Source organism: Podarcis raffonei, chromosome 2 (genome assembly GCF_027172205.1).
Source record: "Podarcis raffonei isolate rPodRaf1 chromosome 2, rPodRaf1.pri, whole genome shotgun sequence".
In the NCBI taxonomy this organism is placed as follows: Eukaryota; Metazoa; Chordata; class Lepidosauria; order Squamata; family Lacertidae; genus Podarcis; species Podarcis raffonei.
In genome coordinates this window covers 19,738,497-20,026,854 of record NC_070603.1, presented here as the reverse complement: position 1 = coordinate 20,026,854, position 288,358 = coordinate 19,738,497, and the positions used below count along the sequence as shown (strand labels likewise).

At 45.1% G+C, this 288,358-nt stretch overlaps 1 protein-coding gene across 2 annotated transcripts; it reads right to left on the bottom strand.

Annotated features, from left to right (window-relative positions):
* Positions 1-57,380: 57,380 nt before the first annotated feature.
* Positions 57,381-283,078, bottom strand: ANKFN1 (ankyrin repeat and fibronectin type III domain containing 1). 2 transcript variants are annotated; one of them, XM_053375155.1, is made up of 20 exons: positions 282,839-283,078; positions 187,909-188,009; positions 176,564-176,771; positions 175,082-175,391; positions 158,765-158,975; positions 152,479-152,673; positions 150,399-150,512; positions 135,412-135,509; positions 133,013-133,103; positions 123,975-124,082; positions 111,722-111,821; positions 108,003-108,135; positions 105,330-105,446; positions 98,637-98,852; positions 90,476-90,642; positions 87,379-87,526; positions 82,941-83,109; positions 74,279-74,445; positions 66,220-66,439; positions 57,381-61,333 (listed from the first exon to the last, which is right to left on the bottom strand). In XM_053375155.1, exons 4-20 carry the CDS (start codon positions 175,265-175,267, stop codon positions 60,540-60,542), a joined length of 3,234 nt encoding a protein of 1,077 aa, XP_053231130.1. In that variant the 5' UTR covers positions 175,268-175,391; positions 176,564-176,771; positions 187,909-188,009; positions 282,839-283,078; the 3' UTR covers positions 57,381-60,539. The 2 variants fall into 2 exon arrangements, with proteins under 2 accessions (XP_053231130.1, XP_053231131.1); XM_053375156.1 differs by lacking the exon at positions 176,564-176,771.
* Between the last annotated feature and the right edge of the window lie 5,280 nt (positions 283,079-288,358).

The following is a 288,358-nucleotide window of genomic DNA, read 5'->3' as shown; positions in this document are numbered from 1 at the left end:
CTTGAAATAGTCCAGGCGTGGAAGAGAAGCGCGGTTGTTACACAAACACTGTCGGGAGGTCTGGACGAAGATCTCCCATCAGGCTTGCACCTCCTCGTTTTCTGTCTTCTTAGTATCTTCAAAGGGCAGCGATGATATCCAAGAAATAGAGAATCCCACCCCCGGCAGCAACACATTGCAGGCATCTTACTTCCAAGGCTTCAAAGGAAGAAGAACTCTGAATTTCCATAGGCGGTTCTTTCCAGTGTTTTGCTGGCTTCCTCCTTTTCCAAAAGCTATGTCCAAATTTAGGCAATGCAATGTATGTGTGTTGGTGGGCATAGGTGCTGGCTCCTTGGGGTCCTGGGTGCCTGAGAGCGCCCACAGAATTTCCCATGAAGGGACCCAGACACCCATACAAATTTTGGTGGCAGGACCAAGCATGCTGCATGACACCCAAAGCCGTGGGCACCCACAGTCGTGGGGCCAAGCTTTCACTCCTGTTGGCAGGGGAAGGGAGCCTTTGGCAAGTCCTGTCCTTCCTCTGACAGATCCTGATCTTCCTCTGACAGATCTGACAGATCCTGAAGCTGAGGCTCCAATACTTTGGCCACCTCATGAGAGGAGAAGACTCCCTGGAAAAGACCCTGATGTTGGGGAAGATGGAGGGCACAAGGAGAAGGGGACGACAGAGGACAAGATGGTTGGACAGTGTTCTCGAAGCTACCAGCATGAGTTTGACCAAACTGCGGGAGGCAGTGGAAGACAGGAGTGCCTGGCATGCTCTGGTCCATGGAGTCACGAAGAGTCGGACACGACTAAACGACTAAACAACAACAACAACAATCCTTCCTACTTGAATAAAATATAGGGGGGGGCAGGTAATAATCCACATAATCAATCAGAGACTTGACTCACACATGCCATTTGAATGGCAGTTTCCATCGACTTTGCAGTCTCCTGCTCCCTTCAAATGCGGCAGCTAGACTGGTGACTGGGAGCGGCTGCTGAGACCACATAACACCAGTCTTGAAAGATCTACATTGGATCCCAGTACATTTCCGAGCACAATTCAAAGTGTTGGTGCTGACCTTTAAAGCCCTCAACGGCCTCAGCCCAGTATACCTAAAGGAGCGTCTCCACCCCCATTGTTCTGCCCAGACACTGAGGTCCAGCGCCGAGGGCCTTCTGGCGGTTCCCTCACTGCGAGAAGCCAAGTTACAGGGAACCAGGCAGAGGGCCTTCTGGTACCCGCCCTCCCACCAGATGGCAAAGAGAAGAACAGCTACCAGTCTTTTAGAAGACATCTGAAGGCAGCCCTGTTTAGGGAAGATATTGTGTAGATAAAACAGCATAACACCTGACACAGTTTCCTTACCTCTTTGGAGAAATGCAAATATATGTGCGTGGGAGAGAGACGTCTTCACCTCTGCCATTAAAACCTGTTCTGCCTTATTCTTAAGAGGGTAAGGTTAAGGGTAAAGGGACCCCTGACCATTAGGTCCAGTCGTGGCCGACTCTGGGGTTGCGGCGCTCATCTCGCTTTATTGGCCGAGGGAGCCGGCGTACAGCTTCCAGGTCATGTGGCTGGCATGACTAAGCCGCTTCTGGTGAACCAGGGCAGCGCACAGAAACGCCGTTTACCTTCCCGCCGGAGTGGTACCTATTTATCTACTTGCACTTTGATGTGCTTTTGAACTGCTAGGTTGGCAGGAGCAGGGACCGAGCAACGGGAGCTCACCCTGTTGTGGGGATTCGAACCGCCGACCTTCTGATCAGCAAGTCCTAGGCTCTGTGGTTTAACCCACAGCGCCACCCGTGTCCCTTCTTAAGAGGGTAGGAGAGTTTGAACCATGATATCTGCTTTCCAGGTCAGCTGGGCAGTAATATTTGGGAGGAAACCCTGCTCTGTAGGAAACCAGCAGCATCTTGAAGACCTTGCTCTTGCCAGAGCAGGACATGGGAGGCTATGTTGCTTCCAGGGATGTTTTTAGGGGTTGTCCAGATGAGCTGAATCCTAGATCAGTTGTCCCAGGCCCCATATCTCCTGCTCCTCTCCTCCATTTTTAAGCATAATTCTTTAGAAACAACTTTGCACACAGGGTGGCTGGGTGCTCCATAAACTATCCCACTATTTTAAACTTCCCAGAGGCACTCTATAATAATTCTGTGTCATGGGCCTGTATCCTGAGTATACATACCTAGCAATGCCCCTGGTCCCGTTACACCAGGGATGGCGAACTTGTGGCCCTCTGGATGTTGTTGGACTACAACTCCCAACATGCCTAGCTGTTGGCCACAGTGCCTGTGGCTGATGGGAGCTGGAGTCGATAACAACATCTGGAGGACTGAAAGTTCTCCATCTCTTCTACCTAATGGGATAGTTAACTGTGAATAACACTCATACATTCTATGGACAAAGCACATGACATATTCAGAAAAGGCACATGGGACTGTGAATGGGTTAAGTCATCTAGTTCTGTTCCATAAAAGGCCAGGAAGTTCCATTGTCATCAGTTGGATATCCTCCTGTGAACTCTCAAACCCTGTACTCAAAACTGCTTTGAATTCTGAAGACCCCTTGCAACTTCAGACTTAATGGGCAGTGGCAGGTTCTGGAGGTTTCTGCTGTTATAATATACAGTTGCTGACTCATGCTTGCGTGCCTGAAAGGGTTAACCTGAGCCCTGAGCTCAAGTTGTCACTGGGTGTGACTTAGGAGGCTCCTAGCAACCATTGCTTCTCCCTTTTCTCTCTTCTTTGCTGCCTTCCTCGAAGAATGAAGTCATGCATCTTGCCTCTCAGGTGCAAGAAAAACCAGCTGAATGGAAAATCTATTTAAAAGGAGATTTTTACAGACTGCATCTCTGCTAAACCAAATATTGCATGATTCTTTTAGTAAGGAAACCAAATTCTTTTCTTTTTAAGTCACTTGGAACCCTTTTCTTCTTTATTTTTACTGTCAGTGGATGGAGACTTGTTTGCTGTAATTTCTGAAACTCTATGAGTAAAACATTCGCTTATTTGCAAAACTAAGTGTCTGAGATTTATTCTAGCCTAAGTATTTTCATGGGGAACATTTGTTTAAAGGCGAACGAGGGCAGATGTAAATTTAACCAAGTTTTAATGTGTTTGGAGCAATCACTATTGTGCTTAACTCTGCTCCAAGAGAATAAGGATCTCTCTTCCAAACTTCTGTCTCCAAAGTCGGCAATGCAAGAGGCTTCCTGTTCTGGTATGGGGCAAGATCAATTCATTATGCCAGGTCAGTGCAGGAAATATTGGTTCACCGTAGATGCAATTTTATCACAGGCAACTGTGAGAACAGGATGCTGGACTAGATGGGCCATTGGCCTGATCCAACAGCTGTTCTTATGTTCTTATCAGACGAGGATACCAGGTATCTGTGCATATCTAAAACCACCAGAATGGAAACAGAAGAACCAATCAGGGGTGCCCTCCTCTTGCCCTGAAAGATGCCTTCTGAACACCCCCTCCCCACCTACCGACTCTGCTACATTCTCTGTCCAAAACATACTGTATTTTTCGCTCCATAAGACACACTTTTTTCTTCCTAAAAAGTAAGGGGAAATGTCTGTGCATCTTACGGAGCAAATGCGTGGTCCCTGGAGCCAAATTGCCCAGGGGCAAAAAGCAGATAATGCTTTTTTTTTTTTTTGAAAGAGGGAAGTGGGTGTTGATACAAAGCTGCTGATCGTTTGCGATCAGAGCGAGATAAGGGACGCTAGAGATAAAGGAGGCTGCCTGGGAGGGAGAAGGTAAAGACAGCAAACTTGCAAAGGGGGGAAACAGGAAGACTAAAGCAATAAGAAGAGAAATTAGAAGAAAAGGAGGAGCAAAAAACTGCTCCAGCTAAGGAAAAGATACTACACTAAGGCAAACAAGAGGGAAGGGTGTGTTGAAAGGAAATAGCTGATCACTGGGATCAGAAGAGAGATAAGGGACGCTAGTGGAGGCTGACTGGGAGGGGGGAGGTAAAAGCCCATGGAGCCTCAGGATTTTTACATTAGGTCACCCCAAATCCACCCCAAATTCACCATCAGATCACATAGCATGTCCATGGCTACAGCCTGCACCCAAAATATCACGCATCCACTGTTTTCTGGGGCCGCAATGGTGCAAAAATGTGGTTACAAAGCATGGATCCACATGGATCCTCAGGATTTTTGCATTGGGTCACCCCAAATTCACCATCAGATCACATGTCTGTGGTCACAGCACGAACCACAAAAATCATACATCCACTGTTTCGTTCAGAATATTTTTTTTCTTGTTTTCCTCCTCTAAAAACTAGGTGCGTCTTACGGTCAGGTGCGTCTTATGGAGCGAAAAATACGGTACTTTCCTGGTAAGGGAGAACATGTCTGTGTTTCAGGTTCAAATTTGATAAAGTGACTATTTCCACATTTACAAACATTTCGCTAGGAAATATCCGAGAATGTGGATGCACTTTGCATTCAGTAGGCACATTTAATTTAGCCAGCAGAATGTGTGTGGCTCCGTACTAGACTTCTATTAAAGTTTAATAGCAGACACACCACCGCCTTCAATGAAGACTGCATGCGTGATTAATTCCAAGCATCTCTTGAAGTAAATCAGTACTTAAGTACTTTGCTTAAATAGGACCTTGCTTGATAGGTTATCCTTTCAGCGCCCTCTTCTTGGCTCTGAAAATCACTGACGTTAATAGTGCTCTCCGTAGAGGTATATCATGGCCTTAAGTGTTTTACTAGAGTACTCTACACCAGTCTCCTGATTTAGGAGCCGCTGAATCCATGAGCATGTTTCTGTTTTGGAAAAAAGAGTGCTAGTTTTGTAATATTCCCTGTGATCTCTATTCTCTCTTCCTCTCTCTCGTCCCCTTACTTGCATTGTAATTATATTTTCAAGAATTAACCCACCTACCTACGGCCATGATGAGTTCTCCAGTCTTTAATCAAAATTAAGAACAGATGTGTTTCTCCTTTTTTTAAAGGGACTCTGACTCATCCAGATGTTCTGGGTTTGATCCAAGGAGTTCTAGGTGAAAATTCAGAGTCCTGGGTTATATCAAAAGAATCGGTCAGCATGATCATAGCAGCTACCCCTTGGTTAATATTTCTGTGGCTCTGTGAAATATGGGAACTTTATCCAGGTCTCTCTTTAAAAATCAGCCAGTTCCGCTTGTAACGAATTATTTACAAGTATGCAAGTTGCAACTGATACGGGTGAATCATGTTTTGAGTCAAGGACCTCCATTGCATGCACACTCACTCATATCAATAAACCTAAGTATCTAGGTATGCTCGTTCAAGTATATCAGATATTATTTCAACTGCTAGAGTTATTAAGTATGCCTGGTTAATATTTCCACTCACTTCCCTTTGGAGTTGAAAATTGCTTCGAGCTGGTGGGGAAGCTACAAGGAGAATTTTTTTTAAAAATGAGCTCTCTGTCTCCTTTTATTTCAATGCTCAAGTTCTAGATTCTAGATGTGACAGAAAGCAGCAGTATGCTAAATAGGATCTCAGTGAAAAATTATTGGCTCAGCCATCAATAAAATATTATTCAACCCTTCCAAAATCACCCTCTTTGTTTTTAATAAAGAGAAAATAATATAATTAACAAATCTAAACTGGTTTTTTAAAAAATGCTCAGGAAAAAATGAAAGTATAAATCAAGGGTAGGGAGCCTGTACTTCAAGTTTTGCAGATCCTCCAAGTGTTCCTATTTTCCAGAGACAGTACCAGGTTTAAATAATCCACCCCAGTTTCTGATTTGATCCTGGAATGTCCTGCTTTTCCTTAGGACGTTCCTATTTTCATCGGGAAATATTGGACAGTGTGGAGTTATGCAACCCCCAAGCCAAGGAGGTAAGTAACCTTTAGAACACATATGAAGGCAGCCCCTTATAGGAAAGTTTTTTTAAATGTTTAATGTTTTATTATGTTTTTAGATATATTGGAAGTTGCCCAAAGTGGCTGGAGCAAGCCAGTCAGATGGGTGGGGTATAAATAATAATAAGATGATGATGATGATGATTTATTATTGAATAGGACACCCCTATTTTCATCAGATAAATGTTGGAGGGTATGCCGTTGTTAGACTACAACTCCCATCATCCATGACCACTGACTGTGCTGGCTGGTGCTGATGAGAGTGGGAGCCCAGCAACATCTCAAGTAACACAGATTCCCCATAGTTGGTATAAGTACAGTGGTGCCTCGCAAGACGAAATTAATTCGTTCTGCGAATTTTTTCATCTAGCGAATTTTTCGTTTTGCGAAACATGAAATCCCATAGGAATGCATTGAAAATCAATTAATGCGTTCCTATGGTCAAAAAAAGTCCAAACAAAGCCAAATTTGGTACAACAAGAGTTTATTAAGTGCTCTTTAAAGTCACACATACTGTAAAGAGCATTTCAAAATTCAAACCCAGAATTTTTTTTAAAAAACAGCAGAGTGGCCCAATGGTCACAGAAAATCATAAAAATGCAGAAAAAAAAACAAGCTTCCAGATTCTTGCAAACCCCTCCCCAACTGTTCACCCAGCACACAGAAATTCAAATCCAGAATTTTTTTTTAAAAAACAGCAGAGTGCCCCAATGGTCACAAAAAATCATTAAAATGCAGGGGGGGGGGAAAGCTTCCAGATTCTTGCAAACCCCTCCCCAACACCAAGTCCTTGAATTCTAAACACCCCAACCCAAAATCCAACCCCCCCAAAAAAGTTTTAAAAGCTTAACTTACCAAATGGCTGCAAAAGAAGTTTTGGAAAAGCTTCAAAAATCACCAAAGTCTTTAAAAACCTCAAAAAAGGCTACTATGTACACTGCGTTCTATGAGTTGCTCCTTGAAGTCAGGTCGCAACTGTATTAACGGTGTTAAGAAAAAGGAAACAAACTTGCAAGACGTTTTCATCTTGCGAAGCAAGCCCATAGGGAAATTCGTCTTGCGAAGCAGCTCAAAAAACGGAAAACCCTTTCGTCTAGCGAGTTTTCCGTCTTGCGAGGCATTCGTCTTGCGGGGCACCACTGTAAGGTATAACATAGGATAGCATACTGCATTCCTTTAAAAACCCATGCATCAGATGTGCCAGGCAAGGAGAGTGATAAAAATAATGCTTTTACATGGTTTGATATCCTTTTATTATTTAAATGATTGTGCAAATCTCAGTCCTTGCAACTGCCACCCTTCATCACACATAAAACGTCGGAAGGACACAATGGGGTGGCAATGATGCTGATTTCCTCTCCCCCTTATTTTATAACGTTACCCTGTTATCCCTTGGTGGATCTACACATAAGGGGAAAAAACCTATGGAAAATGACGTATAAAAAATACCTGCTCTCTGGCGCCATCTGGTGTTGCATGTTTATAGCACATTCAGATCGTCGTTTCTTTACTAATGTAGCTGAGTCTCCATTACAAGATGACACACTTGGCTCTATACAAAGCTGTGCTTTCTCCTTTACTTGGCAATAGCTCAGCTGGTTAGAGCATGGTGCTGATAACGCCAAGGTTGCAGGTTCGCTCCCCGTATGGGACAGCTGCATATTCCTGCATCGCCGGGGGTCAGACTAGATGATCCTCAGGGTCCCTTTCAACTCTATGATTCTATGTTACTTGCTGTGGCGCTTTGTATGATTTATTTTTTCAGTGTTTGCTTTTACCTTAGAAAATAACAACACTCCCCCCCCCCCAAGAAAGTGATGGTAAAAACAATATCTTGGCACTTTATATGTATCCCCTACCAGCCAGCTCTGAACAATTTAATCTGGTTTTGCTTTGGGGTGAAAACCAATCTCGCCATGATTAGCCATTCTTTGCCTGATGTGGTCTTCATAATACACACACAAATGTCAAAGGATCATCCTGCCATCGTATGTTTGGCAGGGAGGGAATTCAGCAGGAGTTTCCCTTGTATTCACTCTCTGGGAGACTAGCTGGTAAGTTTCAGAGAATCAAAGATGGTTGTCTACCTTAAGATTTGTTGCTTAGTTGACATAGCTCAAGGGATCCGCAGAAGGGCAAAGTAGACATTAATACCGTATTTTTCGCCCTATAGGACGCACTTTTCCCCCTCCAAAAATGAAGGGGAAATGTGCGCGCGTCCTATGGGGCGAATACAGGCTTTCGCTGAAGCCTGGAGAGCGAGAGGCTCTCGCTCTCCAGGCTTCAGGAAGCTCTGTGCAACCCTCCGGAGCCTGGCGCCAAGCCGCGCCAGGCTCTGGAGGGTCGTGCAGAGCTGCCTGCACTCCTGGGCTCCACGCAGCTCTGCGCGACCCTCCGGAGCCTGGCGCCAAGCTGCGCTGGGCTCCGTAGGGTTGCCCAGAGCTGCCTGCATTCCGAAGCCTCGGGCGCGCTGAAAAGCACGCCTGGGCTTCGCACACCTGTCCGCAAGCCTGGGGAGACCGGTGCGGCTCCCTAGGCTTGCGGATAGCAGGCTGTTCTGGGGTCGGGGGAAGCTCGGGCTTCCCCCGCACCAGCCCCGTGCCTGGGGGGGGAAATAATTTTTTTCCTTTATTCCCCCCCCCAAAAAAACTAGGTGCGTCCTATAGGGCGGTGCGTCCTAAGGTAAAGGTAAAGGTACCCCTGCCCGTACGGGCCAGTCTTGACAGACTCTAGGGTTGTGCGCTCATCTCACTCTAAAGGCCGGGAGCCGGCGCCATCCGAAGACACTTCCGGGTCATGTGGCCAGCCTGACGAAGCTGCTCTGGCGAGCCAGCACCAGCGCAGCACACGGAAACGCCGTTTACCTTCCCGATATAAAGCGGTACCTATTTATCTACTTGCACTTAAGGGTGCTTTCAAACTGCTAGGTGGGCAGGAGCTGGGACCGAACGACGGGAGCTCACCCCGCCGCGGGGATTTGAACTGCCGGCCATGTGATCGGCAAGTCCTAGGCGCTGAGGTTTTACCCACAGCGCCACCCGCGTCCCTTGCGGTGTGTCCTATGGGGTGAAAAATACGGTACATGTCTTCTTGTTTAGCTGTTTAGTCATGTCCGACTCTTCGTGACCCCATGGACCAGAGCACGCCAGGCACTCCTGTCTTCCACTGCCTGCCGCAGTTTAGTCAAACTCATGCTGGTAGCTTCGAGAACACTATCCAACCATCTCGTCCTCTGTTGTCCCCTTCTCCTTGTGCCCTCCATCTTTCACAGCATCAGGGTCTTTTCCAGGGAGTCTTCTCTTCTCATGAGGTGGCCAAAGTATTGGAGCCTCAGCTTCAGGATCTGTCCTTCTAGTGAGCACTCAGGGCTGCTTTCCTTCAGAATGGATAGGTTTGATCTTCTTGCAGTCCATGGGACTCTCAAGAGTCTTCTCCAGGACCATAATTCAAAAGCATCAATTCTTCGGCGATCAGACTTCTTTATGATCCAGCTCTCACTTCCATACATCACTACTGGGAAAACCATAGCTTTAACTATACGGACCTTTGTTGGCAAGGTGATGACTCTGCTTTTTAAGATGCTGTCTAGGTTTGTCATTGCTTTTCTCCCAAGAAGCAGGCGTCTTCTAATTTCGTAGCTGCTGTCACCATCTGCAGTGATCATGGAGCCCAAGAAAGTAAAATCTCTCACTGCCTCCATTTCTTCCCCTTCTATTTGCCAGGAGGTGATGGGACCAGTGACCATGATCTTCATTTTTTTGATGTTTAGCTTCAAACCATATTTTGCGCTCTTCTCTTTCACCCTCATGAAAAGGTTCTTGTTGCTGGTTATAAAACCCAACAAAACATAAAGTGAATGTGCAAAGTTTGGCAAATGTTGACATTCAGATATGAATGCTGTCAGGTCCAGAAATAAATGTCTACTTTTTTATTGATGACAATCACACTTAGGTGTCCATGTCAACATTTTGTGACTTTTTGAACATTCATGAAATTTGATATGAGACTGTCAGCATTCAGCAAGTTGTTGCCTTTTACAAATGAACAGCCCTTTCCTAATATCTTATATACATTTTGATTCTTCTTGTAAATGTGGCACTTCAGGAATGGTTAGCCTATAAGTAGGAAAAACTCTCTTTCCTGGATATCAGTATTGAAAAGGATGAGAGTCATTCTTACTGTGCTTGGCCATAGGATCCTTCGGGGAAACCTGCCTGGCCATTTAGGAAAGATCATGCAAGATCTGATATGGAATCGAACGTGAACTTACCTATATGAACAAATACAGAATTGGCTTTAAAATGGAAATTTTCTGAACTCTCAATAGCCTATAACTGGTTCTATCACTTTCTATGCATTCCAACTAGTCAAAACTTACACATTCAGTGAGAATGCCCAACAGAAGGCAAGGAACCAACAACTTCTAGGAAACTGTGGGTGCTATTTATTCAGCTTTGAATGTTACCTTGTTTCAACCACCCTGCCTTTGCACTTACAGTGGTACCTCAGGTTAAGAATTTAATTCGTTCTGGAGGTCCATTCTTAACCTGAAACTGTTTCTAACCTGAGGAACCACTTTAGCTAATGGGGCCTCCTGCTGCCACCGCACTGCTGGAGCACGATTTCTGTTCTCATCCTGAAGCAAAGTTCTTAACCCGAGAACACTGTTCAGCCATCTCGTCCTCTGTCGTCCCCTTCTGCTTGTGCCCTCCATCTTTCCCAACATCAGGGTCTTTTCCAGGGAGTCTTCTCTTCTCATGAGGTGGCCAAAGTATTGAAGCCTCAGCTTCAGGATCTGTCCTTCCAGTGAGCACTCAGGGCTGATTTCCTTCAGAATGGATAGGTTTGATCTTCTTGCAGTCCATGGGACTCTCAAGAGTCTCCTCCAGCACCATAATTCAAAAGCATCAATTCTTCAGCCATCAGCCTTCTTTATGGTCCATCTCTCACTTCAATACATTACTATGGGAAAACGATAGCTTTAACTATACGGACCTTTGTTGACAAGTTGACGTCTCTGCTTTTTAAGATGCTGTCTAGGTTTGTCATCGCTTTTCTCCCAAGAAGCAGGAGTCTTTTAATTTCCTGACTGCTGTCACCATCTGCAGTGATCATGGAACCCAAGAAAGTAAAATCTCTCACTGCCACAATTTCTTCCCCTTTTATTTGCCAGAAGGTGTTGGCCCAGTGGCCATGATCTTAGTTTTTTGGATGTTGACTTCAGACCATATTTTGAGCTCTCCTCTTTCAACCTAATTAAGAGGTTCTTTAATTCCTCCTCACTTTCTGCCATCAAGGTTGTGTCATCTGCATATCTGAGGTTGTTGATATTTCTTCCGGCAATCTTAATTCCGGTTTGGGATTCATCCAGTCCAGCCTTTCACATTATGAATTCTGCATATAAGTTAAATAAACAGGGAGACAATATACAGCCTTGTCGTACTCCTTTCCCAATTTTGAACAATCAGTTGTTCCATATCCAGTTCTAACTGTAGCTTCTTGTTTTACTGCTTTAGAAATAATGGACAGGGGAGCACCAGGACCACTGTATGTTGGGAAGGGACTAACCCCCGTCCTGTACTGTGGTCCCATGAAAATCACGCCCATGGCTATTTCTCCTAGGAGGGAAGCTTCATTTGGCATCAAAGAGAAAGTGCTGAAGCCCACCCCTCTGCATGCTGTGGTCCCAATCCCTCCTGTGGCTATTATTTTTAAAGTAAAAACAATACACATGTGCATTTAATGGAGCGCTGCATTGTGTTTGGCCCCGATTTGTCGCCTGCCATTGCTCCCGACAAAAGCAATGAATGAATTAGGCAATAAAGCTTTCGAAGCCTCCCTTGTCTTCGTTCTGCCTGCCAAAAAGAAGACAGAAAGAGAATTCTGCCCTGAAATGAAGCCAGGGTGGGCTTCGGCAAGATACGAAACCTGCAAATGTTCATAAAGTGCAGTTGGTAGGGGCAGGAAAGAAATTCAGTTTGGCTTACATCTTAAGGTGAACCTCTATCAGCCACACTTCCCAAAACAAAACACAAACCATTGACTGTCCTTTGAAACCCGCCCTTCTCCGAATTTTTGCAACGCAGTTCTCCAACCCCCAAAATGGGTGCAATGTGTTCATTAGTAGAAAGTTAGCAAACATGGTGCCCTGCAGAAGTTGTGGACTACAACTGCCATCACCTTAGTCTATTGGCCATGCTGTCTGAGGCTGATGGGAGTTGTAGTCCAAAATATCTGAAGAGTACCACATTGTCTATCCTTGTATTAGCGCGAAAGCATCCATACAAATGCATTAAGTAATGAAAACATGCGGAAAGAAGCATTATATTGGGGGAGACTGCTTGCAAAAATGTATATTAGGGGGAACTGCATACAAAAATGTGTACATTAGCACTAATGTGCTGACATTCCTTGTGATTTTTTTTAAAATATAAGAAGTCTACAGACTGGGGCGTGGTGGGTGGGAATCCAAACTTGAGATGGTTCAGAATATGGCATTCTGTGAAGGAGTCTTCCCTCAGCTTTTTAATAAGGGAAGCTCAGTGTAAACTCTTGCTATACTGGTATTTAACTCCTGACCAGGCCGAAGAAAATATATGGGGGGGGGGGACACACACACATTTTCAATCGTTGGAAAGGTTCAACTACAAACACACATTTATTACACAACGTGGTTGGAATTGCAGCAGGCCTATGAATTTTGGAAGCAAATTGTGCACCAAGTAACATTGGAGAAGAGCCTCAAAATTATGCCAATCTTATTTAGCTGGTTTGAGGGGGCTGTTTCTGTTGTTGATTGCAGGCTTGCAAATGGGGAAAAAAACACAGCACCCCTCAAGTCCCATCTTACACAGGAATGATGATTGAAGCGTCTGGGTTTGGCAAGATTGGACAAACTGACTGACTTGGATTGTAAGAGGAATGGAAGGGTTTTTAAAAGACATACGGCAACATTTTCCGAGAGATGGTTGCCTTTAGTGAACTGCTGGAACATGAATTGGGGGAAATACAATACTTGGAAGAACTTTTATTCTGGTAAACAACCAATTAGGAAAATAAAAATGTGGGGGAAATGAGAAACTGAGAGAAACCAGATCTTAGCCATTCCTAGCAGTTAATACTGAGAATGGTGGTCCGTTGTGGGGTCTGTAGTGCTCCCAGTTGCCCAGTTGCTCCACATATTAGATGCCATCAGGGGATTTTTATTCTGATTCAGGGCTTGTGACTAGTGATCACTGCACAAATTTATGGAGGACAAAGCCTATCAGAGGAAGCGTTCCTTGAATACCAGTTGGTGGGAATGGCAGGTGAGCAGAGAGCTGTTGTGCTCATGTTCTGCCCTGGTTTCTTACAGGCAGCTGGTTGGCCATTGTGAGAAGAGAACGCTGTACCAGATGGGGCATTGACCTGATGTAGTTGGCTCTTCTCATGTTCTTACTAGAAACGCACCATAAAACATGAGTCATAATCAAATGAAAAGAGTAATATTACTACCTGTGGTTGTTACGGGGTAACTAATACCTGCAAAGGGTATTTGAGTACACACACATTTTAGACACCTTGGCTATTGACTCCTAAACCACTCACGAGGGATGCAGGTGGCGCTGTGGTCTAAACCACTGAGCCTCTTGGGCTTGCTGATCAGAAGGTCGGCGGGTCGAATCCCCATGATGGAGTGAGCTCCCGTTGCTCTGTCCCAGCTCCTGCCAACATGGAAGTTCAAAAGCACACCAGCGCAAGTGGATAAATAGGTACCGCTGTGGTGGGAAGGTAAATGGCGTTTCCATGCACTCTGGCTTCCGTTATGGTGTCCTGTTGCGCCAGAAGCGGTTTAGTTGTGCTGGCTGCATGACCTGGAAAGCTGTCTCTGGACAAATGCCGGCTCCCTTGGCCTGAAGGTTGAGATGGGCTCCACAACCCCAAGTCGCCTTTGACTGGACTTAACCGTCCAGGGGTCCTTTACCTTTAAAAGGTAAAGATAAAGGACCCCCGACAGTTAAGATGAGTCATGAACGACTCTGGGGTTGCGGCGCTCATCTTTACTGGCCGAGGGAGCGAATGTTTGTCCACAGTTTTTCCAGGTCATGTGGCCAGCATGACTAAGCCGCTTCTGGCGAAACCAGAGCAGTGCACGGAAACACCATTTACCTTCCTGCCAGAGCGGTACCTATTTATCTACTTGACGTGCTTTCAAACTGCTAGGTTGGCAGAAGCAGGGACCGGGAAACAGGAGCTCACCCCGTCGTGGGGATTCGAACTGCCGACCTTCTGATCGGCACATCCTAGGCTCATTGGTTTAGATCACAGTGCCACCTTAAATCACTCAGGTAACTGAATATCTGCAGGACAGAGGAGAATGGAGTGTGAGGCTGTTCAGCTCATTCTGCTTCGCAATTTTATTGATTATACAGTACGAAAAGTCATTAAAAAGGATGTTTCTTCAGTAAACAAAGCAAAACAACAGGAGTTTTAAGGTTATGCTCTTGATTCTCAGACAAGACATTGCAGTAAATCTCCTGCCCTCTTCTTCTGTCAATGGGAGCTGAACATTTTGAGCCCCGGGACATTTTGCTGAAAATGTCATTCGATAATCCAATTCGAATCTTCAAAGATCAGTGTCAGTACTGACATTCCGAGTCCTCTCTTTCAATTGATCTTTAAAATACTCACCTCCCTACTCTTTCTATCTGCTTTTGTGTGTCACTCAGCCTTTTTCTCTCTCTCTGCTTCAGTTTTGCCATCTAAAAATGAGCATTTGCTGGATCACAATGGCACACCCTCCAACATTTCTCTGATGAAAATAGGGATGTCCTGTTGTTGTTTAGTCATGTCCAACTCTTCGTGGCCCCATGGACCAGAGCACGCCAGGCACTCCTGTCTTCCACTGCCTCCCGCAGTTTGGTCAAACTCATGTTGGTAGCTTTGAGAACACTGTCCAACCATCTCGTCCTCTGTCGTCCCCTTCTCCGTGTGCCCTCCATCTTTCCCAGCATCAGGGTCTTTTCCAGGGAGTCTTCTCTTCTCATGAGGTGGCCAAAGTATTGGAGCCTCAGCTTCAGTATCTGTCCTTCCAGTGAGCACTCAGGGCTGATTTCCTTAAGAATGGATAGGTTTGATCTTCTTGCAGTCCATGGGACTCTCAAGAGTCTCCTCCAGCACCATAATTCAAAAGCATCAATTCTTCGGCGATCAGCCTTCTTTATGGTCCAGCTCTCACTTCCTTACATCACTACTGGGAAAACCATAGCTTTAACTATACGAATCTTTATTGGCAAGGTGATGTCTCTGCTTTTTAAGATGCTGTCTAGGTTTGTCATTGAATAGGGATGTCCTATTCAACAACAACAATTTTACTATTTATACTGCGCCCATCTGACTGGGTTGCTCCAGCCACTCTGGACAGCTTCCAACATATATGAAAACATTAACAAAATGAAAACAATAACAAAACATTAAACGTTAAAAAAAGCTTCCTTATACAGGGCTGCCTTGAGATGGCTCGGGGGTCAGATAACTCCATACCCGCCAACATGTCTCCAATGAAAACAGGGATGTTCTAAGGAACAGCAGGACATTCTGGGATCAAATGAGAAACCAGGACAGCTTCTGTTAATCCAGGACTGTCCCTGAAAAATAGGGACACTTAGAGGACCTGACATACCCTACAAAGCCTTCCCCAATATGATGCCCACCAGATGTTTTGGACTATAACACCCATCACCCATAAGCTAAACCAGCCTCAGGGTTCCGTCCTCTCCCCCATGTTTTTTAACATCTACATGCAGCCACTGGGAGAGATCATCAGGGGGGTTGGGTTGGGTGTTCATCAGTATGCGGATGATACCCAGCGCTACCTCTCTTTTAAATCAGAACCAGTGAGGGCGGTGAAGGTCCTGTGTGAGTGTCTGGATGCGGTTGGAGGATGGATGGCAGCTAATGGATTGAAGTTGAATCCTGACAAGACAGAAGTACTGTTCTCGGGGAAAAGGGGGCAGGCTGGTGTGGAGGACTCCCTGATCCTGAATGGGGTGCACAGCCTAGGAGTCATTTTGGACTCACAGCTGTCCATGGAGGTGCAGGTTAATTCTGTGTCCAGGGCAGCTGTCTACAAGCTCCATCTGGTACACAGGCTGAGACCCTACCTGCCCGCAGACTGTATTGCCAGAGTGGTGCATGCTCTAGTTATCTCCCGCTTGGACTACTGCAATATGCTCTATGGGGCTACCTTTGAAGGTGACACGGAAACTGCAATTAATACAGAATGCGGCAGCTAGACTGATGACAGGGAGTTGCCATATAACACTGGTCCTGAAGGACCTACATTGGCTCCCAGTACATTTCTGAGCACAATTCAAAGTGTTGGTGCTGACCTTTAAAGCCCTAAATGGCCTTGGCCCAGTATACCTGAGGGAGCGTCTCCACCCCCATTGTTCAGCCAGGACACTGAGGTCCAGTTCCGAGGGCCTTCTGGCTGTTCCCTTACTGCGAGAAGTGAGGTTACAGGGAACCAGGTAGAGGGCCTTCACGGTAGTGGCATCTGCCCTGTGGAACACCCTCCCAGCAGATGTCAAGGCAATAAACAACTATTTTACTTTTAAAAGACAACTGAAGGCGGCCCTGTTTTGGGAAGTTTTTAATGTCTGACGCTGTATTGTTTTTAATATTTGGTTGGAAGCCACCCAGAGTGGCTGGGGATACCCAGCCAGATGGGCAGGGTATAAATAATAAATTATTATTATTATTATATAGCAGCAGCTGATGGGAGTTGTAGTCCAGCCATATCTGGAGAGTACCAAAAGGTTGTCCTAACACTGCAGTAGAACGACATGGCAAATGTCGCATTTTCTCAAATGTTTCCAGTGCTTCCTACTTGTGCATTATCTGACAGGTATGTTCATGCTTTCATCACAACGCTAACTCCTAGATGTCGGGAGCGCAGGAAATAAGTGACTGACGAACTAGTGTGTAAGCAACAGGGAACCCCCTCTGGAAGTTATAAGATAGTCTCAGCAAGGGAGTTGCACTGTAGAATGTAGACATAAATGGATGGAGCTGGCAGGAAACCTGCAGTGGCTGTAATAAATGGCCTGTAAATAATATATATTTTCAAGCCTAAGCCCATGATGAATGCTTTAGAGTTGCGTCAGTCCCGAGAGGACCAGTGTACTGATGCAATCGCAATGAGCAACAATGAAGAAACTCTTGAACCACAAACACAACATGCTTCCAAGGAGTGTTAGCTGTGAGATTTCAAAGCCAGGCTGCAAGCTGTATTAACGATCACCCCACACATGCAATACAAGGGTAGAAAAAGAATAGCGTACGTTTAGATTGGCCAATGCCAACTTGGTGGTTGGGGCTGACGAGAGTTGTCGTCCAGGCTGGTGGCCGTGACTGCCTCCTTTTAAGAGCGAGCGCTGTAGTTACAGCCTGAGGCTCACTATCTCTCCTTTCATCAATTAGAAATTTTTGCATGTGCCATATGGGTGAATAAAATACAAGGAACCTCCTCCGCCATCCGCGATAGCCACCATTAAACACAAATGCACTTTGGCATATGAACTCGTGAAAATAAATGGGATGGCTTCCTGAAGTTGCTCTGTTGCTGATTCCATCTCATCCCTAAAGGGTAAAGGTAAAGGGACCCCTGACCATTAGGTCCAGTCGTGACCAACTCCGGGGTTGCGGCGCTCATCTCGCTTTATTGGCCAAGGGAGCCGGCGTACAGCTTCCGGGTCATGTGGCCAGCATGACTAAGCCGCTTCTGGCGAACCAGAGCAGCGCACGAAAATGCCGTTTACCTTCCCGCTGGAGCAGTACCTATTGATCTACTTGCACTTTGTGCTTTCAAACTGCTAGGTTGGCAGGAGCAAGGACCGAGCAACGGGAGCTCACCCCATCGCGGGGATTCAAACTGCCAACCTTCTGATCGGCAAGTCCTAGGCTCTGTGGTTTAACCCACAGTGCCACCCGCGTCCCTCTTATCTCATCCCTATTTTATAAAAATCCATACTATCTAGAGTCCATCCATGCCCCCCAAAAGGTGGAGACTTTTGTCTTGGAAGCTGCATTCGTGCATTCATCTCCTGATAAATTGTTTATCTTAGTTTTTATGAGGGCGCCTTAAAGCAAGCCAGCCGGAGACAGACCTCAAGTGTTTGTCCTTTTTTTTTGGGTGGGTGGGAAAGGGAGTAAGGGGCGTCAAGGTGTTTATACTTCTCCTCTTGGCTCTGTATATCATAGAAGGTGGATTTAACCCTCTATCTTCCACAGCAGTATCCTCTGCAATAAATTCAGTGCCACAGTCTTTTCCTAGATGTAGCCCCACTTACCACGGAGAAGGAGAAGCAAAGAGTGCCCCCCCCCGCTCTTTGACACACATAGTCACTTAACACCAGAAAGCAAAGTAAATCGAAGCAATTTTGGGGGTGGGTGGGGAGGAGGGTAAAGTCTTGCTTTTCTATATTCTCAGCAACAATCCAGCAAATAGAGATTGATGTTGGTGTGGTTAAAGTGGAGGACAAGATAAGAGTTCTTAAGATGCACAGTGGAGACCCTTTAATGTGGATTAGTTACCCTTTTGACCCAAGTTGCCTTCTCTGTTATATTTGGAGTATGTCTTCACCGTATGGTGTATCAGAAATCCATGAAATGGGAAACAGTACCAGCTATCGTATCAGTTCACGTGTCTGTCTAGACCAGCCTTTCTCAACCTGTGGGTCCCCAGATGTCGTTGGACTACAACTCCCATCACCCCTAGCTAGCAAGGCCAGAGCTCAGGGATGATGGGAGTTGTAGTCCAACAACATCTGGGGACCCACAGGTTGAGAACCGCTGGTCTAGACAGAAATCAGGCCATTTGCCTGCTCCACAATTTGCCATCATTATTCTCTCCCCCCCCCAGCAGTGGAGCAAGTCGATTGGGCACCCGGGGAGGTGTCTGGAGGCGGGGCAAGCCGCCCGCAGGGCAGGATGCTCTGTGGGGCCTTCAATGAGTCCGCCTGCCTCCTCCCACTCAGCCGCCCTACAGCTGAGGGAGAGGTGGTGGGCGGACCGTTTGGGGCAGCGTGGAGCCTGTGGGCACCCAAGCCACCACGTCACTCCCAGGAGAGACCCGTGGTTCGGGTGCGCTGCAGATCCCACAGTGAGTGCCGCCTGGCATTCTGTCACCCCCCCCCAGTGATGAAACCCAGGGCGGACAGCCGCCACCGCACCCCCTTCCTCCACCACTGCCTCCCCCAGCAAGTTATCCCTCTCCCATGGCATTGAAATGAAAAGTGTACAATTACCTAAGCAATTATGCTATTAAATGTGGCCACAGTGAACAATGCCTTTTGAGGTACCCAAACTGCAGCAGAACAGAAAGGGCGCTGCTGAGATGAATGGGAAATGATGCCTTTTCACATCCGTCCTCAACTGGGGTGGGTGGAGTTGGTGACAGGAGCGAGCAAGGGTAGCAGCCCCTAGTTATGTATGCATATATATTTATAAGCTGCCATGGAAATATGGCTTAAGGCTGATACAAAAATACTTGCAATAATACACAAAGCACAGATTGGTTTTTTTAAAAAATGTGAACAGTAGGATTTCAGATCAGAGCACAAATTCATCCCATCTTATGAGTAACATCTTCTAGTTCTCCTCATCTCGGACAGTGCCTCATTGCTGACCCATGGAACTGGGCTTATTTCTCCACTAAAAATAACTCTGGATACTTCTGTCTAATCACCCATCCATAATAATGCCATCCCATTTAATGAGGCTTTCCATGTTTATCTCACAGAATCATCAGCAGAGGTGATGCTCTTCTACTTTTTGCAGTTCTGCAAACCTAAGGGCATTTCTTCACCTTGTGGCAATAGTGCTAGCCTCAGCTGTAATATACCCATTTTCCTGCAGCAACAAATAAATGTATAGTGTAAATGACAAGCATGTATCTGTTCTCAGTGTTGTTCCAGTTTTTGTTCCTTTTTTTTAAGGCAAAGGGTGCTTAGGAGATGCGCCATATAAATTAGAGCTGGTGAGAAAGAATGACTTGGTTGGTGAAACCGACAGTCATTTGAAAAGTAGCAGCTTTGTGAAATGGCTCCCCAACTTTCAGCACAATCCTGTACATGTCCACTCAAAAGTAAGCCTCACTGAGTTCAAAATGCACAAGATGCCTTAAAAATCTTCGAGTCTGCTTTCAAATAAAGCATCTTGGACATTTTTTATTTTTGCAAGACATTCTTGTACATTACGGCGAAAAACCAATGAACCGAAACCACTCGTTCCACTGTGGGCAAAATGGCTTTGAAACAATCGCTTTTGTTTCGAAGCAAGTGGCCCTAAAATGTCTTGGTAATGCATAAGAAAACACTGTCCTTGTGCCATACAGCTCTCCCAGTGATAAACTGGTCAGAACAAAATTCCAGAAAGAGAGAGAGAGATTTCAAGCTATTTCATGCTTGATGTGACAAACATGTTTTCACACAGCATTGGTTTGTGACAACCAGGGTAACATGTAAAAATGAGAGGGTGATACATATCTGTAAATGTAAGCAAAAGAAAAAGAGGGAAAGTAGGACCAAAAGGCAGTGGTGTGTGATTGTTTAGCTCAATTACACCCCAATATCCAATTGCATATTTTTTGATGAAACATTATTATGAGACAAGGTAAATAGGAAGTACGCAAACCCTCTGAGTGTCCCTATTTTCCAGGGACAGTCCTGGATTTACAGAAGACATCCCAGTTTCTGATTTGATCCCAGAATGTCCTGCTTTTCATCGGAGAAATGTTGGAGGGTATGGAGTTATTCAACCTCCAAGCCAAGGAGTCAAATTACCATACAACCTTTGGAGGACATTTGAAGGCAGCCCTCTATAAGGAAGTTTTTCTAAAAAATGTTTAATGTTTTATTGTTTTCTTATATGTTGGAAGCTGCCCAGAGTGGCTGGGACAACCCAGTCAGATGGATGGCGTCTAAACAACAACAAGAACAAGAATAACAACAACAACAATCATCATCATCATTGTTATTGATTAGGTTGTCCCTATTTTCATCAGAGAAATGTTGAAGGGTATGGACTGGCTCAGTAAAGGTTAAATCCAGGGAAAGGTGATTATGGGGTTGTGGCGCTCATCTCACTTTCAGGCTGAGGGACCCAGCATTTGTCCACAGACAGCTTTCCAGGTCACATGGCCAGCATGACTAAATCGCTTCTGGCGCAACGGGACACCATGACGGAAAGCAAAGTGCACAGAAACACCGTTTACCTTCCCGCTGCAGTGGTACCTATTTATCTACTTCCACTGGCGTGCTTTCGAACTGCTAGATTGGCAGGAGCTGAGATGGAGCAATGGGAGCTCACCCCGTTGCAGGCATTCAAACCGCCAACCTTCTGATCAGCAAGCCCAAGAGGCTCAGTGGTTTAGACCACACTGCCACCCACACTCAATGCTTCCTCTGGTGGCCTACAGCTGTGTCCCATTCAGTTGCACTCGCCACACCCAGTTCCAAGTACAACAGACTTGCTGAGTTTCCAAGGTGGCCCAAAGTATGGGGGAAAGGTTCACCCTTTGTCTCCTCCTCTTCCTCCAGCTGCTCTATAGCATGAGTAGAGAAGGCTCCCCTTTGCAGAAGTTATCCTTCCAATTTATGGAGGGACATCAGGGCCAGGTAGCCTCCTCTTGCTCCTCCTTGCTCAGTGATGAAACACAGAAGCAGGATGCTTGAATAGGGCTCCTGATTCCTGCCCCGCTTGTGTGTTCATTTCTACCCTGGACGGTTTGTCTGTGTGGAACTAAGGCTCAAGAAACTGAGAAGGGATACTGCAGACCCTTAATTCCTTCCCTGCCGCCTCTCGCTATTGACTCTGTAAATGATTCTTTGATCAAGGCGCTAAAATAACACCAATCAATAACACTTGGCAGCTCTACTATTGACAGCAGCCTCTACCCTCACACCAGCCTCCTGGCACCTTTGCAAGTTTTATTACTGATTTTCTGATCTCCCCCTCTGACGGATTGGTGGCTGATGAAACAACCATATACCCTCTTTCTTCCTTTCTTTTCGAGAAAGAAATAGCTTCGGCTCTGATACATATGCACGTGTTTTTTAAAAAAGCACGCTTTTATCTTTTGCCTAGCAGTTTCGCTCCTTCGTTCTCTCCCTGTGCCCCACCCCAATGGCTTTTTCAACACTCCTTTATGAGACTTGGCTCAGCAAGATCTGAGACTAGAGGGCTGAATCCTGAAAGGATCTGAGACTTTCTGCCGGGATTTGAGCCAGGAAACTTTAGATGCCTGCCTGTTAGTGAAATAACAGACAAGAATCTATTCTGAGATAGACAGATCTTGGATTACCGTTTAAAACAACAGCAGCCCTAAAACAAAAGAGAGAGACAAAAGCTTGGTGCAAATGTATAATTGTCACAATTATTTAAAGCAGTTGCTTTGAATTTATATCTCTTCGGATTGCCAAAGAATCAGAGCTATTCTATTTAGCCTCTCTCTCACTTTTTTTCCTTCCTGCAAGGCAGGGAGGTGGAGTGAGAGAAATGTTTTAACTTGTTTTGCCCATAGATCAATGTAATTGTTAGCTAAGCAGGATCAGACGACTTGTGGATTGTTCCATCAGCTACATTAATATACACAGTCTTAGTAAAATAAACAGGTGTTGGGACTGTCTGCATGAGAAACATGTGCTCTAGCCCAGAGCTTGTGACCCCTCCCTTTCCTTCTCCCTCATTCCCCCCGCCCTGAAAAAAGTAAGATGTCATGCACAGACCCTCCAAGTATCCCTATTTTCCAGGGACAGCCCCAGATTTACAGAAGCCGTCCCAGTTTCTGATTTGATCCCAGAATGTCCCGCTTTTCCTTAGGAGGTACTTATTTTCATTGGATAAATGTTGGAGGGTATGGAGTTATGTGGCCCCCGAGCCAAGGAGATGATGATGATGATGATAATAACAACAACAATAGCAACAATAATAATAATTTATGACTTATACCCCGCCCATCCAGCCAGGCCTCCCCAGCCACTTTGGACGGCTTCCAACAGGATATTAAAAACACAATAAAACATCAAACATTAACAGCTTCCCTAAACAGGGCTGCCTTCAGATGTCTTCTAAAAGTCAGAAAGTTGTTTATCTCCTTGACATCCGATGCGAGGGCATTCCACAGGGTGGGTGCCACTACTGAGAAGGCCCTCTGCCTGCTTCTCCATACCTTGGCTTCTCACAGTGAGGGACCCGCCAGAAGGCCCTTGGCGCTGGATCTCAGTGTCTGGACTGAATGATGGAGGTGGGGACGCTCCTTCAGGTATACTGGGCCTAGGCCATTGAGGGCTTTAAAAGTCAGCACCAACACTTTGAATTGTGCTCAGAAACATACTGGGAGCCAATGTAGGTCTTTCAGGACCAGTGTTGTGTGGTCTTGGTGGCCACTCCCAGTCACCAGTCTAGCTGCCGCATTCTGGATTAGTTGTAGTCTCCGGGTCACCTTCAAAGGTAGCCCCACGTAGAGCACATTGCAGCAGTCCAAGCGGGAGATAACTAGAGCATGAACCACTCTCGCAAGACAGTCCGTGGGCAGGTAGGGTCTCAGCCTGCGTACCAGGTGGAGCTGGTAGACAGCTGCCCTGGATACAGAATTGTAACTATACAACTTTTATAAGGCAACTGACCGCAGCCCTGTATAGGGAAGTTTTTAAATGTTTCATGTTAAGTTTTTATGTATGCTGGAGCCTGCCCAGAGTGGCTGGAGCAACCCAGTCAGATGGGTGGGGTATAATTATAATAGGGCATCCCTCTTTTGTTGGAGGGTAAGCGTGCATTGCCCTACGGTGGAGAGAAGAGAAAGTATGAGAGGACCAGAGTGGAACAGAAACCAAAGCCTCTGTAGTTTCCGCCTTCAGTGAGAAACTTACAAGTACAGCACAGATGTTTGTGTTGCCACCTGGGAACCGATGAGCATACAGGGCAATGCAAAACTGGTTTTCCAAATTCCAAATGAAGGGTGGCTCTTGGAAAGACTGCTAAGGAATAACTTCACTGATTTATAATGCTGAAGAACCAGGGGATCCCCAATAATTCTACACACGAGGTGGGGGTTGCAGAAGCATGTTTTCCCTGGGTTTTCTGGAAGGGAGAGGCATGGAAATAGATCACCAGAGTGACCAAGTTCAGCAGGAGACCTGTAACACCAGGTCAACATCGCGCTAAAGAGATCACTCCATCAGCATAAGTATTTCCACATTTCTCCGATGAAAATAGGGACGTCCCATTCCATAATCACAATTTTACTCTTTATAACCCACACATCTTACTGGGTAGCCCCAGCCACTCTGGGCAGCTTCCAACACATAAAGAAACATAATAAAACATTAAACATTAAAAACCTTCCCTATACAGTATTGCCTTCAGCCAGCTCAGGGGTTGGATAACTCCACACCCTCCAACATTTCTCCAATGAAAACAGGGACATCCTAAGGGAAAGGGGGACACCCCGGGATTGAATAAGAAACTGGGACTGTTTCTCTAATTCAGGGATGTCCCTGAAGATTAGGGATACTTGGAGAGTCTGGGAGGGAGGGATGTCAGTTTTCTACTGCATTTGGGGCTTGCCAGATGGAGCAGTCTCCCTTCTCCTCTGCCTGCATGTTTTCTGGGGGGCTTCCCCAACCTCCCTAGAGCCATTTTTTGGTGGGGGGGAAGGAGTGGGGAATTTTTGTTGTCCTAGTGGAAGCCCTTATACTGGCTTCTGCTAGCTGGGCTCATTAGCTGAATCCAACTATTTAGGCCCATGCCATTAACCTCTTCATTTTTCATGTTAATATGTTAAGTCTTCTCCTGCTAACATACCAGAGATTTCCTAGGGTCGGGGTGGGAACCCCAGCTTACTGATTTGTCATGGCCTGTAGTACAGACCCCACAGGTCAACTGGACATCTCATACTGGTGATGTAAAGGAAAAGGTAAAGGGACCCCTGACCATTAGGTCCAGTCATGGCCGACTCTGGGGTTGCGGCGCTCATCTTGCTTTATTGGCTGAGGGAGCTGGCGTACAGCTTCCGGGTCATGTGGCCAGCATGACTAAGCCACTTCTGGTGAACCAGAGCAGCGCATGGAAACGCCGTTTACCTTCCCGCCGGAACGGTACCTATTTATCTACTTGCACATTTGGTGTGCTTTCGAACTGCTAGGTGGGCAGGAGCAGGGACCGAGCAACGGGAGCTCACCCCGTCGCGGAGATTCGAACCTTCTGATCGGCAAGTTCTAGCCAAATGTGTTCCAGGAAGCAGCCTGGGTAGCTCAGTTGGTTAGAGTGTGATGCTGATAACCCCAAGGTTGAAGGTTCGATTCCTGTATGGGACAGCTGCACATTCCTGCATTGCAAGGGGCTGGATTAGATGATCCACAGGGTCCCTTCCAACTCTATGATTCTAAGCAGCTTCAGGCATCCTAGGCAGCAAGGCCATGGGTAACCAATGTGTTGCCATCAACTCCAGCCACAGCATCCAGTGGTCAAGGATGGTGATGGAATTGTGGTCCAACACCCCATTCTTACCCCTGGCCTTAGTGAATGGGGGACTATAGACTTTTGCAGCCTGCTTCTGGATTTATTTGGGGCAGCGATGGCAGCAGGGGCACCCAGCTTCGGAGAGCCTCTCTTTTCTGGCAGGCTGAGCGCATAGGGACAAGGCGTCCCCTCCCCTTCCTCGTTCTCCCTAATGAAGCATGACTGTAGTAAACCGAAGCTTTTGATCGGGCCTCTTCACATCCCTTTCAAGAGAAAGAGAGTTTCTCTTCCCCCACAGCATCGCCCCCACCCTTCACAATGCTTTTCTTTTTCTTAGATCCGCAATGAATGTTTTGAGTGTGTTTGACCACCTATACAGAAAAAAAACCCCACACACCCTTTCCTTGGCCCACAACTCATGGGTTGCAGTGAATGTGTGTGAGAGAGAGGTTGAGTATCAGCTTTGCATGCAGAATGTCTCTGGTTCAATCCTCAGCATTTCTAGGTAGGTCTGGGAATATTCCTTTTCCGTAACCCTAGAGACCCTATTGAGCTAGGCAGACCAATGGTCTGACTTCCTAGTCTTCTCTCTGTCCCCTTAGGTTGCAGTTCTTTACACATACCTGGATGTAGGAGTCACTGAACTTCATGGCACTTACACCTGAGTAGGCATGCGTAGGACTGCAGTTACACTTCCCCAAGATCATTGCATATCTGGCAGCCCCTTAACACCCGACAAAGTTGACTTTCCAGAACAGAGCTTTCCAAACTGTGTGTTGCGGCAGTGTGTAGGTGTGCTCTACGTGGCGCTACCTTTGAAAGTGACCTGGAAAGTACAACTAATCCAAAATGCGGCAGCTAGGCTGGTGACTGGGGGCGGCTGCCAAGACCACATAACACCGGTCTTGAAAGACCTACATTGGCTCCCAGTACATTTCCAAGCACAATTCAAAGTGTTGGTGTTGACCTTTAAAGCCCTAAGCGGCCTCGGTCCTGTATACCTGAAGGAGCATCTTCACTCGCATCGTTCTGCCCGGACGCTGAGGTCCAGTGTTGAGGGCCTTCTGGCGGTTCCCTCACTGTGAGAAGCAAAGCTACAGGGAACCAGGCAGAGGGCCTTCTTGGTAGTGGTGCCTGCCCTGTGGAACGCACCCCCATCAGATGTCATAGAGATAAACAACTACCTGACATTCAGAAGTCATCTGAAGGCAGCCCTTTTCAGTGAAGTTTTTAATGTGTGACATTTTAATGTATTTTTAATCTTTGTTGGAAGCTGCCCAGAGTGGCTGGGAAACCCAGCCAGATGGGCAGGGTACAAATAATAAATTATATTATTATTATTATTATAGGTGTCTCACGCAAATGCTCCCCATGCTCCTCCAGGGGTTAGAAAGGGGTTAGTTCAACCTCCGGCTTGCTAGCAAAACCGAATCAATGTGTCACAAAATGATGCATGTCTAAAAAGTGTGTCACCGACATGGAAAATTCGGGAAAGCTGTTCTGGAAGGAAAGAGGAGACTGAGAGGAGATGCGATAGCCATCTTCAAATATCTCAAGGGCTGTCACATGGAAGAGGGAGAGCAAGTTCATTTTCTCCTGCTCTGGAGGGTAGGACTCGAACCCAGGGCTTCAAGTTACAAGAAAGGAGATTCCAACTTAACATTTGAGAAAAACCTTCTGACAGTAAGGGCTGTTCGATAGTGGAACGGACTCCCACGAGAGGTGGTGAATTCTCCTTCCTTGGAGCTTTTTAAGCAGAGGTTGAATGGCCATTTGTCATGGATGTTCTAGCTGAGATTCCTGCAATGGGCTATAAGACCCTTAAGATCCCTTCCAGCTCTAAGATTCTGTGATTCGAAGGTGTCAGGTCAGCCCATCAGTGCCAGAAGCTTCACCCCCCCCTCACGACACCTGGCAAAATGCCTGAGGCAGCAATCTCACAGACACACTCACCTGGCTAGAAACCTCCTTGGACACAGGTAAAGATGCCTAAAGTACAGCTGTTGGTGGTGCATTACAATACCACTATTCATGTGACCTATTCATGGTTATGAATGTATGTGTGTGTATAGGGAGGAGGGGTTTGCCTGCTAGCTTTGCTAGCATACAGAGGCCTGAACAGAGTCAACAATTGTATAATTGCCTGCATCTTCCGAAGAAGTGTGGAGGTTTTTGGGGGGCTGGTGGTGGCCAAAGCGTGCAGCTCCTTTCTCCATGCTTCCCTATCAATGGATGTGTTGCATGACTGGAGCCAATATATATTCTGCCATATGCTGAACGATCAAGCCAGCCTGGTGAAAATTATGGCTGATAGCGAACCATCACCTGTTCATTTCACACGGATTCGCCCAATTCCACCTGATTGCTTCAGGCCACAATCCTGCACTGTAGAAGTTGCGTAGGCATAGCTCAGTTGGTTACAGCATGGTGCTGATGATGCCAAAGTTGCAGGTTCGATCCCATAAGGGACAGCTGCTGGTTGGATGAGATGGGGGGGGCTATGATCTCACTTTCTTCAGGCGGGGCTGATCATGTGAGCATGTGAGCCACTCCTATGCATGCTGGCTGGGCATATCTTACTCTCAAGGAAGAGCGCTGTCAGACTGCGGCCTCCCTGCCTGACTTGGAACTATCCTGGATAGCCCGGCCCTACCAGAAAACAAAACTTCCCTGACCTTAGTCGGACTGACTCCCGAGTAAACATAGATCGGGGTCAGCAAACTTTTTCAGCAGGGGGCCGGTCCACTGTCCCTCAGTGGGGGGAGATGAACAAATTCCTATGCCCCACAAACAACCCAGAGGTGTATTTTAAATAAAAGCACACATTCTTCGCATGTAAAAACACGCTGATTCCCGGCCAGATATAGAAGGCGATTGGGCTGGATCCGGCCCCTGGGCCTTACTTGGTTTGCCTACCCATGACATAGATCAACATAAGGCTGTTATGGGTGTTTTTTGTTTTTTTTAAGATCGCCCTGCAAAAAGCAGGAGCACCCAGCTTGTGCTCGATCACCCCCCATCCTTGGGGACGAGGATGGAAGGTTTTCTGGGTCTTCGCTTCTTTTTAAGCTGGTGAATGACATAGCGGATGGGGGCGGCGGCGGAGCAAAGGGGGCAGAGAGTCGGAGCTGCCCCAGTTGTGAAACGCGGGGACGTCTTGGGCGATTACCTTAAAAAGCTTCCCTTCCGTCATTATTCCATTAGCCGCCTCTTGGTAGATCTGTCAGTAACTAATCTGGGACTTATTTGTACAGCATCCCAGACTATTTGCTCTGCTAAGTAAGCCATGAGAACGAAAGGACTGCGCCGGGGGGGGGGGGAGGAGGAGGACGGAGGATGAGGGGGAGGGATTTATTTCTAATTACAGTAGCGCCCTCTCCCTCCCTCCCTCCCTCCCCCGCCTCCTCCTCTCCCCCCCCCCCCCGCATTTCGAACTCTCCATCTCTTTTTCATTCACATTCCCCCTCGCTGAAGTTGGCGCCAGGATCACAGGCTTGCCCCTATGTTTATGTCATGGAGACGGAGGACAATATTTCAGTGTGTGGAGCCGAGCCGCGGGAATCCACTCTATAAATCCCACCCCCTCTCTCGCTCCTCTCTCTCTCTCTTAGACGGGGCGCCCCTCCCCCTGCTTCGCTCTCCCCAGGGAACCGCCTGCACCCCCGTGTCTCGATTCCCACTTAAATGAAAGCAAAGGGGTAGATGGAGGGGGGGGGGATTTAGCAAGCGTGCCAAATCGGGGGAGTCTCCTCGCCTCCTCCGTCTCCGCGTCAAATCCCGTGTTTCGAATCTCTCCTCCACCCCGCGCCATACAGTGAAAGGAATCAATTAGCAGGCACGTAGGGAGTAGTTAAATTGCAAATGGGAGAGACTCCCAACCCCCCCAACCCCTTTCTCTCTTCGTCCCCCCCCCCCGCCACTTTTGTCACTGGAAGAGTTTCTGCTAGGGCCACCCTGCGCGCGCACACAACACACACACACTCCGTGGAAAAGACCCAACGCCTTTTGAGATGCAGCAGACCCTCCAAGTTATGGTTACCGGATTTTTTTTTCAATGAATCCTGGGACACATTATTATTATTATTATTATTATTATTATTATTATTATTAAGCTGAGCAGCAACAGGGAGTCAGTAGTGGGAATGGTGAGCCAAAAGACCCTGGATCCAAGCACACATGCATATTGTATAAAGGTGCAAAGCCCTTCTTTTGCACCCTGTGAAACATAAATGCGCAGAGTTTTTAAAAAACTGGGCAATGGCGTGCTGCCCACCCGTGACTCCCGAGCCTTCCCTGATCTCCTGCCCCCTTCCCCTTTTTTTTGACAGATTAGGGGAGGCTCGGGAGTCGCAGGCGGGCGGCCGTTGCCCAGGAGGGGTGCAAGGTGTGCGGTTTCGCTGCCAGGCAAGGTGCAAAGCCCTTCTTTCGCACCCTGTGAAACATAAATGCTCAGAGTTTTAAAAAACTGGGTAATGGCGCACCGCCCACCTGTGACTCCCAAGCCTTCCCCCCCCCCATCAGTCAAAACAAAGGGGGAAGAGGCAGGAGATCTGTACCACCAGATGTCCCCGGTTCCCGTTTGGCAGTGGCGGCGGCAGCAGCAATCAGCAGCCTGGAGCCAGCCTGGTAGTGCAGTTGGCTCTGGCTGGCTTCAGGAGCTGCTAGCTGCTCGCTGCCATGGCGCCCGCCATTTTTCCTCTCCAGAAGTCCCCATATGATGTGTTGCACACAAGAAAAATGGCAAGGAAAAATGGCGGGCGCCACAGCAGCTGTAGCTCCTGAAGCCAGCCAGAGCCAACTGCACTACCAGGCTGTCTCCAGGCTTCTGAGGCTGCCGCTGACATGTTTCCCAGGAACAGATTTCCAAATCAGGGGACATTCCAGGGACGGAACAGATTTGCAAATCCGGGGACTGTCCCCAGGAACTGGGGACGTCTGGTAACCCTACTCCAAGTGTCCCTATTTTCTGGAGACAGTCCCAGATTCACAGAAGCCATCCCAGTTCCTGCCCTCAAGTCTCCGAAGATACGAATGGCATGTTAAAATTGGAATTGTTTCAGTTTTTCTGTGTTTGGAGCCAGTGGCCAGTTTTAGTTTTTAAGGCAAATGAGGAGGGTATGCCTAAGGCTTGCTTGTAAGCCCCACCATCCCCTAAATGTTTATCTGTGGGCAAAGCGGTGGGGTGGGTCGAATTCCATTCAACTTGCATTTTAATGTGAATCAAAACAGGGTCACGCTTCAAAGTTTTCCAAATTTGGCAGCATGAGGTCTCCAGTCAAGTATTGTGCACAAAAATGTACATACCAGGAAAAAGGGTATATTAAAAAAAAATGCACACATGCGTGAAAATAATAACATGCATTTTAGGAGGGAATAGTGTTTTGCAAAACACTGCAATGAATTTTCATGGGGAACTTAAAAAAGTAGATGTATGGCAAACTGATGTGGAAATGTGAAGAACTCAATTTAAGGTTGGAAATATGAGCAAGTGGGAGCAGATTCTCCCACCCTTAATCCATTAGCCAAGGATGTCATTTGTAGGGGACCATGAATGCTCACTGGAAGGACAGATCCTGAAGCTGAGGCTCCAATACTTTGGCCACCTCACGAGAAGAGAAGACTCCCTGGAAAAGACCCTGATGCTGGGAAAGATGGAGGGCACAAGGAGAAGGGGACGACAGAGGACGAGATGGTTGGACAGTGTTCTCGAAGCGACCAGCATGAATTTGACCAAACTGTGGCAGGCAGTGGAAGACAGAAGTGCCTGGCGTGCTCTGGTCCATGGGTCACAAAGAGTCGGACATGACTAAACGACTAAACAACAACAACAAAATGCCTTACCCATTCATGTTTCAGAGGTGATGAATTCCTCCAGAACATGCAGCAACCTCACAGCATCCTTGTCACTACAGTTCCAGGCTGTATTCCATCCCTCCACACATTTCATCCAGATTTACCCTTTCGTTGGACAATCTGGGAAGTTAATAAAAGCCCAGCCCTGTTGCGAACCACCTGTTTGAGATATCTCAATGAACCATCTGAATGCACCCAAATCTCTGGAAACCTCCAGTAGTTCTGCACACTGATGGACTTCTCAATAAGCCCATGATTATGGCAGTCACACCAAAGGCACACTCCTCTTTGCTACCTTGTTGCAGTTATTTTGAAATGTTTAAGCAGTGATCACAGCTTTTCAAAGTCCTAACCATGCAACGTCCTTCTTTCTTCTTCTTACCCCAATTATATTTTATTAAATTTTCAAAAATGTCACATATGCATTCCAACACAAAATATTTTTTTTCTTTTGTTTTGTCAACTTCCCATCCTAATTTCTAATGGTGTTTTTTTTTAAAAAATTATCTCCCTCGCTGCACTCCCTGTCTTCTCTCACTTATATCATGACCATAATACAATAATCTTTAATTCCTTCTGTTGCTCATGGTTCAAATCCTGCTCGTGAATTCGTCATACAGTGGTACCTCGGGTTACATACGCTTCAGGTTACAGACTCCGCTAACCCAGAAATAGTGCTTCAGGTTAAGAACTTTGCTTCAGGATGAGACCAGAAATCATGCTCAGGCGGTGTGGCGGCAGCAGGAGGCCCCATTAGCTAAAGTGGTGCTTCAGGTTAAGAACAGTTTCAGGTTAAGTACGGACCTCCGGAACAAATTAAGTACTTAACCTGAGATACCACTGTACTATAATATTTCTTTAAATAGCTCAAAAAGGCTTCCATTCTTCCACAAAACAATCATCATTAGGTCCTCTTATTTTAGCTGTTAGCTTTGCTGATTCCACACAGTCCATCAACTTACTCATTGTTCTTCTTTGGTGAGAACTGCTTCTTCCTTCCATGTTTGCCCATAAATAATCCTAGCTGCTGTCCTTACATATGCAAACGGCTGAATCATCTTACCATGCAAGGTCTTTCTTTCTGATACTGCATATTTCCAGGGAAGAGCCTATCTACAATCTATCTTCTTTGCTTCTTTTCCTTTATTCCAGATCACTAAGCCACCGCGCCCAAATGTCAAGTGTTTCTTCTTTCCCTTTGCCCTTTTTTCCTAGACCGTCAGACTGCTATCCTTTCTCCCTCCTTCTAAAGACCTCATTCAGCCCAACTGTATGAAATCAGCGTGTATAAAATGTTAAGGTCAACGATAATTTAGGTGATCTCTTTAGTCTTATCTGTGGAGACTCTTTGTGCTACTGTCTAAAGTCAAAAGCTGCATTAGGTAAGTCCTTTTAAATTGGATGTTGTTAACCCTGCTTAATAGGCACTCCAAGCCATAGGATTTGCCATGGTTCCTTATCTAGCCTCAGAGGTAAATAGCAGGGATGCCTATGCTGTAAGGACGTCTCCTTGCCTCGGGTTTATCTTCTGAGAGGCTGCAGTGTGGTTTGACTGCCCTTGCAGTGATGCAAACTTGCCAGATCCCAACCTGGGGTTCCCACCTCTATCCTTAAAAGTTGAAAGGTTGCTGGAGAAGCTAGATGGTTCCACCCCCCCAAAAAAAATTAATTGCTGTTTGAGATCATTATTATAAGCATTGGTGTTCCCCTGGATTTCACCTCTAGATTTAAATGGAGGGAGTTAACAGGGAGGTCTGCAGCGATGAGGACTTTTGCAAATTTATTTCAACAGGCTGCGTACAAACCATAAATTTAAATCTCCCACCAAGGAATCCTGGGAATTGTAGGTTGCTAAGGTTGCTGGGAATAGTAGCTCCGTTGAGGGGGAAACTCCAGTTCCCAGGATTCACTGGAGGAACTCATGTGCTTTGAATGTATGGTTTGCATGCAGTTTCAGTTAGCGTTCTCAAAGCAACCAAAGGCAACTTACAGAAATAAAAAAGAAGTATAAATAATCAAGGGGCTGGGCTGTGCCCCTGCTCATGTTGTTCGTCAACCTTTCCTATTTCCTACACCCAGCTCCTTCTACCCCAGTGGCGGACTTGCATTTTTGGGCCCTCAAAGTTTGAGCTGTTATGGGGGCCCCTTTGCAAGCAGCAATAATGTCTGAGTAACGGGTGGCGCTGTGAGTTAAACCACAGAGCCTAGAGCTTGCCGATCAGAAGGTCGGCGGTTCGAATCCCTGCGACGGGGTGAGCTCCTGTTGTTCAGTCCCAGCTCCTGCCAAGCTAGCAGTTCGAAAGCACGTCAAAGTGCAAGTAGATCAATAGGTACCGCTCTGGTGGGAAGGTAAACGGCATTTCCGTGTGCTGCTCTGGTTTGCCAGAAGCAGCTTAGTCATGCTGGCCACATGACCCAGAAGCTGTATGCTGGCTCCCTCGGCTAGTAAAGCGAGATGAGTGCCGCAACCCCAGAGTCGGTCACGACTGGACCTAATGGTCAGGGGTCCATTTACCTTTTAACCACTGTTAGCTTCTTCATTGGGGTTGTTCTGCACACCTTTACATGACTGAGTGTTTGGGGGTGGGTGGGGAATTGTGGTCCAAAACATCTGCGAGGACTCCAAGTTGGCAAAGGCTGGGGTAGAGATTTCTATGGGCCTCTGCCCCCTTTTTTCCTCAGGGAACCAGTCTTTCCCACCACCCAAGCTTGCCCTCAGTGAGGCCTTCTAGGAGACGCAGAATAAGCTGCCCCTTTTCCCAGTCGTTGGGTTTTCTTGGGGATTTCAGTTTAGGAACATAAACATAGCCCTCTGTGCTGACTCTAGAGTGTACGGTTGCACCCTCTTTTCCAAAACATGACCCAGTTCCTTTATCACCCCATGTCGTCTTTGTCTTTCAAGATCCACACATCTCCTTTTGCTCTTTCTAATACTGGCATTCTGCTGTATTTGGGGCCATTGTCATCAGGACAGATCCACAGGCCAGCTTGAAAGTGTCTGTTGGGAGGTACTCTTCTAAACAGCTCCCTTCGCCTTCTCTCTGCTTTCTAGCTGAACAGGAGTGAGCATACAGCTCCCTTTCTTTTCTTTGGCACCAGACAGCTCCGCCACTGTCACTGCCCTGCAGTCTTCAGGCAGCTGAGGAATTCCAAAATAAATGAGCATGTTGTAATCAGGAGAGAAAATATTGTGTCCTTGTGGTGTCGATGTTGATTGCAGCTCAGGTCCTCCAGCGACTGCCACAAGTCGAGCTGCATATTTCCCGGCGAAAATATGCCTGGGCCGCTCAGCTTGGCAGGCCCTGTGCTGAATAGATACTTCAGCGGCTTACATGTTAAGCTGCGGCTCGACAAAGTGCTGTTGATGAGCTGGGTTCGGCCAGGCAAGTAGCCCTGACAATCGGCACACAGTCTGCTTCCAAAGCTCGGTGGGCCGCCAAGCCGGGCCGCTGGCCGTGAGGCTCTCCTGAGCTTTTGTGGAAGCCAAAGCCTGACAAGGTCTTGGCAGGGGGAGGCCTGCGAAAGAGGCAACGCTATTGAGCAAAGATCAGCCCGCCCCAGACATTTTTGCGGAAAACACACCGGCAAAACGAACCAAGTAGGTCACTCGCAAATATGCCTGTGTGACCAGCAAGGAGTACTTTGGGAAGAGAACAAGCTGACATTCAGAAGCAGGGAGGGCGAAGAGACGAAACGTCCTGCACCACACTGGTCCACACAGCCTTACTTTCTTTCACAGCAGCATCCGTATGCAGGGATGCAGGCTCGGCAAAGAGGACCAGGGACCAGGCCTGTAGTGAGAAAGCACCCACTTCCATACTACATAGAGGGCTGGTGGCACTATGTTCTAAACCACTGAGCCTCTTGGGCTTGCCGATCAGAAGGTCAGGGATTCAAATCCCCGCGACGGGCTGAGCTCCCGTCGCTCTCTTCCAGTTCCTGCCAGCCTAGCAGTTCAAAAGCAGGCCAGTGCAAGTAGATAAATAGATACCACTGCGGTGGGAAGGTAAAGAAGAAGAAGAAGAAGAAGAAGAAGAAGAAGAAGAAGAAGAAGAAGAAGAGTAGTAGTAGTAGTAGTAGTAGTAGTAGTAGTTTGGATTTGATATCCCACTTTATCACTACCCGAAGGAGTCTCAAAGTGGCTAACATTCTCCTTTCCCTTCCTCCCCCACAACAAACACTCTGTGAGTGGGGCTGAGAGACTTCAAAGAAGCTGCATGTGGAGGAGCGGGGACGTGAACCCGGTTCACCAGATTACGGGTCTACCGCTCTTAACCACTACACCACACTGGCTCTCAAGAGGAGTTTCTGTGCACTCTGGTTTCCATCACGATGTTCCATTGAGCCAGAAGCGGTTTAGTCATGCTGGTCACATGACCCGAAAACTGTCTGTGGACAAACGCCGGCTCCGTAGGCCTGAAAGCGAGATGGGCGCCGGAACCCCACAATCACCTTTGACTGGATGTAACCGTCCAGGGGTCCTTTACCTATACCTATACCAAAGCAGACCACTGATCCTTCTTTTTAAAAAATAATAATATTTTTTATTAATTTTCAATTTCAATCCAATAATAGCCTCATTATAACAATACCGAATTATCATATAATTACTAATAACAATTGTTTGAATACCAAATTATATAATTTATGTGGTCTCCCGCATGCTAGAACTGATGGTTTGATGATTTTCTTTATTTCTGCTTTCCAAAATCTTATTAATTTCACTTACATTCTGGTCAGAATAATAATCCCTTATACAACAACAATATTAATAACTTGTATTCATGTTGACACATCAAATGATTTATAAAACTACAAGTGAGGCACTCAAACTATATCCTTGTTCTTCCTGTGTGTGGCAATTATTCTGTCCGTGGTGTTTCTTCCTGTCCTTGTAAAATGTTATGTCTATCTTTTCCTGGTTGTTGTTATTCTCCATCATGCCTTGGGCGGAGCTGATATCCCATTACTGTTTCTGGACCACTGGTCCTTCCGTCTCAGTACTGCCCACACGGATTGGCAGTGGCTCTCCAAGTTCTCTGTTGCCTGGGATTGAACCTGCATTCAAAGCAGGTGTTCTCCCATGGATATATGGCCTTCTCTCCCCTCCCCTTTAGACATCTCATTCACTTGGGTAAATGTCACATATGAGCCAACCAATCAGGGAAATGGCCTGTAGCAGTTTCCCTGATTGTATAAAAGGTAAAGGTACCCCTGACCATTAGGTCCAGTTGTGGCCAACTCTGGGGTTGCGGCACTCATCTCGCTTTATTGGCCGAGGGAGCTTCCAGGTCATGTAGCCAGCATGACTAAGCCGCTTCTGGCAAACCAGAGCAGCGCACGGAAATGCCGTTTACCTTCCCGCCAGAGCGGTACCTATTTATCTACTTGCACTTTGATGTGCTTTTGAACTGCTAGGTTGGCAGGAGCTGGGACCAAGCAACGGGAGCTCACCCCGTTGCGGGGATTCAAACCGCCGACCTTCTGATCGGCTAGACCCAGTTATGGTTTCCTGACTTGCCATGTGGAGAGAACAGCTACCCTTTCCAGTGTTTTTGACCACATGTGATTATGGCTCAAGAACATCTGCATCTCTGGTCAGTTCAGTGTCCCACTCCTTAAACAGTTTAAGGAGGTTACATCTTAGGTATGAATGCCGAAGGCACAATTTGCCCCTCCTTTGAAAAAGTAGGGATTTTGCTCTATGTTGATAGCATTTCTGGAGTTATGATGTGGTTAGCAAAACCCTAACCATAGCAAATGCTCTTAAAATAGGGCTCAGCTGAAATGACCCCTTCTTCAATTTCATGGTCTCATCCATAGGCTATGAAATTGGGGAGCTGGTGGGTGCTAGTTTTGTGATTTTCAAAAGTAGGAGCGTGCAGTTTTGAAGGGGAAGGTGAAACTCATGGTAGCATCAGGTTGTCATACGTCCAGAAGCTCAGCATCTTTGCCAAAAAAAAAAGCTCAACTTTTTTGTCTGGATTTTCACTTTTTGAAATATGGCAACCCTATGGAGCACTAGAAGACAGCCAGCCAATGTGGTTTACTGGCCAGGTCTAGCCCTACAGTTAGGCAAAGCGAGGCAACTATTCCTCCTAACCATAATCACTGGCCATTCCCCTCTTTTGGATGATGAAGCTATACAATGCTGCATGGTATTATCCTGGCCCAAATCAACTAGCTTGCGGTCTTTGATATGATGGAGGAAAACGACCCCGTCATCAGAGCTGAATTAGTGTTTACCTGTCAGTCCCGTCAGTTTCTAGATACAATAGTACCTTGGGTTAAGTACTTAATTCGTTCTGGAGGTCTGTTCTTAACCTGAAACTGTTCTTAACCTGAAGCACCACTTTAACTAATGGGGACTCCTGCTGCTGCCGCGCTGCTGGAGCACAATTTCTGTTCTCGCCCTGAAGCAAAGTTCTTAACCCGAGGTAATATTTCTGGGTTAGCAGAGTCTGTAACCTGAAGCGTATGTAACCCGAGGTACCACTGTATTCTAGATATTCTAGACATTCCGGCATCAAATCAGAAAGTGGGGGACGGCTTCTGTAAACCCGGGGACTGTCCCTGGAAAATAGGGATCTTTAACTGTGTTGCTTGTATTTAACAGTGATTGTTCTTCCTTTGTCGGCATTAGAAGTCATCCCTTTCCTTGTCACTCGCCTGAAGACGCCTCTGTGTGGCTTCTTTGTGAATCCTCGGCATTGATGTACACAAAAGGCGAGCTTGTGGTAACAGCACTCTTCCCCAGTTTAAATCCTGCGTTGACACTTGGAGACTTTGTAGGAGGTATGCAGGATTTATGCTGCTTTCAAACAAAGTGGAGTCTGGTGTTGCTGGGTGGCTGTGTCCTCCCCCCCTCCTACAGCCCCCCCCCAATGCTTGCCAAATTGCTCCTATGGCCTACCAACAAACCTAAAAGAGGAGGGGGAAGAGGTCGGAATGGATGTTCTCTTCGCCCCATGAGGCCTCACAAAAGGATGGCTCTCATGTTTAGTTGCGGCTGCCCCTGGAGGGGAGCGGTGCTGTTTGTTTTCTTTCTGCAACCCTTTGAAGATCTACGAAGGAGGCAATTTTTATGGTTGATTCATTAGCTAGCTGGCTCTGCCCAGCCTTCATCTTGCAGAAATACTGGATAATAATTCCCTAAGCTCATTGTAAGTCTCACAAGGATGCAAACTACAAATAAATGAAGCGACTTTCAAGCTTCCTCCTTTTTTAAAAATATATATAAAAAGTGTCCAACCCACTGGGGAAATGTTTTCAAAGTGACTGATCTCTATTTTTTTTTTTTAAAAAAAGAAAGACTTTGGGATTTTTACATTACCACCAAATTGACAGAAAAAGGGATACATAGAATCCGTTGCTTAAATCTGTAGGTGGAGCTGTGAAGTCTTTTGAGCTGAGCTGGGTTGGAGTTTGCAGAGTTTCAAACTGGGTTCTGGTGTGAAAGGTCCATCTCTTGGCAAATGTACTAAAGTGGTCATTGCTGAATAATAAGTGTGCAAAGTCACAAGAGGAGGGGGAAAAAACAACCATGCTCAATGTGTTGAAAAGTGACCTGTTAGTGAAAAAGGACAACCACAAATGGGAGCGGCAACACAATGTTGCAGAGCGAAGTGCTGATTGCTCAATAATTCCAACCACACCATTCCCTGCCCCCCAACAGTCGGTTACTATTCCCTGCACACTGACTCTTTCCATTGGTGGGCTGTTTTGGGACTAAAGCCTCTTTTTTGGTATTGTGCAATCCTATCCCGTCTATGACTGTTGCGTCAGTCAAAGCAGATGGCATTAGTGAGCCTTTTCAGATGCATAGGGCCATCTATGCATAGGGCTAAACAAATGGATGGGGAGCAGGGGCACTTTCCCTGACACAGCCCTTGATCTGTGTCGCACATGCCCTGGTTGCGAATACTCATGCACTGATGTGCATATCTGCAAAGGGTCAGCGTCTGTGCAGTGTACACACAAAGGCAAACATCTACATCAATGCATGAATGTCTTGCCCCATGGAGGACCTTAATAGCAACACCCTAGTGGTCCCGGGCCCTAAGGAAGTCAGATTAGCCTCAACCAGAGCCAGGGCCTTCTCAACTCTGGCTCCGGCCTGGTGGAACGCTCTGCCTCATGAGACCAGGGCCCTGCAGGATCTGATTTCTTTCCACAGGGCCTGTAAGACAGAGCTGTTCCGCCTGGCCTTTGGCTTGGAATCAACTTGATCCCCTCCCCCTCTATCCTTTTTCCTTTCTCCTTCTGTGATGGAACTCCTATTTGGGGACTTCCCTGGCTTTTTTCTGGCCCATGTAGGACCAGTCTGGATAGTTGGCCTTGGTGTAGATTTGACCTTTTCATCCCCAAAAAGTTTTTGGTTTGAGTTTCTACTGAAATGAGGCTGCATTTTAATGTTGTATTTTAATCTTGTTTTTAAATTGTATTTTAATCAATTGTTTTATACCTGGTGTTAGCTGCCCTGAGCCCAGTCGTGGCTGGGGAGGGCGGGGTATAAATAAAATTTATTATTATTATTATTATTATTATTATTATTATTATTATTATTAGATGGAGGCTGTCTTGGTAGAAGCCAAGAAGCAGAGCTAGGTTTGCCACCTGCCCTATATACAAGGTTTGACTGGAAAGTAGGGTGAGTGATCCCTGCATGTGGCATCAGAAACCCACAAAATGCTCACAATTGTGTACGGAGATGAAGCTGTAACTCGAAAGACAATGTATGAATGGTCCAAGTGTTTCCATGAAGGGCGGCAAGCCATCAAAGATGGACCGCCAACGAGCAGAATGGCGGCAAATGTCGACAGAGTTCGTGAGTTACTGATGTGGGATTGGCGTTTGTCCGTCCGAATGACGGCGGAAGAATTGCATGTCCCACTTGAAATCATTACTGAGTTGTCCCACCCCTCCATATCCTCCCAATCTGGCCCCACCGCTTTTCTAAAAGTTTAGTTTTTCTAAAACTGAAATCTGCACTGAAAGGGCACAGATTTCCCAACATTTCACACGTCCAAGCTGTTGTGACAAGGGATTTGAAAGCAGTACGAAAAGAGGACTTCTCCAGAAGTTTCCAACAGTTCTACAAACGTTGTCAACGGTGCATTGTATCAGAGGGGGCCTACTTTGAAGGCCTGTAAGGCATGTATGTTTGAATATTTCTCGATGTCCAATTTCTGTGACCATTCACCGAACTTCTGGTCACACCTTGTAACACAGGGCTGTCCTGCATTTCAGTGTAAAATATGTCCTGTATTGATACAGTTTTGTCCTGTTCTTCTCTCTCTCTCTCTCTCTCTCTCTCTCTCTCTCTCTCTCTCTCTCTCTCCCTCTCTCTCTCTCTCTCTCTCTCCCTTTCTCTGCCAAGTTAGGGGTCCTCTGCAAATGCATGGGTGTGAAAAGTCACGTATTTAAGCTCTCGGGGACGCGGGTGGCACTGTGGGTTAAACCACAGAGCCTAGGACTTGCTGATCAGAAGGTTGGCGGTTCGAATCCCTGTGACGGGGTGAGCTCCCGTGGCTCGGTCCCAGCTCCTGCCAACCTAGCAGTTCAAAAGCACATCAAGTGCAAGTAGATAAATAGGTATCGCTCCAGTGAGAAGGTAAACGGCGTTTCCGTGTGCTGCTCTGGTTCGCCAGAAGGGGCTTAGTCATGCTGGCCACATGACCTGGAAGCTGTATGCCGGCTCCCTTGGCCAAGAAAGCGAGATGAGCGCCGCAACCCCAGAGTCGGCCACGACTGGAACTGAACCTAATGGTCAGGGGTCCCTTTACCCTTTACCTTTACTAGCCAAGCACAGACAGAATTACAAATTCGTGTGTGCATGTGTGTGTGTGACAAACACCCTGTTAAGCTGCAATAGATTGTATTGGGTTGCTTTGAAGTCACTTCAGTGCCAGATGAAAATAAATAAATAAATAAAAACCGCACCCTTCCCAACCTTCCTGCCCCGACCAGCCTTTTTGCAAGAACGAAGGTGTCAACCCTACACACAGCCCGATGCCCTTAGTCCCCTGTGTGTGGATGGCCATGACTGAAAAGGGCTTCTGCTGGCGGCCATAAACACATTTACTGGCTAAACACGCATAGGATTACGTTGGACCTTAAAACAGCTGACAAATTCTGAGGATAAAGGCTGGTTTACTCCAAGACGCATTTTTTCCAGGGTTGTAGAAGCACATGGTGCCGCTGTTGCTGGTGTGTGTGGCGGGGAGGAAGTCTGGAGCAAACACACAGGTGCACGGAAAAGAAAGGGTTTCCAAACAAGCTGGCTCCTATGCATAGGAGGCAGTGGCTGGGATTTGTATAGAGACCTTGTTCCCAGGCTTGTTTTGCTGGACCCCTACAGCATTGGAAATAAACATGAGCAAGTCGAAAGGAAACATTCTTTCGGCTCACCCATTCTGCTTTTTCGTACACTAAAACTTTTCAGTACCACTCTAATAATAATAATAATAATAATAATAATAATAATAATAATAATTATTTAAGGTGAACTGTTATTTAGTCCACTGGCAAAGGCAGTGCCTGTACACTGAGGTGACCATGCCTGGTTTGTGGTCAGCGCACTTGATGATGGGTATGGTGGCAGCAGGTGACTCCAGTGAGCCAGCGTGGTGTAGTGGTTAAGAGCGGTAGGCTCGTAATCTGGTGAACCGGGTTCTCGTCTCCGCTCCTCCACATGCAGCTGCTGGGTGACCTTGGGCTAGTCACACTTCTTTGAAGTCTCTCAGCCCCACTCACCTCACAGAGTGTTTTTGTGGGGGAGGAAGGGAAAGGAGAATGTTAGCTGCTTTGAGACTCCTGAAGGGGAGTGATACAGCGGGATATCAAATCCAAACTCTTCTTCTTCCATGGCCAAGGTGGAAGGAAAAAGCTTTGTTGTATGATGTATCTTTGGGCCAATCCTCACTTTCCTGTTTGAAGGCTATTGGATGAACGGGCATAGGAAAACTGCGCTCAGAATTTTGGACCAGTAAGTTATCTGCAAGGCATCTCATAGTCTATTGCAGGCACGTCCAACTCCCAAGACACTGCGATCTACTCCCAGCATTTAAAAAAAGGGACATTGATCTACCCATTGTCACTGGAGGGAGGAAGAGTGTGCATGGTGTGTGTGTGTGTGTGTTTGTGTGTAGGAAGTAGGAAGAGCATTGCCCAGAGTTGTTTTGGGAAAATTGCTCAGGTACTTAAAAGGGGGGTGGAGATTAAATCACTCAGCCTAAACACCGCTCACTGGACGCGAAGGAGAGAAAGAACAAGGGGGCTAGGGAGCATAGACATTCATTGCCCCTTTTTTTGGCCGTGGACAAAAAGGATCACACAATCAACCGTGATTACCCGGGGATCCACCTGTTGATCATGGTCAACAGGTTGGACATCTCTGGTGCTATGATGCCTTAAAAGGCATGCAACTCAGATTGATTATTATTTTTTGCACCTTGCTTTTTTTCAAAAAACGTATTTACTGTTTTATTTTCCTCAAAAATATTAACTAAAGAAGTATTCATAAACTGTATACTTCAGATATGGAAATGAATTTTTTCATTCCAAACATTGATAAACGGAGCTCATCTGTCTATAATATTTTATAGAATATTACTTCTTGCTCTCTCCCGTATATATATATATATATATATATATATATATATATATATACACACACACACACACACACACACACACACACACACACACATACACATACATACATACATACATACATACATACATATATACATATAACCTTACTGGTTTAAGAGTTTGGCATTTTAAGAACTTCCACGCTTCTTTGTGCCTAATTTATTTGACTTGATTTGTTTCTATCTATGATATCCCAGCCTTCTGTATCAAGATATACTCAAGACAGTTAATTTTTATGGCTGTTCATTTGGATGAGACATGAGTCTGAGGCAAGTAGCCAAAGTAGCTCAAATCCAAATGCTGACATAGGGGATCCAGCTCTACAAAAAAATAATGGGTCAATGGTGCCTTGTGACACCAGATGACCACACCTCTGCTCATAACACTGTGTGTGTGTAACAGAGGGTAGCATCCTACAGCCGCTTACCCCAGAGTAAGCCCCAGTGGGACTTCTGAGGAGACATCAATAGAACTGCTTTTAGTCACCCAATAGTCAACCCACACTGCAGACACAGGATTTTACCCATTCATCAGTTGTCATTTATGTTTTCTGCCCGCATCCAGCTTCTTCCCAATTACCTTTGCATTTCACTGTGTGATTTTGCTGCAAATCAAGCAGAAGAGAACAGAACAATACTGGTTTGTTGTTGTTGTTTAAAAAACATACCTTTCTAACCTCTGCAACTATTTGTCTGAAATTGGCAGGCTCCGTCTCCTCAGAGGGACCTGCTATGCTTGTAAAGTTCATCAAATTCTGACAAGAAAAAATAGATTTGCACTTTGCATAACAGTACATGAATTGAAGCACAGCTATGCTTTGAAATTTGCATGCCTGAATTTTGCAATGTACTTCTCCAACCAAGCAATGTATGTGTGCATATAAATGCAGGCAATTGGTGAAGGTAATGCATTGTTTTGGCAGAAGCTGCTTTGCAAAAATGTGTACGTTTCATATAAAAATATGAATATTTAGGAGAAATCCACACGAAAATCCTGATGAATTCCAAACTGATATTGAAATGTGGAGAACTGTAGATAAGATTGGCAAAATGCGGAAGAGAGAGAACCTGAAACTGAATACACCTATCCCTGGATGAGAGGATGATCTTTTCCTTCAGGGAGGGACAGAATCATTCCCTCCACTGGTGCACTGACCATTCCCTCTGCTGGGAAGCAGACATAATCCCTTCTCACCTCTTCTTTCCTTCCAGTGCAAGCTGAGTCTTCTTCATATCTTAAATCCTCTGAACTGGCAACTTCAATCTCACATAAATATGCATGCGCACACATGCGCACAAATACATACATACATTACACTGCTCTGCAGTTGAGACTTCAATTTCTGGATTGTTCAATATTCCTCAGCCCACTCTTCTGGCACGGTGTTAAAAGACTTCATGTTAAGGAAGCTCTGGCAATAACCTCCCACCCTACACTTTTAAGAAGTGGATATATATTTAGAACTGTGATCTATAGCAAAGCCAGCATGCCTAAGGCCATTGGTGTGATCCAGCAAAACAGTTCCTAACGTTTTCTCCTCACCTCCCTATAGTGAGGCAGTGCACCCCTAGCTGTTGGGGGAAAGCAGTAGCGGGGAATGGTACTAAAATCTTAACCCTTTCCACCATGCAAGTATGAAAGTTAAACGCCAGCGGTGTTGAGAGGACTTGTTCGAATGAATTCATTTTTCACAAGAGGTCTTGATTTTACGCATATGTGACCCTATATACATGCAACTGATTGATGATTAACCCGCTAAGATTTATTTAATCAAGCTACAGCTCCAATAAAATGTAACCACAACATATCCTCTTAACATTAACAATGCTTGTTTTGAAATTCAATCTGGAATAGATTTATGAACAAGCCTTGGAATGTTGCTGTGAATCCTGTTCCATGCTAAAATCTCTTTATCTGTAACCGGTGCCACAGCCTCCATGGTACAACCAAGGGAGCCCATCACATGTGTACAGAATTACGTGTCCATCTCTTTAAAAGTGTGTGTTGAAGAGAGAAGAGAGAGAGAGAGAGAGAGAGAGAGAGAGAGAGAGAGAGAGAGAGAGACTACTGCAATGTGCTCTACGTGGTGGGGCTATCTTTGAAGGTGACCCGGAAACTGCAATTAATCCAGAATGCGGCAGCTAGACTGGTGACTGGGAGCGGCCGCCGGGACCACATAACACTGGTTCCGAGAGATCTGCATTGGCTCCCAGTACGTTTCCAAGCACAATTCAAAGTGTTGGTGCTGACCTTTAAAGCCCTAAATGGCCTCGGCCCAGTATACCTGAAGGAGCGTCTCCACCCCCACTGAGGGCCTTCTGGCGGTTCCCTCATTGTGAGAAGTGAGGTTACAGGGAACCAGACAGAGGGCCTTCTCGGTAGTGGCGCCCGCCCTGTGGAACACCCTCCCAACAGATGTCAAAGAGATAAACAACTACCTGACATTTAGAAGACATCTGAAGGCAGTCCTGTATAAATAAACATATATTATTATTATTATTATTATTATTATTATTATTATTATTATACCAAGCACCCTGAGGCTAAGGTTTTCAGAGTCAAAAGAGTTCAGGGCTCCTGCACAAACCTATATATGCAAGCAACAAAATCTTGCCATTGTTGATGGCAATTCACAAATGGAGCAATCTTATCAAGACCTCCAGCTTTGCCACAAATGGAAATATAAATCTCACTGGGAAATACTCTCTCCATAGCATGGTGTGAATCACAGGGGGTTGTTAGGAGATGCTGTTTCTGTTCTTAAAACTGACAAGTACGTTTCCGAGCACAATTCAAAGTGTTGGTGTTGACCTTTAAAGCCCTAAACGGCCTCGGCCCAGTATCCCTGAAGGAGCGTCTCCACCTCCATCGTTCTGCCCAGACACTGAGGTCCAGCTCCAAGGGCCTTCTAGTGGTTCCCTCACTGTGAGAAGCTAAGCTACAGGGAACCAGGCAGAGGGACTTCTCAGTAGTGGCACCACCCTGTGGAACGCCCTCCTATCAGATGTCAAGGAAATAAACAACTATCTGACTTTTAGAAGACATCTGAAGGCAGCTCTGTTCAGGGAAGTTTTTAATGTGTGACATTTTAATGTATTTTTAATCTTTGTTGGAAGCCGCCTAGAGTGGCTGGGGAAACCCAGCCAGATGGGCGGAGTACAAATAATAAATTACTATTACTATTAATACTATTACAAATTGCAATCATAGAATCATAGAATCATAGAGTTGGAAGAGACCACAAGGGCCATCGAGTCCAACCCCCGGCCAAGCAGGAACACCATCAGAGCACTCCTGACATATGGTTGTCAAGCCTCTGCTTAAAGACCTCCAAAGAAGGAGACTCCACCACACTCCTTGGCAGCAAATTCCACTGTCGAACAGCTCTTACTGTCAGGAAGTTCTTCCTAATGTTTAGGTGGAATCTTCTTTCTTGTAGTTTGGATCCATTGCTCCGTGTCCGCTTCTCTGGAGCAGCAGAAAACAACCTTTCTCCCTCCTCTATGTGACATCCTTTTATATATTTGAACATGGCTATCATATCACCCCTTAGTCTCCTCTTCTCCAGGCTAAACATGCCCAGCTCCCTTAGCCATTCCTCATAAGGCATCGTTTCCAGGCCTTTGACCATTTTGGTTGCCCTCCTCTGGACACGTTCCAGTTTGTCAGTGTCCTTCTTGAACTGTGGTGCCCAGAACTGGACACAGTTTCATACAGTTTCAAAACCAATCCTGCTTAGTTACACCTCTACAGTGATGTGTCAAGTGTTCCCCCAAATCTACTGCCCACTCTTTGGCCCACCATCTTTGTGGGCCCTTCTACTGCCTTCTACCATCTAGCCCCCTCCATCCGACCAGCTGACATCAACAGTGATACTAGTTCTTCACGATGCACCAAGGGTTTCTGTTCGCTTTCATCCAAATGCAACGCCAACATAGGGCCAGGGACCAAAAGCTTGCTATTTATACCAGAGACTCAGAACAACCAAACTCAGAATTGGCTTGCCCTGGTACATTCTCACCACAGGTGAATAAGTGTCCCCCTTTCCCCTCATCCATGTCAGTTGAGAGGGGATAAGGTCTTCTTCATGGAACCAATAATGGCAGAAATCCCTGAAGGGAAACCTCTGCAATGGGGTGCCCTCTCTCAGTAAGAGCCTAGATTTGGATTTTAGAGCTAGGAGTTATAAGAATTAAGGTCGCTTTATTGCAGGAGACTAACATGGCTACTTTCCTGTTGCTTGTTCTTTAGCCATTCTGGAATATGAAACAGAATATTGCCTCTTTCCTTCTATACAGTGGTACCTCGGGTTAAGTACTTAATTCGTTCTGGAGGTCTGTACTTAACCTGAAACTGTTCTTAACCTGAAGCACCACTTTAGCTAATGGGGCCTCCTGCTGCTGCCGTGCCGCCGGAGCACGATTTCTGTTCTCATCCTGAAGCAAAGTTCTCAAGCTGAAGCACTATTTCTGGGTTAGCGGAGTCTGTAACCTGAAGCGTATGTAACCTGAAGAGTATGTAACCCGAGGTACCACTGTAATATCCACCCTCGATAAATAGTGGAGCTATGGATTGCCTGCAGAGCTTAGTCTCAGCCAATGTTCAGCTGTGTATTCCATGTGTGATAGTATAGAGGAGAGTGTTTCTGAGAGTGTGAAAAAGACTTTTTAAAAACCCAGTAAACAGCCACTAAACTGCCCTGCTTCCTTGCCCTCAGATTATGAACTCTTTCTACCCTAGATAATGGTATTGTGGAAGGCTGCCCATAGTGAAAACCTGGGGCATATTTGCAATCATTTGGATATATCAACCATTTAGCAGCTTTGCTATATGGTTTTTTATTTTAAAAAATCAGCATGACAATATATAGGCACATCTATTTCACATCTTCCCCATGAGCTGCAAAGATAGAACCAATCAAGTAAATGAATATGGAAAATTACAAAATTTCCAGGAATTGGACATTTTTGCTCTAGCTACAACAGAGCACCCAGCAATAACTACCGTATTCCCTAATGCATGAATGAGACTCAGTTAGACATGCCTCATTTCCTGGTCTCATTACAGTTACGGCCATGATAATTGATTTGCTTTGTGCCATTTCCCTTTCTGGATACAGAGAATGGGTTCTCTAATAAATGGGCTTCCTCATTTTACCTTATGTGGGCCTCTGGTTCAATAAGACCTCTCCTCCTACCAGAGGGGAGGAGTTGTGAGCGGGAGCCGGTACCTGCGTCGGCAGGGGGGGCGTATTCGGCCCCCTGTGTCAGCTATCCCAGCTGCCTTGCCGAGCCCTTCAGCTATCCAATAGGGCTGGCTTGGGGGCGGGGTTTAGCTGCATTTAAGCTGTTGTGGCGGCACTGTGCCCCCATTCTGCTTCCTGAATTTGTTGGATCACCCGTCCACCCTCCCTTTAGGTCATATCTATGCTTTGACCTGGGATGCGGGTGGCACTGTGGGTTAAACCACAGACCCTAGGACTTGCCGATCCCCGCGATGGGGTGAGCTCCCATTTCTTGGTCCCTGCTCCTGCCAACCTAGCAGTTCGAAAGCACGTCAAAGTGCAAGTAGATAAATAGGTACTGCTCTGGCGGGAAGGTAAACGGCGTTTCCGTGCGCTGCTCTGGTTCGCCAGAAGCGGCTTAGTCATGCTGGCCACATGACCCGGAAGCTGTATGCCGGCTCCCTCGGCCAATAAAGCGAGATCAGCGCCGCAACCCCAGAGTTGGTCACGACTGGGCCTAATGGTCAGGGGTCCCTTTACCTTTACCTTTATGCTTTGACCTTGCTATGGACTTTGGTAGGTTGCCTTGGTTGCTCAGGGGGCCTGGTAGGAATTTTGATCCCTTTGGCAAATTGGCACCAGCCTCTTGGTTTTTTGCCTACCTCGTAGCAAATCGTCACAACTTTTTGGGTATTGCCGGTTAGGCATTGGAATATGTGTGGCGTGTTGAAGGGCAGGTTGTGGCCATGACCTACCCCTCACCTTTTGGGTATTCCGTTAAAGGGATCCGGCGGTCATAGATCTTGTCCTTTACCCTGCTGGTGGCTAGGGCCATGGCATGACCCCCGGTGACATCAGAGGATGCTTCCAGTTGTATTTGCAAGCTCCTCCCACTGGTTGTTAACCCTCAAATGACTCCCCGCTGAGCGGGGTGGAGTCATGTATAGATTGATTGATCCAATGCCTAAGCCAATACCACCCACATGCTGTAACCAATAAAGTTGTGGCCTTCTTTAGCCCATTAACCTAAAATACATGTGTCCTTGTGTCTTATTTATCACTAAGTGGGTGGCGGGTCCTCAACTCACAACACCATCCTAGTACATGTGTTTGAAGACATTATCCTTTTCTTAAGTATGCTGAAACACCTTTTAGTGCAAAGTGAAGTTGTTAATGCCTCTACTTGATGTCTCATTCCACCATATCAGAGTTGGAGAAGTTGTGGACCTCAAGATGCTGTTGGACTACAAAACCCATCATCCCTGACCTTCTGCTCATGCTGACTGGGGCTTATTTGGGTTCAAATCCCAAAAGATATTGAAGACCACAGATTCCCCATTCCTGAAGGAGATCTGAGGGCTTGGCTAGCTTCTGGGAGGGAGGGAGAGGAAGAAAATAAAAATTAATTTAAAAAGAGGGGGGACTCAGATATGAATTCTTTGTAAACCCCCATCCTTATACAAGTCCCATCATCCTTAGCTAGCAAGACCAGTGGTCAGGGATGATGGGAATTGTAGTCCGAAAACAGTTGGAGAACCCCCATTCGGGAAACACAGTGCTATAGGAACAGAATGCTTTAATCCTCATGAACTGCACAAATCTAAATTTCCGGTATGTGACTGAATCCCTCTTTCAAAATACCAACAATCTGGAGGCGACCAGAATCCATTAAAAACAACAATGCAGAGTTTAGAAAGCATGCTAATAAAGCAATGTAAATATCCTTGTGTGTGTTATTTTTTTTAAAGGTTTTCATTTTATTATTTGAAGACAAAATAAAAAATAAAATAAGGATCATTAAGGAAAGGCAACATTTTAACCAGGAGAAGACGACACATTTGGAATCTGAGAACGGAAAAGTCAAACGGCGGTTGTTGTCATAAGAGCAAGTCACAAACATGCTGTTAAAACAGGTCCATTTCACAGTTGGTGTTTTTTTTTTCTCCAGTTGGTTTTTAAAGCGTTTCAGTGTACGACACAGAGGCAGTTGGAAAACGGAACAGTCCTTCCTTCACAGCAAGACATGACAATTCAGAAAAGAGTTTTGTGGCAGTTGTAAATGCTCACCTCAATGACTTCTTATGCAAAGAAGAAATCATAAGCACCGGTAAGGATATACAACCCAACCAGGCCCCCCAATCTATCATGGTCCATGCATAAATGCACCAAAGCCAATAAAAACACATGCACAAAAAGGTGGTTTTTTTGTTTTAGTTTTAGTGGCCTGGTTTTTTTTGGGGGGAGGGGGTTGTTAAATCACCTTTGTGCTACGATAAATGTTTTTTTTCTGTTTTTGCTACATGCAACAAAGCTGTCATCTTTGGAAATTAAAAGCTCAAGGAAGGGCACACAATATTGTTAGAATTCTTTTGGCTTTGGCCCAAGACTCCTTGGCTGCCCTTTTTGTTGTTGTTGTGAAATCTGTTCTTGCACATCAAAGCCGCCCAATGTGCTTCAGTGCTCTTAATGGTGGTTTGTTGGAGCCTGGGCACTTGGGTTCTGCCTGGGAGACTTCATATTGTAAGGTGACTTCAGTATGGAATGTTTGTTACCATATATACTGATGCACAAACCCCCAGTTTGGAACCCAATGAAGATATTCCTGTGATGGCCAATTTCATTTCATTCCATGGCATTTTCAGGTGGACTGTTGGAAGCCGCCCAGAGTGGCTGGGGCAACTCAGTCAGATGAGTGGGGCACTATTATTATTATTATTATTATTATTATTATTATTATTGAATAGGACATCCCTATTTGCACTGGAGAAATGTTGGAGGGTATGTGGGTGGGAACCACAGCTCAGTGGTAGCAGTAGTAATAGTAGTAGTAGTAATAAATTTTGCAATTAACAGGTGTCCCACAAATAGTTTAAGTTTGTTCTTCAGAGGGGGCCAGTGCCTAAGGGAAAAATATGCCATCTATTGTATTGCTGGGTACAACAAATAATAATAATAATAATAATAATAATAATAATAATAATAATTTATTTATTTATATCCCATCCATCTGGCTGGGTTTCCTCAGCCACTCTGGGTGGCTCCCAACAGAATAATAATAATAATAATAATAATAATAATAATAATAATAAATATTAATATTAATAATAATAATAATAATAATAAGGCAATAAAACATCAAATATTAAAAACAGGGTTGCCTTCAGATGTCTTCTAAAAGTCAGATAGTTGTTTATTTCCTTGACATCTGATGGGAGGGCATTCCACAGGGCGGGTGCAACCACCGAGAAGTCCCTCTGCCTGGTTCCCTGCAGCCTCACTTCTCGCAGTGAGGGAACTGCCAGAAGGCCCTTGGAGCTGGACCTCAGTGTCCAGGCTGAATGATGGGGGTGGAAATGCTCCTTCAGGTATACTGGGCTGAGGCCATTTAGGGATTTAAAGGTCAGCACCAGGTCAGGGGTGCCAACTTGAATAGCATTTTTTTGGGTGGAGGCAGATAAGCCCCCCACTGCATAATCAATCACAAGACGTGGCACATGGACACAATTTGAATGACAATGCTTAGTGGGGGCCTGGCCCCTCAAATATTTTATTGGGGGGCCTGTACGGACATCAACCCCTAGGAGTTGGCTCCTATGTAGTGGAAGAGGAGAATTAAGCAGTGGCTATACAGTTTCTACGGACACGGGTGGCGCTGTGGTCTAAACCACAGAGCCTAGGACTTGCCGATCAGAAGGTCGGCGGTTCGAATCCCCGTGACAGGGTGAGCTCCCGTTGCTCAGTCCCTGCTCCTGCCAACCTAGCAGTTTGAAAGCACCTCAAAGTGCAAGTAGATAAATAGGTACCACTCCGGCGGGAAGGTAAACGGCTTTTCCGTTCACTGCTCTGGTTCGCCAGAAGCGGCTTAGTCATGCTAGCCACATGACCCGGAAGCTGTACGTCGGCTCCCTCCGCCAGTAAAGCGAGATGAGCACCACAACCCCAGAGTCGGTCACGACTGGACCTAATGGTCAGGGGTCCCTTTACCTTTTATACAGCTTCTTGTTGCACATGCGGATATAAGTCAAACAGATCAAGTCAAACACTAGGTTGTTTGCAAAGAGGGCCAATCAACAACTCACACCCACCCATATTAATCGCTGGATGGTGCATTAGTATATATGGTAACCTGCAGCTCAATTCGGTAAACATCAGAGCAAATCCTATGAAAATGAAAGAGGATTTGCAAAGGCTAAATGATCTGAGAACTGAATCCATCCTTGTATATTTCCTTAAACAGTGGAAAGAAAAATAAACTGAAAATGCATTTCAAACAAGAATTAAAACAGCATTTGATGTCTTAAAAACTTCAAAAGGCTCCTGCCTCAAGATATCTTATTAGACAGAAAATAAAATTCAATTTAAAAACAAAAAAAAACTAACAAGTTTTATGGCTATGAATACAATTCACTCAAATAGATTTAACATTTCTTAGGCTGATCAATTTTTTTCTCTTTAAAATAGCATTTCATACATTTGAAGGTATCAAAAATACATGTTGTCGAAAATTAGATTCATTTCATATTTAGCGTTAAGAGCCAGCCTCTTTCCAAAGCACAAGTCAAGAGGCACAAGAGATAACAACAGTATTTTTAAACATTTTCTGTTTTGTTTTTAGCAATGTATACAGGAAAATATTGTTCGGGATGCAAAATCCCCAGAGGACACTTAACACAGTATCTATTGTGCACCTGTGTATGTACAGAGTTTTTAAGCACACAAAATTGTGCATTTTAATGTACCAAAGTTGAGACTTTTAAACTTACACTCAGTTGCATGGATAGCAACAAGTTACAATAAGAATAGGAACAAGGACAAGAAAAAAATAAAACAGGCAACTTGCTATATACAAACAAGGCCGGACGGCATTAAATTGGGTCAGCCCAATATGCTTTGCATCCTGAGCAACTGAACCAGAATCATCTGGGGAACCGCAAAGGATTCTGGGTACATCTATGGAATCCCTTGCTGGTTCAGTGGTAACCCTATGAATATTGTCATCTCAAGCAACCAATGGGACTGATTTTGTAGTCAAGACGACTCTAGCACTTAATCTGTCTCATGCATTTCACTTTAGATGGTGTTTTCTCTGAGGGGGAAGCCAGGAGCCCCAGCGTTCTGCCAAGAGAGTGTTGTGTTTCATAAAACATGCTGCCCATAGCTGTCAACTTTTCCCTTTTCTTCTGAGGAATCCTATTCGGAATAAGGGAATTTCCCTTAAAAAAAGGAAAAAGTTGACAGCTATGATGCTGCCAGCCATTTAGATAACAAATTTGACATATAAATAGCATGGTATATGAATATAATTTCCGTATCCTGGACAGAGGGCCAAAACCTTTAGTCAGAGTCAACACCTGTAAGGGGGCGGGGAGGAAATGGGTCAGGATGTCACCAGTTGCTGAAACTGAAGTGGGACAAAAAAAGAGGAAGAAATCAGAGAGTTCTCTCCCTGCTTCCTAGAGAAGTATTGGGTGGAGAAGACTTGTGTCACTCTTGACTCCTCACGTCCATGCTCCTTGCACTCCACTGACCAGTTGAGGGACCCTGAAAAACTGAGCTGGGAGTGGTGGGTGCAGAGACAGCCAGTCCTGTTTTGCCACCTGAGGTGAAACAGGAAGGTGACACCCCCCTGCTATAGAAAGCTTCACTTACTAGGGTTGCACAGTGGTGGCTTCCAGCAAGATCTCACCAGAAGTGGCCATCACAGCTTCTCCTTGCTTCTCTGGTGGCAGGGAGGGGTGGTTGTGGGAGTGCCATGGGGTAGCTAGCTGTGGGGTTCCTCAGCCTGAGGTGGCTGCCTCAGTCTGCCTCATGGGCAGGCCGGTTCAGGTGGTAGTAGTAGGGCTCACAGAATACTGCAGTATTTGTTTTCATGCAACCAGGAGAAGGCAGAACGAAAGACGCAGGCCTTGCATCTGCTTAGGATGCCTGTCTCTGGAGCTTTAGTTCCAGCCGGAACTCGCCGGAACTCAGTTCCAGCACCTTTCAGGTGGGTGCCATTGCGTGGACAGGTGGAGTCCCCCAAACCCTGGGTGGCCCCCCCATGTGGAATAATGACTCAAGACAACGTGCTATGGGATTAAATTGGCCACAACTTTATTATATTTCAGATGTGGGTAGACCTTGGCTCAGGTATTGGGCGTTATCACTCCCCAGTCCCCAGCCAGGGATCTAGGGAACATCAGGGCTATCCAGTGTGTGTGTGGGATGGGCTGGCTCTGGAGAACATATGTTCAAGCAGAGATAGCCGCCCCCATTACGCCGCCGTTGCAGGGGAGAGCAATGACGACCTCTTGGCGTACGGTCAAAGTCTCCCCTCAGAAACCCCTTTAATGGGGAACCCTGGTATCACCGCTGCAAAGAGGAAGGGGGCGTGGGTCACCGCTGCATGCCCCCCCCCATTCAGGAAGATAGACTAAAGGATTCCGCCCAAGGCCTGATACCGCCAAAGTTGTGACGTTTTGCTACGGGAAAGGCAAAACTTGCCAATGCAGGGGAATTCTTTTCCGGCCCTTCAACAGCAACCTTGATGTAGTAGCGCCCGCATACCTGTGAGGAAAAGGTTAACCTGCAAAATAAGACTTAACTGAGGGTGGGTAGGGTGGGAGAAACTCTGGAGCCAAGTGAGGATTCCCAGGTAAGATCCTCCCTCTATTGTGTGGGCAGGTAGTCCCTCCCCTACCTGGCCTGGTCTTCTTGGCAACGCTCCCCCCAGGCGGGATTGGACAACTGACTGAGGTAGGCAGAGACCTCCAGGTATCCCACCTGAGGGAAGGCGAAGCCAAGCCTGTGCTGATGGAGTCGCACCGGGTCCAGGGGCTGCGCGTGTCCACGCAAAGGGTGCCCCCTGTTTAATGCGGGGAGCGGTCATTGCCACTATAAGAGAACAAGGGAGGCATTTATGGTGAGTTCCAGCACCTATTTTTCTAGAAAAATAGCACTGCCTGTCTCCCACAGTGTGGTTCTACCTTTCAGCAGAATTAGTGATCTCTTTCATGGTGGATTAACTGTCTCCTTGTTCTTCTGAACCTTAGTTTGTCAGCCATTGTGCTCAGCTCCTGCCCGGAACAAGAGTAAGGAATCCAGACCATATTGTCATGGTGTGGGTCTTGGCACACCATGAGGGTACCCAGACTTCTTGTTGTTTTGAAGAGAGCATCGTGAGCAGAAGTCAACAACTGAGTTTCTCGCTACTTTACCGGCACAGGGGAAATCTGCCGTTGTGACACCACAACATCAGAAGATGAGGCATCCCCTTTTCCTGCCGTACGAAGTAAAAGAGCACAATGACTGAAACGAGAAGGAACCCCACCATGGAGGAACTTGCCTCTGCAACCACACACAGAGACACACATGGGCCTGTTCTAAAAATATATTTTGCTGATGGCAAAGTTTGACACTTTGCAGAAACTCTGAATTCAGAACCTTAGAAGCCTCTAAGCTGCACAGCATCTTTTTCAAACACACTACAGCCTTGTTGTTGGTAAGGCGGCAATGGAGATATAAATAAATACATACATACATATGTATGTATGTGTGTATATATATATATATTTATTACATAACAGTCACAAGCCATGTGTTCAAAAAGAGTTGACCAGCAACTTTGTACAATTTTTTTTTTTTTGGTGTGTGTAACACATGCAACAGATAGATGCACCATTTCTTTCCAAAACATTTCTCTTTAAATACCCCAAGCGTAAACTGTCGGGATAAAACATTCCATTCCCTATATACACGAAGCCCCTCTCCCCCTCCCCCTCCTCCCCACCACTTCGAATCTTTCATTGGCTCCATTTAAAAATATTTACACTTCAGCAATGAAGTAGTAATTTATAGCTTTCTGTGTGGGGTGCCTTTGCTGTATCTACACATGCATGCATGCAAAATGACCCAATCATTAATGAATGTGTAGTAGTTAATTCAGAAGGCAAACAGAGAGGGGTGTTTTTAACTGGACAGTGTTTGAGCCGGGATTTCAGTAAGTGGGCCAGCCTGACAGCAATGAATGATGGGTGCAAATCTAGCTAGTTATACATGAAAACCGAATTTTAGGCCGAGAATTAATTTGGGAGCTCTTGTGATCTGGAGATACGTGAGGGCTCTGATAGGATTAAGCCCACGTTTACGTGATTCAACCCAGCTTAGTGGCTTTCATTGAAGTGTTATTCATTTCACTTAAACTGAAGCATGTTGATTTATCAGCTTTTAGTCGGAATTGCAGAGCAGCTTGTCAGGACAATATCTTTCTTGAACTTCCTTGTATGTATCCATAACTTCAGGGAGCATGCCTATGTCATTAAATTGCAAGATGCAAGAGGACAATTAGCAACCCCTAGCACTGAAACAAGTAAACACCTGAAGTTTGTTGAAATGTAATTTTGCCTTCTGAATTCTGACTGTTTCTACTTTGAAATTTTAATCTTAGGCTCTGACAGCTATGCACTGCACTCCTGTGCATGTCGACCCAGAAGTAAGTTCTGCGGAGTTTAATGGGATTTGCTCTCCTATAAGTGTGTATAGTATTGCATCTTTAAATATAATGTTGGCATGTCCTGACTGTTCTGAGCTTAGTAAGCTTTAAGTAAGAAATCCCATAAATTGCCAAAATACTATCAAACATGAAATGCTGTTGCTTCCCAGCCATCATGTATTGCCCAGTATCAACGCTCAAATCCAAAGAATTAAAGTCAAATGCCATTTGATATCAAATGCAAATATCAAGTATTTGAACACTTTGAATTTTCAGCAAATATGTGTGCATACAGCAAGGTAGGGAATACTCAACATCAAAATTTGGGGCGGGGCGGCACAGGGGATGGTTTCAGGCAGTAGGGTTTTTTCAGACTTAGCATCCACCATTGCACTAGAAAACTGACACCCCTCTCTCCCAGACCCTCCAAGTGTCCCTAAGCTCCAGGGACGTCCCTGATTTAGAGAAGCTGTCCCAGTTTCTGATTTGATCCCTGGAATGTCCCGCTTTTCCTTACGATATCCCTATTTTCACTGAAGAAATGTTGGAGGGTATGGAGTTATTGACCCCCGAGCCATCTGAAGGCAGCCCTGTATAGGGAAGTTTTTTTTTAAAAAAAGTTTAATGTTTCATTATGTTTTTATATATGTTGGAAGCTGCCCAGAGTGGCTGGGGCAACCCAGTAAGATGTGTGGGGTATAAATAGTAAAATTATCATTATGGAATGGGATGTCCCTATTTGCATTGGAGAAATGTTGGAGGGTATGTCCTCCCTACCCTGATCATCTGGTCCTCACACATAATTTGGTGATAAAACCAACAGTACCGTTTGTACAAAGGAGAAACGGTAGCTCTTCAGACTCCAGCTCCCATCAGCTGCAGTCAGTATGGCCAGTGGGAATGGATAATGGGAACTGCAGTCCAACAGCATCAGAAGTGCTGCGTTCATTCATCATACCGTAATCTCTGGTTAACAAGGGGTCGAGGTTTGTGATAGCTCAGAAGCCTCCAAGACCTGTACGACCAGTACCAATGGGCCAAAAGAAACTGGCATACTACGCACAGCAATGTTTCTATAACGATAGCTTCCACTCTCTCAAAAAGTGCTAACATCAGCCCTAGGTGAAGCCTGGTCTTTAAAGAAGTTTATGCAAGATGCAGGGCCACCTGTATTTAAAGCAGAACCATATCACTTTCAACAGTCGTGTTTTCCCTGCAAATATCCCGGGAGCTGTAGTTTGTAAAGGGTGCTGAGAGTTGGGACCCCCAATCCCCCCCAGAACTACAGTTCCCGGAGTTCCCTGTCTACAATACCCAGGCTCTCTAGGGTCTCCTTCTCACAGCACCCCCTTAACAAACCACAGTTCTCAGGATTCTTTGAAGGAGGCAATGACTGTTTAAAGTGGTACGATGCAGCTTTAAATGTGTCATCCAGACGAGGCCACTGTATTAAAATGAAACGGAATAAAATGAAAATGTCATCTTTTGTTTGTACAGTAACTATAACATCAGCAAAATGGGGAGGGCAGGAGGGGGGACACACAAGTTGTTTGGGAATGGAGGTGGTGTTAATTTGGCTAAAAGATCCAGGTTTTTGGCTTGTTTTTACCGTGGAAGATTAGTTTGTAATTCCGAAATGAACATTATTAGATAGTTTCCCTCTATTTTCAGCTTAGTACAGAGACTTAACTGAGATTAATTTCACCCTTCATTTCACTTCATAGATTGCTTCATGATCCAAAATGTCCTATGTAATAATGAGTTAAAGCTCAGATTTCCAGGGGTGTAGAGCGAGAATTTTGGACCAAGGTCACTGTGCCCACTGGGTTTCTGTGTGGGGCCACACAGCAGCTAGAATCTTGTACGAACTTGGGCATGAGTTTTGAGGTACACTTATATTTTAAAGTTTGGCCTCTGCAGTTTCTACTATAATAAATGAGGGCAAACTATGGAGGTTAAGAATCGTGGTTTTCAAAATGCCTTTTGCTCCAACGCCATAGAGAATACAACACGTCAGTCTTCGGGATTGGTCCCAGGTCGGCGAGAAAAATCATGTCTCTTATCCTGCCTGTTTTATGGGAATAAGCCATCAAACCCCATTGCCTAACAAACCCCTTTTGAGATGCGAAGGAGAAGCTCGCAGGCATCCTACAAACAGAATTGCCAATGCTACCCCTTCGCAGAAGCAATATGTAGATTGCAAACCTCTTTCAATTCTCTATCGCTTTTAACTGTCCTGGTTCTCCACAAAGACCTTTGGGAATGGTAGACTTGTAAGGTGGAGAAAATCATCTGCAGCAACAGCTAGCTGAATACCATAGAGTAGCTATGACCCGAAGGAATTCCTCTCCCTCTACAGCTGCTCCCAGACATGCAAATATCAAAAGTTAGGGCTTAGTTAGGAATGCTTTGTGCGACAGTTTTATTGCCCTCTCCCCAAAGCACTACCTTTCCCAATGAATGTTTGGGGAGATCTTTGTGTGTGATTCCTCCCACCCACCCTATGGGGGCAGACTGACGGCAGAACAAATCTCCCCCCCCCAGCTCAAAACGGGCACCCCTCTTTATCCCCATTCCCTTGGTGTGCCACTTCGTAGCACCAATCGGCTGCCCCGCTGGCACCGGTTTTTTCTTCAAGCCAGCTTTTTCTGTCCTAACACCAATGACCATGTCCTGTAGCCAATCATATTGGGCCACACAATGAGGTCACTGACACCATCAAATGCTATCTGCGCCGCGTGAGTTGCCCTCCTGCTGAATGATGCTCTGGGACATCACACAGCCCAAATCTGATTTGCTACGTGATGGCGCAACACTTTGGTTAGGAAAGAAGAGTAACCTTGAAACAAAAAATGGCAGCCAATCAGCAGTTGATTGGGGCTGGGAACACTAGGAGTAAGAAAGAAGGCAAAAAGAGAGAGCTCTCACTCCCCCTTTTTTTCTTGCAGGATAAACACTACCATGAAGCCAAGTGAAGTGACTGTCTTAGGCAGCTGATTTTGGGTGAGCTAGCCATTTAATTTATTGTTATGCCAGGGAGGGGAAAAGGCTCTGGATTTTTCAGTTTCAGGTGCCAAAATAAATCAACTGGCCTTGCACATTACACACCATGCTCATCCACCTGTCTATTTCTCCTGTGTCTGGAAAGCACAGGCCTGAGGAGTTTTCTGCTTCTCCCACACTTTCTGTGCATGTGTCTGAGTGGTTTTGCCTTTGCCTTGCTGCCCCCTCCCCCGGAAAACCCACTCTTTAGCGATAAATAGGAATAAACGGCGATCTGCAGAAAACCCAACTGCCGTTTGTTCCAATTTGGCGCGAAATACTGGGTTTTCTTGTGGGAAAGCGGTGGAGCAAATGGAGGAGTAAATGGAGACCTGTGGGTATAGGGCAGTATATAAATGTTAATAATAATAATAATAATAATAATAATAATAATAATAATAATGTGTGTTTGGCTCACATTGCTGCTGTTCCTCCTCAGGCAGCAAATGGAGCTGTATCCAACATTAACCCTATTCAAAGCAGACCCATTGAAATTAATGGATCTGGCCAACTTAGGCCCATTAATTTAAGCAGCTCTTCTCTGAGTATAATCGAAAGCCCATTATCTTGGGACATGAATGTTTTTCATTTCCATGAAAGCCACTTTTGCACATGGGGAAAAGAAAGCTCATTGGATAACCTTTCTCCCTGCCCTATTAAAAGCACAGGAAAACCCTTAACCATCTGGGGTCAGCCTCCCTGTTTTCAAGATGGTTGCACAGGCATGCATGTTTCCAAGAGACAAACCCATTTTTCATGCTGCACCTCAGAAATGCATGGTAAATCTGAACTGCATCTGGCAAAGACGAGAATGCAAAGGTTGCTTTGAAGCGAGACCTCTCTCTTCCTCCATTTGCAATAATTGCGACCACATCCTGAAGGCAGTATTGAGGGGGAACAGAGCCACTGCACAGCCTTAAAGATCGCTGCTGTATACCTCAGCCGTGTTGGAACTGGACTGATCTTCTGGAACCATTCGCCGGCCTGTGGAAATGTGCAAATCTTCATGTTCCACCGGCCGGCTGCCTAGCGCCCAGGATTTACCATCCTCGCCGGTGCCGTACGACTCCACATATATCCTGCGGATGCTTGGCCTCAGTTCCTGGTATTTGCCTTTCCCTTCTTCCGGGAGGCTCGTAGCGTGAGGTAAGAACGTGCTGCGCGGACAGTCGATGGAGATGCTTATCTGCTCGCTGCCAGAGGTAGGCTCTTGCGAGAACTCCATAGCTCGTGTGAGATGTGGAGTATACAGACCTTCGGAGAGGGAGATGGACTGGCTCTCGCTGTGAACGCGCAGCCAGCGATGGTGCCGGCTGAAGTAGCTGGAGTGCTGATGCTTTCCGTGTTTCTTCTTGCCCAAGAAGCTCAAGGGTTGCCTCAAGCTGGCTGACTTTTCCGTGCATTTCGGGGAAAGCCCTCCTCCCAGCGACAGGCTTTGCAGGTGCTCTTTGGACTGATCGACGTCAGCCTCCAAGGTATCGCCCCCTCTCAAGTTCTGTTTGGGAGTCAAGCAAGGCTTGATGTCGTGGATCTGGAGAACGTCCGGCGCGCTGCCACTCAGGCAGCTCACGGCCTGGTGGGATATGTCCTGCGAGGACGAATAGACCAAATCCAGCTCCCTCGGGCTCAAAGCATCGCTAGAGTCGTAGTCGCTGTCGGTTGGAAGGAAAACTTCCGAGCAGCCTTCTTCATCCGAGTACGGCTGGGAGTCTGCAAACAAGAGGAGGACAACGGATGAGTCACTGGCAGGCTGTACACCCAATACAGTTGTACCTTGGTTTCCGAACAGCTTAGTTCATGAACAACTTGGAACTCAAACGCCGCAAACCCGGAAGTAGGCGTTCTGGTTTGCGGACTTTGCCTTGGCAGCCGAACGTCTGGCGCGGCTTCCGATTGCATGCAGGATGTTGGTTTCTGAACATTTCAGAAGTCGAACGGACTTCCAGAACACATTCTGTTTGAAAACCAAGGTACAACTGTACATACATTAGATGCAGTAATAGGGCAAAATTTGTCAGGAGTGATACTAGCTAGTTCTATAATGCTTGTAGTCTGAACAAGGGGGGACACGGGTGGCACTGTGGTCTAAACCAAAGAGCCTCTTGGGCTTGCCGATCAGAAGGTCAGCGGTTCGAATCCTCGCGATGGGCTGAGCTCCTGTTGCTCTGTCCCAGCTCCTGCCAACCTAGCAGTTCAAAAGCGTACCAGTGCAAGTAGATAAATAGGTACCGCTGTGGCGGAAAGGTAAATGGTGTTTCCATGCACTCTGGTTTCCATCATGGTGTTCAGTTGTGCCAGAAGCAGTTTAGTCATGCGGGCCACATGACCTGAAAAGCTGTCTGTGGGCAAACGCTGGCTCCCTTGGCATGAAAGCGAGATGAGCACCGCAACCCCATAGTCGCCTTTGATTAGACTTAACCGTCCAGGGGTCCTTTACCTTTACCTTTACCTAGTGTGAGCAGAAGTCCATATAATTTCTCCTTTGAAATATGACTATGCTGACAAACAGTTGATATGCTTTATTACAGATGCTATTAAGCAGTGCTTTTTCTGGGGGTAACACAGGGGTAGCATACCCCTAAACATTTTGTGAATCTAAGTTTGGTCTCATTGAGTTGCAGTATTTCAACATGAGTAGGAAAATGAGAGTACCCCTAAACATTTTTTTTAAAGGAAAAAAAAGGACTGATATTAAGACAGATCCTATGCTCTAGTTTCCATGAATACTAAGGCAACTAAGTTGATAGCACCTAGTAAAAAGCAGTTATGGGTTGGTTGGATTTTGCAGAATTTGCATTTATCAGTCTCTTGCAAATTGGGTTTTGCAAAAAATAATAATCATGCAATTTAAATTGAATTAATTCCTTTTGAAACAATGTATGGATGGGATTTCCTGTGGTGTCACACGATATCACCTAATGAACTCTAAAAGGGGAGGTGCTTAAGAAATTGATGAGAAGTGTGCTATTTATCCTATTTTAATATAAAAAAGTAGTATTTAATTTCATAGTGGGACCATTGGATTTGGTGTAATTCTGACCTTCCTTTGTCACCCTCTCATTATGTCCATGACACTGCATCCTGGAATTGTATCAACTGTAGGGATCTATTCCAGTGTAGCATTCCACTGGAAAAAACCTCAGGTTACAATGGTGTAGGGACACTAGCAATGGTATATATCTAATGTAATGGGCTTTGACCAAATCCTAAAACTCTCCTGTAAGAGTATCTGCGGCATAGGACTGTGCTTTAGTTTTTGAAATATTCGCTTAAAAGTGTACACTGCGAATGGGGTAAGTACATGCTTGTAGATACATGTACCATACAGGTATATTTTTTTGTCAGGGAGATGTGATTGGCTGTGGCTTCTTGTTCCTTGTATACTCTCTGGCAAATCCAGGATTGCTGCAGCATAAATCACCTCAAGTATTTGAACGGCTTCCCCAAAGAAACTTGTGGACTGTTTCTGGAACCGTAAGACCCTAGAGTTTAGATCAGAGATGAACTTATCTTTACATGAATGTCGACATTGTTACCCTCTCTTTCCCCATAAGTTGGAAATTCACAGCTATCTTACAGATTCAGTTTGCTGTGGAGGAGGGATTTCTGAAGATTCGTCTTCTTTTTCGTCATGGAGAAATATTTGGCGCGGTACTAAGTTGGACCTGTACAAACTACAGCAGGAATAGCCAATGGGGTTCCATATGTTTCGGACTACAATTCCCATAATTCCTGACAACTGCCCATACTGGCTGCAGCTGATGGGTGTTGTAGTCCATTTTGAGGGCACCATGTTGGCTACCCTTGCTGCAGATTCTTGACAACGCAACTTCAAAGGGGTAAGCCAATTAATTAGCTTTCCTTTCTGCTGTCTCCAAACTCACCTCGGATATGTTGCTTCCTGCTGGAACAAGTCTGGGCAAGTCTCTCCTTATGTTCCATATTTGGTTGCCAAGGCATTATCTTGGGTAATCCTTAACTTTTAAGGTAAAAGGGTGATTAGGAGTATATTGATAAGAAGATGATTACTAAGGTGGGCTCTTAACTTTCTATCTTTTCTTAAGTATAGCCTACAGAGACAGCCTTCAGGAGTGGAGCTATCTAGGTTGACTTAGCTGCCAACAAGTCTAAAGCACTTGAAATTCAAATTACCGTATTGGCCTGAATAGAAGCTTTACTTTTTCCCTAAATTCCGACCATGAAAAGTTAAAGTGTGGCTTATATTAGTGACCATACGGTATGCAGCCAGGAGCGTGGGGAAGCGGTGTCCGCCCTGTGCGTAATTCCCCATCCTCTCCCCCAAGGCCAGAAGGGAGAGAGCGAGGAAGGGAAAAGGCTGCTGGCAATGCTGGTGCGGCTTATATTTGGGCCAATACGGTATGAGCTAAAATGATGTATTCACAACAGCTAATATCCAGATTTTGACTTGTTTAGAGTAGACCCATTGAAACTGGCAGGGCATAAGTTAGGCAGCTTGTCCCTGAAAAGAAACTGAAAGGGACAAATTCATCCATTCAGGACAGCAGACACCAATGGACCACCTAGGCTAGGCATTCCCAAACTCAGCCCGCCAGCTATTTTGGGACTACAATTCCCTTCATCCTTGACCACCGGTCCTGTTAGCTAGGGATGATGGGAGTTGTAGTCCCAAAACAGCTGGAGGGACGAGTTTGGGGATGCCTGACCTAGGCTGATGGAGTCATCTTGGAGCCTGAGAGAACATCATTGATGTGGGAAGTCTGTAGTTCTGACTAGATAACCACAAGAGGCAGCAGAGCACAGGTCCAAAGGTTCCTTCTTAGTTCTGGCCTTGTTGTTCCTGAGGCTCATCTCTTTATAACCATTTGTGTTCTGGGATCCTTTTCTTCTTCTTCTTCATTACTCCAAGCTCGGCTGCCTGCTGCCTGCTCTTCCAATTAGCCAAAAATCTCTCTTTTCTTTGTAGCATTAGATAATGTACCAAACTCTTTAGTTCAATGATAACCACCTGATGTTAGCAGCCTTGCTTAATTTGATTTTTGTAAAGATGTTGTTCCCTTGCACAAACCATCTGAGTGCAATTGAAGAATGCCAGCTAAACTAAATCACTAGACCCATGCTGCAGAGAAGCATAGCTGTCAACTTTACCCTTTTCTTGCAAGGAATCCTATTCGGAATAAGGGAATTTCCCTTTTAAAAAAGGGAAACGTTGACAGCTATGCAGAGAAGTCATCTGTCCAAACTGCAAGAGAAGGCCAGAGGAGCAGAGAGGCGATGTGAAGACAGGAGAGGTGTCAAAGGCTGGAAGGAAAATGAACCCACAACCCTCCCTCCCATTGATATTTATTTTTTAATTTCTCCATGAACCTTAAGCTCCGAGCTGCAACATACTAGGAGACAAAGCAGAATTCTACTTCCAGGATGAAGAAGGCCAACACTGAGCTGGAAGTCAATAGTTGGCCCTGAGATTACTTAGCCATCTCCACAGGCATCTTGACATCTCTGTGGCAAGTTTCGCACTCCCGACCTGTATCATTTAGCAGAAGTCACCATGTGAAAAGTGCCCATCAGTTTCCTCATTCCCCCACATGGAATGGACAATCTCATTGTGTAACGGGCAGCATTTGTGTGAGGGACCCTAAAAAAACGGTACAGCTATGGCTGGTGTTGGTGCGTGATCTACATGACAGGTGTGTGGATTGGATCTCAGTATTCTATCGCTGTGTTTGCAAATGGCTAAAAGCAGGCTTCCTTGCTCTGCTTTTAGCCATTTGCCTGTGGCAAATAATAATAATAATAATAATAATAATAATCCAGCCAAAGCCGGGCTCAGAGCAGCTAACAACAGTAAAATAATACAGCATTCTAAAATCAATTCATTATAAAATCAGTTCAAATCAAATTGATGGCAACCATTGGGCTAGAGTTCTCTGAAGAATTACCAAAGGAGGGGGTCAGGCTGTGCCTTGGCCAAAGGCCTGGTGGAACAGCTCTGTCTTGCAGGCCCTGCGGAAAGATGTCAAGTCCCGCAGGGCCCTAGTCTCTTGTGACAGAGCGTTCCACCAGATCGGAGCCACAGCCGAAAAAGCCCTGGCTCTGGTTGAGGCCAGCCTAACCTCTCTGTGGCCTGGGACCTCCAAGGAGTTTTTGTTTGAAGACCAAAAGGTCCTCCGTGGGACATACCAGGAGAGGCGGTCCCATAGGTACGAGAGTCCTAGGCTGTATAGGGCTTTAAAGGTTTAAACCAGCATCTTAAACATGATCCTGTACTCCAGCGGGGGCCAGTGCAGCTGGTATAGCACCGGGTGAATGTGATCCCACGGCGAGGACCCTGTAAGGAGTCTCGCCGCAGCATTCTGCACCCGCTGGAGTTTCTGGGTCAGTCTCAAGGGCAGCCCCATGTAGAGCGAGTTACAATAAACCAGTCTGGAGGTGACCGTCGCGTGGATCACAGTGGCTAGGTCAGGGCGAGAGAGGTAAATATAAACACAGGCAACCTTATGGTTGCTGGGCAAGTCATAACCTACGATGCCCACATGCTTCTGAGTCAGAAGTGATGGAGAATTGTGCCCTGTTCTTGCCTAGACCGAAGCGGAGTAAAAAAGCTTTTCCCTTACCGCTCAAGACTTTTCTCCGGTGGGTCTCCATCTCTGGCGAGGGTGGCGGGGATGGAAGACAATCGAGGTGAGACGATGTTGAACTTATCTTCTTTTGGATGGGTTCTTCTGACAGATCCACAATCTTTGCTACCGGCAAGCCGGCAGGCGGCTGTCTGTACCGTGCGTATTGTAGTGCTTCATTGATCCATCTCATTTCACGCCAGATTTCATCGATTTGCTATGTGAAGAAGATGGTACAGATATATATATATATATATTAAAACAACATTGGGTTTATGTATGACAAGTTTAAATAGATACCTCATTGTTAATTACAAGAGAAGTGTAATGATGACTGGCAGTTCCTATAGCTTTAAAGGGGGTAAGGAAATCTGTCATTGATGTGGTTCAGCCTCCCCTGATCTCTGAGATGAATAGTCTTCTTGTACTCCCAGAATTATTGCTGTGCCTCAGCCATCAATTTTCTGACAGAGGGCGATTTTTGCCAACTTCTTCTGGCAAGAAAGGTACAGCTTTTCTTTCTTGCTGGGACTCGGCAAGAACAATTCCTGATTCTCTAACATTCCTGATTCTTTACTACAGCCATGCCCAGTGTGGCTAGGGCAACCCAGTCAGATGGGTGGGTATAAATAATAAAATTATTGTTGTTGTTACTCATAGAATCATAGGGCTGGAAGGGACCCCAAGGGTCTTCTAACCCAACCCCCTGCAATGCAGGAATCTCAGCTAGTCCACCACCTTCTGAGGGAGACCGTTCCACGGTCAAACAGCTCTTCCTGTCAGAAGGTTTTTCTGTACGTTTAGTTGGAATCTCCTTTCTTTTAACTTGAGGCCATTGGTTCGAGTCCTACCCTCCAGAGCAGGAGAAAATAAGCCTGATCTATCTTTCATGCGCAGCCCTTAAGATATTTGAAGATGGCTATGATATCTCCTCTCAATCTCCTCTTTTTCAGCTCCTTCGACCATTCCTCATAAGGCTCGGTTTCCAGACCTTTGATCATCTTGGTTGCCCTCCTCTGCCCACATTCCAAGCTTGTCAACATCCTTCCTAAACTGTGGTGCCCAGAATTGGACACAGTACTCCAGGTGTGGTCTGACCAAGGCAGAATAGAGTGGTACTATTACTTCCCTTGATCTGGACACTAGACTTCTGTGGACTATACTTCTTATGTCCTCTGCATCAGGGAAAGGGAACCCATGGCTTCTGAGCTGCTATTAGACTACAACTCCCATCACCCCCAACCATTGGCTCTGCTGGCTAATGTTTATGGGAGTTGTAGTCCAACAATATATGGAGGGCCACAAGTCCCTTACCCCTGCTCTACCTTGTGCTGTCTTTGAAATGTGCTCATAGGCTGCTACTATGGTAGAACACACAGACCTAGAAGGATGCTTTGCAGGGATAGAACTAATTGTCAGAAGGAAGCAAAATATGGACCATCAATTTTGTTAGGTGCCAAGTCACATTTTTTGGGGGGGCGGGGTGGGTAGAAGTGGAGAAGGGAGGGGTAGAGAAAAGATGTGCTTTCCCCCCTGAAAATCTTTCCTCTCCTTATGAGGTTCCAGAAGGGGTCTCATAAGGGAGAAAGTACATTTGGAACCCATGGAGGGGGATCAATGTATTTGAGGGTTGAACTCTAGTGGGACAACAGTGGGGTGAGGGAAAAGGGTTAAGCATTCTGTTCCCTTTCTATTCTGCTTTCCCTCCCAAAGTGGGAACAAACCAACAAAATATTTCACTGCCTGAACATAGTATATAGGTCAGTGCTCCCCCCCCCAAAGAAAAGGTTCCAGTAAGGGAGGGTTCTCATAGCTTGCCAGAACATTAGCTTCCTGGGTTTTAGGAAGGAAGCACAAGGCTCTGATTTTTTTTTGGGGGGGGGAAGGAAGGAAGGTGTTGGTACTGCATACTGGTGCATAACACCAGAAAAAAACCACACTGTGTGAGGTTATGCCTTTTAAAGCCTCAGATACCTGGCCCTATATCCCTTACAGATCAAAATGTAAATGTAAATCAAAAATGTAGTATAAACACCAACAATTGGGAAACACTGGCCTGCGAGCGCTCCAACTGGAGAACAGCCTTGAATGAACTTTATTACGGTCACAGACCAGGATTAAGAAAAGCATATAGATAAAATAGCAGTTGGGATTTTTGACCGATAATTGTTAGGGCAAATGAGGACAAGGAAACAGGCATAAAACATCCGAATAAAATACAAGATTAAACACAGATATTGGATAGATAAAAAAACTAATAATTAAAACAGATAAGAGCTAAAAACCAACAAAGACACGCAGTTAAAACAGCTGTAAGAGCATAAGAACTAAAAGACTCGCAGATAAAAGAACTATAAGAGGCTGCAGAGTAGAAGCCTCTTAAATAGAGGACACTCACAACGTTAAAAACTGCTGTGCAATTATGGTTAAAACAGACAATAAAACAATATACAACACTAAATTTAGAAACAATGTGAAACAATAAATTGTCTCAGAATCACCCATGGAATCACCCATGGAGCCGTGTATGAGAGCCTGCTCCAACAATTGAAACCCTATCTTTTTAATACCACAGAAAAAAGGCCAACTAAACCAAAAACATCAAATAAACCCTGGTTTGATTACACCTGCTTTGAGGCAAAGAAAGCCCTGCAAAATGCTTACAAAGCTGCCCTGACAGCCAAAAATTCTGTCAGACACCAAGCCTATTGTCAGGGAACTGACATCAGAGACTAGCGGAGAGGGAAGTCGCTCCAATGATGCAGGGGAGGGAACCAGCAAGGAGAGAGAGAGAGCTTCCGCTGGGGAAGGAAACCAAGGTGACACCAGGAAGAAAGGGGAGGCTGAGAGTACTTCGGAGGGAAGGCTCCGAGACTCTTCCAGTGAGATCAGTGGGGAGAGCGCAGGACCTCCGCTTGGCACGCCTACTCTGCGCAGAAGGCTTCCGCGCAGAGAAGCTAGGCGGAGACTGGCTGTCAAGGAATTTTTATGTTGGAAGAAGTTCAGGAAACGCCCACTGACGGATTCTGCTAGTGATTGAGACAGTCGCGTTGTAAGGGGCTGTCAAACTAGGGAAAGGTTTATCTATACAACCCGCTCGGAGCAGTTTGGAGTTTTACGCATAAGCAACCCCAATTCCCACTACACCTATCTTGCTGTCCGTGCCCTAAAAAAAGAGTATAAAGACCTAATACTCCACCAAAAGAATGCCTATACCAGAAAATGCAGGCTAGAATTAATTAGTGCGGCAAAAGCAAAAGATCAGACACTGTTCTGGAAACTGGTAGCTTCTGGCACCCATAAACAACCTTTACCAAAGGTGTCATGGGCTTTGAAGATGCTGAAACTCAGGACAAAAGAGAGAAACGTGCTAAGAGGAAGGCATGCTTGGCAAACCCTCACCGTGATCACCTCCCGCCTGGAAACCTATCTCTCCACTGTGGAAGGACGTGTGGATCCAGAATTGGCCTCCACAGTCACTTACGGACTCACTGGTAAGATCGTGTCTTATGGAAGACAATCTTACTCGTCTACGAGTGATCGCCAAACAAGAAGACAGATCACCTCCCCTACAAAGTTCTAACTCAAGAACGAGTAAGACTGTCCTGCAAACGGTACTATCTGCGTATCAGCATCATGGGAACACCACCAAATTGCAACACCAAAGGGAAGAAATCAAGGAGAGATTCTCGGTAGCTGCTCAACCTTTCTGGATTTCCTAACCCCTTGGAGCCAAATCAGAGCACGTATTGGGATATGTGAAGTCCAGAAGACCAGTTGGGAGTGGCCAGAGGGAATGGCCACAACCCCATAGTGGGCTGCTGTTTTTCAAGACAGCAGCTGTGTGAATGAACTGGCCCAGTGCTGAGCAAGCATTTGGTTTGGTGAGTAATAATATGTGTGTGTGTGTGTGTCTGAGAGATACCGTATTTTTCGCCCTATAGGACGCACCGGCCCATAGGACGCACCTAGGTTTCAGGGGGGGAAATCAAGGGAAAAAATATGATCCCCCCCCCCGCAGCTCTGGGAGCAGTGGACAGGCTGCACGCAGCCTGTGCGCTACTCCAAGACCTTCTCCTGCTTTTGCGGGAGGTGGCGGAATTCCCCCACCTCCCGCAAAAGCCCGCAGGAAAGCACTGCTTTCCCCCACCGCCAGCCTCAAAGCCGGGTTGGAGAGTAGCGGGAAGGCGTCGCACGCCTCCCCGCTGCCCCCCATCCTCTGGGGCTGCCGATGGGGGAAGCGCTGCTTTCCCCCACCGCCAGCCTCAAAGAGCAGTCTCTCCTGGCTTCAGCGGAAGCAACGCGAAGCCTCCGGAGCGCAGGCTTTGGAGGCTTTGCGTTGCTATCGCTGAAGCCAAGGAGCCTGCATTCGCCCCATAGGACGCACACACATTTCCCCTTCATTTTTGGAGGGGGAAAAGTGCGTCTTATAGGGCGAAAAATACGGTAAATCATGGGGAGCTGCCATCCTGTTTTGATGGGCATATTATTCACAGTAACTCCTCCCAAGCCTGTTTGATTGTTACCCAGTCTGACCCAATATATTTAATGAAGCTTAAGTATGGACCCTTGTTTCTGTCACCGACACAGCTCTAAAGGAACATTATGCTAATAGCCCAGTCATACGAGCCATGCTTCTCGCAGAGTGCCTGACACATTACTGTACATATAAATTATAACTTAATTGCCATTTCAGCTCCAGATATTCAGCTTAGCTTGGGTCAATCCTGAAATACCCCTTTTCTCGCTGCCCAACAGCCTGTTTCAGACACAACATACCTTATCTACGGCATATAATTTTTTACTTTCTGGTTTCTCTCCAGCTCCCATTTCAGAACAGCTTTTATGGACTCCCTTTGCTCTTTACAATGTTTGGTTTGTGTAGTGACTTCAGCACTGTCTCAGATCTAGGATCATACAAATGCTCTTGTGGTTTTGCGGTCGCCGCTGAAGATTGCGGTATGCACTGGGCCAAAAGTCCCTCCCTCCCCTCAATAGGTGGAATACAGCTGGTTTTAGTTTGGGAAGGAACCTGACAAGTCTAATACACTGTCACAATAATTCGGTACAAAACACTGTGGTTTGAAAGGCTCTGCTACATTTTCATCCATTACGAACAATCACGAAAGCTACAGCTTGAGTCACTGTCTTCTCTAAGAAGTGCTAGGCTGAGGCCACAACAGACCCCTTTGTTTGAATCCTTAATATTTTCTATTTCATTTTTTAAAAAATTCTCAATGTCCCTATAAATCATGCTTTGCGAGAATTGTGACTCCTAACCTTCTACGGTACATATGGCTCTCTCATTTTGTAATGATTGCAGGCACTTTTGGCCCGGGATCTGGTGTTTTTGTTTTGGTATTTTGGAGCAATAACAAATTTATGCACAGCCAGCTGTTCACCTCTCTTACGTGCTGCTATTTTTTCTGAAATCGGGAGGAAAAATGGTGGCTGGCAACCATGAAGAAGAAGAAGAAGAGTTTGGATTTGATATCCCGCCTTTCACTCCCTTTAAGGAGTCTCAAAGCGGCTAACATTCTCCTTTCCCTTTCTCCCCCACAACAAACACTCTGTGAGGTGAGTGGGGCTGAGAGACTTCAAAGAAGTGTGACTGGGCCAAGGTCACCCAGCAGCTGCATGTGGAGGAGCGGAGATGAGAACCCGGTTCACCAGATTACGAGCCTACCGCTCTTAACCACTACACCACACTGGCTCATGAAATGAGTCTGTGGGACTGTAAACCTACTGGGATAGTTCAGGTTCACAGTTAGAGGGGGACTACGTACCTGTTGAAATGAGGATGTTATTGGTGATGATTTGTGAACATGTGGATTTGGTATAATCAGATCCACATATACAAATCAAAAATGATTAAGCCTTATGCTGAAGGTATGTGTGAGAGGTGGGCCAATGTTCAGCATCTGCACCCAAGATTTGCTCTTTTTGAAGTATTAACTTCAGCACAAAAAATGTAAGTGAATGAATTAATGAATAAGGAAGGACTCAAAAATTGGGACAGGGCATAAAATTAGGCACAGCTGTCTCGGCTACTAGAAGCACCTGCTAATATAAATTATACAAGAAACCAAAAAAAATCAAAAGGCTGGAAAATGGCGGTGAGATGTACAGTACCACTTGGGTTCAAAAGGCCTAGGTTCTGTATCCTGAACTCTGCTGAACTCTATTCCAGGAGTGGAATACTTGTGTCTCATCAGATGCTGTTGGCCTCCAACTCCCATCATCTTGGACCACTGCCCATGCTGGCTTGGGATGATGGGAAATGGAGTTCAGCTATGTCTGGAGGACTGTAAGTTCTTTGCCTTCTCCTTCAGTCCCAGAATTCTCTCCATTCTAATGGTAAACACAGAGAAATATGGCAAAATTCAGAAGGATATTAGGAACCTAGAAAGTTCTGGTGAATTCTAGGCATGTCTACTCAGAAGTTAGCCTCATTGAGTTCAATGGGGCTTACTCCCAGGAAAATGGGATTGCAGTCAAGGCGTGGGATCATATCCACAGGGTCATCCATACGTACAGCATTATACTGCTGCTAGAGTTTCTAGTCATAATTCGGTGATCCTCGTGTAAACCCTACTGTTGTAGAAACTGCCTAAATTGCACCAGTATTGTTCCAACAGGCCTTTATAGGAACTGATTGGAAAAGGCTAGTGTTGTGATGTTCTGTCTTGTTATTATATGTATTTTTACTAGCTCTTTTTATTATGATCAGTTTAGTTAGTGTTTACCTGCTTTTAAATGACTTATCCTTTCTACGTTTCGAGCTTGTTCTATTATATCTGTAAGCTCCACTGAGTCCCGGTCTGGGAAGACAGCAGGATACAAATAAACAAAGTGAAAATAAATAAATAAATAAATAAATAAATAAATAAATAAATAATAAATAAATAAACCATAGCCAGAGTAATTCAGTACACACTACCCCCATATGATTCAGTGATTGAATTAGCAGCATTTCAGTTTCTGCTATTGTACTGGGAACTAGGCACTAGGTAAGGTTTGCAAATCGAACTAAATTTCCCCTACCTTCCACTAATTAACAAAGGTTGTAACGAACCGAGAAGATCTCTGCCTAAGCTGCTACTGAACTGAATGGAAGCCATCTAAGAGGAAAGGACTGGCCCATTTTAAGGGTGCTGGGGGACAGTGGCGTAGCATCGGGGGGCCACAGGGACAGTTGCCCTGGGTGCAAAATTGTTAGGGGCATGGAATGTCAACACCCAGTGCTGCCTCAGTGCAGCTGTGGGCTTCCGTTGCTGGGCTCTGTTGAAAACAGCTTCTCCATGCAAACCAGGAAGTGACCTCTCCAGACAATGGAATGACTCTTCTTTCCTTAACTCTGCAGCTGCGATCTCCTGGATGATGTGGACACCATTAGGCAGCTGAATGCGCATGCATTCTCTGTCCGTTTCCCTCCCTCCTGCTCTGTGTGGCTCCGGGCACTGGCAACCCACGCTACACCACTGCTGGGGGAGGACAGCTTCCTGGTGAACGGTGCTCCATACCTGATCTGTTTGCCTCCCACCCCACCGCCTTCAAGGGTCCCCCAAATCTCTTGCCTAACCCAGCTGCTGCTTCACATCACCTCACGGTAGGGCCGCCTCTGTCAAAAGAAACAGTTGTTGGCGGAGTGTGCATGTTTCATTGCAGACTGACAGTCGGAGTGGTTGTGGGGCCTTGTGACATTAAGAGAAGAAAGGCTACGACCCAGCCTAAATTGAGTTTTTTCTTTTGCTCATATTAGAGAGGTAGGGGTGGGAAATGGGATTTATAACCCAAACTGACACGCTTCTCTGCAACACTCCAGTATAACTGTCATATGATTTTATCCATGAAATTTCTCTCAGAAAGCAAGCAAGGGAAAGCGGGGTGGGGTGGGAGGGAAGAGCTGCAGAGTGGCTATTTCATAAAACCCAAATTGTATTTTGACACTAAACGTCTTTATGCTGTGCCTTTGCCCAACAATTCTCCATTTAGGTTCCAAATTACAGCCCCTGCTAGAAATCACCTTTGACTAGTCGGAAAAACAGACGGTTACCTGTGTGTAATCTAGGACTTGCTGGTGTCTTTGTTTAGCTGCAGCGACTTCACTGTCTGAAATTGCTTCCCTTAGGGATTGCTGGGTGCTCAGAAAATCTAGCTCTATGACAGCGGAAAGGCGGCAATACAGACTAATAAATTTCTCCTTGTAACTGCAAAAATGAACTGTGGAGACAACAAAGCACAGAAGCAAGTGTGTTAGAAAGACACACACACACACACACACACACACACACACACACACACACACACAGAGGCAGCTCTCAAAAGCCTTACCTTTCTGAGGATCTTGAAAGAAATAATTGTCATTGCTTGTGTTTATCCCAGAAAACAAGTGTTATATGTATATATCTATATTTAAAAGGTTATAATTCCAGAGGAGCAGCAGCGAAAGCTACAGAGTCTTGTGGTACCTTGAAGTTTAAAAGATCTAATAGTGGACTAAGCTTTCATGGACCTGGTGCTTCAGCAGAGTGCCATTCCGTGACATATTGTTCCTGGTTAAGGTATTTATGGTCAGTCCAGTGGATTTGGGCATATGACAGTGAAGACTTGGTCCACAACCTTTCCAATAATTTCTTGTCCATGTACCTGGGGATGCTGACCAAGTCTATTTTGTCTGTCCCTGTAACACACTGAGAAGTTGATGGGGTGGTGATGGTGGAAATCTAGAGCTCCCCCAAACCCCAGAATAGCTACAATCACATTCCAAAATAAACACATCCTTGCACATGAGCAAAGACTGCATAACAATGGAGCTGGCCCTCCAGTCCTATGGTAGGGTCGTGGGCAGATGGTTCTTCATTTGTGCCTTTTTTAAAAAATGGAAGTGACTAGGATTGACCAGGGATCTTCTGCATGCAAAGCACATGACCCCTTCTCTTTATAACCGCAAGTATTTTTAGACATTTCATGTAGATAATGATCTAATGATGCCTGGACATTCTGAGTGCATGTTGGCCAAAGTATTGCTCTCTCTATTGTTGACATGCTATCTATCCATCATCTATCTATCTATCTATCTATCTATCTATCTATCTATCTATCTATCATCTATCCATCATCTATCATCTATCTATCATCTATCTATCTATCTATCTATCTATCTATCTATCTATCATCTATCTATCTATCATCTATCATGTATCTATCTATCATGCATCTATCTATCATCTATCATCCATCTATCAATCAATCAATCAATCAATCAATCACCTATCTATATATCTATCAATCATCTATCTATCTATATCTATCATCTATCTATCTATCATCTATCTATCTATCTATCTATCTATCTATATCTATCTATCTATCATCTATCTATCTATCTATCTATCTATCTATCTATCATCTATCTATCTATCTATCTATCTATCTATCATCTATCTATTTATCTATCATCTATCTATATCTATCTATCTATCATCTATCTATCTATCTATCTATCTATCTATCTATCTATCTATCTATCTATCATCTATCTATCTATCTATCATCTATCTATCTATCTATCTATCTATCTATCTATCTATATCTATCATCTATCTATCATCTGTCTTTGGCTGTGTTAAATTTGTGCTTCTCTTGTGGGCTGTAACTTCTCCTCCAAAGATACACCACTTTCCCAGGAAAATCATGGTAGCATTTGAAACAGATGTGTGGAAGTGTGGCACTATGAAGCCTCACTCCTGCAAGTGCTCCTTTAAGGCAGGGACGGAAAACTTTTTTTTTTACTCCTGTGGAAAGCACGTGGTGGCAGCGGTGGGTGGGTGGTCAGAAGCTGCTTGGTGCGTTGGAAGGAGCGTGGCTCACATGGGGAGAAAGTATGCAGAGATGACTTTTGCTCTGCAAGCCACCATCCATATCACCATTGCAGGAGAGGGCAAATTCAGTAACATTTTGTAGTGGCTTTGGCACCCTGAGTGGGCTGCAGCGAAGACCTCTGAGGGTTGCATATGACCAACAAGCAGCAGGTTAGCCACATGTGCTTGAAGGGGACCAAAGGTGCCAACCTGTGCCGGTGTCATCACATGTGTGCCATCACATTGCAACTTCATGAGCAGCCAGGGTCTCCTTCCACAGCAGGAGGAGATTTATAACCTCCTTCCACAGCAGGAGGAGGATTAAGAATGGCCATGAAAACCATGCAGTGCTTGGCTCCATGTTCAGCTCCTCTGCCCTCTGTTTGTTTGAAACATTGGGGGCAGCCCTCCAACAAATTATTGAGGAGTCCCAACATAGCTCGGCCCCCACGAGATGGCACCCCTGAAAGTGACAGCACATTTTCAGGTAGAGTGGTAGAGTGATCACCAGGTCTCAGTGATGATGACCTGTATTTTCCCGTCTTAAGAACAGAGGAGAGACCGCTGGATGAGGCCAATGGCCCTTCTAATCCAACATCCTGTTCTCACTGTGGCTGACCAGATGCCTGTGGGAAACTCATGAGCAGGATTTGAGCACAAGAGCTCTGTCCCTTACTGTGGCTTCCAGCAATCAGTCTTGAGAAGCATTGCCACTTCCAGCCATGCAAGCAGAGCATAGCTGCACTGGCATCCTCAACATCCTCACAGTTAAAAGAAGAGCCCGCTCTTCAGAATTTGGTTTGTGGTTTTTTAAACTGCCCCCCCTGCATTCTGCCTGATGAAGAGTTCGAAAATATCAGACTTTCATTACATCTACAGAAGCTGGCCCAATTAAAAATATCACCTTACCTATAATACTTGGCGATCGGAAGGTCGGCAGTTCGAATCCACTCAACAGAGTGAGCTCCCGTTGTTCAGTCCCAGCTCCTGCCAACCTATCAGTTCAAAAGCACACCAGTGCAAGTAGATAAATAGGTACCACTGTGATGGGAAGGTAAATGGTGTTTCTGTGCGCTCTGGTTTCCGTCACGGTGTCCTGTTGCGCCAGAAGTGGTTTAGTCATGCTGGCCACATGACCTGGAAAGCTGCCTGTGGACAAACGCTGGCTCCCTCGGCCTGAAAGCGAGATGAGCGCCGCAACCCCATAGTCGCCTTTGACTGGACTTAACCATCCAGGGGTCCTTTACCTTTACCTTTACCTAGTTTGGTATACCTTTCTGAAAAAAAGGATTTTGAATTCTGAATTCCCCCCACCCCTCATGGAACTGAAAAAGAAAGCCCAAGAATTGAATCAGAAGGACTTCCAGCCCCTCCTTCTTGTCCATGCTGCTTTTACCAGGTGTATATTCTTTCCCATGTAGGCAATCAAATTTTCTCTTAGCACATCACTAGTCGAACAGTATCCCTGTCTTCACAGAATAATGCAAGGGTGTGTGTGTGTAATGCTAAGTTGGTTGCACAGAGGAAATAGCTGCATTTGCATGCCTCAAAAGTGACTTTTTGCATCATTTTTCCTTCCAGGCAATCAATACTGCAGTTGGATGGTTTATCAATGCTTTTGCAGGGAATGGGTTTATTTTTGCAGGAGCCATTGGCACTAGTTTTGCACTGCATGCTCATTCCCCGTGTTATCCAATTTTCACAGCGTGCTGCAATGGCAGCAACGTATATAAATGACTTTTTAAAAGGTGAACATGGAGGAAAACAGGGCAATCTGTGGGGATTATTAGCCTTATTAGGCAAATGTGTAAATCGCGTGATAAGAGAAAGGGCTCAGTTGCATCAGAACTGCAGTTCTGGAAGGAGCAGCAGGGAACTTTCCCATTCCATCAGTGAAAGGATTTCTGCTTGTCTGACAGGAGTCCTCCCTCTCTCCCCCATGTACATGTCCCCAAGTCTGCCTCAGATGGTTGGGAGAACCCCTAGAAGAGATTTAAGGGGGTGCATGTGGACAGGGAGAGGCAGAGAACATTCCATTTCACAAGCAGAAATCCCTACAATGATGGAAAGTTTGTTGTAGTTGCAACCAGGGTCACTAACACGCTCTGCTTATGAACTTCAACAAGACATCTGTCTGGCCAGATCTCTAACTCAGTGTGCGCAGTACTTTAACACTGATCCCTAAGCCAAGGTAGCAATGCATGGAAAAACCGATGAATGCCCTCAATAATTGTTACTAATCTTACTGCCATATTCCAAGTGAACCCACTGAAATCAATGGACTTAAATGATTTAAATCAATTAATTTCAATGGTTCTGTTCTGAGTATGAAACCGGCTATGGCCCACAGAAATGCAATTAACTACCCTCACATTTCCTTGTTGCATTGTTTCAAAAGCCTGCCAAACCTATTTAACCAGAGATGGTGCGTAAAACCAACAAAGAGGTGCATGCTCTGGTTATCTTCTGCTTGGACTACTGCAATGTGCTCTACGTGGGACTACCTTTGAAGGTGACCCAGAAACTACAACTAATCCAGAATGTGGCAGCTAGACTGGTGACTGGGAGTGGCTGCCGAGACCACATAACATCGGTCCTGGAAGACCTACATTGGCTCCCAGTATGTTTCTGAGCACAATTCGAAGTGTTAGTGGTGACCTTTCAAGCCCTAACCGGCCTCGGCCCAGTATACCTGAAGGAGCATCTCCACCCCCATCGCTCAGTCCAGACACTGAGGTCCAGCACTGAGGGCCTTCTGGTGGTTCCCTTACTGTGAGAAGCAAAGTTACAGGGAACCAGGCAGGGGGCCTTCTCGGTAGTGGCGCCCGCCCTGTGGAACGCCCTCCCATCAGATGTCAAGGAAATAAGCAACTACTGTACAGTGGTACCTCGGTTTAAGAACTGTCCTGTTTAAGAACGATTTGGTTTATGGACTCTGCAAAACTGGAAACGGTGTCCCAGTTTGCGAACTTTATCTCGGTCTAAGAACGGAATTTGAATGGTGGAAGGGCACTGGTGGCAGGAGGCCTCATTACGGAAAGCGCACCTCGGTTTAAGAATGGTTTCGGTTTAATAACAGACTTCTGGAATGGATTATGTTCATAAACCAAGGAACCACTATATCTGACTTTTAGAAGACATCTTAAGGCAGCCCTGTTTAAGGGAAGTTTTTAATGTTTGATGTTTTATCATGTTTTTAATCTTCTGTTGGGAGCCACCCAGAGTGGCTGGGGAAACGCATCCAGATGGGCGGGTGTAAATAATATTATATGATGATGATGATGATGATGATATGGGAGTATTTGTCCCTTGGGAACCAAAGACTCTCCCAAGCCCCTTTCAGTTCTGTGAAAATCTGTGGTCCATCACTAGCATTAAAATGTTTGGAGACACAAACTTTTCATATCTCTTTCTGAACATTGCATATGGTAGGAAATCAAACCAATCTGTTTTGCAAAGAGATCACTAGCAGGATGATCTCAGCCTACAACTCAAAGAAGAATAGTCCTGACTCTTTCTGCTCCCCTCCCAAACATCTAGCTTCTGCAGTGGTCCAGGGAGCAAGCAGCATGTGGTCTGACAGCTCACACCAGACGTGTGGCACCATTAGTGAAATTGCAGCTGCCGCTGCAGCTTCTAGCCACTGTGGTTGGAAGCCAGGCTGTTAATGTTACTGTAACAAATGTTGCTTCAACATTGCCTTTTGCGGTTTTGCAATTACAGATTCAGTAGCCGCCAACTAATAGGGAGTGGAAGCTTCTAATATTCTGGAGGTGAATCACAGCCATTTTATAGGCACTGGGGAGAAATGTGCAATAAATCAGACAGAAAATGGCCTCCGCTCTAGGGCACAAGATCGGTTGCTTTTTGTTGGAAAAGTAAAATTGGGCTTTTATTGGAATTCTCCCTGCAGTACTACAAAGCCCCCACACCATAAATTCACCGCATTGAGAGACAAATGAGCAAAGTCTGCTGAATCCTCATTGTGTATGGCAAACTACTTTGCCATCTCCATTGCTGCTCTAATCTACAATCGACATTAAAAAAGTTTGTGATCTTGCCTTGCTTGATCTGTTTCTAACATGCAGACTTGGGTCCCCTTTAAGGGGGAAAAAAAGATGCTAGTTCTCTGTGTTACAGACCCTCCAAGTGTGCTTATATTCCAGGGATAGTTCTGGATTTACAGAAGCCAAGGAGATAAGTAACTATGCAACCTTTAGAAGACATCTGAGGGCAGCCCTGTATAGGGAAATCAGATGGGTGGGGTATAAATAATAAAATGATGATGATGATGATGATGATGATGATGATGAAGGAATAAGACGTCCCTATTTTCATTGGAGAAATGTTGGAGGGTATGGTATTAAATACTGGAAAAATATGTTGAAATGTAAGGCTGAACTCATAATTTTTGAATATCTGAGGCTACCAACAGTGTTGATTCATAGTTGCCGGTCACAGAAGGTGTATGGTGATCATGGGAGATTAGCCTGGCAAATTTGGCCTGTGCATTAGTCATACCCCAAGAGCTGTGGTATGTAAGAGATGTAACCACCTTGCCCAGAAAAGGGCTTTATGAATGACTCATAAAAGAGAGCTGGCAAAGAAAGAACACATTATTCTGGGAATGGCTCAATCTTCCTATAAGTTTATATCACTTAGTGTGTGTATTAGGGTTCTAACAGTCTTACAACTTCATGTTCCTATAGCTTAGTTAGATAAACTATTGCCTAAAAACAAAGGAATGAACTGTCATTTCCATATTTGGGGGGGAAAGGTCACCCCGAAACCAATAAATCAATTTTTGTATATGTAACTGTATAATGTATTATGTAATAGGCACAGCCTGGACAGGAAAAATAGAGGTTGCAATTTTTGAAAAACTTGTACAATGTACATCACTTCTTATTGCTTAGAATAAATTGAGGTTGCAGTTTGTCTTTGTCTCTGCTGCAAGCACCATAGAGTTCCCACATCACTTGGATTGCACATTCTGTGCACTGATTACTTCTTGTTATCTGGTCTATGGAGGCCTGTTGCTTCCAGTGATTCTCCAATACAATACATTACAGCTGTCTAGGAAGTTCCAGACAGCTGTAAAAGTTCTAAACAGTTCCACAAAGTTTTTCAAAAGTGCTAATATACTTATGTAGTAATGTTACATACATGCCGATTCAAACTTTTCATTTCAGGGTGACCCCTTTTCACAACTGAGAACAATTAGTCCCTTCTGCAAGGTTTCTGAGCAAAAATTCATCCCTTTACATTATAGGAAATCCTTCTTGAAAAAGTTATAAACCTATTGTGTATGCGTGTGTTTATAGATATGGGATAGCTTAAGGGTAAAAGACCCCTGGATGGTTAAGTCCAGTCAAAGGCGACTATGGGGTGCGGTGCTCATCTTGCTTTTCAGGCTGAGGGAGCCGGCGTTTGTCCACAGACAGCTTTCTGGGTCATGTGACCAGCATGACTAAACCTCTGCTGGTGCACAGAGGACCGTGACAAGTGCCAGAGCGCACAGAAATGCCATTTACCTTCCCGCCACAGCAATACTGATTTATCTACTTGCACTGGTGTGCTTTTGAACTGCTAGGTTGGCAGGAGCTGGGACAGAGCAACGGGAGCTCGCCCCATCGCAGGGATTTGAACTGCTGACCTTGCGATCGGCAAGCCCAAGAGGCTCGGTGGTTTAAACCACAGCGCCACCCGCGTCCCTTATACCTATGGAAACATGCATGAAAGATGACTGTTACTTGTAAGGAGGGGGCATGGATGATAGGGTGATGGTGACAATTCAGTCTCAGTGGCAGAGGGGTTTAACTGTGCAAACAAGCAGCACTGTATAGCCACATTGCGCATCATGCACAATGCTATCACGATATTTGCATGGTCTGTTTCATGAATATCTGCCCATGCTTTTCCTAGTACTGGATCTGTTGGAGAGAAGATTAAGGAAGCTTTTGTTGAACCAAATCAACCATCTGGCTCTGTATGTTTTCCCCTGACAGTGGCTGATACGGAATGCTTCCTGGCATTTCAGCAGCAAGGGCTACCAACCAGAAGACTGTGCTTGGTAGTGCACGTTCCCAGACCCTTATGGTATGAGAGAAGCCACCAGCTCTCTGTGGCACTCCAGATGTTACTGGACTTCAGCTCCTGTCAGACCAAACCATCATCATTAGGGATGATGGAAGTTGTAGCTCACCAACCTCTGGAGAGTCACACCTCTGTTCTAACAGCTGTGAGGTCTTCTTGCATCCCATGAACGGCGTGTAAAACTCGGGATTATGTGCACTCACACTTATCCTACTGACCGTCAATACTGCTTGCACAACAATTGTCCGATTTCAACGGGACTAAGTCTGGATCTGGCCGGATAACAATAAATAAATTCTACACCAAGCTCAGTTCCGTAATCAAATTGGTAGTGGAGAGGCAGTCAGAGATGGGTGATCCACCTTCCTCAACCATATTTTGAAATCAAAAGCCCTGCTAAGTCAGCTTTGAATTGTTTTGCTTTCGCCAAATGCCGCCTGAACTGCCCATTTCAATATTGGCTATTCTTCATGCCTATAACCAAAGGGCCGTGTTGTTGCTTGATAGCTTGTGGACTGACTGGCTTCTACATTCCTGTAGTTGTGACTAGAGCATGTAACCTGGTAGCTACGCTCCTTCTATTACTTGTCTGTAGTCGGAGAGAAAAAGTGTTGTTGCCAAGAAATCATCACGTGATCTATTGACTCTCCGCTGGGACGGGGGGGGGGAGGCGAGGGGCTGGAGGGGAACAGATACAACTTTGTGATTTTATTATAAGGCGACTGGGTTAATATTTCTAGGTGAAGCAAGGTAGTATACCGAGTTCAAACATCTGAAGAGGGAGGTTAAGGAATCCTGAGTGCGGGGTGTAAGGGTTATTCTGTCCTGGGGCAGTGCAGACGTCGTCTGAGGCAGGGAGCAGGAGAAGAAAGGACACATTGTGACCCAGTTCCAACACCTCCTGTGTATACAGACGGAAGAGCTTAGCCTGCAGAGGAACACGCACAGAGAAGAAATGGGGGTGGGCGTGGGGGGGGGGAGAAAGGGGAGGCGAGAGTTACAGCATCGTACTTATATAAACAACCCCCAAAATTGTATAAAACATTAGCGCAAAGTTGCACAGCATCAAGATATAGGGGGTTTTTTTGTAAAAGAGAAATGGGGGGGGGGATATATACCTGTATATGTATACACACACACACACACACATGTTTGTGTGTCTATATATATATATATCTGGGGGGGGGGGAGAGAGAGAGAGAGAGAGAGAGAGAGAGAGAGAAAGGCCATGTGTGTGTTAATTTTGCTTCATAAAATAAAGATTTAATGCTCCAACGTTCCACATTAAAAGACACACACGTACGCACAACACAACCCCTTGCCTCCCCCCAGAAAATAACATTTATGTTTCTTATTAGCCAGAAAACGATCACACTCCATGAGCTTTTCAAGATTATGATTGTATAATTATGTGAAAACATGAAAATGAATTCAATTAAAAACCTTTAACATTCAATTTAGGAGCTGGTTAGCAAAGCTATGCAGATCTCCCCCCCTCCTTTTCTTCTTTTTCTTTTTGGCTTGCTTCCTCCCTTCCCCTCCCCATTTTCTCCCTGCAGCCTGTCACCAAATGGGGCAATGAAAAAGATTTAACAAGCCGCACTGAGAAAAATGAAAATGAAATAAGTATCAAACAGCAAGAGTTTGATTAAATGTTTGATTAAATGTTTATTAAATCAAATGTTTGATTAAAATCGACTTTGATGCTAAATGGAGGCATGGAATCAGCTAGGACCATTATCTAAGCTTGTCATCTCTCCCCCATTTCAGGATATCAGTCCTTTGTGTAGGGGGTGTGTGTATGTGTGTCAGGCTCACCAACTCTATGGTGCTGAGGTCTCTACAGCCCCTCAAATGTCCACTGGGACAAGGCTCAGCCCCGCAATCTTGAGGGAGCAGAAGAGACCTGGCGGGAAGTCACCTCAGGCTGCGTGACCATCTCCTGGTGCTGTGAAACCTGGAAGGAAGTTGTTCTGGGGCAGCAGAGCACTGGGAGATATTGCGTGGACCAGCATGCACTGGTGTACGAATTTTGCATTTTTTGAGACTATGGCCATCTTTGGCCAACAAACACTCCATTTTGGGAGCTATGGTAGAAGATCAAGACTATTCTATTCTATTCTATTCTATTCTATTCTATTCTATTCTATTCTATTCTATTCTATTCTATTCTATTCTATTCTATTCTTATAAATTAAGTTATGTGAATCAGCAATACAAGAAAGAAGTGTGGTAGTAACTTATATGGTCTATGTTTTCTAAATCAGCTTCAGCTCAGGGGAATGGATTTTAGGTGATATAGCTACCAATAAACCATGCTTGGATGATCACATCTCAGTTTATTAAGCAGAGATATGCCTGAGCTTTTTTTGCCTGTGAATGTGGCTCCTTTGTTCTTCCTGTTGCTACAAGCTGCAATAAAATGGGGGAAGCCTCTAATTAACCATAGTTTCTCATTCCATCCGAACCAAGAAGCTATGGTTATGGCTTCAGAACAAGTCAAGCTATTGAACCAATGTTTTAAGTTGGTTCGTTTAATATCCTGGCTTGTTCTGAACCTGGTAACCACAGTTTCCCAAGTTTGAACAGAACAGGAAACTATGGTTTAATTGGAAGCTTCCTGGTTAAATTGTGGCCTTGAGCACCAGCAAATATGATTGTTGGGAGTATGTATGTGTGTGTGTTTGTATATATATGTATATATGTATATATGTGTGTGTATATATATATTCATCCAAGGCTGTCTCACTTTTTTATTTCTTTTAATTTATTTTAAAGAAGACTAACAAAATATTCAAAGAAAGAAACTGGATTGTTGAATTGTTGGAATACATTTTATCCAGAAAAATCTTAGCATGCTTGAACTAAATCCTGGCCCACTCCTTTTGGATTAAGGATTGATCCATATAGCCTACAAAACATGGCAGAATATGGTAGCATTCTATTACTGTGTTTTATTTAGTTTTAAATTTCAACCATACCTAGTTCCAGCCCACCAACAGGCTTTCATGGTGGCATACAAACTTAAAACTATAACACAAAAGGATAAAACACAAAGAGAAACATCTGCAACAACATTAAAAATCAAGAAATAACAGCTGCCAATTATAAAACAATAGGCCATCATCTGCCCACATAGAACCTTTTTTTGTTTTGGAAAAGGTCTGTATTCAAGCTTTTTTGGGGGAAGGAAGTGCCCAGGAAAGTCTAGCAGCTCTGAAGAAACCATCAAGAATGTGTCTTCGCAGGATTTAGCTATGTGAGCTTGCTATGTGGGTAAGTACAGGCAAACAAGGGCTTTTGATTTACTGGAAAAACTATGATGGGCATAAAAGAGGTGGCACCAGTCATGCTGGGTTTAAGTCAGAGAGCCTGGTAAGCAGCATACTGACATTACACATTTTGACATTCACATGTATGCATTTAAAGGTAAAGGAGCCCTGGATGGTTAAGTCCAGTCAAATTTGACTATGGGGTGTGGCACTCATCTCCGCTTTCAGGCCAAGGGACCCGGTGTTTGTCCGCGGAAAGCTTTTCCGGGTCATGTGGCCAGCATGACTAAACCACTTCTGGTGCAATGGAACACCATTTACCTTCCCGCCGCAGTGGTACCTATTTATCTACTTGCGTTGGTATGCTTTCGAACTGCTAGGTTGGCGGGAGCTGGGACAAAGCAATGGGAGCTCACCCCGTTGCATGGATTTGAACTGCCAACCTTATGATCGGTGGTTTAGACCACAGCGCCACTCGCGTCCTGCCCTGTATGCATGTAGATCTGATCAGTGCATGGAGGTCAGGAGTGGTGCCAGCAGAGGCAAACAATGGATTTTACAGTGGTACCTCGGATTACAGACGCTTCAGGTTACAGAAGCTTCAGGTTACAGACTCCGCTAACGCAGAAATAGTACCTTGCGTTAAGAACTTTGCTTCAGGATGAGAACAGAAATTGTGTGGTGGCAGCACGGCAGCAGCGGGAGGCCCCATTAGCTAAAGTGGTACCTCAGGTTAAGAACAGTTTCAGGTTAAGAACGGACCTCCAGAACAAATTAAGTTCTTAACCGGAGGTACCACTGTATTGATTTACTGAGAACTGCTTTGGGATTTATTTATTTTTAATGGAAAATGGCAGGAGACAATTTAACTAAAATTAGATGAAATTCCTCCACTGATTAACCACACATCTTGTGTCATCTGCAAAGGGTTCATCAGGCCTCCATTGATACTTAAACGACTTTCTCATAATTCTTTTCTATGATAAAAATGGGTGGATGTCACTAGACTGGAAATGTTCCCGATTCAGGAGACTGTGACTTGTACCACTGAAGATGACTGCATCAGGATGCTTGCAGTTCGCTCTCGTGGGCTGAATAGGGGGATGTGGTGAGAGAATCATATCATAGCTAGATTTTACAACCAAATCTTTCTTGCTGCATGCAAGCACCGAGCACAGCACTGCAAAGGTCCACAGAGTTACCTGTTAGCATTGGCTCAGTGAAATGCTCCTCCACACTTAAGACTTTGGGACTTGGGTGCACAAAGAAGCAGTGGCACCATTGCATCACCTGTCCTTGCAGTCAAACTACATTCCACACACTTTCAGGGGTGTACAAGGCCCAGTTGTAACAGGACTTTGCCTCCTTATGGCAGGCCATTTCATTTACATGGTGCTGATTATTGTCCTGCCTGGTAGTGATGTACCGTGTCAGGGTTCTGCTGTGGATTCAGACCCCTCTTCAACTCCGAGCATCCTTTTTTGAAAACATGGCAATGGCAACGCAGCCATGATGTCTGTAATGGACCCAGAATTGGCCTCCACAGTCACTTACAGATTCACTGTTAAACTGTGTTTATGGAAGACAATCTTACTTGGCTACGAGTGATTGCAGAAAAAGAAGAGGAAGAGGAAGAGGAAGAGGAAGAGGAAGAGGAAGAGGAAGAAGAAGAAGAAGAAGAAGAAGAAGAAGAAGAAGGGAAGCCTTATCCATTCAGCCTCTTGTGGATGAAATGAAACCCACCCTTCCCATATAGGCCACACACTGCACCAAACAAACATGACCTTCAACCAGCCCTGGATTGTATGGTTCTGAAACAAAATGGCAATGATAAGCAAGAATATATTTACAATTCAAGGTGTGAGGAAGAGCGTGATGTTCAAATTCATCCACAAATCGAAAGTGTCACAAACAATGCATCGTACCTGTCGTAGAGGAAGACTGATCTGTTTCAGGAGAGCTTTCACTGCCATCTGGAGCTCCACGAACAGTTGAGTTGGACACTCTGCGGAATGATCCATATTTTCCATAGATTCCGAGCCAGAAAGACTTTGGATCCATTCCCACTCCTCTCTGTATACGGAGTGAAGTTTAAAATTAGAAATACAACAAAAGTTCACTGCACAAGGAAGAATTTACTGTACGTATGTTTGGGCTCTGTTGAAGTTTTCGTTCTCAGATAGTAAAAAGATTTCTAAACTTATAACAGGCCCTATTGCTTGTGGTTAAAAAAAGGGCCAACTTTCTGATTTCATTCTCGTCGAGTGCGCATATCAAGCCGGAGACTTCTTTACCAAGGTCTTAATAATAATAATAAAAAAGCCTTTGAAACATTTCAGCTTTCTTTGACAAGAGGGCTGTTCCATGTTTCTATAATCTTTTCGCACACACGCCTTGGGCTACGGTGGCATTTTTCCAGGGGTCTCCGTTTTCTCATCAGGCGTTTGATTTCTAGCACTGAACATAGCCAGCGAAAACTGCTTGGATTTTGGTAGGCACATTTCATGCCCAGGCCCCCTCCTTATACATGGGCAAGGAAGCAGCCTTGCCTGTGATTGTATGGAGAGAAGGCAGGTTGAGGTACGCAGCTGGTCATTGTGCATATTTCTGAGCCTGCACTTATTGATAGGCGAGCGGGAAGGAGGCATGCCAAACTCGTGGGTGAGCTCACTGGGTGCCTAAGAGCTCAGCATCTTCCTTCCATCTTCCTTCCAGACCCATTTGTGGCTTGGCTTACCACCCGCCCCCTCTGATCACATGAAGAACTATCCAGTCATTGGGCGAGACCAGTTGAACAAAATAACACAACACGATGGCCAATAACAATGGCACTAAACACTATTGATAGACTAATACAAACAATCAGAAATTGCAGCCAAAGTCTCTAAATCTTCTTCACCAGTCGCAGTGGAATAATTCAAAAGTTTGAGATATACATAATCTGTCACCAAATATTGCCGGAACAGAGTTTCTGGATAACCAATCTGTTTCGTTCAATGCTTCATCGGTCAATCTTGATCAATTCTTCATCAGCCAGACTTGTAAGAATTAATATGATAAGGATGCAGTTCAATTTCTTAACAAGCATATTCTGATCCAGAGCATATTTTCTACAGTGTTTATATTTACTTACGTGTAAGATTGGCTTGTTAAGAAATTGAACTGCATCCTTCTCACATTAATTCTTACAAGCATTGAACGAAACAGATTGTTTATCCGGAAACTCTGTTCTGGCGATATTTGGTGACAGATTATGTATATATTGAACTTTTGAATTACTCTACTGCGACTGGTGAAGAAGATTTCGAGACTTTGGTTGCAATTTCTGATCGTTTGTATTAGTCTATAAATAGTGTTTAGTGCCATTATGATCAGCCATCGTGTTGTTATTTTGTTCAGCTTGTCTATATTGCAACACAGGGGTCTGTTTATGGATTGGGTGAGACCAAGCAGGAAGTCAACCTCTGCCCCTGAATGGCTGTGGGATCCAGGTCAATTGGTTTGCCTACTTTATATCACAGACAGTGAACAGGTGTTGTAAAATTGGTCAGGTGAAGGGATAGTGCAGGTAAAGGATTTTGGCAACTACCCTGAGGAGACAGAAGGTGTGTGATGATAGGGACAGGATACTTCAGGAGGTGTGGCTAGGAGGAGCACATGTTAAGGGCGGGAGAATCTGTCCATTTCTACTTTTCTCCATTTCCCATTTTTCCCATTCAGTCCTCCATAATTCCACATCAGTTCATATTTTTTTGTGTTGGTATCTATATCTATGCCTATATCTATATCTAAACCACTCATGAAAATTCATCAGTATTTTAGTGCGAATTTCGCCTGATGTGAACATTTCTGTGCTAAATTTCTGTACTAAATTTTGCCTGTTTGCCCCCTTTCCATGCAAAGCGATTTCCTCTGATACCATGCTTCTTTTGGTATGTTATTTTCACAAACATATGCATTTTAATTGACACCTCACCCTAGTATATACACTCTTATACAAGGCACATGACTGGAGAACTGCATTGCAAAATTCAGAGAGGTGAGAATTTTGAAGGTTGGCTGTGCTTTGGTTTGTGTATTCCTAGGTCTGCCCCTGTAAATGTAGCTTTGTTTGGGAAATATTCTGTGATCCCACCTAGCAATAATGTGGATGGGGAACCAGCTGGGAACTTCTGCCATGCTAGGTAAAAAAAGGTAAAGGTGAAGGAGCCCTGCATAGTTAGGTCCAGTCAAAGGCGACTATGGGGTTGTGGTGCTCATCTCGCTTTGAGGCTGAGGCAGCCGGCGTTTGTCCACAGACAGCTTTCTGGGTCATGTGGCCAGCAGGACTAAACCACTTCTGGCTCAATAGAACACCATGATGGAACCAGAGCGCATGGAAACACTGTTTCCCTTCCCGCCACAGCAGTACCTATTTATCTACTTGCACTGGCGTGCTTTTGGACTGCTAGGTTGGCAGGAGCTGGGACAGAGCAACGGCAGCTCACCCTGTCACAGGGATTCGAACCGCTAACCTTCTGATTGGCAAGCCCAAGAGGCTCAGTGGTTTAGACCACCGCACCACCCGCATCCCTTCTGCTATGCTATCCTGAAGTTGCACTGCTATACATATTTGGCTGCCAATAAACTCCATTGACAACAATGAAACTTACTTCTGAGGTGACATGCATTGGATTGCAAGTCTGCAAGTATCTTGGGTGCAATAAAAAAAAATCTATTTGCCGCTTTATAAAAGTAAATCTGAATGGCAATTTCAAGTTCACTAGCATGCATTTAAAAAGTTCAGTGAACTAGTTCGGTTTAGTAAGGTAGGAACTGGAGCTGGAGTTTAACTCCTGCCTTTGGTACGGATTCTTTGGCACTGTCTCTGCTGCTTTCAACTTTATTTCCCTGTGTGTGAAATGCCAATTAACCCTATACCTGTATTCTCTATTCAGTGGGGCTCAATCCCAGGTACCTGGGTCAGCAGTCACCAAAGTGCTAACTAAACACTAGGTAGGGTGGAAATATTCTTTCACTTACCTGGACACATTGCTGTTGTCTCGGATTTTAACATGACAAAGAATGTTGGGCAGCTTTTGCAGCACCAGGACTTTTATCTGGTCCACCGAGCTGCAGAGTTTCAGGTAGCCTAAATAGAGGCCAGGAGCCAGGCGCTGTTGGCTCCTTCTGTGATAGGAAAGAGTGTCCTGTTGGAGAAGAAGAAGAAAGAGAGAGAGGAAAGGACCCTCCTTCAGCATTGGCCTAGATAAACTTTTTGGAATTGCTTCCCTAGAAAATGTTTTTTTTAATAATAATATTTTATTCGTTTTTCCCATATAGAAAGTTACATTTGTTACTCAACAATTATATTCCAATTCAACGAAACTAGTGGCTTCCCACTCACCCAGCATCCATGTTTATAACCCAAATCACATACAATTGCGTTTTAAGGTTCCGTCTTACCCCATTTCATCCCCACTAAAATGTTTCATAATATATTCTGCTGTTTTCTTACATTTTGAACCCCGCTGTGGTCTTTGCATATAGCTTTTCATATAGAGATTCATATAAGAGATTTTAAATTTGTATCTTTTATCAGTGCCGTCAATTTTGACATTTTCCATAGAAAACGGGTTAAAAAAAAAAGACGATGATATTGCAGGAAGAGTGTGTATGTGTATAGTGGTACCTCGGTTTTCGAATGTAATCCGTTCTGGAATACCATTCGGGTTCTGAAGTGTTTGAAAACCAAAAACTCAACAACCAAAAGCTAGGCCTCAGGGTATTGCATTCAGCAGAAGCCGCGTGGCATGTTCGACTTCTGAGGCGTGTTCAAAAACTGAAGCATTTACTTCCGGGTTTATGGTGTTCGAAAACCGAAATGTTTGTCAACGGAGACGTTCGAAAACCGAGGTACCACTGTATGTGGTTTTATATATATATATATCTCCCTGCCTCTTGGGTTCCACTTTCCCTCCAATCACTGACTTTGGTACTGCAGCTACAGACATGCGCTTTTTGCTTTTGTTTCCGAAAGATCCATTGAAGTAAGCTCTCAAAATTAAGTGTGGAAAGGCTTGTGTATTTAAAAGTAATTTTTGGTGGAACTGCTATTGACAGGACTTGCACAAACAGTTGTATTAGAGGGAAAATAACATGTGGAGGAGAGGGGGCGGGCCTCCATGTGTTCAAGGGTGTGTGGAGATCAGGGGCGGGACCAACGAATTGCAATCCCGAGCCCTATAAATCTGTTGATTTGTAGACTAATGTTCGAGTGTCCTCTGCACAAAGGTGTCCATCTTGCACCGATTGTTTTTTTTTGGGGGGGGGGAGGAGCCTCAGCTGATGCAGCAGAAGGAATCTGCCGGCGCATTCACAATGGCTTCTTGTCAGCTTTGAGCCATGTATTTAGAACTGGAAATGATCCTAGACTTGTTGAGTTAAGTGCCTAGCTCTAAATGAATGAGAAAAGCATTCTCATTATAATTAATACATGGAAGATCCAGCACTAATTAGTCTCCCACCCCAGCGCTTCAGCGTTAGGATGGAAGCCAGTTACAGACAATCCCACAGTAGCGTCCAATTAGCTCAGCTGCCAGGTACAGAAACTCATGGCTAAGAGTGTCTTTTTCGTCCTTGCTAATGTTCTCTGTTCTCCTCAAGCGTATAAACTAGTCCCTCGATATTTGCTAAGGTTGACAGGAGGGGGCCAACAGGAGAAAACTGGAAATGCCACCAAAATTTGCTTTAAGCACAATTTCGGAGGTGAATTTGGAGGGCCCTGCAGAGGTTAACTATCTGAAGGAACTTAGGGAAGCGGACTTTTACTTTCTTGGGCTCCATGATCACTGCAAATGGTGACAGCAGTCACAAAATTAAAAGATGCCTGCTTCTTGGGAGAAAAGCGATGACAAACCTAGACAGCATCTTAAAAAGCAGAGACATTCACCTTGCCGACAAAGGTCCGTATAGTTAAAGCTATGGTTTTCCCAGTAGTGATGTATGGAAGTGAGAGCTGGACCATAAAGAAGGCTGATCACCAAAGAATTGATGCTTTTGAATTATGGTGCTGGAGGAGACTCTTGAGAGTCCCATGGACTGCAAGAAGATCAAACTGATCCATTCTGCAGGAAATCAGCCCTGAGTGCTCACTGGAAGGACAGATCCTAAAGCTGAGGCTCCAATACTTTGGCCACCTCATGAGAAGAGAAGACTCCCTGGAAAAGACCCTGATGTTGGGAAAGATTGAGGGCACAAGGAGAAGGGGATGACAGAGGACGAGATGGTTGGATAGTGTTCTCGAAGCTACCAACATGAGTTTGACCAAACCGCAGGAGGTAGTGGAGGACAGGAGTGCTTGGCGTGCTCTGGTCCATGGGGTCACGAAGAGTTGGACACGACTAAATGACTAAACAAGAACAACAACAACATCTCTAAAAGAGAAGTCGCAGCAAATGAAGAATGGATACAAAAACTTATAGAATATGCCGAAATGGCGAAACTTACCGGAAGAATAAGAAATCAAGATAACAAGCTTTTTATGAAAAATGAAAATGGTTTATTGAATATTTACAAATAAATTGTAAATAGATAAAAACATTAGCAGGATTATTGGAATAACCTGCGGTATCATAAGAGTATATATCTACAGTAGACAATTGCCATATTTTTCGCTCCAAAGATGCACCTGACTATAAGACTCACCTAGTTTTTAGAGGAGGAAAGGGGAAAAGCCCCCTTTTTTGAGGATCAGCTCACAGTTGTTGAGCTTACTTTGCAAAGGGGAAAAAAAATCCTGTTTTTATGGGGTTCAACTCACAGTTCTGCAGCTTCTTTAGGAAAGGAAAGGGAGCCGTTTCTACCAGTTTCCAGACAGATAATCTAATCCGCCAGTCACATGTCGCTGGGGAAACAAACAGCCTCCGTCTGCAGAACATTCAACAATGGAGGCTTGGGCAAGGGGCTGGGGCTGGAAAGGGAGCCATTTCCCCTTACTTTTTAGGAGGAAAAAAGTGCATCTTATGGAGCGAAAAATACGGTAAATAAGTTAAATGAATTTGGATATGCAGAAGATATTTTTTTAAAATAAATTTAATGAACTGCAGAAAGCGGGGGAAGGAAGTCAAATTTTGAAAAGTTAAATTGATTGTAAAACTAATGAAATGTATGAACTCAAAAAGTATAAATTAAAACCTAAAAAAGAAAGAAAGTAGTTCATCGCACAGTGCATAGCTAAACTATGGACGTTGCTCCCACAGGAGGGAGGTTGGACTGAGTAACCCTCGGGGTCCCTTTCAAATCTACAATTCCATGAAAGAGGTAGTGGCGGCCACCAGCCTTTCTGGCTTTATAGGCAGATTAGACAAATTCACGGAGGAAAAATGACTCCCAGCCATGATGGCTGTGTTCTACCTCCACTGCCAGAGACATTATGCCTATACTACTTGCTGAATTCGCAGGTCGACAGAGTGCTGTTGCGCTCAAGTCTTGCTTGTGGGCTTCCTGCAACCATCTGGGCAGTGCCTGTGGGAACAGAATGCTGGACCACATCAGCCTTGGGACTAGGTGGGCCTTTGGCCTGATCAGGCAGGGATCTTATATGCTTATGCCGTTCTCACTGTTAACTTTAGCATTTGAGCCTGGATAGCTCAGTTGGTTAGAGCGTGGTGCTGATAACGCCAAGGTTTCAGGTTCGATCCCCATTTGGGACAGCTGCATATTCCTGCATTGCAAGGGGTTCGACTAGAGATGATCCTCCAACTCTAGAATTCCATGATTCTATGTAGACTAAACGGAACTTTTTTGAGAGCCCATGACCTTGTGCACAGCTGCTCTATGTGGTGGTCTACCAAATCTATGCACAGCAACATCTCTCTATAATAATAATAATTTATAATTATTTATTTAAATAATTTATTATTTATACCCCGCCCATCTGGCTGGGCTTCCCTAGCCACTCTGGGCGGCTTCCAAAAAATATTAAAATACTGTAATACATCAAACATTAAAAGCTTCCCTAAACAGGGCTGCCTTCAGATGTCTTCTAAAAGTCTGGTAGTTGTTGTTCTCTTTGACATCTGGTGGGAGGGCATTCCACAGGGAGGGCGCCACTACCGAGAAGGCCCTCTGTCTGGTTCCCTGTAACTTGGCTTCTCGCAGTGAGGGAACCGCCAGAAGGCCCTCGGCGTGGACCTCAGTGTCTGGGCAGAACGATGAGGGTGGAGACGCTCCTTCAGGTATACTGGACCGAGGCCGTTTAGGGCTTTAAAGGTCACTAAAGAGTACTATAATGACTCCACCTACCGAGGCTACCCATTGGCTCTCCTCTGCAGGAAGGGTTGTCTAGAAAGGCTTTCAGCTCAGGGTGGGATCTTGCTTGGCCAATGATAGCCTTTACTGGCTCTTTACCGAATGTCTGCTGTTGACTTCGCTCTGGTGTCAAGATGACCCTAGCAACATTTCCCAGGGGGACAGAGCGATTCTCCACACGCCCGAGTTGCCAGCAGATGTTTGCCTCAAACAATATAAAGAAGCGATCTTTTTGAAAGTCTCACTGAAAGTTTGCACAATTTCTCAGGGGCACCTCGTACATATTTATGGAGTGTATGAATACAAATTGATTGGCATCTCAGTATTGGCAAGGTTTGGCTCAAGCTAGGCTTGAAGTAAAAGGCTTTGTGAGCCCACGCAGCCAAAGATTGGGTCTAGAAAATGTTGCTTACATTTCAGCACCTGAAAAGCAGAAACATCATTCTTCTAATTCAGGGTTTCCCAAATCTGGGTCCCCAGCTGACTTTGGACTACAACTGCTATCATCCCTGACCACTGGTCCTGCTATCTAGGGATGATGGGGACTGAAGTCCAAAGTCAACTGGAGACCCAAACTTGGGAAATCCTGCTCTAGTCAGTGGCTCCAAAAGCTGGCAGTGAGCGATACCCTATTTTTAAGACCATTTCCCTTTCAAAATCAAGCCTTGACCACTTGAGATGCCTTCCTGGATCTCCTGTCCTGTGTATCTTTTTCTATCCTTTCTTCTTCGTTGAGAATTAAAACTGTTTCTACATATTATTTGCACCCCAAACTCCACTCAGATAACCTAAATTCTTCCGCAAAGACCTTCATCATGATAAGAGCAGATGAAATTTTGCATAAGGAAAGACGTTTAGTCTGGCTTTAGTGAATAACCTTCGATAATTTGGTACTGTCAGGTTTTTAATGTAAGGTGTTAACTTAAAGACATGCCCATATTGTACTCCTACTGCCAGCAGACTACAGACTGTGTGTGATCGAGCTCACAAGTCACTGTGTGCATTATCCCATAATCTTTGCTTTAACGTCTTTAGGGTGCCTTCATAACCCAGGTAATAAAGTTTTAACCAATAATGGATCTTCAGGGTCCATATCCGAGCACTGACAGGGATTTTTCCCAACCTCCAAGCGGACAGCTATGTTAGACACGCAAGAAGGGATCCCTAACAGGCAGCAATAAAACTTAGTTTGGAAGGATTCTAAGGGACCAAGATTTAGGAAGCTGCAAGTCTGTGAGCCGTATGTCAGCTGTGTTAATACTTGAGAGGCTGCCGGAATATATTGGCCCCCTTTTCCATAGAAATACCTTATAATAGCTTTGGTAGATCTTTGAGCATTTGCAATAGCATTTTTAACCTGCTAATGCCACAAGCCCTTTTCCTGAAAGGTTATGCCCAGGTATTTAAAAGACGATACCTGTTCTATGGGTCGATTATCAATTCTCCATTTGTGTCTCATTCTTTTTTTAGAGAACACCATGACTTAAGCAGAGGCTTGACAACCATATGTCAGGAGTGCTCTGATGGTGTTTCCTGCTTGGCAGGGGGTTGGACTCAATGGCCCTTGTGGTCTCTTCCAACTCTGATTCTATGATTCTATGAAATAATTGCCTAGGTGTACCGACAGAAAAAGGGCAACATACACTTCAAACGTCAGAAGCAGGAGATGGGCAGGTGCAACACTGGAATGTGGTGAAGAAATTGCCCCCTTCCCCCATGCTTGGGTACCAGGTGGCAGCCAAGTTAGTGCATGGGCTTTTGATGCCACCCAGTGGCAGTGGCTTACAAGTGTCAACAGTGAGCTACAACTGCAGTCCATCGAGAGCTAAAACATTCTGGAATAAGATGCATGCTGATTGAGCAATAGACATCTAGGTGATTGGCCAATTGCCAGTTTTGGATGGGGGACGTGGGTGGCGCTGTGGGTTAAACCACAGAGCCTAGGACTTGCCGATCAGAAGGTCGGCGGTTCGAATCCCCACGACGGGGTGAGCTCCCGTTGCTCAGTCCCTGCTCCTGCCAACCTAGCAGTTAAAAAGCACATCAAAGTGCAAGTAGATAAATAGGTACCGCTCCGGCGGGAAGGTAAACAGCGTTTCCGTGCGCTGCTCTTGTTCGCCAGAAGCGGCTTAGTCATGCTGGCCACATGACCCGGAAGCTGTACGCCGGCTCCCTCGGCCAATAAAGCGAGATGAGCACCGCAACCCCAGAGTCAGCCACGACTGGACCTAATGGTCAGTGGTCTCTTTACCTTTACCTAGATAGAGAGCATTCCTTAAAGATTACTCTAATAAATGAAGCCAACTGCCATCCTGAGTTATGTGTGCCACTGGAGAGAGTGAGAATTAAGGCACCCGGCCCCATGCCTTCACTCCTGAAACTGTTGCATTATCTGTCATTGCTATGCTTGGCTCCAAGCAAGGCAATCAGATCTTCATTGTCACAAGCTTTTCATGAACAATATACCCATTTGATGATCATTAAGAGAACTGCCCCCTCAATGGGAACTTGGTGGAAATGTGATCAGACCTGGGGTGGTTTTTTGGGGGTGGGGTGGGGGTTGGTCCTTATATAAAAATATACTATGTTCTCCTCACCCTGCTTTTTCATACGTGTAATGCATTTTTAATACCACAAGCCTAGCGTAGATCCAGTGAGCCTATTCTCGTTCTCACATCTCTTTTAAATTAGGCAAAACCCCCAATGGGGAGAGCGGCGATGTGGTTTATTATGAGCTGCTGATTTTCAGTGCTTAATTCCGATTGCTCCAGCTGGCTTCTCTGGAGCTATTATGGAGTTAAATGGGTCGGCGAGATAAATGCTCGCAATAGCTAATATAGGAGGGAGACAGAAGCAGGGCTCCATTGAAGCCAGGGAGTTGGCTCTGGTTTCTTCTGCCAGGGCTGCCTGTGAGGTTTTCCTGCACTCCCAGTTTGGCATTTCACGCTCTACCAAGCTATATGAGAAGAAAAGGCCATGGGATCATATGCCAGGACACAGTTTCTTGGCTGGATGTCTTTTGGTCCTGATTGTTAAAGTGCCACAGCCACCCTGCTTCTTGTTGAACATTTTCTGGCATTCAGGTTCTGTTGTTTTTGCCTAGCTGTCTTGCAATCACCATCTTGCTGAGCCTCTGCCTGATTTTTCTCCTCCTGCATTTGTCCCCATCTTTCTGCTTTTGCCCAGAATTCTTAACTCGGCTTGTTGGCCTGGTGTTCCTAGGTGGGTGTCGATTCAGCAAAGACTTTCGAATGACTTGGGCTATCCAGACCTCCCAGTAGTTGAACTTTGGCCCCTCGGCAATCGGTCCGACACTAAGTTCAACCAAATTAAATCTCGATCTGGTGTGTGCATCTGGGGCTGAGCCCAGCCGGTGCAATGCTGATATAACGTTGGCCATAGTCCCACCCGTGATATGGGCTGTGCCCCATAGTGGTTGCTCTTTTTGAAAAAGAGAAAATTGGCTGCCCATGCCCCAAAGACAAATTTCCACTAAACAGCTCAGTCTGTTAGAGTAGGCTTCCTCCAACTCAGCCCTCCAGATGGTTTTGGCCTACAACTCCCATGATCCCTAGCTAGCAGGACCAGTAGTCAGGGATGGTGGGAATTGTAGTCTCAAACATCTGGAGGGCCGAGGTTGAGGAAGCCTGAGTTAGAGTATGGTGCTGATAACCATCAAGGTCGCAGGCTCGATCCCATATAGAACAGCTACATATTCCTGCATTGCAGGGGGTTGGACTAGATGACCCTTGGGGTCCCTTCCAATTCTACCATTCTATGATTCTGTAGTGAGCTGCATTTCAGTTGCTGGGTCCCCAATTTTCAGGGTCCTTCGCCCCCCCCCAGAAGGAAAGCTTGGTTAGTTGAAAAGCTTAACATAGCAAAAAGATACCTGGATTGTGATGAGCAAGATGTCCAATGCAACTGGCTCTTCCGGTGTTGAAAGGGATTTCCTCTGGCTTTGTAGTTTGGATATCTGCATCCACTTGCCATTAAAAAAGGAATACAGAGTCTCCACTTCTCTTATTGTAACTATGATGATATTGCCATGCCGGTCCTTGATTGGTTCATAGTAGACTCGGCCCAAGTTGTGTGTACCAAGCAGATTCTTTATGCGGCAGGTGGGAGAGATGGGAAATGAAATACATCAGAAAGCATAATTATTGCCTTATTTTCACAAATACTGGTATATATACACTGTCAATGATCTGGGGACCTGAGTGGAAGTGCTACCAGAACAGCTGGCCAATGCAAGAGGAAGAGACAGCATAACAGCTGGGCCTTTAAAATATCCACGACATTACACCTTCCCTACTTTTGCAAGATGGTAAATTCCAAACATGAGCAGCTGGCTATATCCCTCCTGGTGAGTCTGCAGATGTGCTGCAATGACAGTCTCACTGTGCCTGGTACCTCGGTTTTTGAACGTCTCGGAAGTCGAACGTTTTGGTTTTTTGAACGCCGAAAACCCGGAAGTAGCTGCTTCCATTTTAGAACGCTTTTTGGAAGTCAAACGTGCCTCGCGGCTTCTGTATTGAGTTTTCCGTAAGTAAATGCTTCCAGGAGTAAATGAATCGGTTTTCAAACATTTCGGAATGGTCTTCCGGAACAGATTACATTTGAAAACCGAGGTACCACTGTATATCTTGTTCAGTAATTATGTAACCGCAGTTCAAATGCAGTCCTACCTTGGTACTCAAATGGCTTGGCTCCTGAGCAAATCGGCTCCCGATCGCCACAAACCCGGAAGAGAGTGTTCCAGTTTGCGAACGTTCTTTGGAAGCCGAACGTCTGACGCGGCTTCTGCAGCTTCTGACTGAGTGCAGGAAGCTCCTGCAGCCAATCGGAAGCCGCGCCTTGGTTGTTGAACGTTTTCGGAAGTCAAACAGACTTCCGGAACAGATTCCGTTTGACAACCAAGGTATGGCTGTATACCTATATCAATCTATACATACATACACACATATATAGGTCAGAAGACATTGTAAAGACGAAGGGTGACATATGTGCCATGACCCTATAGCAAGTATGGCCGTTGGTCCATCTAGACCAGCATTTCCTGGTAGCAACAGCTTTCCAGGATTTACGATACTCCCTTCTGCTGGGGTTTGAGCATGGATCTGTCTGCACACTGAACATGTGCTCTGCCGCTGAGCTGTGAACCCCTCCTATGCCACAGAGCCGAAAGTGAGGCAAACATTCCATTCTGCTGCATTGTTGCCAGTTAATTGACAAACACGAATGGAAAAGAGAGAGAGAGAAAGAAAGAAAAGCAGTTTGGCATAGGCCGTAAATCACATCGCACCGAAACCAATGGCAAAGCTCCCATTGAGTTTTAATGGAAATGGACCACATCCATTGCCTTAGATCTCTTCTCACAGATGGTAATGGGAGTTTTCACACTTACTTCAAAGGAAGGAGAATTAATCCAAGATGGAGATCCGTTTGAAACTCTCTCCGTGTATCCCTAAGGAAAAGTTATGCCAGGACGGCTGGGTAGAATATGTATGAATATTTGACAGCGGGGGTGGGGAACCTGTGGCCCTCCAGATGTTGCTGACTCCAACTCCCACCAGCCTCGGCCAGCATGGCCAATGGTCAAGGACGATGGGAGTAGCAATTCAGCAACATCTGGAGGGTCACAAAGGTTTAGATCTGTGGTTTATAGGGTTGGTTCACATGTTAGACTCTATAATAAGACAGCACATGTTCGGAATCCTCTCTTGACCGTAGGCCAACATACAGAGAGACACTATTGGGATTATCTCCTTTCGTCATCAGTAACGTATCTGGGTTTCTATCTTCTTAAGCGGAAAGGGCATCAAAATTACAGCCAAATTTGAAAGGTGCCGTTTGCTGGAGTTGTTTAGGGCTACAGAATGTGTCGATTTCTCTGGAATATATTTATGTAAAAAGCACAGTGTGTTCGAGAAAACGGCTTCGGCCATGAATATGAAAGCATTCTGGCAGAATGAATGAAAGCTGAAGGGGGAGACTTTAAAAAGGAAATGAAATAATATCGGCCTAAGGGCAAAATGAATGGGAGATGTACATGGGTTCTATGGCTGCACAGCTGCCATTCGTTTAATACTGTTGTCATTGTTGTTTTACATTAATATGCTGAAACTAAAACATTCAAAAGTTGTACATAGTCAACTGCTAAGATGAATAATTTCGAAGGAGCCACAGTTAGCCTAAAAGTTGTCCAGTTTCCCATATTTTATTCAACTGTTCTTTTAACTGGTGGATATATTTTTTTATTTCCTTCTGATACTTGGCAGCAAATATTCTTGCAGCAGTTACCACGTGTGAGAACAGTTCTCTCTCTTTATAAGACAATGGACCACTGCATTCTAACAGGACTTCTGCAGAAGAACTTCTTGCAAGATCGTGATTCTGGCCAAGTCAACATCTCGGAGGAATGTGACAGGCCTTTCTAGATGTGTACAGGCTAATCACCACTGGAAACAGAATGCTAAACTAGGCAGGCAATTGCTGGGGTTCGTATCCACCAATAAAGTACCTCCTTATAAGGCATGTTGACTCCGTAGCAATCAGCTCCTGAAGAGATGCCCAGATGTCTCAAAAAGAAAAAAAGAAAAATCCCTAGCATTTAAAATATGCTCCTTGCTTTGGAAGTTCTCAAAAGATCTACAGTCAGCGAGTCAGGGGTGGGAGCTGTTTAAAAGGAAAAAGCTGAATTGACAATGTGGCACATTGTACATGTATGAAAGCAGAGCGCCTGGACATTAACCTTAATGACATTCTCATCTGAGAGATAAAGCCACCCTGAGCTGACTTTATCTGCACTTAGCAGGCACTATTTACTTCTGAACAGCATTATTAAAATTGTTTATAACCAGAGCACTCCAGAGCTGCCTGACACAGTGACTGCCATTTAGAAATGGCTTTAAGTAGCTATTTTAGCTGTAGGCATTGCCCTCTAATGCACACAGTAGGCGTTCTGTATCCTTACGGGCCCTCTTCTCTTCGGCTGCCCGTAAAAAGTTGCTCAGAGGGTCGGAGAGACTTATTTTATTTATCATAAAGAGGTCGTATGAACACGATTAGTGCTCTATTTCTTTTGCCACAGGGGCAACAGACTTCAACTCAGGGCCTCTTATTCAGGCTGGCTGTGCAGCTGGGCACAATTTGCACATGTGGGTGAGGGAGCATGGGATTTTTAAAGCCGAATTCTCCACGGCATTCATTTCTCACACAGCAAATGGTGCATTAGGTAGAAAATATTGAGCTCTGCAAGCCAACTTGTGGGTTGGGATGCTTGTGTAAGCATAAACCTGTAAGCATCTGAGCATCGATGGGAAACTAGACCCCCCTATGAGACATGGTGAATTCTCCTTCTCTGCAAAACAAGGGGTGGGGATTGGATCTGGCCAGCTGGCCAAATCTGACAGGTGGATAGGGCCAGGGGCTTAGAGCGGGGAGTGCTAGGGGGACCATAGCCCCGGGCGCACAACTTGTGAGTGGGTGCGAAACAAGTGCCCTCACCGCAAGCACCCCCAGCATGGCTCGGCCTGGTGTTCCTCTCCACCCACCAAGGGCCATGTTGGCCAGTGGGGCTCCCCTCTGTGCAGGCGGAGAGGCAGCTCAGCATAACCCCACTTTGATCCAGTGGGGGGGGAGTCACTCTGGCCACATCGACAGTGAGGGCTGGGCTGGAGCCCTCCCTCCCAGTGTGTGTGCACCTGCCCTGGGCACCGAAAACCTCTGCTACGCCACAGGGTAGGTAGGGCTGTTGGGAATCTGTGTACAGGCAGCTACTCACACAGAGTCAATTAAGGTTTAGCAGACAGCCAAAAGGTCATGTGAAGGAGTAAGTCTGCCTTGTGATAACAGAGGCATGGAGACAGCTCCCTGATTGGTTAAGCTCTCTCAAGGGAGTGATAATTAATGGCCTACTAACTGGAATATGTTAGTGCAGAGGTTCAGAGTTCTGTGTGTCAGTGTAGGAGTTGTGAGTCGTGTCAGAGAGAGCTAGCAAAAGATCCGTGTTCTGTTCCTGTAAATAGTCCACTGTATATAATAAACACCTAACTACAAGTTCCTGGTTCCTGCTTCGTCTTTCCTGTCTGCAGTCAAGTTGCCAATTGCTTCCGTGGATTCTGCGTGTACTCTGCTAGGTCTGGCTAAGGTCCTGCAACTAGTCAGAAAGTTGTGAAACACCAAATAGGTTTTGCCAGTAGGGCATCTCATCTGTTGATCACTTGATGTTGCAGTGATGTTAGTTGAACAGTTTTGATGCAGGTGGCTTGCAGAGAGCTGATCATCAGGGCCTCAAAGCACTGTGGACAACTAGGTACAGACTTCTGTGACCGACTGATTGCTGGGGCATGCAAAGAACTGCACAGGGCATTATGAACAGGGCTTTGAAGGTGTCCGCCAACCACTTTTTGGCCCAGCTGTGTTTCTACCTGCCTCACACTTGATATCATATGTGATTTCAAGTGTGGGGCAGGTGAGTGTAGCTTAGCCATAATGGGCCAAAGGGGAAAGTCTGGTGGGCTGCATCAGGCCTGTGGATCACAGTCCCCACCCCGTGACCTAAAATGTCATCAAAATCAAACAGTAGCAGAACCATCACCTGGGATTCCTCCTGGGTCCTATCTTAAATCCACCATAGTCCTGGGACTGATGGCAGTCTTCTTCGGACGGTCTTGGGACTGGATTGTCATGTGCCTGCTAAGGTACTTGGGAGTCAGAATCATTCCCTGTGGTGGTTGGAGCCCACTGGGGATTGGAGGTTTGGAAGGCAAAGGAGACCGGCAGTCAATGATGCCAGCGCCATTGAGAGAGCTAACAAATTCCAGTTTTGTCCCTCATCCCCTTCCCTGACCAGAGGTGCTGTCTTGCGCCCAGGATTGAGGGCCCCATTGCACAAGTGCGATGTTATGCGCACATCACATGTTGTGTGTGTGTGACTTCACATTGTCGGGAGGAGGCTGAGCATGGAGCGCAATGTGACACGGCTTCCTCTCTCTCACTCAAGAGGAGCCGGCCACTGAACTGTGCCATGCTTGGCTCTGTGTTCAACCTCTTCATTGAGGGGACCTAGCCTCCTGGCAGCAGATCTTGAGGTGGCTGAAGACACCTCCACCTCTAGGAGTTGGCACACCTGTCCCTGATAACTTCTACAAAAGCAAAACATTGAGACTAAGTACTGGGTGTAAGTTGGAAAGCAGGTTGGGGATTGGGGTGACTGAGGGCTGACTGAGGCTGGTGGGGCAGCGTCCCATTCGCCCCAATGGCTCAGCCTCTCCACTTGTTTCTCCATGAACATGGTGTCACTAGGAACGGGAGGGACAAGTCGCACAATCTGACAGCTCATTTGGAGGATGACCTTCCAAGGACAAGATGAGAGGACGGCCAGGAGGCCTCTATGGCACAATAACCTAGGGGTGCGTGTGTCTATCTCTGTGTATGAATGTGTGCAGGTCCTGCCAGGTCAGGTCCTGCCAGATCTATTCAGCCCACAGACTAGCAGCTGACCACCATTCAGTGGTGTAGCATGGGTTGCCAGTGCCCGGGGCTGCACAGAGGTGGTGGGTGGGCGGGAGGGCAACGGACAGAGTACGCATGCACATCCAACTGCCTAACGGCCCCTGCATCAACCAGGAGATTGCAGCCACAGAGATAAGAAAAAAGAGAGAGATGTTCCATTGTCTGGAAAGGTCACTTCCTGGTTCACATTTTCAACGGAGCCCAACAATGGAAGCCCACCGCTGTATTGAGGCAGCACCAAGTGTTGAAATTTTCCACCCCTAACAATTTTGCCTTTGTTCATGGAGTTTTCTTGGCAGGGATACTGGAGTGGCTTGTCGGTTCCTCCTCCAGGTGGATCACGTTTGGTCAAAACTCTCCACTATGACCTGTTCATCTTGGGTGCCCTGCTCGGCATAGTTCATAGCTTCTCTGAGTTATACAAGCCCCTTTGCCACGGCAAGGCAGTGATTCATGAAGGGGATCACTGAAGCTGAGACTCCAATACTTTGGCCACCTCATGAGAAGAGAAGACTCCCTGGAAAAAGCCCTGATGTTGGGAAAGATGGAGGGCACAAGGAGAAGGGGACGACAGAGGACGAGATGGTTGGACAGTGTTCTTGAAGCTACCAGCATGAGTTTGACTAAACTGCGGGAGGCAGTGGAAGACAGAAGTGCCTGGCGTGCTCTGGTCCATGGGGTCACGAAGAGTCGGACACGACTAAACTAAACAACAACAATTTTGCACCCGGGACAACTGCCTCTGTGGCCCCTCCCACACTATGCCACTGCCACCATTCACTTACATTAAGCATGTAACCTGGGCTATTTATTTGCTGTGTCACATTTAATTTCTCTCCTTTCTTTCTTTCTTTCTTTCTTTCTTTCTTTCTTTCTTTCTTTCTGTTATTGACGGCCTGCAAGCTCTGGCTGGCATGTCGGACTCTGCTGCTTGCTTCACAGCCGAAGATAATTCTCCCCCAGAGGACAGGAAGTGCTGAAGCAAGTGACAGCTGGCAGCCTCCTGCCCTCCGAAGCCATAAACCTGTGGAAACCTGCGACCGAAAAATACACCGGTGCCACTGACCTGTAACTGGGCCGTTGCAGAGAGCATTTTCTGCCTGGCTTGGAGGGCGGTGGATGATGACACGGAGACAGACATGTTTTGTCTCAGCCACCTGATATCATCCCACATACAAGAAAGCTGCAAAATTTGGGGTGGGTGGTTGTGGGGGAAGAGAGAAAGAGACGATTTATTTTTTCCCCAAAAAAGTAAGCTGCTGTTCATTTTGTAGTTCTGTGGGTGGCACTGTTAATAAATGATCAGAATGACGTTGTCTCTCGCCAACGTGAACAGCACACATCTCTCCCAGTCCATCTGTGCACCCATCCTATTAAAATATAAGTCACTGGGTGTTGTCAGTGGGGCCCAGAAGTGACAAGAGGAAAGGGTCACATTTGCATCTGGTACTTCTTAACTCTTCACAAATGTCTAGCCAGCTGTTTGAGACTCTTTCCTCCCCCCTTTTACCATGAAGCTGTAGCTAATACCAGCCCCATGTCTATTTCCCTTTGGGATTTTAAGCAATAAAATACTGTCAAAGGACATCTGTGCCATTATGGCCCAAAGACTTAGCGGGATGGGGCAAGGCTCCCTCAGTCAAATCCCAGATGAATCAAAACTGCTTTACAGGGGCAATGAATGAATGAATGAATGAAGGGTCTTCTAGGAATAGTTTGAAAGTATGGGGGTCCATAACCAGAACGCTATGGATTGATTTATATCCCACCTGTCCTTCAAGGAGCTCTAGGTGATGCACACAGCTCCCCTCACTCACCAATATATTCTCACAACAACTCTGTGAGGTAGGTTGAGCATTGGTGATTGGATCCTTGGTGTCTAGGTCTCTGACTACCACTCAGAGGCCCTAACTATAATTACATCTTGCCTATGGTGTAGGCCCCCTTCAGTGCCTCATTCCTTGTTTTGTAGTACCTTTATTTAGGTAAAGGTAAAGGGTTGCGCTGTGGTCTAAACCACTGAGCCTCTTGGGCTTGCCGATCAGAAGGTCAGCGGTTCGAATCCCCGTGACGGAGTGAGCTCCCGTTGCTCTGTCCCAGCTTCTGCCAACCTAGCAGGTTGAAAGCATACCAGTGCAAGTAGATAAATAGGTACTGCTGTGGCGGGAAGGTAAGCAGCATTTCTGTGCGCTCTGGCTTCCATCACGGTGTCCCGTTGCACCACAAGCGGTTTAGTTATGCTGGCCACATGACCCAGAAAGCTGTCTGTGGACATACGCCGTCTTCCTGGGCTTGAAAGCGAGATGATTGCCACAACCCCATAGTCGCCTTTGACTGGACTTAACAGTCCAGGGGTCCTTTACCTTTACCTTTTATTTATTGGCACTGAGGATATGTTGTCTTTTGTATAGTAACAAATGTTACAATCCCTAGAAATGACAGCTTTGAAACGTCCTATGTTACATCTCAAAGAACTACTTTAACCCCACAAAATTGTAATTGGGGTTCTAGAATCATAGAGTTGAAAGGGACCCCAAAGGTCATCTAGTCCAACCCCCTGCAATGAGGGAATCTCAGCTAAAGCATCCATGACAGTTGGCCATCCAACCTTTGCTTAAAAACCTCCAAGGAAGGAGAGTCCAAAACCTCCTGAGGGAGTGCGTTCCACTGTTGAACAGCTCTTACTGTCAGAATTTTTTTCCATATGTTTAGTTGGAATCCTTTCTTGCAGCTTGAAGTCATTGGCTTGTTATTGTTTTATTTAATACTGAATTTATTTGAGGCAGAGCGTTAATACAGTCATACCTCGGGTTACAGACGCTTCAGGTTGCATTTTTTTGGGTAGCGGACTGCCAAATCCCGGGGGTACTTGAACAGGTTACTTCTGGGCTTCAGCGGTCGCGCATGCGCAGAAGCACTAAATCATGCTTTGCTCATGCGCAGAAGCGCCAAATCACAACCCGCGCATGTGCAGATGCACAGACACGAGTTGCGAACGCTGCAGGTTGCAAACATGCATCCTGCAGATTGCTCACCAAAGCCAGAGATTTATCTATTGGTTTAGGGATGGGAGGCCTTCTAGTTTTGAACATCTACTTTGGTCCCAAGCACTACACCAGAATTACAAGCAGTGGCGGAGCTTCATGCTCTGGCACTGGGGGGCAGAGAGCAGGTGGGGGCATGGCTGGCCTCCTGGGGGCGTGACGTGTGTCCGGGGGGTGTGGCGCATGTTCTGGGGGTGTGGTGCGCTGCCTGCAGGGGCCTGACACCCAGCGCAGGCGCGGGGGCAGGCACGATGGCACCCCACCAGGACCGTGCTGTCAGGGGCGGTGCGCTCCCCCCGCACCCCTCTTCCTCCACCAGTGATTACAAGTCTTGTGACTTCTCTCCTCCATTAATCCCTTTCTTCCAGCCGAGTTTGTTCAAGCATTCTGCCTCCCAGGGAGGGTGCAATGGCTAACTTTTTATTTAGCCTGTAGAAAACTGTCTTACCATGTCTGGCTCTTCTCTACAGTCTCAATTCCACCTACAGTTCCCTACAGTATATACGTATGACTTGGCTCACAACAACATATTCTCACACAACACAGGAATGCACGTCGGTGAGAAGGGGGCCTGGCTGTCAGTGAAAAGGAAGTAGATTATGTCCATTGCTCCAAACAAGACACCGCCGCCCCCTTGCACTGACCCAGTCAGTTGAGTTTGATCAAGAGGAGATGGCAGGTTATGTTTAATGTACCTTTGTGAACCAGAGGAAATCTTGCATAATGGAACTGGCGTGAGAATCATCGATTTCCACAATCGGGATCTGATCTTCGTTGGTGACCAACATATTGTCTTTGTAATAAAATATCACAGCTAAATAGAGCCCTCTGAGGGGGGAAAAATGAGAAAAGAAGGTGATTCGAAGGCTGTTCTGGGAAGGCCAGAGAATTTCAGAGCTAGAGAGAGCTATTTCGTTTGCCTAATCCTGGCCTCGCAAATGACTGAAGCAACAGATTTCACTTCGTCATTCCCAGAAATGAGAATTTCCCAGAAACATCCCAAAACTAAATTCCAGCAAATACTGCAAAATAGCTTCCAATATGTTAGAGTTGATACTGCCTTCCCTGTATAAGCAAAACAACTCACAATGTCAGTTTTTATAGCAATTCTGTTTAGACAAGTGGTACGGCAGGATTTTTACTTTTCTGCCTTTGGAAATCAAGCATTATGTGTGTGTGTATGTGTGCGTGCGTGTGTGTGTGTGCGTGTGTGTGTGTGTGTTATAAGTCAGTGGCTTTCATTGAGGGAGTAGTCATTTGTTTAGTCATTCATTAAAAGTACATTTATTTTGTTACTCATTCAAATCAAATTAGATTTTGTTACATTGTTTTAATATTTCCCCTCTTTCTAACTTTCAACTTTTCATTGCCCTTTCCACTGTGGCAGTAGACTTCTCTTGTCCATAATTTTACTGCTCCAGAATGCCCTGGGTATCGTGTTGTCCCAGGACGTCCTGGGGGGAATGGCATGCCATCCAACATTTCTCTGATGAAAATAGGGACAGCCTATTCAACAATAAAGGGACGCAGGTGGTGCTGTGGGTTAAACCACAGAACCTAGGACTTGCTGATCAGAAGGTCGGCGGTTCGAATCCCCGCGACGGGGTGAGCTCCCGTTGCTTGGTCCCTGCTCCTGCCCACCTAGCAGTTCAAAAGCACGTCAAAATGCAAGTAGATAAATAGGTACTGCTCTGGCGGGAAGGTAAACGGCGTTTCCGTGCACTGCTCTGGTTCGCCAGAAGTGGCTTAGTCATGCTGGCCACATGACCCGGAAGCTGTACGCCGGCTCCCTTGGCCAATAAAGCGAGATGAGCCCCGCAACCCCAGAGTCAGCCACAACTGAACCCAATGGTCAGGGGTCCCTTTACCATTTACCTTTATTCAATAATAATAATAATAATAATAATAATAATAATAATAATAATACGCCCCCACTTGACTGGGTTGCCCCAGCCACTCTGGGCAGCATCCAACATATTTTAAAACATAATTAAACATTAAAAAAAATAGGGACTTCCTACCATAGCCTCCAACATTTCTCTGATGAATATATGGATGTCCTAACGAAAAGCGGGATATTCCAGGATCACGTCAGAAAGTGGGACTGTTCCTTGAAAATAGGGACACTTGGAGGGTCCAAGATGATTGTTTGTGGGGAGGCAAGCTCAATGCTATTCTCCTTGAAAAATTGGTGCTGGAACTCACAATGAACTTGTTCTCTTACAATTGCAATGGTGCCCATCTGAGTGGTGCTGGAACTGAGTTCTGTTAAGTTCTGGCTGGGGAAACAAGCCCTGGAAAGCTGTCTTTAAGGGGAACTTGTCTATTTTTTTCACCCCTAATAAGCTTCCAAAGGTCCCCCAGAATGCAGTGTGAAAAGAGTTAATCGCAGGACCTCTTGATTTATAGCAATATGATTCAGTGCTACGACCACCCGAATCAATGGGGTTATTTTGGATGTGCGCTAGTGCAACAGAGCATCATTTTGTTCAGCGTATCTGTAGCACTGTTTACATAAAATTCATTCCTTTTAAATATTTACGTTTGTAATTAGCTACATACATTAATCAGTGGATTTAGTGAATTGAAGAACCTCCGGGGAGCTTTTTGGAAAGAACCAGCCTCTTATCAAAATACAAAGAGAGGGGGAGGAAACAAACCAAGCACTCTCGGTGATGAAAGAAGACAAAATCCAGCCCTGTGCATAACTTTCATTCACAGAGACCAAAGCTTCCAGAGGCAGGCAGGTTATACTGGGACAGGGGAGGACAGCCAAAAATATTAGGAATCTCAGATATGGGTTTGATCAGGAAGAAAGCATTCAAATGGCTTTCTGCTGTCATTTTTAAAACAAAGCAAGCCCAGGAAGTCATTCATTTTCATCAAAGGGAAACATCAGTGCCACCCCCAGATACTGTAAGGGCTGCTATCACATAAAAGACCATGGAACAAATTTGTTTTCCATCGCTCCAGAGAGTAAGACCCAAAGGACAGCAAAAGGTTTTGCGTTAAACATTGGGAAAGATGTCCTAACAGTCTGAGCTAGAAGTGAATCCCAAACCCTCCAAGTGTCCCTGTTGTCCAGGGACAGTCTTGGATTTACAGAAGCTGTCCTGGTTTCTGATTTGATCCCGGAATGTCCTGCATTTCTTTAGGATGTCCCTATTTTCATTGGAGGAATGCGGTTGGCACTGTGGTCTAAACCACAGAGCCTAGGGCTTGCCGATCAGAAGGTCGGCGGTTCGAATCCCCGCGATGGGGTGAGCTCCCATTGCTCGGTCCCTGCTCCTGCCAACCTAGCAGTTTGAAAGCACGTCAAAGTGCAAGTAGATAAATAGGCACTGCTCAGGTGGGAAGGTAAATGGCGTTTCCGTGCGCTGCTCTGGTTCGCCAGAAGCGGCTTAGTTATCCAGTTACATGACTTGGAAGCTCTCTGTGGACAAATGCCGGTTCCCTTGTCCTATAGAACTAGATGAGCGCCGCAACCCCAGAGTCATTCGCGACTGGACCTAATGGTCAGGGGTACCTTTACCTTTATTTTCATTGGAGAAATGTTGGACGGTATGGAATTATGTGATCCCCAAGCCAAGGAGGTAAGTAACTATACAACCTTTACAAGACATCTGAAGGCAGTCCTGTATAGGGAAGTTTTTTAAAAAATGTTTAATGCTTTATTATGTTTTCATATATGTTGGAAGCTGCCCAGTGTGGCTGTGGCAACCCAGTCAGACGGGCAGTGTATAAATAATAAAATTATGATGATGATGGAATAGGATGTCTCTATTTTCATCGGAGAAATATTGGAGGGTATACAACCCCATTGACTTCAATAGGACTTACTCCCAGGGAAGTATGCCCAGTTTTGAAGCCTTGTGCGCTAGACATTGAAAGCAGTATCCAAAATGGCATGATTCCCTCAACTCTTGGGAACTGCAGACTATTAAAGGTGTTTACAGTTGTTCAGACCGCTATCCCCTGCGTGCCCCCCCCCGACTTAAAACTCCCAATTTCCTGGGAAAACAGTTTGGTCTCTAATCAACTCTGAGAATTGTAGCTCTGAGAGGGAAATAGGGGTTTCCTAGCAACACTCAACATCCTTATAAAACTACAGCCCCCAGAATTCTTTGGGGTGAAGCCATGACTGCGGCCCAAGTTAGACTTTTAATTTACCGAATCCCATAAGATCTGAAGGCCATGCCTTGACCCTTCTCAGAGGACGTCTGCTCCTCAGTGAGTTTCCTTGCTTCACCAATGTCATCCGGTGAAGCCTTTTTCTACGTGACTATTGCCCTGACACTCAATATTTTTCTTTCTCAGTGCTGAGCACTTTCTGAAATCAGGCCTAGGCTTACGTAAGAGAGCAGCTCTGGGGAGCTCTGGCTACATAGTTCAGATTCTGCCACACCAGACAAACCTTTTCAAAGTCTTCACAAACTTGTTTGAAGAATGGAAGAGGTGCTTCAGGCTTCTTGAGACAGATTGCTTGCGACCTGCGTTCTGCAATTTAGAACTATCTGGAGACGCGAATGAAAAAGAAACAAACGAATAACAGAAAAGAAAGAGAGAGGTGTGATTTTGAGTTTTACAGAAATATTAGGCAGCACATTTATTTGTTTTTTTGAGACCACAGACCCTCCAAGTGTCCCTATTTTCCAGGGACAGTCCTGGATTTACAGAAGCCTTCTGATTTGTTCCCAGAATGTTCCACCTGGTGCTGAAGTGACTTCAAAGCAATCCATTGCAGCTTAACAGGGTGGCCCCTCTGGAATTTGTCACACACACACAGACACGAATTTGTAAATCTGTCTGCTTGGCTACCGAGAGCTTAAATACATGACATTTCACACATGCATTTGGAGAGGATCCCTAACATAGCAGAGAGAGAAAGAGAAACCACCTGAAACACAGGACAAAGCTGTTTCAATACAGGAAGTAGCATTTTACATTGAAATACAGGACAATCCTGTGTTATATAGGACAGGTGGCAACCCAAGAAGAAGAAGAAGAAGAGTTTGGATTTGATATCCTGCTTTATCACTACCCTTAGGAGTCTCAAAGCGGCTAACATTCTCCTTTCCCTTCCTCCCCCACAACAAACACTCTGTGAGGTGAGTGGGGCTGAGAGACTTCAGAGAAGTGTGACTAGCCCAAGGTCACCCAGCAGCTGCACATGGAGGAGTGGAAACGCGAACCCGGTTCACCAGATTACGAGTCTACCGCTCTTAACCACTACACCAACCCTACCCCCGAGCCATGGAGATAAGTAGCTATACAACCTTTCAAAGACATTGAAGCAGTGGGGGAAATACTTGCTCCGGCACCTGGAGTGGCGTACATCCAGGGGCGTGGCTGGCACACGTCCCGGGGGGCATAGCATGCCACCCGCAGAGGGCATGGCATGTGTCAGAGGTGTGTGCATCAAGTGGTGTGTGCCCAGGGGCATGCGCGAAGAGCGATGAGTGTCCCGGGGGTGTGTGGCGAGCACCAAGTGTCCCAGGGGCAGAGGCGGGGTGGCCACAATGTCACCCCACCAGGATAGCACCCAGGGCGAACCACCCCCCGCCCCCTCCATCTGCCAGTGGATTGAAGGCAGGCCTGTATAGGCAAGATTTTTTTAAATGTTCAGTGTGGCTGGGGCAATCCAGTCAGATAGGTGGGGTATAAATAATAAATAATAAAATGGTTGTCATTGAACAGGATATCCCCAAAAGCTACTGTGGGTGTCTTCCAACATACAGTGGTACCTTGAGTTACAGACGCTTCAGGTTACAGACTCTGCTAAACCAGAAATAGTACCTTGGGTTAAGAACTTTGCCCTTAGGATGAGAACAGAAATTGTGCGGCAGCAGCAGCAGCAGGAGGCCCCATTAGCTAAAGTGGTACCTCAGGTTAAGAACAGTTTCAGGTTAAGAACGGACCTCCAGAACAAATTAAGTTCTTAACCCGAAGTACCTGTTAGGATATTTCCGTTCCACCTTAAAAGGGAGCAGGCTTTGTGAGTCACAGAGTCTGCGTATTTCCTGTTCACAGGATGTTTATGTTTTTCAGTTGCTTTCGTTTCTTTCTTCTTCTTGCCTGAGCAGCCGGAGCAGGCGGTCATGGTTTCTTTGTTTTGACCAACGCTGAATAAACTGTAAATATGCTCTCCTGCTGTGCATCTTTTGCTGTGTGAATTCTGCTGATAGAGTGTGCACAAGCCTAAGAATGTGGCTATCTATTCTTGAGGCTTCGTGTCGCTATTGCTGATACTGCGTGACTACGGGAGATCGATGGAACGTCCGGCAGCCGCCTTGGGGGCTCAGATGGATTTTGTCTCCCTGGCAGTATCCCAACAGTACCACTATATATAAAAACATAATAAAACAGTAAACAGTAAAACTTCCCTACACAGGGCTGCCTTCAGTTGTCTTCTAAAGGTTGTATAGTTACTTATCTCCTTGGCCCAGGCAGGAGATAGATCAGTTGGTTACAGCTGATAATGCCTAGGTTTCAGGTTTCCAGGTTTGATTCCTATATGGGGCCACTGCATTTTCCTGCATTGCAGGGGGTTGGACTAGATGATCCTCAGGGTCCCATCTACTATTTTATGAAGCGGATGTAGCTAGGAAGGCTTGGTGGTCTCATACCTCCATACTGTCCAACATTTCTTTGCTGAAAATAGGGGTATCCTAAGGAAAACTGTACCTTCCAGGATCAAATGTCCTCTGGAAATCTGGGGACTGTCCCTAGAAAACAGGGACACTTGGAGGGTCTAGAAAAGACACCCCCCCATTAAAAAAAACTTATTTCATGCCGTGCTCCAAAACTGCACTTTGAGTGATGGAATATAGGGCAACCAAATTCCAGTAGCAATCACTCTCCATTAATGCCAATGTTAAAGGACACACAGGAGAATCATGTACCCTGGCAGATCTCACTATTCAATTTGTCTGCTCTGGAAAGGAACAATAACTAGATAGCAGCTACTGAATCCTTTTCCTGTGGCAGATCGATTATTCCGCTTTACAAAGCCCCATTGTTTTGATTGGCAAGATCAAAGGTTGCACAAGGAGGATCCAGATTAAATTTGAAAATGTTGTCAGGCTTACCTTTCTTCGCTGAAGAAGATGGGCAGGGGGAACCCTGACATCTATTTTTTTGTGAATTCTCAAAAGAGATTTCTCCTAAACTTGTCACATGGAAGGAGGCATCCGACTGCCTCTCCTTAACAATTCTGAACACATATGTCCAAAACCATATGTGCATTCAGCAATTTTTTAATTAAAAGAATATGAATACATTTGCACCCTAATTTGCACATTGGAAAAGGAGATAGAAATGAGGCATAAATTTAGCATCATTATCCTAATGCAAATATAAAGAACATTCAGATGCTGATAAATAATTCCCTTCCTGGACGGGGATAGCTTGACCACCAAAATGTTTTGGTGACAGAGGTTTATTTTTTTTTTTTGGGGGGGGGAGTTATAACAGTAGGGCTGCTATACGTCTGGGTTTTCCTGGACACATCCGGGATTCATCGGTTGGAAATAAGTGTTTGGACGGAATTTCCGAAAATCATGAAAATGTTCGGGATGTATGGCAACTCATTGTGGGATGTGATCCATGAGAGGCAGTCAAATACACCATTCCTTGTTTTCCTAGAGTGGCCATGCAAGGGGGTGTTTGGTTCAGCCAGTCGAAACTTCCTGTTCCTCCTGCGATTATCCCCCCATATGGGGTAGATCCACATGTACATATTTGTAACTAAGTCTGCCTTCAGGGATCCAACTGTGAACTGATGTAAGGAAATTTCTTTTATCGAGTTTGAATAAGATTGTGGTGTCTTTATTCTTTTAAGAGGGATTCAAGGGAACTTACTAGGAACGTACAATTCAATCTGAGACAGACTGTATAATTGTATAATAGTGAGAGGCTTACACGAGCCTGCAACCAGCTATCTGCTGTGCATGTAAAAAGGGGAATGTAAACTCTGCTAAGTAAAGGAACTTGCTAGCGCAAGTTAGGAAGGATATTAATTAATCATATATCCTCTCCTCCCACCCTGAACATTCCCACATCCATGTCAGAAGTGCTGGTTTTTTGGTGAATTTCCTTAAAAATATCTCAGAAACTTAAAACCAGAATCCTTTCTCCTAGGTATCATGTCAGAGGAAATAAAAAGAACGGTCAGACCAATATTTATGTATGGAACTATGGTGGCAAGGTTATTGATTGCCCAAAATTGGAAAAGCAGCAGCGTCCCAACTAAAACAGACTGGTTATCTAAAATGATGGAATACTTCCATATTGCCAAACGAACAGGGAGGATAAGAGGAGATATGGCACAAAAAGTGAATAAGGAGTGGGCTATCTTTAAGGAATACATCAAAATTTATGTGGAAAAAGTAGAATTTCTGACAAATATTGAGTGAACCCAGAAAATGGTTAGAGTGAAAGGAGAGAAAGTCAAGATAGAAGAAGAGATTAAAGAAATAATGAAATGCGTTTAAGCTAGTTGGAAAAATAAAGTAGCGTAACAAGAACGGCTGGAAGTCAAGTCACTTGGTAGGTGTCCGTGTGGGGTAGGAGTGTAGGTATGTATAGGCAGGTATTATATAGAGTAATGTAGGTATGTTTTATGTTATGAAAATAAGGTAGTGTGTTGTGTATGTGTATTGTGCAAATGTACATGTATGTGTTTTATCTGTTAATAAAATTAAAATAAATAAATAAAATAAAATAAAAATATCTCAAAAACTTCATTTTGTGTGCGTGGAGATTCTGGATTTTCACTTTTTGAAATATGGCAACTCTACGTAGCAGTTGCCTTGGTAAGTAAAGGTAAAGGGACCCCTGACCATTAGGTCCAGTCGTGACCAACTCTGGGGTTGCGGCGCTCATCTCGCTTTATTGGCCGAGGGAGCCAGCGTACAGAACTCAGTTCCAGCACCACTCAGATGGGCACCATTGCAATTGTAAGAGAACAAGTTCATTGTGAGTTCCAGCACCAATTTTTCAAGGAGAATAGCATTGAGCTTGCCTCCCCACAAACAATCATCTTGGACCCTCCAAGTGTCCCTATTTTCAAGGAACAGTCCCACTTTCTGACGTGATCCTGGAATATCCCGCTTTTCGTTAGGACATCCATATATTCATCAGAGAAATGTTGGAGGCTATGGTAGGAAGTCCCTATTTTTTTTAATGTTTAATTATGTTTTAAAATATGTTGGATGCTGCCCAGAGTGGCTGGGGCAACCCAGTCAAGTGGGGGCGTATTATTATTATTATTATTATTATTATTATTATTATTATTGAATAAAGGTAAATGGTAAAGGGACCCCTGACCATTGGGTTCAGTTGTGGCTGACTCTGGGGTTGCGGGGCTCATCTCGCTTTATTGGCCAAGGGAGCTGGCGTACAGCTTCCGGGTCATGTGGCCAGCATGACTAAGCCGCTTCTGGCGAACCAGAGCAGCGCACGGAAACGCCGTTTACCTTTCCGCCGGAGCGGTACCTATTTATCTACTTGCACTTTGACGTGCTTTTGAACTGCTAGGTTGGCAGGAGCAGGGACTGAGCAATGAGAGCTCACCCCGTCGCGGGGATTCGAACCGCTGACCTAGGCTCGGTGGTTTAACCCACAGCGCCACCCGCATCCCTATAGTTGCCTTGGTAGGATCATTCATACTTACTCTTAGCTTGGAAGCAAATGAGTTTTAAGTATGTTATTTGCCTGCAACCTCAGATAAGTTAGGAGCATGCCTGTATGAGGGAGTCCCGTCTTTCTGAAGAGAACACACCTTAATACATCAAGAAATATCAAGTAATCATACTACTAAAATAAACAGAGTGGATTTAAAGTGGGGAAAGCAACCCGTTTTGCTAGTCAAACGGTTTGGCTCCACTCCACCAGCGTTTTAACGGCCACTGCGAAATGATCTGCATACAAAAACTGTGGCAATTATTTCCACCCTGTAGATTGCTTTTGTTTTTACAATCTTGTATAAACAGGGACAAGAAATACCGACGTGGGATTATATGGCCACATATATGTAATAATAATAATTTGGGAGTCACGGGAAGAAGGTGTTTGAATGGCCTGCCATTTAATTAGGTAATAAATAACGTGGCGTGGTACTAATTGCATGGCAGCAAAACGATACGCAGATGCAAAGCTGCATCAATAAATGATAAGGCCACAGAAGCAGAAAAAAACCTTTGTGCAAAGGCTGAAGTGAGCACCGCAAAGATTAGGCAAAGACTGGGGCATCGAGTAGCCTTTGCAAACCAGGGCATTTGGAGGGCACCCGGTTAGTGAAGGCTGAGCTCATTTTCGCTCCCCTCCAAAGAAACACTCAAAAACCTGTTCTGTGCTAAGCAGCTCAAGAAGATGGTTTGCAGGTGGTCCATATAATTTGGCTTTGTCATCTCATTGCGTTAAAACCAACAATATAAATGATCTGGGGAAGTGAGAGGGAAGGGAATCCTGGGAAGATGTCTGGCAGATAAATCTGAGCTTTGGCAAAATAGGTTTGGCGTCATTCACAGAGGGCACATTTTAAAGAGCAAACTTGATCGCAGCAGTGGAAGAGGCCGTAGGGATGGAAAGAAGCAAGCCAGCAAAGATGAGACGGCCTACATGATCCTTTAAACCAGGCATAGGCAAACTCAGCCCTCCAGATGTTTTGGGACTACAATCCCATCATCCCTGACCACTGGTCCCGTTAGCTAGGGATGATGGGAGTTGTAGTCCCAAAACATCTGGAGGGCTGACTTTGCCTATGCCTGCTTTAAACACTAGGGCAGGGTTTCCCAAACCTAGATCTCCAACTGTTTCTGGACTACAATTCCCATCATCCCTGACCACTAGTCCTGCTTGCTAGGGATCATGGGAGTTGCAGTCCAAAAACAGCTGGAGTCTGCTGGTCTGAGACATGCTTCCATTGTAATAATAATAATAATAATAATAATAATAATAATAATAATAATAATTCTATTATTTATACCCCACCCATCTGGCTGGGTTGTCCCAGCCACTCTGGGTGGCTTCCAGCACATATAAAAGCATAATAAAACATCAAACATTAAAAACTTCTTGATACAGGGCTGCCTTCAAACGTCTTTTGAAAGATATGTAGTTCTCATTAGGATTATGTAGTTTTCATGAGGATTTTAGGGGGGAAATGCATATTTCTGCAGAAATGCGAATAACTGATTTTAATACTGTAAAAATGAGAAATTTTCAGAACCAAAATTACCAGATTCTTTCATCTCTAATGTGGACAGGGCCTAAGAAAGAAGTGTGTCCCTAATTTAAGTCAAAATAGATAGATAAATGATAGATAGATGAGAGAGAGAGAGAGAGAAAGAGAGTGAGAGAGAGACGTGTCCCAGGGTTCAAAATCTGAGAAACAGACATGTTTCCAGCATTCCAATACAGTGGTACCTCGGTTTAAGAACAGTCCTGTTTAAGAACGATTCGGTTTACGAACTCCGCAAAACCAGAAGCAGTGTCCCGGTTTGCGAACTATACCTTGGTCTAAGAACGGAATCCGAACAGTGGAAGGGCACTGGCGGCGGGAGGCCTCCTTAGGGAAAACATGCCTCAGATTAAGAACGGTTTTGGGTTTAAGAACAGACTTCCAGAATGGATTAAGTTCGTAAACCGAGGTACCACTGTACAGTGGTACCTTGGGTTAAGTACTTAATTCGTTCCGGAGGTCCGTACTTAACCTGAAACTGTTCTTAACCTGAAGCACCACTTTAGCTAATGGGGCCTCCTGCTGCTGCCGCACCGCCGGAGCACGATTTCTGTTCTCATCCTGAAGCAAAGTTCTTAACCTGAAGCACTATTTCTGGGTTAGCGGAGTCTGTAACCTGAAGCATCTGTAACCTGAAGCATATGTAACCCGAGGTACCACTGTATTCCAACGTTCTCTGTAACAACATTTTGACACATAAGAATGTTGATAATCTGCACCGGAGCAGCTGTGCAATATTGCCCACCGACTTCCTATTGCAACTGCAACATGAAAGTCTTTGCTCTGCGCCGGCTTCTGTTCAGGACACCAGCATTCATATAACTTAGCATGCAGCAGCACAGCTAAAAGCCAGCCCACATGTTGATGAAGGCTTGTGGGCCGTCATGCCCAGAGAGGGTAATGAGATTAGGCCCCTAGATGTGGGCTAGCTCTGCCTCCGTTCCAACCTTGCCTTGAAACAGCCTGCCGTTCAAAGCCAACCCCTCTGCCCTTTGCCAAATGAGGTAAGGGCTGGTTCCGCAGCTCCCAGATCAAATTACTATTCAAACATTTTTAAGGATTAGCTTCGGACTTAGTCCGTCAGTATTTTGCTGGACAAGTGCCACCGAAAAAAACCAAAACAAAAAAACAAAGGTAAGCATTACAATGAAAAGTTTTGATTTCTCCCCTTCCTACCTTAGATCATCACAACGATACGTTGAACTACAAAGAGTTGATTTGAAATGTAGGATTGGAGAAGGACGAAAGCTGGGCTGGGCTGGGCGGAGGAAAAAACTTCTTCAACCTTAGGCCCATACAATGCCAAGCAATCTGTAATTGTAGTAACCTGGTTACGCTAGTTATGAAGACAAATGGGTGAGCTTGTTGCTTGTAATCATCCATGTTTTCCCTCCACTGGAGATTAAACTTTGGAAACCAAAGCTCTCTGTCTCTCCCAAGGATAACGGCAAATTACAAAGCAAATTCTAAAGCCACAGCAGATCTGTTTGCAGAGCCTCTAAAATGCAGCCGGCATGCCAGAGTTGTCAAAGGTTTTCCTGGCGATGTTTCTGTGAGGTTGTTTACATCGTTGTCTCCTAGGGTCAACTTGATATGAGTTCTGTTCAGGGGCCCTATATGCTTAAAGCAGCCTCTCTCCTTCAGAGGTGACCCACAGAACAGAGGAGAATTGTGCGGACTGCGTGGTGAGGACTTGACAGGGCTGCTGCTCTCTCCCCTCTCGCGCAGGTGCAATTGTGCAAAGGAGGTGCCCAAACAGAGACGATACATTGTTGATGGCATCCGTCTGTCTCGAGAGACAATGGAGTGCGCATCTGGGTGTGAAGCCAAGCCTCTGTTCCAGCAGCACTTGGGTGCCATCCTGAGCATTGTGTATGTAGCTCCTGGGCTGCCCAGATGACAAGATCACCTTCTCAGCCTTGCTGGAGTGGTCCAAAGGAAAACAGAATGATACATTTGGCACCAGCTTGGCTGCAGGGCTTGGCTGCAAGGTGCCATCCAACTGTCTTTACCAGCTGTACTGGTGGAGTCCAGGGTCAGGTTTAAGGTGCTGGTTTTGACCATTAAAGCCCTATGTAGCCTAGGACCCTCATACCTACGTGAATGCTTCTCCTGGTATCCCCTGCGGAGGACCTTAAGGTTCATAAATAACAACATTTTGGAGGTCCCAATCCTCAAGGAGGTTAGATTGGTTTCAACTAGGGTCAGGGCCTTTTCAGTACCGGCCCCGACTTGGTGGAACACTCTGTCACAAGAGACTAGGGCCCTGGAATGGTATACAAAAGTTGAACAGGTTAAATCCGTAATGATACACTGGGCGAGGGACTTGGGGGCACAATATTCAACTTTTAGATTGGGAAAGGATATAGAAAACTGATTTGAAATTCTCAGCATGTTGCACGCTGAAAGAAAACTATATGAAAAGGATGTACAGGTGGTAATTGACTCCTAGTAAGTTAGCAAAAATGTATTAGACAAGTACAAACATCTGCTGGAAATGTAAAGAAAAAGAAGGTACCTTTTATCATATGTGGTGGTCATGTAAAGAAATAAAAGCATTCTGGGAAATGATATATAATTAATTGAAAAAAATGTTTAAAATAACTTTTATTTTAAAAAAACCCAGATGCTTTCTTATTAGGAATTGTAGGTACCGATATTCCAAAGGAGTAGAAAAGACTCTTTATGTATGTGACAACAGCCACAAGGATGCTACTAGCCCAGCCGTGGAAAGAAGACAAGGTCACTACCAGAGAGGAATGGCAAATTAAGCTGTTGGACTACGCTGAAATGGCAAAACTGACTGGAAAGCTCAGGCACCAAGAAGACAAAAACTTTAAGAAGGAATGGGAGAAAATTATAATTTATTTAGGAGACCACTGTAAGCAGATGAAAACATTAGCAGGATTCTAATAACACTTGTAATGTAACAAACACTATGGACAATATGGAGAGGTACAAAATATGGATTAGGAAATAATATGCAGTTGAAAATGTTGGCAATAAGACCCATGGAGGGGATGTTATAACTCTATGCTTGTAAAATCAAATAAAAATCATTTTCAAAAAAAAAGGAAAGGAAAGGAAAAGAAACTAGCTTGCTGTACAGTGATAAAACCTATGTACGATGCTCCGCCAGATTTCCTCTCTGGCTCCACCCACCACGATATGTGGTCTTGGGTCAGTATTTCAAAATCCAATGTTGTCTTCAGGCTGAAAAAGCTTTTCACTCCTGTCGAGGTTACACCAGAGAGGTGGTGCGAATTGCTCACCCAACCACCATCGTAACGCATTTCAGAATGTCAAATCGCACATATGCTCACTACACTTGAGTTCGCACATCACTGTGGCAGGCGCCACAAAAGTATAACAAAGAACAGCCAGGAAAAAGAATGGTTTTCAATAGGCTGCATTATAAAACAGATTGCTTTACGGGGACCCTAATTAGAAGGTGGTGAGAAGGGAAGGGGGGAAAGAAGCACTTATTTCCATGCAACATTCCTTTCCTTTTTCAAAAGGGCATTTTCACATTGAGCGTATGTTGCCATAGTTACAGCAAAGGAGCACGCAGACCTTTGCTAGTCTGCATTGTTGCATATTTGCACACATAAGAATCGAGGGCTCCTTGTGCAGAATCTGCCAAGGCGAGACAGTAGAGAGGCGAGGACAATCAGAACTCTGTAATAATTTGATTTCTCCTATTAAAAAAGCAGAGGGGGGGGGTTGAAGTTCCTTTGTCACAAAGCCATAATTTCAAGAAAAACATTATATATTTTTTTTGGGGGGGGGGAGGTAATTAAAAATATTTAATCGCATTTCAACAGCTCACAGAGAACATGGGTTTTTGGAACGTATCTCAAGCTGCTGCCCTGGTTTTCAAAGGCACATTGTCTCCCGTGAATGAAGAACAGAGAACTTGCTGGGCTTTAAACTGTCTCTACATCTAAGGGAATGGGGGAGATAGTTTCATTTAAAATGCAGCAATTTTGCTTTTCCCCCGCACTCATTAGGGTGCCTCTTTTTCATTACATGTTGGAATGGCTTCCTAGAGAATTTATAGCACCTGTTTTGCTGGCAGCAGCCACACTGCTTTCGTTCAGTCCTAAGGTTGTAACACACAATATTAAAAGTTAAAACCACGGCCAGCAGCAGTAATGGGTGGAGTCAGAAAATTACCATAAATTACCCATCATTAAGGGATGCGGGTGGCTCTGTGGGTTAAACCACAGAGCCTAGGACTTGCTGGTCAGAAGGTTGGCGGTTCGAATCCCCGCGGCGGGGTGAGCTCCCGTTGCTCGGTCCCTGCTCCTGCCAACCTAGCAGTTCAAAGCACACCAGTGCAAGTAGATAAATAGGTACCCCTCCGGCGGGAAGGTAAATGGAGTTTCCGTGTGCTGCTCTGGTTTGCCAGAATCAGCTTAGTCATGCCAGCCACATGACCCGGAAGCTGTCTGCGGACAAACGCCGGCTCCCTTGGCCAATAAAGCGAGATGAGCGCCGCAACCCCAGAGTCGGTCACGACTGGACCTAATGGTCAGGGGTCGCTTTACCTTTACCTTACCCATCATTGAACCCTGCTGCCATCTTCCCTGCTGGTGGGTATCTATTATAGCAATTTATTGCTCTAGGTTGGGGGGGGGCAGAATGTCTCCTCCCACAAACCTCACTTGCTCTGAGAGGCTGGCTGCGGACATGCAATGGTCAGGGAAAGCACTTTGTACATGCTCTGGGGCCACGCCTCTTTTTTCGCATGCTGTAGGGGTGCGAAGGAACCATGGCCCGCCTCTTGCCCAAGGCTCCACAAAAATATGGCACTACCACAGCTAATTCTCCCCTGGTCTCCTCGCTGGCCCAAATAGGACTAATTTAGCCAGCTAGCCTTGGTGATCATCTAATGTTTATTGGATGGATTTCCCCCCTAAACTGATTTTTGAATTCTGAATTGATTGTGATTCAATTTTATACTGTATTTTATGCTGTTTTTTGTTGCAATAATTAAGTGTTTTAAATTTGTTGTTAGCCACCCTGAGTCGGGTTTTCTGAAATAATAAAAATGTATTATTATTATTATTACTATTATTACTACCAGCCCCATTAAGGCCTGTTATCTGTCTTTGCCAGGAAGTCTTTAAACATATTAATTGGCGTTTGTGATCTGAAACAATTTACTGGGCAGGAGAGAGAGAGAGAAAACGAGAGAGAGGCTTTGGCGAAAGCTTCTCTTCAAATGTTTGCCGCGTTGCCAATTGGGAGAGGCAAGAAGAGCGAGATAGTCTGCTAAAGTGATTCCAGATGGGCCAATATTAATATCTTTCTCTTTCTTGATGAATGAGACAGTATGGCCCAGATAGGAAGCTGCTAAAATTACAGGCGCCACGGAGACTTCGCCTGGTGCCCTACCCCACGGAGGATACTTTATCCTTACCTCGGCAACTGTAACTCGGACGAGATGCCCTAACCTGCTGCAGCAAACGTTCCAGAGCCTCGACCTGTCCCCTGTGCCTAGGCTCTCGGCCATCGTAGTCTTTCCAGTCTGTTGAGCGAAAGAAATAAGCAATGTGAAATGCCGCAGAGGAAAGGGAGCCACGCAGAACGTTTCTTTGCTCTCATCGTCTCCTGGCTCCGGACAAAGTTGGCCAATAAGCCTGGTTTTTTTAAGTTTGTCCTTAATCAGAATGCTGTGAAATTCCCTCCCCAATAGCTACTGCTTCTACTTTACTACCATTTTGGAGATTTGATTTGATTTTTTTCAGAAAACCCCCCACGCAGGGGCCCCTCCCCAAACTTAGCATTTAAATAGTGTTTCCCAAACTTGGGCCTCCAGCTGGTTTTTTTTGGATTACAACTCCCATCATCCCTAATTATTAGGACCCATGGCCAGGGGTGATGGGAATTGTAGTCCAAAAAAACAACTAGAGACCCAAGATTTAAATGCTAAGTATGGGGAGGGTCACCTTATGAAAATTGGAAATAGAATTACGGAAAGCTATTCTGATCCATTCCTCTCTGTGGCAGACTTTTTCAGTGGCAGTTCTCTGTCTGAGGTATGCCTTCTGTGGTCTCCATTATTATTGACTTTCAGGAGGAATTTGAGAACATCCCTGCTTACCCAGGGCTGAAGGCCACCGCTCCTGGCAACCCTAACATCACTGAACAAGAGAATGTTTTAATTACTTTTAGAATTTTACTTTAAAAATATTTTGTTGTGGATGTGTCTGGGCTCCTTCAGGAGGATGAGCAGGATCTAAATTCAGTAAATAAATATATCTGGTTGTCAGGGACCATGTTGAGGAGGGCTGCACTGAGGAGGAATAGTAGGAGCCACCCCTCCCCCTAATCTGGATCTTGAATCTTCCCAGGAGCAGGAAGACGGTATAGACTTGGAACAGTGGTTTGCAGAGGGGCATAGTTCAGAAAGCAGAAGCTGGGAAACACTGGATGGAGAACAGCTAGGAGAAGAAACACTGGGAGAGAGAGGGTTAACAGATTCACGGTCATTGGATAGCATTCCTCCACCGCCCTCCCCAAAGTCGAGAAGATCTCAGAAAGTCTCAGAACAGAAAGCACAGAGGGTACAAGCTCAGATTACAAGATTTAGGAGTGATGTAGATTAATACGAACAGAGGGGGTGTAAGCCTTAATCGGGAGCACCGCCATTTCTAGGGAGACGTGTCCTTTTGTCTCTCACTTTGATTATTAAAGAATCTAAGACGTCCCTTTCATTTGATCTTCTTATTTACTGCCATGGGTGAGTAAGCCAATTCCCCGAAGCCTGACACTGGTGCTAATTCCAATGGTAATTGTTGGAAACATACCAAATCAGGAAGGCAGGGCATATGGTCTCATTCCTGTTGTGTCCCAAGCTACTGCAGGAGATGCACATTATATCAGAAATGGTCTCCCAATGCAAAACCTCCCCAATTACGAGTTGTATTGAGTCAGACCATTGATCCATCTATCTGACTAATGGCAGTGGCTCTCCAAGGCTTTAGGCAGGAGACATTCCCAACCTGGAGATGCTGGGGACTGAACCTCCAACCTTCTGCATGCAAGGTGGGTGCTGGACCACTGAGCTATGGCCCTTCCCCATTCATGCAATGAACCTCAGGTCCTGACATCAATAATAATAATAATAATAATAATAATAATAATAATAATAATAATAGTAGTAGTAGTAGTAGTATTTGTACCTCGCCCATCTGACTGGGTTGCCCTAACCACTCCAGGTGGCTTCCAACATATACAGAAACATAATAAAACACCATTTAAAACTTCCACATGCAAGGCTGCCTTCAGATATTGTCTAAAGGTTGTATAGTTACTTATCTCTTTGACATCTGAAGGGAGGGCATACCATAGGCCACTGCTGAGAAGGTTCCCTGTAACCTTACTTCTTGCAGTGAGGGAACTGCCAGAAGGCCCTCAGAGCTAGATCTCAGTGTCCAGGATAAAACAATGGTGGGTAGAGACGCTCCTTCAGGTATACTGGGCCATTTAGAGCTTTAAAGGCCAGGACCAACACTTTGAATTGTGCTTGGAAACGTACCGGGAGCCAATGTAGTCCTTTTAGGATCAGTGCTATATGGTTCCAGTGGCCACTTCCAGTCATTAGGTCAGCTGCTGCAAACACGTGGCACAGGAGTGGGACAGGACAAGCCCTCTTCAGGGATGAGGCCCAAACAGGCTATATGTCTGCTCCACTTCACTGTAGGGAGGAGTTGCGGTGGACCACGTGGCTACCCACTCTCCTCCGGGGGCGGGGGACAAAGTCCCGTGTTGCCTGGAGGATCCCGGCTATGTCAGCAACCAGCCAGCCAATCCGCTGGCTGGGGGGGCGGGCACATGGCCGGGACCCATTTAAACAGAGGTGCGAGCTGGAGAGCTTTCTCTCGGCTCGCTTCCTCAATCTCCTGCTCTCCCTCCCTTTTTTGCAGGTATTCTTCATTGGCTTTGCTATGGACCTCAGTTGGTCGCCATTGAGGGGCCTGGTAGGAATTTTTTCCACTTGGCAAACTGGCATGAGCCATTTGGTTTTCGCCTACCTCGTAGCAATCATCACAACTTTGTAAGGTTTTGCAGTTAGGCATTGTTTGACCTTGTGATGGGGGAGGGGAGGTGTGGCCATCACCTGCCCCTCCAAGCTTAAGGGTATTCCGTTAAAGGAATCCAGGGGTGTGGATCTTGTCCGAAGCCCAGGGCGGGGCTAGGACCATGACACAACCCTGTTGGGAACCCTGGGGGGAGCTTGAGTTGGTTTGCATTGACGGGGCTCCCCCTTCGGTGGTTTACCCTTACCGGACTCCCTGCGCAACGGGCAGGAGTCAGATATAGTCGGGTCCATTCAATGCCTAAGCCAATACGGCTCACATTCTGTAATCAATAAAGTTGTGGCCAAAATTTGCCCAATAACATTAACCTAATATCTGCGTCCTGGTGTTTTATTCTTCAACGAGGGGGTGGTTGCAGGGTCTCGACACGCAAATCTCCCAACCGGTACAGAGGGTGTGGGGCTGTACACAACAGCCCTGCTTTGAGTAGGGTAGGGAGTGTCTATGTGCTCAACCAGACATGCCTCAACTCTCCTGCAACCTCTGAAGAAAAGCTCTTTTATGCCACACTAAGCTTGGTACGCGGGTGGCGCTGTGGGTAAAACCTCAGTGCCTAGGACTTGCCGATCGCATGGTCGGCGGTTCAAATCCCCATGGCGGGGTGAGCTCCCGTCTTTCAGTCCCAGCTCCTGCCCATCTAGCAGTTCGAAAGCACCCCTAAGTGCAAGTAGATAAATAGGGACCGCTTACTGGCGGGAAGGTAAACGGCGTTTCCGTGTGCTGCACTGGTGCTGGCTCGCCAGAGCAGCTTCGTCACTCTGGCCACGTGACCCGGAAGTGTCTCCGGACAGCGCTGGCCCCCGGCCTCTTAAGTGAGATGGGCGCACAACCCTAGAGTCGGACACGACTGGCCCGTACGGGCAGGGGTACCTTTACCTTTTAAGCTTGGTACCATATTATTGACAAGGCAGGTTCTTCTGCCAAATGTCTTCCACATTCTGGGGGAATCAGCTGGCAGCTCCTTATTGGGTACCGTGTGGCTACTATTTGAATTTTAACAACAGGCCAGCAAAAGTCCTTCATTCCCTGCTAACTCTCTCTCTTTAATTTTTTTATTTTTACATTTTACAATATTTCAACAACAAACATTAAAACTAAACAAATTCAACCTACATTTTCTTTGACTTCCCCCCTCCACCTCTCTGCGGTTCCTTATTTTAATCTTGCTGCATAACCAATTCAAACCTACCTACAAATTGAACCTTTTACTTGCTTTAAGTTATTTCTTACTACCCTGCTGACTCTCTTGTCGGCAAGAAGAGAATAATAATTTTGGTCAAGTTTAGGCAACTCATTGTGACCTCTCCCCCTCTCATGGGTGCTAAGTTTAGCTGCTATTTTCCACACCTCTTTTAACGGAAAGGAATAAAGTTAATAACCCACCTCGGCTCTGCAAATAAAAGCATGCTGTTGGCATGTTTGCCTATTGACAGACTCTGCATAGCTGGCACCGAGTATGCGAATGCATTCAGCGCTACCCAATGGCTGACGTTTTGCGAACGGTCCGTGCAGGGTTAGTTTACATTGCAAGCTCATGAACCAATATTTCATAGGAAGGGCATGGCATTCCAGGGAAATAAAGTTGTGTGTGAAGACCCCCCAAACCACCCCCAAAATAAATACCTAACAGACACAGAAATTTAGTTTAAGGTTTTTGGCAATAATTTTGGCCACATTTTTATTGATTACAGCCTGTGAGTGGTTTTTTATGCATGGTTCCCGACTGCCTGAAACTGAACTGTGGCAGGAACAGGACTGGCAACTGGGCACCACCAAAAGTCAGTAAGGGAAAGCATTCTGGAGGAGCGCAAAGCTGGGTTCAGTCTCACAGCTCACCCCAGATACTCCCAGGGACTCTGGCGTGGCCCTAGCCCCCTGACAGGGTTCGGACAAAAGCAAGACGAGCCCCTGGATTCCTTTAACGGAATTCCCTAGCAGCAGCAATGGGGGAGCAGGCACAGCCAACCGCTTCCCCTCCGCAAAACATCGAACCAATGCCTAACCACCAACCTTACAAAGTTGTGATGATTTGCTACACGGTAGGCAAAAAACGAGAGACACCAGCCAATTGGCCAAATGGCAAAATTCCTACTGGGCCCCTGCTCCAAAACAGATGACCCCTAGACAGGCATAACAAGGCCAAAAGAATCCGCTGCACGTCGCAAGAAAAAGAAAGCTCCCAGTGACATGCAGCAGCTTAAATATCTGTGTTATCAGCATTGGGAGGCTATTGCAAGAAACTGATTAGGTCGACTAAGAGAAGTTAGATGGATTAAACTGAGGCATGAAAACAGAAAACGTTCGTGTGAACTTAAGAGCCAAAGCATTTGCTGTTGGATGAATAAATAAGCTTATGTAATACAGTGGTACCTTGGTTCTCAAATGCCTTGGTACTCAAACAACTTGGAACCCAATCATTACAAACCCGGAAGGAAGTGTTCCGGTTTGCGAACTTTCTCCGGAAGTCGAACATGCTCCGTTTTGAGTGCCACACTTCCATTTTGAGTGTTATGCTGAGGTCTGTCCGTTTTTGCTATTTATTTTGCATTTTTGTTTTTGTGTCTCTTTTTGTTTTGTTTTTGTGACTTTGTGGAATGCAGTTCAGCTACTGATTTATTGATTGATTGATTGACTGCAGTACATTGTTTATACTTTCATTTTATGGATCAATGGTCTCGTTAGATAGTAAAATTCATGTTAAATTGCTGATTTAGGGGTTGTTTTTAAAAGTCTGGAACAGATTAATCCATTTTGCATTATTTTCTATGAGAAACCGTGCCTTGGTTTTGGAACGCTTTGGTTTTGGAACGGACTTCCAGAACAGATTAAATTTGAGAACTGAGGAACCACTGTAAAACGAGAGAGGACTTATTCTAGTTCTAGGTAACTAAATGACCTTCGGTCATTTAAAGGGTGGGGGTGGGGGTAATTCCGCTTTTGACAAAAGAGAGGCTACTTCCCAGTATTTGATTGCCATATCTTCTGTTTTAGAACTGGTCTAAGCATTACCTTTAACATACAGAGGAAGCTGGAGATGGCTTTTGGGTGGTCGCTTTTCCACCAAGGCCAGCCTCATGTACCAGTTAATGGTTGTGCATTGTGGTTGGCACCTGGCATGCCAGCTTTTCCTGGCAGCCCTAAATATAATGAGATCAGCTGCTGCACACCATTTCATGTTGGTGGCTTGGAAAAGCCACAGAGAGAAGCCGTTTCCAGCTTGCGAGAGTGGTAAAAGTAATGTGTAGACCAATGGCTAGCCTTCTGAATTTAGAGAAAGTTAAGGAGAGGATCCGATCATGCCTCTACATTTTAATATTTCTTTTCAAAGAAAACGAAATCTTACACACATAGAAAACCCTGTATGGTTTTAAAAGAATATGGGTGTAGAGGATCTTTTTCATTCACATTTTCCCATTTCTGTGTTTTGTCATTTTGTTGTGGCCCTGTGGCCCTGAACGAGCGAACCGAACCTGACCTAAGGAAGCTGTCTAGGAAGTCAGCCCTATAGGATGAAACTGGGTCTAATTCTGAGTAAACATGCACACAATTGCATTGCACAAGGCCATAATGGAAGTGTAGTAAATAATACTTGGAGAAGTTCTTCCTAACTGTTTAAATATGTTTCTATGTGTGTTCTTTTTATAAAAAGAAATCAGCAATTTTTAATACACATTGCTTTACACAAGTCAACTGTGTGATGCAACAGCAAAAAAGCTATTGCTATTCTATGCCGTGTCAACAGAGGTATAGTGTTCAGATCAAGGGAAGTAATAGTATTACTCTACTCTGCCTTGGTCAGACCACACCTGGAATGCCATGTCCAGTTCTGGGTGCCACAATTTAAGAAGGATGTTGACAAGTTGGAACGTGTGCAGATGAGGGCAACCAAGATGATCAAGGGTTTGGAAACCTAGCCTTATGCGGAACATTTGAAGGAGCTGGGTATGTTTAACCTGGAAAAGAAGAGACTGAGAGGAGATTTGATAGCCATCTTCAAATATCTCAAGGGCTGTCACATGGCTGTCTGATCTAGGAAACTGTGGTTAACAGCTCTGAACTAAGCCAGGATCTTAAACGAACTTCAAACTATGGTTTGGATTGTTCCAAAGCTGGTAACCATAGTTGTCCGGTTTGGACAAAAAGAGAAGCAATGGTGAATTGGAAGCTTCATGGTTTAAGCCGCTGTGGGTTAAACCACAGAGCCTAGGACTTGCCGATCAGAAGGTTGGCGGTTCAAATCCCCACGACGGGGTGAGCTCCCATTGCTCGGTCCCAGCTCCTGCCAACCTAGCAGTTCGAAAGCACGTCAAAGTGCAAGTAGATCAATAGGTCTGGCGGGAAGGTAAACGGTGTTTCCGTGCACTGCTCTGGTTTTCCAGAAGTGGCTTAGTCATGCTGGCCACATGACCCAGAAGCTGTACGCCGGCTCCCTCGACCAATAAAGCGAGATGAGTGCCGCAATCCCAGAGTTGGCCACGACTGGACCTAATGGTCAGGAGTCCCTTTACCTTTACCTTTACCCACACAGAGAGTTGTGTGCACAGGCAAAAGGTTTGTTCATTTCTCAGCTTGTTAAGCCCATATATGATAGCCTTTACATATGGCAATTACCACAAATCCAACTGTTTTGGTTTAGCCCCTTCTTCTTCCCCTATTAAACTGAAATGAATCCTAAGTGCGTGGAACTGCTTCTATTCCTATTTACCCAGTTATGCTCACTTCTTACTTTCCTCTTTAACCTGCCCTCTCTCTTGATTGTTGAAATTTAGACCAGAAGCTCCTTGGGATAGGTAGCAAGTTCCCTTCCCCAACAATGGTACAGTACAAAATACAGTACATTTCTGAGCACAATTCAAAGTGCTGGTACTGATCTTTAAAGCCCTAAACATCCTTGGCCCAGTATACTTGAAGGAGCATCTCCACCCCCATCTCTCAGCCCAGACACTGAGGTCCAGCTCTGAGGGCCTTCTGGCAGTTCCATTACTGTGAGAAGGGAGGGTACAGGGAACCAGGCAGAGGGCCTTCTTGGTAGTGGCACCCACCCTGCAGAATGCACTCCCATCGGATGTCAAGGAGATAAGTAACTATGGAATCTTTAGAAGACATCTTAAGGCAACACTGTACGGGGGTGTTTAAAATGTTTAATGTTTTATTATGTTTTTATATATTCTGGAAGCTGCACAGAGTGGCTGGAGAAACCTAGCCGTATGGTCGGGGTACAAATAACATCATCATCATCATTATTAGAAAGAGCTATGACCATCAATGGTGCTACACATGTAAACAAATGAACATACACAACTGGGTGTGAGAAAACCATGGCTCAGTGATACATCATTCACTTTGCATACAGAGTATTGCAGGCACAACCCAGGGCAACTCCAGGCAAAGCAAGGATAGGCCAAACTTGGTCTGAAGTAGAAGAAGAGTTTGGATTTGATATCCCGCCTTTCACTCCCTTTAAGGAGTCTCAAAGCGGCTAACATTCTCCTTTCCCTTCCTCCCCCACAACAAACACTCTGTGAGGTGAGTGGGGCTGAGAGACTTCAAAGAAGTGTGACTAGCCCAAGGTCATCCAGCAGCTGCATGTGGAGGAGCGGGGAAGCGAACCTGGTTCACCAGATTACGAATCTACCGCTCTTAACCACTACACCACACTTGCTCTCAGAGAGCTGCTGCCAACCACTATAGCCATTGCTGAACTAGATGGACCAATTGTTTGACTCGGAGTTAGGCAACTTCCTGCTTCCACATGTAAGTTCTTGAAGGATCAGATATTTCACAGACAGCCAAACACAGGGCTAATTGGGAGGTTGAAAGCACATAGATTAACTATCTCTAGAAATGCATTCCTTTTTTTTTTTTGCTGCCATGATCATTTCACCTTGGCTGAACTAACCTTTTAAATGTCACTTTATTTATTTTTTTAAAATAAATTTTATTAAGTTTTACAGGGAGAAAGACAAAATTTAATATCTTTTCCCTTTTAAAACCAAACCAAGACTTTTATCTAGATACAATAAAAATCCAAAAGGGGTGAAGAAATAGAGAAAGAAAAAAATAAAGAAAGAAAGAGTAGAAAAGAGGTGAAAAGAGAAAAATAGAAAATTAAGATTCAGAAAATAAAGAACTTCCAATTCATCTGTCTGCTATATAAAAACAATATTCACTTTGTCCAATTCAATATAACACCTCACAAAGCCAGTTTCTATAAACAAACATTATCTTCAATCCTCATTTCCAGATCTCATTATTAAATTCCACTTTAAAAGAGAGGGGAAAAGAGCATATGAATGAATGTTGTTCAAATAATACAAGCAGTCAATGTTGAAATAGACAAAAACTCTTAACCTACTTGAAGGAGAAGCACAGGGGGGCGTGGAAGTCTGAGGCTGCCCCCAGCCTTTCATGTTATAAGCATAAACTCGGACATAATAGATTCGGCCCTGTAATGAGAAAATAAAACAGACGACCCCAAGTTTATGAGCACGGGCAAAACGAGCATTCCATAGTCATGCGGCTACCCATTGACAAAGGAGCGAGCCCAGTGACCCAAATACATTTCTTGTAACCTGTTTTATAGCAGGGCTGTGCTGAATATTCACTAACGTTTGAAACTGGCGCATTCGAGACAGCTGAAGCAACTGCAGAACGTGCGGCTTTGCTTATGGCTGCCTGTGATGATAATACATAAGCCGTAGCGCTGTGGCATCAGCAAGAAAAGCTTGCAGGTTGCCACAACCAAGTAGAAGTGAGAGCAAATGAGTCTGAGGACAGTGAAACCAATAAGATGAAGAAGCAGAATTAAAGGAAGAGAGGGAGGAATACAGTGGTACCTTGGTTCCCGAACACCTCCGTTGTCGAATGTTTTGGTTCTCGAACGCCCCAAACCCGGAAGTAAATGCTGCCGTTTTTGAACATTTTTCGGAACTTGAACGTGTGACATGGCTTCTGCTGTGTGCAAGAAACTCTTGCAACCAATGGGAAGCCCTCCCTCGGTTTTCGAACGTTTTGGAAGCCGAATGGTCTTCAGGAATGGATTATGTTCGAGAACCGAGGTACCGCTGTATATATTGTAAACTGTCTTGTGATCTTTGGAGGAAGGGTGGTGTAGGAATTTGAAAAATAATAATAATATTAATAAGGAGGGAGGGAAGGAGGGAGGAAGACATTACTGAGAAGAAACAGCAGCTAGAGAAGCCAAATGTTGCCAAATGGCACTGAAACAATGCTAATAATATCATAGCAAGCGTCAAAAATTGACTTTTCTTCTGTGCCTTCACTGTCCACAGTGGAGCGTTTCAGAAACAAAGCTTGCCCCCAAACAAACACAAAGGTTACCCCAAAGAAATATGAGGCATAAACTGCTTGAGATCATCACCATCATTATTATTATAATAATAATAGAAAAACGTGTTGGCCGCATGTTTTATTCATGAATTGGCGCTGCATTCTCCATCATTTACAATTGGCTTCACCTTATCTCTTACAATATTGCATACTGTATCTCTGGGACCCTGAGAAGTAGTTTAGATTAGCTAGCACTGGGCGGTGCATGGCTTTTATTATTCTTGTAGGTTGTATAAATTGCTGATGATTTGCATCTAAATTGTCTCTCAGGGAACAGCTCCTGAAACAGGCCAAAGGAAGGTCCATGGGTTGCGGATGCTAGGGCTACAACCACAGTCTTCTAGGTCAACAGAAGTACCCTGTTTTTAGATGTTCCACAGAGATATAAGGAGTTGCCTTCTGCTGAGCCAGGCTAAGGCCCAAACTACACATGACATAACAACCTGGGGATTGGTCCTTTCCTGGGATCTACAGGGCTTTCGATCTCCACTCCTGCCCCAAAACACCCCATTTCAGCTGCTGCCTCCCATGGACATGAAGCTGGGGGGGGAAATATTATCTAGGAAATCCACCAAAGCATTTGTTCAAAGCTAACCTTTGCAGAAATCAACAACAACAACAAAAACCCAACTGTAAAAAGACACTTTTAAAATCTAAGCTTCAAACCCCAAGATGTTAAATGTTGAGTTTAAAAGTCAGTTTAGAAGAACTTAATGTGTCTCCCTCGACTAACACAGGTTTTTCTTTAAATTAAAAAATGCAAATGATTTTGAGACAGGAGAATGTATCTGAGATTTCCCTCCAGCTGTAAATATTGATGAATTTTAAAAATAAAAAAACCCCTGTTACTGATGTCGAAAGTCACATTCAGCTGCTTATGAAGGACCGAAAGTTGAAGGCAAATGAATGTGAAGTGGACATCCTTATATGCCCCCCTCCTGAGACCATAGGGAGATCATTGTCCGTCAGCCACCCACTTTTAATCTCTATAAAAACACCACTCTCTCCTTTTAAGTTGCTGCAGCCAGCGACTTTTGTTTCCCCAACAAAGCGGTGGGGATGGAACTGTTATTTTAGGCATCAGACATGGAGTCAGGATTGGATCTCTCCAAAGCCTTTGATCTGCCCTAAGATTAGCCCATGATCCACGGCACAGCAGCTTTAATTCCACTCTCTTCAGATCTCCCCCACTAATACAGCGACTCACAAAACAACCTACAGCCAACCGCCCATCCCTTTGTGGTTTTCAGATGCTGGGTACCAGACACAATGCGTTTAATGACTGGCAGCCCTTGCCGGAGGAATGGCGCTCAGCTGTTCTCCTCGAGCAGCTTAAATTCAAAGTGGGCAGTTTTGCTAGTGTTTGGGGAGCAGCGCAATCTAAATTAAGGCCTTGTCATTTACCATGGTGAGGCCGGTGATGGTGCACCTCATAGACTGAAGGTTATCCGTGATGATTTCCCCAGCCAAAGGAGAAAAGTCTTCTGAATAGCTCCATTCCGCTAGGAAACAAAATCAAACAGTGGAAAGGTTAACTAGACATCAATTGTCTAAGAGAGGAACATTCAGCTAATTTACGTCATCTCTCCCTTGTTTGTCTCAGGCCTCAGTGTTGAAGAAGGGTTTTTGCATGCAAGTTAAGCCAAGCAAACATTTGCACTTTACTCTCGCAAAGAGAAAGGGAATTTTGGCCTGCAAGCAGCTAAGCAAGTACGTGGATCTACTGGTTGCAAATCAGCCAACAATTCAGTGCTTAGGAGGTGATGTTCGGTGGGGTTCACAGTTTTAAGCAACACAAGAGGACAGTTTCATCTGTCTAAAAATAGAATAAAATTATTGAACCACTGAATTCCTCACATACAGACACACAATGAAGGAGAGCGGAGCTGATAATTACTTTGGAAAATCTTTAAGCTTGAAACTTAGGCATTGGGGTTCATCAAAGTTTGATAAAAACATACCCACTCTTTTCACTTTTTCCTACATGTTGTTTTCCTACATGTTTCCTACAGATGTTGTTCTCTGTTCTGGGGACAGCAGAGATCAATTTCCCGGCTTTTGCTGGGTGCAATAACTAGAAAGCCTTTAAAATGCAATGTGTGTGTGTGAGTCCTTTGCCCCTGTTTGCAACACCTCCTGAGATCACTGAAATCACATACCCATTCACCAGAAGAACCATTTTGAATCAGAATTTCTGCAAACACCAAAAACCTGAGATTGTTTCAAAACTGAGCTGCGTGCATTTTTGAAGAATACTATTAAATTAAATCAGGTACTAGTTATAGCTTACCGAGAAGAGCAAAAGCAGCAAATTTGGAAGAAGTAATCTTAATGAATAAAGGAGGCTGCAGATCTAAGACCACTTTATCTATAGTAAGAAGGCAGAGCAGTCCTAAACCTTGATATGCTAGCCAGAGCACACATCTAGCCACTGTGCTGTTGCTTTTAAACGAGAAGACAGAGTGGACAATAGCAAGTCTACCCGCCTCCATTATATACAAAGGAAATAATACAGAGCCTCACAGTTTGCAGGGCTGTTACAGCAATAATAAAATGTCACACTTTGATGATTGATGACAATAGGACCTAACTACCGTATTTTTCCATCTATAAGACGCCCCATGTATAAGAAGACCCCTATTTTTTGAGCCCAAAATTAAGAAATAAATATTTTAAACATTTCGTGTATAAGACGACCCCCAATTTTAAACTTAAAAAAATTGGGGGGAAACATAGTCTTATACGCGGAAAACTACGGTATTTTGCAAGGATGGACACCATAGCAAAAAACTAACTTACGGGCAGCTTCCCTGTATCAAAATAAGGCCCAATTGCTACAGATGAAAGAAAGAAAGAAAGAAAGAAAGAAAGAAAGAAAGGAAGGAAGGGCCATTTCTGTAGTGGCTCCCTGTTCGTGGAATGCTCTTCCCAGGGAGGTTCTCCCGGCTCCTTCATTGTACACTTTAACATTCCTCTTTAATCAAGCCTTGGGCTGATTAACATCCAATGCCCTTTTAAAATGTGTTGGGGAAGGGAGATTATTGGGCTGTTCTTGTTCTTATTTTTATTATGTATTTTGTGATTTTATCTTGTGAACTGTCCAGAGACCTGCAGGTATAGTGCAGTATACAAATTCCATCATCATCATCATCATCATCATAATCCCTGATTACTGGCTGTGAGAACTAGGGATGATGCAAGATAGAGTCCGACAACATCTGGGAGAGAAGAAGAGGAGGAGGAGTTTGGATTTGATATCCCGCCTTTCACTCCCCTTAAGAAGTCTCCAAGTGGCTAACAATCTCCTTTTCCTTCCTCCCCCACAACAAACACTCTGTGAGGTGAGTGGGGCTGAGAGACCTCAGAGAAGTGTGACTAGCCCAAGGTCACCCAGCAGCTGCATGTGGAGGAGCAGGGAATCGAACCCGGTTTACCAGATTATGAGTCCACTGCTCTTAACCACTACACCATGCTGGCATAACAACAACAACAACAACAACAACAACAATAATAATAGGTTTCCCCAGCTACTCCAGGTGGTTCCCAACAGCATATTAAAAACATGATAAAACATCAGACATTAAAAACTTCCCTAAACAGGGCTGCCTTCAGATGTCTTCTAAAACTCAAATAGTTGTTTATTTCATTGACATCTGATGGGAGGGCATTCCACAGGGCAGGCGCCATGACCGAGAAGGCCCTCTGCCTGGTTCCCTGTAACCTCATGTCTCACAGTGAGGGAGCTGGACCTCAGTGTCTGGGCTGAATGATGGGGGTGGTGACGCTCCTTCTGGTATACTGGGCCGAGGCCATTTAGGGCTTTAAAGGTCAGCACCAACACTTTGAATTGTGCTCAGAAATGTACTGGGAGCCAATGCAAATCTTTCAGGACCGGTGTTATGTTGTCTCGGCGACCACTCCCAGTCACCAGTCTAGCCAACCTTCTCATAAAAACCTGTCACAGAACATGGCTTGGTGGGCTTCTTTTAGCTATGTGACCAAGGGCAGCAGATACCCAATCACATACAAGTGTCTGCCTTGAGCCAAAAGTGACACATGAATTTTGCATTATGGCTTTTCACAGGGCTCCAGACATGGGTTCAACTTCTGAGACTGTACACAGCCTTTCAAACATAATGTGAGAAGCAGCGCTCAACGAAACATTAACTTTTGTCCATTAACTTTGAGCTCCCTGAAGCTCTAACAACACAAACACCTCAGACTTTATTGAGAGCCACAGAACTATCTCCAGCCGCAGCAATGAAAATTTAGAGGCTGTTAACAGAACATCTTGTATGGGGGTTCTTGCACTGGCGCATAGTAGCCTTTCATTACAGAGTGCCTGTAAGTGTCATTATATTTGATGGCCTGTCACATTTTCCATTGTAAACCACAATTTTCTGGGCTTTATAACTTTTGCTGCATTAAATCATTTCGAACTAAAGCTGGGAATACAAGCTGCCAAAACAGACAAGTTCCATTACTGGGCCGGCATAAAATGGGAGAAGACCGTCCTAGGTTGTTTAATGTCAAACCAAAAGGAATGTGCAGTCTTGTCAGAAGAGCCATTCTGGGGGAAGAGAATAATGGGCTTTAATCTGGGGCCATTCTTTGTCGTCATGTACAGTGAAACCATACGGCGCAGCGCGGAGGGATCTACTGTTGGGAATCAAAGGGAGCTGACAATAGTAGGATCATCAAGAATCAGTGCTAGCTATAGTGAGTTCTAGTCAACTTTCTAAGTCAAGATGTTGGGAAGGAAGGGGGGAAAGGGAGGAGGGTTCCCTAAAATTGTTTTTCATATCGCATTTGGAGGAAGAAGAAAAAGGATGACTCTGGAATCCCACAAAGTCTTCCAAACCTTGTTGTTGTTGTTGTTGAGTCGTTTAGTCATGTCCGACTCTTCGTGATCCCATGGACCAGAGCACGCCAGGCACTCCTGTCTTCCACTGCCTCCTGCAGTTTGGTCAAACTGAAATAGGGATGTCCTATTCAACAACAGCAACTTCTCTTTTAGAGATGTTGTTGTTGTTGTTGTTGTTTAGTCATTTAGTAGTGTCCAACTCTTTGTGACCCCATGGACCAGAGCATGCCAGGCACTCCTGTCTTCCACTGCCTCCCGCAGTTTGGTCAAACTCGTGTTGGTAGCTTCAAGAACACTGTCCAACCATCTCGTCCTCTGTTGTTCCCTTCACCTTGTGCCCTCCATCTTTCCCAACATCAGGGTCTTTTCCAGGGAGTCTTCTCTTCTCATGAGGTGGCCAAAGTATTGGAGCCTCAGCTTCAGGATCTGTCCTTCCAGTGAGCACTCAGGGCTGATTTCCTTCAGAATGGATAGGTTTGATCTTCTTGCAGTCCATGGGACTCTCAAGAGTCTCCTCCAGCACCATAATTCAAAAGCACCAATTCTTCGGCAATCAGCTTTCTTTATGGTCCAGCTCTCACTTCCATATATCACTACTGGGAAAACCATAGCTTTAACAATACGGACCTTTGTTGGCAAGGTGATGTCTCTGCTTTTTAAGATGCTGTCTAGGTTTGTCAGCGCTTTTCTCCCAAGAAGCAGGCGTCTTTAATTTCGTGACTGCTGCCACCATCTGCAGTGATCATGGAGCCCAAGAAAGTAAAATCTCTCACTGCCTCCATTTCTTCCCCTTCTATTTGCCAGGAGGTGATGGGACCAGTGGCCATGATCTTAATTTCAAACCTAGGGTTGCCTTATTTCAAGGAATGAAAATCCAGACACAGAAGTTGTTGGGCTCTGTTTTACAACATCTCCCCCCCCCCCAAGGAAGTTTTTTACCTATTTCTTAGGGAAATTGCAGGAAAAAAACCCACTTCCGATATGGGCTGCCTGCATGTTTGGGTTTTCCTGGACATTTTGGTTTTTTTTTAATAAAATTTTTATTAGTTTTTTAACATATAATATAAGACAATACAAGCAACAAACACTAACAAACAAACATATAAACATGTATAATTTCATAAGATTTTTTCATAAACCCAATTTCAACGACTTCCCCATGCCTCCCTTTTCTGCATTCTTATTTTAAATTTTTTCAGCAACCCCTGGTCTTAGTTACTTATTAATTCCTTTCTTTAACCCTTTTCTTTCCTCATATCCAATCCTTTATCGCTGCAAATCTGCTATGCTTTACCCAAGACATTTTAACACTCAATGATTTTACAAGAATTTTTAAGATAAAGTTTAAAATTCTTCCAATCTTCCTCCGCCGTCTCTTTCCCTTGGTCACGGATTCTGCTCGTCATCTCTGCTAATCCCATGTAGTCAATCACCTTCGTCTGCCACTCTTCCAGTGTGGGTAGTTCTTGTGTCTTCCAATACTTTGCTAGTAACACTCTTGCTGCTGTTGTAGCATACATAAAAAACGTCCTGTCTTTCTTTGACACCAATTGGCCCACTATGCCCAGGAGAAAAGCCTCTGGTTTTTTATGGGGTTTTCCTGGACATTTTGGACACTTTTCAAAAATTCCACCCAGATGCCATTTTCGAAGGACGAATCCTGGCTACGTCCAGGAAATTCCAGATGTATGGAAGCCCTATCCAAACCCATCATGAGGTAGATGTCATCAAAAAAAGACAAAGAGCCTATATCAAGGGACCTAAACTATCAAAAGTGATACGGCAGTGGCTTAAATAGCATGTCAGTCACAGCCAGAAAATAACCAATGAGTGAAATGCTCCAGCGTCCAGCAATTGTTTTAAAGGAAAAGGAAGTCTGTTTGAAAGGAGGTGTCTCTATTCATTCTGCCTTTAATTGGCCTCCCGTGTCTCATGAAACGCTCAGACATTGCTGTATCCCAGATATTATTCTTCCATATGTTCAGGGGTATTTCAGTCTGGTTCGTCCATTGGTGAGCTATCACTAATCTTGCTGCGGTCAGTGAAACGCTGGTGAATTTTCATGAGAACGTTTAACAAAATATATCCGCAAACTGATGAGGAATAGTGAAGAACTGGACTTGACTGGGAAAATGAGAAACTGAGAGAAACTGAAAATGACATCTTCGCCCATCCCCCCCCACAAAGTAATGTTTGGGTGGAATTTCACATGAAACAAAGTGCTCTTATGCTTACATTGGTAAAGGTAAAGGGACCCTTGACCATTAGATCCAGTCGACTCTGCGGTTGTGGCGCTCATTTCGCTTTATTGGCCAAGGGAGCCAGCGTACAGCTTCCAGGTCATGTGGCCAGCATGACTAAGCCGCTTCTGGCGAACCAGAGCAGCACACAGAAACGCTGTTTACCTTCCCACCAGAGCGGTACCTATTTATCTACTTGCACTGGTGTGCTTTCGAACTGCTAGGTTGGCAGGAGCAGGGACCAAGAAATGGGAGCTCACCCCGTCACAGGGATTCAAACCGCCGACCTTCTGATCGGAAAGTCCTAGGCTCTGTGGTTTAACCCACAGCGCCACCTGTGTCCCTATGCTTACATTGACCCCAGCATAAATTGGCTTCTAATCCTGGTTTAAAAGATGAGAAAACAAGTGTAAAGGGTGATCATCTACCACCTATAAAGGATTTTGAATGTTCACTCTTTTAAACTGGCGTATAACGAAAGGGCTCAATGGCCATCTTCCACCTCTTTAGTATTTTATTTTCCTTTTATCAAAATGTGGCATATATCTGAAAGCAGTTCCCTGGACCTTGTCAAATTTGCAGAGATTCAGCCCTTAAACACTGCGAGTAGCTTTTTAATGCACTGGGCAGTGTTATCAAACATGAGAAATTTCCTGAACTGAATGCCCTAGAAACATTTAAAATGCAGGTGTAGATGTTTGGGCAAAACAGGTCATGTAGTATTATATTTTTAAAGGCAGCAGCAGGGGTGAAATATTGTACAATACTCTTAGATAATATTTGCTTTTCTCTTGGTAATAGCTTTCCTTACCCATCAGCTGGAAGGGGAAAAAGGATGAATCCCGATTCCCCATGGAAATGCAACTCATTTTCAGTAATGCACGCAAGAACCAGGATGTACTTACCAATAATGTTCAAGAATTTCAAAACAGTGTGAAATACTTCCAACAGGCTGGGTATTATTATCATTTCTGTGTCACTACTGCAGATACTGCAGATAAATTCCACTACTTTATCCTGCCTTTAAAGGGTCTTCTTCTTTTAGAGATAACATTTTTAATATATATATATATTTATACTTCTCAAGTTTATACATTTCACAATCATTTTGACATTTCAAAGCTTGACTTCCTTCCCCCTCTTTCTGTGGTTCCTTAAGTTTATTTTTAATATCTTCTGCATATCCAAATTAACTTAATTTGCTCATTTATTCATCGTCTTTAAATATATACTGCAGGTTCCTGCTGATTATTACAATAATCCTGCCAATGTTCTTACATGTTTACAATTTATCTGTAAATATTCAATAAACCATTTCCATTCTTTTATAAAAGATTTGTTATCTTGATTCCTTATTCTTCCGGTAAGCTTTGCCATTTCTGCATATTCCATAAATTTTTGTATCCATTCTTCCTTTGCTGGGACTTCTCTTTTAGAGATAACATTGCCTGAATAAGGGGGCAGAAGGAGGAACAGAACTCTTCCTTGTATGCAAGAATGGACAAAGGGCTCTCAATACATTGGCAAGTGAAAAGTAAATTTTCACCTGTGGAATGTTCTTCATTATGAAGCATATGGAGACAAGTTCCCTATTGACTTCAGAAATTGGGATGATAGAGGCATTTTATTTTATTTTGGTCGCGCTGTAATACCATCATCACCTAATAGACTTTTAAACTGTAAACAACAGTGGGCCAATTGCGTCTCTTTCAGGTGTGTGCAAACCCCCCAGTAGAAATCTCATTAGTCTTTTCAAACTTATTTTGCCCATCCTTGAAATTCCTCAGGTGTTTGGCCTGAAAGGAACTCACTATCCATTTCACTTTAAGGTGCAATCTGGTAGCAGCCATCCCTTGAAACATTCTGTCCGCCTGACCAAACTCTTCACCCTCCTTTGTGATTTCTCAGATGTGTTTCCTGAGGAGAAACACCCACATCCACTTCGGATTTCACTTTGGGTGAAATTTCTGTGGCCAAAAATGTACGGCCAGCGCAACTTTCTGAACCCATCTCTCAATCTGGGATTCAATCAAGACGAGCCTGCTTTTATAGCCTAATGTTAATTCTAGGAGGCTGCTGAATTTCTCCTGAGAAATTTCGTTATTGACATGAATTCAGGTGAGCTGTTCTTCTGACGTGTATTGCCATCTGGTCGTGCACATACTGTCTCAGTAAATGGGCCCACAGAGGCCAGCTTGGCAACCCTTGTGCGTATTATCTTCCAGTAAATGTGGTCCATAAAAAGGACCTTCTGTCACCTCCCACCCTCAGGCAAATTGTCACAGCAAGTGGAAGTCTAGCTATATGCATCAAAGTAGTAGCCCAGATATGAGCGACTTATGAAACAATTTCACATTTCACCATACTTTCTCCAGAGTTATAATATTGCACAGAGAGAGGGATGGAGTGACTATATATATATATATATATATATATATATATATATATATATTCTGGACAAACTACATTTAGGACTTATGCTTAGGACTATTTTCTTTTCTTCCCTAACTAAATCTTTAAATTCTTGTTAAAACACTTCTAGATGGTGCTTAGGGATCAAAGAAATTCTCTCCTCAGCATGGGGCCTCTTAAGCTGTGAAATCTTACTTTCCCTGACAAAAGCACTGGCTTTGAGGTGAAAGATGGAAATCAGAAGCCTCAGAGACTGAGGGATAAGAGCTCAGGGAGGCTAAAACAAACATAAACACTGACTCGGGCCTTTTTAATGTGGCTTACTGTTATATAATGACATCAAGAAGCAGTTTTACCCTGAGACAGAGCCAACCTCGTCCAACATTTTCTACCTGAGTGGCAGCTGCTCCCCAGCACCTCAGATCTGAGCATAGCTGTCAACTTTTCCATTTTCTTGCGAGGAATCCTATTCGGAATAAGGGAATTTCTCTTTAAAAAGGGGAAACATTGACAACTATGGATCTGAGGTATGCAGAACCATGTGGTCCATCTATTATATGGAATGCCATACGTAGGCAGTTGGATAATACTACCCAAAATGACAGAAGATGAAAGAATCCCTCAAAACTCTGTTTCTTTCTGAATGTGTCAGGTGCTTTGCCTGAGGAGGAACCTTCATATTCACTCTGAATTTTGCTTTGGGAAATCTATCGACACAGATTGGCTTGTTTTGCTTTAGGGTTAAATTTTGGTGGCAGCTTTGAATACGGACTATGAGAAATAGAAGCATTAAATGGCCCCTCTCTGTTTGAACTAGGGCTCCTCACACATGCTTCTGAGCTGTGCTATTTTCTAGAAAAACCGAAATCACCACAAACAGCTCCCTTGTTCTCTTATAATGGCAATGGCGCCCACCTGAGAGGTGCCGGAAGTGAGTTTCAGTGAATTCCGGCTGAAAAAAATCCTTGCTTCTGGACAACCTTGAAGATCAGGCTAGGGGTTAAAATATAGTGTTCTTGTAAGTTTAGGGAGGAGGGACGCGGGTGGCGCTGTGGGTTAAACCACAGAGCCTAGGGCTTGCCGATCAGAAGGTCGGCGGTTCGAATCCCCGCGATGGGGTGAGCTCCCGTTGCTCGGTCCCTGCTCCTGCCAACCTAGCAGTTCGAAAGCACATCAAAGTGCAAGTAGATAAATAGGTACCGCTCCAGTGGGAAGGTAAACGGCGTTTCTGTGTGCTGCTCTGGTTCGCCAGAAGTGGCTTAGTCATGCTGGCCACATGAACTGGAAGCTGTACGCTGGCTCCCTCAGCCAATAAAGCAAGATGAGCGCCGCGACCCCAGAGTCATCTGCGACTGGACCTAATAGTCAGGGGTCCCTTTACCTTTACCTTAAGTTTAGGGAAGCAATCTCAAGAGTACTATCTCCCTTTTGAAGTCATGTCAGGCAGATCCATCTACGGCAGGCATAGGCAGACTCTGCCCTCCAGATGTTTTGGGACTACAACTCCCATCATCCCTAGCTAACATGACCAGTGGTCAGGGATGATGGAAGTTGTAGTCCCAAAACATCTGGAGGGCCAGGTTTGCCAATAAAAAACCCCACTTCCGATATGGACTTCCAACAAAACACTAAAATACAATAACCTATTAAACATTAAAAGCTTCCCTAAACAGGGCTGCCTTCAGATGTCTTCTAAAAGTTTGGTAGTTATTTTTCTCTTTGACATCTGGTGGGAGGGTGTTCCACAGGGCGGGCGCCACTATCAAGAAGGCCCTCTGCCTGGTTCCCTGTAACTTGGCTTCTCGCAGCGAGGGAACCACCAGAAGGCCCTCGGGGCTGGACCTCTGTGTCTGGGCAGAAAAATGGGGGTGGACACGCTCCTTCAGGTATACTGGACTGAGGCCATTTAGGACTTTAAAGGTCAGCACCAACACTTTGAATTGTGCTCAGAAACGTACTGGGAGCCAGTGTGGGTCGTTCAAGACCAGTGTTATATGGTCTCGGCTGCTGCTCCCAGTCACCCCTTCTGCCGCATTCTGGATTAGTTGTAGTTTCTGGGTCACCTTCAAAGGTAGCCCCACATAGAGCGCATTGCAGTAGTCCAAGCGAGAGATAACTATGCCTGATCTGCAGTTTAGAGCACAGATAGGGAACCTGTGGCTGTTCTCCAACTCTTTTGTAACCGCTAGCTACTGGACATGGCTGATGGAATTGGAGTTGAACAGCACTTGGCGACAGTGGCGTAGCGTGGGGGGTGCAGGGGGCCCCGGCTGCACCGGGCACAACATCTGGGGGTTAGGGGGCGCAAATCCACAGGTTAGGGGGCGCAAATTACTTGCCTTGCCCCCGGTGCTGACAACCCACGCTACGCCACTGCTTGGCGATCTACAGGTTCGCCACTCCTGGCTGAGAAAATGAAAAGAAAAGCATTGCTATCTCCTTTGCAAGCTGCACACAACTTTGAGAGAATGCAGGATGCCAAACAGGTTTCACATCATATCAGGCAATGATGGATCCAAATGCTGGCTCCACAGAACAGCCACAAATCACAAAGCAATCAGACGGTCAAGGAAAGAGCAGCTTCCCATTTTGCCGTTGAAAAGAATAAAGTCAATTTCAACACATAGGCCTACTTGTTGAAGTATGGTTTTTAATGACAACTGATAATGGAGAGCAAGGGAACATTCATAGACTTGAAAGCTGGGGATTCTGAAAAAACACTTACATGACTAAGTAGAGCAGAGTGGCATTGAAAAATGATTTGCAGTTCATTTGATGCTTTTAAAAATTCTACAATATAGTAGCCAATTCCAAAGGTTGGGGTTCCATGGGGTGGGGGGTATATAAAAATCCTTAATGAATATTACCCATGCATCCCAGAACCAAGGCCGTCTAATATTATCACATTGTTTTCAGTCTTGAGTACCACGTTTGCATGAGGTATGGGGAGGCTGAGTTTAATCACCAGGCTTGTGCCTAAACACAAGACTTTTCGGTGCAAAAATATGGTGCCTGTCATTATGGATAAATAGAGAAATCTGAACAAGACTAGTGCCTCCAGCAGAGCACTTTGAACTAGAAAAGTAAAGTAGCAAGAGGAATAATAATAATAATAATAATAATAATAATAATAATAATAATATATTTATACCCCACCAATTTGACTAGGTTTCCCCAACCACTCTGGGCAGCTCCCAACAGATTAAAAACTCAATAAAATATCAAATATTAAAAACTTCCCTAAACAGGGCTGTGGGGTGGGTGCTTAACCCTTCTCCTGCCACCCTGTTTTACTCCTCAAACCAGAAATATGATGATGCCTTTGACCAAACGCAGCAATGTAGCTGAAACCTTACCAAAATTACACATTTTGCCCCTGCCATCTGCTTTCGCTCCTGCAGTTCTCTAGACCTATGCAGGTCTAAAGCAACAATGGGGTAAAAAACAGCTAGGGAAAAGAAAGTTTTTGGGGGAAAACGACTGGCAAGGGAAGGATTAAGTGTTGCCACCCATCCCACGCCTCCTCTGTCACAAAAGACTGGAGTGTGCTGTCCCAAGGGAAAATGGGTCAGAGAGTCCTCATTACTTACCCCTAAGGCACAGTACCTATTAAACATACAGATGATATGTGCTTTAATAATAACACAAACCATGCCAAAAGACAAGGTTTGTGGGAAGGGGTGCACTTTGCTCGTCCAGTGCCACTGGGACAAACCTATCAATTTCAGTTTCTCTACGTTTCTCATATTTTTGGAAGCCAACAGTTTGGTCCTCCACATTTACACATCAGATTGCATTTTTTAAAAAAAGCTGCATGAAAATTGCACTGTATTGCAAATTTCTCCAAACATTGTTGTATATAATAGTGCCTACTTTTTGCAAAGCAATTTCCTCTAATACATTGTATTTCTGTCTGTTATTTTCATGAATATGTGATTTTTTTAGGCACATTTCACGTGTGTGTGTGTTTCTCTGTGTGTACAACGCATTCATTGGTTTGCAAATTATATTGCAAAATTCACAGAAGTGCAACTTCTGAAGGATGGCTGTGTTTTGGTTTGTGTATTGTTTCAAAATGTGCAAACTAGGTAAGTTCACTTTTACGTGTGGACTGAATCAATTTTTCACCCCCATCCCGAGTCATATGCCGCGCTTTTATTATAAGCAATAAAGTTAACCAATCTGAAAGCAAATCCTAATTTCATAAGGGAAGCCATAAGTAGCTTATTTTTGGTATTGGTTTTACCCTTTCTTTTCTTTTCTTTTTTTGTAGCAATAAAGTGTGGCATTGAATATGATTCATAGGAACTGTGATCATAAACACTTTAACTTGAAATAAGTAATATTTGCTTCTGAGTGCTTGACTATTTGGCATGTTGGAGCATGCCGAACCCATGCCTCATCTTTTCCCTTCTTCTGAGAAACTTTAATTTGGGGTTTGTTGGATGGAAGACTGAAAGTAGACCTGGGCTTGAAAACATCTAACTCTGCATGCGAGGAACTGCATCCTTCTGGATGTTGTTTGAGCAAACTTCTCATTGGCCATGCAGGTTGAGGATGATGGAAATCGGAACACCCTTCGGAGGATACCAGATCTTAACAATCAGCTAATTTGCTTTCTCTCTCCCCTAAAAAGTTGCGGTTGTTTTTTTCCAATTTCCTGGGAGTGGCCAAATGATAGAAATTGTTCTAAATTCTTAATTTCTAGTTCTGAACAAACGCGTTGAGAAAAATCAACTATTCCCCATTTTAATGGTTGATTAGATCTGTTACCGGGACGCGGATGGTGCTGTGGGTTAAACCACAGAGCCTAGGACTTGCCAATCAGAAGGTTGGTGGTTCGAATCCCCGCAACGGGGTGAGCTCCCATTGCTCAGTCCCTGCTCCTGCCAACCTAGCAGTTCGAAAGAACATCAAAGTGCAAGTAGATAAATAGGTACCGCCTCGGCGGGAAGGTAAACGGCGTTTCCGTGCTCTGCTCTGGTTCGCCAGAAGTGACTTAGTCATGCTAGCCACATGACCCGGAAGCTGTATGCCGGCTCCCTTGGCCAATAAAGCGAGATGAGCGCCGCAACCTCAGAGTCAGCCACGACTGGACCTAATGGTCAGGGGTCCCTTTACCCTTTACCTTTTAGATCTGCTACCTTTCCTTTGACTAGACTCTGTGACTGTGAATCAGCTGGATAGTTAGCTCATGACATACTCAGACCACCATACTAAAGTGTTGTTTTTGTTTTATTTTTTAAAAGCACTAATATGGGTTGTTTTTCTATAAACGTTAATATGCGATAGCAAGCATTCTGTGTATCTTTGTTTCCCCCAACCTTTATATTGTTTCCAAATGTTTCCTTTGTTCAGGGGCTAATATATATCCCTTACTTGCTCTTGTTTGAGTAAACATGATTAAAGCCAGGCTGTTAGTTTAAAATGTGTGTTCTTGTTGTTGTTGTTAATTTGATTTATATCCCGTCCTTCATCAAAATATCTCAGGGCAGTGTACAACATTAGAAACACATTACAAAACTTCAATGGTAAAAACAAAATTAAAACATAGTAAAAAGCATACTGATGGGCAGCCCAATAGTAAAATAATCATAATAAAAACAGTCCATTCTTCAGGATAGGGCTGGTTCTCATGCAATCACACTATGCACAAAAGCTGACCTCTGATGTCAGACATCCCTCAGTGATGTCTCACACCAGAGTGGCTGGGCAACCCAGTTAGATATGTGGGATAAAGTAATAATTATTATTATTATTATTATTATTATTATTATTATTATTATTATTCATTGCATATTTACAATGCTACTAACAAGAGCAATCCTATTAACTTCCTGGCCTCTTAAATTTGGAAGTCATGTCCCTACCAGAGAAGAATGGCAGATTAAGTTGATGGACTATGCCGAAATGGCTAAAATGACCAGAAGAATCATAAATCAGAAAGACCAAAATCTTAATAAAGAATGGGGAAAATTTATAACTTATCTTCAAGGGCATTGTAAACAGTTAAGATCGTTAGTAGCATTGGAATATCACTTGTAGTTGAATAGTGGATTTTGGATATAATGGAGATGTAAAAGATTTGGATCATCATAAAAGATGCAGGAGGAAATGATTAATAATAGGACCCACAAAGGGGAGGATGGAAGTCCAGGAGATTCCTTGGAATCTTGTTTTTTATTATCTATGTTCAATATATGACTGTTAAATTTTAATCTGAAAAACCAAATAAATAACTTTCAAAAATAAAAAGTCCTTCTCGGACTGAGTGCTCGGTCACATGGAATGGAAAGCCAGGAAGGGACCTGGGTGTCCCATTTGCAACCTGCCCAGCCCTCCTGAGGGACGCGGGTGGCGCTGTGGGTTAAACCAGAGAGCCTAGGGCTTGCCGATCAGAAGGTCGGCGGTTCGAATCCCCGCAACGGGGTGAGCTCCTGTTGCTCGGTCCCTGCTCCTGCCAACCTAGCAGTTCGAAAGCAAGTGCAAGTAGATAAATAGGTACCGCTCTGGCGGGAAGGTAAACGGCATTTCCGTGTGCTGCTCTGGTTCGCCAGAAGCAGCTTAGTCATGCTGGCCACATGACCCGGAAGCTGTATGCCGGCTCCCTCGGCCTATAGATTGAGATGAGCGCCGCAACCCCAGAGTTGGCCACGAATGGACCTAATGGTCAGGGGTCCCTTTACCTTTTACCAGCCCTCCTAATCAAACCTTACTTTGTCCTCAGGCAATTCTCTCGATGATCTTACTCAACATTTGACACCGTACCATATTGTTAACCTGGCTTGATTTGTGAGATGGTTGCTGTAAACAGGCCATCTTAATCAGACAGGTCTCATCAATGCAAAGCCATGAAACCAACCCAAAGTCAGTACCTTTATATTTGGTCACCACTGCTGAGTTCATGCTATGAGGTTCTTGGAAAGTGACAGTGAGTGATGTGCTGCTTGTCACCATGAGGCAGACGTTGGTCGGTGCCTCGGGGGCTCCTGGGAGCAAAGAGAAAACATTGTGTTACAGGCGGAACAAATACTTTTCAAACAGTGCTCATCAAAGAAACGTCCCCAAACCATACAAAAAACTGGTGAGCTTTCATATGGTGTTGCCTTGAACGCTACTAGGCAGTCTATGCTAATGAGATCAGATGGATGCTATTTGTTTGTTTGGTTGCCTTCATCTCTTTTGGATAATGCTAGCACCCCAGAAATCAAACATTTCCTCGATATATGTAAATAAGAAACACACAGATGCTTGCCGAGATCAGTACTAGGACAGATAAGGAACCAAAGAATGCGTTAAATTTTGTTACTTATTTTTGATCTGCATTTCAAATTATTGCTGAATAAGCAAGCACATTTATACAGCAGCTCAAACCATTGCTTTATTTTCTACCCAGTGAAAACAATTATCTGCAGCAGTAGCATGGCCATCTTTTACACTTTTGCCAGAGAGTAACTTCCCAAAAGCACAAGTGAACTTATTTTGGCGTCTAGCTATGTATAAGGTTGAAGTGTAAGCTTTATCAAACTGTAGTAATTGAAACAAGTTTGTTTCCGTATTATATATATATACACACACACACATATATACATACACACACATACACTTTTCAAATTTATACATTTCACTAGTTTTATACATTTCACTAATTTTACATTCATACATTCATTTTGACATTTCAAAATTGACTTCCACCTCCCTCTTTTTGTGGTTCCTTAAATTTATTCTTAATATCTTCTGCATATCCAAATCAACTTAACTTGCTTATTTATTAATCTTCTTTAAATATATACTCTTGTAAAACTTCAGGTTGTTACAATGATCTTGCCAATGTTTTTATCTGTTTATAATTTATCTGTAAAGATTCAATAAACCATTTCCATTCTTTTATAAAAGATTTGTCATCTTGAGAGAAAGGCTTTAGGGAAATCACTGTCATAAAGAATATGGCAATCGTTTAATTAAATAGTGTTATGTACTGAGCTTGGATCCTAGAACAATAGGCAGGAAGGATCCTAGAAGGCAGCAACTTGATTGGTCTGCAGGAGCCGCCCAATCCGGCTTGAGGAGGAAGTGAATCAGCAACCTGATTGGCCCGCAGGAGCATCCCAATCAGGCTCCAGGAGGGGAGTTGAATCAGCCAATCATGCGGGACCAATTGTGTAAATAATGTATATATAGCCAGAGGTTTTGGGGGAAAACTCACTCACTGTTGACCATGAGCTGAAATAAGGAGCATGAAATCAACACACAACTCTGAGTATATTTCAAATACTTTTAACTGTTTTTAGCCTATTAATTAATCTAAAGGTAAAGGGGCCCCTGACCATTAGGTCTAGTTGTGACCGACTCTGGGGTTGGGGCGCTCATCTCGCTTTATTGGCTGAGGGAGCCGGCGTACAGCTTCTGGGTCATGTGGCCAGCATGACTAAGCTGCTTCTGGCGAACCAGAGCAGCGCACAGAAACACCTTTTACCTTCCCGCTGGAGCGATACCTATTTATCTACTTGCACTTTGACGTGCTCTCGAACTGCAGGGACCGAGCAACGGGAGCTCACCCCATTGCAGGGATTCGAATTGCCAACCTTCTGATCGGCAAGCCCTGGGCTCTGTGGTTTAACCCACAGCGCCACCCACATCCCTATTAATTAATCTAGTAAATGTAAATTCAAATAAACATTGCTGCATCTCTTAAAAATAAAGGTGTCTTCTGTTTTGTATAGTAGAAGCCTTAAGAAAGCATCATGTACTTGCAGATGCTGATTTACAGCTATGAGAAATGTGGCTCCCTGTCATCTTCATGAACTAGATAAGGTCTTCTCGAATCCCACCACCCACATTACTTTAAGTTTCAGAAGGCAACTTGTTCTATCCGCACCAGTACCCCTGCTTTTAAGACTGAGATCTACTGCTCTGCATGAACACCAGTGAGGATGAATAATTGGTTTTTCTTACTGGAATGTTCATAGCCCGATTTCATGCGCTTGTAGAGTCGGTGTCTCCACTCCCAGGACTTCAGCTGCTTCTCCTTCTCGGAGCTGTCTGTGCTGAGCCCTTCATTCATTACTTCTGCAGACAGATCGCTGACTCGTTGCTGGGCCTCTTGAACTAAGCTGCTCAGATGGAGCGACCTGCTTTCCATGCTGACAACTGGCAGGGGAAGGGAAATGTCGAAGTTAGCACTAGGACTTTGGCATGGCAAAATTGCAGATTTCATCCACTTGACCAGGGGTTAGGGTGAGAAGAGAAGAAGAAGAGAAGAGTTTGGATTTGATACCCGGCTTTATCACTACCCGAAGGAGTCTCCAAGCGGCTAACATTCTCCTTTCCCTTCCTCCCCCACAACAAACACTCTGTGAGGTGAGTGAGGCTGAAAGACTTCAGAGAAGTGTGACTGGCCCAGCAGCTGCATGTGGAGGAGCGGGGAAGTGAACCCGGTTCCCCAGATTACGAGTCCACCACTCTTAACCACTACACCACACTGGGGAAGTGCAGGGGAGAAAGATCAATGTGTGGGACTAGTCTGGCCAAAATCCTTTTGCTGTGACCCAGAAGCGGAGCCCCACCAGCATGCTCTATCACACTGCAAGAGACTCTGAAGAACAGAACAGAGGAAGAAGAGTTTGGATTTGATATCCTGCTTTTTCAATACCTGAAGGAGTCTCAAAGTGGCTAACATTCTCCTTTCCCTGCAGGTTCTGCAGCTTCTCCTGGCTCCTTCATTCCTTCCTTTTAGGTGTCTGGCAAAAGCATTCCTCTTTAACCAAGCCTTGGGCTGATTAACATCCAATGCCCTTTTAAAATGTGTTGGGGAGGGGAGATTATTGGGCTGTTCTTGTTCTTATTTTTACTATACATTTTGTGATTTTATCTTGTGAACTGCCCTGAGACCTGCAGGTATAGTGCAGTATACAAATTTCATCATCATCATCCCTAATTATTTACTTTGAGAACTAGGGATGATGGAAGATAGAGTCCAACAACATTTGGGAGAGAAGAAGAAGAGGAGGAGGAGGAGAAGGAGGAGGAGGAGTTTGGATTTGATATCCCGCCTTTCACTCCCCTTAAGGAGTCTCCAAGCAGCTAACAATTTCCTTTCCCTTCCTCCCCCACAACAAACACTTTGTGAGGTGAGTGGGGCTGAGAGACTTCAAAGAAGTGTGACTAGCCCAAGGTCACCCAGCAGTTGCATGTGGAGGAGCGGGGAAGCGAACCCGGTTCCCCAGATTACGAGACTACCGCTCTTAACCACTACACCACACTGGAAGAACATAGGAAGCACTAAGCCTTACAAGGAGCGCTTGAAGGAGATGAGTATGTTTAGCCTGGAAAAGAGGTGACTGAGAGGAGATATGAGAGCCATCTTCAAATATCTTAAGGGCTGTCACATGGAAGAGGAAGCATGCTTGTTTTCTCTTGCTCTGGAGGGTAGGACTCAAGGCAATGGCTTCAAGTTACAAGAAAAGAGATTCAGACTAAAAATTTGGGGCGAAACTTGACAGTAAGAGCTGTTTGGCAGTAGAGCTGACTCCCACGAGAGGTTGTGGGCTCTCCTTCCTTGGAGGTTTTTAAGCAGGTGTTGGATGGTCATCTGTCATGGATACTTTAGCTGAGATTCCTGCATTGGAGGGGGTTGGATTAGATGGCCCTTGGGCCCCTTCCAATTCTATGATTCTAAGGGCTATTTAGGGACACGGGTGGCGCTGTGGGTTAAACCACAGAGCCTAGGACTTGCTGATCAGAAGGTCAGCGGTTCGAATCCCCATGACGGGGTGAGCTCCCGTTGCTCGGTCCCTGCTCCTGCCAACCTAGCACTTCGAAAGCACATCAAAGTGCAAGTAGATAAATAGGTACCGCTCCGTTGGGAAGGTAAACAGCGTTTCTGTGTGCTGCTCTGGTTCTCCAGAAGCGGCTTAGTCATGCTGGCCACATGACCCGGAAGCTGTACGCCGGCTCCCTCGGCCAATAAAGCGAGATGAGCGCCGCAACCCCAGAGTTGGTCACGACTGGACCTAATGGTCAGGGGTCCCTTTACCTTTACCTTAAGGGCTATTTATTAATCTAGAACAATTATATCGTGTCTCCCACAACAACTTCCAAGTTGCCTTGTAACAACCATTGGTACCATAACGAAACCACAAACAAATCCAGCTAAAAATTACGTCAACATTAAAGATTTGTTTTAAATAATATAATAAAAAAAGCAATCCCAACCTTAGATGTACTTGCTAACTACATAGTGAGTGCATTGTTTAAAGGAAAATCTAAAGGTCCCCTGGACGGGGTCCAGTCAAAGAAGACTATGGGGTACAGTGCTCATCTTGCTTTCGGGCCGAGGGAGCCAATGTTTGTCCACAGACAGCTTTCCGGGTCATGTAGCCAGCATGACTAAACTGCTTCTGGCGCAACGGGACACCGTGACGGAAATCAGAGTGCACAGAAATGCCGTTTACCTTCCCGTTGCTGCAGTACCTATTTATCTACTTGCACTGGTGTGCTTTCGAACTGCTAGGTTGGCAGGAGCTGGGACAGAGCAACGGGCGCACCCTCCATCCAGGGGATTCGAACCGCCGACCTTCTGATCGGCAAGCCCAAGAGGCTCAGTGGTTTAGACCACAGTGCCACCCGCACCCCTATGAGTGTACCCTTTATGTAAGTCTGGCCCTCTGTATCACTGATCCGCTGCTGGGCAGGGAGAAGGGAGAAAGGAAATGAAATCCAGCTCCCTGGTGGTGCCAAACTGCTGGATGGTAACTGAAAGTTCCCAATCACATATGCAGGACCCAATCATTTTGCACAATTCCCTGACCTGCTGAAATTATGGGTATGAGGAAGCAGGGTTTAGCCTTCAGGTGGCCCCTAGATGGATCGAAACACCAAATTTAAAAAATGGCGATAAGTGCAGAGCAATATTATTATTTTTTTAATGGAAATGAAGTGGTTATAGATTCACATTCTCTGTGTTCATAGGCATGTTTGCATTAATGACAGGAAATGAATATAATTTATGATTGCCCCCACATGCCATCAGACTACATTTGTTTACCGATGAAGTCAATGAAAAATTAGTTTAGTATTTTTTTCTCTTTTTCCCCCTGACTGCTGTTTAGAACACTCAGGACTGTGTTTTCCTGCAGATCTGTCATGCCTAATGAATGTTGCTTCAGCCGTCAATCACGTACTCCAAAACCCTGTCACACTTTTTTTTTCCAGTCACGAACCCATGACAGAAAAATAAACAAATAAATATAAAACTACACAACTCTTTTCATTGAGCAGCTATACTATACAAGGAGTGGGGGTGGGAGCGGGGGCAGGGGGTGGGGATGAAAATAATCTCCTGGGAAGGTTAAAAGAGCCCAGGATAAATGATAATGTAAGTGCTGTGGACATAGCAAAGCAATAAAGGTACACCAATTCTGGCTTTTTAAAAAGGGGGAGGGGGAGTAATGCACCCTCACATACACACACAGTCCAGTGGAAAAAAAATCGGCAATATTAGTAGCCTCAAGGTGCAATTTCCTGGAGCTCAGAGATTGACAGGTCAGTACTAAATGCTGTTAATTTAACTAACTCCAAATTAATGGCAGAGTCTGCTCAGTCCGGACCCCTGAAAACACAGTTTCATTATGGACATGCTGGGAAAGACCTAAATATAGGCATTGACGGTCTCGAGCAAAATCTGTAGGCTTCGGTGTATTTTTAGCCATAGGTAAGGCGTCAAAATGTGTGTCATGGATTAATGGGCTTGGCAAGCCGCTCGCTCTCCCCTCGCAAACAAACAAGCAAACAAAAACAAAAACGGACTGAGACCGTCCCATGAAAGAAGACAAAGGGCAGTTTCATAAGCCACTTGTGAAGTGCTCTTAGTGTATTAGCGGAGTGCTGATATTGGACAGGAGTGGGCCTTCAGTAGCAGCCAGCAAAGCAGACATAGCACAGCCACGCATGTAAAATACAAGGATTTCATTTGTCTCTGGCTGTCAGTTTTCCCTCTCCCAGCCAGGGCTCAGCGAACTTCATTCGGCTTTCATTGGGATCCTGCAAGACCAAAAGCACAGTCCCAGGGCTCTAGATTCTGGATTTATTTATTTGTCTTATTTATTGTGCAGTTGCTCGAAGATCTCGTGTGGCTCGGTGCTATTAAAGGACAGACAAATTCAAAGGTCGCAATTTATCACACAGCCCCACATCCCACTGAATTTTCAACTGGACAAATTAATTCACTGCTTAGCATTCACGCAGTGCTAACCGAGTGCTAGGTGCTGCTCACATCCAAAGGGGGCTTTCATTCGTGCATAGAAGACTTTTTGTGCAATTCTTACAAAATATCGAAATCACAGTGCATTTTGGGGACTATATTATACAGCCCATGTGCAGGCAACCTAAGGCCCGGGGGCCAGATGCGGCCCAATCGCCTTCTAAATCTGGCCCGTGCACGGTCCGGGAATCAGCATGTTTTTACATGAGTAGAACGTGTCCTTTTACTTAAAATGCATCTCTGGGTTATTTGTGGGGCCTGCCTGGTGTTTTTACACGAGTAGAATGTGTGCTTTTATTTAAAATGCATCTCTGGGTTATTTGTGGGGCATTCATTCCCCCCCCCAATAAAGTTTGGCCCCCCACAAGGTCTGAGGAACAGTGGACCGGCCCCCTGCTGAAAAAGTTTGCTGACCCCTGATATAGCCCTTTTTCGGTGGGGAGCAATTTTAGAGCAAATTTAGCTACTCAAAAAGCAATAGGTGTATGGGTCTCCATTTGCAAGGTTCTGAAAAGCAAGCTTGTCTGATGACACACTGTCAGGGGCTCAGGAGCAGAAGCACAGGGGAGAGAGGAAATGGAGAGCGAAGGAGAAGAATCTGAGGGCAGCGTAGGGGAGTATGACAGTGACCCGAGAGATTCCATGAGCTTCTCCAGCGAATCAGAAGATTCCCAGAAGGGGGCACCGATGGTCAGGGCAAGGGGGGTCCCAGGGGGGACGCACCAGAAACAAGGGGCCAGCGGGGACTCCCAAAGCAGCAGTGGGAGATCAGGACCAGCTTCCCCACCAGAGCGTAGTGGGGGGGAAGAGTCCCATGTGTCAGGACCAGCGTCTCCTCCAGCGGGGAGAGAAGATGAGTCAGGGCTGACCACGCCTCTATTGGAGAGTGGGGGAACGGAGGGGAGGTCAGTTCCAGCTAGCCTCCCCGAAGGGGGAAGCAGTGACAGGAGCAGTGTAACGGTCAGGAGGAAGGTTGCCGGCTGGGCGCGCGCGCCAAGTTCGAATGTAGAGGCGCGCGGGACAGCAGAAAACCCGGATTGGGAACCAGGTCCTAAAGCCTGCCGGAGGGAGGGGGAAGACTCAGGGGACTCAGCGTCAGAAGAGTCTAGGAAGGGCGAGACCCCGACGGACAGGCGGAACCAGAGGAGGAAAGAGCAAAGGAAGAGGTGGAGCAAGGCTAGAGTCTTAAACTGGTGTCTGGGGGGAGGAGATTCAGACAGAGCTTCAGCGGTCTAGAGTTTGAGACGTAGAGCTGCACGCTGTGGCTGTGAAAGCGAAACTGAACTTCAATAAAGACTTTCGTACATAACAACGAACCGGCGTTGGTCCTTTGTGAGCTGGGGCCTCGGGCAGCTCTGACACACACACATCTATTATCCAATTACAGCTAGAGCTGAATGGAATTTGTGCCCAATTTTCAAGCTATTTTTAAAAAATAATAATAACCTGTAACTGGATAATAGATACAGTGGTACCTTGGGTTAAGTACTTAATTCGTTCCAGAGGTCCGTACTTAACCTGAAACTGTTCTTAACCTGAGATACCACCTTAGCTAATGGGGCCTCCCTATGCCGCCGCGCCGTCGCCACGTGATTTCTGTTCTCACCCTGAAGCAAAGTTCTTAACCTGGGTTTCTGGGTTAGCGGAGTCTGTAACCTGAAGCGTATGTAACCCGAGGTACCACTGTACCTCGAAGTAAGTATGTTTGCATAAATATCCTAAGGCATGATTTACAAGTTAGCCTCTGTTTTTCCGCTCATGTTAATGGGGTTTAAACATGGGCCATTGGGCTCTGAATCTCCAGGGACTGTACCCTCTGTGCATCATGCTTAGGCCCTGCCACAGGACATCTTTCTCTCCGTAATGCCAATTGTCATACGCAAGTCCTCATGCACCTTATGCCTTGACACAACTCCCCACTGTGCTTGCCTGACCCTTTTCTGTACAATTCAGCTACGGTACGCATTCTGCCATACTCACAGTGAGGACTCTCCTTTGCCCCAGCCTTCAAAAGAATCTTGGCAATAGGCACATTATTTGTCAGGATGGCGATGTCCAGCGCAGTTAGCCCCTCGCTGTTAGGAGTGTTGAGATCCAGCTCCTCGGGTGTGTATTGATAGAGGAGAATCTGGACAGCGTCCAGGTCTTGCTGCTCCACAGCTTCCAGCACGGCTTCACAGCACTGAAAGTTCTGTTCATCCACATGAGATTTTTTTTTTTAAAAAAAATAAACAACACAAAAGCTGTCAACATAACAGTGCATCTTAGCATTTCTTCTCACATTTTTACTTTTATTTTTTCAATCATAAGCTCACAGAAACACACACACACACTTAAAATAAGGAAGCAGAACCTTTTTCAACCTGAGAGTGATGTTCCTCCATGATACAGCTTTTTTGGACAGGCAGAACTGTTACCTTTGTACAGTAGTGGCACTGTGGTCTAAACCACAGAGCCTCTTGGACTTGCTGCTCAGAAGTTCGGCGGTTCGAATCCCCATGACGGGGTGAGCTCCCATTGCTTTGTCCCAGCTCCTGCCAACCTAGAAGTTTGAAAGTACGCCAGTGCAAGTGGATAAATAGGTACCCCTGCGGTGGGAAGGAAACAGCGTTTCTGAGCACTATGGCATCAATCACGGTGTTCTGTTGTGCCAGAAGCAGTTTAGTCTGATGGCCACAGGACCCGGAAAGCTGTCCATGGACAAACGCCAGCTCCCTCGGCCTGACAGTGAGATGAGCGCCGCAACACCATAGTTGCCTTTCACTGGACCTAACTTTTACCTTTTTACCTTACAGTAGCTTACATTCCCAGTAGTGATGTATGGAAGTGAGAGCTGGACCATAAAGAAGGCTGATTGCTGAAGAATTGGTGCTTTTGAATTATGGTGCTGGAGGAGACTCTTGAGAGTCCCATGGACTGCAAGAAGATCAAACCTATCCATTCTTGAGGAAATCAGCCCTGAGTGCTCACTGGAAGGACAGATCCTGAAGCTGAGGCTCCAATACTTTGGCCACCTCATGAGAAGAGAAGACTCCCTGGAAAAGACCCTGATGTTCGGAAAGATGGAGGGCACAAGAAGGGGACAACAGGATGAGATGGTTGGACAGTGTTATAGAAGTGACCAGCATGAGTTTGACCAAACTGCGGGAGGCAGTGGAAGACAGGAGTGCCTGGCATGCTCTGGTCCATGGGGTCACAAAGAGTTGGACACTACTAAATGACTAAACAACAACAACAACAACAACAACATCTCTAAAAGAGAAGTTGCTGTTGTTGAATAGGACATCCCTATTTCAGTTTGACCAAACTGCAGGAGGCAGTGGAAGACAGGAGTGCCTGGCGTGCTCTGGTCCATGGGATCACGAAGAGTCGGACATGACTAAACGACTAAACAACAACAACAAAGCTTACATTCCACCTTCTCCAAATGTTTCTATGTGCACAAACACCTTTGCACCAACAATAGGAGCCAACTCCTAGGGACTGTGGGACTTTGGTCCACACAATAAAATAATTGAGGGGGCTGTCCCCCCCAAGTTAATGGGCATTGCCATTTAAATGTTGTGCGTGCACCACATTGTGTGATCAACTATGTGGGTCAGGGCTATACTGGCCTCTCCCAGTATTTTATTCAAGATGGCACCCCTGCCACCAACCCAGAGCAAGAAGAATTGCTACAGGTAAACAACATATTCCAGCCAAACTAAGCATGTGAGCAGGGTGGTGAGGACCAGAATCAGTGAGGAGTATGGTTAGGGAAAAGAGGTGTGGCCGGTGGAAAATCCTGAGGGGAGAATAGACTGGAGGGCAGGATTTGACCAGTGGACCTGAGGTTTGCCACCGTTGAACTAGAGTATCGCCAGCCCCAAATCAGTGCTGGTTGTGTTATGTTAACACAGAGAAGCATGTTTGGGAAGTGGTGATATAGTTTTGCTCGTGTGTGTGTGTTTGTGAATGAATGAGAGAGAGAGAGAATGCAGCCAATTTTAGGAGAGATGCATCCTGCAGGGCTGGTGAACATCAGAAAAGACAACCTTGGGAAGAGTGTGTGTGTTTTAAATTCAAAATGGCGCAACTGATGGTTTCTTTATCTCCACGGCTAACAATACAAAGTATCATAGTCATAATCAAAGGGGTAGGATAAAAAGTTTAATATCCAAGGTGTTTTGGACTTCTTGGGTACTTCACGAAGTAGTTTCAAATACAGAAGTTCAACAGCCTGAACTGTTAAAATAAAATAAAGGATCAATATCGGAACTGATGCATTTGGGCTAAATAAGAGTTTTGGAGCAGGACAAAAGAAAAACAGCAACCCCCGAAAACCAGAGCACAGGAAGTCAAACAAAATTGTTTAATTTGGTATTGAATAATTGGCTTCTTTAATTGTATTGTAATTTGGTATTGTATTAATGAGGCTTTTATTGGATTGTTATAAATTAAAATTAATAAAAATTATTATACAATAAATAAATAAATCAGATACAGAACAGGGAGATAAATAAATACTTGCACCATTGGCTCAGCTATTAAACTTTTTTTTCTTCCACTCCTTTGCTTCCTGACCCCTCCCTCACTGAATTTGCCTGGGGGGTTCTCCTTTTTGATGCAGTCTCAATCATGATCGATGATAAAATATCATAAAACATCACATCAAATCCCGATATAAAAGCATAATAAAACAGCAACTGTAAATTCAGCAAAATTATCTGTTACAGCCCAAACAGAAAGGTTTTTGTCACACTTTAGGGGGACAGGAATTAAGTATCATTTGGGAGGGGGTTGGACATTTGTCTGAATATACAAGACCTTTAAAATGTGGAGCTCTGCAAGACCTTTAAAATGTTAGAGCTCTGCACTAAACATGCGAGAGTCTTGCATGTGCATCTCTCAGTCCTCCACATTTTAAGTCTTCATCTCTTCAGGCAAAGCCTGATTAGGGCTTTTATTTCCTCATTTTCAGGTCACTTTAATCTCTGGTTCACCTCCAGCTTATGAATCAGAGATTGAATCAAGTTTGGGGCTTTTATGATGAGATATGTCACCTCTGTGATGCCTATTCAGTCTTAACAATATTCCTAAATTGGTCTTAACAGCAGCCTGTTGGAGTGAATTCTGCATTATCTTGCATAATTCATTTTTTTATTATTACAAAACAGCAACAACCCACACACCACCACTTCTAGGTCTCTGGGCGAGAGATGCCCCCAAATGACTGGAAAAAGCCTTATATCATGTTTTATTATTCACTTTGAAATACATTTACTGGGCAGTTCAAAGGGTTTTTATCAATTTAAGCAAATCTGATCTTCTGTGGGCTGAACAGCTGAGATCTCTTGAGTTTGTATAGAAGCAGAGGAGATATAGCCATTGCTTTTTCACTCTGAGAAAGAAAAAAAAGGGAAGCAAGGATCTGATATTCCTGGTCAAACTATTGCTGATGTTAAATATGTCTTTGCAGTTAATATGTAGGCTTTAAAAAATGCAAATTGCATCACCTGGGGGAGCTGATAGTTAATGGGATCAGAGCAGGGATGGGGGGAATGGTTATTTTAACCCTTTCTTTTTGTGGTCCTGAGGAAAATCCTTCTTCTAAACCAGCAGTTGCTTTGGAAATAAGTTCCCCATTGTCTCAAAAGTTAACGCTAGCTTTACCTCTATAAAAGTAGGCTAGTTTATACATGCCCTCACACACCTCCATCCTCCATCCGGACAAGTGAATGACTAGTTTGCTATACAGTGGTACCTCGGGTTACATACACTTCAGGTTACATACGCTTCAGGTTACAGACTCTGCTAACCCAGAAAGAGTACCTCAGGTTAAGAACTTTGCTTCAGGATGAGAACAGAAATCACGCAGTGGTGGTGCGGTGGCCCCATTAGCTAAAGTGGTACTTCAGGTTAAGAACAGTTTCAGGTTAAGAACGGACCTCTGGAACAAATTAAGTACTTAACCTGAGGTACCACTGTAATCCCACTCACCTGTCAAACTTGGCTCATGAAGGTGTGGGGAAGATAAAGATATGGCCCACTGGTCAGATTCAGCATCCCACTCCAGTTTACCCATTTATGTGAAGGGAAGAACAAATGGGCTGTACACACTGGTGTTAAACTCATGCAGAGGATGGTTTATTAAGCCATGCAGTTCTTAGCTTATTATTCCATGCAGTTGTGGCCAGCATGGTCTCATCGCTCCAAAGGTAAAGGACGCCTGGATGGTTAAGTCCAGGCAAAGATGACTATGGGGTTGCGGCACTCATCTTGCTTTCAGGCTGAGGGGGCTGGCGTTTGTCCACAGACAGTTTCTGGGTCATGTGACCAGCATGTTGTTGTTTAGTCGTTTAGTCGTGTCCGACTCTTCGTGACCCCATGGACCAAAGCACGCCAGGCACTCCTGTCTTTCACTGCCTCCCGCAGTTTGGTCAAACTCATGCTGGTAGCTTCAAGAACACTGTCCAACCATCTCGTCCTCTGTTGTCCCCTTCTCCTTGTGCCCTCCATCTTTCCCAGCATCAGGGTCTTTTCCAGGGAGTCTTCTCTTCTCATGAGGTGGCCAAAGTATTGGAGCCTCAGCTTCAGGATCTGTCCTTCCAGTGAGCACTCAGGGCTGAATGCCTTAAGAATGGATAGGTTTGATCTTCTTGCAGTCCATGGGACTCTCAAGAGTCTCCTCCAGCACCAGTGACCAGCATGACTAAACCGCTATTGACACACGGAGCAATAGTGACAAGAGCGTGATAGGGTGAGCTCCCGTTGCTCTGTCTCAGCTTCTGCCAACCTAGCAGTTCAAAAGCATAGCAGTGCAAGTAGATAAATAGGTACTGCCTCGGTGGGAAGGTAAATGGCATTTCCATGCGCTCTGGTGTCCGTCCCGGTGTTCCATTGTGCCAGAAGCAGTTTAGTCATGCTGGCCACATGACCCGGAAAGCTGTCTGTGGACAAACGCCGGCTTCCTCGGCCTGAAAGCAAGATAAGAACCGCACGCCATATCTGCCTTTGACCAGACTTAACTGTCCAGGGGTCCTTTACTTTTACCTTTTTATAGTTCCAAATCATCCAGAAAATAAATGCAGGTTGGACAGCAAAGGATGGGGACGGAGGTACTAGCACCCGCACAACGGACTGTTCAAGCCCATAAAAGAATGATCAAATCTTCCTGTTCGCAGCAGCTAAGTACATGAGTGAGGCAGAAAAGGACAAGGCTTAGGCAGTGAAGAAACACATCATCTTTTAATTGAACAGGAGAGAAACAGGTGCAGAAATATAATATGGCCTGCAGGTTTTTGTTTAAAGGAACATCTTTCTAATGCTCTGCAGTGGTACCTTGCCAAGTTCTGCAGAGTTCCTTTTCAGTATCCCTTTGTGATAATTAGCTAGCAGCACTGTTCTAGTTTTGGAAGAAAAAAGGAGAGAATTATTTCCACGGCAAGGCCCAGCTGAGGTTGAGCATGTTGGGAGCTCTGTGGGAAGATTGCGACAATATTGTCTGGCCAAACAAAGTTGGTTCTACCACGGACAAACCAGGCCAAATAATTTCCCCTCATATGCCCTTGCTTCACAACCAGAAGAATGGCATCTTTAGGTTGGCTTAATTGGCTTTAGGGAACTGTGGTCTGATCACTACTTCCTACCCTGAAGACTATTGTGCCAGTGAATTTCCTATCCTGAGGAGGAGAAGTGACTCCGTGTGTTTACCCCATGAGCATGTGATGTTGGTAGTGGGGTCAGAGAAGAGTGGAAATAACAACAACAACAATTTATTATTTATACCCTGCCCATCTGGCTGGGTTTCCCCAGCCACTCTGGGCAGCTTCCAACAGAATATTAAAATACAATAACCTATTAAACCTTAAAAGCTTCCCTAAACAGGGCTGCCCACAGATGTCTTCTAAAAGTCTGATAGTTGTTGCTCTCTTTGACATCTGGTGGGAGGGTGTTCCACAGGGCGGGTGCCACTACTGAGAAGGCCCTCTGCCCGGTTCCCTGTAACTTGGCTTCTCGCAGCGAGGGAACCGCCAGAAGGCCCTCAGCCCTGGACCTCAGTGTCCGGGCAGAACGATGGAGGTGGAGACACTCCTTCAGGTTTATGTTTCATGTCATTTCTGAGCATCTAAACTCAACAAATTAAGGGACTGTATACGGGATGCTGTGAGTTGTGGGTAAAAATAATGGGGATCTGGGAGGTAACTGTGCTGTCGAGAAGGTAAGGACATGGTGTTTGGGTGGATTTCCATACCTGAGATGGCAACTAAAGTATAGCAAGACAGCTTGCAGAACCAGGCATTGAGTTTCCCATAACCCAACCCATATAAACAAGAGACCAACAAGACTGGTTTTGTGTCAAAACAGACCACAATTTTACTGACTACAGATGAAAGAAGTTTGGCTTGGGCGTGGGGCAATCTAAATACTTCTGGCCCGCCCGCTGGAAGTGATATGTGGACAATCCAGGGAAGGGTTCCTAAGACTTACATCAAATAGGGTGACCCCCGCAGGGACTGCCGTTTGGGGGAGTGCCTTTGGCCCTGGCTCTGCCTGGGCACGCAGACATGGCCACTCCCCCCAGATCCCTTTAACGCAGCCTTTCTCAACCTGTGGGTCCCCAGATGTTGTTGAACTACAACTCCCATCACCCCTAGCTAGCAAGGCCAGAGCTCAGGGGTGATGGGAGTTGTAGTCCAACAACATCTGGGGACCCACAGGTTGAGAACCACTGCTTTAACAGGATACCCCAGAATTTGGAGGGTCAGGCGGAAACTACAATATCCTCTCCATCCAAAACAAAGGATTGCCCCTATGCCCAAGCCCAGTGGTGACATTGCTATGAGGTAGGCAAAACCACCAGATCAGAGCCAGTTAGCCTGGTGGGCAAATTCCTACCCGGCCCCTTAAGGAACGGCAACCACCGTAGCCACAGCAAAGTCATGACTATCAACTTAAACTGAGGGTGGGGAAACTTGGTGAAGGAACGAACAGGTAGTGCCCCAGATGCAGGCAAGGGGCGGATCTGAGGGAAGCCTACCTGCTCCGTCAGCTCTGCCCCTGACACAGCCAAGTCCCAACCTGCATCCCCATGTGCCAAAGCAGGCTGCAGGCTAGGATCCGATTTCTGATAGGCAGTTGGAGTTTATGCCCCCTCTGCCTATCAGGAAGGGTATTGAAGTTCCAGTTCCCTCATCGGAGTCCCAGCAAAGCCTCTGCCGTCTCCCACAACACCCACCACACCAAGAGGGGTGAGAGGACTTCTTGAATCCTGAGGAGCGGAAGGAGGATATGGGAGAACAGGAGAATGTTTCAACACATGTTGTTCAGGCAGGAGCAGACAACATCTTTTGCTAGTGAAACATGCCATCTCCATCTGATGTTGGGCTTCAGGATGCAGAGGTTGATGGTAGTGCATGCTCAAAAATGGGTGGCGGCGTGCAAAGACTCTCCTCCCTGGAAGAGAGGGGAGTGGTTGTGGGCGGGAGCCCGAGCTCCGCCCCTGGCCGGGGGCCTTAGCCCCCGCCCCTCCTCACCTGGCTGGCGCCCACGCCCACCGGAGGCAGCCAACCAGGTGTCTCCGGGGGGCGTGTTTAGCAGCTTAATGCTGCGGCTCCAGCTCCGCCTCCTCCTCAGTCGTCATCGTCCCGCAGCGAGTCATCAGCTAGGAGAGTCATCACAGAGAAGAGCCATGAGGTTTGGAGTCGGGGGGGGGGTCTGGTTCCTTGCATGCCTTTTAACTTTAAGAGGCTTGCGTGCGCTCATTGCTTTACTGCTTTTAAAAACCCAGGCATCCAGGTTTGCCTTGCTGTGTTCTCTTTTCCGTGTAAAAACCTACATTTAACCTTCTATTTCCCCCCACTCCAGGTGCTTGATTTGTTTGTGCCCAGCACGTGCCCCCAGCGAGGTCTGAGTGTGAGTGTGGCTCCATCTTTCTTTCTCCCTCGTCTCCTCGCTTTCCTTCCCCTGCCTCTGCCTTGGTGGCTGTGCGTTTTATTTTAATTTTTGGCCAGGATGCTTGTATGTTTTCCCCTCTATTGCCCTTGCCTGTCCAATTGCATGGCTGGTCTGGGTGACTGAGTGGGTTTGCCTTACATTTAATTTGTTGGCCAGGGTGCTTATGTGTTTTCCCCCTCCATTGTCCTTGAGAGCCTGTATGGGACAGCTAAATATTTCTGCATTGCTTGGGTTGGACTAGATGATCCTCACTACCGAAGACCCTCTTTCCCCAAAAGTCTCTCATGGTAGGTTGATGTTTCTCTGCCAAGCAACTGTTTCAAGGCACAGCCTCTTGAAATCAGCAGAGACACAATGTCTCCGCTAATTTCAGCAGGCAGGCTTTAAAGAGCTTGCAGCCTTCGGGGATTCGTGAGCACACTTTGTGAGCACTCGCACAGGCCCTTGAGGTTTCCTAAGCAATTGAAAGAATCCATGCAAATCCCTGATGGCTTTTGAGGCAACCAGAGGTGTGCTCATCAGGGCTGGCTTAAGACCTTTAGAGTCGCCAAGCACTTAAAAGATTTGAGTGCCCCCATAAACATCTAGTTCAAAATATAAACAATAATAAATTGTAAATATAATTTTATCCCCCCCATGAAACAAAACTTAGGGTAATCTTATGCAACACATCTGCTTCTATACTTAGTAGAGATAAGGCAGGGTTAGGCAACCTAAGGCCCGGGGGCCGGATGCAGCCCAATCGCCTTCTCAATCTGGCCTGTGGACAGTCCGGAATCAGCATGTTTTTACATGAGTAGAATGTGTCCTTTTATTTAAAATGCATCTCTGGGTTATTTGTGGGGCATAGGTGTTTTTACATGCATAGCATGTGTGCTTTTATTTAAAATGCATCTCTGGGTTATTTGTGGGGCATAGGAATTTGTACATCCCCCCCACCCCCAAAAAAATATAGTCTGGCCCACCACATGGTCTGAGGGACAGTGGACTGGCCCACAGCTGAAAAAGGTTGCTGACCCCTGAGATAAGGTATCCGGTCTGCCTTGTTGCATGGAGGTTCTGTTGGGATTTTTGATATACTTCCAACTGACTGTTTACCTTCCCGCTGGACTGGTACCTATTTATCTATTTGCACTTTGACGTGCTTTCGAACTGCTAGGTTGGCAGGAGCAGGGACCGAGCAACGGGAGCTCACCCTGTCGTGGGGATTTGAACCACTGACCTTCTGATCGGCAAGCCCTAGGCTCTGTGGTTTAGACCACAGTGCCACTCGCATCCCAAGATTCCTGGTAAGTCCCCTTATACCACTCTTAAAAGAATAAACACACCACAATCTTCCCTTCTCTTGATGCCTTAAACACGGGCTTATTTTGCTTAATGGTTAATTCAGCCCCCTTGCTCATCCATCCCTCGTGCCATTCCCTGCCTGATCGGTGTCTCGTATGTTAAAGGGGCTTGCTAAAAAAAAAAAACCAACACAAAACACAGGGGCAATTTAACACGGTGAAGCTTGTGGCTCAGCAGCTAGTCATTTCTAGGCTAGAAAAGGGAGTTTTGGGGTGTGTGTGTGGGGGGGGAAATCAAGGACTGGAGCCATCCTCTACTCCAAAGTTGAACCCCAAACCAATGTTCTGCCCCGCTCAGCCTCAGTCCTCTGTGTTGGTGGAGGCAAATAAGCAGTTACAGGGCAGCAAGTGAGACCATGAGTGGAATTGGTGCAACATGGGTATGGGAATGTTCAGGGAGGCAGGACAGAATATATTCTTTAATAATATCCTTCCTAACTTGCGCTAGCAAGATCTATAACTTAGCAGAGTTTTACATTCCCCTTTTAAACGCACAGCAGGTAGCTGGTTGCAGGCTTGTTTAAGCATCTTAATATAAGATTCCTGGTAAAGGTAAAGGTAAAGGTACCCCTGACCGTTAGGACCAGTCGCGGACGACTCTGGGGTTGCAGCGCTCATCTCGTTCTATAGGCCAAGGGAGCCGGTGTTTGTCCACAGACAGCTTCTGGGTCATGTGGCCAGCATGACTAAGCTGCTTCTGGCGAACCAGAGCAGTGCACGGAAACGCTGTTTACCTTCCCGCCAGAGTGGTACCTATTTATCTATTTGCACTTTGACGTGCTTTCGAACTGCTAGGTTGGCAGGAGCAGGGACCGAGCAACGGGAGCTCACCCTGTCGTGGGGATTTGAACCACTGACCTTCTGATCGGCAAGCCCTAGGCTCTGTGGTTTAGACCACAGTGCCACTCGCATCCCAAGATTCCTGGTAAGTCCCCTTATACCACTCTTAAAAGAATAAACACACCACAATCTTGTGTAAAGTATATAAAAAGTATATAAAAGAAGTTCACGCACACATTCAGTTCACAGATGGATCCCTAAAGGCAGACTTAGTTACAAAGTATATGCATGTGGATCCATCCCATATGGGAATAGTCCCTTTGTCCTCTGTTGGCTGAAATCCACCAGAGCATCTCTAGCTAAAAAGCTGCTGGTCCAATGACGGAGGAGGTCAAATACAGAGGAAAGGGAGATGGTGTGCTGCGTGCCTTGCCCTTTTGTTACCTGGGCAGGTAAGGTCACGCCCACCTCTAGTCACATGCAAAGTAAGTATGTCCCAGCCCAGGAGGAAACAGGAAGTTCTGACTGGCTGGACCAAACATCCCCTTGCATGTCCACTCTAGGAAAACAAGGAATGCTGTACAGTGGTACCTCGGGTTAAGAACTTAATTCGTTCTGAAGGTCTGTTCTTAACCTGAAACTGTTCTTAACCTGAGGTATCACTTTAGCTAATAGGGCCTCCTGCTGCCACTGCCGCACAATTTCTGTTCCCATCCTGAAGCAAAGTTCTTAACCCAAGGTACTATTTCTGGGTTAGCGGAGTCTGTAACCTGAAGCGTCTGTAACCTGAAACGTCTGTAACCCGAGGTACCACTGTACTTGTACTTAAGTATCACATCCCACAATGGGAACCCAGTAAACCTCAACATGTCTAAAATTATTCATAGCTATATAAAAAGATCAAAAGAAAGAAGTGGAGGACTCTCTTAGCACCTACTCTTTCTGTATTTTTTCTTGCCTATCTTTTTTCCCACTGTATCCACTATAAATAGATACATTTGCATGGCTGTTTTCGACAGTCTGTCAAAAGATTCTCAATTCAAACTCACACTTTTTCTTTTTTTTTGCTTTCCATGTGGGTTGGTTTCAGGCTTTCCCTGAGAACTTGAACTATAACTTTGGGAACTCAAAACATTTGTTTTCACCCCAGCAGCATCCTTTCGGGATAGAATACACAGAGATGAATAATAATACTGCTATTAATAATAATAATAATAATAATAATAATAATAATAATAACAGCAGTAACATTCCTCTTCCTCCTCCAACAATAAATGTCTTATCTCACGCAGAATACATGGGAGTGGATACATTTTTATGTGGCAAACAGGGATGAGAAGCCAGGATGAGAGACAGAATATGGACCCAAACCTGAGAGGTTCTCACAAGGGCAGAAGGCTTTCCAGAACAGATCTCAGACCCATTCTAGAAAAAGCATATGAGACAGACCTAGCTAGCACTATCTTGAGATGCCCATTGGCTGACAGAATCAACTGAAAGATAACATTTTAAAACCCTGATGCTGAAATTCAGCAATTTGATACTGAATGGGCATTTTGGTTTTTATTCGAAAGCTTCTAGTTTATTGTGATGCAGTTGGATTTGGATACTGGCGATTTCTCAAATTATTTGAGGGGAAGAGTCAATCTGAAAAGAAATTGCGAGCATAAATGACTCCATCTATAATCAGAGCTAGTCTTCCCTTTTGGGATTGGGTCCAGTAAAGAAAAGGAGGTAGGCAGGTCACAGTGACCACAAACCATTATCGACTTCTAATGTGTTTTCCTGGGTTGAAGGAAATAAAATGGTTGGGTCTATAGTTAGAACTATAGCACAAAATAAATTCTTACAGCGTCCTGGCAGAAAGATAAAATATTCCATTGGTATTTACACCCTCCCACAATCCTCCTAAAAGGAGGAACAAAATGGAACAAGACACATTTTTGGTTTGTGTGAGTGTGAAAATTGCAAGGAATGTGCATCTCTACCGAGATTTCAATTTAGTATCTTTTCTAAGAACTGAACTGACACAAAATCAACATTATGTGAAAATAAAACAAATAAAGACAAACGTGTCGTTTACACAAACTGTCATTACAGATGGCGGGTTTGGGATCTTATAGTCAAATATCCCCTCTTTCCCTATCCTTATCCAAAAACATAAATAATAAATAAACTTTTATTTATATCCTGCCCTCCCCAGCCAAAGACGAGCTCAGGGCAGCTAACATCAGATATATAACATTGGTATAAAATCAAACAATAATTAAATTACCTCCTAAAAACAGGTCAAAATCAAATTAAAGTCTAATTAGATGGCTTTCTGCAGGGTTAGGGTTGGGAACAGTAAGTGCTCATTAGCCCAACTGTTTACGCTGATCTTATATAGGCTTGTGAGAATGCTGGGAGGCCTCTTTCATACTAGTTCTTATACAAAAAGAGAAGGGGAGTGTCAGGCTGAGCCCTGACCAAAGGCCTGGTGGAACAACTCCATCATGCAGGCCCTGTGGAAAGATGTTAAATCCCACAGGGCCCTGATCTCTTGTGGCAGAGCGTTCCACATGGCCGGGGCCAAGGCCGAAAAGGCCCTGGCCCTGGTCGAGGCCAGCCTAATCTCTCTGAGGCCCGGGATCTCCTAGGTGTTATTATTTGCAAACCATAAGGTCCTCCGTGGGGCGTACCAGGAGAGGCGGTCCCATAGATACGAGGGTCCTAGGCCATATAGGGCTTTAAAGGTTAAAACCAGCACCTTAAACCTGATCCTGTACTCCACCGGGAGCCAGTGCAGCTGGTATAGCATGATCTAGCCTTTTTTCTTTAGTACGTGACAGGGTTTAAGAAATTAATTACAGAATCCCATGCTTGCATAGTCAAATGGCACAGCTCAGGAAAATTTGTATCCTTCTCAATTGTTTGAGTGAATTATGTAAAAGAAATTAATTCTTGCATGCGGTGACAGGTGGTGCCCCCTAGACCTAATAGAGCAGCTAGGAGGTCACGGGGACAATTATTATTATTATTATTATTATTATTATTATTATTATTATTATTAAAGTCACAGGGGTATGGCCAAGCTGTTCTGGTTTTCTCCCCATCTCCCTCTCTTGCAAAGCTACTGTGAACTTTGAAGATTTGCATTTTTACAAATACTTAGTGCCTAACTAAGCTATGTGCTATGGTGATAGTTATGAGATACAAAACAATCCACACACGCACACATACTTAGGGTGGTATTCAAGTCATGACCGACTCTGGGGTTGCAGCGCTCATCTCGCTTTATTGGCCGAGGGATCTGGCATATAGCTTCCCGGTCATGTGGCCAGCATGACAAAGCCACTTCTGGTGAACCAGAGCAGCACACGGAAACACCGTTTACCTTCCCGCTGGAGTGGTACCTATTTATCTACTTGCACTTTGACGTGCTTTCGAACTGCTAGGTTGGCAGGAGCAGGGACCGAGCAATGGGAGTTCACCCCGTCGCGGGGATTCGAACCGCTGACCTTCTGATTGGCAAGTCCTAGGCTCTGTGGTTTAACCCACAGCACCACCCACATCCCGAATGACTGGGTAGGGCCATTAATTTAAACAGGCTACCTACGAGCCAGTGTGGTGTAGTGGTTAAGAGCGGTAGACTCGTAATCAGGTGAACCGGGTTCACGTCTCCGCTCCTCCACATGCAGCTGCTGGGTGACCTTGGGCCAGTAACACTTCTTTGAAGTCTCTCAGCCCCACTCACCTCACAGAGTGTTTGTTGTGGGGGAGGAAGGGAAAGGAGATTGTTAGCCACTTTGAGACTCCTTACGGTAGTGATAAAGCGGATATCAAATCCAAACTCCTCCTATTTTGTGCTCTGATCATCATCTTATTGGTAATGATGATAACAAAGCATTCATGCAACAAACCTGAGTTGAAGGAGGATGATATTGTGAGAGGAGGATAAGGATGGGATAACAAAAGCATTCAGCTAAATAGTATACTCCTGCAACAATGATGATAACCATGATGATTTTGTTGAGACTGGTAACATCAACACTTCCTCCAAAGTAAATGGGGAACTGAGCAACACATACTGTCCAATTTGCCTCGCACCTCAGGTTCTGCAAATGTTAAAAACTTGCTTGCTTGCTCGATCTTTTTAAAGAAATCTGGGAATCATGGTTCATCAGAGGGGGGCAGCCTTCTTGCCCCCTCTCGATGTCCATGCTCTATAGCTGCCCCTGAATGCTGGTTTCTGCCACTGTCCTGAACCATCCATAGTCTTGGTGCTGAAGGATTCCCTGTCCTTCACACTTCTCCACTGTCTCCTTTACGATGGCACCATCTCTTTCAGGAGCTAAGTTATTGCTGAGGAGAGGTGATTTGTTTGAAATCCCTAGAGCTGAATGCACTCTGGCCATTAGACAATTTGACTCTGTGGCTTCCACTGGTCCTTTAGGTGAATTAGTAGCCCAGATACACCATGATGATAGTCAAGGAAGAGAGAGAGAGAGAGAGAGAGAGAGAGAGAGAGAGAGAGAGAATGAACTATCTCCTTCAGACTGTCGAAATACCAAGAGAAATTGCGATCTCTGAGTCAACATGAAAATTAGGCAGCACTATGTCAAAAATGACTGGAAAGATCAGAAACCAGGAAGACCAAAACTTCAATAAGGAATGGGGGAAATTTATAGTTTATCTTGGAGACCACAGTAAACAGTTAAAATCATTAGCAGGATTGCAATAATACGTGTAATGTAACAAGAACTATAGATATAAGGGAGATTAAAAAACCAGATTACCATAAAAGATGCAGTAGAAAAGGACTAATGATGGAACCCACAGAGGGGTGGAGGGAAATCAAAAGATTCATGGGAATCTTTTTTCTTTTTTGATTGTGATGTGTGGTATGAGTGTAAATTTTAATTTGTAAAACCATATATATATATAATTAGTCAGCACTAGGTAAGTATCAATTAATAATATTCAAAATAAGATATTATGAACATACACTTTAATAGTCACAATTAAGATCACAGACCCATATACATGCTCATCATATATGATATGGAGAAGTTTAACCACACGCACAAACAAAACAAAACAAACCAGAAAACGAACATATTTTTTTACATGGCCACTATCATGCTTGAATCTATGCCTATTCCAAGATGCCCTGTGTGATGTCAAAATTTGGTGCCTCCTGCCTCTGATGTTTCCATTCTACATCATAGTTGCAGTGCCCCTGAGGCTCTGTGCCCAGTGCAACTGAACCGGTCACACTCCCCTAAATCCATCTTGGCTCATCCCATAGCCAGAAACAGAGAATGGCCTACAATTTAGGCATTGGGAATCTGCAGCTCTTCAAATGTTACTGGACTCCAGCTCTCCCAGCCTCAGTTAGCAGGGTCCATGGCTGGTGATTATGGGAGTTGTAGCCTACAACATTTAACTTCACTCATCCTTAACCATTGGCTTAGTTGGTTGGAGCTGGTTCCCCACTTCTGCAACCCATTCATATAGATATATATTTCCAGCCCAGTGGATGAAGGACCTTCCCTGGAACCCGAAATGTTCTACATCCTAAAGTGTTTATCCATACCTTTACAGCTACATTCCCTGCTCCTCATAGTACAGTGGTACTTTGCTTACAAACTTAATTCATTCCAGAGGTCTGTTCTTAACCCAAAACTGTTCTTAACTAGAGGCGTGCTTTCACTAAGGGGCCTCCTGCTGCTGGCTCACTTCTGGCATGCGATTTCCGTTCTCATCCTGGGGCAAAGTTCGCAATCCAGGGCAAATACTTCCGGGTTAGCAGAGTTTGTAATCTGAAGCATTTGTAACCCGAAGCTTTTGTAACTTGAGGTACCACTGTAACCTCCAGCATTTTGTAAACAGGGATCCAGAGTGGGTAAAAACGTAGTGGAGAAATGATACCTACTAGAGATGGGTGTGAACAAACTACAGTGGTACCTCTGGTTACATACTTAATTCGTTCCAGAGGTCCGTTCTTAACCTGAAACTGTTCTTAACCTGAAGCACCACTTTAGCTAATGGGGCCTCCCGCTGCTGCTGCACCGCAGGAGCACGATTTCTGTTCTCATCCTGAAGCAACGTTCTTAACCCAAGGTACTATTTCTGGGTTAGCGGAGTCTGTAACCTGAAGCATATGTAACCTGAGGTACCACTGTACTGGATCTAAACTTAGAGAAACACATGATTAATTTGATGTATTTCAACAATAGTTGATTGAAATTACCATTGAAGACTTTCGGAGACTGAGGCGGTCTGATCTGGCTCTGAAATAGGCCTCATCGAAAGACGAGTGGCTTCCCTTCAGCTTCTCTGAGAGGTTCCGATAGAGTCGCTTAGCGGCGTTGGGAGAAGACGGGGGATTGTTCTTTTTCGACTGGGAAAGCTGCAGGCTCTGCATTTGCTGAGTCATATTTCACGCGGCAGTTCCTGTGCAGAAAGCCGGTACGGCTCTAGCACCGGGATATATGTGGGGTTGAACTTGCTGAGTCAAGTCATTAGAAATATATGGGAATTCTTCGTGAAATCACCAAATTCTGCAATCAGAAGGGAAAGAAGAAATGAGGCAAAAATTATTTCCCTTTAAACATTTCGTCGGTGTTTCTACGTGAAATATCTGATCAGGATTCATTTAGAGAGGATTTGAGAGTAAACGTGGGAGTTCATAGACCTCATTGGTCAGTGCCCTGATCTCCCAGGAGCACTTGCAACAGAAAGCAAGAGGAGGCTGATGCCAATTGATCAACCATCATTTTTTAAAGTGGCTTGAGAAAGGAACAATGGTTCAGTGGTAGCACACATGCTTGAAAGGATTAGCTAGCTGGTGACAGAGTAGACAGTACAGTACAGTACGCTGGAAGAAGCAAAGATCACCAGTGTCGAACAATGATTCTTCAACATCGACTTCATTCGACTGGTCATGTTGTGCGGATGCCTGATTATCATCTTCCAAAGCAACTACTCTATTCTAAACTTAAAAGTGGAAAGCGTAATGTTGGTGGTCAACAAAAGAGGTTTAAAGACTCTCTCAAGGCAAATCTTTAAAAATGTAGTATAAACACTGACAACTGGGAAACACTGGCCTGCGAACATTCCAGTTGGAGAACAGCCTTTACCAAAGGTGTCATGGGCTTTGAAGACACTCGAACTCAGGACGAAAGGGAGAAATGTGCTAAGAGGAAGGCATGCTTGGCAAATCCACACCATGATCAGCTCCCGCCCAGAAATGAATGTCCCCACTGTGGAAGGATGCATGGATCCAGAATTGGCCTCCACAGTCACTTATGGACTCATTGTTCAAACCATGTTTATGGAAGACAATCATACTTGGCTACGAGTGATCACCAAAGAAGAAGAGAGTAAGATAGTATAGGTCAGAGCAGACAGCCCAATACTCTGACCTGTTAAGACAGTTCCTTTGTGTTTCAAATGACTTACACTGTCTGCAGCCTTTTAACAACAAATGGCAAAACCACACTGTTTTTTAAATGCTTGAACACATACCGTACAAATTTATTGATTGATTTATTAAATTTGTATACTGCCCTTCATCTGAAGGCCACAGGGCAGTTCATACCATATGTGTACATATGTGCACAGGCAGTACACAACATATGTGTACATGAAACAAAACCCATCTCTGGGGAAGGGTGGGCATTGCTAAAATCAAACAAACTTAAATAAAACAACACATTAGGATTTTACTTACTTGTTCATTTTTATTTTTGCAGGCACTTTCAAAGTAGCAATATTTATACTCTTAGATGAAGTGGAATAACTTGGGCCTACAATTTCGAAATGAGCACTGAAAGGTTACTACACAATTGTTGCCATTGCTGAAGTCCCGGGACATCAGAAGAAGAAATTTGGGTGATGGGGGCATAGGAGGGAAGGGATCAGCTCTGCCCCATAGATTTCTGAAAGAGAAATAAGGGGATATTTCACAATAGTACTCTCATTCTAAACGGAGGTCATCTGAAGGACATCTTATAAACTTTGATGGAATTAGCTTTCAAGTAGAAAACCTCAGGGTTGCAGCTCAACTTTACTGTCCATCTAATTATTCAGTTATAATCTATACGTGAATATTGCATTTCCTTGAAATAACCGCAAGGATTCAGCAATAAATGGGTGGGTGGAGGATAGGCTGTATGTCTGGGTTGGTGGAGGCAACTTGCCCACCTTCCTTCTTCTGGTACAGCCTATGAAATCCCCAGCCATGCTTTGGATAATAGCCACTTAAGGAACTTTAGCATTTTTCTCACTGAACACTTCTCCCTCACTATCGAAGCAGATTGCTTCACTTTGCTCTTAATTGGTCTTTTAGTACCAACCAATCAGTTCCCCAATTTCACAAATTTCTCCTCTTTTCTGCCTCACACATTTCCTAGGTTAATGAAGTATTGTAAACAGACGGGTCCCCTAAATGACGAACATATGGCGAGAGACAGGGCCAATAATTGGGGTATACAATGAGGAGAGTACCTCATTAAATCCAATTGACAGTGTCTCCAAAGAGAATTTTCTAAAAGATGCTTCTGCTGTAAGAGTAGATGGAAGAGAGACGATTTTTGTGTGTGAGAGGTGGGGGATTTAACAGTTTTCTAGGACTCTAGTACTAAGTTATTCTTGGCTTGTTACTTAGATAGCGTAAAGCATTGGAAAGGAATCATTTCAATTCCATTTTTCTAAATTGAATTCTACAGGCTATGAAATATGTACATGTGTGTATATTTGCTTGTTTCCCTTATTTTCTGCTAATCAAAAGCCCTTAGAGCAGTGACGGCCAAACTTGGCCCTTCAGCTGTTTTGGGACTACAACTCCCATCATCCCTAGCTAACAGGACCAGCGGTAAGGGATGATGGGAACTGTAGTCCCAAACAGCTGGAGGGCAAAGTTTGGCCATCACTGCTATAGAGGCACTGAGGCTCCACTGCAGCCACTGGAAATCTTGTTTTCCTTGCGTGGCACTGCTTAACTTTACAATCTTGAGGACTAGAAACTTACTTTTAAACAGAGAAAGCACTGACCCTTGAGGATGATGAACTCTGCAGTAAAAAAATTTGGGGGGGCACTTTTGCACAGTAGTGGACACTGGGGCTCCACAGGTGTGGCTGCCCAGCTAAGGTTACATTGTGTTTCTGACTTCCCAGTACCACATGCAGCTGCGGTACAGGCACAGGGTTAGAAGCATCTGCTTGGCTGTGCCATTGTGCCAACATCCCTGCTCCCTTGCCCCTCCCTCCCTTGGCAGCCAGCAGTGGCACACAGCATTGGGAAGCCAAGAGACCAGTGCTCCACCCAGCAGCTACCGCTTGTGAAAGTCCAGTCACAAAACACACACAGTTCCTCTACAAGCGGCATACATAGTAGACGGTTGAAAAAGTCTGCCTTAGTTGTGGTGAACCAATTATCCTGGCACGGTCAGGAAAGGTATTGTGGGAAAGCTGAGAGGGGTTAGGAAAATAATAGCTGTGTTTGGGGAGCCTGTGAACTTTTGCTGGGGGGAGAGGAAGCCTACAAAATGCCCACTAGCACAAGGATAGATGTGTGTATACTTTTAAGAGCATCTCCCATATCTAGCTTTGGACCAGAGGTGCCAAGTTGCACCCAATATCGGTGCTTCCACATTACAGGTGAGCTAAGAGGTGTGTCATGTGATGTTGGGGGCAGTCTAGCAGGGCAACTCTGCTCCTCCTTTAACCACATGGTGCCCCTTCACAATTTGAAGAACTCTTACAAAATAAAGAAAAGCTTTAATATAAAGTGTAAAATTTGTCATTAGAGTGGGAAACAAAAGACGAGCTTGTCAAAGCCTCTGGACACACTGAGCAGTAGATATAGGACAAAACATAGATTTTCATCTCTGGGAAAAACTTTGGGAGAGTGACCTGAAATTTACAGTAAGGTTACTAGACATCCCTGTTTCCCAGGGACAGTCCCTGGATTTACAAATCAGTCCCCTGACAAAATCCATCTATTTAGTAGGAAGTTGAAAAGTGTCCCAGGATTCATTGGGGGGGAAATCTGGTAACCTTAATTTACAGCATGTTATTCCTTGAAGGAGAACTATCTGAAAATGATTTACAGATAGTAGCTAACTCCAAGCAGACTTGCTAAGACACGTAAGACAAAATCAGATAAGTGTTGGAGATGTAATGAGACTGAGGGTACATTTTATCGTATGTGGTGGACTTGTAAAAGGGTAAGAGAGGATTGGGAAATAATTCATAATGAATTGAAAAAAATGTTTAAAAGTACTTTTCCAAAAAAATACACACCAGAGTCCTTCTTGTTGGGGATAATTAAGACAGAAATTCCCAGGTGTCAGAAAAGGTTATTAATGTATGCCACTACTGCGGCCCATATTTTGTTAGCCCCAAAATGGAAAACAAGCGAGGTCCCAACCAAGGAAGAATGGCAACTTAAACTGACAGAATATGCACAGCTTGAGGACCTAACTTATAGAATAAGAGAACAAGAAGAACATACATTTAAAGAAGATTGGAAAATGTTTATTGAATATATGGAGAATTGTGTGCATTTGAAAATGTAGGCAGCATTAAGATAAATTCAACACTGTAAATAAGTTTGACAGGTGTCATAATGGAATACTGAATGGTTTAGTTTATATAAAATATGCAGGGATTTATGTTAGGCAAAATAAACCATGGAAAGAGAAGGAGTGAAGTCACTGATATTTTGAGGTTGTTTAAATGAATATTCTAAAACGTAAAACAGAAAATTTAATTAAAAAAATGTCTGTATAGTTAAAGCTATGGCTTTTCCAGTAGTGATGTATGGAAGTGAGAGCTGGATCATAAAGAAGGCTGATCACCGAAGAATTGATGCTTTTGAATTATGGTGCTGGAGGAAACTCTTGAGAGTCCCATGGACTGCAAGAAGATCAAACCTATCCATTCTTAAGGAAATCAGCCCTGAGTGCTCACTAGAAGGACAGATCCTAAAGCTGAGACTCCAATACTTTGGCCACCTCATGAGAAGAAAAGACTCGCTGGAAAAGACCCTGACATTGGAAAAGATGGAGGGCACAAGGAGAAGGGGACGACAGAGGACGAGATGGTTGGATAGTGTTGTCGAAGCTACCAGCATGAGTCTGACCAAACTGCGGGAGGCAGTGGAAGACAGGAGTGCCTGGCCTGCTCTGGTCCATGGGGTCACGAAGAGTCGGACACGACTAAACAACTAAACGATGACGACAATAGAAGGAAAAAAACCACATGGGCCCCCTTCACACAAACAATGCCTGAACCGGGCAGCCATCTCCTTGCTGTCTGCTGTATCTTCTAGACCCTTTTCCCCGATCTTCTCATTATGCTCAACTGCCATCAAAATTCTGTGAGTTCACAGGTTCCTGTCAGGCGGGGTTTGCCTGTGCGTTTTCATACATATCATTTCCTGCATACCAAGGGCCTCCCTCAAGCATGTAGAAGAAACTGATTTTATTTCACTTCCAAACTGATAGGTGCTCAACCACCCAAGTTTGAAGGAACTGTGGGTTGTCAGAGCATTGCTAATTAATAGCATTCCATGCATTTTAACTGCAAATTTGCCTGTTTTATAACCATTACTTGAGGCACCCAAGCAAACCTTTACTTAATGTCCCTATTAATGCGGAATTCATTGACATGTTTATAATACTTACAAGTTATTCACAGTTTTGTTCATGGGAAGGGAGACACACCGTCTAACTGCAGGATATTTCGGGTTGAATTATAAACACCACGACCCACCTGAACAGGCTTTGTAACTCACTTATGGGTCAGGACCCACAGGTTGGGAAATGAAGTCCCATTGCAGTCAAGTGCGAATCCTAACATCACTTGTGTGTGGACTAAGGGCTATTCTTTTGGTTTTGCCAATCTCAGCTTTAACTTAGATGAGATTCAGAGGGTGTTGAAACATGTTTGAATATGGCAGAAGGTTGTATGACAACCTAATTCAGACTGAAAATATATTCTCTCTTTTACAGTGGTACCTCTGGTTATGAACTTAATTCGCTCTGGAGGTCTGTTCTTAACCTGAAACTGTTCTTAACCTGAGGTACCACTCTAGCAAATGGGGCCTCCCGCTGCTGACGCGCCACCACCGCCGGATTTCTGTTCTCATTCTGGGGCAAAGTTCTTAACTCGAGGTACTACTTCTGGGTTAGCAGAGTCTGTAACCCGAAGTGTTTGTAACCCGAGGTGTTTGCAACCCGAGGTACCACTGTATTTACCTTTGCAAAATCCCAGAGGGCTTGTGTTATGATTCTGAACATTTGAAGCTGGCATCCATGAAAAGGGTGTGTGCGTGCGTTCATGTCAAAAGAACAATGGCAAGAAGAGCAATTTCCAAAACTGAATCTCTGCAGAGACTTGAAAGTTGTAAGGTAATGTACGTCTTGTTTTGTTTCTAAAAACCTGCTACTTCTGCAGATGCCTAGAATACATCCTTGACACATGACTCTCTTGTCCAGAACTGTCCCGTGATAGAGAACATTCATTGTCAGTCAGTGGACTAGATCAATGGTCTGGGTCAGTGTAAATCTACTTCCTATGTTCTTTAAGGATGTGTGTCAGCATCAACAGGCTTCTCAGAAGTAATCATTAAGAGGCCTCCATAGTTCTATGATTCCATTATGGGAAGTGCTCTCATAACATGAGAAGTTGAATCAGATATTGTAAAAGGCACACAAAGGCATTACATACTCTCACTGGAAAGTCCCCAGCCTTGAACTCAAAGCTCACAAAAATCCAAACATCTGAAAGGCTGCATTAGCAGTGTTTCTTTATTTGGAATGACACATCATAGCACACTCAGCCAAGATGCAGTGGAGCAATGGAGAAATCTCTGAGACAACAATGGGATATCAGCTACACCCAAGGCATGATGGATAACAGCAACAACCGGGGGCAAGAAAGACATAACATTTTGCAAGGACAGGCAGAAACACTACAGACTGAATATTTGCCACACACAGGAATAACAAGGATATAGTTTGGGTTCCTCACTTGTAGTTTTATAAATTATTTAATGTGTCAACACGAATAGAAGTTCTTAATATTGCAGTTGTTGTATAAGGGATTATTATTATGACCGGAGTGTAATAGAAATTAATAAGATTTTGGAATGCAGAAATAAAGCAAATAATCAAGCTATCAATTCTAGCACATGGGGAGGCCACCTTATCTAAATTATATAATTCGGTATTTGAACTATTGGTTTTAACAATTGTACTATAAATTGGTATTGCTATAATGAGGCTATCATTGGATTGCAGTGGAAAACTAATAAAAATTATTATTATATATAAAAATGATATCCCATTGAAAAGAAACACATACACACAGAGAGAGAGACAGTTTTAACACACCCTTTCCCCGTATATACTATTTTCTGTACAATTTTCGGGGTGGAGAACAAAATTCAGAGAAACGTGAATTTCAAAGCATTGTTGCATCTCAGTTCACAAATTGTTTCAGGAAGAGTAAATCGGGAAGGTTGGCATTAGAACGTGAACTGAAGAAAATGGTACCCCTATCCCAGCTTAGTCCCCTGTAAGAATGTAGAATGCCAACTGGGGTGTAGGATAGCCAATCAGAATGAGGAAGAGAGGGAAAGGAAGTGACTTCTCCAAGAATGGGGAATAATATTGTGTTGTCTTGAGCTATATCCCAGAACCTTCAGGCTTGGCAGGGGTAGGGTGGCAGGATGGACAAAACCAAGATGTTGCCCTTGGACACCCAACAGGGCGGACTTTGGTAATCCTTCATAATATGGCGCCCTGTGTAAGACCAAAATTTGGTACCCCCCAATGGATCTTCTCAGTTATGGATCTTCTCAATTTTATGCCTCTTCAGCTCAGCACCCTGTGCGGGGGAACTGCCCGCACTGTCCTAAATCCAGCATAGCACCCACTTGGTTTTCCGTGCTCTAAAACAACTCTTTCCCCATAATTACTCACCAAGAAGCTAGGAGAATCTGCAACTCAGCTGCTGGTCTCTTTTGATTATTTAAGAAAAGAATCAAGTGTGGGAAGGTGTGAGAGTGGCAGTGAGACAGAAGAACATGCTGAAGGGTTCAGGGCTGCCTGGTTTAATTTCTATGGGAATATGGCCTTATTCACAGACTTTTGGGAGGTTTCTACGGCAGTGTACACGCCATACATTTAAAGCATCCTAGGAGCTGGAGCTTACCCCTTACTGATCTATAGTTCCTAGCAACTTCAAAAATTGTTATTCCCAGGATTCTTGAGGGAAAGTCATGTCCTTTAAACGTGCTTTGTGTTTGTGGTGTGTTAGGTTACAACCCCCCTAACAACCCCTCCATATGGTAGCTGCATTATACTATATGGGATTGCCATATTCCAGAGGGATCTCTCCTCCCACCACTTGATATTTGGGACTTTAGATGTTGGTGTAGAGGTCCTCCACAGGATGGCCATGATCTCAGGTGGGGCAACAGGAAGCTGGTGCATGGAGGGAGGCCTGTTTCAAGTGACTGGTGAAAGTCTGCCTTCAAGGGGCTCTAGGAGGTTTGGGAGCCCCACCACTGTGATGGCCCGGGACTCGGGCTCAGACTTGGAACCAGAGGAGACTCAGTCTGCACTGGATCCTTTGCCTCAGGCATCACCTGAACCTAGTCTGGGGCCTGATCCTGAAGAGTCCAAGTCTGCACAGGTTCCCCTGCAACAAACACCAGCTGGGCCGAGTCAGGGGCCTGGGCCTGCCCTGGCTCCAGATGCGGGGATTACCTCATTGCCTTCAGCTAGGCCATCACTTACAGCTGCTCCACTACTGGTTTGGTCAGGAGAGGCTGAGGCGGCCCCTGGGTCTAGTAACCCACTGACGTCTCCAGAGCTGCAGAGACTAAGGTCTGAGAGAAGGAGAGACCTGAGTACTTGCAGGAGGAGTGCTCGCCTTCAGGCAAAACAGGGAAGTGAGTTGCCGGGGAATCAGGATTGGCCGCTAACCTGACAAAGATAAAAGGCTGTCGGACCCCACCCCAGGTTGCAGGAGCAACATTGCTGTATGCTAGATCCAGTCTGAGATCCTGTACCTGTCCTTGCCTGGTTTCCTGCCTCATGTCCTGCCTTGGCCCTGTCAGACTGACTCCCAGCGGAACCTTTGGATTCTGGACCGGTACTGGACCGTGTTTCACGGGTTACCCCCGGGCCCAGCACAGCCACTTCAGGGAATGAACCATAGGGCAGTTGGTTTCATCCTTCCGTAGCTGTATTCTTAGCCCGAAAGAAAATGAATGCCTTCCTTTCTATAAACACCTGCTTGGTTTTGAAAACTAGCAGCAACAATTCTGCTGGGACCGTAGAACAAAAAAAGGAAGTATATTCTGGCCTCAATCATCAGCTAGGCATCCAAGGGTCCTTACCTCCTAGGATGAACAATGCAGCAAGGTGAAGACCAGTCTGTCTCCATCCATTATAGATAGCTCAGTTGGTGGAAGATTAATCGCAAGGTTGTGGGTTCGAGCCCCACCTTGGCCAAAAGATTCCTGCATTGCAGGGAGTTGGACGAGATGATCCTTATGGTCCCTTTCATCTCTACAACTCTATGATTCTATGATCAGCCAAGGAAGGAGCAGTCACTACTGCAGAGAACTTGCTCCCCACCACCCACCAGACGGATCACTCTGCTCCAATCACCTGTTTGTTTCGGACAATAGAAGGAAAGGTAAGCACACTCTGGTCCCATTCATAAGCAGGGAGATCCAAGGGCTATGAGAGATTTCTCTCTAGATTCACAGCCTGCTGCGAATCCCCTTGAGAATCATGCGATTGAAGGGTTTAAATAAATATCAAATAACAAACAATGCAGGAAATTGCTTGCCTGGTAATGCCACGGGACAGCTCCTATTGAATCCCCTGTGGAGATGGAGTTCATGTATCTCACTCTGGTGAGGAAGAGCATGCATTGACAGAGCATGCAGAAGGTCCCAGGTTTGAACATCAGCATCTCCAGGTAAGGGCTGGGAATGCCATCTATCAGAAACCATGGGGAGTCACTGACAGTCAGTGTAGGCAAAGCAAAGCGAGATGGACCAATAGGCGTGCTTGATATAAGGAAGCTTCCTATATGTCACTCATGCTTCCTCAGTCTGCACATGTAGCAACGGTGCCCCAAACCCTTAAGCTTCATGCTCAATGGTGCTTTTCCTGCAATGTCTCAGAGTGTCACGGTTAGGCTGGATGAGCTGGGAGCCACCAGCCCAAGAGTCCCACAGGGAGGGATCGGACTGGCTGGATGAAGAAGACTGGTGGGAGCCTGCCTCCCAAGAGCCCCCCAGAGAGGGCTCCGAAGATGACACCTTAGAGCCCAGAACCTTGTGGTGGGACACTGAGGAGCAGTCAGTAGATGGGACAAGCTGGGAACTGATAGATACAGGAGACTTGAGTGATCAAGAGGGGTCAGGAGAAGGAGGGCCTTCAAGAACAGGATTAGCTGAGAGTCACAGCATGTGCACAGTCACAGTCCTGCTGACTCTCCTTGCCCTCTGACTCCATGCTCAAGGAGGGTCCTGCACATTGCTGAGCAATGCACCAGACAGGCCCAGAGAAGAAGCACACCCCCTCGACACTGCCTTCGTCTGCTTGGGAGGGATCCAGAGCGAGAGGCTACAGGGGAAGGGCATGTCTGGAACTTAGTTTCAGCAATGCCTTCATTGAGTTAAGACAAACCAAGGACATTGCTGTGTTGTCTTTTTCTGCTGATAAAAAGCTAATTGCATCCTGTGCCTTCTGTGTGTGTGCCTGCCCTGTGGATGACAGTACTTGTTGACAGCTCCTTGACACAGCGGCACCACTTGTTGCCACTTCTCTCTTCACTGAAACTGTCCCCAGAGACTCCTCCACCTCCTCCTTGCCTTTGTCCCCGACTGCTGCTGCTTCTTAAGGACGTAAGGAGAGTCCTTCTGGATCAGGACAAAGACCCACCTAGTCCAGCATCTTGTACTCACAATGGCCAACTAGATGCCCCTATGCTATGGGAAACCTGCAAGCGGAACCTGGGCTCTTGCAACTTCTGATACCCAGTGCCTCGTACTCAGAGACATACAGCCGCCTGCCTTTCTCTGCTGGCAAACCTGCTGTAGCTTCCTTCTCTTGCTCGGTGTGCTGCAATCATTAGAGTGTCAGGCTAGGGCCTTGGAGACTCTAGTTCAAATCCCAACTCAGTCTTGAGGCTCTCTGGGTGGCATCTCTCAGCCTTACCTACCTCGGAGGGTTGTTGGGAGTAAATAATTGAGAGCCCTGATAGAACCACATAACAATAAGCAAACATAGATAGCTCGGTTGGTTAGAGCATGGTGCTGATAATGTCAAGGTTGCAGGCAGTGGCAGAGCTTCATGCTCTAGCACTGGGGGATGGAGAACAGGCGGGTGTGGGGCTGGTGCACATCCCAGGGGCATGGTGTGCCACCTGCAGGGGTGTGATGTGGGTCCTGGGGGTGTGGCGCCCAGCGCAGGCAAGAGGACAGCCGCAATGACACCCCACCGGGATTGCGCTGCCGGGGGTGGTGCGCTCCCCCTGCACTCCTCTTCCTCTGCCAGTGGTTGCAGGTTCAACCATCATCTGGGACAGCTGCGTATTCCAGCATTGCAGGAGGTCGGACCAGAGGATGCTCAGGTTCCCCTCTAACTCTACTGCTCTATGATTCTATACACAGAAGAACATTCCACTTCCAGCTACAGTGGATGCTTGGGTTGCAAACGTGTTCTGTGCGGGATGCACGTTCACAACCTGCAGCATTCACAACCCATGTCTGTGCGTCTGCGCACACGTGGGTTGCGATTTGGCACTTCTGCGCATGCGCAAAGCGCTATTTAGCGCTTCTGCACATGCGCGGCCGCCGAAACCCAGAAGTAACCCATGCTCCCTCTTTCGGCGGTCCGCAACCCAAAAAAACGCAACCTGAAGCGGCTGTAACCCGAGGTATGACTGTACTCCTGAACCATCCAGGATTCTCACAGGGCTTCACCAGCCACACCTGTGCCATGGCTCCCCATGTTCTGTGTAACATGCACCACAGCTGCTTGCTGGAGCTGAAACCTGGAGGGAATTCTTTGCAAAAGCTGGCCGTAGCTGACGCTAGGTGGTGCAGCAAGTCCGTACACCGGAGGACTCTCATCTCCGGGGACCTCGGATAACAGCCAGCTTGGGTCACAGCGTAAATGAGGTGATGTGGGCACAGCCCCCTAGCCGCTCCTCATGCCCGTTCCATTGCTTCATGGTCCTCAGTGCCGTTTATCCAAGCCGCTCAAGTGATCAAATCGCGGGGGCATCTGCAGAACGCAGCAGGAGAGCATGCATTCCGGTTGCTTGTATGCTAATTGCATTTAGCCACTTGGCTCCCTTGGTGCCTTTCCCCTTTTGTCAAGAATTAATGTCACGGTGGCAATAAAGGGGTGATAATGAGTGTAAATAATCCAGTAACTTGCCGACCGCACAAACCTTACACTTCCAGGAAGGGGAGGAGGGGAGAAACAGCCCACACTGCATTCTGCAGTTCCTAACATTATTACTGTACTTGCGCACATATCTGTAATTCTCCTGATACTCATACATGTCATTAATCATAAAGCATGTGCCTGGGGCATCAGTCAGCCCCACATAGCATTGCATGTCAACGGCAATGTGTTTCTTCGTGTAGATTTATTATACAAGGGTGCATTTGCAGGAGGTGTAAGCTTAAACCCTAACCTTTGACACCCCTCTGTCTTCCACGCAATGAATGTCGGAGGCAGTTTTCTAACTCAAGATTGAGGAGGGGAATTCCTAAATGTCATGCCTGTCCCAATTGACATAGGTTTGTAGCGGTCCTATATATACATACGCCTACAGTTGCACGGTACAAGTCAAGTGGGCACACGGGACAGCGAGCTTCTTGGTGAGGTTCCCAGAAAGCTGCATGCACAACAGGTAGGAAAACATCGCGGCAACATTTCTACAAGGTCCATCTATCTGCCAGCTGTTTTCTCCCCTCCCCCTCCCCATAAGCTATAAGATGTGCATGTTAGAGAATTAAATTTCACTCACCAGTTGAGGAGGAGGAGGCTGAAGAGAAGCAAGTTCGTGCCAATTGTCCACTAATTTCATTCAATACATAGGTTTCTTTTGAGTGTTGCTGTGTGCTGAAGCTTCCAGGCAGAGAGAGAGGGAGAGAGAGAAAGAAAGAAAGAGAGTGAACCTCTTCCCTATACTGAGCGAATGATTAATATATAAATATATATATATATTCACCATCAGCAGGGGCTGAAGTTGAACATCAGTACTGTAAAAAGCTTTATGCAAAACGTAAAGCACGCAAAAGAACAGAGAGGAGGGCTAGCAGCAAAATGAGGCAATATCCAAATAAACAGAATTGAATTCTTTAACACTTTCTGCCCTCTTGGCACTGTAGCTAATATACCCGCTTTTCAGAGTCTTGTTTTGTGTTGTCAAGGAAGCCTCTGGCTATATGATGCGATCTGCTGTTATCCTGTTGTATCTCTCAGAACTGATCAGACCAGCGAGGAAGGAGAGAGAGAGAGAGAGAGAGAGAGAGAGAGAGAGAGAGAGAGAGAGAGAGAGAGAGAAATTGCCCAGAGTAAACAAAAACCAGAATGGTAAGCAACTGTCACTCTGGCTGATCAAACAGGTAATAATAGAGCAGCCATTTAAACAACGACCACAATTAGTTTTATGTGGAATCCCTAAGAGGGTAAGAACTCTGAGCCCATCACTTGGTCCAGCAGTTTATGGTCACATCTGATGAAGTGGTCTCTCATTTGCCCCACTTCCGGGTCCACTGCCTGCAATTGCAGCAACAAAGCAACAGCTACATCCATAGCTCTGGGACACCTGCAAGATAATGGGAAAGAATCCCAGCCAGCACTGAACAGGTTAGCACCCCAAAGGTTATGAAATCTGCCCACACACAAACCAAAACATTGCAGCTCCAATTAAGCTGTAGCAAATCCTAGCACACATCTTTTGCAGTGCCTTGAACTATGTGATAAAAAAGGCATTCGTAAAATGTGCAATTTGAAAGAGGCTTGTGGTGTTGTGGTGTGTTGTTGTTGCTTTTTTAATGGACTCCCCTAGGGTTTCAAAAGTACTGTACGCTAAAAATACAGCTATGTGTTTTATCTAAGATAAAAATGACTGAACGCTATACTATACAGTCCTGGTTCTTTTCAGCCAACCGTAAGAGTCCTGTTAAGCACCTAGCAACAGAATAAAATTAAGAGAGCCTTTAGGACATTCATTGCAGATCCTGCCATTTTCAATCGTCTGCAACATTGTTTTATAATGCTCCTGTGTATTTTCTGGGAGTTCGGTTATGCAAGGCAACCAATGGGCTCATCCGCTATGTGGAATCATTTGGAGAAGTGCTGAGATCCTACGAATTGCTGAGCATCCCCTTTCTCTTTAGTTTTCAGCAGCTTCCGGAATGCCTACAGGCAAAGGCTTAATATTACTTAATGGGGGCTAAGCATTCCTTAATCCACATCATTAACCATCATGTCAAATGCCCAATTCAAGGTGTTTAAAGAGGGAGAAAGAGGAGCTTTCAAGGAACACTGATGACTATATTGGAGATCTGCAGTGTGAGCATGGAATCCAGGTGGTGGCAGCTTACGCCAGACTAATTCATGCAACATTTAAGTAGGCAGCCTTGCATATAGGCAGAGCTGGTGATGATAATGCAGTCTGTCATTATACAGGCTGGTTTGACAGGACAAGTAGGCACTTCAGAATCTCTGGACTGTGGCTGTATGAAATCTGGATGCTTTGGGTAACAGGATACGCTACCCATGAAGGCTGAAATTCTAACCCTGAATACCCTGGAATAGATCCCATGGAATTCAATAGGACTAACTTCTGATAAGGCAATGATTACTGCAATGCGTTATACGTAGGGCTGCCTCTGAAGACGGTTAGGAAACTTCAGCTGGTGCAGAATTCAGTGGTTTGGTTGCTCACCGGGGCAAGACAGTTTGAGCATATTACACCAATCCTGGTCTGACTGCACTGGCTACCAGTGAGTTTCCGGGCCCAATTCAAAGTGCTGGTTTTGACCTATAAAGCCTTAAAGGGCTCAGGACCGCAATACCTCAAGGACTGCCTCTTTCCATATGAACCTACCCAGACCCAGAGATCATCTTCTGAGGCCCTTCTTCGTGTGCCTCCTCCTCAAGAGGTTCGGAGGGTGGCAACACGAGAACGGGGCCTTCTCTGCAGTGGCTCCCTGTTTGTGGAAGGTCTCCCTAGGGAAGTTCCCCTGGCACCTTCATAATACACCTTTAGGCACCAGGCAAAAACATTCCTTTTTAACCAGGCATTTGATTGATCTGATTTACATCCTATGCCCTTTTAGAATGTGGTTTTTGGGGGGAGGGTATTGGGTTGCTGTTTTTACTTTTATTAGGTATTGTATGGTTTTATATCTTAATTTTATTATGTGAACTGTCCTGAGACCCCTGGGTATAGGGCTCTATATAAATTCAATCAATCAATCAATCAATCAATCAATCAAGGCATGGTCAGCCTTGTACCATAAATCTCTTCCACCTCTCTTGCCTGCCTTCTCTATCAATCATCCAACTCTGCCCGACTCCCATAACCTGAAAGTTTCTACACAACCCACCACCCAAGCTCTAGATTTATTTATCCCCCAAGAGTTAAATTATTCAGGAATAACTTATTCATGGCCATTTATCTGCTGCCTCTTATCAGTGTCCAGACATCCTGCTTCACATGTTGCCCTGGTGATATAGTTGTCCCCAAGGTACCTGAGAAGCTGTTTATGTTAGAGGTTCCCTGGGAGAGGAGACATGAGTGAGAGGCAATTGCCTTGTATAGTAGTACCTCGGGTTACATATGCTTCAGGTTACATACGCTTCAGGTTACACACTCCACTAACCCATAAATAGTGCTTCAGGTTAAGAACTTTGCTTCAGGATAAGAACAGAAATCGTGCTCCGGCAGTGCGGCAGCAGCGGGAGGCCCCATTAGCTAAAGTGGTGCTTCAGGTTAAGAACAGTTTTAGGTTAAGAATGGACCTCTGGAACGAATTAAGTCCTTAACCCGAGGTACCACTGTATAACTCTATCTAGGGTCATGCACATGAGATATGGCTGAACAACCAGCTTCTTCCGAGTTTCAGAAGGAAGCAAAAAAACAACCCCCGAGTCTCTTCCCAAAAGTGATCTCCTTGTGTGAGTTGCGTATCTGAGCATAGCATCAATGGCTCTGTTTCTGTGAAAATAAAATTGGTTGCATTTAATGGAAGTAGATGTGTGATCTTGCATGAATGAGTTAGAGGCACCCACTTATTCTGGTAACTTGATCACTTGTATAAGCAGGGTTTTCCCTCTTCAGTTGCCCGCGAGCTAATAATTGAAACCACCTCTGAGTCGCCGTTTCAGCAGATTTGGATGCAAGACCTGAATTGGCCTGGTTCTGGGTTGTTATTTTGGGGTGGCGGTGATGTCAATAATCTTATCTGAAGCCCATGCAGGATTTTAGTAGCAACTGAAAACCCCCAAATAGCTATGAAGGCAACATATGAACATCACAGCTTAGAGTGAAAGTTTCTAGCATCATAAATATAGACATAGTTCCCCATCCCTATCTGTCAATGGATACAACAATATTTTTTTCTAAATTCACACAAGAGACTTTTAATTCATATGATCCTTATTTATAAATTTAATTATATGTCAGCACCCATGTGGTGAAGTCATACTGACTCACATTATGCATATATGAATGTTTAATGTCCTAGTATTTTTAGGGGTGTTCACACATACAAACAGCCTCTACACATTCCCTCCTGGTGCTGCTTGGGTACATGTGGCAAAGAGCATTTTGTGAAGCCTTAATCCACTCTTGCATTAATTTCTATGATCATGACACTGCCATTCAACATCCAAGGATGGTTTGAGTGCACAATAGCATGTACGAAACACCTCTGGTCTGGCTGTTGCAAGAGAAGAAAACACCATCAATTCTCTGTACTATTTAATGGCTTAATCAAACAAGCAGGAGAAGTGAGGAAGTTGTTGAGAGGGCCCAGCTCTGCTCAGTTTCCAAATATCCCCTGGTTCTACAGTTGCTGGTTATTGTTGTTGTTTAGTCATTTAGTCGTGTCCGACTCTTCGTGACCCCATGGACCAGAGCATGCCAGGCACTTCTGTCTTCCACTGCCTCCCACAGTTTAGTCAAACTCATGCTGGTAGCTTCGAGAACACTATCCAACCATCTCATCCTCTGTTGTCCACTTCTCCTTGTGCCCTCCATCTTTCCCAGCATCAGGGTCTTTTCCAGAGAGTCTTCTTTTCTCATGAGGTGGCCAAAGTATTGGAGCCTCAGCTTCAGGATCTGTCCCTCCAGTGAGCACTCAGGGCTGCTTTCCTTCAGAATGGATAGGTTTGATCTTCTTGCAGTCCATGGGACTCTCAAGAGTCTCCTCCAGGACCATAATTCAAAAGCATCAGTTCTTTGGTGATCAGCCTTCTTTATGGTCTAGCTCTCACTTCCATACATCACTACTGGGAAAACAATAGCTTTAACTATACGGACCTTTGTTGGCAAGGTGATGACTCTGCTTTTTAAGATGCTGTCTAGGTTTGTCATTGCTTTTCTCCCAAGAAGCAGGCGTCTTTTAATTTCGTAGCTGCTGTCACCATCTGCAGTGATCATGGAGCCCAAGAAAGTAAAATCTCTCACTGCCTCCATTTCTTCCCCTTCTATTTGCCAGGAGGTGATGGGACCAGTGGCCATGATCTTTGTTTTTTTGATGTTTAGCTTCAAACCATATTTTGCGCTCTTCTCTTTCACCCTCATGAAAAGGTTCTTGTTGCTGGTTATAAAACCCAACAAAACATAAAGTGAATGTGCAAAGTTTGGCAAATGTTGACATTCAGATATGAATGCTGTCAGGTCCAGAAATAAATGTCTACTTTTTTATTGATGACAATCACACTTAGGTGTCCATGTCAACATTTTGTGACTTTTTGAACATTCATGAAATTTGATATGAGACTGTCAGCATTCAGCAAGTTGTTGCCTTTTACAAATGAACAGCCCTTTTCTAATATCTTATATACATTTTGATTCTTCTTGTAAATGTGGCATTTCAGGAATGGTTAGCCTATAAGTAGGAAAAACTCTCTTTCCTGGATATCAGTATTGAAAAGGATGAGAGTCATTCTTACTGTGCTTGGCCATAGGATCCTTCGGGGAAACCTGCCTGGCCATTTACGAAAGATCATGCAAGACTCTGATATGGAATCGAACGTGAACTTACCTATATGAACAAATACAGAATTGGCTTTAAAATGGAAATTTTCTGAACTCTCAATAGCCTATAACTGGTTCTATCACTTCCTATGCATTCCAACTAGTCAAAACTTACACATTCAGTGAGAATGTCCAACAGAAGGCAAGGAACCAACAACTTCTAGGAAACTGTGGGTGCTATTTATTCAGCTTTGAATGTTACCTTGTTTCAACCACCTTGCCTTTGCACTTACAGTGGTACCTCAGGTTAAGAATTTAATTCGTTCTGGAGGTCCATTCTTAACCTGAAACTGTTTTTAACCTGAGGAACCACTTTAGCTAATGGGGCCTCCTGCTGCCACCGCACTGCTGGAGCACGATTTCTGTTCTCATCCTGAAGCAAAGTTCTTAACCCGAGGTACTATTTGTGGGTTAGCGGAGTCTGTAACCTGAAGCGTCTGTAACCTGAAGCATCTGTAACCCCAGGTACCACTGTACTTTCAAGATGGGCATAAGGAATTAAAAGTTGAAAGCAGCCACAGGCTCCCAAAATCTAAGCCCAACCTTCTTTCCCCACCTGAAGTTGTTCGTGTCCCAGGAGCAACCACAGGCTAGTTCATCATCAGCAATCTTATTTATTCCACAGCACAGAACAGAGCAGCAAAGCAATTGCCTTTCTTTAATGAAATTTGTCTGCCTACCTGTGGTTGAGGACAACCACAAATTGTTTTCTTCTTATTGCTGTAGCGTCTAAAATTATGCATTTTACCAAACAAATAAGACGGTGGCTAATATGCTGGGAGCTGGTTTCTGTTTCAATTTATGACAATTTCTGGGCTTTGAAATGTGAGCTGCGCCACTTGCGAGGCTGGTGGGCGAACTCTGCAAGCAAAAAGGAAATGTTTTCTGCTTATAGCTTGCTTGCTTATCTATTATCATTTTTATTATCCAGAGCCCTTTGCATTTTACAAAAGTTGATCACAGGGCAAAGTCCTCTGCTGTTCTTGGAATCCCATCTAAGTTGCTATGAAATGAAGAAATGACAATGGTCAGGAAATGGGGCTAGCTTGACAACTTTGACCAAAACTCAAAAAAGACAACCCTACTTTAAATCAGAACAAGTGGAGGTGGTGAATGTCCTGTGTGAGGGTCTAGAGGCAGTTGGAGGATGGATGGTGGTTAATGGATTGAGGTAGAATCCTGACAAGACAGGAGTACAGTGGTGCCTCAGGTTACAGACGTTTCAGGTTACAGACTCTGCTAACCCAGAAATAGTACCCGGGTTAAGAGCTTTGCTTCAGGATGAGAACAGAAATCACGCGGCAGTGGCGCAGCGGCGGCGGGAGGCCCCATTAGCTAAAGTGGTGCTTCAGGTTAAGAACAGTTTCAGGTTAAGAACAGACCCCCAGAATGAATTAAGTTCTTAACCCGAGGTACCACTGTACTGTTTTATGGGGACAGGGGACCTGCGGTTGTGGGGGGCTCCCTGGTCCTGAATGCAGTAAAAACAACAAGGTAAAGGATCCCTGGACAGTTAAGTCCAGTCAAAGGCGACTATGGGGTTGTGGCGCTCATCTTGCTTTCAGGCCAAGGGAGCCGGTGTTTGTCCACAGCTTTCTGAGTCATGACTAAACAGTTTCTGGTGCAACAGAACACTGTGATGGAAACCAGAGTGCACAGAAACGCTGTTTACCTTCCTGCCACAGCGGTACCTATTTATCTACTTGCACTGGCGTGCTTTCGAACTGCTAGGTTGGCAGTAGCTGGGACCGAGCAATGGGAGCTCACCCCGTCACAGGGATTCAAAATGCCAACCTTCTGATCGGCAAGCGCAAGACATGGGACATGGGTGGCGCTGTGATCTAAACCACTGAGCCTGAATGTGTAACTGCTATAACTGTGTTGCTATTATTTGTAGGCCTGATTCACAAATGTGGGCACATAATTTCCTTTCCACAGTTGATTACTAGACATTTAACATTACCGGGCTGTTGAATGCACAAACTGATTCTGTTGCAAGACGTGTCTAAGCGGCTATCACCAAGGCATCAACGTTGCACACGTGAATATCCCTTATTCAATGTCACATGAGACGCGTGGGCAAAGTGTCGCAATTTAATTACTAATGTTCAAGCCACATAATAAATGATCCTGATGTTATCTTACTGAATGCTCATTTGAAACACACGCCACATGGTGCAGCTACAGGCACTCCCTGGAACAAGGGCTGCTAATGTGTAAGGCCTTTGCAACCGGGTTAATAGATATTTGCAATAGTAGTGAGCAACTTAGCTGGCTTAATTAAAGAAAGGACTTTTGTTTCACTGTTAGGAACTCATTTCCTCCTGGGTCAGGATTTGGTGCTTTTTCAGCTATCACTCAACCCTCCGCTGTACTTAATAGTCTCCGTTTGGGAAAACATATTAAATGTTACTGAAAGAAAATTACTTGAAGGGGAGACAAAAAAACCCTACCACCCAGTTTCCCGTATACACATTTATATACGTCTATGTACGCAATACATTGTTCATTTATCTGCATCTATCTATTAATCTAGTTTTATGTCTCTCTCTTTCCCAACCCACTCTCCAAATAGTGGAAAATGCAGGGAAGCCCTAAAAAGACTAGTTTCTCCCCCTTTTCAGAAGGAAGCATGGTACTTTCATAACCGGCTTATTTATAAATGCTGAGGTTGAGGAAGGCTTAAGGGGTGCAGCAGTTCTGGGATGCTTGGAGAATTTGCACAGCATAAAATCCTTGGTGAATATGATGAATCCACCACCATAAGGAATGATTAATGGATTGGAATGAGCTTTTCTGCAAGTTTATACACTGATTCAGACTGAAGACGTGGTTTCTCAAACTCTGCAGTAGAAAAAGGCATACACAGTATAAAAGCGTAAGAACACTAGACTTAATTATGCACATACTTCCTGGTCTTCTGATCCAGAGCTGGTGTGGACATTACATTTGCCATGGGGTTTAACATTCTTGCGGTGGCTTTCCCATTTCCTAAGCATTTTGCCTGCTAAAATTTATCGCATACTCCAGGGAACATCATGCTTTCTGCCAGCAAATGATATTGACAATGGAGGGGACAGGGACTTGTTACATTATGACCTCCGACTCACAGTGAGTTATAATATATTGGGGGGTGGGAAATTTGCTCTGAAGTCCCAGAGTGACTGTGAATAGAGAAGAAATTTGATTCAATTCCTACTTTCTGAAATAATATAAAAACTTGAAACAAAGCCATTTTGGGGAAACTTTTTGCTTCTCTGAATTTTGCAATACAGCTTTCTAGCCAAACAACACGTACAAAACCTCAAACACTAAAGTATGCATAAAATTGCATATATTAGTGAAAATGGCATACAAAAATGTATCATGTTAAGTTAAACCGTGTGACAAAAATGTTGTTGTTAGGAGAAATTTGCACTCAAATGCTAATGAATTTTCAAGATGACTTAAAAAAACTGATATGGAAATGTGCAGAACTCAACTTACATTGGAAAAACAAGAAACTGAAATTGACAGATCCATTCACCCCCAGATTCAACCCAGAAGAGCAGAGAGAGATTAGAGATCTGCATGGGGTAATTCTGCAATCAGGTATCAACAGTGCCATCTGAACACGCCTCCTATCACAGATGCTATGTAACTTCAGAAAACGGAAGAAGGGTAAAGAGTGCTAATACAACAATAAGTTGCTCACTAATTGAAGTGAGTCTTCATCAGTTCATGCACATGCTATCAGCTAATTAGCTGACTAATTAATGTAGCGATCACAGATTGACAATATAGGCAATATTTCTAAAGTATTTAAGTAAGCCAGCAGAGCCCATCAGCTAAATAAGACTAGGATTTTATGGCTTGCTTGGGGAAATCAGCTTAAAACCACATTGTTCTAATCATGCAATGTGCACTCACATGAAACAGCTTGGATTTTATAGGGACGGGGTGGGGGACTTTTTCAGAAGAGGTGGGAAAATTTAGCACATCCCTTTTTTTTAATAATATTTTTATTGAACAATTTTTAATATAACAAAAACAAAACATACATAAACAAACATCAGACAATAATAAAACATAAAAACAAGTACCATTTCATAACCCAATTTGTAAACCTTACTTCCTCGACCTCCCCTTACTTCCCGTTTCTGTATTCCAAATTCTTACAGTTATTCAGCGAAATCTTGCCTTATTTTATTATAAATTTATAATATTCACCCTTATTCTCTTTATCATAACCCTTACTGATAGTAACCATTTATTTTAATCCAACATCATTCTAACTGTCACCAATTTTATAATGTTTCTTTAAATACTCCTTAAACTTTTTCCATTCTTCTTCCGCCGCTTCTCTTCCCTGGTCTCGGATTCTGCTCGTCATCTCCGCCAAATTCATATAGTCCATCACCTTCATCTGCCATTCTTCCAGTGTGGGTAGATCCTGTGTCTTCCAGTACTTTGCAATGAGTATTCTAGCTGCTGTTGTAGCATACATAAAAAAGGTTGTATCTGTCTTTAACACCCCCTGGCCGACAATACCCAAGAGAAAGGCCTCTGGTTTCTTGGTGAAAGTATATTTAAATACCTTTTTCAGTTCATTGTAAATCATTTCCCAGAATGCCTTAATCTTCGGGCACGTCCACCAGAGGTGAAAAAAAGTACCTTCCTTTTCTTTACATTTCCAACATTTATTATCAGGCAAATGGTAAATTTTTGCAAGCTTGACTGGGGTTATGTACCACCTATAAATCATTTTCATTATATTTTCCCTTAAGGCGTTACACGCCGTAAACTTCAGCCCGGTGGTCCACAACTTTTCCCAGTCAGCAAACATAATGTTATGACCAATGTCCTGAGCCCATTTAATCATAGTTGATTTAACCATTTCATCTTGTGTGTTCCATTTCAGCAGCAGATTATACATTTTTGACAAATTCTTAGTACTGGATTCTAACAGTTCAGTCTCTAATTTTGATTTTTCCACCTGGAAGCCTGTTTTTCTGTCTAGTTTAAACATTTCATTTATTTGGTGATAATGTAACCAATCTCTCACCTTCCCTTTTAATTTTTCGAAACTCTGCAATCTCAGTTTGTCCCCTTCCTTTTCCAAGATTTCCCAATATCTTGGCCATTTCGACTCCATATTTAGCTTTTTAACTGCCTTAGCTTCCATTGGTGATAACCATCTTGGAGTCTTATTTTCCAGCAAGTCCTTGTATCTAACCCAGACATTCAATAGTGCTTTTCTGACAATATGATTTTTAAAACTTTTATGCGCTTTAACCTTGTCATACCACAAATATGCATGCCACCCAAAAATATTGTTAAATCCTTCCAGATCCAAAATGTCTGTGTTTTCAAGAAGCAGCCATTCTTTTAGCCAGCAGAAAGCTGCCGCTTCATAGTACAATTTAAAGTCTGGCAGGGCAAACCCCCCTCTTTCCTTTGAGTCCGTTAATATCTTAAATTTTATTCTGGGCTTCTTGCCCTGCCAGACAAATTTAGATATATCTTTCTGCCACTTCTTGAAACAGTCCATTTTATCCATTATTTGTAATGCTTGAAACAAAAATAACATTCTTGGCAATACATTCATTTTTATCACTGCAATTCGACCTAACAAGGAAAGCTTCAAGTTTGACCAAATCTCTAAATCTTTTTTCACTTCTGTCCACGTTTTTTCATAATTGTCTTTAAATAAGTTCACATTCTTAGCTGTCATGTTCACACCCAGATATTTCACTTTTTTAACCACAGCCAGCCCCGTCTCATTCTGAAACCTTTCTTTTTCAAACTGTGTTAAATTTTTCTCCAATACCTTAGTCTTTAACTTATTCAATTTAAATCCTGCCAGTTGACCAAACTCTTGAATTATTTCCAAAACTCTTTTCGTGCTAGCTTCTGGCTCTTGCAGTGTAAGTACTAGGTCATCTGCAAATGCTCTCAATTTGTATTGTTTAACTCCGACCTGAATCCCTTTAACCAACTGGTCCCTCCTGATCATATTAAGCAAAACCTCCAGGACCGATATAAAAAGTAAGGGGGAGATAGGGCACCCCTGTCGTGTCCCTTTTTCAATCTTAAACTCTTCTGTTACAACATTATTTACAATTAATTTTGCTTTCTGTTCAGAATATATTGCACCTATACCATTTTCAAACCCTTGGCCTACCCCCATCCCCCGGAGGTTCTTCAGCATAAAACTCCAAGAAATGTTGTCAAAGGCTTTCTCGGCATCCACAAATATCAAAACGGCCTTAGTGTTTATATTTACTTCCAACTTCTCCAAAATGTCAATTATATTCCTTACATTGTCCGACAAATGCCTTTTCGGGAGAAAGCCCGCCTGGTCCCCATGAATCTCCTCCATCAAAACTCTTTTCAGTCTCTTTGCTAAAACATCAGCAAAGATTTTGTAATCCACATTTAGTAAGGAGATGGGTCGGTAGTTCTTAAGTTGGGTCTTTTCAGTCTCTGTCTTTGGTATAAGTGTAATATAGGCCTCTCTCCACGTATCAGGTGCCCTTTTCCCCTTCATGATCTCATTACAGACTTCCTTCAAAGGTTGTGTAAGTCCTTCCTTCAAAACTTTGTAATATTTGGAAGTCAGTCCATCTGGTCCAGGTGATTTGCCCAACGTCATGTTTTGAATGGCATCTTCTATTTCCTGTATTGATATCTCCTGATTCAAAATTGTCTTACTTTCCTGCGAAATCTTTTTCAACCCATTTTTCTCGAGGAATTGTTGTATATCTGTTTCATTCTGCGGCCCTTGTGTATACAATTGTCTAAAGTAGTTCTGAAAGCAATTTCTAATTTCTGCTGGGTTGCATATGTTCTTTCCTTCCACTTCTAAGTTTGTTACCGTGTTGAGTTTTTGTCTCTTCTTTATTTGCCAAGCCAATAACGTACCACATTTATCTGCAGATTCAAAAGACTTCTGTCTCATTTGTTTAATTTTCCATTCTATTTCTTGATTCATCAGTTCCATATATTGTGTTTGGTACAATTTAATTTCTCTTAGAATCTCTTGCGATTTTGGCTTCAATCTTAATTTCCTTTCCCCTTCTTTTATCTTATCCAGAATTTTCTCCTTCCTCTCATTTTGCTTTCTTCTCTTTAATGTATTTTGTTGTATCAAAAACCCTCTCATCACGGCTTTGCTTGCGTCCCATACTATTCTTTTTTCTACTTTAGTCCTTAGATTAATTTCAAAATAATCTTTCAGGGTTTTTTGGGCCTTTTTACAGATCTCCTCGTCTCTAAATAAAGTGTCATTCATTCTCCATCTGAAAGAGCCAGTTGTCGTTTGCTTCATCACCATCTTTACTGCATTATGGTCGGAGAGAGTTTTTGGGCAGATTTCCACTTTTTTTATAATTGACGCCATACTGCTAGTCACCCAGATTTGGTCGATCCGAGTCCATGTCATTTTGGCTTCAGAAAAGAAGGTTCCCTCTCTCTCTAATGGGTGTTTTGTTCTCCAGAAAATTTAGCACATCCCAAGCTACTTAGCACTCAGCTCCCACGGAAGGTGGTCCATTAAGGGCAAATGGAGAACTGCACCACCAGCTTCAGTCTGCTCTCAGCCACTCCCCTACCTGCCTGCCTTCCAACTTACAAACAGTTCAGGAGATGGCACTGCCTGTCAGCTGCCTCCTTCTCTTCTTCACTCTCAAGGTTGCCCTTGTAGAACTCAGCAGGAAAGAGGATGAAGGCAAAGCTAGAATTAGCTGGCTGTGTCCATCATTTCCTCTGGCTCTACCTGTTTGCTTTCCCTGTCCTCCACCCCACCAGCCACAGCGGGCACTAGGCACTGGGCTAACTTCAAAAGCAAGTGATAGCTACACAATGAGTAGTAGTAGTAGTAGTAGTAGTAATAATAATAATAATAATAATAATAATAATAATAATAATAATAATTTGTTATTTATACCCTGCCCATCTGGCTGGGCTTCCCCAGCCACTCTGGGCGGCTTCCAACAAAATACTAAAATACAGTAATCCATCAAACATTAAAACTTTCCCTAAACAGGGCTGCCTTCAGATGTCTTCTAAATATCAGGTAGTTCTTTATCTCTTTGACATCTGGTGTGAGGGCGTTCCACAGGGTGGGCGCCACTACCGAGAAGGCCCTCTGCCTGGTTCCCTGTAATTTGGCTTCTTGTAGTGAGGGAACCGCCAGAAGGCCCTCGGCACTGGACCTCAGTGTCTGGGTAGAACGATGGGGGTGGAGACGCTCCTTCAGTTGCCAACCTCTCCATCCCTCAATCCATACGTTCATCTGATGTTGAGGACCCCTCAGATAAAAAGGTTGCCACGTTACTCTTGCCCCAGATGCAACCCCATGTGATTCAGAACTGTGCATAATTTCACCACGGCAGACAGTAGGAGAAATTGGTGAAAGGCAAACTGTAGCAGAATAGAAACAGCGCTGCGTGTGAGTGTGGCGTTTGCCCTCCTAGGTTTGTGACATCATACTGGGTCATAAGGAAAGGGTTAACTAAGTCTAAATTGATTAACCAATAGGAATCCAAGGGGAGGAGTTAGAGTTAGAGTTGTTAAGAAGTCAGTCTGGAGTCAGAGAAGGATAAGTCTGTGGGTTGGGCTAGTTTGATGTGAGAGAGTAAGAGAATCTGTTAAGAGGAGTCAGTTAAACAGTTGGGATAATCAGTTAGAAGGTATTAGGAAGGTATAGGCCGGTAAAGAAACTAAGGTTAAGAAACTGACAAGAAAAATTATCTGAAACCATAAACTTGTTAATGCTTATAAAATAAACTTGTTTATTTGGTTTAATGTTAACAACTGTCTGGACTCAGTGTGTACCCGAGAGTATCGGGTTGGTGGCAGTGGGGAAGCGAGCACAGTGATGGCACAGGGATCAATAGACCGTTAAACGTCCGGGGACCCTGTGTGATCGCCACAGTGAGAAATCCAAGACAGAATGGAGAACAAAGCTTTCTTGCCTCCCTAGTTGCAGTTTGAAATGGTGTGTGAATGCACCTTATGAGTCTAATCTAAATTCCTTTAGAATAAGCTGACTGCTCTGCAGCATTTGGAGGAGAAATGAATTAGTTCAGGGCAATTGTCTATGGTAATATTATCTCAGATCAAAATGCACAATGCAGGAGAAAAGTATTGTCTGGTCTACAGGTGAGAGGACCACACAACCTGCCACTTATGGTTACTTCTACCTCCATGATCCTACCAGCTTTCCCAGCATGGTTCCCATTGCTTCCATGGGTGCTTCATTGAGTAGCCATTTCTCAAGCATGACTTCCAATTTAAAATATACACCCAACAGTGCAGAAAGCAGGAGGATATGATACGACATGGGGACATCGGAAGAAATGGTCTCTTTCCCCACAGATTACGACTATCCTTACAACCCACTGTCACAGTTAGCCTACAGCTTCTCATTATGTCTGAAAGATGCCTGGACAAGTTTAAAGCCAACAGCCATTCGTAACGTTTCCAGCTCTTGAAGCACGATTCTTTCAGAAGGCACCGGGGAAAGTCAAGGAGAATAAACCAGAGCGAGCTAGAAGCTATGGAGAACACTGACAATGTCAAAGTGGAGCCTAAAAATAGAATGTTCTTCTACTCCAGACGCAAGAAAATACATACCAAGGGAATTTTAAGCGTGGCAAGAGCAAGGATACGCTCAGGTAAAGGGGAAACAGAGCACATGTTCTTGCCAAACTAATCACGCTGTAATAGTGATTAGATAATAGCCATTTTCACAGGCGTTTGGGGTGTATGTACAATTAATCTGGGGAGAGGGAGAAAGAGAATGGGATTGTGCTTTTAGCCCCCAACCTCAACCATTGTTCCTTTGTGAACAGATTCTCTATGTGTACAAATTGTACACGCACAGGTTCCCTTACTTTCTCTCCCCACAAGTAGGGTGGAGAATTTTATGAAGCCACAGAGCTAGCATCGCCTGCTTTACCCTGAATGCAAGTTTGAGCCACACAATCCAGTGTAGTGTAGTGGTTAAGAGCAGTAGACTCGTAATCTGGGGAACCGGGTTCGCGTCTCCGCTCCTCCACATGCAGCTGCTGGGTGACCTTGGGCCAGTCACACTTCTTTGAAGTCTCTCAGCCCCACTCACCTCACAGAGTGTTTGTTGTGGGGGAGGAAGGGAAAGGAGAATGTTAGCCGCTTTGAGACTCCTTCAGGTAGTGATAAAGTGAGATATCAATTCCAAACTCCTCTTCTCTTCCTCTTCTTCTTTAGTCCAAAGGAGGAAAACCCGCAACTCCCCAGATGTTGTTGACTCCAACTCCCATAAGCCCCAGCCACCGAGACCAATGGTAAGGGATGGTGGGAATTGTATTCCAACAACTGGAGGGACACATGTTCCCACCCCTGCTTTTAGCCCAATAAGATTTATTACCAGGGTAATGTACAAAAAAAGAATGATAAAAAATCAAAAAAATAAAAACAGCTTAAAAGCCATTAAGGCTGCAAGCCTGTATGCTTGTATGTGGAGCTTAATGGGCTTACTCCTGAGTTGGCATGAATAGGCTAGCACTGTATACAACAAAAGCCACTAATATCAGCCAATTGGCAACAATATACAATTCACAGAATTCTGTATTAATTTATGTGCATGTTGTGCCTAACCAACTCCTGGGGTCCAGGTCCCTTTGCCCCTCCCCCTAAAATATTTGAGGGAGCCAGGGAGGCAATGCTGATAGACATTGCCATTCAAATGTTGTGTGAGTGCTGCATAACAACAACAACAACAACAACAACAACAACAACAACAACAACAATTTTATTATTTATACCCCACCTATCTGCCTGGGTTTCCATAGCCCCATTTGATTGATAGGGCAGGGCAGGGCAGGGCAGGGCTACCTGGGTTCCCCCAATATTTTGTTCAAGTTGGTACCCCTGGTTTTGTTTACTCTTTGCGCGGCTGGTAATCTCTGGTGCTTGTAGTGTTTGAGGAAATGTGGCGATATATTGCTCTGAATTTGACATGGATGAGACAGGATTTAATTTGCTCACATGCTGAGAAACAAATATGTTTGCTTTTGCCCATCCATGAGAAGAAAGGGGCTATAGTTGGCTGAATCATTTCTCAAAATAATTGCTCATTTTTAATTATTATGCAGCACCTTCTAGCACAGAGCACAATTCCAGCGTTAAAATCATAAGGGCATGCTCCGAGGGGCATAAAGTGAAAATTAAACTGGTTGGTAGTAAGATAAAAAAAGTCACTGAAGCATGAAAGCAATTACAATTGGTTTTTTAGTTATTAACACTACATAAAATGATATTAACTTATTTTCACCTCTAATTATGGAAAGAAGGCCCAACACATACTGACACCTGACAGTACTCCCATATCTATCATAGTAAGGTCTGCCATTATTCCAAGAATAATACAGGAAGAAGAGGAAAGTAGAAGATGTCGCCAAATTGATTTGTAAAGCCTAACAGCCAATAGCCTTTGCATAGCTTATGCCTGTTCAAACACCCAAAACCTCAAACACCCCTCCTGATTATGATGCTATGCTCTTTTGAAATATTTTGCTTTAATCAGAAGGTTGGTGCCTCAAACTCTACAATTCCATGATTCTGTGAAAAAGAAGGATGAGGAGGAAGAGAGAGAAAATTCCAGAAAAAAAAGGCTGGTTGAGATCCCAGCAGCAGACTACTACCTCTGAAGAAAGTTCAGAAACTTCGGCTGCTGCAGATTTTGGCAGCCGGGTTATTCACCAGGTCAAGACAGTTTGAGCAGATAATGCCAATCCTGACCCAACTTGCACTGACCGCAATACCTCAAGGACCACCTCTCCCCTTATGAACCGACCCAGACCTGGCGATCATCATCTGAGGTCCTTCTTCACGTGCCTCTTCTGTGTGAGATCCGGAGGGTGGCAACATAAGAACAGGGCTTTTCTGTGGTAGCTCTCTGTTTGGGGAATGCTCTCCCTAGGGAGGCAAATTTTAATAATAATAAAACAGTGAATGCTCGGGTTGCGAACGTGATCCATGCGGGATGCACGTTCGCAACCTGCAGCGTTCACAACCTGCAGCAGTGCATCTGTGCATGCACGGGTTGCGATTCGGTGCTTCTGCGCATGCACAAGGCACAATTTAGCGCTTCTGCACATGCATGACCTCTGTAACCAGGAAGTAACCTTTTCCGGTATTTCCGGGTTTTGGAGCGTCCGTAACCTGAAAAAAAGCAACCTGAAGCGTCTGTAACCTGAGGTATGACTGTACCGGTCAAAAACTATATGGGGGATGAATCTGGCACTTGCCAAGGTCTTCTGACAAATACCTCCACAGAGGTCGACATTTTCTTGCAAGTGTTGCAGAAGGAGATAATTATGAAATGCACCCTCAGCCTAGTCAGTTGAGATCAGGGGTAAGCAACCTAAGACCCAGGGGCCACAAGCGGCCCACGGGGGTCGTTTAACTGGCCCACAAGCCACCCCCGAACCGAGTCACCCACTTGGCGAGTCCCCACACGCTGCGCTAAATCGGCGTGGCGACTTGTTTCCATGGTGCTGGAAGTCATGTCTGCGCATGCTCAGATGCCGAAAATTGCATCTGCGCAGACACAGACACCAAAAATCGTGGCTGCGCACACTATCTGGCCCACAGAGGGAGCTCCGCTGGAGTGAACCGGCCCAGGTGAGGTAAACCTTCCCGACCCCTGGTTGAGATGCTTCAATTTGGAATTCTACTTTTGTGGTAAGCAAGGATGCAATCGAAGCCTCTTTCTTTCTGAGCCTCTAGTTATGCAATTGACAAAGTAGAGGATAGCTCTATGGAAGCATTATGCAATCAACTATTCATGTTGACAAGTATACTCTCGAAGTATACTCTCAAAGCTTTTACCCAATTTTGACGAAGCAGAACAAGATTCAGTGCTACTTCCAGAAAAACGATACGCCTCGTGGAAAACTGTACTCCAAAATAGCCTTCTGATATGGGAAAGGCACTCAGATAAAGGGTGACAAAAATATAGGGCTCAATTTGGATTGTTTGCTCCCTACCAAAGTTTAGAAGGCATTTACCTGAGGTTTAAATCAATATGACGCAGGAAATGTCTGATGAGATCTCCTGACATTCATGTTTTCACTTTCCAGCAGCTGTAGGGGGGCTCTGATTTTTATCAGAGCAGCAGTGTGCACTGTGTGCAATTTAGTCCTTTTCCCCATGCTGTTTTCTCAATCTAAATCACTCCTCTCTCCAAGCTGTTGCTAGCACCCATAAGGAATTTGTGTGTGTGTGTGTGTGTGTGTGTGTGTGTGTGTGTGTGTGTGTGTGTGTGTAAACAGGTACAGATGTTCATGCTATCCTGTGTGGCTGGAGCCTTTATCAAAGCATTTCCCAGTTGCAGTTGTTGATCCAATAGGAAGGAAGGATGTTGTTGTTGTTTAGTCATTTAGTCGTGTCCGACTCTTCGTGACCCCATGGACCAGAGCACGCCAGGCACATCTGTCTTCCACTGCCTCCCGCAGTTTGGTCAAACTCATGCTGGTAGCTTCAAGAACACTGTCCAACCATCTTGTCCTCTGTTGTCCCCTTCTCCTTGTGCCCTCAATCTTTCCCAACATCAGGGTCTTTTCCAGGGAGTCTTCTCTTCTCATGAGGTGGCCAAAGTATTGGAGTCTCAGCTTCAGGATCTGTCCTTCCAGTGAGCACTCAGGGCTGATTTCCTTCAGAATGGAGAGGTTTGATCTTCTTGCATTCCATGGGACTCTCAAGAGTCTCCTCCAGGACCATAATTCAAAAGCATCAGTTTTTTGGCGATCAGCCTTCTTTATGGTCTAGTTCTCACTTCCATACATCACTACTGGGAAAACCATAGCTTTAACTATACGGACCTTTGTTGGCAAGGTGATGTCTCTGCTTTTTAAGATGCTGTCTAGGTTTGTCATTGCTTTTCTCCCAAGAAGCAGGCGTCTTTTAATTTCGTGGCTGCTGTCACCATCTGCAGAGATCAGTCTACATCCCAATTCCAAAGAAGGGCAGTGCCAAAGAATGCTCCAACTACCGCACAATTGCACTCATTTCACACGCTAGCAAGGTTATGCTTAAAATTCTACAAGGAAGGCTCAAGCAGTATGTGGACTGAGAACTCCCAGAAGTGCAAGCTGGATTTAGAAGGAAGGATGACAGAAAAAGAATTTGTCAACAGCAGACCTTTAGTTGCTGGCCAGGTTGTCTTGCCGCTTAAAATAAGGCTATCTAAATCACTATACATCCCCAATTTTCTCTATGTAATCATCAGCTTGCAGGACACAGAAGCAGGCTCAGTCTAAAACAGCTTTGCCAAATCTTCCTTTCAGTGATACTTATGTTCAACGAAAGGTCAGATGGATTTTTAAATTCTAATATCCATTCGCACCGCAGAACTTTTAAACAGCAATGGCCAGCAAATGACCAACATTTTGTTGATACTAAGAATTAGATTTAAGTGTTAGACTAGGGGCCAGTTGTGAGATAATAGATATGTGCAAGGATGGGCAAATAGGTCAATTCCAGTTTCTTATTTTTCCAATTTACGTTCGGTTAGACACGTTTCCTCATCCGTTTACTTTTCTTTTTTAAAGTCCTCATGAAAATTCATCAGCATTCTCCCAATATACACATTTGCAATGCAATTTTGTTGAATACACACATTTTTCGAAAGCATTTCTCCTTAATACACTGCATTTTAATGCACCCTTTCTCCTAATACACATATTTTGCACTTGGAGAACAGCATTGGGAAATTCAGAGAAGTGGGCATTTGAAAAGACAGCTGAGTTTCCATTCACCTCTTGTTTCAGGAAGTGCAAATTAGCCAGACTGAAGTGCTTCCCCATCTCTAATGCTACTCTTATGCTACTCAGTGCTATAAGTTTCTTCTGCTGTGTGTGACTGTGTGGTTTAACTAGGACAATTTCCAACATCAGTTTCAGAACTGGGGCATGCAGTTTACTGCAGCTTTCCATTTGTATCTGCCCACCCCACCCCAGCTCTCTGTCTTTTGCAGTAAAACACTGCAAAAAAGCAATTGTACACATAATGACTGTGTTTTACTGATGGGAATATGCACCTGTGCACATGCATAAAAGACCGTGCAAAAGGAATATTGCTACAGCTGTACAACATCAATTTCAGAACTGGGGCATGCATTTTGCTGCAGCTTTCCATTTGTATCTGCCCAGCTCAGCTCTCTATCTTTTGCAGTAAAACACTGCAAAAAAGCAATTGTAAGCAGAGACATCACCTTGCCAACAAAGGTCCGTATAGTTAAAGCTATGGTTTTCCCAGTAGTGATGTATGGAAGTGAGAGCTGGACCATAAAAAGGCTGATCGCCGAAGAATTGATGCTTTTTGAATTATGGTGCTGGAGGAGACTCTTGAGAGTCCCATGGAATGCAAGAAGATCAAACCTATCCATTCTGAAGGAAATTAGCCCTGAGTGCTCACTGGAAGGACAGATTGTGAAGCTGAGGCTCCAATACTTTGGCCACCTCATGAGAAGAGAAGACTCCCTGGAAAAGACCCTGATGTTGGGAAAGATGGAGGGCACAAGGAGAAGGGGACAACAGAGGATGAGATGGTTGGACAGTGTTCTCGAAGCTACCAGCATGAGTTTGACCAAACTGCGGGAGGCAGTGGAAGACAGGAGTGCCTGGTGTGCTCTGGTTCATGGGGTCACGAAGAGTCAGACATGACTAAACGACTAAACAACAACAACACACATAATTGCTGTGCTTTACTGATGGGAACATGCACCTGTGCACATGCATAAAAGATCGTGCAAAATGAATATTGCTATAACTATATAAGCAGAGCAACATCACTCTCCCCCATCCCCACCTGTAAATACGTTTTTTAAATATGTACCAGGGCACATGCCCAGTGTAAAACACCACACCTAACTAATGCCCCTGATGCACACATGTTCATTATAAAACACTGCAGGAAAGGCAATATAGAAGCAATAGCACACTTGGATATTTCTTGCAATTTTCTATGATGTATCAGCATTGCCAAAGGAAGAAAAAGACAGGTATCTACAGAAGGAATGGAACGCTGTGGCAAAACTGCAGGTAGACCAACTCTGTACATCAGTTGAAAGGTTCCTAATGCATCATATGCTCTTTGGAGGGCAGGAGGAGATCAGATGATTTGCAATAGCAGTCTAGGGAGACATTCAGACCAGGACAATTTCAGGAGCATCCTTAGGTATCACCATGAGCTTCTGTGAACACCTACTCGAACTTTCAGCATCACCATGACATCCTAGTATGCCCTTAAGCAAGAAACCATCTTGCAACCTCAGCGTAGACACACGATTCACAAAATGGGAATAACCAAAAAGTGGTCCACTCTACAAGGTCCATGAAGGGATTTTAGAATTAATATACAGTCCATTCCAAAACCAAAGTGTTCCAAAACCAAGGCGCGCTTTCCCATAGAAAGTAATGCAAAATGGAATAATCTGTTCCAGACTTTTAAAAACAATCCCTAAAGCAGCAATTTAACTTGAATTTTACTATCTAACGAGAATAAACAATGTACTACAGTCACACAGTCAATCAGTCAGTAGCTGAACTGGGTTGCACACAGACACAAAAACAAAACAAAAAGAGCCACAAAAACAAAAACACAAAATAAATAGCAAAAAGAGACAGACCTCAGCATAACACTCAAAACGAAAGTGTGGCACTCAAATCGGAAGCGTAATACTCAAAACAGAAGTGTGGCACTTAAATTGGAAGTGTAACACTCAAAATGGAGCACTTTCAGCTTTCAAAAGTAGTTTGTGAACCGGAACACTTACAGTACTTCTGGGTTTGCAGTGTTTGGGTTCCAAGTTGTTTGAGTACCAAGGCATTTGAGAACCAAGGTACCACTGTATGTAAAACTGGGTGACTAGGATTTATTCATGTTTACCAAGCTCTATAAACCCCCGCACAAATTATCCATTAAATATGATTTTCTGAAATTTTTTGGCTTGAGATGCAACTAATAAGCAATCGAATGTGGTACATATCCATAGGCTGCAACGAAGGCAGGGAAGCCAGGAGGAACTTAAAATGCATTAATAGAGGAATCTGAATTTGCTCCACCAAATCAGGATAACAATTGTTATATTATGTTATGACACACAGCTGTTCTCAGCTTTCTTGTCGTCAGAGCAGACAAAGCGACTCTTTGGGTAATTACATCATCCTTTTCCACTGAGGCAAAATCCACATGCTTTAAATACGGATTGATAAGATATCCCAGCTAGAATTGGGGGCAATATTTTGCCCTTTGTGTCTGTGTTAAAAAATGATCGCAGGAAAGGTAGCAGTTCAGGTCCTCTCCTGATGCATATTCACAAAGACGCAGTCTGTCTCCCATCCCCATCTCTCCAAGACCCTTTGGTCCTGCATTTATCATTGCCTGGTTGTGCTGACATGCACAGGAAAATTCAGACCTGAGATCTATTCTTAACTACCACTGCAGCTGGAGCTGAATCTCATCCTTGACAAGTGGATCAGAGCCATTCATCTTTTGCTCCATATGCTGTGAAAAACGGCACACAGCTCCTGAGCATTGACGTAAACTTGAACGCTCTTCGCTCTTCCCCCAAGCTCCCAACCCACGAGCTGGCACTGTTAAAGACCCTCCCAATACAGTGGTACCTTGGTCCCCGAATGGCTTAGCTGTTGAACAAATCGGCTCCCAAATGCCGCAGACCCAGAAGTGCCGTATTTTTCTTTTTCTTTTTTAATATAATTTTTTATTAGTTTTTTTAAACATATCATTTTCAACAGTAATTAAACATACTTTTACATCTTATTCAAATTTTTGACTTCCATCAATCCTGTCTGAAAATTTTCCAATCTAATCTCTCAGTATGCATTTCTTATCTTCCCTATTACATTTCAAACTCATGACCAATATCTCTATCTTTTTCTACTTTGTAACACTTCGTATATTTCTCCTTACAAAACTTCTTGTAGTCCTACTAGTGTAATTTGTTGATTACAGTTGCTCTTCAAATAATTCATATACTTCTTCCAATCTTCTGTAAATCTCTGGTCCCGCAGGTTTCGAATCCTTCTTGTCATTTTGTCCAATTCTGCCATATTTTTCACTCCATAAGACGCACCTGACCATAAGACGCACCTACTTTTTGGAGGAGGAAAGGGGGAAAGCCCCATTTTGGGGGGGTCAAGCTCACAGTTGTGCAGCTTCTTTTGCAAAGGGGAAAAGCCCCATTTTTTTGAGGATCAGCTCAAAGTTGTTGAGCTTACTTTGCAAAGGGAAAAAAATCCTGTTTTTATGGGGTTCAACTCACAGTTCTGCAGCTTCTTTCGGAAAAGAAAGGGAGCCGTTTCTACCAGTTTCCAGACAGATAATCAGCCAGTCACATGTTGCTGGGGAAACAAACAACCTCCATCTACAGAACATTGCACAATGGAGGCCTGGGCAAGGGGTTGGGGCCAGAAAGGGAGCCAGAGATCGACCACACATTCACTCCATAAGACACACAGACATTTCCCCTTACTTTTTAGGAGGAAAAAAGTGTGTCTTATGGAGCGAAAAATATGGAAGTGGCTTACACGGCTTCCGATCTGAGTGCAGGAAGCTCCTGCAGCTAATCGGAAGCTGTGCTTTGGTTTTTGAATGGTTTTGGGAGTCGGATGGACTCCCAGAACGGATTAAGTTTGAGAACCAAGGTACCACTGTACTTAAATAGCCTGCGGGATGCTAAAGGGCTATTTGTGTATGGTCCTTGCACAGTACAGAAGTTCCAGATTTCCTGAGCCAGAACTTGGGTTTGCTTATTTATTTACAGGTGGGGTTGGAACTCTACTGTCCAGCCAACGCTTGAATCCAGCGTATGGAAAATTTGCAAGTAAAGCATTCTATTACTTACAAATGTGTGGTCTTTTTCTATGCTATGGGAAGTGGGAAACGTTGGAAGGAGCTTTTAATGGAACTTGCTTGGAGGGGTATATTTTAAAGGTCTAACAGCCTATATTTCCATGCTTTGCTTTGCAGCATGATTTGTCATGTTAAACCTCTGCTGGGGTTCTCTCACCAAAGAGTACTTGCTGCAGACTTGGATCTTCAGATCCAAGAATAATCCCCCCCCCAGGTTTCCCATTTAAGATAAATATGTGTACTCATCATGAGCACTCATTCAGGAAAGCCACTTCTGCCTAAGGAGGAGGTGTGGTTGCAGCCTTCACACCGCCTCCAAGTGTACGGCAGGTGGAGGCCAGCCCAGCGCGATTGGGGGATTCCCAGCTGCATCACCCCCTAGCTGGCCAATTGGCTGGCTCGGGGGCGTGGCCTGCCCTACGTAGGCAGGACGCGGCCGGGGATCTCCCTCTTTGCCGCCCGCATTGGTATTGTTCTGTAGGTGGAAGAGGAGAGGTAGCGCCATCACCTGCCCCACATATTGAAGGGTAGTCCGTTAAAGGATTCCGGGGGGCGTGGCCCTGTCCGAAGCCTAGGAAGGTGAGGGCCAAAGGCGGTGACCCCGGGGGAGTTCCTAGTTGATGTGCATCAGCAGGACTCCCCCTATCGGTGGTTAACCCTTCCCGGACTTCAAGCAGATGGGCTGGAGTAGGATATAGTTGGTTAGGTCCAATGCCAAAGCCAATACCACTCATCACCTGTAACCAGTAAAGTTGTGGCCTTATTTAGCCCATTAACCTTAATAATTGTGCCATGTGTCATTATTTACACCTGGGGGGTGGGGTCGGGAACTCGCCACGCAAGTACTCTGCATTTTGAAGTGGAAACTGCCACTTTCTCCATGAGTGCCTTTCGGGACTGTTGCTTCGGGACTGTTAACTTCATTTCTCTTAGGACAAAAGCAGCCAGGTTGGGCTCTGATTTTGTTGACTGATTGGTTGGCTGATAAGCCACTTCTTGAGTAGAGTTCCTAAAGCAGCTCCCAGCCTACTATAATTACATTATACAGATACCGTAATTACATTATGCATTATTAAAATTTGAAACAATCAAATTACAGGCCACTGGGGATTTGAATGTCTTCCAGGGAACTGTGTGATACCTTGAAAAAAATGAGGCAAATCTCAGTCCCTGCTGTCTTTCTAAGACACAGGGAAGGTAAAGATGCCAACTATTGCATCTGAAGCAGATTTTCACATCCACACCCCCCAAAATCCCTCTAAATGTAAGTCATTCAAAATGGATTTTCTGTTGCAAGGAAAACTCTTGCAACCCATTTCAATAGTATCAGCTGCAACCATTAGTGGTAAATATGGTAAAGAATTAAAATCATATTTTTGGCACTCATTTCTTATCATAAACACCTGCAAAATAGTTAAGCTTCCAGTGTTTCAAATTAAAAACAAGCCCTTGAGTGTTCTGCAGATCCTAAGAGTTTTCACACCCTGGTGGAAGGCTGTGAGGTCTAAACAGATCTGACAACTACAGGGATCATTAATCAGATGACACAAAACAACAACCTTTCTCTACACACTATCAGTAGAAGTGAGAGCTGTCATTTAATGGCATATCTAATGCAAACTGCTTTAAAAAAAGCTATCTCAACAGAATGTTAACTGTTACATGTACACTGTGGCTTCAACATCTGGAGAAACAGACTGCAACTACAGAGGTGTGGTTTGCATAACAAAAGCTTTCTCAGAATTGCAGTTGGATTTATAAGCTTTTACAAACTCTGAATTTCAGTATTCTAACATGCCCATTTCTATTTACTTTGTTTGGTCATTTAGTCGGGTCCGACTCTTTGTGACCCCATGGACCAGAGCACTCCAGGCACTCCTGCCTTCCACTGCCTCCCGCAGTTTGGTCAAACTCATGTTGGTAGCTTCGAGAACACTGTCCAACCATCTCGTCCTCTGTCGTCCCCTTCTCCTTGTGCCCTCCATCTTTCCCAACATCAGGGTCTTTTCCAGGGAGTCTTCTCTTCTCACGAGGTGGCCAAAGTATTGGAGCCTCAGCTTCAGGATCTGTCCTTCCAGTGAGCACTCAGGGCTGATTTCCTTCAGAATGGATATGTTTGATCTTCTTGCAGTCCATGGGACTCTCAAGAGTCTCCTCCAGCACCGTAATTCAAAAGCATCAATTCTTCGGCGATCAGCCTTCTTTATGTTCCAGGTCTCACTTCCATACATCACTACTGGGAAAACCATAGCTTTAACTATACGGACCTTTGTCGGCCAGGTGATGTCTCTGCTTTTTAAGATGCTGTCTAGGTTTCCATTTACTTAATCTCCACTAAATTAAAGATATTTTTTAGAAAGAAGCAGGGAGTCACAGCACTGACTTCTCACTGTCAAACAGCAAAGCTGTTTGATGACACCACCCAACCCCCATCCTCCTCTCTAACATTCCTTAATGTCACACACACACACACACACACACACACACACCATTAATGGACTTTAGAGAAATTGAGATTCATCAGAGTTGACCACATTTGCACGTTGTAATACACCAGCATGCCTGTCCTGCTTTACTGTGTTAGTGAAAAGAACACAAAAATATGCATTACATTTGTGGAAATCGTTTGCAAAAATGTGTATATTTGTCAAAATTGCATAAAGAAAAATGTGTATATTAGGAGGCACTTACACTAAAATGCTGGTGAACCTTCACGGTAATTTTTTTTAAAAAGCATAATCACAAATTGCTGCAGCAATGTGGAAAACTGAATGTAAGAGTGTAAAAATCAGAAATGTAAAGAACCAAAACTGACCAGTACATCAAATCTAACCAAGAAGTGCTAGCTTACTGTAATTTGAGAATCTGGGCTCCTGGTTCGTTGTTCTGAAGCAAGCCAAGCTTATAAACCAGCCTTTGAAGTTTATTTATTTATTGAAAACAACCTCTGAAGTTGGTTCGGAAACTTCAGCTGATGCAAAATTCAGTGGCCAGGCTGCTGACATGGACAAGGTGGTTAGAGTATTTAATGCCAATCCTGGCTCAACGGTACTGGCTGCCATTTGGTTTCCGGGTCCATTTCAAAGTGCCAGATTTGATGTATAAAGACTTAAATGGCTCAGGACCACAATACTTCAAGGACCACCTCTCCGCATATGAGCTGACCCAAACCCTGTAACAATAATCTGTGGCTGTTCTTCATATGTCTCCTTCTGAGAAATCTGGAAGGTGACAACATGAGAATGGACATTTTCTGCTGTGACTCCCCACTTGCAGAATACTCTCCCCAGGGGGGCTCGCTTGACACCTTTGTTATATCGTTAATATGGGGTGTATTTTTGTGTTTTTATATTGCAACCTCTCTGTGAGCCTCGGATGAAGGCTAGTATATAAATAAATTAAATAAATGTTTTTACTCCCTCTCTTCAGCCTCCCAAAAGACTCCCATAGCAGGTAACAAATGCCAATGACAACAGACCCTCCAAGTGTCCTTATTTTCCAGGGACAGTCCTGGATTTACAGAAGCCATCCCAGTTTCTGATTTGATCCCGGAATGTCCCGCTTTTCCTTAGGACATCCCTACTTTCCCCGGAGAAATGTTGGAGGGTATGTGATAAGACAGTCCCTGTCCTCAGGCTTATCTAAAAGAAATGACACAAATGGAAATGAGATTGGGAGGGAGGTGGAAACTCTGAGCTTGGGCTCTGAGAAAATGAAGAGGAGAGAAATGGAGAAATGAGAGTAACAATGGATAATAAGTGTGAACAAATGCAGTAAGGTAAAAGAACTAGGTTTCAGCTAATGTGGCTACTTCTATTCTTCCAGGTATGGTTCAAGATGCCGGCTTTGCATTAAAATGGCTTGTTCTCAGGGACCACCTTTTTCATTACGCTCCGCTGCGACCCCTAAATCAAGCATCCTTTTGATTTTTACCAGATTGTACTGCCACGAGCTCAAACAAGAGGCACAGATAGAGGCTAGAGGCTTTATTGATGGCCACACCACCTCTCTCTTCAGTAGAGACTTTCATCGACCACTGAAGCCAATTCGTTTCTGGAAGCTCTACAAGATGTCCATTTGGACTAGCTTATAATAGCCAAGGATGAGCAGATATGGGAGAATCAGTTGGTTTCTTAAATAGAAAACAATATCCTCAATTCCTAGAATGGGGTGAGATATTGTTGTTTAGTCGTTTAGTCGTGTCCGACTCTTCGTGACCCCATGGACCAGAGCACGCCAGGCACTCCTGTCTTCCACTGCCTCCCGCAGTTTGGTCAGACTCATGTTGGTAGCTTCGAGAACACTATCCAACCATCTCGTCCACTGTCGTCCCCTTCTCCTTGTGTCCTCCATCTTTCCCAGCATCAGGGTCTTTTCCAGGGAGTCTTCTCTTCTCATGAGGTGGCCAAAGTATTGGAGCCTCAGCTTCAGGATCTGTCCTTCCAGTGAGCACTCAGGGCTGATTTCCTTCAGAATGGATACGTTTGATCTTCTTGCAGTCCATGGGACTCTCAAGAGTCTCCTCCAGCACCATCATTCAAAAGCATCAATTCTTTGGCGATCAGCCTTCTTTATGGTCTAGCTCTCACTTCCATACATCACTACTGGCGAAACCATAGCTTTAACTATACGGACCTTTGTCAATCTGCCCACAAACTGAGATCCAGCTCTGAGGGCCTTCTGGGGGTTCCCTCACTGTGAGAAGTGAAGTTAAAGGGAACCAGGCAGAGGGCCTTCTTGGTAGTGGCACCCACCCTCTGGTTCCAGACCAACCGGAACCAGAGTTTTAGTAATGCTTTACTTGGAAGTGACTCCAATTGAGCTCAGTGAGGCTTACTCCCAGGTGAATGGGCATAGGATTGCCGGCTCAGTCACTTGTTCCTCCTAGCAATCTATTAGATACAAATAGTATTAGATACAAATAGGCTGCTCAACAGCATCAGTATGTGCCTTATTTTAATCCTGTTGCTTTCTCCTCTTCTCCCTCCTCTCCCCAATCAACACAAATATAGTTATGAAAACCAGTTAAAGCCCTGTTTACATCCACTTGAGGTGCCCAACTAATTTTGGGCTGATGCTGTTGTGGTTCCATCAGCCAGTTTGGCCATTTCCTTGTGGCTCTTTCACCCACCTATCTGCCAATCTACCAAGGTCCGAAGTTCCAGAGCTCTGGAGCTACAGTGAGGCAAGAATGTTTGACCTTACTGTAAACCAGTAGCATGTGAAAAATGATTTTCTTTGCCTTGGCAAAGAAAAAGCATCTTCCTCTTCCTGTCGCCTGCAGCAATGTTCCTGATACATCTATATTAGTATATACATAGTACTTATTTCATTATATACAGTGGTATCTCGGTTTTCGAATGAAATCCATTCCGGAAGACCATTCGACTTCCGAAACATTTGAAAACTGAAGCAGTTACTTAAGGAAGCATTTACTTACAGAAAACTCAATATGGAAGCCTCATGGCATGTTCAACTTCCAAAAAGCATTTGAAAACTGAAGCAGTTACTTCCGGGTTTTCGGTGTTTGAAAACTGAAACGTTCGATTTCTGAGACGTTTGAAAACCGAGGTACCTCTGTATATTTTTTATACATACATACATACACACACACACACATATATGTAACTTTGTATTAATGTAACATTTTTGTATGCAACTCTATGTTTTTTGTAATATTTTGTTGAAGTTCTCTGACATTGCTTCAGTTTTCTGTACACTGCTTAGAGATATTTTAAATATACTAAGCGGTATAGAAAATCAATAATCAATACTAGCAGAGGGACTTACGTAAAACATGGCTGGCTCACTGTGGCTGGTCTTGTTACCTTTGGAAGAAATACCTGCCTGCCCCAGCTTTCTTTGCAACTGAACTGAGAGTAGCAGCATTTTAGTTCCAAACAGAGGAAGCATCTCCTGATGCAATTGTGATACAGAAAGGTGGAGATGGAGGTGGGTGCTAATTCACAGGCTGGGGAGGCTGTTAAGAATCCAGTGTATTGTGTGTGGAGGGTTGTTAAGCGTATTTCATTTTCCTTGTAAGCTTCCAACCATCGTCATTACAGAGTTGTAACAGTTCTAACGTGAGGGTAGTCTTGGAGAGATTTTGCAGACAGGACTAGGAAAGGATTAACTTCAAAAGTTAGGGTCACCCTGTGTCCTGCTTTTCAGAGGCCTATTTGAAGAGCTGTCACAGAAGAGTCCTCTGTTTGAAATACAGACAAAAGAAAACACTTTTTCCTGCAGCACAGGGACATGTGATCCGTGGACTAGGGGGACTAGTCTGGTCCCCTAAATGTTCCCGGTAAATTGGTGTGTTAAGTGTGTACCTTTTACTCCAACCCGTTCATATTATATCATGATATTTATCACGCTGAAGGGGCAAATGCTCTCTGTTTGAGAGCTATTCCCAGTTCATTTCCTGCTAAATCCATGGCGTCACAGCGTGCAAATGCATCGGTCCCTGCTTACGACGCTGCTGATGAGTCATCGAAGAGAGCAGCTGAAATATACTCAGAGTCGCAAAGTGATTTCATGCTCTTTATTCAGCTCACAGTGGTGAGGAGGAATGAATGAAAGTCCCCTCAAAGTATCTGCTTTATATACATTATTTACACAATGGGCTGCACATGATTGGCTAATTCCGGAATTCTACTGTAAGCCAATCAGGTTGTGGATTCACTTCTATCTGGAGCATGATTGGGTAGTTCCTGCCAACCAATCATACTGCTGCATTGTTCTAGGACCAATCAGACTGCTGCATTCTGAATCCTATTGTTCTAGGACCAATCAGACTGCTGCCTTTTGGATCCTATTGTTCTAGGACCAATCAGACTGCTGCAGTTTGGATCCTATTCAACTCAGTACATAACACCCCTCCCCTCTAAGTTCCAGTCCTGCCCGGGAGGTCGCATTCATAGTCCTCGAGGTACGCTGGCGGCCTACGTGTGCGTTGCGGCCTGGGGTGTTCCCTGGTCCGGGGTTCAGGTTCTGGCTCGTGTTCCAAGGATGCTGGCTGTGATGGGGCTATTTGGTCTGGCGCAACCGGCTCGCTCAGTCGTGGTTCTGGTTCCGGTGTCCTTTCGGCCTCGCAGGTCCTCTCTGTATTTACTGATTCTGCCTCTCCTGCTGGCCCCTCGTGATCTATGGGCCTCACTGCCCCTCTGTTCCCTTGGGACTCCTCTGACCTTTCCTCCTCCTGGTTTTCTCCCGGGAATCGTCGCCGTATCTGGTCGCAGTGGTGGCGCCAGCATTGCCCCCCATCTGTTAGCACCTCGTACGACACGGGGCCAGTGACCCTGGTGACTGTGGCGGGTACCCATGCTGGGCCTGCCCCAAAATTCTTTGCGTACACTGGGTCCTGGGCCTCGAAGGTCCGGGGGTTCCTGCCTTCCCCCACCACTACCTCATCCTGAGCTCTATCGGGGTGAAGGCGGTCCAATCTGATTGCAAGGCGCCGACCCATTAGTAGTTCAGCGGGGCTCCGGCCAGTCGTTGAGCTGGGGGTGCTGTGCTGTGCTAGAAGGAATGTGGCAAGGCGGTACTCCCAATCCCCTTGCGTCATGCGGCGAAGGGTGTCCTTGGTGGTCCGCACCATGCGTTCTGCTTGGCCATTGGTGGCAGGATGGAATGGCGCCGAACGGATGTGGCGGATGGCGTTCTGCGCTGTGAAGGTTTGGAATTCTCCTGACGTAAATGCAGTCCCGTTGTCTGAGACGAGAGTGTCAGGGAGCCCGTGGGTTGCAAACAGCCTGCGTAGTACCCGGATGGCTGCGGACGTAGAAGTGGACGGTACCAGTGCGACTTCCAGCCATTTGGTGTAGGAGTCCACCACTATGAAGAATGTTTTCCCCTGAAAGGGGCCAGCGAAGTCCACATGCAGGCGTGACCATGGTGCTCGGGCGGACTCCCAGGACTGGACTGGGGCCCTTGGGGGATCTGGGTGGGATTCTTGGCAGGCCTGGCAGTGTTTGACCCAGGCCTCTATCTCTCCGTCGATCCCCGGCCACCACACATAACTCCTGGCAAGGGCCTTCATTCTTACTACCCCTGGGTGTGTCTCGTGTAGGGCTGTGAGGACCCTTTTGCGGAGGGGCTGGGGAACAACGACCCTGCTTCCCCATAACAGGCACCCCTTGTGGGCCGACAGTTCATGTTTGCGGGTTGTGTAGCCGGCGAATTCTGGCCCGGGGCTGCTGCTGGGCCATCCCCACCACACCCAGTCCAGGACCCGGGAGATGACCCTATCTTTCTTGGAATGGTGTGCAACTTCTTGTGCCTGAATAGGGCGGTCGGGAAGCAGCTCCAGGCTCATAACCTCTTGTGCAGGTGCTGGGTCGGGGCCTGTTTCCGGTAGTGGTAGCCTGCTGAGGGCATCCGCATGGCCCATCGCCTTCCCCGGACGGTGAATCAGTGCATACTGGTAGCTGGCAAGGAAAATTGACCACCTGAGGACGCGAGGAGACAGCACTTGGGGGGTCTGCTTTTCAGGGGCAAATAAGCCAAGCAACGGCTTGTGGTCAGTCACCACGGTGAAGGGCCGCCCGTACAAGAAATCATGGAATTTTTTTACTCCCTTCACGATTGCCAGACCCTCCTTGTCGATTTGCGAGTAGTTCCGCTCAGTTGCGTTGAGTGTCTGGGAAAAGTATGCCACCGGTACCTCTCTTCCATCCGGGAGTTGGTGTCCCAGGACAGCGCCAATTCCATAGGGCGAGGCATCGCATGCTAGCACCACCGGCAGCCTCTCGTCGAAGTGTGCCAAGACCGAGTTTGAGACAAGCAAGTCCTTGACTGCCTGGAATGCGGCCTCCTGGCGCTGGCCCCACACCTAAGGGGCCCGCTTGTCCAGGAGTCTGTGTAGGGGCTCTGCTACCGCCGCCTTGTGGGGAAGGAAGGAATGATAAAAGTTCAATAGTCCCAAGAAGGCCTGAAGTTCAGTCTTGTTCTTGGGCGCTGGGGCATCACAAATGGCCCGTACCTTGTCCCCAGTCGGGTGGACCCCTTCTGTGTCCACCATAAATCCCAGAAAGTCCACCTGAGGCACTCCTAGTAGACATTTTTCCCGCTTCACCTTGAGACCCGCCGTCTGGAAACGGTGCAGAACGGTGCGGAGGCGGTCCTCAAACTCCTCTGGTGTGGGCCCGGCAATCAACACATCATCGAAGAAGGGGGTGACGCCAGGAATCCCTTTAAGTAGAGAGTCCATTAGATTCTGGAATATGCCTGGTGCCACGCTGACACCGAATTGCAGCCGCTTTACCCTGAATGCTCCTCTGTGCGTCACAATCGTCTGTGCCTCTGCTGTGGCCTCATCTACTGGCAGCTGTTGATATGCTTGGGCCAAGTCCAGCTTGCCAAAAATTTTCGACCCAGCCAGGGTGGCAAGAACATGGCTGACCACTGGCACTGGGTATGCATGGGCCGTGAGGGCCTTGTTTATGGTACATTTGTAGTCTGCGCAGATGCGGACTGAACCATTAGGCTTGACGGGCGTGACGATTGGGGTTTCCCAGGGGGCATTAGGCACCGGCTCCAGCACTCCTTGCTCCACGAGCCGGTCCAATTCCTCGTCTATACGGGGTTTCAGGGCGAACGGGACCCGGCGGGCCTTGAGCCTGACCGGTCGTACTGCGGGGTCAAGCTGTAGAGCAATGGGGGGGCCCGTATACTGTCCCAATTTCCCATCGAAAACCCCCGGAAATTCCTTGCATATGGCGTCCACGTCCACTTGTAAGCTAGTGTGGTTCACCCCGGTGACGGCTAGCCCCAGTGGTCCAAACCATGCCAATCCCAGTAAGCTAATGTAGGGGCCCTTGACCACAAGCAAGTCCAGTTGCCGCGTCCGCCCTCGGTATTGCACCCTGAAGGTCCCCACCCCCATTGTGGGGACCTTACGTTTTTGGAAGTCCCGGAGGGTGAATGGGGCCGGCCTGAGTTTGGGACCCCCAGTAGGACACAGTTTCCTTAAGGTCCTTGCCGAGATTATGGATAGAGTTGAACCCGTGTCAAGCTCCATGCGGCATGGGGCCCCCTCTATCTGTACGTCAACATAAATTTTCTCTACGTTGGGGTGGGGCAACTGGTATACCTGGAAGTCCGTGAGCTCTGTCGAGTTGCCTTGGTGCGTTGGGCCCCGGGACCTGGGGCTCTTGGATTGGTCATCTGATGCCTGGCGTCGGGTGGGCCGAGCCCGACACACCCGGGCGATGTGTCCCAATTTTCTGCACTGCCTGCACTCTGCGTTGCGGAAACGGCAGGTCCTCCTCTCGTGACTTTCTCCACAGCTTGCGCAGCTCCCTCCTTCTCGTCGAGGCAGCTGTGGTATGTGGGCTGCTTGAGTGCGCTGCTGTACTCGGTGCACCTCCTCCCTGTCGGATCCTGAGTCGTCGGTGAGGTCTTCGTGGTGGACCCTCGGTTGGGACAGCTGGCTCGGCCGTGCCTCTTGCGTCGACCTCTCGGCAGCTTCCTTTGCCAGGGCCTCCTCCAGAGCGACCTGGAACGTTAGGTCCTTCTTCGCGTAGAGGCGTCGTTGCAGCTTCTCATCCTTCAGGCCACCGACGAGGCGGTCACGAAGCATGTTCTCCAGCTCTGAGAAGTTGCAGAACCGGGCGGCTTGGCGGAGAGAGGTCACAAACCCAGTTATGGTTTCCCCAGGGGCTTGCCGCTTTGCGTAGAAGGCATTTCGACGAGCCACCACTGAGGGCTGCGGCGAAAAGTGCCCCTTCAGCTGTTCCATTATTGTTTTGTATGGAACAGTAGCGACGTCTTCAGGCGCAAGGAGAGCCCGGGCGATTTCAAACGTCTCCTCTCTGCAGACGCTGAAGAATATCGCCCTCTTCTTGGCGTCTTCTTCGTCGGTGACCCCTTTGGCTTCTAGGAGGAAGGTGAAACGGGAGGCGTACGCTTCCCAGTCTCCAGATGCTGGGTTGAACGGCGAGAAGCTGTTGTCGGTTGCCATTCTGAGTTCCTTGTGTCCCGGAGCTGAAGCCTGGATACACGGTGCGAGGCAGCGGTGCGGCAGGTGGCGGTGCTGCGGTGCTGTGTGTGGCAGTCAGCTCAGCGGGATCCCATCCTCGTCGCCAGTGAAATATACTCAGAGTCGCAAAGTGATTTCATGCTCTTTATTCAGCTCACAGTGGTGAGGAGGAATGAATGAAAGTCCCCTCAAAGTATCTGCTTTATATACATTATTTACACAATGGGCTGCACATGATTGGCTAATTCCGGAATTCTACTGTAAGCCAATCAGGTTGTGGATTCACTTCTATCTGGAGCATGATTGGGTAGTTCCTGCCAACCAATCATACTGCTGCATTGTTCTAGGACCAATCAGACTGCTGCATTCTGAATCCTATTGTTCTAGGACCAATCAGACTGCTGCCTTTTGGATCCTATTGTTCTAGGACCAATCAGACTGCTGCAGTTTGGATCCTATTCAACTCAGTACATAACAGCAGCTGGGGCTGAGGAACAAGAAAGCAATAACTTGTCCATCAAGAGAAGTAACTACAGGGGGATTGCTGGCATTTGGTGCATGACGTTTAATGTGTCTCCTTGCGTTCTGAAGACACCGCCACATGGTTCCCCCTGTGGCTATTAAAAGTGTATATTTTCATGTGTTGAAGCGCTTTCCAAGCACAAGTCAAAATGTTGGTGCTGACCTTTAAAGCCCTAAACAGATTCAGGCCTCTACAGTCATACCTCGGGTTAAGTTGCTTCAGGTTGAGCGTTTTCAGGTTGCGCTCCGCGGTGACCCAAAAGTAACGGAATGCATTACTTCCGGGTTTCGCGCTCGCGCATGCGCAGACGCTCAAAATGACATCACACGCATGTGCAGAAGCGGCAAATCGCGACCCACACTCGCACAGACGCGGGGTGCGTTTGCTTCAGGGTGTGAACGGGGCTTCGGAACGGACCCCATTCACATCCAGAGGTACCACTGTATATCTGAAGGAGTGTTCCACCCTGTCATTTAGCCTGGACACTCAGATCCAGGACTGAGAGCCTTCTGGGGGTTCCCTCACTGTGAGAAGTGAAGTTATACGGAACTAGGCAGAGGCCATTCTTGGTAATGGCACCCGCCCTGTGGAATGCTCTCCCATCAGATGTCAAGGAGATAAGTAACTATTCAACTTATAAAAGATATCTGAAGGCAGCCCTGTATAGGGAATGGTTTTTTTGTTGTTATTTTTTATGTATGATGGAAGCCGCCCAGAGTGGTGACCCAGTCAGATGGGTGGGTTACAGATAATAAAATTAATAATATTATTTATTGCTACATTTAAATCTTCTTGTACATTTTGATAGTATTTGTGAAGAGACATATTTCTGTCCCAAAGCACAGGACTGATTCACTACCCACCACTATGACAATAAGATGTGTATCTGTATCCTCATCAATCACCCCGTCGATATCCTACCATTCATCTAAGGAGCTCAAAATGGTTATTTCATCCTCATAGCAAAACAACCCCATGCAGTGGGTTTAGCAACAAAAGGGCTACTGGTCTTCCCCCGTGATGAGTTCTTATTTTAGTCATGGAAGTTGCTGTGGGTGTGATGAAATATGTCTGCATTGCTTTTTTATTCATTTTAATCAACATAGTTGGGAGTTATTGCCCCAATGCAGTTAGTTTACACATCACTTGGGAAGACAGGCGAACTAATGTCAGTGTCGAAGCAATGATTCTTCAACATCAACTTTGTTGGACTGGTCATGTTGCGTGGATGCCTGATTATCGTCTTCCAAAGCAACTATACTCTATTCTGAAGTTAAAAATGGGAAGCATAATGCTGGTGGTCAACAAAAGTGGTTCAAAGACTCTGTCAAGGCAAATCTTTAAAAATGTAGTATAAACACCGACAACTGGGAAACACTGGCCTGCAATTGCTCCAGTTGGAGGACAGCCTTTACCAAAGGTGTCATGGGCTTTGAAGACACTCAAACTTAGGATGAAATGGAGAAACGTGTTACGAGGAAGGCATGCTTGGCAAATCCTCACTATGATCAACTCCTGCCTGGAAAACTATATCCTCACTGTGGAAGGACGCGTGGATCCAGAATTGGCCTCCACTGTCACTTATGGACTCACTGTTAAGACTGTGTTCATGGAGGACAATCTTTACTCAGCTACGAGTGATTGCCAAAGAAAAAGAAGGCAGTCGTCTTGAAATTTGTTACATTCTGATTATTATATACGTTTCAGTTCATATGACAAAAAGGAGCATATGTAGCTAATTCTTTGTCTGCACTGTGTTGTTTTTTTTATGCAATGAAACAGCAAAGATTAGAAAGTCACAAAAGAAAACGCACGTTCTTCTGAATTCTAGGCAACCGTTTACAGGTTGCACTAGAGTGCATTGCAATTGCTGGAAGGTACATCTTGCCTGCTTTTAAAACGGAGCCTTTCACCTTTGAAAGTTAGTCCTTGCTCAGTCACCATCTTACATCCCCCCTCCCCATGACATCAGGATGCCTGGAGCCCAGCAGCAACCCAGCCTCCTGGTTGCAAGTAGTGTCAAGGTTCAGAAGCAGGTATCCGAGCCCTGTGACGAATGAGTCTCTGTGTTATGTGAGACTGTTTAAACAAACACAGAGATGCTTTCAAATGCAGCCTGAATACCTAAGATCTTTCCCTCTCCCCCCTTCTTCTTCTTCTTCTTCTTCTTCTTCTTCTTCTTCTTCTTCCACTCTCTCTCCTCCTCCCTCCTCCCACCCTCCTTCTCCAAAACAGAAGATTAAGCTCGCCATAAACATGAACCGATGAAAAGAATTCACATGGAGCTCTGAGTGGTGCCACAGGGAATAGCCGCTGGAGAATTACAAATTGCTTCTGGAGACACTAGTCTCCCTTTACAGCACATTAACATAAAAGTACACATATCTTCTTTCTATAAGGCACTAACTTGTAAATTAACCTTTAATGGAGTATAAATGATGTCCTGAAAGAACTGCTTATGCAGCAATATTTATGATCTAGAAAATTGCAAATATTTACAAGATCATAGGTGTTAATAGTCTGTCAAAAATGTTTGTATATTGTACATACATTAAACCCCCAGTTAAAGGCTGCGCTGGGGGGAGGAGACCACCCTCTTTCAAGTCTAATATAGGATTTCATTTGCATGCCATATATGCCAATCTCTATAATTAGACTCTATCTTAAGATATACCAAGACAATTTTAGAGGGAAAGGTAACTTTCTCGCCAGAGTCCATTTATTTTACAGCTCAGCGCTGCCTGCCTGTGTGAACTGTCTGCTACATGATATTGTCTGGGGAAAATTAGCCTTCCATAAAAGATCTAAGGTTTGTTCCAGCAAATTGTCCCGTGGCCAATGCAGCAATCTCAGTGAAAACAGAGGAATGTTCAGGCAGTTACAAGCACTGGTTGGAGTCAGTGACTTACTTACTCTAGAGAAGCCCCACTACTGGCGCTCATGCAAATTTCAGACTTCCAGGTTTTACTTTTGAGGCCATACAATACCCTGCAAGTAACACATAAAATCTATTTTTAGAAAGCCAAAGAAATAGCATAATCAGGGCCTTTGGAACTCAAAAAACATATCCCAATAGTTTCCTGCTCTGTTCTGCGATTAGGTGAGATCAGTAAGTAAATTTTTGAATGCTGAATGTGCAAGTGACTATCTAGAGACAATGGGTAAAACTAACACCACTAACTGCTGGATAAATGTTTAATGGTTATTGTATTTGTTTAAAAACCATTTTTTTAAAAAAGAGTGGAAAACCATTCCTATCACTGCCAATGGTCCTCAGGGCTGGATTTAGGTTTGATGAGGCCATGCAACCAGTCCGTGGCACCCTATATATAGAAATGAGCAAACCAGTGATATTTTAGGGAGCAGGCTAGCAGGCAGGGCCCATTACTTACATCATAGGAGCCTACAAAACACTGTTGCTGTATGTAGGTTTTATTTTATTTGTTTTTTATCTTATATTTTGGAAATGTACATCCAGTTTTTCCCCCTTTATTTTTTTGGGGGCCCCAAGTGAGTGGGGCCCTAAGCTATAGCTTGTTTAGCATATACGCAAATCCGGCACTGATGGTCCTCTGCAAGGGGATGATGGGTTTGTCCTCATGGGGCCCTCTTCCATTTTGGACATTCTGGGATTCCTTGGTAGAGAAGAGACAGAATCAAAGAACTGAAGGGCTAGAAAGGAACCCCGGGGGTCATTCCAGTCCAAACTCCTCGAATGCAGGAATATGCAGTTGGTTCATCTGGGGATTGAACCTGCAACCTTGGCGTTATCAGCACTGCACTCTAACCAACTGGGCTATCCAGAGTCCCATGGAAAGGTTGGTGTTACATATGCCAAGGGGTCCTGTGCTTTTTGGACCTTTTAAGCTCCCGTAGTTTGAATGCAGCAATGATTTGGGAGGTGGGGCTTGAACCAGACATTTTGCATAGCAGTCAAAGGCTACTTACACATCCCCCCCCAAAGGACAAAGGGGTACACAGATTTGCATAAAATGTACACCTATAAATTTACATCTATAAGTGCTAATGTATTGGTAAAGTAAAGGTAAAGGGACCCCTGATCATTAGGTCCAGTTGTGGCCGACTCTGGGGTTGCAGCGCTCATCTCGCTTTATTAGCCGAGGGAGCCGGCATACAGCTTCCGAGTCATGTGGCCAGCATGACTAAGCCGCTTCTGGCGAACCAGAGCAGCGCACGGAAACACCGTTTACCTTCCCGCCGGAGCGGTACCTATTTATCTACTTGCCCTGTGACATGCTTTCAAACTGCTAGGTTGGCAGGAGCAGGGACTGAACAACGGGAGCTCACCCCGTCGCGGGGATTCGAACCGCTGACCGTCTGATCGGCAAGTCCTAGGTTCTGTGGTTTAACCCACAGCGCCACCCGCGTCCCTAGTAATTGCTATATTTAAACAGAAATACATTTCTCACACTGACCAGGTAACATATGTACCTGTTAAATCGATCCAGCTTCAAGGCCGTCTCTCTTCTCATGGCTATTCATCTTTAATCCACATTTGGGCCAGACAGCCCTTCAATTCAAGGGCGCCTTCTATAAAGCAACACACCTGGTCACTCTTAGCACCACAGATCTTGAAAGTGATGTCAGAAGCCTGTGTCCCAAGTCTTTCAAGGGCTTAGCAATAACTCTCTAGATTGTACAAACTCTAATTTCTGAACTGCATCAGTAGAGCGTAGAGCAAGGTTTAAACCAATGCACCATCTAGACTGGTTTTATGTCGGAACTGGGAATCCGTTTGCATACTGGGGAGCATATTACCTTCTGGGCAACCTTTTGGAGGCCAGTGGTGGGCAGGACCACAGACAAGAAAGAGCAGAGCAATGAATGTGGATTTGACCTTTGTACAGTAGAATAGTTTCCACCCATGATCACACACCCCTCTCCATCTTCCCTTCAGGCATCATCTGCACGATCTCTATTGAGCTATCATGCCCTCCAATATTTATCCGATGAAAATGGGGACATCTTATTCTATTATTATTATTATTATTATTATTATTATTATTATTATTATTATAGCCCACCCATCTGACTGGGTTTCCCCAGCCACTCTGGGTGGCTTCCAACACATGTAAAACATAATAAAACTATACAGGGCTGCCTTCAGGTGTCTTCTAAAGGTTGTAGAGTTACTTATCTCCTTGGTTCAGGGGTCGCATAACTCCACACCCTCCAACATTTCTGTGTGGAAAATAGGGACATCCTACCGTACCCTCTAAAAGGGACGCAGGTGGCGCTGTGGGTTAAACCGCAGAGCCTAGGGCTTGCCGATCAGAAGGTCGGCGGTTCGAATCCCCGCGATGGGGTGAGCTCCCGTTGCTCGGTCCCTGCTCCTGCCAACCTAGCAGTTCGAAAGCACGTCAAAGTGTAAGTAGATAAATAGGTACCACTCCGGTGTGAAGGTAAACGGTGTTTCCATGCACTGCTCTGGTTCACCAGAAGCGGCTCAGTCATGCTGGCCACAAGACCCGGAAGCTGTACGCCGGCTCCCTTGGCCAGTAAAGCGAGATGAGCACCACAACCCCAGAGTCGTCCGCGACTGGACCTAATGGTCCGGGTACCTTACCGTACCCTTTAATTTTTCTCCAATGGAAATAGGGATGTCCTAAGGAAAAGCAGGACATTCTGGGATCAAACCAGAAAATGGGATGGCTTCTGTAAATCTGGAACTGTCCCTGGAAAATAGGGACACTTGGAGGGTCTGAGCTATTTCAATGGAACCTCTTGAAAAAAAGATATCCCATTGTGCTGAGCTCCTTTAGCACCCCATACAATTTAATATCTTCAACCTGAGAGATCTGCATTGGCTCCCAGTACCTTTCCAAGCACAATTCAAAGTGTTGCTGCTGACCTTTAAAGTCCTAAATGGCCTCGGTCCTGTATATCTGAAGGAGTGTCTCCACCCCCATCATTCAGCCCGGACACTGAGATCCAGCGCCGAGGGCCTTCTGGTGGTTCCCTCGCTGCGAGAAGTGAGGTTACAGGGAACTAGGCAGAGGGCCTTCTTGGTGGTGGCACCTGCCCTGTGGAATGCCCTCCCAGCAGATGTCAAGGCAATAAACAACTATCTGACTTTTGAAAGACACCTGAAGGTGGCCCTGTTTAGGGAAGTTTTTAATGTTTGATGCTGTATTATGTTTTTAATATTCAGTTGGAAGCTGCCCAGAGTGGCTGTGGAAACCCAGCCAGATGGGCGGGGTATAAATAATAAGTTGTTGTTGTTGTTGTATTGGGATAACAAACCATTATTTAAAGCCTCGTCACTTGTTCCATTAAAAACTGGAATGGGCTTCTCTTTATATGTCTTTCCCGGTGCTTCCCACTTCCACTCCCCCAACCAGTGATGACGTATGAATTAGTTAGGCTTCATTTATACTTGGAAATTTGTGCTGGAGCACAGCAGTATGTTAAAATAGCGGCAAACAGCTGCTTGGGGTGTTTGCGTGGCGAGTTCCCGCCCCCCCACCAGGATAAATAAAGACACGAGACACCATAATTTAAGGTTAATTGGGCGAATTAGGCCACAACTTTATTGAATTTCAGGAATGAGAGGCATTGGCTTAGGCATTGGTCCTAACGACTATCCGGCTCCAGCCCATTTGCTGGAGACACGGGGAAGGGTTAACCTTATATCGGGGGAGTCTCCTGCCAAGGCACGTCGACTAGGAGCTCCCCCGGGTCACCGCTCTGGGGCGTGCCTTTGGCCCTCACCTCCATAGGCTTCGGACAGGGCCACGCCCCCCGGAGTCCTTTAACGGACCACCCTTCGGTCGCTGGGGGGAGGTGATGGCGTTCCTCCCCCCCCCACATCCTCTTAACCCCTTCTTACCAATGCCTACCGCCAATGCCGAGAAGTTGTGACGAGTTGCTACGAGGTAGGCGAAAAACCAAAAGGCCAGAAATCGCCAATTGGGAAAAATTCCTACCATGCCCCTTGCGGCGACAGACCGAAGTCCATAGCAAAGTCAAAGACCTACCTAAGCCTAGTTAAAGGGAGGGAGGGTGGGAAAACGTGGGGGCGAGCCGGCGAAAAGAGGGTGAGCCCCCTCCGTGCCGGCCCTAAATAGGGCAGGCCATGCCCCCCCCCAGCCAGCCAGCTGATTGGCTGGCTGGGGGGGGCAGACCCAACCAGGATTCCCCTGCTCTCGCGGGGGCTGCGACCAGCCCCCGCTCATGTGGGGTGGGCGTGAAGCCCGCAACCCCACCTCCTGGGCAGGCCGGAAGTGGCTTTACCTCCTGCTTTCCACTCCTGAATAACCTCTGACTTTGTCCATCAAAGGTCTCGGCAAAATATCCCCTCCCACAGTGGGTTTGATGACTGCACTTCCTGCTCACTTCCTGTTTACACTGGCTCAGCTTCTCCTATATTAAACACGCCCCTTAAGCATGCCCATTGGATGACAGGACTAGACACCCTCCAGCCCATTATGAGCAGGGGAGTGGTGCAAAGACACCTCTCTGTGAGCAAATGTGGCAGAGGCTGGTGTAGGTGCCTTTTCCCCTATTGGAGGGGCTCTTGACAGGAGTATGCCCACACCATGTTGTGGTTTTGTCCCTTTTTCTGCTCATCTATCTGTGGGAACCACTGTGCTGCACACCCACGGCTGCCATTTTCCAAATGTGCCCATTAGCCCCCAAAGTTTGGGTACATCTGAGGTGACCTCCTTTTCTTTGAGGGAGACAAATTTCATGAATTGGACCCAGTGAAGGATGCACATGCAAGTCCCTTCAGCATGGAAAGAAAATTGTCGTCAGGGTTACTATGCCTGCAGATCAGCACTAAGAATGAAACGTGGATCTTTGCTGAGCTTTTAGTATTTGCTGAATCACAGCGATGAGATCTTGTGGCGCTTTCACAGATCCCTAAAATAAGCCATACAATAGGAGAGTTGCAACCTATAACACATCTTTGTAGGCCTTCTTTGTTCCTGGCAGTCTTTCTGTGGACTTTACATGTAACTTAAGCACAAAACCAATAATAGATATTACTACCTGTGGGTTGTTGTTTTTTTTAAAAAAAGCTCTCTGTTTTGGCATTAAAGAATTCCAATTGTCCTGTAGACTATCAAAGTTCTCAAAGCTTCATGTGTCTGGTGCCACCATCTGAACCAAATTAACATCATGAAACTAAGATTTCAAGGCAAATAAAAATACTATATCATCTTAATAAAAGCATCATGTGGCATGGGAAAACGAAGGCAAGAAAGATATAATTTTATAGGCCTTGCCCCTGCTCCTCTTACTGCAAACTGAAATTTAAAACTACTAAAAGAAGCACACATCAGGAGCCACATAATGAATCTGCTAGGAATATTGGGCCTGGCTTTTGAGATCACTTTAGACAAAAGCCTTTGGAAACAATCGGGAGAATTGCAGGACTATAGCGAATAGCCCTCATGGCTTTGAATTGTGCGGGTCAAGCAGTCTATATTGTCTTTATCAAAGTCGTGCTAGAAGGGAGGGGGTGAGATCCTCATAGGCAGCTATTTCAAGACAGATGCCAGAAGATGAAAATGGGGTCATAAATGTAACTCTTAGTTTTATAACATCCTTATAAAATGATCACAGGAAGCTGCTCTTTGGACACCATTATGGGGTGCTCTTTGACAGAAGGAATAAAAAGAGAAACAAAGTAAGAACACGGAACTAAAACAACAACAACAACCAAAACTGAGATCATGCTAGAACTCAAAAACTCAGGGAAATGCATACAGTTCACTAAATAGAGCAAAGCCATTGTTTTAAAAATAATAATTGCAGAGGGCAATATTAGGGATGAATGGCTAGAATGAAAAGAGTTGAATGGCTGCCAATGCATTTCTTCCTATATATATTAAAACGTAAGGCTGTTGTCAGGCTGCAGTTCCTGTGGCTGCCAATAGGTAACGTAGCAAGCAGGAGCTGCAGTCCCTAGTCTTCAACGATATCTATTATAATTGGGGTAGGGATCCTGTGGCCTTTCAGATGTTGTTAGACTATAACTCCCATAATCCCTGACCACTGGCCATGCTGACTGGGAATGAGGGGAGTGGACTCAACTCAATCAATTTCTTGCGTGCCACAGGTTCCTTGAACCGTTTTACTAAAATAAGCTGCATCATATGATACCACCACACTCTTAGTTTCCTCACCTCTGCTAGTAAAAGCTAATGAAGTGTGAAGGAGAAACTGAGCTCAGCCGCATCATAGCACACATTCTCTTTTGCTAGAACTTGCCAAGAAGATGAGGAAAGGAAACACAGGGCTGTTGCTCTAAGTAGCAGCCACATTGGTGGAGACAATATCTAGTTATTTCTAGTATGGAAATTGCCAACATCCAGACAAACCTCAGAGAATGCACCAGCCAGGAAGCTAGACAAAGACTTCATTCTCTCTCTTAAATGAGAGCAGAACAGTAACAGGAAGCTCCAAATGATAAGTAAGTCCAGCGCCAGCCAGTGACTAAACAACAGAATGACACTATCCACCTAGGACCATGCTAGGTCATGCCACACATAAATGGAGGCCTCAGCCAAACAACAGAGGCTGGTGGTGTTATTGAAGAACTTCACTACACGATGTGCAAAAGCCCTAGAGAATAAAAAAACTTGACAACTTTACCCTTACCCTTGTAACTGGTAACAAGGACTGAAAGCTTTATTAAATGGTTAATTTAATCAATTGAAACTACAATTGCAGCTCATACTAAGTTGCCTCTCCACCCCGCTCCTGCACCATATTTTTGCTACATGAATTAAGTGCATGGTATCATTATCATAGGGACGTGGGTGGCACTGTGGGTTAAACCACATAGCCTAGGACTTGCCGATCAGAAGCTCAGCGGTTCGAATCCCCGCGACAGGGTGAGCTCCCATTGCTCAATCCCAGCTCCTGCCAACCTAGCAGTTCGAAAGCACGTCAAAGTGCAAGTAGATAAATAGGTACCGCTCCAGCGGGAAGGTAAACGGTGTTTCCGTGTACTGCTCTGGTTCGCCAGAAGCGGCTTAGTCATGTTGGCCACATGACCCAGAAGCTGTACGCCGGCTCCCTCAGCCAATAAAGCGAGATGAGCGCCGCAACCCCAGAGTCGGCCATGACTGGACCTAATGGTCAGGGGTCCCTCTACCTTTACCTTATCAATATCATGGATAGTATGTGAGTAATCTTGCCTTGGTCACTTCTCTTCTCTTCTCTTCTCTTACCACCCCCCCCCCCGAAACCCCAGTACAAGACTGTTTCATGGCACAGTTGGTCTTCACCTGCTTGCAAATTCCTATTGCTGCTGCAGTGAGGGTAAGGTAGGACTTGCTAACTCCGAGGACTGCAAGCAAGAGGGTGCATGTATCAGACACAGTCTTTCAAAGTCCACTGTGAATCTCTCTATGTAGGACTCCTGAAGTTCTAGACAAATAACTGAGATCTGACCATGTTCGATTTAGCTTGAAAATAACAGAGAGATGCTCAGTAAGGCCAGGCAGGAACCAAGATTTCATTTATCAAAGTAGGGTGGTATTCTGTCTTGATCACTGATCTTGTAGGGGCCCTTGGTCATCTTCACTAAGAGGCCTGTTAGCTCAGCCTGTTACTGCTTTGGGAGGCCTTGAAGAGCAACATAGGTAGAAAGCAATTGTGGGAAATCAGATACAGACGACTCCCCACTTATGCAGGGGTTCGACTGCTCAGCCTCCCCATTTAACAGCTGATGCATGGGCAGGGTTGCCACCTTAAATAAAATATTGGGGGGATCCAGGAAAATCCTGCCCTGCATAATCGATCACATGATGGGCACACACATACTATTTGAATGGCAATGCCCATCAACTTGAGGGGGAGGCCCCCTCAAATATTTTATTGGCTTCTATGTGCACGGGAAATTTGCTGCTGCTGCTGCGCTACCCCACAAATCAACTGTTAGGCGAGAAGGCTGAGCAACCTCAACAAAGCCCCGCTGTGCCTCTGGCTCATGAGGAGACCCGCCCCAGAACCCAAAAAGGATGCCTCTTCAGGTTCTGAGGAGGGTTTCCCCCTGAGCCACAAGGACTTCCCAGCTCTCTCCTGCCACTTCTAGGTTCCTGTTGCCATGCATGTGTGTGGTGGTAAATTGCACTCAAGTGGGGAGTTGCCTGTACATTTCTGGGGCAATCAGATGAGTCTGTGGCAGGAGGTAAGGCCCATCCTTGCAACAGGCCCTGTTCCAGTGCTTTGATAATGTCACATAATAAAGCACAACATAATGTCACTTCTGAAACATCTGTAAGAGCTTTAAATTGTACCCAAATTGAGGATTCCTAGATTAGCTGTTAGGCACAAGTGGTTGAAACAAAAGACTAAATTGTAGGCTGTTAACAAAAGATCAGTTTAACTCATTTTATATACCCAAAATAGTATTCTTGACTTCAGCCTTGGTCATAGGAAATACTAAAAGGCAAACATTTGCTATTGAGAAAATGAATACGTTTTGAGCAAAGAAATAAGGCAATAATTTGCCGCACTTGACTTAGCAAGTGATGGGGGAGGGGAGGGGAGGGGAGAGAGAAACAACTCATTTCAATGAATTATCAGCTCCTTCGCTTTCATTTGGCTCCACCTATCTCAATTCACTCAAAGTTGTTCAGCAACAAAGTATAATTAATTTTCTTTCGTGGACAGCAAAGTCATTTAGCGCGTGGATATAGCAACAGTTTGGGCATATTGTAGCTGACAGTTCAAACAGTAATTATTATCTGCCAACCGTTTGCAGAAATAAAATTGCGATTTGTAATGCAAATGAATTCCCAGGAGAATAGACAATGGGATTTCAAACAAAAGGGTAAAAAATAGTGCCGTGGATGAACAATATTAAGCGCTCTGTTCAGGAAAATACAAAGGTCGCATCTCCAATACAGAGGGAAAGCACACTTAAACTCTATTTTCAAAGGGAATCGTGTTTAATTCTGTGCTGGATGACAGCCAGCATGTAGTGAATTGATATACAAGTTGTTGTATGAAAAGGCCAGAGTAAAAAATGCACACCATTGAGGATTTCATGGATAAAGAAAAGACAGCCCTGTATACCACCCCTATTTACTAAGATAGGGATGGCTAACCTGACTGTCTCCAAATATGGCCAGACTCCAAATTCAAAGTGCTCAAATATTCATCTGCCATTGCTTAAGAAGAAGAAGAAGAGTTTGGATTTGATATCCCGCCTTTCACTCCCTTTAAGGAGTCTCAAAGTGGCTAACATTCTCCTTTCCCTTTCTCCCCCACAACAAACACTCTGTGAGGTGAGTGGGGCTGAGAGACTTCAAAGAAGTGTGACTAGCCCAAGGTCAGCCAGCAGCTGCATGTGGAGGAGCGGAGACGCGAACCTGGTTCCCCAGATTACGAGACTACCGCTCTGAACCACTACACCACACTGGCTCTCAAAGCTGCCATTTCCCTCTCAGTTTCCTCCATCTGTTTTACTCAAGCTTCTGCTGTTGTTTCAAGCCACTTTCCCCCTCCTCAGTCCCACACCATGGCCACTGCTGTTGTGCAATCTGCCTTCATTTTTGCTCTCCTACCCTTCTGTGGCTTCATGCAAATCCAGGATTGTGGCGTGGCACTACAAATCATCCAATGAAGGCTGTGCAGGGGCATCCATACATTTTTACTATACAGTCGTACCTTGGTTCTCGAACTTAATCCATTCCGGGAGTCCGTTCAACTCCCGAAACCATTTGGAAAACAAGGCGCGGCTTCCGATTGGCTGCAGGAGCTTCCTGCACTCAATCGGAAACCACAAAAGCCATGTCAGACGTTCAGCTTCCAAAAAAAGTTCGCAAACTGGGACACTTACTTCCAGGTTTGCAGCGTTCAGGAGCCAATTTGTTCGGCAGCTAAGCTGTTTGATAACCAAGGTACCACTGTATGGAGAAAAATATTAGAAATGATCTTCTTCAGGATTTTCATATGGATAGTCCCTATTTTAGTAACAGGAACTTAGCATTTATGCAGCACTTAAGAATGTTCGGAGAACTTCACTTCTATTCTCTCAACAATTTTTACAAGAATCCTTGCACTGAGACTAGTCGAGACCACTAAACACTGGTCTTGAAAGACCTACATTGGCTCCCAATACGTTTCCGAGAAAATTTCAAAGTGTTGGTGCTGACCTTTCAAGCCCTAAACAGCCTCGGTCCGGTATACCTGAAGGAGCATCTCCACCCCCATTGTTCAGCCCGGACACTGAGGTCCAGCGCCGAGGGCCTTCTGGCGGTTCCCTCCCTGCGAAAAGTGAGGTTACAGGGAACCAGACAGAAGGCCTTCTCGGTAGTGGTGCCTGCCCTGTGGAACGCCCTCCCACCAGATGTCAAGGGACAACTATCTGACTTTTAGAAGACACCTGAAGGCAGCTCTGTTTAGGGAAGCTTTTAATGACTGATGTTTTAATGTATTTTTAATCTTTTCTTGGAAGCCGCCCTGAGTGGCTGGGGAAACCCAGCCAAATGGGCGGGGTAGAAATAATTGATGATGGTGATGATGATGATGATGATGATGATGATGATGATGTCAGCTTTATCCTCATATTGCAGATGAATGACTGAGGCTGGAGCTATACAGATTTTTTTTTTTTTAATGGTCCACCATCTTGCTCCTGGTGTGGTCTCCCCCATCCATCACCAGAGGACAACATCTTGAGAAGGAGAAACCTCATTTCAAAAAGTTTTCTTTGTAGGTTGTCTTTGCAGTTTTATCATATAGTTTATAGATCATTAACTTGTAGGTTGTGAGGGTCACTCAAAAAGCATATCAATAAAATAAAAATAGAATATTAATCCTATGTGATATTATGATGGTGATGCCAGCTTTTAAGAAGACAAGGGCTTGTACCGCATAATCCTATACATATTCATGTTTATGCAAGTTCTACTGTTTGCAAAGAGGATTTACTTCCTTGTAAGTAATTTTAGACTACACAAATTCACAATGACTTATTAAAAAGTGCATTTTTAAAAAATTAATTACAACCCTGAAAATAATCAGAGTGCAAACACAAATTCCATCTCATTGTAACCGCAATCCTCTTAAAATACATTTGTGATTTCAGCAGAGATTAGGAAAAGGCATCCCTTTAGTAATGATTTATTCATCCATCCTTTGACAAAGGAAAGAATGTGTGTATCTGCTGTATAGATTGGCATCAGGAACATCTTTCAGGATCAATGTCTGTAGGCTCTGTGATAAAGGATTTACAGTGAGGTATCCAAAACACCTTTGTTGTTCCTTCACGAAGAATGCCGATACGTATATTTTCAGCGGATGACTTACATAGCCTTACCTTGTCTGATAAATCAATACAAGCAGTACTTTAATGCCAACCATTGGGATCAGCCTGGTTTCTGTAGCTTTGCAAGACTGCAAAACATTTCCTGGAAATGGAATATACTGTTGGATCGGTGGAATCCCAACTTTCGCTTACACTGGTGAAATTGGGCAATAGCTTCAGTATTACAGCCCAAGGGCCAAGCTACCTCGCCAATCACCTATAATAATAGTAGGGAAGGTGCTTCACCACAGCAAAGGACCTTCAAGAGGGAGCAGTTTGCAATGGTGCAAGGTAGGTCGGTGAGTGAGAGGCCATATTTAATTGTTCCTCTGCTCACAGATTTTCCCTAAAACTCTCCAGCTACTTCCTCTTGGGGTTCCTGACCCATGTTAGAGTTCTGATATGTGTGTGTCCAGAGGTTTAAGACTCTCTCACGGCAAATCTAAAAAAAATGTAGTATAAACACCGACAAGTGGGAAACACTGGCCTGCGAGCGCTCCAATTGGAGAACAGCCTTGACCAAAGGTGTAATGGGCTTTGAAGACACTCAAACTCAGGACAAAAGGGAGAAATGCACTAAGAGGAAGGCACCCTTGGCAAACCCTTACCGTGATCAACTCCTGCCTGGAAACCAATGTCCCCACTGTGGAAGGATGTGTGGATCCAGAATTGGCCTCCACAGTCACTTATGGACTCACGGTTGAGACTGTGTTCATGGAAGACAATCTTACTTGGCTACGAGTGATCAAGGAAGGAAGTGTCAGGAGCTCGTCCTACACTCAAGTAGGACCCTGGCAAAGACACAAACCCGACTGGCATGTTCCCTCCCTTCTGGTCGATTGTTCAGGAACTTCAGAAGCTTTCTGAAGCCCAACATGGCTCCCTCTCTCTCTAGCATCAGACAGCAAAGAGAGAGAAAAACCAAAGGACAATAGTCCCACTTCATGGAACATAGTAAGACAAACATCCTGTCTCCGCCACTTCCCACTCTGTGGAGTCAAAACATACACCGTCATGTGATAGACAACAATCCCATGACTGCAATCATGGAGCAGGAATTCTAACAGGAAGGAAGGAAGGAAGGAAGGAAGGAAGGAAGGAAGGAAGGAAGGAAAAAGTGCGCCCAGGAGTACAGGGGTTGCCTGTGCATAGGGGAAGGGTTAAGCTCCATTCTGCTCACCACTTCTCCCATTGCTAATTGCTCTCCTCAAGGTTGTTTTGTTTGTGCAAACTAGTGGTAGACCCAAGTATTTAGCTGAGATCCACACTCCACCCCCATTTGCACTTTCAGAGCTGGGTGAGGTTGGCACAGGGCAATCCTTTTTCTCTCAAGAATGCCCTGGGAATCATGCAGTGCCATTCCCATGGGTCATTCCGGACCACATTTTCTTAGGGAACAACAGGCAGGCCACTGCTGATAGACAAGCTGCAATTTAGAGTGATGGCTTAGGTGGAATCTAGACACACATGTTGTGAAAATACTTTATTTTTAAAAAATATATATATATGTTTTGGAAAAAAATACATTGCATTTGACATAGCTCACCATAGCCATCTAGTGTCACATTTGCATATTGCACTTTAGGTAAAGGTAAAGGGACCCCTGACCATTAGGTCTAGTCGTGGCCGACTCTGGGGTTGTGGTGCTCATCTCACTTTATTGGCTGAGGGAGCCGGCGTACAGCTTTCAGGTCATGTGGCCAGCATGACTAAGCCGCTTCTGGCAAACCAGAGCAGCACACGGAAACGCCGTTTACCTTCCCGCCAGAGCAGTACCTATTTATCCACTTGCACTTTGACGTGCTTTCGAACTGCTAGGTTGGCACGAGCAGGGACCGAGCAACGAGAGCTCACCCCATCGTGGGGATTTGAACTGCCGACCTTCTGATCGGCAAGTCCTAGGCTCTGTGGTTTAACCCACAGCGCCACCCGCATCCCCTGACTTTTACAACACACTTTACAACACAGTTACAATGTTTTATTTGAAGCTGTGTAGCCGAGCCCTTTGTTGTTTTTCTCCCCAAGTAGAAAAAAAGTGTGTGGGGAAAGAAGAAAAAGTCCTCAGCGTCCACAGTGAAATGCAAGTCCACCCCACCTGAAGGTGCTGTGACATTTGCCCTTTCCTGAAAGTTGCCAATTCGGGGGGAGGGACGTGCACAGTCCTGCAGAGGTCAGAATTCTGCAGAAAGTGCCATTTCTTCATAGTTCCTCTCGCCAGATTCCCGCCTTGTAAATTCTAAGTGCGCATGAGAGCAGGACAGAGATACTGCCCCATGCCATTCCTTATCATCTGAGCTATGAATTCCCTATGTGGGATTTGCAGAATAATACTGGTGTCCTAGCTACGTGGGCAAGGTAGTTGTGGATGCTATTATTTGCACCAGGTCCAGGGTTGGTGTCAAATCCTGTTGTCTTCAGGAGCATGGACTTTGTCCAGAGATATATAGAATATGGACTAAAGGGGGCTATTTCCCTTTACCACCTTGTCCCACCTTGTCCCACCCATTTCCCACCCTTTTTCAGCTGTTCCACGAGCATATCTTCACAGGTGGAATGGCTACTTTGTGTTGTGTATTTGCTCTTCTACTGGTGCAATGAGGCTTACACCAAATCCTGCAATCCCTCCGCCAGTGAAATTTGAGATAAGGATTGGGCCCTTCGTATTCTGCAGCTTAAAGATCCAGTTGAACCTTGGTTCTCAAATGCGTTCCGGGAGTCCGTTCGACTCCCAGAACCATCCAGAAACCAAGGCATGGCTTCTGATTGGCTACAGGAGCAGCCAATCGGAAGCTGCAGATGCCATGCTGGACATTCCAAAAATTGTTTGAAAACCGGAACACTCACTTCTAGGTTTCGATCGTCCGGGAGCCGATTTGTTTGGGAGTCAAGGCATTTGAGATCCAAGGTACCGCATTTCTCTTAGAAGAAATGATGATACAGTGGTACCTCGGGTTACATACGCTTCAGGTTACATATGCTTCAGGTTACACACTCCGCTAACCCAGAAATAGTGCTTCAGGTTAAGAACTTTGCTTCAGGATAAGAACAGAAATTGTGCTCCGGCGGCGCGGCGGCAGCAGGAGGCCCATTAGCTAAAGTGGTGCTTCAGGTTAAGAACAGTTTCAGGTTAAGAACAGACCTCCAGGACGAATTAAGTACTTAACCCGAGGTACCACTGTACTCCAAAAAAATTATTTGTATTTATTTTACTTAAGCAGGGGAAATGACGAGTAAAAGATTGCTTTGCACCATCCATTCAGATTTATGTTGCTAGGGAACAACATAAGAATGGTACCCTCATATTTTGGAAGAACAAGAGGGGAAGGGAGTCCAAATAGCATGCTGTTTAAGAAAGTACATTTCATCAGCTATGAAGACTTTGAAAGTGTCTATTGCTTCAGACCTTTCAATCACAAAAATGTGTTTGTGTTTAGGTGGCTGCTTTGAAAGCCAATCATGCTTTTTTGGAAACCTAGTAGTCCCCAACCTTCAAGAAAATACCTGCAACTCCATTCTTAGAAAGAAACCTAGAGCCCCCACTATATTTTACACTGACACATTCATAAGTAGAAAGGTGATTGAGAAACAAAGGGAAATAACAGCCTTGTAGTCAGTGTTGCTTGGAAATTCTAAGAAACAAAATAACAAAACAAAACAAGGATATAGCTTTGAAGTCAATGGTTAAAATAGCAGTTTTGAAATGTTCAGTCCACCATCTAAATTAAGATGCATCTGGTGGTATCTTAACATAGACTAAAACCCATTATTTCATCTCAGGAACCATCAATGCAATGATACCTTCAGAGAAGTCCACACCAGCTTGATTCAAAACAGAGTCCAACACTACCAAAATGTCAACCCTCAATTCTTCACCTCAATTTTGAGCTGCCAACTGAATTTCCCTCAACAGAGAGTGAACGTAACTACTTCTCCAAATTCTCAGGGCAGAAGATGTGACTCCAGGAATGCTCAAGGAGTTGCTGCCTATTTCTTTCCAGTATGCATACATGTGCTCAAGCAGAGACATACTATATTCTTTAAAAAGAAGAAGAAGAGGAAGAGGAGGAGGAGGAGGAAGAAGAAGAAGAAGAAGAAGATTGTTTTTAGTTGTAGATGTTTTTATTGCTATATTGTTTTGATGTGTTCTATAGGAAGAGATTAATTCAAGGAACCAAAATAAATTAATGCGCATACACTCTGCCCACATCCAGACAGAGAACTCATCATGTGTGAAGCCATCCAAGCAGCAGAAGTGCAGTTAAGGGTGGCCCATGGGGCCTAGACTCCGGGGTCTAGACCCTGGGTCTTTTGTGCTGGGTTCCAGATCTTCTTCCCCTTTTGCCTCCCTTTTAATACCTTCCCCCCAGTTTGCATACAGAGTGACTGGGTGCAGAATGTAGGCTGGATAACAGTCACATCCATTGGTATCCCATATTATGCCTCTGGCTGAAACTGGCCCCTGGAAGGTTGCCCACAAAGAAATTCAGCCCTTGAGTTGAGAATAGTTCCCCACCCTATAGGTAAAGGACCCCTGGATGGTTAAGTCTAGTCAAAGACAACTATTTTGCTTTTTAGGCTGAGGGAGCCGGTGTTTGTCCACAGACAGCTTTCCGGGTCATGTGGCCAGCATGGCTAAGCCACTTCTGGCACATGGAGGACCATGACGAGTGCCAGAACACATGGAAATGCCGTTTACCTTCCCGCCGGAGTGGTACCTATTTATCTACTTGCACTGGTGTGCTTTTGAACTGCTAGGTTGGCAGAAGCTGGGACAGAGCAATGGGAGCTCACTCTGTTGCGGGGATTCGAACCACCAACCTTCCACCCTATAATAAACAAACAGCCCTTTGTGCCTTGAGTGGTTTCCTATTCACTTTGTCTAGGATAAAGTACTAACCCCAGTGGTGATGTTCTATTACCATGGATGAAGGCGGTTTGCCTCTGAATACTAATTGCTGGAAACTGCATGAAGACAGAGGGCTCTTGTACCCAGATCCTGTTTGAGGGCTTCACACAAACATTAGGCTGGCCATTGTGGGAACAAGATCCTGGACTAGTAAACCTGCCTCTATTGACCTAGGCCAGTGGTGGCCAAACTTGGCCCTCCAGCTGTTTTGGGACTACATTTCCCATCATCCCAGACCACGGGTCCTGTTAGCTAGGGATGATGGGAGTTGTAGTCCCAAAACAGCTTGGCCACCACTGACCTAGGCTTTCCTGTGCCCTCCACCTCTGCTGCAGGGTGACTACAGTAGCCAAGACACAGCTCTGCCCCATGTGCCAGGCATAGGATCCCAATTCCTGATTTTTTTTTTAATGGCAAATCTTTGTTTTTACCACTCCAGCTAACGCAGATTTCGTCAAAGGAGCAGGCTGCCTAAAGGACGCTTTGTACAACATTCCCTGCTGCATTACTCAACATCCTTTGATCTCTCAGAACGCACTGTGAAAAACCCACAATTGGAACGAATAAAGGACCCTGCAGTACATACACAGTAAGTAGTTGGTAATACATAATGGGTCTTGCTACGAGCTATGAGTTTTCAATGAGCTCGTTGCTTCCCACTACGTCCTGTTTGATGTATAAGACAAAGCTGAAGTCCTTAAACACTGGGGGGCACATCTTGCCACTGAGACCATTCCGTGAGGGAGCATACATTTGAGACATTTGTTCACAAAAAGATCCAGTAGCTAAGGCTAAGAAAATGAGGAATCAGCATATGCCCTGGAATACAAGGGGTTTTGGGTGTGTGTGTCAGTCTTTCTACCACTGAATGATAAAGCAGAAATGCCTGGTTAAATGTTTCACCTGCAAAAAAAATCTTATCTGTCCATGTTGTGCAGAGAACCCAACATGGTACTGGATTGCAGCATATGGCTAGGCTTTACTCATTCAAGTTTACAGTGGCACCTCAAGTTACAGACACTTCAGGTTACAGACTCCGCTAACCCAGAAACAGTACCTTGGGTTAAGAACTTTGCTTCAGGATGAGAACAGAAATCACGTGGCAACAGCGCGGCGGCAGAGGGAGGTCCCATTAGCTAAAGTGGTACCTCAGGTTAAGAACAGTTTCAGGTTAAGATCAGACCTCTGGAACGAATTAAGTTCTTAACCCAAGGTACCACTGTATTTATCACCAGTTGCAGAACGAAAGCATGATTCCGTATTAGAAGTGACTTGCATTGTCCCCAAAGCTTTGCCGCACCTCTGTACCCAACCCAGTGCCTTCCAGATGTTGTGGAAGCATGGCTAATAGGGGTGATGCGAATTGGAATCCAGCCCCATCTGGAAGGCAGCAGGTTAAAGGGAAGGCTGCTGCTGATGGATGTTTTGGAGATTCCTCCTAAACCCCTGGAGCAGATTTGGGGAGTGCATGGAGTCCATGGGCAAAGAGGAGGGGTGGGGAGTCCCGTTGCAAAAGCATAAATCTTTCTGCTGGCAGGACATAGCCCTTGAATATTGCCCTGGTTGCTAACAGGCGCATCAGGTTCCATCCCACATTGCAGGTGCCCAGTGCATGCATGACGTCACATGCAGTGTGTGACGTCACACGCCCCCACCACAGTGGGAAGGTCCAACAGAGCACCCTGCTATAGCATGCAATGCATTGGGTTGGCTGGGCACCCACACTGAAATTTTTGTGGGGGCCCAGGCACCCATGGCCCCCTATGGTTGCTAACCACACGACTAGTGTAACCTGATTAGGCTCTAACAGAAGATCAGGAACACCCTGTTTGGGAGAACATTAGGAGGAAATACCAGAGGAGTGCTTCCTTTTTAATTACGCAGGAGATCAGCCTATTACTAGTGAACAATTTTGGTTAACGTGTCAGAGGTCTTGTTTTTAAAACCAGAGGGGTGCAGCTGTTTAATGAACATCTGTACCCACCTCCTTTGTCTTGCTGAGGTTTTGTCTCTGTTTTGGGAATTGGGGAACAGGCAGCAGCACAGGACTGCTGACAGGAGTACAAGACTGATTATGTACCCTCCAACATTTCTCTGATGATGATGATGATGATGATGATGATGATGATAATAATAATAATAATAATAATAATAATAATAATAATAATAATAAATTACTTATACCCCGCCCATCTGTCTGGGTTTCCCCAGCTACTCTGGGTGGCTTCCAACACAATATTGAAATAAAGTAATGCATCAAACATTAAAAGCTTCCCTAAACAGGGATGTCCTATCCTATTATTATTATTATTATTAGTCCCCCATCCATCTGACTGGGTTGCCCCAGCCACTCTGGGCAGCTTCCAACATATATAAAAACAAAATAAAACATTATATTTTTTTAAAAAAACCTTCCCTATACACGGCTGCCTTCAGATGTCTTCTAAAGGTTGTATACTTACTTATCTCTTTGGCTTGTGGGTCACTTAACTCCATACCCTCTGACATTTCTCCTATGAAAATAGGGACATCCTAAGGAAAAGCAGGACATTCCGGGATCAAATCAGAAACTGGGACGGCTTCTGTAAATCTGGGACTATATCTAGAATATAGAGATACTTGCGGAGAGTCTGTGATTATGCCATAGCCAGGTCCATGGGCCTTTCAAATTTGGTGACAAATGCGAGCCTTGCTGGGATTGACTCTACTCAGGGACTCTCAGGAAGAGCTCCAGAATGTAGCTGATTGATGCCAAAAGCAGGACCTCAAAACTGTGCAGCCTAGCTGACTGGCAATGACTTTTGAGCCCTGCTGGGATCGTCTGTGCTCCAGAGTTTCTGACTGGAAACTCCAGAGTGTGTCTGATCCCACTTGAAAGTGGAGCTTGTCAGGAGTCGATGATTCAAGCTCCACTTTGATTGGGTGGGATCTTCCTTTGCAACACAGCTTATTCACCACAGATATCAATGTTTCTTTATCTGGGGAATTTTGAACATACAAACCAGGGCATCATTTCCCGGAACTGTAGATTATTCATTAGAGAGCAGTCTCCTTTCCCCAATATATGCATATATATTCACATTATGTAAAAGTTTTTTTTTCTAAAGAAACAACACAAAGAGTATTTTAACACAAAGGACTGTGTTTAAAACATTCATTCTGCATGTGTCTAGATGCTGAAATGCCAAAAAACGACTGTCACAAAATGCCATCTAAATGCTAATTGCACAATTACACACACCATTATCAACAAGAAAGTACTGAAGTCTGCAAACAGCAATATTGATTTGTAGCTGACATGCATATCAGTTGCAGGTTAAGAATCACATTTGCATTGCTTTGTGACTGACGCCGATCCAGCAACCACAAATAAAGCAAATACACACACACTACAAAGGAGCCACACATTAATAAGTACTAGAGATAGAGAGAGGCTCATCCGAGTTGGGGGCACGTGAAAACTCATTAAAGAAAATGAGAAAGAAATTAGAGATATTTCACACATTGTACTGAAACAAAAGCCATTGGAAAGAGATAGCTTGTCATAATTATGTTGATAATTTTAAACACACTTTGAAGTGCTAAGTTAAAATTCAACATTATGAATAAGCTGAGATGCTCAGATCTTGTTTCCAATATAATTCATAGTTTGCAGTTCCTTGGTGGGACGGCAGCTTAATGATGATGTGGGCAGTTGCCTACATTCATGAATCTCCCCCATCAATACGGAGGGAAGTACTATTTCTTACAGTCAAGCTGAAATGAGACAGTTCCCAACAGCTTCCTGCAGCAAAGTGTAGCCACTGCATGCTTGTGAGTGCTCAGCTCTCGTTGCTTTTTTAAAACATAAACCGTTCACACGTGCATTATAAACACAAATACCCTGTTCAGGCGTTCACCATACAAGAGAATGAGAAATGCCTAAGGAGATGGAGAGCAGGGGGTACACTTGTTGGAAGAGATGGGGAAGAAATTCATTCATTTTACACTTCAGCTTGAACATGCCTCACTTGCATTTCCTGAATCAAAATGCAAATGAAAATGCAGCTATCTTTCAAATTTTACACCTTTCTGAATTTTGCAGTGTGGTTCTCAAACTAAAACATGGATATCTATCTATATGCTATTTTTGACATTGCAAACATTTTTTGTCCATTTTCTCCATCTATATATCTAAATGTTTATGATACTGAAAATAGCATGTATAGATAGATGATAGATGATAGATAGATAGATAGATAGATAGATAGATAGATGATAGATAGATGATAGTGCTTTGCAGATATATGTAAGGTAAAAAGGTAGATAAATGATATAGATAGATGATAGATAGATGAATGGATGATAGTGCTTTGCAGATATATGTAAGGTAAAAAGGTAGATAAATGATATAGATAGATGATAGATACAGTGGTACCTCGCAAGACGAATGCCTCGTAAGACGAAAAACTCGCAAGACGAAAGAGTTTTTCGTTTTTTGAGTTGCTTCGCAAGATGAATTTCCCTATGGGCTTGCTTCGCAAGACGAAAACGTCTTGCGAGTTTGTTTCCTTTTTCTTAAAATCGTTAATACCCAGGGAATCCGTGCTTTGCAAGACGAAAAATTCGCAAGACGAAAAACTCGCAGAACGAATTAATTTCATCTTGCGAGGTACCACTGTAGATGCATGGATGATAGTGCTTTGCAGATACAGTGGTACCTCGCAAGACGAAATTAATTCGTTCTGCGAGTTTTTTCATCTTGCGAATTTTTCATCTTACGAGGCATTCGTCTTGCGAGGTACCACTGTATATGTAAGGTAAAAAGGTAAAGGACCCCTGGATGGTTAAGACCAGTTAAAGGGAACTAAGGGGTTGTGGCACTCATCTCGCTTTTAGGCCAAGGGAGCCGGCGTTTGTCCTCAGACAGCTTTCCATGTCATGTAGCCAGCATGAATAAACCATTTCAGGCACAACAGGACACCAGGAAGGAAACCAGAGCGCATAGAAACACTGTTTACCTTCCTGCCACAGCAGTACCTATTTATCTACTTGCACCGGTGTGCTTTTGAACTGCTGGGTTGGCAGGAGCTGGGACAGAGCAACGGGAGCTCACCCCGTCGCAGAGGTAAGCCACTGAGCCTCTTGGGCTTGCCGATCAGAAGGTCGGCAGATATATGTATACCTGGTGTTGCTTGGGAAGTCTAACAAACAAACAAACAAACAAACAAACAAACAAACACCAGTGCAGTTTTGAAATCAGTGGTTAAAATCTGTGCAGTTTTCTGCAATGGAATTTCCCCATCTCCTCCCTGCCCCCAACAGCACATCCTGTGCCCACCTCAGAGCACCCTCTCTCTGGAAACTTCCAGAACAGGTTTAGGGAGTGCATGGAGTCTGAGAGAGGGAGCCACTGTAGATAATGGAAAATAGCTGACATATATTAGGTAGAACTTTTTTTAAAAAAAATACATACCATATTGGCTGGAATATAAGCCACACACACAAATAAGCCGCACCTTTAAAATTTGACGGCTTGAGGGAGGCTTGGCAGCCACGGACGGGATGGGCGCCATTGCCTCACGCTCCCAGGCTGCTCTCTGGGGAGGGAGCTGCGCCGCTTTGCCAACGGCGTAAGGTTGTGAATATAAGCCGCACTTTAACTTTTCACAATAATAATAATTTTATTATTCGTTTTCCAATTTCCATCCCTATCTTTTGGTCCCTGTGGTGTTTGCTCTCCTAGGTATGTGACATCATACTGGGTCATAAGGAAAGGGTTAAAGGTAAAGGGTAAAGGGACCCCTGACCATCAGGTCCAGTCGTGGCCGACTCTGGGGTTGCGGCGCTCATCTCGCTTTATTGGCCGAGGGATCCGGCGTACAGCTTCCGGGTCATGTGGCCAGCATGACTAAGCCGCTTCTGGCGAACCAGAGCCGCGCACGGAAATGCCATTTACCTTCCCACCAGAGCGGTACCTATTTATCTACTTGCACTTTGATGTGCTTTCGAACTGCTAGGTTGGAAGGAGCAGGGACCGAGCAACGGGAGCTCACCCCGTTGAACCACCGACCTTCTGATCAGCAAGTCCTAGGCTCTGTGGTTTAACCCACAGCGCCACCCATGCCCAAGGAAAGGGTTAACTAAGTGTAAAATGAGTAACCAATAGGAACCCAAGGGGAGGAGTTAGAGTTAGAGTTGTTAAGAAGTCAGTTTGGTGTTAGAGAAGAGAGAGAGAAGATAAGTCTGTGGGTTGGGTTAGTCTGATGCAAGAGAGTGAGAGAATTTGTTAAGAGGAGTCAGTCAAACAGTTGGGATCATTAGTCAGAAGGTATTAGGAAGGTATAGGCCAGTAAAGAAACTAAAGTTAAGAAACTGACAATAATTTTATCTGAGAAACCATAAACTTGTTAACGCTTATAAAATAAACTTGTTTACCCACGCTGGAAGAATGGCAGATGAAACTTATTGACTGTATGGGATTGGCAGAAATGACGAGCAGAATCCGTGACCAGGGAGAAGAGTCGGCTGAAGAAGATTGGAAAAAGTTTAAGGACTATTTACAGAAATATTGTAAAATTAAGGAAAGTTAAATGGTGTTGGATTGAAATTGAGTGGTTTCTAGCTGTATTGATATAAAGGAACATAGATGGGGGGGGGAAAGGGTTTGAAAAATAAGGTAATGTTATAAGCTGTAATGCTTTAAAAGAAGGATTTGCTGAACAAATAACCTTAATTGGGATACAAGGAGGAGAAGTATAAGGAGGTCTGAGAAATTTGTTATTTTAAAGTATGATTTATGAAATTCATGTCTGTTTTAATGTCTTTGTTTGTTCTGTTTTTGTTTGTTTGTTTAAAAAATTGGAAAATTTAATAAATATTCTTTAAAAAAAATAAAATAAACTTGTTTATTTGGTTCAGTTTTAATAACTCTCTGGACTCAGTGTTTACCCGAGAGTATCGGGTTGGTGGCAGCGGGGAAGCGAGCGCAGTGGTGGCACAGGGATCAATAGACCGCCAAACGTCCGGGGACCCTGTGTGATCGCCACAGTCCCACTCTTTTGATGACACCCACTTCCAATCACTGAGCTCCACCTCCGCTGTCCGTATCAAGAAAGAGGCCTGCGGTGAGATGCCTTCTGTGCTCGTAGAAGCTCCTTTCATGATCAGGATCAGCACCTGAGCAGGACTAGAGGCTTCTTCAGTTCCTAGAAGAAGCTTCTCATCAAAAGCTAATGGAATCTGCTTGAGGTTGTAGTGCACTGTGTCCCAACTTTTCACACAAGTGAGAGCAGCGAGGGAGTAGAGTTGAGCGTTCTCCATGGGGCACTGACATCACAGAATGCTTTCCTGAAAGAATCTGCTTGTCTAGCCTCTTTCTTGCTAGATTTTTTCCCCTGCCAGGTAAACACATATTGCTTTTTGAGAATATTATGGCCTGGATTTGATATTGCCTAACTTGACCTGTATGGTACTTTACTTTGAAGTGAGCGCGCTGTTCCATAGGCTGCTGCTTTGTTGTGCCTTTGTGTGTTTTTGCACGGGGTCCTTTTTATTCTAGGTGGTCTTTTATAGTTTCCAATTTAATTTTAATTATATACACTGTTTCCAGTGCAATATCTGGGAGAGAACGCAGCTAACAAATGCTAATAATAATCTTTGGAATCTAATTGCAGCCATGATACGCTGCACTGCAATATGACGCCTATGAAGTTTATGGAACTCTGCATAAATGTTTGCTGATCGGAATCTTTAACAGCAAAGAAAGGAAGAAAGGAAGAAAGGAAGAAAGGAAGAAAGGAAGGAAGGAAGGAAGGAAGAAAGAAAGAAAGAAAGAAAGAAAGAGAGAGAGAGAGAGAGAGAGAGAGAGAGAAAAGTAATGTTCCTAGGGATATGAATGTAATTCTGATGAATTCTCATTTTTAGGGCCTTGAACATTTCCACCTTGATCTACTCCTGGACCCTAAATAGGGGGCTTGGCTTATTGTTTTGATATTGTCCATTTCCTGACCCTCCACTCTTGGTTCCATGGATGAATATTAGCTGTATTCACAATTGTATGCACAACTGGAACTACTGTGGATTACACTTCCCAGAACACCTTCCAGCGGCAAAAGAGAGGACTGGCACTCAGTGCAAAGAAATAAAGCATGATTTTGAGAACAGAAAGACTGTAACAAAGAGGTAGACCATCTGGGCAACTGGATAGCTCAGTTGGTTAGAGCATGGTGCTGATGATACCAAGGTTGCAGGTTCAATCCCCATATGGACAGCTGCATATTCCTGCATTGCAGCAGGTTGGAAGAGATGGTTCTCACGGTCCCTTCCAGCTCTACAATTCTATGCTTCTATGCTTTGTAGGCAGAATATCCCCGCCAACTCCAGTAAAATAGAGAGACCCCTGTCTGAATCCCTGCAGAGCCTCTAGTTCAGAGAATACTGAACTAGATGGACCAGTGGTCTGACTCAGTATAAGGAAGCTTCACAAAGAGCCTGCTGGATCAGGCCAATGGTTCACCTAGTCCAGCCAGCATCCTGTTGACACAATGGCCAACCAGATGCTTATGGGGAACCAATAATAATAATAATAATAATAATAATAATAATAATAATAATAATAATAATTTTTATTTATATCCTGCCCTCCCCAGCCGAAGCCAGGCTCAGGGCGGCTAACAACAATAAAATAGTACAACATTCTAAAATCATTTCATTAAAATTAATTCAACTCAAATTGATGGCAACCATTAGGCTAAAGTTCTGTGAAGATTGCCAAAGGAGGGAGTCAGGCTGTGCCCTGACCAAAGGCCTGGTGGAACAGCTCTGTCTTGCAGGCCCTGTGGAAAGATGTCAAGTCCCGCAGGGCCCTAGTCTCTTGTGACAGAGCGTTACACCAGATTGGAGCCACAGCCAAAAAAGCCCTGGCTCTGGTTGAGGCCAGCCTAACCTCTCTGTGGCGCAGGACCTTCAGGATGTTTTTATTTGAAGACCGTAAGTTCCTTTGTGGGACATACCAGGAGAGGCGGTCCCGTAGGTATGAGGGTCCTAGGCTGTATAGGGCTTTAAAGGTTAAAACCAGCAACTTAAACCTGATCCTGTACCCCACCGGGAGCCAGTGCAGCTGGTATAGCACCAGGTGAATGTGATCTTGCAGCGAGGACCCCGTAAGGAGTCTCGCCATGGCATTCTGCACCTGCTGGAGTTTCTGGGTCAAGCAGGACTTGCAAGCACAAGAGAATTCTCCTATCCTTTGGCTTCCAGCAACTGATATGCAGACAAACCTTCTTCTTCTGTAACTGGAATTACGCTGCAGTGACATATCTAGTTGGCACTGAGCCAAATGTACTAGGGCATAGGGATGCCGGGGGGCGGCAGCGCTGTGGTCTAAACCACTGAGCCTCTTGGACTTGCCGATCAGAAGGTCAGCGGTTCGAAACCCCGTGATGGGGTGAGCTCCCATTGCTCTGTCCCAGCTCCTGCCAACCTAGCAGTTTGAAAGCACGCCAGTGCAAGTAGATAAATAGGTACCGCTCTGGTGGGAAGGTAAACGGTGTTTCCTTGCACTCTGGTTTCCGTAATGGTGACCCATTGCTGGCCACATGACCCAGAAAGCTGTCTGTGGACAAACACTGGCTCCCTCGGCCTGAAAGTGAGATGAGAGCCGCAACCCCATAGATGCCTTTGGCTGGGCTTAACCATCCGGGGTCCTTTACCTTTACCTTTTTACATAACTATGGAATGGTTTTTCGAGATTGCCATTCTGCACTGATGGGAAACATGCCTTAAAAGCAGAATGTATTCTAAATTAAAGCAAATATTAACGTACGTCTCTTGGTTTTCTTTGCCACACTTTCATTGTAGACAAAAAGGTTCAAATGGAGGCATTTTCAAAGCTAAGGGGTGAATCCTTACTCTCCCCATTCATGACTTCCAAATGCAGGCAAGGCCAGCTGATTACAATTCCATGCAATTCTATACTAGCAGTCTCTTTATTTTATTTTATTTATAATCTTTTTAATTCAGTTTTACACTACACATTAGACATAATCATCAGCATTTAGGATTCCCTGAATCCTTAGACTTCCCTCCACCCTTCCATGGTTTCCATAATCTTTTCAACTGCATCATATATTTTCTCTATTTTTCTTAAAATAATCCATTTTTACCTTAGTTTCTAGTACATTACAAGCGTTACTCAAATCCTGCCAAAGGTTTTAGTTGCTTACGGTGTTCTCTTAGGTAAATTGTAATTTCCCCCCATTCCTTACTAAAGTTTCTCTCTTCCTGGTTTCTGATTTTCCCGGTCATTTTTTGCCATTTCTGAGTAGTCCATCATCTTCATCAGCCATTCATCTCTGGTCAGGACTTTAACATCTTTCCATCTCTGGGTCAGTAGTATCAACGCTGCTATCGTTGCATACATAAATAATCGTTTCTGCTCCTTTGGTATCTTATACTAGGAGTCTCTTTAGCTTGGTACCGCAAACTCTAACTACCAGAAGCTCTCTACCATTTGTGGGTAAGAAGATGCATTGGGGCTATTGAGAATTCTGTTCCACCTTAAGGAACAGATGTGTGGAATTGTTGCATGTCACATGTCTGTTTACATTCCAGCCCAGTTTGCTGGGAACTTCCGTTTGTGTATAGCTTTCCTTTTTCCCATTCTCTCTGAGACGACATGAGAGAGAGACAACATGTTTCTTTGTTCTGATTTATGTTTAATAAATCTGTAGTTATAGTATGACTTCACAAGCCTCACGCCTATTCTGTGTGCGCAGTACACTCTGCTAATAGGGTGTCCTGGCTTTTGAAGTCTGGGTCGCTGATTTACATCAGAGCATGGGCCAATGGATGGAGACGGCACAGCTGGGGCTTGCCAGCTGGCCTCCCAGCCCTCTGCATGTTGACAGGGGCTGAGTTGGAAACCTCGTACAGGCAATGGATGTTCTCCTTTTTAATGACAGAAGCACGGAGTTGAAAGAGCCTGATTGCCATCTAAGTGCATCTATTGGGGCAGAACCACTCACCTGTCAGTTGCACAGTATAGGATCACTGATGTCCCTGGTCAATCGTGGTCGATCTTGTGTTCCTGATTGATCCCCCCCTCCAAAAAAAGCTCAACAACTTTGGTCAATACAATAGGTAGATCACTGCCAACTCTTTTAAAGTGGGATTTGATTAGACATGCTAGAGAACATAATGTACAATATAGAACATAATGTACCACAAAGAGAGAGAAGACTCAGCACACAGCAGTGAATGCAGGGTCAACAGTTTCAAGGAAGCAAGCCAGACACAATCGCAATGTGGGAAAGTCCAAAAGAGAAAAGAAAAGCTTCTTTACCCAGGATTCATAGTGAAATGGTTAGTGCTTCAGCACTGGAAAGATAAGAACATCACTACAGTAGGACTTTTAAGTAGACTTTTAATTCAAAGGGTGGATGACCTTCAGCAGATGAGATCCTCAGAGACTGCTGGACAAATACAGATTTTGAAGAATTTCACCTTGTCCATCCATGAAACAGGCTCTTTGGCTCCCTTTCATGCACCTTATCGTTGATACTTTCTCGATTGCTTTCAGAGCTATTGTGAAATCACAGCATTAACTCTACAGAGAGAGGAAGAGAGTCAGGGTGCAGAGTACTCAAGGTTGGCCAAGTTATTTTGATGCACAAAGCACACATCCCAGTAGGTAGGGATGGGGGAGAAAATAGTTTTAGTTTGCATTCACAGGCAAAGCTACCTAACTTGCAGCTTCTGAAACAATATGTGAATTGAAATACAGCCATCCTTTGAAATTCACACTGCTTGGAATTTCGCAGCGCTGTTCTTCAGCCATGTAATGCATAGAGTTTCCATACCAACACACATATTAGTGAAAATACCATACAAAAGAACGCATCATATCAATGAAAACCACTTTGCAAATGTGTGTATAGTACGCAAAATTGCACACAAAAATGTTTACATTTGAAGAAATCTGCACTAAAACATTGCTGAATTCCCATGAGGAATTTTTACTATTTTTATTATTTAATTGCAAACTAATGTGGAAATGTACAGAACTTAAGACAGGAAAAATAAGAAATCAAGAGAAACCAAATTTGAGAAATTCGCTCATCCCTACCCACAAAGCACCTCTCCATCCACCTCTCCAGAGCAATAAAAATGCAGTAATGAATAAAATAAGCTAGCAATGTTCAGGAAGGTGTCATGACAGGAAGAGGAGAGCTGGTCATAGGGGACACCACTGCCATCGGCACCCCCAACATCAGGCACAACCTAACATGCAGCCCAACCCTTTGTTCCAACAGATGTTGGCTGCTGTTCTCACTGCGAAGGCAGATGGATTCAGTATGAAGGCCTGGAGGCACTGCTAATGACCTCATTACCACGAGACATATTAAAACCATTTCAACCGCAATTGGTGCACGACGTTCTGCCTTAAATAGACAGACCCCAAAAACGTTAAGTGACTAGGGATCATGAGAGGTACACAGTGGTTCATGACGTGAAGACACCCCATGGAATAAGTCTCAGTGCAATGGGATTGAGGAAGCAAAAATAAACATGTGAATGAGTGAGAGAGTCATGATTTTCATGCTCAACAACAATTCAGCTTCCCCCCAAACCCCACACAGAGTACTAAGAACCACCCTGAAAATGTATGTCACGCATACATTTATTATAGCTTTCTGGCTGGTAAAGAAGCCATTTAATCTCTCACTGGGTGAAATGAAACGTTGCATGACTGGCTTGCGTCTCCTACTCCTTTCCTTTACAGAAAGGCAATTTTTGCCCGATACATTTTGTACTTCAGCGTGTATCAGATTCCTCTGCGTGATTATATACTTAATGTGTCACACAGGCTAGCGGCAACACAAAAGCCACCAGGAGGTTTCTGTAAGCGGTTCTTTACATTAGAGGCCATGAGAATGTACTGTGGGATAGCTTATTTTGTCAACGCAAGGGAGGCAGCAATACAGTAAATGTGAAAAGCATTTGCCGCAGTTGTTCGGGGATCTTGAGCCTATTTTCCCACTACTGTTTTATTAGCACCGATATATACTTTGCTGCAATTACTGGCATATTTCCCTCTGTGCACACACAACAGCTCCTTAAAGGAAAACAGCTGATAATCTTGCCCTCCCTGCTTCCAACTGAATTGAACCCTCTGGAAGCTATAGTTAGATACATGCTTGAAGCCCATACTCAAGCAAAGCTGGTGAGATTCAGAAATTCAGAAGGAATTGCTTGCTGCTAGAACAGAGCATAGCCTACAAAGGTTCTCTCAGGTTCCCTTTAGGAACACACAAGGACCAGGGTTGGGTTATGGGGTGGCATGTCAGTTGCACTCCTCCCCATTTCTTCCCCTTTGAAAGATTTGGGGGACAGGTTGAGCAGATGCCCAAGGTTGGACTGGATAAAAAGGTAAAGGGACCCCTGACCATTAGGTCCAGTCGTGACCGACTCTGGGGTTGCGGTGCTCATCTCGCTTTATTGGCCGAGGGAGCCGGCATACAGCTTCCGGGTCATGTGGCCAGAATGACTAAGCCGCTTCTGGCGAACCAGAGCAGTGCATGGAAACGCCGTTTACCTTCCTGCCGGAGTGGTACCTATTTATCTACTTGCACTTTGAGGTGCTTTCGAACTGCTAGGTTGGCACGAGCAGGGACCGAGCAACGAGAGCTCACCCCGTCGTGGGGATTCGAACAGCCGACCTTCTGATCGGCAAGTCCTAGGCTCTGTGGTTTAACCCACAGCCCCACCCACGTCCCTCTGCTGGAGGAGAAGCCAAAAGCTCCCACTTTCTGGATCTGCTACCAAGGATTTGGACGCATGAAGCTATGTTCTGTACCTTGTAAATATATCTCTGAGTGAGCAGAGGTATTCCTTGTGAAAGGCTTCCAGACCCATCACAGATGTTAAGGCATAGTTAGAAGGCTATAAGCATTCGCCACTGGGTATCTGAGTTCTCAAACATTCACCAAACTTTTCTGGGGCTATTATTTGTAGTTAATGTCCACATGCATCAAAATGTAGAATATTCACTGTACCACAATAGATTTCTAAAAAAGATTTTTTTAAATCTAAAATAATCCATTTCTCACATGCTTGAGTGTGCACATAAACCCAATTAAATTTAGTCTCACCAGTCCATTTAAACCATACGAACCCAGTAATTGTGGCTACAGCCCATAAGACCAGAGACAATCTGAAAAATAGCACTGCACAAGACAAATTTCAAACTCTAATTGTGGGACACACTCCCCACAGGGGGCAATTTGATTTTTAATGGGGGCAATTTGAGAATGAGTTATTAACAGTTAATGGTCTTTTAGGCTTCCTCCACATGAATAGGAGTTCACTTTTTTAATACAGTGGTACCTCGGGTTAAGTACTTAATTCGTTCTGGAGGCCTGTTCTTAAACTGAAACTGTTCTTAACCTGAAGCACCACTTTAGCTAATGGGGCCTCCTGCTGCCGCCGCGCCGCCAGAGCCCAATTTCTGTTCTCATCCTGAAGCAAAGTTCTTAACCCGAGGTAATATTTCTGGGTTAGCGGAGTCTGTTTTGTGCTGGGAAATGTCATTTTGAAAGGCTTGGGGACCAGAACGTTTCCAAGCCAAGGGGCAATGCCACTCAGAAATGACTAGGATCTGCATCAAGAAATCACTTGTGTGCTATCAGTATCAAATCTCGCACTATGCAACTTTCATGATTGGCTATGAAAGGCCCTTTCGCTGTGTTTGCTTGTTTACTTTTAACACCTTGTCCTTTTTCATGTTGATGATGAAGAAGAAGAAATTTCAGCAAATACAGCTCATTATAGTTAAGGGTTGGAAGAATCTGAAAAGCTGCATCAGGAAAAATCCCCTCTTTTACACAGCTGTAAGAGGAATTCCAATGTTGAAAGGCCAATTAGTCTTAAGGCACTAAGACCAAATTAAAGGGAGAAAAAAACTCAAACCAAATGCTGGTTTTTTCAGCCTCCCTTCATTCACACTGGCAGACAAGTTAGCAACGCCCCAAACCAAAAAGTCTGGATGCATGATTCATTTTGTCAAATTTGTATTTGGCAAAGGAGGCGGTTTCAGATATTGCAGATCTCTTTTTCAGTTGCAAAGTCATGCCTCGGATGATTACCTTCCAGTTTCTTCACTCAAGTGAGTTCATGTCAAATCTGGAGGTATAAGAATCAAGATGTGGCAAAGATGAGATTCTGAGTAGTTACTTCTTTTTTACAGCTTATTTAAGAGGGTGTTGAACCACTGGCCTACAAGCCAGTTCTGGTCCCCAGGGCTTTTGGGGGGTGGGGGAGGGCTGGGTGATATCGGAAAATCAGGGCAGCTATAAAAGTTTGCCTCAATCTTGCTTTTTTATTTAGTTCCATAAGAAACAACCATAATGAACAACTTCCAAAAACAGAAAGTACAAAATCAACAGCTCTGTTAGCCTTAGTAAGGGTAAGGGTAAAGGTAAAGGTAAAGGTAAAGGTAAAGGTAAAGGTAAAGGGACCCCTGACCATTGGGTCCAGTCACGACTGACTCTGGGGTTGCAGTGCTCATCTCGCTTTTTTGGCTGAGGGAGCTGGCGTACAGCTTCCGGGTCATGTGGCCAGCATGACTAAGCCGCTTCTGGCGAACCAGAGCAGTGAACGGAAAAGCCGTTTACCTTCCCGCTGGAGTGGTACCTATTTATCTACTTGCACTTTGACGTGCTTTCGAACTGCTAGGTGGGCAGGAGCAGGGACCGAGCAATGGGAGCTCACCCCGTCATGGGGATTCAAACCGCCGACCTTCTGATCGGCAAGTCCTAGGCTCTATGGTTTAACCCACAGCACCACCCGCGTCCCTTTAGTAAGGGTAATTTTTGCTAAATGCAATACTTTACCTATAGTTTGAAGGTCTTCCCTGCTGTCTAAGAGCTAGCTGAATTTATATGCCCCTTTTCAATTTTTGATTGTGCCCAGAGTAGCTCACAACAGATATCAGATAGATATATAGATATAGATACACACACACACACACACACACACACACAGTGGTACCTCTCGTTATGAACTTAATTCATTCCAGGGGTCTGTTCTTAACCTGAAACTGTTCTTAACTAGAGGTGTGTTTTCGCTAAGGGGGCCTCTTGTTGCTGCGCCGCTGGCACACGATTTCCGTTCTCATCCTGGGGCAAAGTTCTCAACTCGAGGTAACTCTTCCAGGTTAGCGGAGTTTGTAACCTGAAGCGTTTGTAACCTGAGGTGTTTGTAACTCGAGGTACCACTCTGTGTGTGTGTGTGTGTGTGTGTGTGTGTGTGTGTATGCCATAGCGCTTGGCAAATTGCAACATGAAAATATAGTCAGATGCATAAAAAACCAATTGCACAAATTGTGGAGACTGCTGGAGCATATAATTTCTCAGAGAAAAAACACATAAGCGGCTTAAAATCTGTCTTTAAGTTCATTTGTTCAGCAGGGAAAGTCATTACAAAAATAATTCTCCACCACCAAACAATAGAAACCCATAAAAGATATAGCATTTAAAAGCAATACAAATAACACATTAAAATGTTATTTTATTCCTGATATAGAATTTAGCCAAGGCTATAACAGCAGCATGAGCAGAACACACTCCTTAGGAAGAGGAACTGCTAAATTACTTATATTCAGGACATTAATGAAAACCCTGATTTAGTTGACCAACTGCAGTCAAGCTATTAAAACCCTTTAATAACTCTTTCTGAACTTTGCCATAAATCCAATACAGTGATGAGAGTCATCTATCACACTTTTTCTGCAACTACGAAATCTTTAAACTATTATTCAATCTCCTCGTTAATCATGTCGGAAGCTTTTCTGTCTCCGCAATCTCAAGCCATAAAGATGTTAAAGCTTTCCTCTTGCTGGCATCTCAAAGCTCTGTCAAATCACCTTGAACCATATTGACATGCTGGCAAGAAAAGCAGACCATTTCGATGCCACAACACGAGGCAAATCTTGCTGCATATCTATATCCTATAGTCTCTGCTTACATAAGGATTTAGCAACAACAATATTCAATGATAAGGGCTAATTCAATTCAAGACCGTGGAATAAAGCAAAAGGATACTGTGTACTGTGTTCTAATTTGTTGATTTTAAACCAGTAACTCAATAAAGTAAAATCCCTAGGCAAACTGGAAAGCAAGCTGCTTTGCTTCTAACCAACACAGCAGGCATGGATCTAGGAACAGACAATATTAGCTGCTTAATATAATATTTATGCATACAGTTTATACACACAGTTACATTACTCAAGTAATGTAATTAACGTATTTGCAGAGTTTAAAATATCACCAATGCTGGCGATAACCACAGCAGAATATGTTGAGCGAGCTCATTTGAACAGGAGAGCTATATTTTTTAAAAAAATAGGAGAAAATCATCATCATCCTTTTATTATTTATGTAATGAGCACCTGATTGGGTTGTTCCAGCCCACTCTGGGTGGCTCCCAATAACATCCACAAAGGAAACATACTCAAGATTACTTAACATGGATCAGTTACATTTTAAGCACTCTAAAATATATCGTGTCTTGCTCATAATGGTGTAATGCTAGTTGTAATTTAGACATCTTCCCTTCCTTGGGGTAAAAGCCAACGCTTGCTTAGTAACAGAGGCCCTAAGGCAATCTTTCTCAGCCTTGGGTCCCCAGATGTTTTTGGCCTACAACTCCCATCATCCCTGACCACTGGTCCTGTGAGCTAGGGATCATGGGAGTTGTAGGCCAAAAACATCTGGGGACCCAAGCTTGAGAACCACTGCCCTAAGGTCACATGAGTTCTTGAAGTCCAGGTGTGCTGGTCCCATGGGTTACCCGAGAGGCGAGGTCCAAGTCCGGTCCGTGGTCAAAGGTGCAACAAGGAGGCAGTCTGTAGTAGCTGAAGCTGGGTGCAGGGCAGGGAGTCAGGTGAAATCAGGAGCTCAGGCAGGAACTAGCAACCAATAATGTTGCTCCCGCAACTTGGGACTGGAGCTGGCCGGCTTTTATCTGCCCCGAGGCATAGGGCGGCCCCGATCCTCTGATGACTCGCCTCTCCTGGCCTGGAAGCGAACACTCCTCCTGCGGGAACTTAGCTCCCTCCGCCTCTCTGCCCTGAGCCTCTGCAGCTCAGGAGAGGCTGGAGGGTGACCGGACCCAGAGGCAACCTCAGCTTCCTCTGATGGGGCTGAGAGTGGAGCACCTGCAGGCAATGGGTCCTCCATCACCTCAGGAGCCAGAGCAGACTCAGCTGATGCCTGCACCTGAGGATCCAGCACAGGTGAGGACCCTTCAGGTTCAAGCCCCAGCCCTGGCTCAGCTGGTTCTGGAGGCGGGGAATCCTGTGCAGGCTAGGATCCCTCAGGTTCAGCATCCAAGTCCGAATCCCAGGCCATCACACCAGGTGTGCGACACCTGTGGACCTCCAGATGTGTCATAGGCCCTGAGTGGTGGGGGTCTGGCCAGGCCAGGTGACCTCCCAAGACACCAGGGAGGGAGAGAGAGGGCTGGGAAGGTCTCTGCCCAGGTCAGGAGAGCTGGAGAAAGAGAATCCAAGGGAAGATCCTAGTGGGAGGAGTTTCCTATATCTAGTCCCATCTACCCACCAGCCCACACAGCACGAGCTCCACCTACAGAGGTAGGTTCTAGCTCATCCACTTTGCCACGTCAGAAACTATGTACAGTCCCACCTCACCAAGGGATGGGAGAAGGATGGGGGTGGCGCTGTGGTCTAAACCACTGAGCCTCTTGGGCTTGCCGATCGGAAGGTCGGCAGTTCGAATCCCTGCGACGGAGGGCGTGCCCGCTGCTTTGTCCCAGCTCCTGCCAACCTAGCAGTTCAATAGCACACCAATGCAAGTAGATAAATAAGTACCGCTGTGGCAGGAAGGTAAACAGCGTTTCCATGCACTCTGGTTTCCATCACGGTGTTCTGTTGCACCAGAAGCGGTTTAGTCATGCTGGCCTAATAATAATAATAATAATAATAATAATAATAATAATAATAATAATAATAATATATTATTTATACCCTGCCCATCTGGCTGGGTTTCCCCAGCCACTCTGGACAGCTTCCAACAAAATATTAAAATACAATAGTCTATTAAACATTAAAAGCTTCCCTAAACAAGGCTGCCTTCAGATGTCTTCTAAAAGTCTGGTAGTTGTTTTTCTCTTTGAAATCTGGTGGGAGGGTGTTCCACAGGGTGGGAGCCATTACCGAGAAGGCCCTCTGCCTGGTTCCCTGTAACCTCACTTCTCGCAGCGAGCGAACCACCAGAAGGCCCTCGGAGCTGGATCTCAGTGTCTGGGCAGAACAATGGGGGTGGAGACGCTCCTTCAGGTATACTGGGCCAAGGCCGTTTAGGGCTTTAAAGGTCAGCACCAACACTTTGAATTGTGCTCGGAAATGTACTGGGACCCGGAAAGCTGTCTGTGGACAAACGCTGGCTCCCTCGGCCTGAAAGCGAGATGAGTGCCGCACCCCATAGTCGCCTTTGACTGGACTTAACCGTCCAGGGCTCCTTTACCTTTACCTTTTACTACCTCCCCTGTCCTGTCCGCCACTGAGGAGACAGTAACACCTCCTTCATCACTGAGGTCTTGCCCAATAATCAGAACCACTTGTCATGCTAAGTCGTGCCCACTACTTTCCCTAATAACAGGACTGCAGAGGCTTTTTCGAGCTTGGACTTGCCGGAACTCAGTTCTGGCACCTCTCAGGTGGGCGCCATTGCCAGTATAAGAGAACAAGGCTAGGCGTTCTTGAAAAATTGCACTGGTTAGTTCCAAACAAAACAAAAAATAAAATGAAACAAAAGAGGGTCATTAAAATGTGAGTAAGGTTTCTGCACAAACACTTCCGAACACTCAAAGGGAAAGGGCAGCAGATGCCTCAAGGTCTCTGCCTGTCACTCTGTTTCTATCCATTGCTTCCTTGAGCTCCCTCTCTCTCTCTCTCTCTCTCTCTCTCTCTCTCTCTCTCTCTCATACTGGCTCGGCACCTGTCGTCTCTTTTTTATGTTTCACGCTGCAAACCTTTCAAGACAATGCCTGTAAAGAAACTAATGCAGTGTTGCTCTGGCCGACAACATAGTTCCTATGTATTCTTCTAATTCAGATGCCAAAGAGGTTTCAATGTGGCCCTCTGCACACTTCTGTGAGGCCCTCAGAACTCTCCCAGCCCATTCTTCCTCCCCAGCCTGGCTCCCCAAATCGTCCTGAAGAAGAAGAAGAAGAAGAAGAAGAAGAAGAAGAAGAAGAAGAAGAAGAAGAAGAAGAAGAAGAAGAAGAAGAAGAAGTAGTAGTAGTGGTGGAGTTTGGATTTGATATCCCGCTTTATCACTACCCTAAGGAGTCTCAAAGCGGTTAACAATCTCCTTTCCCTTCCTCCCCCACAACAAATACTCTGTGAGGTGAGTGGGGCTGAGAGACTTCAGAGAAGCCCAAGGTCACCCAGTAGCTGCATGTGGAGGAGCGCCGAAGTGAACCCGGTTCACCAGATTACGAGACTACCACTTTAACCACTACACCACACTGGCTCTAGGGCTTTTGCTTGGCTGGTAATGTGTCACTGAATTGTGCTAATGTCTCTTGTTTGCATAGATGTTTTTGTGGGGAGGAGAGGTTAGAAACCTCTGACTTCTGGGTAGGTGAAATGTAACCTAGAAAGGTAAGAATCTCATTCCTTGCTCCACCCTCTTTTTTTGCTATTGGGCCTACCCACAAAGGAATGCAGTCCATGGAGCTTCAGAAGGTTCCTCAGCCCTGCTCTCAACAAATCCTAACATAGAAGATGTGAAGGCTACATATTCTGAAGTCTTGGGCTATGTCAGCATTTTGTGATGCTAGTCCCCAGGGGTTTCTCAACTACCTCTGGTTCTGGACTGTGTGATGCCAAGCTCAGAATCCCCAGAACGTTGTCCCTAAAAACACCTCTTTGAGAAAGCCATTCTAGACCACCTTTGAGAAAGCCATTCTAGAACACGGAGCCAAACACACCTTTGCTGTGACAATCTGAATGTCAAGGGGCTGTCAATGAGCCAGGGCAACCACAGGGCAGGCACACACATGGAAGGCGTGGAAGGCAATTAGCTCTTTATTAAGAGAAAATAACACAGCAGAGTCCTCTGGTTCGCCTTAATCCAGCTGAGATGTTGCTGAAACTGATCCCACTCTGGATTCCTCCCAAGCAAAGGAAGACTGCATTGAGGGGGTGAGCTCCTCCTCTGGGCCAGTCTAGCTCATTGCTCAACAATGTGCAGATCTCTCCTCAATCAAGGTGTCAGAAGGGAGCAGAGCCAACAGGACTGGGATTGTCTTTCCGCTGCGCAGCTACCTCTGACTTCTCTGAGTCTGCACTCACACTGTGACTCTTAGCCTCTAACCCTGTCCTGGAAGGGCACCCTTCTCCTAACACACCTTGATTGCTCAAACCCTCGGTGTGATGGCCTAGGATTCGGACTCGGAGGCTGAACCTGAGGGATCCCAGCCTGCACAGGATTCCCTGCCTCCAGAACCAGCTGAGCCGGGGCTGGGGCATGAGCCTGAAGGGTCCTCACCTGTGCTGTATCCTCAGGTGCAGGCATCAGCAGAGTCTGCTCTGGCTCCTGAGGTGATGGAGGACCCACTGCCTGCACATGCTCCACTCTCAGCCCCATCAGAGGAAGCTGAGGTTGCCTCTGGGTCCGGTAACCCTCCAGCCTCTCCTGAGCTGCAGAGGCTCAGGGCAGAGAGGCGGAGGGAGCTAAGTTCCCGCAGGAGGAGTGCTTGCCTCCAGGCCAGGAGAGGCGAGTCTCCAGAGGATCGGGGCAGCCCTATGCCTCAGGGCAGATAAAAGCCAGCCAGTCCCAAGTTGCGGGAGCAACATTGTTGGTTGCTAGTTCCTGCCTGAGCTCCTGATTTCACCTGACTCCCTGCCCTGCACCCAGCTTCAGCTACCACAGACTGCCTCCTCGTTGCACCTTTGACCATGGACCGGACTTGGACCTCACCTCTTGGGTAACCCACGGGACCAGCACACTCTGCTTCTAGCACTTCCTAGATTCTCCCTTCCCCAGACTTCAGTATCCCACCACCAGGATCCAAGTCATCATCTTCTGTGCCCTCCCTGAGGGGCTCTCGGTTGGGCAGTTCCCACCACTCTTCCTCATCCATCCAGTCACTGACACTAAAGCAAGTGTTGTCAACGTGGTGCCTGGGAGCACAGATATGCCTGCAGGGGCCTTCCCTGGTGGCCCATAGGGTTGCTTCCCACTGCTGAAATTAGACCCAACAGAAGCATCCCGTTGTAGTCAACAATTGAATAGGTGCTTAGCTACAGTGAGTGGGTGGGGAGGCCCACATTTCTTGCATTCACAAATGTGCGCTCAGTCCCCCAAAAGTCGGGAGTCTCTGCTCTAAAATTGCTGAATTTCTTGTGGAACTTTAAACCCCACACAGAACTCAGGAGAAGAATACTGCTACATGCAGAGATGCCCTACTACTTGGGCAGAGGGAATTCTGGCCGGCGGAATTCAGATTGCAGGCAGGATAAAAGCAAATAGTGGAGTGGAACACTTTCCTATTTAAAGCACTAGGAAAGCATGCAAGCTCATGCAAGTTCATGGTCTACTACCCCTAGTATCACAAGATTGTCATGAGAGCACTTGGACTAAAATGGTCAGCCAAAAGCTCTATTTTTCTGGTTTACCACAACAGTTATTAACACTGGGCTTTAGTAAATCAAATCATTTAATTGGACAGCGCCTATATGATACCAGGCAACAGAATAATCTGGCCACAATAAGGACATTTTGTCCATGGTACAATTATTTTCCACCTAGTCATTTTGACACTCAGGCACCCTATTCACAAAATTATAGAATTCCAAAATACAGGCGTGCTTTCACTTTCGCAAGATTGAATATACTGCCTTCAGCTGTACTTGAGGGTCGATTTTAAAAAATTCCACTGGAAAAACGGTTATGTCCCTGTGGAGATGGCAGTATTGAGTCAGTGGCTCGCGTCCTTCTGGCTTGCCCTCTTTATAAAGATTTGAGGAGATTATTACCCTTCTATTATTGTCCATGCCAGGGGTTGCTCAATCATTGCTACTGTGTTTTAGCAGATCAAGATGATCAGGTGACAGCAAAAACTGCAAGGTTTTTTAGCGAGGGCAATTAGAATAAGATCTATTATTTGATTATTGATATAAACCCCCCAAATGTATTTTCTAAAGTTAAGTTTTTACCTCTCTCTTCAATACATTTTATTTTATTGCTACAGCTGGCGGCTGATGCAAATAAAGATTATTCTGATTCTGATTCGTGCAAGCTCAGACTCTAAATAAAAATCAAATGATAATAATAAAATAATATGGGGTGGGGGGAGGGGCGGGAATGTCCTAGGCCAGAGTGCTCCTGCCAGGCAAGTCAGGGAATGTATTCTTGTCTCCTATACCAGAGGGATGGACATCCCACTGACTAGCTGATAGTAATGTAAACGACATGAACAATTTAAAAGAGCAGCTTTTTCAGATAGTTAGACAGAATTAGAACTCATGATTTAATTGGTCAGAATGGATCCCTATCCAGTATGCCAACATTGCCCTCTTGTGGCCCACATAACTATGCATAGAACTGGGCCACCCAGTTCCCACTGATCCAAGAATTGCCATCTTAAATATTATACCCAGACAGAAATAGGAGTTTATATAGAAGGTCTTAATAATCTCACCGGTTTTTGTAGCAGGATAGGAAAAGTTTTATTCCTTGGAATATATATATTTTAAGGATCCTCTTTTGACAAACTTTCTTAGTGAACTATAGTGTTCCAAGGAAAAGCTAGAGGACTTCTATGTAATTTAATGGCATTCTGGAGGCAATTCAAATAACATCATTCATTCATTCTTGCCCGACTTTCACCATAAGGTATTGGGGAGAGTTAGCAATTTAAAAACCTGTTATTAAAATATAGGTTAAAACAAATTACAAGCACGACAATGGGTCAAATAAAAAATTATTGCAAATTTGGGATTGGCAAGAAATTAAGAAATGAAACAAGATTGCCCTCCTGAACTTTTACAGCATTTCTAGCTATTTCCTTTACTCTAGTTATGCAACCACCATAAATGCTTTCATTCTGCCTGGATTAGAAACTCTCTCTGCCTCATTCCTCAATACTATTGTTATCATCTCTCCTAGAGAAGCAATTTTAAACAAATATGTGCCTTTGCTGCTCAAATGCGTTAATTTATACCAATATATGCAAATTTTAAATGTGCACAGACTAGCACTGGTGTGAAAATTGCAGAAAAACGAGAAGCAGGTTGTGATTGTTTATAGATGGCAAACTGCACAACGATTGGGACTGAGGCTGTGACTTTTTGCATCTGCCAAATGCCAAATTCCAAATCCTGTAACCTGTTTGCAAAACCCAAGCCCCTGATCCCATTAGGAGCCACTAAGAAGAGTCCTACTTGCCCCTGATCTCAGAGGTAACATACAGTCATTATGACTAATAACTGTGGAACATCTTATTCTCCCTGGATTTGTCCAATCCCCTTTTAAAGCTATCTAAGTTGATAGCCATTGCTACATCTTGTGGTAATGAAATCCACAATTTCATTAAATTTGGCATGGAGAAGTACTTCCTCATTGTCTGATCTGAATTGCCTGACATTCAGCTGCACTGGATGACCCCAGGCTCTAGTATTAGGAGAGATTGAGAAAATGACATTCCCCTAACTTGATCTCTACACATCTCCCTCTCCTCATTACTGACTTTCTAAATAAAGTTCTTCAGCCCAGACACGGAGGTCCAGCTCCCATGGCTTTCTGGAGGTTCCCTCACTGCGAGAAGTGAAATTACAGGGAACCAGGCAGAGGGCCTTCTCGATTGAGCCCACCCTGTGGAACGCCCTCCCATCAGATGTCAAGGAGATAAATAACTATACACAGGGCTTTTTTTCAGCCTGAACTCGCTGGAACTCAGTTCTGCCACCTCTCAGGTGGGTGCCGTTGCCATTCTAAGAGAACAAGGGAGGCGTCCATGGTGAGTTCCAGCTCCTCTTTTTCTAGAAAAATAGCATTGACTATAAAACTTTGAGAAGACATCTGACGGCAGCCCTGCATAGCAATTTTTAAAAATGTTTTATTGTGTTTTTATTTCTGTTGGAAGCCATCCAGAGAGGCTAGGGTAACCCAGTCAGATGGGCAGGGTATAAATAATAAAAATATTGTGCGTAGAATCATAGAATTGTGGAGTTGGAAAGGACCCTGAACTGCTAGAATTTCTGCTCCGTGGTTGCAGTCATGGGATTGTTGTCTTTCACATGACGGTGTATGTTTTGACTCTACAAAGTGGGAAGTGACAGAGACAGGATGTTTGTGTTACTGTGATCCGTGAAGTGGGACTATTGTCCTTTGTTTTTTCTCTTTGCTGTCTGATGCTAGAGAGTGAGGGAGCCATGTTGCAGTGCTCCGTGTGTGTTTATATGTAAATAAAGTTGTTGTTGTTGTTGTTTAGTCGTTTAGTCGTGTCCGACTCTTCGTGACCCCATGGACCAGAGCACGCCAGGCACTTCTGTCCTCCACTGCCTCCCGCAGTTTGATCAAACTCATGCTGGTAGCTTCAAGAACACCATCCAACCATCTCATCCTCTGTCGTCCCCTTCTCCTTGTGCCCTCCATCTTTCCCAACATCAGGGTCTTTTCCAGGGAGTCTTCTCTTCTCATGAGGTGGCCAAAGTATTGGAGCCTCAGCTTCAGGATCTGTCCTTCCAGTGAGCACTCAGGGCTGATTTCCTTAAGAATGGATATGTTTCATCTTCTTGCAGTCCATGGGACTCTCAAGTGTCTCCTCCAGCACTATAATTCAAAAGCATCAATTCTTTGGCGATCAGCCTTCTTTATGGTCCAGCTCTCACTTCCATACATCACTACTGGGAAAACCATAGCTTTTACTATACGGACCTTTGTTGGTAAGGTGATGTCTCTACTATGTAAATAAAGTAGATTAGCCAAAATGCTGAGTTCCTGAGGTCTGTTACGCAAGCTGCACACACTCTGCGGATCCCTAAGTGTGCCGGTGTCTGTTGGCATTGGTCGCTGTGATGTTTGGGCATTAGAAAGCTTTTGAAGCCCTTGAACGATCAACCAGGAGGGAGAGAACATGCCAGTCGGGCAAGTGTCTCTGCCAGGGTCCTACTCGAGAGAAGGACGAGCTCCTCTAGTCCAACCCCCTGCAATGTAGGAATATGCAGCTGTCCCATACAGGGATTGAACCTGCAACCTTGGCGTTATCAGCACTACGCTCTAACCAACTGAGCTATGGTGAAGAAGAAGAGGAGGAGGAGGAGGAGGTTGGCAATAGCAGCGCAGTGAGAGATATTGGGGAAGGAGTCTATAGAGGAACGGATGGCATTCAATGGATACCCAAGCCTGGAATGAGCAAAAAAAGAGAGGCCAGATCAGGTACATAAATCCAAAAGTCCATCTCATACCTGATCATTCAGCCATTACCATACACACATGCCCAGTCCTCCTCCTTGTCTCCTTCTCTGCTTTCAACTTCAAGAACAAAAGATGGAAATATAACATGTTCTGTCTCCACTTCCAGAGGCATTTTGCTGAGAATTTCAGATGGGCAGAGCGCTGTTGTGCTCAGGTCCAACTTGTCCCATAGGCATATTTTTGGCCAGAACAGGATGTTGGCCAGATCCACCAGGGTTCTATATCATTCAAAGCAGCCTCAAGAGTGAGATTCCTATGGAGAAAACTCCCAAGAAAACAGTGAAGCAAAAGCTGGAAGCAGACAACATTATTTCCCACCTCCGCCGCAGCCCTAACCACAATTTTGCTCATGTACGGATGTGGCATGGCAAGGCCTGATCAGCACAGGCTGCACATGCCATTTTGCCAGTGATGTGCATCTCTAACTGTTTTTGGTATGAGGCCATGGCCCTCCAATGGAAGCTACTTTGACACACCCAAAGAAAAGATGAGAGGCCGCAAGCAGAGATGGGGGGGGGTTTGTTTTGCCCCTGAAGAAGAGGAGAGAAGGAGTTAATGGATTGTGACGGAAGTTAGTCACATCTCCTAAATGCACTCCAGGGGAGCCATCCGTCGCCTGTTGCGATGGTGAAAACAGCACAGGAGCTGCAGTGGGATGGGTCAGGTAAGTAGAGATTTACACAGGTAGGACTGGCACCCTGAGTTACACTTTTTCGCTCTGTTAAATTATGGACAAAAATCAAACAACGTTCCAGAGTCGTAGCAAGGCACTCAAAGGCTATTGTTGTAAAGAGGCTCTTGTGAGCAAAACAGCATTCATCTTCAATCTCTGTGGAACAATTTCTACAAGTTAAATGCATCTCAGGTATCCCTCGGGACGCTCAAGGCCGTTGCCTGAGATTCCGCTCTGAAATGCACACACACATTTATTCTGTGCAGGTTGGCCTTATAATCCAGTTTTGATTCACTGCTAAACTTGCTAATGCACGTTAGCGGATTTGAGAAGAAAAGAAAGGGGTGCATTCTGAGCACTGGTTCAGGGAGCTCTCCCTAATGCATGTCAACAGGGGGATGAAAACATTGCCAGCTCAACACTTCAAGCATACTTGTCAAAATCTGGTGAGCATTAATACAGCTGTTTACCATTAACATTTGCTGTTATTACGCACCAGTTGATATACAACATCAGGGACGCGGGTAGCACTGTGGTCTAAACCACAGAGCCTAGGACTTGCTGATCAGAAGGTCGGCGGTTCAAATCCCCGTGACGGGGTGAGCTCCCGTTGTTCAGTCCCAGCTCCTGCCCACCTAGCAGTTCGAAAGCACATCAAAGTGCAAGTAGATAAATAGGTACCACTCTGGCGGGAAGGTAAACGGCGTTTCCATGCGCTGCTCTGGTTTCACCAGAAGCGGCTTAGTCATGCTGGCCACATGACCCAGAAGCTGACTGCGGACAAACGCCAGCTCCCTCAGCCTATAGAGTGAGATGAGCGCCACAACCACAGAGTTGTCCGTGACTGGACCTAACGGTCAGGGGTACCTTTACCTTTGGTATACAACAGGGGTAGGGAACTAGAGCTGGCAGGCAGGCTTGATCCAAATGCCGCCCCCACCAACTTTGGGGCCAACTTTGACAGATGGGTTTGGTCACACACTGGGCAATCCCGTGAGATTATTATGATGTCAGATGACATCAAAGGGATTTGTTGCAACTGCCAATCAGCTGATCAGCAAGTAACGAGTTTCAAGTCTTGTCCTGCAGCTGCAGTTTGGATTCAAGCCACTCCTGCAGATCGATGTTCTTCTTCTGCAAACTAGAAGGTGGTCTGATGAACTTTCACAAGCAGACAAACCAGGACAAAGTAGTTTGCAAATAGACAAAGTGGGGCTTGCAGGGAACTCCTTTTAACGCTTGCTTTCAGGGCCAATTGGTTGATTAGAATTAAGCACATCCTCAAAGACCAGCTGAACTGAGTTGACGGAAAAACACCGATCCACACTGCCACAGCTGTACTAGGGAGTTCTTGATGGGAAAATATCCTCTAGGATTTCCAGGCATTTGAATGGAACACCCAAAGGGTCTTGGAGGAAGCACAAAGCTGCTAGGCCAGCTTTATTTTGGGGTTTGGACAGGAACAGCCAAAGGGTACATGGCCCCAGGTGAGCCAATGGAGTGGTCCTCCTTAGCATCTCAGCTATCTGATGCAGCCAAGTGCAACTATGAGGAGGATATGCAAACACACACACACACACACACACACACACACACACCATACGTATATAATTTTACGATATACTCATATATCCTAAAATTCAAATATCTGATTCTCCAGATATTTGACTACAGATTTTGGGCTCAGCTACCAATTCCGCAACTGGCATCCTTATTTCCAGAAGTGCAGTGCCTTTCAACTGTAGAGACCCACCAGAGGCATAGCATGTGGGGGCCATGGCCCCAGGTGCACACTTTTGAGGATGTGCTGGCAGAGAGCTCTGGCAGCTGAGGTGCGGCAACAGGTGGGTTGGTCTAGCAAGCAGGTGGAGAGAGGGGGCAAGCCAGGAGCCTGTTGGAGGCAGGCTCTGCATGTGCCCCCCTGGCGCACTCCCCCAGTCCACCAGCAGGGGGCACAACACTTACCCCACCCTGGGAACTGGCAACCCACGCTATGCTACTGAGACCCATTGAGAACCACACAATTCAACGATCTGCTGTGATGCATTCCAAAGCAGAACACAAATTCACTCCCATTTTCTGTTGGACAAAGAGATCTGAAAGCTCACCTAGGCTTCCTATAGCAAACATCCAAGCCAACGGAGGGGAAAGTTCTGTACGTAACAGAAGTCATACTGATTCCACAGACAGAATCTTACTGTCTTGTGGAGGCTGAGTTTTATCATCGTTTAAACTTTTCTCCCTATAACCTGCTCTCCTGGGATAGCCCATTTTTCACTTGTGTTGAAAGTTGATCATCCATCATCCTCTCTTTTAAAGGAGATCTGAACACAGCCTCATAATAAAACAGAAGAGACAGAGAACTAGTTGATCCCTATAAACAATGTTTAGCTGTAAAGATGTGAAAGGTGGTTAGAGAACCACATGCATTAATCTTCCTCTTTAACATCTGAGACTGCAAGGCTGCACTGTATGCCCTGGCAAAGGACAATTCAGCACAGAAAATACAACGCGACAGTTATGGGATATATATATACCCCCATTCTTAATTCCAAGGGCTCTAATTATACCCCATGGATTATAGGGCATTATATTAAAACTGTTCCCATTACTGTCTATGGTACAGAAGCATAGGTTGGAAATAGAGCTATTTTGCTCTCACTCTAACCCCGCTGCATTTTCAGAAGTCTTTTCCGATAAGAGGAATCTCAGGTGTGTAGAAGGTGACATTGGCTTCTTCATTCACCATCACCTGTGAGCCTGATTGCTCATGTGTGTGTACCTAGGGAACAGTGTTCTCTGGCAAGGTTATGTGGTCAAGGCAAGATTTTTATTACAGTGTGGATACTACTACTACTATTACTACTAATAATTTTATTATTTGTACCCTGCCCATCTGATTGGGTTGCCCCAGCCAATCTGGGTGGCTTCCAACATGTATGAAAACATAATAAAACATTACACTTTAACCCAGCCAGATGGGCAGGGTATAAATATAAGAATAAACACAGCGGTACCTTGGTTGTTGAACTTAATCAGTTCCGGGAGTCCATTTGACTCCCGAAACCTTTCGAAAATCAGGGCGCAACTTCCGATTGGCTGCAGGAGCTTCCTGCACTCAATCGGAAGCCGTGGAAGCCACGTCAGATGTTTGGCTTCCAAAGAACGTTCAAAAACTGGAACACTTATTTCCGGGGTTTTGGCATTCAGGAGCCAAAATGTACAAGTACCAAGGTGTTCGAGAACCAAGGTATGACTGTAATAGCAACAGCAACAACAATGCTTCCCTATACAGGGCTGCCTTCAGATATCTTGTAAAGATTATATAGTTACACATCTCCTTAACATCTGGTGGGAGGACGTCCCACAGGGAGAGGGCCACCACCGAGAAGGCCCTCTGCCTGGTACCCCATAACCTCACTTCTCGCAGAGAGGGAACCACCAGAAGGCCCTCAGAGCTGGACCTTAGTGTCCGGGTTGAATGATGGGGGTGGAGATGCTCCTTCAGGTATACTGGGCCGAGGCCATTTAGGGCTTTAAAGGTCAGCACCAACACTTTGAATTGTGCTCAGAAATGTACTGGGAGCCAATGTAGGTCTTTCAGGGCTGGTGTTATATGGTCCTAGTGGCTGCTCCCAGTCACCAGTCTAGCCGCCACATTCTGCATTAGTTGTAGTTTCCAAGTCACCTTCAAAGGTAGCCCCACATAATTAGGGATAGGGGAGAAATTAGATTCACACTTTCTAAAATAATATGGAAAGCAGAACACAGCCATCCTTCGAAATTCTCACTTCTCCAGTTTTTGCAATGCAACTTTCCCATTGGATAATGTGTTTAGGAATGTATATGCTGCTAAGTGTGTCTGAAAATGCACATATTAGTGGAAGTAATGTGACAAAATGCACTGGGGAAATTGCATTTCAAAAAATGTGTATATTGGGCAAAGGCACTAACAAAAAATGTGCATATTAGAATAATTTTACACTAACATGCTGGTGGATTTTGATGGGGACTTAAAAATAAAATAAAATGCAAAGTTGCAAGGAAATGCAGAAAACAAAACCAGAATTGACAGATTCCACTACCCTTGTTTATAACAGAATACCACTACATGGTAAGGACTTGCATTTGTGTATCCAGCTGCAATACTCATGCTAATATCCTCACAGTGTTGTCATAGCACCAAGCTATGTTGGCATTTCACCAGTGCAATCATTGGTATGGTCCACGCTAAATATTTCTGCAATGACATAGCCAATCTTGGGGTCAAGCTATAAATTTACCCATTTAAAAACAACACTTTGCCAAATTAAACTAACTCAAAATTACACACGCGCATCTAAATTTAGAACCGCTTCTCAGACACCCGCAAGATTTCCAGAGTGACCAAATGAGAGTTGCATTTTCCCAATCAAACAGCTCCTGCCCATGAAGGACTCTGTTCTTTCCGTATTCAGATTATCTCACAGGTTGCACTTGGAACATGTTATATAACCAAGGCTAAACTGCAGAAACAAGTGCTTCAGTTAAGGACTCCTGCAGAGAGCTGGGAGGCAGGAAGGAGGGGGGAATAGACAGTGCTCTCACACAACATCAACACAGAGAAGAGCGAGAAGTTGCTATTCAGACACTAAAATCTAGACCACCCGTGGCTTCACCCAGTGATTCCTGGGATCTGTGGAATGTTTAGGTGTGCTGGGAATTGTAGCCCTGTGAGGGGTAAACCACATTTCCCAGGATTGGGGGGGGCATATGCATTAAATCTGTGGTAAGGGTGTGAAAGACAGGGAAGTTTCCCTTCGCAAGAAACCAGATCTCACAGAAAGTGCAAGAGTATTTTTCAATTTACAAAGGAGAAGCCAGTTAAAACTCATGGCTTTTCTCCCTTCAACGTCTCCTTGATTCATAATGTTTGTACTAAATGGAGTGGGGGGCAGGAAAACACATTTCAAGCCCCCATGAATTCACAGATAGGTTTTCATATACACTGGTACCTCGGGTTACAGACGCTTCGGGTTACGCATTTTCAGGTTACGGACACGCCAAAACCCGGAAGTACCGGAACAGGTTACTTCCAGGTTTCGGCGTTCACGCATGCACAGAAGCACTAAATCGCGCTTTGCGCATTGTTGGTACTAAAGGGTTAAGAGGTAACAAGTCGCTCTAATCACTGAGCAGCTGGAAGTCATTAAGCATCCAAGAATGTGAGTTAGTTTGTATAAATAGTCAGTTCACTCAGTTTGTGGCCGGTGGGCTGATATGAGTTAGGTTTAGAGTAAAGTTTTCTTTATGCCGGAGATAAAAGCATGTGTGCTTTATCGCCAGGGTTTTTTCTTTTGTAAATAAAGTTTTTTCCTGAGTTCCAAAGTGCTTGCTCCAGGATTCTTCATTGAAAGGTACTGACTCTCCTGCCTTCTTAAACCACTGCACGAAATTCTCTGCTGAGATAAGATTTATGGCGTTGGAAGCGCACTGGACATTTACTTAACATTAAACTAATTAAAGTTTAATGGACATGCATGAGCAGAAGAGACAAATCACATCACACGCATGTGCAGATGCGGCCCTGCGGGTTGCGAACACTGCAGGTTGCGAACGTTTCCCCCTCATGGATCACATTCGCAACCCGACGTTCCACTGTACCGTGGTACCTTGGTTCCTGAATGGTTTAGTTGATGAACAAATCGACTCCCGAATGCCACAAACCCAGAAGTAATTGTTCCTGTTTGCGAACATTTTTCAGAAAGCCACTCCCGACATAAGGAGGGGGGGTTGCGGGCTCACGCCCACCTATATCCGCACGGGGCTGGCTGCGGCCCCGCACGACTTGGGAATCCCGGGCTACATCATCCCCCGCGCCAGCCAATCGGCTGGCAGCAGGGGCAGGGTTAGGGCAGGTCATTTAAGGTTGGGGCAGCCGAGTTCGCCCCTTTCTTCCTCTCAGCCAGCTGCAGTTTCATTCCATTTCGGCTGTCGGCATTGTTTCCGGGGCCAATCAGCCAATCAGAAGCCACGCTTTAGTTTTCAGACGTTTTGGAAGTCAAACGGACTTCCAGAATGGATTGAGTTCGAGAAGCAAGGTACCACTGTACACGTGTCTCCCCACTTATGGTACCTTTGACTCACACGTGACCAGGTATACATGCGGCACTGGGAAATCAATCAATCAATCAATCAATCAATACATTTAAATGGCAAACAGGTGTGAAAGGGGCAAAAACGACCTGAAGAGCAGGAAAACTGTGAATATCCCATGAGCCTTTGCACTGACCTTTGAGGACTGTGGACAGTTGGAGTTTGCTGTTTCCATATCATCCTCCAGCACTTAAGAAACTGAGAGCAACCACTGTCAGTCTGGTAAGTGCTGCTGGTTTTTTAAAGGGCTTTTCAAGAGTTTCCAGAGGTTTAGAGGGGTGGCACTGTGGGTTAAACCACAGAGCCTAGGATTTGCCGATCAGAAGGTCGGCGGTTCAAATCCCCATGATGGGGTGTTCTCCCGTTGCTCGGTCCCTGCTCCTGCCAACCTAGCAGTTCAAAAGCACCTCAAAGTGCAAGTAGATATAGGTACCGCTGCTGCGGGAAGGTGAACGGCCTTTCCGTGCGCTGTTATGGTTCCCCAGAAGTGGCTTAGTCATGCTGGCCACATGACCTGGAAGCTGTACGCCGCCGGCTCCCTCGGCCAATAAAGCGAGATGAGCGCTGCAACCCCAGAGTCAGTCACGACTGGACCTTATGGTCAGGGGTCCCTTTACCTTTACCTTTACACACTTTGTAGATGGTGTCCCCCCCACTATACGTGATTTCATGTATACATGTGGTACCTAGGAACGTAACCCCCACGTATCTGAGGAGATGCCTGTAATGTGTTTTGACCTGGATTTAAATTAAATTTATTCAACGACTTTATTTATTTTGATCAATGAAGGATAATAAAGGCAGGTATACCATTCCAAAGAAGGCGAGCTTTTACTTCTTTTCTTAAGAGTTATGTGCGCCCACATTTCAACTAGACAAGCAAATAACTATGTTCCAAGTTGCGTGGCATTTATCGACTACCCAACAGCTTCATTTCCATGATGTGAAAGCTGTGCTTTGGACAGGTGGCAGTATTTCTCATCACCATGATTCCTCCACAGGTTTCAAAATGCATATTTTCGTGAAAACAATACAAACAACAGCTAAAACTGAATCCCCACTGCTAAAATTGCTCTGCGTAGCATTGCAGAGTAAATTACTCGTAGCAATAATAGTCAAATTTTTAAAGGTAGCAATGTCGCCAAAGTTTGTAATTATGGTCATAATATCAGCTCAGCCAGCTTGTAACATTTGACTGAATTTTGGAATAAGTGGATACATCATTTCTGGCCCAGAATCTTCCTCTAGCCCAGGTTAAAATCAAACAAGGACATCTCTTACTCCCTTGGATATAGGCTTCCAATCTTTCCATGCTCCCAATGATAATACTGGAGGCAAAAATAGGGCCAGATTTGGGAAGTGGGCTCAGGAAAATTAGCTACTTTCCTGCCTCTCTTTTTCCTTTTTTTAAAAGCTTGGGGCAGTAGGTTCATCACTAATTAAATGTGCTAACCAAAAGTACTAATGATTGGTGTACCAATGATGTAGACTGGTCTACCCCCTGCAAGGATTCCTCCACAGATACGGAAACATCAGAAGAAAAATGAGATCTTATTCCAACACTATAACTACTACACCACACACCTGGATAACACAGCTCTTTCAATTCTTCATATCCTCCTCCTCCTCCTCACCCAGTTCTGTGAGCAGCTCTTTCTCTGAATCTCATCCTGTCTCGTAAATGTAGGTGGAATGCAACTGAATTTCCAGCAAGATAGGATTCATTCATTCCTCAGCAAACACAGCACTCTACAGCATACAGAGAGTTAACGCATCAGATTTTCTCAGAAAACTGGTGCCTGACTTAGCAGGATCCCTTCAACTTTCAGCTACAAAGGAGAATGGTGCAGCATTCTGATCGCCTTTGGCAAGACCTGAAACATGTGACTGTGTCTTCCTGTAGCTGTGTACATTATTCTAATAATTATACTTTGCGGTGTCAACCTTTCTGCGGAAACTGTATTTATTCTCGAGAGATAGATTCAGCCTAGATGGTAAATCATTTCATCTTTAAGTCCTCTCAGCAATGACAATCCTGCCATGCGCAAGTGATAAAAGCCAGAAAACAGACCTGTAAGCCATTATCTTTCCATCTAGACTCCGAATTCTCCAATTCCTTGGCTTCCAGCCACCTACAGAAATTTCTGTAAGCTGTTTCTGTCAGTCAATGACAATTTGTTTCTCGTGATGTTGCGGAGGGGGGGTGGGGTGGGATTAGAACTTCAAAACCTCAACTAAAATAAAATGCTTTTTCCAGTTCACATACTGCTTTAAAAAAAGAAGGTCCCGTGAGCTCCAGATATCTGTCTCAGGAAGATTGAGCACAATAATGTTGGCACAGTCGCTCCGAAGAGTCATCTTCATTCAACATGCTTTCAATTTGGCTCAGCACAAAATAAGGTATCTTCCAAAGGGAAATTGGCTAGTTTGGATGCAACTTTCCTCGCTTAAGAAACCATAGTTGATTAAGGAGATTATTGTTTTCTTAATAACCGAGCTTGGGTAGAAGCTAGACAAGGTCACTTCTGCTGCTCTTGTCAAGATGCTGCAACTTCAACAGTTGTTTATTATGCTGGAAAACAGGACAGAGCTGGCATATTCCACCCTTGATCCATACCTCATGTTCCAGGTTTCAACACTCATCTCTTTAAACTAGGGATGCCATAACTTGTGGCCCTCCAGTAGTTGATGCTCTACAACTCACATCATACCTGACCATTGGCCACGCTGGCTGGGGCTGATGGGAGTTGGAATCCAATAACATTTGGAAGGCCGGAGACACTCCCCTCTGGCTTTAACCACAGCTCCTCAGGCAGGGTCACTTCTGACTCATTAAGGTGCTGCTTTTTCAACAGCAGGGGGACATGGGTGGCACTGTGGGTTAAACCACAGAGCCTAGGACTTGCCAATCAGAAGGTCGGCGGTTCGAATCCCCGCGACAGGGTGAGCGCCCGTTGCTTGGTCCCAGCTTCTGCCAACCTAGCATTTCGAAAGCACATCAAAATGCAAGTAGATAAATAGGTACCGCTCTGGCGGGAAGGTAAACGGCCTTTCCGTGCGCTGCTCTGGTTCGCCAGAAGCGGCTTAGTCATGCTGGCCACATGACCCGGAAGCTGTACGCCAGCTCCCTCGGCCAATAAAGCGAGATGAGCACTGCAACCCCAGAGTCAGCCACAACTGGACCTAATGGTCAGGGGTCCCTTTACCTTTACCTTTTTCAACAGCAGGACCTGTAAAGGTAAAAAAGGTAAAGGACCCCTGGACGGTTAAGTCCAGTCAAAGGCAACTATGGGGTTTGCGGCCCTCATCTCGCTTTCAGACTGAGGGAGCCAATGTTTGTCCACAGACAGCTTTCCGGGTCATGTGGCCAGCATGACTAAACTGCTTCTGGCGCAACAGGACACCATGATGGAAACCAGAGCGCATGGATACGCCATATACCTTCCTGCCACAGCGGTACCTATTTATCTACTTGCACTGGTGTGCTTTCGAACTGCTAGGTTGGCAGGAGCAGGGACCGAGCAATGGGAGCTCAACCCTGTCACGGGGATTTGAACTGCCGACCCTCTGATCAGCAAGCCCAAGAAGCTCAGTGGTTTAGACAACAGTGCCACCCCCGTAGGACCTGTAATGAGACTTCGGTTATAGTAGACATAGTCAGGTATGGCTCCAAGGTTTTAAGTCTTCTAAACTTGAGGAGCTCGGCTTCCCACCCAGAACAGGAACACACTCCAAGACTGGAAAAGGCACACCACACCACACCACCCCTCAGAATAGTCCCATCATCACAATGTGAGACCGCAAAGGATCATGGGGTGCACCTCCCAAATAATAATAATAATAATAATAATAATAATAATAATAATAATAATAATTTTATTTATATCCCGCCCTCCCCAGCCAAAGCAGGACTCAGAACGGCTAACAACAGTAAAAATAGCACAGTTTACATAAAATCAGTCAGTTAATTGAAATACATTCTAAAATCAATTCAGAATCAAATTAATGGCAACCACTGGGCTAGAGTTCTATAAGGATCACAGAAAGAGGGGGTCAGACTGTGCCTTGGCCAAAGGTCTGGTGGAACAGCTTTGTCTTGCAGATCAGTAGATGGCTTCATTGGTTAGGTACATGTGAATTATCAACATCTGTGGACTTGTTGGTGCCATGCAACTGAGTCTCTTGCTCACTTCAGCTTTACTGATTCACAGAGGATTGCTCTGCTTTCAGGCTATGCTCCTTTACTGTTTAACGTTGCTTGCATAACTGTCTTCTTCAGCCCATGTTCACTTTAACAACCAACACTTCCACTGTCCACTTCATCTGTCTGGTGAATTGACTCTTTTCCATGAAAGCTTGCGCTGCAATACATTTCCTAATTGGTGCCCCAGGATACTTACTTTGTGAGAGGTTCGGCTTGCTAACCAAAGTTCCGACTCCACAGAATGTGGGCATTATCAATGTCAATTCCCTACACACTCCCACAGGCACAGAACCCCAAAGGCACACTCTAGAGGGAAAGGAGAAAGACCTCACAACTGCTGCTATTGCTGTTTGGGGAACTGGGAGACAAGTGAGCCCTTTCCCCAGAGCTACTGCAGATTTCTTTGGCAATATATGCCCCCACTCTCAGATTATTCATACCCATTCAACAATGTGATTAAAGGATCACTGGCTGACAAGTAAAGGTAAAGGAACCCCTGACCATTAGGTTCAGTTGCAGACGACTCTGAGGCTGCGGCGCTCATCTCGCTCTATAGGCCGAGGGAGCCGGCGTACAGCTTCTGGGTCACGTGGCCAGCATGACTAAGCCGCTTCTGGCGAACCAGAGCAGCGCACGGAAATGCCGTTTACCTTCCCGCTGGAGCGGTACCTATTTATCTACTTGCACTTTGACGTGCTTTCGAACTGCTAGGTTGGCAGGAGCTGGGACCGAGCAATGGGAGCTCACCCCGTCATGGGGATTTGAACCACCGACCTGCCAATCAGCAAGCCCTAGGCTCAGTGGCTTAACCCACAGCGCCACCCGTGTCCCTGGCTAACAAGTAGCTAACTGGAAATCTCATTGTGCCCATGCTGAGGGAAATTATTTTACACAACTTCTAAAACAAAATGCCTGGTCTTGTTAACAGAAAAGCCAAGAGTAAATAAGATGTTAGGGAGATGGGGGGGCGTTGCCCGAATAAGGGCTTGCAGCTGGAACTGAATAGTGAAGGACTAGTGCTATAATGAGGCAAGTTGAGATATGCGCTGCATGCATATCATACATTTAAATCACATGACTTCATCCCAAAGAATCTTGGGAACTGTAGTTTCCTAAGGGTCCTGGAATTGGTTGGGGAAAGGGGTTCACAACTGTGAAGGAAACTATAAAGAAGATAAGATTTTTTAAAAAGGCTGTTTTGGTTTGAAAGGGAGGAAGAGAGGAATCACAGAAAGGTGGGAAGGAACAAAAACTGGGGCTCAAAACTGGATCATATTGAACGGACATTAAATATATATCCCTCAAAACAGGTCCTTCCCATTTTCAAAACTCAGCAGTGTTCCATATTCCTGCCTCTCATCTCCCTTCAGGGCAGGAGTAATCAAAACAGCAACCTGCTCCAAATCCATTTTTCTTTGGCTTGCATTCCTGATGCCAAATAGTTTAGCATTTTGCACACAGGACAGGTGACCTGATCTACAAAGTTGTCCTTATCATGAATACCAAGCTATTTGCCCAAGCCTGGTTCTCCACTAATAAACAGCCTAGAAAACATCTTTACTTCCTTCTGCAGCCTTCCATATACCCCATGGATTTTCATTATGAATCAATTTGGCACTGTACATTTTGTTTAAGGAGCCAGATGTTTGCTGCATTACCTTGGACTCTCGCACGGCAAGAAATCTGATAACAGTGAGCTGCAGCGAGAGCACGTTAACACCAGCGCACTTCTAATAGCCTGGTGCAGAAGAAACTGAAGCCAAATTCACATGGTAAATCCTAACAAAAATATAATAGGAACGTGACTTGAAAATCCCTCCTTGCCACTGGATTGCTCGATGGATTTCCACAAGTTCATTTTTATATAATGGATGCATAATTCACATAATATTGCTCACTGGATTTCCACAAGTTCATTTTTGTGGAATAGATGCTGAATATGACCTTGATCCTATCTTTCAAAACAATAAGCACCAGGAGTAAAACACACAAACACACTTTTTAAAAATAAAAAAAATGGAAATTAAACCTGCCTTGTTGCTTTGAATCGTTTTGAACTACATGCAAAAATTTCAGTTTTTGCATGCCACAAGTGGTCTTGATCTCAAAAGCTACACTGATGGTATAACTCTATGTGGGATTAACTCAGTAGTGCCCCACTGAGTTCCTTGAAGATTACTCCCAGCAGGTAAGCATGCACAGGACAGCAGCTTGTGCGAATGTCGATGCTACAATCAGTAGCAGTCCTTGAAGTATACAGTAATTAGCAACACCCTTGTGACATACAGTTCCAAGTTGACGGGCGGCAAAACTGAAGCTGCATTCAAAAGAAGATTTTGACTTGCTAGAGACCACATTGTACGAGCCCAGATGCTCAGCCCTGCAATCACCACTTCAGTGCTTCTGCACAACAAACTCTGTGATGGAAATAAACCACCACCACCATCATTCATGATTACAGCACTCAGTGCCAACCCCCTGCTATCAAAAAAGAAAGAAAAAATGAGTGCAGAATCCAGTAACATAGCGGCGCAAACTTTTCCCTTTCTCTAAACAACCTGAGTCGCACTCCGTAGTTTACTTACCAGCTAGCATCATAGGGTTTTTTTCACCCCTCGTCTCACTTTGACTGCAGAACATCTGCCTTCTCAAGCTGGTGCTGTTTGCTGGGTAGAGTAAGTTGTTTTTCAAAAAGGCTGGCTGCAGTTTCATGCCCAGTTTTCGAGTTCCTCTGTTCAAGAGATGCCGTGCAAAAGGCACTAAGTCGAAAGAAAACGGGAGAACGAGAGCTTTCTGAGAACCTCCACATGGTTCCTGTTGCTAGGGGAACCACTCCCTTTGTCTGCATAGCTTAAGAATGGCCGCCTCATTTGTAGAAGCTGGCTCTCAAGTACTGCAAGCACCAACGGCAGTGTCAGAAGGGGACACAGAAGGGGGAAAGAGACAAGGGTCTGGGATCCATAGACCTAATTATAATAATTATAAATTTTGAAACAAAAATGCAAGCTTTGGTCATGCTACTGAAAGAGATGTCAGAAGTGTTGGTTAGGAACTGTCTACATCCCCCATCTCGGAGGATTCCCTAAATATTTGATTCCTGCTTCGCTAGAAACCTGTGAGTTGCCGCTGTTTGTTTACAAAATCCTGTTGCTGCGGAAAAGTTGGCAAAACGTTGCTTTGCTCTGACCTTCTGTGAAGAAGAGTGTGGCACAATTGGCTCACCAAGCAAACCCATTTCGCATTAGCCTACAAAACCACACAAAAAATAATCATGGAAATGTTCCAGTATAAGAAGGGACCCACAGATATGCCAACAGGCCTGAGGAAGAGGAAAAGATGTCAAGTTTCCCGAGGGAAGCAGGTAACCATCCCCTTGAAAGAACTGCTGGGAGACAGGGTTTTTAGTGTAAGAGCTCTTTTCAGAATCCAAAAGACTGTAAGAAAGAAACTATCTTCAAGGCAAGGATTGGGAGCCTGTGGCTTTCTAGACTCCCAACAGCCCCAGCCAACATGACGAGTGATCAGGGAACTGTAGTCCAACAACAATTGGAGGGAACAAAGATGGCGGAACTGAGGTGGGTGTCTTGATGTAGCCATATGGAGGAGAAGAAAGAAATTGCAGTGAGGACCCACCCTAGGAACAGACTGTAGTAAGGAACACAATGTCACTTTCCTTATCCGCTTAGAACTGGTTCCAATGCTGATAAGGATATATGGTACAGTCTTCCCTGGGACTGTACGATTTCCAAAGAACATAGGTAAAGGTAAAGGAACCCCTGACCATTAAGTCCAGTCGCGGACGACTCTGGGGTTGTGGCACTCATCTCGTTTTACTGGCCGAGGGAGCCGGTGTTTGTCCTCAGACAGATTCTGGGTCATGTGCCCAGCATGACTAAGCCGCTTCTGGTGAACCAGAGCAGCACATGAAATTCCGTTTACTATGCTGCTGGAGCGGTACCTATTTATCTACTTGCACTTTGACATGCTTTCAAACTGCTAGGTTGGCAGGAGCTGGGACCGAACAACGGGAGCTCACCCCGTCATGGGGATTCGAACCGCTGACCTTCTGATCAGCAAGCCCTAGGCTCAGTGGTTTAGACAACAGCGCCATCCGCGTCCCTATATCCAAAGAGCATACGTGCCCCCATTTCAAGTTTCATCATGTATATAGAATGTGCCTCACATGGGAACATGCCCCATTTCAGGCTAAATGGTTTGTGATTTAGAAGTATATAAATACTTTTATAAATAAATACCCCAGACAGAGAGTGGTTTTTTTGAGGGGGGAGGGTGCCAGGAGAGAAACCATCAGGTTGGCTAGCTCCTGAAGACCTCTTTTTATTCTGCTGGCATCCCATTTTAGGAGTTTGATGCACAGCCCGAATATATGACCTATTCTTGTCACATCTTATACTATATAATATTATTGTAAGAACATGGTCAACATTCTGAAGTTTGCCTGGCTGCCATTAGGGTGATTAAACATTTTCCACCCAGGTTGTTCTATCTTTTAACCTCTCTCTTTCTCTCCAGTGGTACAGCTAGTTAATTTTAGACCCTGAACGTCGTGGTCTTATGGGCTCTTTCCCAAGCGGGTCATAAGTATTGTTTGAACTTCAGCTAACGTTTTTCTTCTCCCTCTGCCCTCTCATCCTGGCCAGTTCTGTTTTACAACTTCTTCTACATTACAGATGTGCTGGAGTGAGAAAGGGCAACCCATGACCACTCTGATGTTGATGGGCTCCACTCCCATTAACCCTGACCAGTGGTGGACCTTGACATCTCAAATTTCAGCAACAACCTGTGCAATGGCAACATCCAGCGCATCCCTGCCTCTCACCTTCCATTCAATGACATAGTGCTATGGCAGCCCAGTAGTTCTGCATCTGGTGTGGCCGAACCAATCGCACTCCAACAGCATCTTGAGGGGCACAAGTTCCCCACCCTTCTGCTATTTTTTTTTTAAGCAAAGGCAGATTGCCTTCCCTGTTTTGATTTTTTAAAAGAAATATTCAGAGCATGTGCAATTTCTCCTTTTGAAAAACTCACTTAATTCACAGCACCATTGTGACTATTGGAATGAAATGGGATTTGCTTCCTCTGGTACGATGCTCCTAAGCACATTTACTTGGGAATGAGCACCAGTGTGCTGTAGAAACGAACGTGTTTTAAAAGTAAAATAGATAAAACGAGCACCTCTAACCATGTATGTGGCTGGCCAGCTTCCCGCTGACTATGAAATAATAATACAGTGGTACCTCAGATTACAGACACTTCAGGTTACAGACGCTTCAGGTTACAAACTCTGCTAACCCAGAAATAGTACCTCGGGTTAAGAACTTTGCTTCGGGATGAGAACAGAAATCGTGCTCCGGTGGCGCGGCGGCAGCAGGAGGCCCCATTAGCTAAAGTGGTGCTTCAGGTTAAGGACAGTTTCAGGTTAAGAACAGACCTCCAGAACAAATTAAGTTCTTAACCCAAGGTACCACTGAATAATAATAATAATAATAATAATAATAATAATAATAATTTATTATTTATACCCCGCCCATTTGACTGGGTCTCCCCAGCCACTCTGGGCAGCTTCCAACCAAATATCAAAAACAATACAGCGTCAGACGTTTAAAACTTCCCTAAAGAGGGCCGCCTTCAGGTGTCTTTTAAAAGTAAAATAGTTGTTTATTGCCTTGTCACCTGATGGGAGGGCGTTCCACAGGGCAGGCGCCACTCCCAAGAAGGCCCTCTGCCTGGTTCCTTGTAACCTCACTTCTCACAGCGAGGGAACTGCCAGAAGGCCCTCGGAGCTGGACCTCAGGCTGGATGATGGGGGTGGAGACGCTCCTTCAGGTATACAGGACCGAGGCCGTTTAGGGCTTTAAAGGTCAGCACCAACACTTTGAATTGTGCTTGGAAACGTACTGGGAGCCAATGAAGGTCTTTCAGGACCGGTGTTATGTGGTCCCGGCGGCCACTCCCAGTCACCAGTCTAGCTGCCGCATTCTGGATTAATTGCAGTTTCCGGGTCACCTTCAAAGGTGAAAGGATCCTGCAGCAACCAGAAATGGCCCTTGGTGGGCAGCAACATGCTCAAGTTGGCAGTGGGGTTTCTATCATCTGCCACTCTGCACTGCCATTTGTGGGGTCCCTGAACTTCCACCATAATCACACTATTCTCTCTCTCTCTCTCTCTCTCTCTCTCTCTCTCTCTCTCTCTCTCACACACACACACACACACACACACACACACACCCCTCTCTTTAAAAGAACAATTTCCCCAGTGCAATTATTTCTCACTTTGATGCCAGAGAGAGAGATAAACAACAGCATTTTGTGTCTGGAGCATTGCCTAGTAAAATACCGACTGAGATTTATTCTGCCATAAATGCTCTAGAGTTGAACAGGGATTGTTAAAACACTCTGGAAATTATAATAATGACTTAAATAATAATAATAATTTATTATTTATACCCCACCCATCTGGCTGGGTTTCCCCAGCCACTCCGGGTGGCTCTCAACAGAAGAATAATAGTAAGAATAAAGCGATAAAAGATCAAACATTAAAAAACTTCCCTAAACAGGGAAGCTCTGTGAGGAAAACAGGAGGCTTCCTAACAACTACAGCTCCCAGAATTCTTTGCTGGAAGCCATAACTGTTTAATGCGGTATCATAGTGCTTTAAATGTACATTATGGACACACCTTAAGACTATGCGAATAATACTCTCCTTTATCCAAATGTTTGGTTATCAAGGACTTTGAATGTCTCCCCAGGATAGTTCCCATAAATGAGGCTGTCTTCCACTTGATAAGTTACAAAGAGTCATGTCTTGGTTTTCAAAAAAAAAGAAAACGTTCCACCTGGAGACAGATATTTATTTTTAATGTTTTTGTCTTGAATAATAAACAGAAGACAGACATATCTATATCGTGAAAACGCTGACTGACAGGTCCCCTCGAAGCAGCGATTTAGCATGTTTTTCCATAGCCTCATTCTACAGACTCCGCTGCTTGTTTATTAAAGTAAATAAATAAACTCCAGTCACGCAGCGCTAGGTGATTTCTAGCCGTGTGTGGGCAGTGGGTGTGAGGAGAAACGAGCGCTAATAATTTTATATCCCAATGCGAGGTTTGAGAGCAAGGCTCTCTTGACGGCTTACAGAGGGCCTTGGCTCTGGCATTCCTATGCTAATGCTTCATGATACCCAAGCCCAGGCAGCCGCTGCTTAATGTTTTCTTTTAACAGACGTGTGGAGAAGCTTGGCTTTCATGCTAAGTGAGGTTTTATAGCAGCCTTACTCGTCTCAGAAGTGAGGGAGTAGCTCTTTAGCGAGATGAACAGTTCTCAACAGGCGCAGCCAGTTTCCTTTGTTGCCAAGAAGTTTTCCCCTCCTTTTCTTTCTTTTTTGGGGGGGAGGGGGAGGGGGGAGGGGGAGACACAATATCATTTTCAAGGCATGGAAGCGACAATGAGAAACTGAGGCCGCGTTCAGTTTGGTTTCTGTGAGGTGCCTGGTTTTCATTCTTTCACACTTTAGGTGACTTGTCCAACTTCATTAAACCGGTCATGATGTGCGGGTGCCTGATTGTCGTCTTCCAAAGCAACTACTCTATTCTGAACTTAAAGCGTAATGCCGGTGGTCAACAAAAGAGGTTTAAAGACTCTCTCAGGGCAAATCTTAAAAAATGTAGGATAAACACCGACAATTGGGAAACACTGGCCTGCGAGTGCTCCAACTGGAGAACATCCTTTACCAAAGGCGCCATGGGCTTTGAAGACACTCGAACTCAGGACGAAAGGGAGAAACGTGCTAGGAGGAAGGCACGCTTGGCCAACCCTCACCGTGATCTACTCCCACCCAGAAAACTATGTCCCCAGTGTGGATGGACGTGTGGATTCAGAATTGGCCTTCACAGTCACTTAGTAGTTTTCTTAATTGATCTAAACCTCTGTAGTATTGTGTGCACATAAAGTTGGTTTGAATGGAGTAAAGTTTAAAGGGACCCCTGACCATTAGGTCCAGTCGTGACCGACTCTGGGGTTGTGTGCTCATCTTGCTCTATAGGCTGAGGGAGCCGGTGTTTGTCTGCAGACAGCTTCCGGGTCAT

Excerpts from the sequence above, each read along its gene's own strand:
- ANKFN1 (XM_053375155.1), bottom strand. The coding sequence starts at position 175,267 with ATGACTCAGCAAATGCAGAGCCTGCAGCTTTCCCAGTCGAAAAAGAAC. Across the intron at positions 90,643-98,636 it reads TCTTGCTCATCACAATCCAG|GACACTCTTTCCTATCACAG; the intron begins GTATCTTTTTGC and ends CTTCTCCAACAG. Across the intron at positions 74,446-82,940 it reads TCTTCAGATGTTTGAACTCG|TTCATTTTTGCAGTTACAAG; the intron begins GTATACTACCTT and ends TTGTCTCCACAG.